This window comes from Heptranchias perlo, chromosome 41, assembly GCF_035084215.1.
Source record: "Heptranchias perlo isolate sHepPer1 chromosome 41, sHepPer1.hap1, whole genome shotgun sequence".
Classification (NCBI taxonomy): domain Eukaryota; kingdom Metazoa; phylum Chordata; class Chondrichthyes; order Hexanchiformes; family Hexanchidae; genus Heptranchias; species Heptranchias perlo.
Genome location: NC_090365.1, coordinates 5567574 through 5855931, shown reverse-complemented (window position 1 = coordinate 5855931; position 288358 = coordinate 5567574). Strand labels below are relative to the sequence as shown.

Below are 288358 nucleotides of genomic sequence, written 5' to 3'. Positions count from 1 at the left end.
CTTTGGGATGGCCTGAAGCCACGAAAGGCGCTATATAAATGCAGATTGTCTTTCTTTAGGGTTTAGATTCAAGGATTCAAACTCCTGCTTGATTCGGTGAATCTGTTCTCCCAAACTTGCTGACCCCCAGGGTGGCTCCATCCGGTTTCTAATTGAAGGAGGGTCACTGCTTAATATTTATATTAAAAAGCAAAAGCAAGAGAGAGAAGGAACAAGGGAATCTCACCGGCTCATGTCAGGCCTCTACAGTGATGCTAATCATCATCGCCAGCGAGACCCAGCATTCACCCTTGGTCCCTTATATGGGGCGGGTGGGCTCAGAGCAGACTCCATCGCGCCCCCCCCCACCCCACATCTCATGCTTCAGGTCCACTCACGGCCCAGTCCCGCTGGGTGGTGACTGAATATTTCAGCACCGTTTCTGCCAGGTCTCGAGCAGAGAGGTTGCCAGTTATCGGAAAGGGATCGTATCGAAACAAGACATCCGACGCAGTCTCGCTCCCCGCCCATCCATGGCACACCAAGTCCTCATACACAGCATCGGTAACCAGTACCAGCACCCTAGGAGAGAGAGGAGAGGGGGGAGAGGGGGGTTGAGTCACAGCAGAACCAGCACCGAGACATCATGTCAGAGGATAAACCTTACTCAGTGTATCCTACACCAGGCTACAGCAACACCTGTTACTGTTTGTTAACAGGGAGAGTCCGGAATCAGAGAGAGGATCAATCCCTCCCCAACCATCACATCCACTCCATTTGCCTCAGTTGGATGGGGGAGGGGTAGATAACCCACACCCCTGAATTATACAGTGAAAGTATTTCACACACTGTCCCATCAAATGCTCCCAGGGCGGGTACAACATGGGCAAGATACAGAGTAAAGCTCCCTCTACACTGTCCCATCAAACGCTCCCAGGGCGGGTACAACATGGGCAAGATACAGAGTAAAGCTCCCTCTACACTGTCCCATCAAACGCTCCCAGGGCGGGTACAACATGGGCAAGATACAGAGTAAAGCTCCCTCTACACTGTCCCATCAAACACTCCCAGGGCAGGTACAACACGGGTTAGATACAGAGTAAAGCTCCCTCTACACTGTCCCATCAAACACTCCCAGGGCAGGTACAACACGGGTTAGATACAGAGTAAAGCTCCCTCTACACTGTCCCATCAAACACTCCCAGGGCAGGTACAGCACGGGTTAGATACAGAGTAAAGCTCCCTCTACACTGTCCCATCAAACACTCCCAGGGCAGGTACAACACGGGTTAGATACAGAGTAAAGCTCCCTCTGCACTGTCCCATCAAACACTCCCAGGGCAGGTACAACACGGGTTAGATACAGAGTAAAGCTCCCTCTGCACTGTCCCATCAAACACTCCCAGGGCAGGTACAACACGGGTTAGATACAGAGTAAAGCTCCCTCTACACTGTCCCATCAAACACTCCCAGGGCAGGTACAGCACGGGTTAGATTCAGAGTAAAGCTCCCTCTACACTGTCCCATCAAACACTCCCAGGGCAGGTACAACACGGGTTAGATACAGAGTAAAGCTCCCTCTACACTGTCCCATCAAACACTCCCAGGGCAGGTACAACACGGGTTAGATACAGAGTAAAGCTCCCTCTACAGACTGAGAACATTGAACTTGCTGTCACATGGAGTGGTTGAAGCAGATGGCACTGATGCACTTAAGGGGAGGCTTAATGCACAGATGAGGGAGAAGGGAATTGGGAGCAGGGTGGGAGGAGGCTCGTGTGGAGTTAAACACCAGCATGGACCAGTAGGGCCGAGTGGCCTGTTCCTGTGCTGTGGATTCTATGCCCCCAGGGACAGGATTGAGGGGCTTGGATTATTTTGTGGCCACACAGCGACACTGCCACATTATTCCATTGTAGAGGCGAACATGGAAAATAGGAGCAGGATTCGGCCATTTGGCCCCTCGAGCCTGCTCCACCATTCAATACGATCATATGGCTGACCCTCTATCTAAAAATACTCTACCCAAATTAAGGTCAGTTTGTGTGGGGCCCACAAGCAAGAACTGGACTCAGTTTCCAAACTGATCTCATTCGGTCCCTTACAGCCAGGGAACAGGGACCATCATCCCACCAGTCTGGGCTGGGCTGGGCGAGCCAGTGCCCCTTCCCCTGCACCTTACAATGCATTTGGGAGGCAGAGACAATCCTTAAACTGAGCCCTGTGCCAGATGGATGGATGGATCAGAATTACCTCTCCGTCCTCTCTTCACCGAGACGCTCTTCAATCAGCTGTCGCCAAACATCAATCATCTGAAACAAGGGGACGGAGAAAAGCTTTAAGAACAGAGAGGGAGGAGGGGTGAACCCCTCTGCCCTCAGGTCCCGTTCGACCCCACTGCCCGAACCCCCTCATTGTGAGCTGGAGATCACCCCCTTTCACTGCCTGAATCTTTTATCCGGGTCCACATTCACTGTGCTGCTGGCTGGAGTGTTCACTTACCTTCATTAAGCACAGAATGCTTTTGTTCACCTGGTGACACTCAGTGTACACTCCCAACACAACCTTTCCTCAACGGACAGCCAATGCAGGGAGGCCCCTCCATCACAACCTCTTGCTTCCGTCTCCCTCAGTCCTCTATAACATTCCCTTTATTCTTAAGCTCGAACCAGGCCCTCCTCCCTGCACTGAAATCAAACCCCCTCACACCCTCACTCACTCTTTGCCAGAACCTCTAGTCTGTGCAATTTCTCACTCCCCTTCAATGGAGTTTCAAAAACCCAAGGTTGGCATCATTGATCTATGACCAGATTCATCTCACACTCTTCAGCTGTTGGTGTGCATAGTGCCAACCCCCGCCCTCCCCTCCGCCATAGTGCCAACCCCCGCCCTCCCCTCCGCCATAGTGCCAACCCCCGCCCTCCCCTCCGCCATAGTGCCAACCCCCGCCCTCCCCTCCGCCATAGTGCCAACCCCCGCCCTCCCCTCCGCCATAGTGCCAACCCCCGCCCTCCCCTCCGCCATAGTGCCAACCCCCGCCCTCCCCTCCGCCATAGTGCCAACCCCCGCCATAGTGCCAACCCCCGCCATAGTGCCAACCCCCGCCATAGTGCCAACCCCCGCCATAGTGCCAACCCCCGCCATAGTGCCAACCCCCGCCCTCACCTCCGCCATAGTGCCAACCCCCGCCCTCACCTCCGCCATAGTGCCAACCCCCGCCCTCACCTCCGCCATAGTGCCAACCCCCGCCCTCACCTCCGCCATAGTGCCAACCCCCGCCCTCACCTCTTTTGCCTGCAGCTCTCCGCTGGTATGGATTTGGAATCCAGAGACTCCCTGCTTTAACCAGAACTCAAGAGTTTCCTGCAAGAGACGGCTCAATGATTTTAATGATGTTCAACCATCACCGTATACATATTCAGGTCAGACCAAACCAGCTCCCAGCCCACACAAGGACTCACCACAAACACCCAGCCCACATCGGGACTCACCACGAACACCCAGCCCACATCGGGACTCACCACGAACACTGGGACTCAACGGCACTCACCGCAGGGCCCGACCAACACAGAGACTCACCGCCCATGTACAATTCCCCATTGTTACGACCTCTTCCCAATTTCTCTGTGGAGATGGGAAACTGAGAAACTCGGCCACCAATGCACAACCAAGGCACTGCACTGAGCTCCAGTGATCCAGAAACACGTGAAAATCAGCCACTCACAGCCTGGTCATCTCTGGCACAGCACATCCTGCGCACCCCAACGTCCTCACAGCCTGTTGTGTTCAGACTCCAGCGCTCTTGTTCAGTGCTTCGGACGGTTGAGGAGATATTGTTCGCGTATTGAGAGGGTGGGGGAGATGTGCAGTTCAGGTCCAATCCTTCCGCACCCGCAATGTCCAACAGAATTTTTATTCCTGTGCAGAAAGAGAAGCAGGTCGTGACCCCGCCCTCTGCTGCGTTACCCCAGTCGTGACCCCGCCCTCTGCTGCGTTACCCCAGTCGTGACCCCGCCCTCTGCTGCGTTACCCCAGTCGTGACCCCGCCCTCTGCTGCGTTACCCCAGTCGTGACCCCGCCCTCTGCTGCGTTACCCCAGTCGTGACCCCGCCCTCTGCTGCGTTACCCCAGTCGTGACCCCGCCCTCTGCTGCGTTACCCCAGTCGTGACCCCGCCCTCTGCTGCGTTACCCCAGTCGTGACCCCGCCCTCTGCTGCGTTACCCCAGTCGTGACCCCGCCCTCTGCTGCGTTACCCCAGTCGTGACCCCGCCCTCTGCTGCGTTACCCCAGTCGTGACCCCGCCCTCTGCTGCGTTACCCCAGTCGTGACCCCGCCCTCTGCTGCGTTACCCCAGTCGTGACCCCGCCCTCTGCTGCGTTACCCCAGTCGTGACCCCACCCTCTGCTGCGTTATTGATAAGGTCCCAGGCAAAAGCTCAAACGGGGTAGTAACAGTTGAGAAAGAGAAAGCAGCTGCTCCCAACCAGTCATCTCACTGAGGAACGTCCAATTTATAAAAAAGTTTGTCTCGAGAGAGCGTTAAATGTCAAATGGGACACTTTCCATTAGAGAACCAAATGTCGGCATCAAACACTCCCAGGGCAGGTACAGTGCAGGTTAGATACAGAGTAAAGCTCCCTCTACACTGTCCCATCAAACACTCCCAGGGCAGGTACAGCCCGGGTTAGATACAGAGTAAAGCTCCCTCTACACTGCCCCATCAAACACTCCCAGGGCAGGTACAGCCCGGGTTAGATACAGAGTAAAGCTCCCTCTACACTGCTCTAACCTCAGCATTGCCCCATTGTGATATTTCCGTTCCTCACTTCAATCATCCTGTGCTCTCAGACTCTCTCTTTTACTCTTATAGACCCATCCCCACCAGCTAGTCTGAAACTGCCCCGATTTAGTTCACACAGGAGCCTTACTGTCAAAAGGAGGAGACTTCCATCCAATCTATCCAGTAAAAGTCCAATGTCTAACTCACTGCCCCTCCCAGCAGTTTTATTCCACTGATATTTCTGGCAATTGCCCCATTACGGAGGGGTGAGATACTCACCGTGCTTGCCCGCTTCTGAAACCAAGTTGGTGAAATGGTCCGGAGAGCTGTAGAGGTCAGCGATGGCGGTCAGGTTAGGTCGGGGGACGTTGGGATCACGCTTGTAAACTGGACACAGGATCAGTGCATTCACGCTCAGTGCCTGAAGGTAACTCAACCCCTCCACAACACCTGGAAACAACACGGGAAAACCTCGAGATAGAGCTCCCAGTCAAATCCCCAAATCTCCCAGCCCAGCATCCACTGATCTTCTCCATCTCTTCCCCTCCCCCTGGTTCGCGTTAGCTTTCAGAAAGTACCGATCTGTGCCAGATGCCAGCTCCTCACCCAAGTGGCCATTCCTCACGTCCAAGCCCAGGCAGTGAGTGCTGCCAGGCCATTCGGCCAGGGAGGTCACCCCATCAACTGATCCTATCCTCTCAGACATCCACATGCATTTTTCAACAGCTGTCACTGGATAATGACCAGGACCCCTGGCTGAGACTCTTTCCCACCAACCCCCACCCCAAACTTTAGCCTGGGGCACTGAGGCCAATTGTAGCCCAAAGGGGCAAAAATACATCTCAAAATATTCACAAACCCCGAACCCAGCCAGCGGCGCCAGGGCTCAGCCGTAACCAGGAAGTAACGAGCAGCTGATACTCCCACCATTAACTACTGGGCGAGACGTTAAACCGAGGCCCCCTCTGCCCTCAGGGGGACGTAAAAATATCCCATGGGTACTATTTCGAAGAAGAGCAGGGGTGTTCTCCCCGATGTCCTGGGCCAATATTTAGCCCTCAAACAACACCTAAAACAGATTATCTGGTCATTTATCTCTCTGCTGTTTGTGGGATCTTGCTGTGCGCAAATTGGCTGCCACGTTTCCTACATTACAACAGTGACTACACTTCAAAAGTACTTCATTGGCTGTAAAGCGCGTTGGGACTTCCTGAGGTGGTGAAAGGCTCTATATAAATACTCACTCCACTTTCTCATCAAGCACCTTCACTGAGATATTTACCGTTCAGGCCTCCGATTCCATCTCCATTCGAGTCCTGGAACACATCCACTTCAACCTGATAGAAGACGGACCGTTGCCACCAACGCAGAATGGGAGAAGGTTCTAGAGACTGGACAGTGACGAGCACGGCCCCGGCCAGTAGCCCCAGCCACACGAGGACAAGGAAAAGTAACAGCGAGACTCGAAGCCAGACCCAGAACAGAACATCTTGCATCATCATGATCTCCTCTTTACTCAGTGGTGCCCAGGAGGGCCGGGGGTCCGAGGGGAAGGGTCCCAAATCGTCGGTGCTCTGCCTTGGGGGGTGGATGGGCTTCTCCTCCGACTGACCCACCTGCTGGTGTCCATTCTTCTGAAACATGGCGGAGACCCAACCAACCTATCAGGAAACAGGTTTCTGGAATTTATCCATGAATGGGACTAGTCCCACTGCCCCTCTCTGAACTGTGACCAGACCCCCCCTTCAACCCGAACCAGGATCAGCACCCACCCCCCCCCACTATTCAGGACTGGACCCATCTTGCAACCAATCCACCATCGCCCTAACAGGGACCAGGCCCAGAACTGAACCCAGCCCCAGCGTCCTCTAAATAAGAACCAAGTTGGGCCTACTGCCCCTCCCCAGACCTGGCCCCAGTTCACTCTCCCCCTGAATCTAGACTGGACCCAGCCCAATGTTCAAACCATAACCCGACCCACCTGTCCCCTGAACCAGACCCAATCCACCACCCCCCCAAACTGGACCCAACCACATTGTCCTGGTCGTGAGGTTCCAGGTATCGGAATCTCCAATTCTATCCCATCAGCAGCAAACCGCGCCTTTTTCCTCTCTCCCTCTCACCCATTCCCTCCTATCCCCTCGCCTTTTTCCTCTCTCCCTCTCACCCATTCCCTCCTATCCCCTCTCCTTTTTCCTCTCCCCCTCTCACCCATTCCCTCCTATCCCCTCTCCTTTTTCCTATCCCCTCTCCTTTTTCCTCTCCCCCTCTCACCCATTCCCTCCTATCCCCTCTCCTTTTTCCTCTCCCCCTCTCACCCATTCCCTCCTATCCCCTCTCCTTTTTCCTATCTTCCCCACTGCCCTGCCCAGCCCAGCCCACTCCCCACTCTTCCTCCTATCCCTCTCTCCAGGTTCACAATGATTCGCAGCAGCAGCCGGTGTTTACACTGGAGGGGTGGGGTGTTCAAACATTCAGCTCCCCCAATGTTACCATCACAAAAACTTTAAAGGGGTCGGGAGCAGAGACTCACCGCTCGGTGTCGAGAATCCAATTAAAACTCAGAGCTCCGACTGGAGAATAAAACAACTCCGGACAAAGTGTCCCAGACTGAACCTCAGAGTATCTGCAAATACACCTGGTTACACACTATTGGTTTATAGTTTATTGTCCCGGTTACACACTATTGGTTTATAGTTTATTGTCCCGGTTACACACTATTGGTTTATTTACCTTGTCACCAATATTCACACTTTCTGAAACAACCTTAAATTATCCAGATTGCAACTTTACTTCAGTGAATCAGTGCAGCAGGTGATGACAGTGAAAACAGAGGAAGTTGGAAACTCTCTGGAGGTCCTGCAACATCTGTGGATAAGGAACATCTGTGGTTGAAAACTCTGCTCCTTTCTCAAAAAGTCCACATTGAAAACAGCAGCACTTATTGTAAGAAAAAGGGAGCTAGGGTCAGCAGTTTGTTTAGCAAGTTAATTAATAACTAATGATTAACTAGAAACATAATGAAGGGATTAGCTCACGTGGAGTCAGATCAATAATTGCTTATTAATTTGTTCTCCCGGTGTGAGCCGCTCATCTGTCATCAGCGGCCATGCCCCACAATCTGCAATAGCCTCCCTGAACCCCACTATCTCCCTGAACCCCTCCACCTCCCTGAACCCCTCTACCTCCCTGAACCCCTTCACCTCCCTGAACCCCTTCACCTCCCTGAACCCCACTACCTCCCTGAACCCCACTATCTCCCTGAACCCCACTACCTCCCTGAACCCCACTATCTCCCTGAACCCCACTATCTCCCTGAACCCCACTATCTCTCTGAACCCCTCTACCTCCCTGAACCCCTTCACCTCCCTGAACCCCACTATCTCCCTGAACCCCTTCACCTCTCTGAACCCCACTATCTCCCTGAACCCCTCCACCTCCCTGAACCCCACTATCTCTCTGAACCCCTCTACCTCCCTGAACCCCACTATCTCCCTGAACCCCACTACCTCCCTGAACCCCTCCACCTCCCTGAACCCCACTATCTCCCTGAACCCCACTATCTCCCTGAACCCCTCCACCTCCCTGAACCCCACTATCTCCCTGAACCCCTCTACCTCTCTGAACCCCTTCACCTCCCTGAACCCCACTATCTCTCTGAACCCCTCTACCTCCCTGAACCCCTTCACCTCCCTGAACCCCACTACCTCCCTGAACCCCACTATCTCCCTGAACCCCACTACCTCCCTGAACCCCACTATCTCCCTGAACCCCACTATCTCCCTGAACCCCACTATCTCTCTGAACCCCTCTACCTCCCTGAACCCCTTCACCTCCCTGAACCCCACTACCTCCCTGAACCCCACTATCTCCCTGAACCCCACTACCTCCCTGAACCCCACTATCTCCCTGAACCCCACTATCTCCCTGAACCCCACTATCTCTCTGAACCCCTCTACCTCCCTGAACCCCTTCACCTCTCTGAACCCCACTATCTCCCTGAACCCCTCCACCTCCCTGAACCCCACTATCTCTCTGAACCCCTCTACCTCCCTGAACCCCACTATCTCCCTGAACCCCACTACCTCCCAGAACCCCTCCACCTCCCTGAACCCCACTATCTCCCTGAACCCCACTATCTCCCTGAACCCCTCCACCTCCCTGAACCCCACTATCTCCCTGAACCCCTCTACCTCCCTGAACCCCTTCACCTCCCTGAACCCCACTATCTCCCTGAACCCCTTCACCTCTCTGAACCCCACTATCTCCCTGAACCCCTCCACCTCCCTGAACCCCACTATCTCCCTGAACCCCACTATCTCCCTGAACCCCACTATCTCCCTGAACCCCTCCACCTCCCTGAACCCCACTATCTCCCTGAACCCCTCTACCTCTCTGAACCCCTTCACCTCCCTGAACCCCACTATCTCCCTGAACCCCTTCACCTCTCTGAACCCCACTATCTCCCTGAACCCCACTATCTCCCTGAACCCCTCCACCTCCCTGAACCCCACTATCTCCCTGAACCCCTCTACCTCTCTGAACCCCTTCACCTCGCTGAACCCCACTACCTCCCTGAGCCCCTTCACCTCCCTGAACCCCACTATCTCCCTGAACCCCACTACCTCCCTGAACCCCACTATCTCCCTGAACCCCACTACCTCCCTGAACCCCACTACCTCCCTGAACCCCACTATCTCCCTGAACCCCTCTACCTCCCTGAACCCCTCTACCTCCCTGAACCCCTTCACCTCCCTGAACCCCACTATCTCCCTGAACCCCACTATCTCTCTGAACCCCTCTACCTCCCTGAACCCCTTCACCTCCCTGAACCCCACTATCTCCCTGAACCCCACTACCTCTCTGAACCCCACTATCTCCCTGAACCCCACTATCTCCCTGAACCCCTCTACCTCCCTGAACCCCACTATCTCTCTGAACCCCTCTACCTCCCTGAACCCCTTCACCTCCCTGAACCCCACTATCTCCCTGAACCCCTTCACCTCCCTGAACCCCACTATCTCCCTGAACCCCTTCACCTCTCTGAACCCCACTATCTCCCTGAACCCCTCCACCTCCCTGAACCCCACTATCTCTCTGAACCCCACTATCTCTCTGAACCCCTCTACCTCCCTGAACCCCTTCACCTCCCTGAACCCCACTATCTCTCTGAACCCCACTATCTCCCTGAACCCGTCCACCTCCCTGAACCCCACTATCTCCCTGAACCCCTCTACCTCCCTGAACCCCACTATCTCCCTGAACCCCTCTACCTCTCTGAACCCCTTCACCTCCCTGAACCCCACTATCTCTCTGAACCCCTCTACCTCCCTGAACCCCTTCACCTCCCTGAACCCCACTATCTCCCTGAACCCCTCCACCTCCCTGAACCCCTCCACCTCCCTGAACCCCACTATCTCCCTGAACCCCACTATCTCCCTGAACCCCTCTACCTCTCTGAACCCCTTCACCTCGCTGAACCCCACTACCTCCCTGAGCCCCTTCACCTCCCTGAACCCCACTATCCCCCTGAACCCCACTATCTCCCTGAACCCCACTATCTCCCTGAACCCCACTATCTCCCTGAACCCCTCCACCTCCCTGAACCCCTCTACCTCTCTGAACCCCTTCACCTCGCTGAACCCCACTACCTCCCTGAGCCCCTTCACCTCCCTGAACCCCACTATCTCCCTGAACCCCACTATCTCCCTGAACCCCACTATCTCCCTGAACCCCTCCACCTCCCTGAACCCCTCTACCTCTCTGAACCCCTTCACCTCGCTGAACCCCACTACCTCCCTGAGCCCCTTCACCTCCCTGAACCCCACTATCCCCCTGAACTCCATCTGCCCTCTCAGGTGGATGTAAAAGATCACATGGCATTATTTCGAAGCAGAGCAGGGGAGTTCTCCCCGGTGTCCTGGGCCAATATTTATCCCTCAACCAAACAGCACTAAAACAGATTATCTGGTCATTATCACGTCGTTGTTTGTGGGACCTTGTGTGCAAATTGGCTGCCGCGTTTCCTAAATTACAACAGGCACTACATGAATGCAAGTCTCACCTTTCTTTGTGGAACAGGCTCGAGGGGCTGAATGGCCTGCTCCTCATCCTATGTTTTCTTTCAGGTTTCTACTGGTGCTGTTCCTGATGCAGCCACCAGGAGATGTGAGAGAGTTGCTTTCAAAGTCAAAAAGAGAAGCTGTGAAGTATTTTTTAAGTCTCGGTTTTGAGGTGCCCTTGTTTTATTCCACTGTCGGTTGCTGAGCTGAGAGTTTTTTTAAATTGAGGAGCCCAAGTCTCGTAGTGCCATTTGAAAAGGTATGAGAGAGGAAGGAGCAGATCACGAATTTACACCAATACTCTCCTGTCCTGTGCCCTGAGACGAGGGAGGGTGACAGTGACAGCTGTCAGGTTCCCTTTGTGTGTAGATACTGAAAGCACACAGCACTCCCATAGCTATGGAAATTTGTACAGAAACCCTGCATACCGCAGGGAAATAAAGCTGGTAATTTACAGGGGCATCAGAGAGAAAGAGAGAGAGAGAGAAATACAGGCACAGGGAGAAAGAAGATACAGTGAGACTGAGATAGAAAGACCCCTAAGATAGAGAGACTGACACAGGGAGAAAGAATCATCGAGAAACAGGTAGACACACTCATACAGATTAGGGAGGGGAGAGTCAGAGAGGGAGAACAGACAGAATACTTGACCTAAGGATGTAACAAGGCATAATTAGACCAGAAATGTTCGATAAGTGGGTGTGTGGGTTAATGAGTTACGTCCTCCTGAACCAGGTGGAACTGGAATATTTTGCTATTATTTACCAAAAAAAGCAGAACAGCTGCTTCTGTTCTTGGTGATTTTTCAGGCTATTGGGTGTACAGGAAAGGAACCAATAAAAATACAGCCAAATATACTGAACAAACACAGGCAAATATAACGGACAAATACAGGGAAATATATTGGACAAATACAGGGAACTATAGTGGACAAATACAGGGAAATATACCAGACAAACACGGGGAAATATACCAGACAAATACAGGGAAATATATCGGACAAATACAGGGAAATATATCGGACAAATACAGGCAAATATATCGGACAAATACAGGGATATATAACGGACAAATACAGGGAAATATAACGGACAAACACAGGGAAATATACCGGACAAATACAGGCAAATATAGCTGACAAATACAGGGAAATATAACGGACAAATACAGGGAAATATACCGGACAAACACAGGGAAATATACTGGACAAATACAGGGAACTATAGTGGACAAATACAGGGAAATATACTGGACAAATACAGGGAACTATAGTGGACAAATACAGGGAAATATACCGGACAAACATGGGGAAATATACCGAACAAATACAGGGAAATATACCAGACAAATACAGGCAAATATACGGGACAAATACAGGCAAATATACTGGACAAACACAGGCAAATATACTGGACAAATACAGGGAAATATAGCAGGAAACACAGGCAAATGTACCGGACAAACACAGGCAAATATAGCAGGAAACACAGGGAAATATACAGGACAAATACAGGCAAATATAACGGACAAATACAGGGAAATATACTGGCAAATACAGGCAAATATACCGAACAAATACAGGCAAATATACTGGACAAACACAGGCAAATATACCAGACAAACACAAGAAAATATAGCAGGAAACACAGGCAAATATACTGGACAAATACAGGGAAAAGAGCAACATCTAAATGTTGCAATTTTTTCTGTAGAAGGATTGACGGATTTGGGGAATTAAATGTGGATATGGAAATTTATAACGGAGAAATTTAATGTTAAAATGTGACAAAAATGTGACAAGAGGAAGTTAGGCTTTGTAGGTAGGAAGTGCATGGAGAAGTAAAATATGTGAAGTATTATGGGCGAGTTTTGAGGTGGTTTTTATATATGGAAGTTTATGATTTTATAGAGGGAGATGACTTGGGTGAAACTAATAGCAGACCAAAGGCTGAAACGTGTTGCAAACATTCACAACTCTCTGAACAGCAGGCAGGAGAGTGGTACTTTGATCATCGAATTAGCCATTGTGCAGCTCTCTCCCTTTTTTGTTTCCATTTCAAAAACAGGACATCAGTGATTTCCGAGCCCAGAGCAGCCTGGCGCGATGCTGTAACATCGCAGACTGAGTCCCTTGTGGCCATGGATACGGAGCCCTTTTAGACAAGAGGCATCAGCTGCAGGAGATGAATTATTAATCGAGAGAAGTCAATGATCAGGATTTAGCTATTCTGCTCTCCAAGGAGCACCCTGCGATAGATAGTGTATTACATAAGACCAGGATGATGTACTCCCAACCTCGTCTGGCCGATCTTGCAATGAAATCCTCAAACAGCCATCAGGCCCTTTATTTGAATATGGAAAGGACCTAACGCCTGTTTCAGACCTGGGACTGGTCCTTTCCCAATATGGCAGGTGGCACACTTGTGGCTCGCCACATTGGGGGCTTAGTAAAGAAAGAATTTGCATTTATATAGCACCTTTCATGACCTCAGGACCTCCCAAAGCGCTTTACAGCAAATTAAGTACTTTTTGAAGTGTAGTCACTGTTGTAATGTAGGAAACGCGGCAGCCAATTTGCACACAGCAAGATCCCACAAATGAGATAACGACCAGATAATCTGTTTTAGTGATGTCAGTTGAGGGACAAATAATGGCCAGCTCACCTGGGAGAACCCCCCCTGCTTTTTTTCGAATAATGCCATGGGATATTTTACGTCCACCTGAGAGGGCAGACGGGGCCTCGGATTAACGTCTCGGTCCGAAAGACGGCACCTCCAACAGTGCAGCACTCCCTCGGTACCACCCTGGAGTGTCAGCCTAGATTTTGTGCCCAAGTCTCTGGAGTGCCACCCACTGAGCCACGGCTGAGGTAAAATGGGCATCGTGCGGCGGGAATTTATAGGCCATTATGTTTTGAGATATTTTGACATGATAAGGCACTCTACAAATCCAAGCACTTTTACTCTAACCAGATCTGATTCTAGTGAATAATCATCCGTAATCTAGTGGTGCAGCCTCTGGGAACGAGTGACCACACTGCGATTAAATTTAAATGGATTATTATCCGCAAGGACTGAGACAGATTATTATGTATAAAACTTTTAAAAAAGCAAACTTCAAAGATATGAGGGGAAAATCTGAGAGAAATTAACCAGGGGCTATGGTTGAGGAAAAATGACACACTTAAAATTATAATGTTGAATATGCAAGGTAAACATACACTCAGAAAAATTACATGGAGGCTAATAAAAGGTCCCCAAGACAGATGGATAGGGCAATTAAATGGGAATAAGAAAGATAAACAGATGGTACAAAGACTTCAAGGAAATAGGAGGCAGAGAATTTTTTTTGCGAGGAGTGGAGGAATTTTCTGAAATGAGGTTAGCAAATGTGGTTCAAAAATATTCCTAAATTTAAAGGTAGTTAAGGGTGTTTCTACTTCAGCTGTTGCCCTGACAACAGACGCATCATTTCCAGCCAGGCAGTAGCTCATTTCGAGTGCCTGCCTCTGCCATATTAGAGGGATATTCAAAAGTGTGGGTGGATGAGGTGATAGTCAGCTATGGCTCAGTCAGAAGGTCGCGGCTTCAAGTCCCACTCCAGGAGACTTGAGCACAAAATCGAGGCTGACACTCCCAGGGAGTGCTCCACTGTCTTTTGGATGAGACGTTAAACCGAGGCCCCGTCTGCCCTCACAGATGGATGTAAAAGATCCCACAGCACTTTTTGCAAGAGGAGCAGGGGAGTTCTCCCCTGGTGGCCTGGCCAATATTTATCCCTCAATCAGCATCACTAAAACAGATGCATAAAATAAAAACACATTGAAGGAGGAACTTGTATTGATAAAGCACTTGCTTGAGGAGGTCCAATCGTGGTACCTGATTTCCATCCATTAACTTAAAAGGGGCACGAGGTCAGGTATTGGAAGAGCAGTGTTTCCCGATTGGGAATAAACCCTACAGCCAATTACTTCTGAACTGAAGCCACTGTTTTTAATGTAGGTTTTATATTTCCTGAATGACCTAGTGTTTCCTGAGGAGATTTGCACACTATACATCAGGAGACCCTAATGTCAATGCTGCCGTACGCAGCCAGCTGGCCGGAACATCCTACCCACTATCTTGCTACTGAGCTGGTTTAACTCCCAGCTATGAGCTGCAGTAACTCGTAAACTCCATCTGTGACCGACAGAAGTTATTTAGGATGGAAGCACATACAATAATAATGTGTATCATCAAATATCAATCTTTTTCTCGCAGTGACGTCTACCATAGAAATTAATCGGAGATAACAGTGTGCACAAAATGTTGATGGAGTTTGTGGGGTTACTGGAGACTGGCTAGGCATACAGTCATTCAAATGACTTCACCATTTTTGGTATTCTGTTATGGAAGTATTATTCCTTTCATGACCAGCCAGCAGAGTGAGGGACCATTTATATTGAAAGAGACGATGGGAAAAAAAAAACAGGAATGAGGGCCAAGGAGCTGTTTGGCATTAGAATGAAATCAAGCCACGAGATTTATTGTTAATATTCCAGCGACAAACAGGAAAGTAAAAGGGATGGCCTCTACACCACCCCAACACTAAACCCGCACAGTCTGCCGCCTTTGGCACATGTTTTGTTTTGGGCCTTGCAGAAGTATACAAGATATTAAACAGTCCAGATACGGTAAACAAGACCAAAATTTCAAAGTAAACCAAGACAGCAGAGGGTATAGGATTAGACGGGAGCAAAGATAACTTAGGACACTTATCTTCACGGAAAGGGTGATCAATACTTGGAATGGACTTTTGGGTAGGGTAAGGTAGACTAGTGGTCAGTAGGGTGGGGTATTGTAAGGTACAGTAATGGGGGGTAGGGTAGGGTAGAATAGGGTGGGGTATTGTAAGGTACAGTAATGGGGGGTAGGGTAGGGTGGGGAGGATAGGGTAGTGTGGTGGAGGGTAGGGTAGAGTACGGTAGCGTAGTGGAGAGTTGGGCAGGATATTTAGGGTAGTGGTGGGCAGAGAAGGATAGTAGATTTGAAAATCTGAGATTCATTCCAATGGTAAGATGAGCATTGTAATGTTAATTTCTGGATAGATGGGCTAAATGGCCTCCCTTATTGGTGCTAATCTTATATTTTCTCCCCTCTCTCCTGAAGGCACTGATTCACTAGTGTGCGGTAACTCTCTGGGACCTCCCACTAAGTGTGCACAATCACTCTGTAATATCGATCTCCGCTGTGTAAAGTTAAAACGGATGGCATTAGGGGAGAGATCTCGGCCACACGTTTGCATCTTCAGCTCCCGTCCTTCATATGGGGTTTACTTTTAGGATGTTATTTCCCATCCCTCCTCTCCTGAAGGCACTGACTCGTGCTGCGGTACAATTCCGCTGTCGGCCGCCACTCTCAAACACGTTGCCCCACAAATCACTCGTCACCAGTGAAGATCACAAGATAATTGCAGATGAGAAAGGCCATTCAGCTCATTCGTCCAACATCCAATTGGTTCTTAAATGATTCCAGGGTTTTTGCCTTTGATATTCTATCCAAGAATCCTTTCCAAGTGTTGATCAGCCTTCCTGTGAGGAAGACCAGTCCTACATTTGCCTTTCGAATCACACAATCACAGAATGATATGGCACAGAAGGAGGCCATTCAGCCCATTGTGCCTGTGCCGGCTCTTTGAAAGAGCTATCCAATTAGTCCCACTCCCTTGCTCTTTCCCCATAGCCCTGCAAATTTCCCCCCAAATATTTATCCAATTCCCTTTTGAAAGTTATTATTGAATCTGCTTCCATCACTCTTTCAGGCAGCGCATTCCAGATCAGAACAACTCGCTGCGTAAAAACATTTTTCTTCATGTCGCTTCTGGTTCTTTTGCCAATTACTTGAATTATGTCCCCTTGTCCTACTCTTACAATTTAAATTAAATTCATTTTCTAGGTTTAATTTTTCCATACTGGTTACTGTCTGATATCCCTCTAGAAGATCACCTTTCAGACACCTCAATTCCAGGATGAAAAGGTCCAAGTTTCTCCAATCTTCCCTTGTAACTCAGACCCCTGACATTAGGGCAGCCTTGAGTCTCCCTTGTATCTCGATGACTGGAACTCAAGGGGCAGTCTAACTGGAGCAGCGTACAGCGAGCGCGCAGGCTGTCCCACCATGATGGGCATCACGCCCATGCCCAACTCTGTCAACAACAGACATCAACTTATGCGCACTTTCCAATGTGTTACTGGTTGGCGATCAGGAGGAGGACCCTGGTTGATTTCCTTCCCTCTCCGAGACACCAACTGTAGCGTCCTAACTGAAATCAGCCAACTCAGCACAGACCAGAGATCTAAAAACTTCAAAAATAAAATTATACGGCAACTGCAGAGTTGAAATATTTCACATTTGAAAAGCCAAATTTCCTCTCAGTCATGTACAGGGAAGCCGACTGTGCTAAGTGAGTGTAACTCACATTTAAAGGCTTGTTTTTCTTGTCTGCGCTCGAGATACAAAGATTAATGACATGCATTTTAATCTCTGCAAAGAAAAATCTGGTAACAATTTTCCGTAAAGGGTGTGTTGATTCTTAAAGCCTTCTCTGAATGTTAGTCTGACCTAGAAGAAAACGACCCTGTTTGGGCATCTTAAACAGGAAGCCGACACCCTGGGTAAGTATTATGACTGAGAGGCATTTTCGCAAATACTGCTTTAGTGGGGCAAGTGGAGTTTGGGATTTGCACACTAAGTCTTGCCCAATCAAACATCTAACTCCTGGAGTTCGCCAGGACCCCAAAACTGATCTGAACCCATTTCACACAGAGATCAGCTTCAGGTCCTGGAGACAGATTGTTAGTCACCACTACTGGAAACCCCCCCTCTTCTCTGGCAGCCCAGCTCACACTCCCGTGTATTGGTTGCTCCCTTGGGCGTAGCACGGGGAGTGGCTGAAGGATGATAGGGATGTTTCGCTCTCCTAATGGGCACTTATTTTCCCCCTTAAATAACTTTTTTAAGTTCCAGATGTCTTCACCAGTTCCCATGCCATAATCTTCTGAGCTGCCAAGAAACCCACACATTAAATTTATGTGTGAATTCCGCTGAATCTGATGTCTATTTAACATAATAATGGAGTTCAACATAAAAGATCCAGGAGGAGAAATTCCCTCTCCAGACTGTGTACAACTCTCCCCGTCATACACACTATCTCCAAGAAGAGCAATCGCTGTGAAATATCTCCGTTACCCTCAATATTAATGAAATGAAACTCCAGTGTGTTCATCCAATCTTACAACCAACTCTGACCAACTGCTTCCTCGATGACCATTCCATGAGAACATAGAAGTTCTTCTGGCCGGCCTCCCATCTCCCACCCTCCGTAAACTTGAGCTCATCCAAAACCCCTGCTGCCCGTATCTCAACTCGCACCAAGTCCCGTTCACCCCTCGCCCCCTTGTGCTCGCTGACCTACATTGGCTCCTGGTCCGGCAACGCCTCGATTTTAAAATTCTCATCCTTATTTTCAAATCCCTCCGTGGCCTCGTCCCCCTCACTGTCTCTGTAACCTCCTCCGGCCCTCCGTGATATCTGCGCTTCTCCAATCCTGGCCTCTTGCGCATCCCCGGTTTTCATCGCTCCACCATTGGCGGCCGTGCCTTCAGCAGCCTCGGCCCTAAGCTCTGGAATTCCCTCCCTAAATCTCTCCGCCTCTCTCTCCTCCTTTAAGATGCTCCTTAAAATCTACCTCTTTGAATAAGCACCTGTCCTAATATCTCATGTGGCTCGGTGTCAAATTTTGTTTGATAATCGCTGCTGTGAAGCACCTTGGGACGTTTTTACTATGTTAAAGGCGCTATATAAATGCAAATTGTTGTTGTCCTGAGGGAGAAATGGTCATTCCCCTGCACATTTCATCCAGGTTCATGGGTCATTATACTGACACAGGCTCTGTTCCACATTCTCTCCAACACCTGTTGATCCCTGATTTAGAGGTCAGCCACAGCTCGATGGGAACACTCTTGCCTCTGAATAAGAAGGACAAAGGTTCCAGTCCCACTCCAGAGAGCTGAGCATATAATCTAGGCTGACACTTAAATGCAGTACTGAGGGAGTGCTCTTTGATATCAAAGTGATAGTAATATCCCCTCTCAACTGATATCAATCCAGCTCCTTCTTAAAGCTGTAAATTAACCCCCTAAATAACTCCCTTCTCTGGGGGTCTGTTCCATGTCTGATCTAAAGGATTTTAGGAACAGGGAAAAGCCATTAGATCCAACAAGTCTATCTCTTTTCCATAGATGAACACCGCTTTCTCATCAAATTCTCTCAATCCCTTCTCTCTCCATGTTGTATTTAATTATCTCGTGCTTTTGCTGTCAGACTATCTCTGTTAATTTATTCCACAAACCCATTGCCCAATTGGACTAGGAAGTTCCATCCGACTTTCCTTCTTACCCCAAACGTCCTCATTTCTAACCTGCGTCCTTGATATTTGAACTCGTCACCACAATGGTCACAATCTGCCTGGATTCACTTTGTAAAATGTCAATTATCACACACTGGAACCCTGCTCTAAAATAGACCCTCAATAAGTAATGAATGGACCGGCTATTTGAATCCCTACATGCCTTTGGAGAAATTGTCCTTCTGCAGAGGTTATAAGAAACCCTTTCCTGTTCCTAACGGTGCTGAGATAGTCTACGCATGGGCAGCCGATAATGGAACAGCAGCTATGCTCAGATATTGTACAGAAGGGTCCCCTTCCCCCTATAGTTAGCGATACAGTTGCAGATAGTGTGTTTGGTGATGTTTTTCTCATAGTCAACTGCAGTGGTACAGGCCTAAGAGTTGCAATTTCTTCCAATGTGTCTACATGGCTCCTGATCCAAGATGATTAGACCCCAAGATCTTGATTTGATTGAACCTTTGACCCCTCTCTAAGTCACACACATTATTGAAAATGGACGTTAGCTCATTGATAAGCAACAGCTTCCACCAGTCTGACCCCCACCCCCACCCCGCGATCAGAAACACTTAGAGAGGGGTCAAAGGTTCAATCAAATCAAGATCGTGGGATCTAATCATCTTGGATCAGGAGCCATGTAGACACATTGGAAGAAATTGCAACTCTTAGGCCTGTACCACTGCAGCTGACTATCAGAAAAACATCACCAAACACACTATCAGCAGCTGTAACGCTAACTATAGTTACATCGAGTTACATAGAATGTACAGCACAGAAACAAGGCCATTCGGCCCGACTGGTCTATGCTCCACACGAGCCTCCTCCCTCCCAACACACAAGAACATGGAAAAGAATCAGACAAGATAATTTGACCCATCAGAGCTCATCCCTTCAGTAGCCTAGATCTCCTAACGACAACTTGCATTGATATGGCACCTTTAACCTCCCAACTCACTTCACAGGAGCGTCATCAGACAAAATTTGACACCGAGCAACATACGGATTATGACAGGTGACCAAAAGCTTGGTCAAAGAGGTAGGTTTTAAGTAGCGTCCTAAAGGAGGAGAGGTAGAGAGGCGGAAGGGTTTATGGAGGGAATTCCAGAGCTTGTGGGCGTTGGCAGCTGAAGGCACGGACGCCAATGGTGGAGCGATTAAAATCGGGGATGCACAAGAGCCAAAATTGGAGGAGCGCAGAGATCTCGGAGGGTTGCTGGGCTGGAGGAGGTTACATAGATAGGGGGAGGGTGAGGCCATGGAGGGATTTGAAAACCAGGATGAGAATTTTAAAATGGAGGCATTGCCGGAGCGGGAGCCAATGTAGATCAGCGAACACAGGGGTGAGGTTGTGGAAGGCAATATAGAAATGCAAATCTTTCTTTCTCTCTAATCCTTGCTTATCTACTAAGGAGACAATTCTCCCTGCAACGCACAACCTGATACAACCAGGGATAGCAGGAGATCTCTGGAGAGGAACATTGGCTGATTTTCTCTTTCTCTACCACTCCCGTCACGCGTCCCCCAAGCCCAGGGATGTGAGACTGATTCAGTATCCCAACCACCGCTGATGAGATTGGATGGAGCTCTAGTCCTATCTCGGTTGAGTTGCCTCCAATGGATCACGTTGAGCGGAGAGGACTGTGACTCAGTTTGAAGACCACTGAAGGTTAATATAAGTTAGGGACTGCACATTCAAACCAGAGAAACCCAGAGTTAGTGTAATTCTTTAATGTAAACAATAAAATAACAGCACAAACAAAACAAAAAACCTCTTTATATATTTGGCAAAATATGAAGAATAATTTCCTTCAAAAGCTTAGTTTGCAGCTGCAAGAGGTGTTTGAACAAAGTGCAACTCAGGTTCTTCAGCCCTCCAATAACTTCGAAATAAATTGTTTTAAAATAAAAGTTCCCAAAACACAGCCGGTCGGCCCCTTTGTCTGTCCCACCTCTGTCCATCGACAGTCTCCTAGCGATGCCCCTGCTTCTCCAGTCCGACTTTTTGCATAACCTGCACTTTGTGAAGACCCTGTAACTTTGTTAATAGCTCTCTGGTGAATTCCTGAAAAAGGAATACAGAATATTATTTTTAAGAATGGAACAAAACGCAGAGTTAGAGGCAGTTGCAGTGTTGGACAAATTACACCATTTATATCCCTTACTGTCATCAAAACATCTCACCAACACCTTACACAATGAATTACTTTGAAAAGAAAGACTTGCATTTATATAGCGCCTTTCACAACCTCAGGACGTCTCAAAATGCTTTACAGCCAATTAAGTACTTTTGAAGTGTAGTTACTGTTGTAATGTCGGAAAAGTTCCCACAAACAGCAATGTGATAATGACCAGATAATTTTTTTTTTAAAAAGTGATGTTGACTGAGGGATAAATAATGGCCAGAACACTGGGGAGAACTCCCCTGCTCTTCTTCGAAAGAGCGCACGGAATCTTTTATGTCCACCTGAGGGGGCAGACGGGGCCTCGGTTTGACCTCTCAGCCGAAAGACGGCACCCCCGACACGTGAGAGTGTCAGCCTGGATTTTTGTGTTCAAGTCTCTGGAGTGCAATGGTGGCCCTGTAGGCAAAATAGTTAGTTTCAACTAACTGGTTTAGTCAGGAGAGCAATTCCCCCCAAGTGCTGGTTAATGCTTTTGTGTTAATATGTTCCTGTCTGCATTATTTCAACACAAACACATCAACTGGTACATTATAAATAGCCAGTAATGGGAATTAAACTCCTAAAGAGTCTAAAGCAAACGCTGGTCCAGCCACCTACTGACGATAGGTCTTTGACCTGAAATGTTAACTTTCTCCACACTTGCTGAGCTTTTCCAGCATTTTCTGTTTTTATTTCAGATTCCCAGCATCCGCAGTATTTTGATCCAAGCTTGTCGGAAGCCATTTGGCGGCATGTACTTTGACCACCCACAAAAATGCCGGGAATCATCATGAGAGATAGGCGACCAGCACTAATTAAAAAACACTCTTAGTATAGTCTTGGCTTTGTGGAACAGGCAGCTTGAAGTAATGCGATATCTGATCCTTTACTAAAAGTTAAAAATGTTCTGGTCTGGTTGTTGGGGAAGGAGTGAGCTACACACATTTCACCAATCCTCTGTGTTTACAGTTTAGTTTAATCTCTATAAACAACTGATCCACAAACAAGCATTCACATAGCAGCCAACACTCAATCTTCGTCTGTTATGCAGCTGGTACCAGTTTTTTTGGTGAATTTTTATGCTCCTCAGTGTGAATCAGAAGGTCATGGGTTCAAGACCCACTCCAGAGACTTGAGCACATAACCAAAAAGGGACAAAAGTCCTTTAAGTTTAGACCAACCATGTAGGGCCTGGTGACTGGGGACAAACTCCAGAATGATTTACAGGCAAGAACATTCCTACTGTAGCCATAGAAATGGCAGTTCATAACCACAAAGCCAATTTGAAATTAAGCATGATATACAACGCACTTCAAATGAAAAAGAAATCACGAAGAGATGTCAAGTGTAAACCAATTCCACAAGGACTTTCCCAGAACATCAATACCATAATAAGTCTTCAATCTTAGTTGTAATATCACTTGGCACAAAACCAGCTCTTAATTTAGTGCCATTACACCAAGTCCACACCCTTTCCTTCCTTGTACACAACAACACTGATCTGAACGCAGCTCCCACAAAACCATTAAAGAGAATCCAAATGGGATTTAAGCTCCTGACACTTGAACTCCCCCTCTCCAACATTAAAGGTGGGTGCAATATCACACAATAGAACAGTCTCAGCCTTAGCTCAGCAGGTAGCACCCTCGTCCCCTAAATCAGAAAGTTGTGGGTTCAAGCCCCACCCAAGAGACTCGAGCACAAAATCTAGGCTGATACTTCAGTGCAGTATTGAGGGGGCACTGTACTGTCCAGAGGTACTGTCCTTTAGATAAGGCGTTAAATCAGAGGCCCTGTCTGCCCCCTCTTATGTGGATGTAAAGGATCCAATGGCACTATTTGAAGTAAAAGCAGGGGAGTTCTCCCAGTGTCCCAGCCAACAGCTAATCCACTCCACCAAAACAATTTAGCTGGTCATTTATCTCACTGCTGTTTGTGGGATCTTGCTGTGTGCAAATTGGCTGCCACGTTTGCCCAAATTACAACAGTGACACCGCTTCAATGGCTGTAAAATGCTTTGGGATATCCCAAAGATGTGAAAGGCACTATATAAATGCAAGGTCTTTCTTTAATATCGAACTGGAATCTTACTCGGTGACATCCAATGTGAACATTTAGGGTCACTCTCAATTAACCTAATAGTTTGGAAGATCTAAAAATTTATGCCTTGGTCCAATTTGAAAAAGAAAGACAAACTTGTGCGGTTTCATTGAAGGCTGTGGCCCAGGAGTGAAGGGGCAGCATTGTAACCACACACTGAATTAGTCACACCATACTGTCTGAATGCACAGGAGGCCAAAGATTTGTCAGTTTTTTTAAAAATTCATTCATGGGATGTGGGCGTCGCTGGCAAGGCCGGCATTTATTGCCCATCCCTAATTGCCCTTGAGAAGGTGGTGGTGAAAGGGAAAAGGGAAAGATTTCCTTGAAGGAATATAACCTCGGTCACATTAACAAAACAATCTCCATGGAACATAGTTCACAGGAGTAGGCCATTCAGCCCCTCGAGCCTGATCCGCCCTTCAGTGAGATCATGGCTGATCTGTATCCTAACTCCATTGATCTGCCTTAACTTCATATCACTTAATAATATCCTTGGCTAGCAAAAGTCTATCGATCTCAGATTTAAAATTATTAATTGAGCTAGCATTTTCAGCCAGTAGCAGAGACAGGTTTCAACAGTCTGTGATCTGTGCAATAAAATTTACATTTTGCCCCAGTGACAGTCCAATAAACAGCAGTGCTCTCCATTGCCAGAAGTTCTGGGCCCAGATGGCTCATCAGTAGTCAGGAAAATGCTGGAATCTATTATTAAAGACTTGGTAATGGGGCACTTAGAAAATCATAATATGATTAGACAGAGTCAACATGGTTTTATGAAAGGGAAATTGTGTTTGACAAAATTATTAGAGTTTTTTGAGGATGTAACTAGCAGGGTAGATAAAGGGGAACCAGTGGATGTCGTATCTTTGGATTTTCAAAAGGCATTCGATAAGGTGCCACATAAAAGGTTGTTACACAAGATAAGGGCTCATTGGGTATTAGCATGGATAGAGGATTGGTTAACAGGCAGAAAACAGAGAGTAGGGATGAATGGGTCATTTTCAGGTTGGCAGGCTGTAACTAGTGGGGTACCACAAGGATCGGTGCTTGGGCCTCAGCTATTTACAATCTATATTAATGACTTAGATGAAGGGACCGAGTGTAATGTATCCAAGTTTGCTGACGATACAAAGCTAGGTGGGAAAGTAAGCTGTGAGGAGGACACAAAGGGGTCAATTTTCAGATGGCCGAGCAGGTGCGTTCGTTGTGGGGAAGCTCCTAAAATCGGGGATTCCTGGAGCCCGGCTCCAACCCGCCCACTTCCAGGTTCCCCAATGACGCGAATCGGTGCGCGCGCAGCCCCCGCATGTGGGACTCCCACCAGCAATCAAAGCCAGCGGGATCCCACTTAAGATCATTACCTGGGTACTTGAGGTCATTTACAGACCTCATTAGTTGGAGATTTTAGGAGGATTCGGATTTTGGACTGCCCAGAGCTGGGGGAAACCCTCCCTGTTTAAACAGACGTGTTGCAGCCAGCAGCCAGCGGCAGCTGCAAAGGTCCATTTAACAGGTGGGGGGTAAACCCTCATTCATTGCAGCAGGGCACTCTGTCACCTCAGACAAAGTTTTGCCTGCCACACCGTTGTCTCCACACTCTAAATTATTAAATTAAACTCTGCTGTCCAAACACATTTACCTACTTTGCGGACCCCCTCACACTCACACCGTCAGGATGGGGGGTTCCATAGCTGTATTCATCACTCCATTGGAGGACGAGCAACATCACCAGCCTCGCCAGGCATGCCGTCCACCTCCGCCACGTGGAGCTACACAACACAGCGCTGCACAACAGGCACCTGCACAAAGTAGTCGTGCAACTACACATACACCCACTGTAGGGTGACCCAATGGGTGGCATCAAGGGTGTTCATGGAGAACCTCATGAAAGGGCCTTATTGCACAAACCAGACAAGAATGGCCAAGACGTGGCAGTAGTGGTGCCAATATAATATGTAATGTGAGTTGATCAGAAATCAAATGTAAGTAAAAACCATGACAAACCCTCAAACACCCTTGTGCATCCCCTTCATGCTCACGACACGTTTGCCTTACGCTTCCTACTGCACATACATGATGCATGCCCTGTGGCTGCAGCACAGGTAGTGGCAGGTGGGGTGAGGCTGACCGTGAAAGAGATGCATGAGAGGGTGAGTATGAGACAGAGCCGTGAGATTGTATGAGGATTGGGTTGAGTGGTAGTGGCGGGATGAGTACTGGCGAGGTGAGTAAGTGCAGGTAAGATGAGGATGAGCTTTGAGTGGGTGTGAGGAGTGATGTGATAGAGTAGTGTTGGCAGTGCAGAAGGAGATGTGGGGTGGAGGCGGTGATGTGGCAGACGGAGTGAGGGGAATGAGTACGAGTACTCACTTCGACTGACCTACTTAGGTCATTGCAGCGCCTCCTGCACTGCATGCAGGTGCGCGATATATTGGTGGTGCAGGTGACCTCCTCTGCCACCTCGAGCCAGGCCTTCGTGGTGGCAGAGGCAGGCCACTTCCTCCCGTCCGCCGGGGAGAAGATCTCTGTCCTCCTCCTCCTCCTCACCCCATCCAGTAGGACCTGGAGTGAGGCATCATTAAACCTGGGAGCAGCCTCCCCCCTGGGCTGCTCCATGCTGTAATTTTGGCTCCTTTCTGCAGCATCAGTCAGTGGAGGACTGCCCCTTTAAATAGGGCTCCTCCAGCTGACAGCCTATGATGTGGGTGCACAGCCCGCCCGCTGTGCAGCTTTCCAGTGCAAAACCCGGAAGCCAAGGTGAGTGGCTTCAATTTACTTACGATCGCGTGCGGAACCCACCGATATTACTGGGCGGGTTACCCACGCGCCCAGTCGATCCCCCGCTGGCAACCCGCCTCCCTCCTAACATCGGGCCCAAAGAGTCTGCAAAGAGATATAGACAGATTAAGGGAATGGGCAAGAAGGTGGCAGATGGAGTATAATGTGGGGAAATGTGAGGTTATTCACTTTGGTAGGAAGAATAGAAAAACAGAAGATTTTTTAAATGGTGAGAAACTATTAAATGTTGATGTTCAGAGGGATTTGGGTGTCCTTATAAACGTTAACACAGAAAGTTAACTTGCAGGTACAGCAAGCAATTAGGATGGCTAATGGGATGTTGGCCTTTATTGCAAGGGGGTTGGAGTACAAGAGTAAGGAAGTCTTGCTGCAATTGTACAGGGCTTTGGTGCGACCACACCTGGAATACTGTGTATCGTTTTGGTCTCCTTACCAAAAGAAGGATATACTTGCCTTAGAGGCGGTGCAACAAAGGTTCACTAGATTAATTCCTGGGATGAGAGGGTTGTCCTTTGAGGAGAAATTGAGTAGAATGGGCCTATACTCTCTGGAGTTTAGAAGAATGGAGCGGTGATCTCATTGAAACATATAAGATTCTTGACAGGATAGATGCTGAGAGGTTGTTTCCCCTGGCTGGAGAGTCTAGAACTAGGGGGGCATAGTCTCAGGAATAAGGGGGTCGGTTATTTAGGACTGAGATAAGGAGAAATTTCTTCACTCAGAGGGTTGTGAATCTTTGGAATTCTCTACCCCAGGTGGCTGTGGATGCTGAGTCGTTGAGTATATTCAAGACTGAGATCGTTAGATTTTTGGACTCCAGGGAAATTAAGGGATATGGGGATCAGGTGGGAAAGTGGAGTTGAGGTCGAAGATCAGCCATGATCTGATTGAATGGCGGAGCAGGCTCCAGGGGCCGTATGGCCTACTCCCGCTCCTATTTCTTATGTGTTTATTGACTTTGACACAAAGACATCACTGAACGCACTTTCCAAAAAGCATCACAAAGTTGCAGCCATAGAGGTTATGGGCTCAATGAAAGATTCCAAAATCTCCACTTCTTCTCCTGATCCTCTTTCGCCTCCTCACTCTCTCCTCCTCCCCCCTCCCCCCCACCAAACCAGGTTTAATTAAAGTAATACCTACGCTATGGATCATTGTCCCAACAAGATGGTGGAGAAAAGAAAACAGTCCGGTTACCACCCTCTGCTGCTCTGAGCTCCACCAGAGGGCTCTGGTAGACTTGCCCACTGAGTTTCCCTATTGTGACAGGACAGAAACCGCTGCTCTCCTTGATAGCTCGGTACCGAGTCAGAGTTAACCGTGCCGAGAACAACCAGGGTGAAGCAAATTCCAATCACAGCCATCACGATGGTGACTCAACGCCTTGTGCCACAAAGTAGGACACTCATCATTTTCAGACATCGGGAGTTTCCAAATCAGCTGAACGAGACAGTGGACAGTCGGATTACGAACATATAATATTAACGGGCAGGAAATGACCCCAGCTGGTCCATCAAGCCCGCCCCACACCATGATGGCTGGAGCATCGTGGCTAAACACTTCCTCCCTCTTGGCTGCTCTTACACTCATAATGGCCAACTTGAAGCAGGAGTAGAGGCCTGACATAAGTTGTATGCTCCTTCAACAGTCCCTTCCCCAGGAAGACCTAGCAAGGCAGAAGTAGAGTAACTAGAAATGACCTCTCTCTCAAAATGATGTACTTCCTAGAGATTGTACAGTGTAAGTCTCTAAGAAATGTAATGTAATAGTGAAGCTATACAAGAAAAATAAGCAGGCGTGGCTCTACAATAATGATCAAAATTCAGCCAACTGGGAAAGATTACTGATCCTAGCCAAAACGCCAACAAGCAACGGATGTTGGTTCACAAGTGACATAAATTGGAGATCTTTACGAGGAACCAGCATTTACACACCCTGGCAGCTCGCAATCGAGAAACCACAGTCACAACAATACAGGCCCGCACAAGAAAAAATCGCTGATCAGCAAAACAGTGAACCAGAGCTAAAACCAATACTGCAAACTGAAATGGTTCCCATCAACACTATAGAGGCCAAGAACATCACCCTAACAACAGAAATGGCAGAATCGTGCGGAAACCAGATAACAATGATTTATACACTACTCATTGTGATTGTTTCAACTGTTCACTCCAGAACTAATGGGGCTATTGACATTTTCTCATCTGTTGTTGCTGAAATGTTCTTGTATAAAAGGTTTGTTTTCTTTTGAAGGGGGAGATGTATTGACATTTTGTGGGGTAGATTTTCATCTTCACCACCTGAATGAATGAAATTCATCAGTTAACCAATGTGCTCTTTATGGTGCAGCCATCTTAATCCTGTCATTCACACAAATCACTTCCAGGTCAGATTGGTTAGTTGCCAACCCTCCAGGATTGGCCTGGAGTCTCCAGGAATTGAAGGTCAATCTCCAGGGCACTGCTGCTAGCAACACCTTTGAACGCTTCTGTTTATTAATTATAAAAATATTGGAGTTGGAGAGAAAAGGCTGTTTGACCAACACTCAAGAATCATCCAATCGGGTAACGAAGAGTCTTTTGGCTTTCCGATTGGCCGTGGGGAAGGCGGGGCTCTGCCAGGATGGACGTGTTGGGCCATCAATGGCGGGAGGTTGGGGGCGGGGCAGCTGGAGGCAGGAGGTCATGTGATGAAACCTCCAGGAATACGTTCGACCAGAGTTGGCAACCCTAGGCCAGAGCGAACAGTGAGAACTGCAGTACTTTAGCTATAAATAGGGGGGTAGATTTTCATCTTCAATCCCTGGCAGGGCAGAACGCATGGTTTTAAAGAATTAGTAGTCACCTGATTTTCATTCCATTGATACCATAATGTCATATCTCCAGATAATGGGCCAGGCACTAAATATTTGGCAAGTTCTGGGCAGCATTTCACTGCAGGCCTGAAGCAATCTATTTTGATCTTTTGCCCCATAGATAGAGGAAAAAAAACTTATGAACCCTGGTTAGATTTTAGCTGCCAAAAGCAACACAAGAATTTAGGCCCACGGCAATGAAAAACGAACAAAATTTAAACTGCAGTCTACAGACGCAGTTTGTGTGGGAAAATTCCAGGAACAGAATTTTTTCGAATTGCTGTCATCTGAATGACGACACTGTTGAATTCACACTCCCTCAGTGGTGCCCTGAAGGACGAGGCTAGATTATGCGCTCAATTCCTGGAGTGGGGTTCGAACGCTCGACCTTTTGGCTCAATTAAGCCACCTAGAATTTCATTTCCCTTTCATTTTGCATCAATAATACAGATGATACCAACTTCTCCCCAATGTGGAACTGACCAGAAAAGGTTCCAGATTCATACTTGGTCGGTTGAGGTAGAAGGCAATTGACCAGAGTGCCCTGGAAGGAGGGGATAAGGGAGCCAGAATTCCCACTCTTGGAGCACACTCTTGCTTGATGCTCCTCCAACTTCTGAGTTGAATGGAATAATTGTTTTACAATCTTCAGTGCTCCCAGCTTTTTCCTAACACTGTAGCTTTCAAAATTCTTGGGCGTAAAGATTTTAAAAAATCAACAACACCACCTCGCATTTATATAGCGCCTTTAACGTCCTATAGACAATTCACAGGAGCGTTATCAGATAAAATTTGACACCGAGCCACATAAGGAGATATTAGGACAGGTGACCAAAAGCTTGGTCAAAGAGGTAGGTTTTGAGGAGTGTCTTAAAGGAGGAGAGAGAGGCTGAAAGGTTCAGGGAGGGAATTCCAGAGTTTAGAGCCTAGGCAGCCGAAGGCACGGCCGCCAATGATGGAGCGAAGGAAATCGGGGGTGCGCAACAGCCCAGAATTGGAGGAGCACCAAGATCGGAGAAGGTTGGGGGGTTGGGGGCTCCTACCAGTTGTTTACTTGTTACAATCAAAAAACATGAACAGTCACTAGTTATTATTCAGTTAGCACTTATGGACCAGAGTTTTAAACCTTCAAGAAACTTTTACAAGCCAATGTCCAACCAAATTGAGTCCTATTTGTAAACTGCCTTTTGGTGTTTCTAGCCAGCCCGCCTTCTGGCTCTGTGTGCAGCACCAGCTCGTTAATACAGCCCAGATCAGATGCAAATTAATTCCTATTTTTGAGTTGAACCTTCCAAATGATATACTTAACCAAAAAAGAAAACTAACTGTTTTGTGAACAGACAGTAGAAACAGATCGCAAGATTCCATCTCCGATTAAGACGTCTTGACAGAAATTCAGAGAGTTGGCCACGACCCCGTTTCCCGCATCCTATCAGCGACAATTCTGTCTTCTGCATTTCAGCCAGGACAAACCCGAAAGCCCCTAAAATAATTCAGCTGCCATTCAGCAGCTTGACCAGGAACTCCCCGATAGTTGACATCTTTTTCTATTTGAGTAGGGGGTCCTAGCTCCTGGACGCTGAACCCACCGTAACTAACGGTCTTGGCCTGGCAACTCCAGTGGAAGATCAAGATGGGACAGGTGGCGCAGAACAACTTAGAAACAATCACGGTCCCAAAGCGGACAAGTTAGAACCCAGGATGCAAATGGAGATATCATGGCTGCCTTGTGGACCAGAGGTTTTGGGCAGGAGAAGTGAATTAGAAGACACAAGGAATACTTACATCTGTGTTTCTGCTGCAAGATGTAAACATAATCTGTAAGATAAAAAGTTGCATTTTAGAGACTCAGTTAATGAATGGAAGTAATTTATTTTGCAAGAGTCAATTCTGGTCCCAGACCTGTAATTTACTTGCTCGCTCCTCATCGGTCGGAAGTTCCAACAGGTCATCAATATTCACCTCTTCTGGCATCTGATCCACCTGAACAGTGCAGAAAAAGAAATTAACCTCAACAACAACTTGCATTTATATAGCGCCTTTAATGCAGTAAAACATCCCGAGACGCTTCACAGGAGCGTTTTCAAACAAAATTTGACACCAAGCCGCATAAGGAGATGTTAGGACAGGTGACCAAAAGCTTGGTTAAAGAGATGGGTTTGAAGAAGTGTCTTAAAGGAGGAGAGAGAGGCGGAGAGGTTTAGGGAGGGAATTCCTGAGCTTAGGGCCTAGGCAGCTGAAGGCACGGCCGCCGATGTTAGAACTGACCTAAATAGGATTCAAAAATATTAAACATTGCAGGAAATGTCTCAAAGGAATTTCAGAAATTAAGTCATTCCAACTTGGGACCCCATTCCCCTCCATTAAAAGGGCTCAGAGCCAGGGAAGTCACATTATCTGCTGTCTGAAATACATTGTAGATGTCTGGAGAATTCTGAACCCAATACAAAACTGGCCCAGTGCAAATTACAGGCCTAATTAGGGAAATTAGAGACAATTCTGGATATTATGGACAACCTCAGAGGCCTGATTTTCCTCCCTACTTACTGACAGAAGTATTTAAAAATAGACTACATCTAAAATTTTGGCTGGGGCTTTTTTTTTCCCTGTGTCTGTTGGCATTTATACTACCCAGTGCGAAAATGGACCAGGGAGATCCCAGTTTGGCTTACTGAGTTGGCCAATACCGTGCCAGGGTGGCAGTAGGAGAGCTCCAACTGGTCTATACAGAACGAGGCAGGTCTTGCTCGCTGTTCACTGGCTCCTCCTGCAACATGCCCAGACGTCGATGGTGGGCGACTTCAGGCTCAGCTGGACCCCTCTCGGCCGAGTAGCATGAAGAGAGGCCAGTTGGGAGGTTCTTGGGGAACGAGGCTGAGGCAGCGACTATCACAGAGATTGAGATGGGAACAAAATTACAGACGAGAAATACATTTGTCTGTGTTGAATGTTACTGCTTTTACAACCGCACGTACTTGAGCTTGAATGCAATATAAATTTAAACAGATGAAAATTTATTTTGTTTGGGGACCGAGGAAGATTGGAACCAGACGCAATATGTAGGAAACACCCTCGGATGACTTCAACTAAAATTCTCCCAGAAAGTTTTATTTAAAAAAAGAGATGGCTCTTGAAAAAGGGACTTTTTAAGGGAAATGGAGCTATTTTATAAGGCAGGTTTAATTTAGGAAAGTACCCTTCGCTGCAGACATGTAAAGAAAAGAAAGACTTGGATTTCTATAGTGTCTTTCATGACCTCAGGATGCCCCAAAAAGCTTTACAGCCAATGAAGTACTTTTTGAAGTGTAGTCACTGTTGTAATGTAGGAAACGCTGCAGCTAATTTGCGCACAGCAAGATCCCACAAACAGCAATGTGATAATGATATAAGTAAAAATGATAATAATAAGTGATGTTGGTTGAAGGACACCTCCTCTGCTCTTTGAAATAGTGCCATGGGATCTTTTATATCCACCTGAGAGGGCAGACCTTGGTTTAACATCTCCTCTGAAAGATGGTACCTCTGACAGTGTAGCACTCCCTCAGTACTGCACTGGGTGTGTCAGCCTGGATTTTTGCGCTCAAGACTCTGGAGTGGGACTTGAACCCACAACCTTCTGACTCAGAGGCGAGAGTGCTACCCACTGAGCCACGGCTGACACCAATATTAAGTAGGAATTTGTCCAAAGGTAATGTACGTCTTTAGGATTCTGGAGTCCAGCAATAAATGGGAGATACAAAGAGTTAGCAGTCACTCTCAAAAGAAGCCAACAATGAGAGCTATTGTGTCTTTAGTGTTAAGTAGGGAGACATTCAGACCCAATAAATGCACGATGAGTCTGTCATCACAAACAGTTCAGCCCAGTGACGGACAGTCCAGGCCTCTTTTGTTGTTAGGTCGCAGGAATTGTTTACCAGCCGAGGACTGTTCAGTACTTTTTTTTAAAAAAAACAGAATGTTAGCAGCCACTTTGCTGCAGTTATCTCTGAAAGCAATTTTATAATTTGGCACAGGTTTCTGTCATGCAATGTTCCTACTTCTGGGAACTGCACACAGACCACCATAAGAGGAAGATTGCAGTTCTACTGCGACAGACAATTAATTATAATGGATTAGTTGAGAGCAATGTGGAGCTTAATCTGATGGAGGGTTTAAGTGAAATATTAAAATACACGAGTAATGAGCAGAAATCCCTGGCTGGTTTTCCTCTCCCTAATTTGGGTCACAGAGGACAATTATAGCCCTCAAACAATTCTTTCAGTGAGGAACATAGGAACAGGAGGAGGCCATTCAGCCCCTCGAGCCTCTTCTGCCATTCAATTAGATCATGGCTGATCTGTATCGTAACTCCATCTACCTGCCTTGGTTCCATATTCCTTAATACCCTTGCCTAACAAAAATCTATCGATCTCACTTTTGAAATTTTCAATTGACCCCCAACCTCGACAGCTTTTTGGGGGGGGAGAGAGTTCCAGATTTCCACTCCCCTTTGTGTGAAGAAGTGCTTCCTAACATCACCCCTGAACGGCCTGGCTCTAATTTTAAGGTTACGACCCCTTGTTCTGGACTCCCCCACCAGAGGAACTAGTTTCTCTCTATCTACCCCGTCAAATCATTTAATCATCTTAAACACCTCAATTCGATCAACTCTTAATCTTCTATATTCAAGAGGATACAAGCCTAGTCTATGCAACCGGTCGTCGTAATTTAACCCCTTTAGCCTTGGAGATCAGCAAACTCAGCATGGAGCAGGTTTCAAAGCTGGGACTTTTCTGTCTAATGGCTCAGCGTCCCACCAGGCGGGGCATCTACCCACTGAGCCATCAGGGAAGCTGGTTGTTGACTTCCTTCTGGATTATGGCCTCCAACTTAAAGACACTTTTAACCTTATAGTTGGGGTCCTGGAAGAGCATGGCTCAAATGGAGACCCTCGAGCACTGCTCTCCCTCATTTACCTGGCGCTGCTGCTACAATTCAATAGAAAGACGTACATTTATACAGCTCCTTTCGTGACATCCTAAAGCGCTTTACAGCATGAAGTGTAGTCACTGTTGCAATGTAGGAAATGCAGCAGCCAATTTACACACATGCAAGGTCCCACAAACAGCGGTGTGATAATGACCAGATCATCTGTTTTTAGTGATGTTGGTTGAGAGATAAATATTTGGCCAGGACACCAAGGAGAACTCCCCTGCTCTTCTTCGAATAGTGACATGGGATCTTTTACATCCATCCGAGAGGACAGATTTAACGTCTCAGCTGAAAGACGGCACCTCCGGCAGCGCAGCACTCCCTCAGTACTGCACTGGGAGCGTCAGCCTGGATTATGTGCTTAAGTCTCTGGAGTGGGACTTGAACCCATGACCTTATGACTCAAAGGCAAGAATGCCACCCACTGAGCCACGGCTGACACTGACAGCTGCTCTTTTCTCCTGCTTGCCCATTTTTTTTTGTATAATGACTTCTCTCTCTGGCTTCGGCCTCCTTTCCTAACTCGATTACCGCTCACCATCTGCTCCTCGTTATCTGAAGTACGTGCTGACCATTTTATTCCTTTGGAGACACTACAGAAAGTGCGAGTTCTCACTGACCAAGATTTTATTGGCTGCGTGTATGAGAACGGGGGGGGTGGGGGGAGGGATTGGGCAGGGGGGGTGTCTGGCATTTTTAAACTTCAGGTTTTATTTTATCTTGGGGCTGAAGAGATATTAGATTTTGTAAAATGCAATGACTTAGCTATGGGTGTTGCTGGAAATTCATATTTCAAAACATTATTGCAATCTGGACCTGCGAGTCGACTTGGAGGCAGTGCCAAACTTGCATCATAATATGCTCACGAGGTACAGGCTTTGTATGTGATTAGTACAGATACTATAACAGCCTGCTAAAGTGTTAACTTGCCTCAGTTGGTACCACTCTCACCTCTGAGTCAGAAGGTTTTGGCTTCCCCCATGGGGTTGCCAACTCTGGTTGCACATATTCCAGGAGGTTTCATCACATGACTTCCTACCTCCAACTGCCCCGCCCCCGCACTCCCCCTATTGGTCGCCTGACATGTCCATTCTTTCGGCGCCCAACCCCCATGGCCAAATATCAGGGTCCTGGAGATTAATCTTTAATTGTTGGAGACACCAGAACAATCCTGGAGGGCGAGCAGCCCTATCCTACCTCCTCCCCCCCCACCCCACCCTCTCCTCCAAAGACTTGAGCATATAATCCAGGCCAACATGAATTTAGATTTGAGGTTAGGATCAGATCAGCCATGATCTTATTGAATGGCGGAGCAGGCTCGAGGGGCCGATTGGCCTACTCCTGCTCCTATTTCTTATGTTCTGTGCCAATGCTGAGGGAGTGCTGCACTGTCAGAGGTGCCGTTTTTCAGGTGAGACTTTAGACCGAGGCTCCGTCTGCCAGTTCAAGAGGATGTAAAAGATTCCACGGCACTATTCGAGGAACAGCAGGGAGCTCTCCTAGCCAACCAGCACCACCAAAACAGATGGACCCGTTATTTATCTCGTTGCTATTACTGCGACCTTGCTGTGCGCAATTTGGCTGCTGTGGGTGCTTATAGAACAACAGTGAGTGCCCTTTACAATTAATTCATTGGCTGTGAATGCTTTGGGACATTCTGAGGATGTGAAAGCTGCAATATAATTGCAAGTTCCTTCTTTTATTACATGAGGGGTCTAATCTGACAGGAGATCACAAAACCCACAAAACACAAATCTTTGAAGGTGGTCGGACAAGTTAAGAAGGCTGTTAAAAAAGCTTATGGGATCCTGGGCTTTATAAATAGAGGCACAGAGTCCAAAAGCAAGGAAGTTGTGCTAAACCTTTATAAATCACTGGTTAGGCCTCAGCTGGAGTATTGTGGCCAATTCTGGACACCACACTTTAGGAAGGATGTCAAGGCCTTGGAGAGGGTGCAGAGGAGATTTACTAGAATGGTACCAGGGATGAGGGACTTCAGTTATGTGGAGAGACTGGAGAAGCTGGGATTGTTCTCCTTAAAGCAGAGAAGGTTAAGGGGAGATTTAGTAGAGGTGTTCAAAATTATGAAGGGTTTTGATAGAGTAAATAGAGAGAAACTGTTTCCAGTGGCAGGAGGGTCAGTAACCAGAGGACACAGATTTAAGATAATTGGCAAAAGAACCAGAGGGGAGCCGAGGAGAATTTGTTTTACGCAGCGAGTTGTTATGATCTGGAATGCACTGCCTGAAAGGGCGGTGGAAGCAGATTCAATAGTAACTTTCAAAAGGGAAAATGGATAAATACTTGAAAGGGAAAAATTTGCAGAGCTATGGGAAAAGAGCAGGGAGAATGGGACTAATTGGATAGATTTATCCAATGATACGATGGGCCGAATGGCCTCTTTCTGTGCTGTACCATTCTATGGAAACTCCGGGAATGTGACGTTAACAGAACTCTAAAGGCCACATCCTTTACCTCTGCTCGTTCCAGCGATGACTCAAGAAGCCTCTGCCTTTGCCAGCTTGTCCTCAAGGTAAAAGGAAGTTACGATTCTGTAAAATGCTCTCACTGCTGGTTTGTGTGTGAAGGTTGAAAGATCGGTATTTAGCTGACGGTTTTACTGAGGACTGGACTGGAATTCAGCAGAACGGGTTGGGAAAGTGTGTGTGTGTGTGTGTGTGAGGGAGAGAGAGAGAGAGAGAGAAAATGAAGGTCTGGAGATTGTAGGAGTAGGGCTGTGTTACTTTCTCCGTCCACCCATTCTGTTCACTATTTTGCATTGCAGATACTACCACAGGGAGAATGAGGTGCCATTGACAAAGCAATGACGTGAATTAGGCGCCTTCCTTCTATTCAATCACTATCGCCCTCTTGAATTATTCACAGGACGCAAGGTAATTAGGCTTCATGTAATATTAACATTGTCTCTTTGCTCTCAATCCACACGAGTGGCCGTCCTTGAGAGGAAAAGAGAGAGCATCTCTGATTTCAGAATGTTTTAACCCGACAGTATGTGGACAACATGGCGGTGCCTGCAGTGTAACCAGTCATTACAGAATGGGTCAATCAGCAGCAGGAACCCCTCTCTACCCTGGCCGGCCCGCAACCCCTCTCTACCCTGGCCGGCCCGCAACCCCTCCACCCTGGCCGGCCCGCAACCCCTCCACCCTGGCCGGCCCGCAACCCCTCCACCCTGGCCGGCCCGCAACCCCTCCACCCTGGCCGATCAAGTATCTGGAGTGGGGGCTTCTGATTCGAGAGGCGAGAGTGCTACCCACGGCTAACACTAATAATAAAACGTTGCACACGCCTGCACACATCCCAGATGAAACACAAAAAGAGTTCTCTTAGCTGGAAACGCCAAGTTAGAGCAGGAACGAGAGAGACATCGTTCACAGCCTCAAATAACAGAAGATTACATGTAACTTTCCGTGTAGCCTCTTGAAAGGATAGCCAAGCCCCAGAGAGGGGGGGTCATTGCTTTCCATTTTGTTACAGAACTCACTCTTTCTTCCATTTAATTACCACCAATTAACTCAATTTATTCTGCCCCTCAGAGCAATCTGCAATTAAGGCACTTGCATTTTCTTTTCAGCAAAACACCAAGATTATCAATCAGTCTTGAACAAGCAGCTGAGAGAGAGAACGAGAGAGAGAGAGAGAGAGAGAGAGCGAGAGAGAGAGAATCGAGTTCAGCAGCCAATTCTGTAACTTCATACCAGAGAATCAGGGCAGGGAGTGAGCATCACACCTTTATAAATCACTGGTTAGGCCTCAGCTGGAGTATTGTCTCCAATTCTGGGCACCACCCTTTAGGAAGGATGTCAAGGCCTTAAAGAGGGGAGTGCAGAGAAGATTTACTCGAATGATAATTGATCCCAAGGCTTAAGTGCATAATCTAGGCTGACACTCCTAGTGCAATACTGAGGGAGTGCTTCACTGTCAGAGGTACAGTCTTTCGAATGAGATGTTAAACAGAGGCCTCGTCTGCCCTCTTGGGTGGACATAAAAGATCCCACGGCAATATTTTGAAGAAGAGCAGGGGAGTTTATCTGCGGGAGCCACGTTGATGGCCTGATTTGGGGCTTGTAAAAATTTAAACGGCAGGAAAGGAGGCGGGTTTGAGTCGGGAGATAGAACTTTAAAGTTTTAACCCACACCTCCCCCAACAATGCACCATCTGGGCCGGGGGGGTGGGGTGGGGTCTTAAAATCGGGGCCATTTTATTCCAATTATCAGGGCTGCTAAGAGATTCGGACCATCTCCCCACAGGACACTTGCACCATCTGTTTCAACTTTCCCCCATCTTTATGATCCTGCCCTTCATTCCGATGTTAACGGCATCCCTTCAGCATGGGGGTTAAGGGGTCCATCAGTCCCACTTTACTGACTGCTTCACAGCCCAGGCTGGCAGCTGCCTGTAACCCTTACCCATTGCCTCAGCCCAGCATTGACAGGGGTCAATCAGAGAGAGGAGGCGTTTCTGTGGGGACAAAGTAAAAGGTCACCTTTTCAGCCTGTGTTATCGGTTCGATTGACAGCTGCTTCCTGGGAGATGAATCACCTGATGACTCAATAAGCCCGAGCTCTCGTGCATAATTCAGGCTCCGATAGGCAAACTATAAGCACCGCACATCGATAGGAAAAACACAATTTTGCCCTAATATGTCAGACCAAGTCCCGTTCACCCCTCGGCCCCTGTGCTCGCTGACCTACATTGGCTCCCGGTCCGGCAACGCCTCGATTTTAAAATTCTCATTGTGTTCAAATCCCTCCGTGTCCACCCCCCTCCCTATCTCTGTAACCTCCTCCAGCCCTCCGAGATCTCTGCGCTCCTCCAATTCTGGCCTTTTGCGCATCCCCGATTTCAATCGCTCCACCATTGGCGGCCGTGCCTTCAGCTGCCTGGGCCCTAAGCTCTGGAATTCCCTCCCTAAACCTCTCCGTCTCCCTCTCTCCTCCTTTAAGACGCTCCTTAAAACCTACTTCTTTGACCGAGCTTTTGATCACCTGTCCCAATATCACATTATGTGGCTCGGTGCCAAATTTTGTCTGATTTACGCTCCTGTGAAGCACCTTGGGACTTTTTACTACGTTAAGACGCTAAATAAATGCCTTGTAACAAGGGCTGAGGAATGATTGTTGGTGGCATTAGCAAACAAACACAACACGCTGGTAGAATAGTCCCTGTCCACCATAACCCCGGTCTTAAACAGTTTATTTTAACTTGGTTAGCAACACCGTTAAAACAGCAGACAAAGGAATGTTAGACAAGCACATTAAATGTTCATGTTCTAAATTAGAAGGATATATTCACAGAGGGTTAGGACATGGGATGCCTGATCAGAAACAGTGGGGGGTGGGGGGTAACAGAATCCATAATAGCTTTTAAAAAGAAAGGGGATAAATATTTGAAAAATAAAAATTAATAAAAAAATTGTATGGGGGGAAAAAAGCAAGGTAATGGGATGAAGGGGATTGCTCTTTCAGACCTGGCACAGGTTCAATGGGCTGAATGGTCTCCTGAGGTGTTAGCTGAGGCTCAGCGGGTGTCACTCTCGCTTCTCAGCCAGAATGTCGTGGGTTCAAGTCCCACTCCAGAGACTCGAGCGCATAATCTAGGCCGACACTCCCAGTGCAGCACTGAGGGAGTGCTGCACTGTCGGAGGTGCCGTCTTTCGGAAGAGACGTTAAACCGAGGCCCTTGCCTGGCCTCTCGGGTGGATGTAAAAGATCCCCACGGCACTATTCGAAGAACAGCAGGTGAGGGGAGTTCTCCCAGGTGTCCTGGCCAATATTTATCCCTCAACCGACATCACTAAGACAGATGATCTGGTCATTTCCTTGATACAGATGAGGGATGCTCATACTATCTATCTTGCAAAGAGTGAGATGGGGGTCTCGACTTAACCTTTGATCTGAAGGATGGCACCTCCAACATGGCCGACCTCTTAGGGCTCCACTGAAATGTCACCTTAAATTACACCTCCAACACCACGGATGGGACTCGAAACCACAACCTTCCTACTGTGTACAGTTTTGGTCTCCTTATCTAAAGGAAGGTTATACTTGCCTTAGAGGCAGTGCAATGAAGGTTCACTAGATTAATTCCTGGGATGAGAGGGTTGTCCTGTGGAGGACAGATTGAGTAGAATGGGTCTATACTCTCTGGAGTTTAGAAGAATGAGAGGTGATCTAATTGAAACATACAAGATTCTGAGGGGGATTGACAAGGTAGATGCTGAGAGGTTGTTTCCCATGGCTGGAGAATCTAGAACTAGAGGGCATAGTCGCAGGATAAGGGGTCGGATATTTAAGACTGAGATGAGGAGGAATTTCTTCACACAGGGTGTTGTGAATCTTTGGAATTCTCTACCCCAGAGGGCTGTGGATGCGGAGTCATTGAATATATTCAAGGCTGAGATCGATAGATTTTTGGACTCTAGGGGAATCAAGGGATATGGGGATCGGGCGGGAAAGTGGAGTTGAACGTCGAAGATCAGCCATGACCTTATTGAATGGGGCTCGAGGGGCCAAATGGCCTACTCCTGCTCCTATTTCTTAGAATCATAGAAAGGTTACAGCACGGAAAGAGGCCATTCGGCCCATCTAGTCCACGCCAGATCTATGCCCGAGCAATCCAGCTAGTCTCACTGCCCCGCCCTATTCCCGTAGCCCTGCACATTTTTTCATTTCAAGTACTTATCCAGTTCCTTTTTGAAGGCCATGATTGAATCTGCCTCCACCACCCCCTCGGGCAGTGCATTCCAGATCCTAACCGCTCGCTGTGTAAAAAAGTTTTTCCTCATGTCACCTTTGGTTCTTTTGCCAATCACCTTAAATCTATGCCCTCTGGTTCTTGACCCTTCCACCAATGGGAACAGTTTCTCTCTATCTACTCTGTCCAGACCCTTCATGATTTTGAACACCTCTATCAAATCTCCTCACAACCTTCTCTGTTCCAAGGAGAACAACCCCAACTTCTCCAGTCTACCCACGTAATTTAAGTCCCTCACCCCTGGAATCATTCTAGTAAATCTCTTCTGCACTCTCTCTAAGGCCTTCACATCTTTCCTAAAGTGCGGTGCCCAGAACTGGACACAATACTCCAGTTGTGGCCGAACCGGTGTTTTGTAAAGGTTCATCATGACTTCCTTGCTTTTGTACTCTGTGCCTCTATTTATAAAGCCCAGGATCCCATATGCTTTTTTAACCGCTTTCTCAACCTGCCCTGCAACCTTCAATGATTTGTGCACATATACCCCCAGATCCCTCTGTTCCTGTACCCCTTTTAGAATTATGCCGTCTAGTTTATATTGCCTCTCCTCATTTTTCCTATGCATCACCTTGCATTTTTCCTCGTTAAACTTCATCTGCCACGTGTCCGCCCATGCCACCAGCCTGTCTATATCCTCTTGAAGTCTATCACTATCCTCCTCATTGTTCACTACCCTTCCAAGTTTTGTGTCATCTGCAAATTTTGAAATTGTGCCCTGTGCTCCCAAGTCCAAGTCATTAATCTAAATCAAGGAAAGCAGTGGTCCCAGCACCAACCCCTGGGGAACACCACTGCACATCTCCCTCCAGTCCGAAAAACAACCGTTCACCACTACTCTCTGTTTCCTGTCATTTAGCCAATTCTGTACCCGTATTGCTACTGCCCCCTTTATTCCATGGGCCGCAATCTTATTGGTAAGCCTACGCTCTTATGTTCTTCCAACTCTGGAGTAAGAGATCTATCTACCGAGGCATACTGACACTCGACTTGTAACGTGCAGCAGAATCTGTATCCAGTGGCCATTTTCCAGTGTCCCAGCTCATTTGCTTTGCGTTTAATTATTTGTTATTTAAACAGCAGATGGCCTCTCTGGCAATGAGTTCGGAGGCACTCAAGGGGTCTCAATGACAAACAAAGCAAGAGCCAAGCCATTGGTTTACAGAACCTCCCAAACATCGCATCACATCCTTGTAATCTAGTACACACTGTTAAAGGCACTTACCCCTTTTTTTTTTGGCTTCCACCCTCCAAGTACACTCCCTGTGGTCAAGGACAGGTTGAGAAGCCTACTCACAGGCCAGGGTCATCAGTATTGCTTTCAGTTGTGTGTCAGGAGTGGGGAGAGGGGTTACAGTAAAGATGACCCCTATCTGGCTCCCCCTCACCATTCAGCCGTACGGAGAAACAAGCACTGAGAATTTATTGGAATGGGAAGCAGGGTGTGGAAGCAACAGGTGTTCCAAAACTCTGACGCCCGTCCCGTTCACCCATCGCCCCCTGTGCTCGCTGACCTACAACCCTCCGAGATCTCTGCGCTCCTCCAACTCTGGCCTCTTGTGCATCCCAGTTTTCATCAAATTTTTGTCTGATTTGCACTCCTGTGAGGCGCCTTGGGACGTTTTACTACGTTAAAGGCACTGCATAAATGCAAGATGTGGTTGCAACTCGCCTGCATATTTCACTGTTATGTGCGCAGTTTCAGCTTTGCAAACTGTTTAGGACAACTCAGTTTGACTGCACCAGTCAACTATAGGCAAGATGGAGGAGTCAAGATTTGCTCTGTATTGTTGTAAAGCAAAATCTCTCTTTCAAAAAAGAAGATTGTAGGCTTTTAAAATAGTTTATTCTTAACCTTTACTATCACCAAAACAGATTATCTGGTCATTTATCACATTAGTGTTTGTGGGATCTTGCTGTGCGCAAATTGGCATTTTCTGCCTTACAACAGTGACTACACTTCAAAAAAAAAGTACTTCATTGGCTGTAAAGCGTTTTGGGTCATAGTAAGGTGGTGAAGTTCTTTCTTTCTATTATAACGACCCTTCCCTCAGCTGTTTATTGACATTAAAATTCACCTCGCGTTCAGACAGCAGTGAGCAGGACTGTACACGTGCTTCTCTGGACGGAGGTTAGATTTCCCCGGCCTGGACTGCGCTACAGAGGCAGCGATACCATTCTGCTCCGTCAGCACAACAGTAGGCCCTGGTCCCAATCCGGGACCTCTGGTATCACCCTCCCCCCCCCGGCCCAGAGCGAAGTCAAGACTGATGCACAATGTGATGGTTTCCTGCTGTAAGTCGGTTTTCTAAAGCCTTGGGTTTTTTTTGACTGCTTTCAATTCCAACTGCTTATGGATCCCATTGGTAAAGCAGAGAATGACAAGATCAATACACTGAGTGATTGGGACTCTTGTAGTCTCTCTGCCGCAAGTAATATTCAGATCAATTGCTTTCATTCCCCCTCCCCCCCACTGTAATTTGATCATTCAAAGTCATGGATGTGGGAACGTAAAATCCTGACACATTGATCTATTGGAGATAGAAAACCAAACCAAACCAAACCGAAGCATTAATTACAGGATAGAGGCTGGGGGTGTTAGTTATTCCACAATCATTGGTCTCTTGATCTTTAGCTGATGGTAGTGCATCAGCTGTTTTGCTAAAGCTTGTTATGGGGTATTGATATGTTCCGGGAAGTTGGCCACTTCACAGTCAATCAGTAATCAGACGAAAGCGGAGAGAGCTTTTAAACCGAGGCCCCCCCGTCTGCCCTCGCAGGTGGGCGTGAAAGATCCCACGTCATCATTTCGAAGAAAAGCAGGGCAATTCTCCTGACCAATATTTATCTCTCAACTAACATCTAAAAAAAATCATCTGGTCGTTATCTCGTTGCTGTGTGTGGGAGCTTGCTGTGCGCAAATTGGCTGCCGCGTATCCTGTATTAACAGCAGTGACTACACTTCAAAAAGTAAAGCGCTTTGGGATTGTAGGCTGGAGGAGGTTACAGAGATAGGGAGAGGTGATGCCTGGAAGGGATTTAAACACAAGGATGAAAATATTGGATTGTCCTGAGGTCGTGAAGGGGCTAAATAAATGCATGTTCTTTCTTTTGTTTCATTATCCAACAATTTAAATTAAGCAACATACGTAAAGTGGAATTTAGTGCTTAAAGCGATCAGATTAATTGAATTAAATGACTGTAAATCTTTAATCTTGGAAGAAGTAAAGAAAGGACTGAATTAGCCTATCTCCAAAACACCAGCCCAGAGATCATTGCATCATTCATTCATTCATTCATTCATTTACAAGCAACGTCCCAAATCCTGCCGAACAGGTAGAATTGAGTTCTCTTGTCCCTTATGACACACACTGTTGCAACTCTACAGCCCCCACAGTGATTGGTTGAAGAGAGGCAGCCTCGAGGGCTCCCCGTGACTGGTGATATCGCTAAACCCTTTGGTCCACCGGCCTAGTGAAGAAATAAGTCCTCGAGCTCCCCCAAAAGCCTCGCGAGTAAAAACGACATTCTGCTAAACCGAAACGTTCCAGATTCAGTGTGTGCTCCATACAGAACTCTTGGAGTGCAGCGTTTGGGGGGGCGGGGGTTGTGTGCTACAATTGGTCTCCAGACCTCCCCCACCCCCGGGCTAGAAGATGGGGGGGGGGGGGGGTGGGGGGGAGGAGGAGGAGAGGAACCAAACGGAGAGAAAAGCCGCGGTGCTGGAGAGTGCGCTCGTATCAGGCAAATACGGAATCAGGCACATACGTGACGCCTTCCACAGTCGCAAAGCCTGTCCACAGCTACCGCCTGGAAGCACACGGGCAGCATTGTTAATTACCGAGCAGCCGTAGAATCACGTCAGAGTGTGAGTCAGGCAAAAGGAGGAGAAAATCAGAGAGAAGAATAACCTGCAAGTCCAGTTTTATTTATGTTTGGCCCAGCATGAGTTGACTTTACATTTTGGTGCCTCATGCTTGGGTTTTGTTAGTTATTTCCCTCTCTTCTCCGGAAGCTACTGACTCAGGCTGGGGCGCAGTTGCAGGGGTCCCTGCTGCCCGCCAGACCCTCACCCAAAAGGCTAACCTTCATCTGAAAGCACAGGTATCGGGCATCAGCAGGATATTCGGTCATGGGAAGCGTCACACTTAAAGCTGATGTTATCTTCAGCAAACGCCTACTGACATGTTGGCATATTCCAGCACGGACCCATTTCATAGTTTAATAATGACCATGCTTCTCGCTGTTTTCACATACTTGTTTTCAAATCCCTCCATGGCCTCGCCCCTCCCTATCTCTGTAACCTCCTCCAGCCCTACGACCCTCCGAGATCTCCGCGCTCCTCCAATTCTGGCCTCTTGCGCATCCCCGATTTTAATCGCTCCACCGTCGGCGGCTGTGCCTTCAGCCGCCTGGGCCCTAAGCTCTGGAATTCCCTCCCGAAACCTCTCCGCCTCTCTCTCTCTCTCTGTTCCTTTAAGACACTCCATAAAACCTACCTCTTTGACCGAGCTTTTGACCTGTCCCTAACGTGGCTCGGTGTCAATTTTTGTCGGAAAGAAACGGAGTTAACGTTTCAGCTCCTGAAACGAAACGTTTTAACTCTGTTTCTCTCTCCGCAGATGCTGCCCGACTTTGCTGAGTATTTCCAGCACTTTCTGTTTTTATTTCAGGTTTCCAGCATCCGCAGTATTTTATTTCCGTCCCTTTTTAAGGTGTTTTGGGGCAATCCTGGTCCCAGTAACAAGCCTGTTCCAAAAACTCTGCCCACCATTTACAGCACACCATTGGTACAAGTTCCCAGCTATATTTTCTTTTCAGATTTTTCTTTTTGTTTGTTGCAAGGCTATGAGTGACTCCATCAACTTGTTCAATGTAATGGTTTGAATTACGTATATCTGCCTGTCACTGATAAGCTCGCCCGGCAACATGTCAGCAGCAACAATGGCCTTATTTGATAAATCATTCGTGCAATTCATCGTCCTCCAGTGAAGAGTCACACTAGCTCAGACTCTGGCACATTAATTTCCACGTTGAACAGGAAACCAAAGTAAAGTCCAACCTAACTCCATTTAGTGCCCATCTAAGGACTCAAAACTGGCATAAAAATGCCATTATGGCAAGTCACCCTGTCATTATCGAATCATACAGTGCAGAAGTAGGCCATTCCGCCCATTGTGCCTGTGCCAGCTCTTTGACCGAGCCGATTAGTCCCACACTTCCCCCAGGGCCCTGAAAATATTTCCTTTTCTGACTGCCAATGCGCTCGCAGTCAAAATATCCCCCATTCTTTTTTCTATTTATTCCCAATTTTCTCCCTCCTTTGGGTTATGGCTCCGTGACACTAGTTACCACCAGCACTTCATCCAAGTGACTCGCCAGCCTACAGCCAGCAAGTGTTGGCAGTCTATGCTCAGTGGGTTAGCGCTCTTGCTTCTGAGTCAGGAGGTTGTGGGTTCGAGTCCCACTCCAGGGACTTGAGGACAAAATCCAGGCTGACACTTGCTTCAGTGCAGCATAGGAACAGGAGGGAGGCCATTCAGTCCCTCGAGCCTGTTCTGCCATTCAACGAGATCATGGTTGACCTGTGACCTAACTCCATATACCCGCCTTAGCCCCATATCCCTTAATACCTTTGGTTAACAAAAATCCATCAATTTCAGATTTAAAATTAACAATTGAGCTAGTATCAACTGCTGTTTGCAGAAGAGAGTTCCAAATTTCTTCCACCCTTTGCGTGTAGAAGAGTTTCCTGAATCTAATTATGAGGCCATGTCCCCTAATCCTAAAATTCCCAAACAGTGGAAACAGTTTCTCTCGATCTACCCTATCAATTTCCCTTAATATCTTGAAACTTTGATCAAAATCATCCCTTAATCGTCTAAATCCAAGGGAATACAATCCTAGTTTGTGTAATCTCGCCTGGCAATTAAACACTTGGAGTCCTGGTATCATTCTAGTAAATCTACTCTACACTCCCTCCAAGGCTCCGGGAGTTGTCTGCTCCTGGAGTTGTCTGCTCCGGGAGCTCCTGGAGTTGTCAGTTCCTGGAGTTGTCTGCTCCGGGAGCTCCTGGAGTTGTCAGTTCCTGGAGTTCCCAGTTCCTGGAGCTCCTGGAGTTGTCTGTTCCTGGAGTGTCTGCTCCTGGAGTGTCTGCTCCTGGAGCTCCTGGAGTTGTCTGCTCCTGGAGTTGTCTGCTCCTGGAGTTCCCAGTTCCTGGAGTGTCTGCTCCTGGAGCTCCTGGAGTTGTCTGCTCCTGGAGTTCCCAGTTCCTGGAGTGTCTGCTCCTGGAGCTCCTGGAGTTGTCTGCTCCTGGAGTTGTGAGCTCCTGGAGCTGTCTGCTCCTAGAGTGTCTGCTCCAGGAGTTCCTGCTCCTGGAGTGTCTGCTCCTGGAGCTCCTGGAGTTTCCTGGAGTGTCTGCTCCTGGAGCTCCTGGAGTTTCCTGGAGTTGTCTGCTCCTGGAGCTCCTGGAGTTGTCTGCTCCTGGAGCTCCTGGAGTTTCCTGGAGTGTCTGCTCCTGGAGCTCCTGGAGTTGTCTGCTCCTGGAGCTCCTGGAGTTTCCTGGAGTGTCTGCTCCTGGAGCTCCTGGAGTTTCCTGGAGTGTCTGCTCCTGGAGTGTCTGCTCCTCACCCACCTGGTCCTCATATAACACCAACAGTTTCTCCTCAATCCACTTCTCCACGTCGAGCCGGTTCTGGAGTTCCCTGCGATCGTATCTGACGGTCACCCGGGCTTGTCTGCGCTGCAGAGCCACCCCGGACTCCCCGGTCGTGGCAGGGAGCCGGCTGTGTCCCTTCCTCCCGACCCGATAAGCAGCCATCCTCCGCCAGATGCTCCGTGACAGAGTAACAGGAGAAACTGCGCTGGTCCTCTGGAGGAAGGAGAAGACTTCCTCCGGGTCCTAGCGCGCACCTCCTCCACACGCTACAACTCCGGAAAAAACCCGATTCTTAAAGGGAAAGTCACCGTTTTGCTCTCGATGCCCGTATCCTATTTTTGCACAGGCAGAAAAGTGTCGGCATTGAACGAAGTCAGGAATCCCCGGAGGAAGCAGCAGCAATAAATAACAGACATCCTGTCCAAACTAAAAATCATAAATTGGTAAAATTATGACAGGACCCTGACAATTTTCAAATTAGTATCAATCTCCTATGCTTGTCCATTAGACCCAGAAAACTTTTAGCGCACCTGTGGATGCTGTCATAGTCCATGGCCACTTGGGCACAATTAAAAAAGAAAGACTTACATTTCTACAGCACCTTTCACGAACCCTGGACGTCCCAAAGTGCTTTACAGCCAATGAATCACTTTTATGAAGTGTAGTCACTGTTGTAATGTAGGAAATACAGCAGCCAATTTGTGCACAGCAAGATCCCACAAACAGCAACGACCAGATAATCTGCTTTTTACTGATGCTGGTTGAGGGATAAATATTAGTCAGGATATCCAGGCTGCTCTTCTTTAAATGGGACCTTTTACACCCACCTGAGAGGGCAGACATCACCTCAGTTTATCATCTCACCTGAAAGGTGGCACCTCCAACAGTGCAGCACTGTGAGCATCAGCTGGATTTTGTGCTGAAGTCTCTGGAGTGGGACTTAAACCTACAACTACAATTTGCTTGGATCTCAGAGGCAGGGCATGCTACCAACTGAGCCACAGCTGCCACCTAGATCCCAAGCTAGAATTTGTTCTGGTTTATTTTTAAGGGGCAATGGTGGAGTCTGAAGGGGGAACAGTGGTGACAGGGAGTAAGGCTCCTTTCCTAGAGAGCACGAACAATGAATTACCCCTTTAGTGTAAAAAAGATCACCACACATTCAAAAAGGGGAGGGTCAACACTGATGTTTTTGCAAAGTAGACTCTCAACTAGGCGAGTGCTAAGTGTAAATGCTTATTCCTATCCTGACAAAAGGTCTTTGACCTGAAATGTTAACTCTGTTTCTCTCTCCACAGACGCGGCCTGACCTGCCGAGTGTTTCCAGCATTTTCTGCTTTTATTTCAGATTTCCAGCATCTGCACTATTTTGCTTTTGTTTTATGCTTGTTCCTGTGTTGTGGCTGGGTTAAAGGAATGTTACTTTGGAAACTGTTCAGTGCAGAATCAGGAATCGTTGGTGGGAATTTCATGAATGGGTAATGTCTGACAGAAATGAGTTGTTGATATTTTGCATTGATCAGAAGGGTTGGTCAATGTGTGTGAAAATAATAGATGTGTATTTAAGATTCCATGCATTGCCTTCATAAAACTCTGATTTAATATGATCTCCCAACCAGCACCGCAAAAAGAGATTAACTGGTCATTCATCTCAATTGCTATTTGTGGGATCTTGCTGTCCGCAAACTGGCTGCCCTGTTTGCCCACAAAGCAACAGTAATTTATTAACAGTAATTCATTGGCTGTGAAGTGCTTTGGGACATCCCTGAGGATGTGAAAGGTGCTATATAAATGAAAGTTCTCCTCTTCTCTCTAAATGTTATCTCCAGATTTTCCCTCTTTCCATAAAAGAAAGAACTTGCTTTATACGACGCCTTTCGTGACCACATGACGTCCCAAAGTGCTTCACAGCCTACGAGGTACTGAAACAGCAGCAAAGTGGTGTTTTAAATATGTTCTTATCTTTGCTTAAACTGTCTGATTTTTCTTTATTAGTAAAATAATTAAAAAAAACTAAAAATGCATTCTGTACAATGTCATCTGCTCATAAAGAATTCTGACATTTGGTATTTAGCTCAAGGGGGCTCCCTGCTGCCCAGTGGATGTCGAGCAGTTTTACTTAAATGTATTTTAGCTCTTTCTCTCTGCAGGTCATGTTTCTTCAAACAGAAAATTATGAGTCAGAACTGGCAAAAGGTCTTCGACCTGAGACGTTAACTCTGTTTCTTTCTCCACGGATGCTGCCTCACTTGCTGAGCTTTTCCAGCATTTTCTGTTTTTATTTCAGATTTCGAGCATCCGCAGTATTCTGCTTTCGAGAATACTGTGGGGGATCAGCACTGAGTGAGTCTGCACTCCGTCATAGGTGGAACAGAAGGGAATACAGAAATCTTCCTTTGTTTTTCAATAATTGGCTTCTCCGGAGCTGAGATAAGATTGAGTTATCACAATCAGCAAATCTCGTTTCACAATCGGATTTTTATCTCAGATTTTTGCTGATGGGGACAGTTCTTTAAATAATTTGCTTCTGTGCAGCATCATCTCGCCAGTCTGAACTCAATTGGGATGCTACAAATGGACCTTAGCTCCCTGAACTGAGATTCCTGTCCGTGATTATTATCCAGTCTGCACACACTAAATAATAATGGCCAGGAATCTCTTTGGAGCTGGTTTGTTGTATTGTTAGTGAAGGGTTAATCAGATGGGACTTTTTTTTTATTCGTTCGCGGGATGTGGGCGTCGCTGGCGAGGCCGGCATTTATTGCCCATCCCTAATTGCCCTTGAGAAGGTGGTGGTGAGCCGCCTTCTTGAACCGCTGCAGTCCGTGTGGTGAAGGTTCTCCCACAGTGCTGTTAGGAAGGGAGTTCCAGGATTTTGACCCAGCGACAATGAAGGAACGGCGATATATTTCCAAGTCGGGATGGTGTGTGACTTGGAGGGGAACGTGCAGGTGGTGTTGTTCCCATGTGCCTGCTGCTCTTGTCCTTCTAGGTGGTAGAGGTCGCGGGTTTGGGAGGTGCTGTCGAAGAAGCCTTGGCGAGTTGCTGCAGTGCATCCTGTGGATGGTACACACTGCAGCCACAGTGCGTCGGTGGTGAAGGGAGTGAATGTTTAGGGTGGTGGATGGGGTGCCAATCAAGCGGACTGCTTTGTCCTGGATGGTGTCGAGCTTCTTGAGTGTTGTTGGAGCTGCACTCATCCAAGCAAGTGGAGAGTATTCCATCACACTCCTGACTTGTGCCTTGTAGATGGTGGAAAGGCTTTGGGGAGTCAGGAGGTGAGTCACTCACCGCAGAATACCCAGCCTCTGACCTGCTCTCGTAGCCACAGTACTTACATGGCTGGTCCAATTAAGTTTCTGGTCAATGGTGACCCCCAGGATGTTGATGGTGGGGGATTCGGCGATGGTAATGCTGTTGAATGTCAAGGGGAGGTGGTTAGACTCTCTCTTGTTGGAGATGGTCATTGCCTGGCACTGATCTGGCGCGAATGTTACTTGCCACTTATGAGCCCAAGCCTGGATGTTGTCCTGGACTGCTATTGATTTCTCTTTTTTTTAATATGTTAACTATGTCCAGTAACTTTTCAACTGTAGCTGAACTCATTAGCAGTTTAGTTATCCCCAATTATCCCTTTGACCTGGACAGATCCTGTAACAAGACCCTGGGAGGTTTGTAGGTGTGAGCGGGTGTGTAGACAGATTGGCATCTTGTAGATGATTTGTCTTTAAACTTCTCAGGGTTACAGGAGAGGTCTGACATTTTATGATGGTTCTAGGTGTCTGTAAAGTTGAAGGTGGCAGCGAAAGGGTCCTACTGATCAGACATATACATTCTAGGGTGAAAAGTAACACCCTCACAGTGTGTCAGGGGGCCTTCGATTTGATTCACTCCACGCAATATCAAGAAATGGTCAAGTGCACTGGATACAGCAAAGGCTGCAGGTCTCAAGAACATCCCAGCTGTAGTGCTGAAGACCTGTGCTCCAGAACTAGCCGTGCCTCTAGCCAAGCTGTTCCAGTACAGCTACAACACTGGCACCTGTCCGACAATGTGGAAAATCACCCAGGTATGTCCTGTCCACAAAAGGCAGGATAAGTCAATCCGGCCAATTACCGCCCCATCAGTCTACTCTCAATCATCAACAAAGTGATGGAAGGTGTCGTCGACAGTGCTATCAAACGGCACTTACTCACCAATAACCCGCTCACTCACCAATAACCCGCTCACTCACCAATAACCCGCTCACTCACCAATAACCCGCTCACTCACCAATAACCCACCCACTCACTCACCAATAACCCACTCACTCACCAATAACCCGCTCACTCACCAATAACCCACTCACTCACCAATAACCCGCTCACTCACCAATAACCCACCCGCTCACTCACCAATAACCCGCTCACTCACCAATAACCCGCTCACTCACCAATAACCCGCTCACTCACCAATAACCCACCCACTCACTCACCAATAACCCACTCACTCACCAATAACCCGCTCACTCACCAATAACCCACTCACTCACCAATAACCCGCTCACTCACCAATAACCCGCTCACTCACCAATAACCCACCCACTCACTCACCAATAACCCACTCACTCACCAATAACCCGCTCACTCACCAATAACCCACCCACTCACTCACCAATAACCCACTCACTCACCAATAACCCGCTCACTCACCAATAACCCACTCACTCACCAATAACCCGCTCACTCACCAATAACCCGCTCACTCACCAATAACCCGCTCACTCACCAATAACCCCCTCACTCACCAATAGCCCACTCACTCACCAATAGCCCACTCACTCACTCACCAATAACCCGCTCACTCACCAATAACCCCCTCACTCACCAATAGCCCACTCACTCACCAATAGCCCACTCACTCACTCACCAATAACCCGCTCACTCACCAATAACCCGCTCACTCACCAATAACCCGCTCACTCACCAATAACCCACTCACTCAACAATAACCCGCTCACTCACCAATAACCCCCTCACTCACCAATAACCCGCTCACTCACCAATAACCCACTCACTCACCAATAACCTGCTCACCGATGCTCAGTGTAGCTTCTGCCAGGACCATTCAGCTCCAGACCTCATTACAGCCTTGGTCCAAATTTGGACACAAGAGTTCCAGAGGTGGGGTGAAAGTGACTGTCTTTGATATCAACGTAGCATTTGACCAAGTGTGGCACCAAGGAGCCCTAGTAAAACTGAACTCAATTGGGATCAGAGGGAAAACTTCCCACCTCCTGGAGTCATACCAGGCACAAAGGAAGATAGTTGTGGTTGTTGGAGGCCGATCATCTCAGCCCTGACAGTACTCTGCTTTACGTTGGGCTTTGGCTCGTCACAAGATCACAAGAGATTTAAGAATGAGCAAGGCCATTTGGCCCATCTTAATTCATCCATCCACAAATCCTCCCACTGCAGCATTGAATTGTTTCTTAAATGACTCCTAGGGTTTTAGCCTTCCACTGCTCTCTCCCATTGTCCATTCCAAGTGTTGATCACTCTGTGTGTGAAGAATTTCCTGATATTGGTCCTAAATTTAGCTTTTACTAGTTTGAACCTGTGTCCCCTGTTCTACTCTTGCAATTTAATTTAAGGTAATTTTCTAGATTTACCTTTTCCATTCCCTTATCTAGCTTGTCGTTAAACCAAGGTCCCATCTGCCCTCTCAGGTGGATGTAAAAAATCCAGTGAAAATTGTTCGAAGAAGAACAGGGGAGTTCTCCTTGGTGCCCTGGCCAATATTTATCCCTCAACCAACACCTAAAAACAGATTATCTGGTCATTATCACATTGCTGTTTGTGGGATCTTGCTGTGTGCAAATAGGCTGCTGCATTTCCTACATTACAACTGTGACTACACTTCGAAAGTACTTCATTGGTTGTAAAGCACTTTAAGATGCCCTGAGGACGTGAAAGGTGATACATAAATGCAACTCTTTCTTTTTTTATGAAAACTATACCTCTAGAAGATCACCACTCAGACCCCTTCTTTCCAGGCTGAAAAGCCCAATTTCCCCAGTCTTTTGTCTTAACTCAGACTCCTGATACCGGGACTCGGCCTTACAGCCCCTCACCTGCCTTGACCTAGGATTACAGACACCAGAACTGTGTAGTGATGTCTTTTGAAACATAAACTCTCCCTCTTTCTGGGACCGCAGGGGATTGAATGTATTATTAACCTGAATTTGGCAACTGGCCCTTGAAAATTATCAGACAGTAATTTTAGTTTTCTTATTTTATTAGCAGTGCCCTCTTATAATAGGGGGTGGCAATCTCACCAAGTGGTACAACACAGGACAGGACATACAGCTTTATGTCCCTGAACGCAGCATCTGGTGCCCTCTGCTGGCAGCAACTGGGGACTCGCACTTAGAATCATGCACCACAGAAGGAGGCCATTCAACCCATCCTGCCTGTGCCGGCTCTTTGAAAGAGCTATCCAATTAGTCCCACTCCCCTGCTCTTTCCCCATACCCCTGCAAATGCTTCCCCTTCAGGTATTTATCCAGTTCCCTTTTGAAAGTTACTATTGAATCTGCTTCCACCGCCCTTTCAGGCAGCGCATTCCAGATCATAACAACTCGCTGCGTAAAAAAATTCTATCTCCCCACTGGTTCTTTTGCCAATTATTTTAAATCTGTGACCTCTGGTTACCGACCCTCCTGCCACTGGAAACAGTTTCTCCCTGTCTACCCTATCAAAACCCCTTTACAATTTTAATTATTAATTATATAATTTATTTGCCTAACTTCTACCTAATCACAGTAGCCCATGCATATCATTAAATAAATGTGAAAGTTTTATGTTACAAATGTGGACTTATGTTATTTTTTAAACCCTTCATAATTTTAATTATAAATTAACTTTATTACATTATTTGCCTTTTTAGTGCCTAACCGCAGCATCCATGAAACATACGTGAAAGGTTTATATTCCAGATGTGGACAGATGTTTTTAAAACCCATCATAATTTTAATTATTTATAATATATTAGACTTTATTACATTATTTGCCTTTTTAGTGCCTAACCGCAGCATCCATGAAATAAACGTGAAAGGTTTATATTCCAGATGTGGACAGATGTTTTTTAAACCCTTCATAATTTTAATTATTAATGATATATTAGACTTTATTACATTATTTGCCTTTTTAGTGCCTAACCGCAGCACCCCATGAAATAAATGTGAAAGTTTTATATTGCAGATGTGGAAAGATGTTTTTTAAACCCTTCATAATTTTAATTATTAATTATGTATTAGACTTTAGTACATTATTTGCCTTTTTAGTGCCTAACCGCAGCACCCCATGAAACAAATGTGAAAGGTTTATAATACAGATGTGCACAGATTTTTTTTTTAAAAGCTGAAAGGGACGTCTGCAAATTCTCACAGGTCCTCATTGTGATGCAAGAGCCACTTAGCAGTTGAAATAATTATTCATGAAACCGCCCAGCCCACTCAACTCATTTATTTTCTAACCACATTATATATTGCAGGAGGCGGGTGGAAAAAGAGAGAGAGAGAGAGAGAGATAACCAAATTTAAAAGGTGGAAATTAATAAATAATTAAAGTAGCAAATGAACAGTTTCCTGGCTGTTGTAACTTGTCGGTGACGTGAGTCACAGGGAAGTGGGAACTCAAGTTAATTGCAGATCCAGTTGGACAAAGAAAATTTATTGCATTTGTGTTTTTTCTTAAAGCCCAATCGATTGGATTCTCTGTTCCAACAGTGTAGAAGGGTCAGTTTCACAGGTTGGTTGGTTAGTTTCAGTGAAGGTGTGTTCGCCATGGCGCAGACACGTCTCAGCAGCTGCCTCTCTCCCTTGTTGGGTTTGATGCTCCTCTGCCCACCACCCATCGCCAGCTCTCCGGGAGACCCGGCTCCCCCGGACGACTGCTTCGGCTCCTACAACGTCTCCAAGGGGACCTCCCTTCATCCAAAGAGCTTCGAGGACGGGGCCGACCTGCTGAGCATCCAGTCGGTCAACAGCTCCCAGCGTTGCCTGGCCGACTGCTGCTCCGTCAAGCGTTGCAACCTGGCCCTGCTGGAGGAGAGGTCGGAAGGAAAGATCATCTGCCTCCTCATCGACTGCTTCGACAACCAGAAGGCCGTTTGCAAGTTGATCTCTCGCCAGGGATACGAAGCCAGCACCAGGTCTCTGCCTGTCCAGAAAAGCGACGACCCCAGTGCCATTCCAGCAGGTAATTTTAACAACCGAAGGGTGTTTCCTGTAATAGTGAATCATCCCTTCCCAATCGTAACCTGATTCTCTTGGGACAGGCTGTTTATGTGCAAAGATTCTAAACGGCGACATGAGAGCTGCCCTCTTGGCAGTTGTGTACAGGTGTGAGTGAAGTAGACCATAATGTAGCCGTGCATTTATGTAGGCTTTAGAAGTAACATAAATAGGGCGCTATCTCAAGGTGATTTAATATAACCTCACCTTTCTACATCCTGAGTGCTCCTAGTACTTTCACTTGGGGAGATTTGAGGGATGAGGTGGATAGAAGGACCTATACGCTTTTAAGCTTGAAAAAAGCTACTTGTAGAATGTAACCTTTGTCTGTATTATTCTCTGGGGGAGGAATGAGAGTCTCAAAACTGAGTTTAAAATAAACCATTAACTTTTTTATTAATTAGTGTTTATCTTTATCATGCCCCCACCCTCCCCCCTGCAATTTAAGGTGAGAATGGGAGGGGTGTTTACAATCTGGAAATGATGTAATGCACCTGCAAATGTTATTAAAAGAGAAATAGTTTTCATAGCAATGTGTCTTGGAGACTTTTCTGGCTGGTTTATAGGGAAAGGATTGGCAGAATCGGATTTTGGGTGATTGTGCCAGTATCAGGGTGATTGTGCCAGTATCAGGGTGATTGTGCCAGTATCAGGGTGATGCTTGTTGACGAAATCTCAAATCGAATGGTTAGCAATCAAATCAATAGCTCTGTCAAATAAGATGCTGGCCAATGATGTGAGAATCTTTCCCTCTCTCTACATTTTGTTGGAATGAAGTGTTTGTCGTTACCTGCATCCGCATGCCCATATCAAACATGGGAGGACAGAATAGGAGGCCATTCAGCCCCTCGATCCGGTTCTGCCATTCGATTGGGTCATGGTTGATCTGCGCCTCAACTTTATTTACCCACCGTTGCTCTAAATCCCTTGATACCCTTCCTGTACAAAAATCTATCGATCTCTGAAAATTTAAATTGAACCGGAATCCACAGCCTTTTGGGGAGAGATTTCCCCAACCCTTTGTGTGGGGGGAAAAAATGTTTCCTGATTAATTCCTAAATGGCCTAGCTCTAATTTTAAGACTATGTCCCTTCCAAGGCCAATATATCTTTCTTGAGGTGCAGTGCTGAAAAATGAATGCAGTACTCCAGATAGCATCTGTACAAAAATCAACTTCTTTTACTTTTGAATTCCAACCCCCTTGAGATAAAGGCCAACATTCTATTAGCCCCTTTTTGATTACTTTTTGTACCTGTGCACTAGCTTTTATTGATCTGTGTACATGGACAAAAGGTTCTGAATGTTCCTTGGTATATCTTTTTCCAGTGAAATATTTATAGGATCGACCACTGCGTGTTCAGATGGCTTGAACTATTTTTGCTTCATAGTCCCAAAGCATTGCGTGGGTAAAGCTGATTCCCAAATCCTTTTTTTAACGGGACCTTGAAACATCCCATGTTGCTTTCCGTCACGCTAAACCCGCTACACCTCATTTGCTGTCGTGTAAAACCTTTGAGCTTCCAACATTATGACATGAGATCAACATTAAATAACAAACTTGGTTTCATAACGATGATTTAGGCGAAGGATGCAGGATATTCTTTACTTCAAGGGGCATTGTCTCAACTTGATAATGTTCAAAATTCATGGAGTTCTGACATTTTTTTCTTTAAAAAAAAACTCTGAACACACTCATTCTTTGCACTTTAAAATTGTGCCTAGAGATGAATTCACTTTTAAAAAAAAAAAAATATTTGTCTTGGGATGTGAGCAACATTGGCAAGCCAGTAGTTCTAACCCATCCCTACCTGCTCTGAGGGGATTAAGAGTCAACCATGTAGCATGGGATTGGCATCATGTGTAGGTCAGATTGGGAAGGGTGGCAGATTCTGTTCCCTGAAGGACTTTGGTGAACCAGTTGGGTTTTTATGACAATCCACCAGCTTTCATGGCTATTTATCTGGTTCCAGCTGACAAATGATCAGATTAATTGAATTCAATTTCACAACTTGAACTGTCCAGGTCGCTAGTACCATAACCACTAGACGTACCCCACATAACACCACCAACTTGTGCGTACAACTTTGGACTTGATTTTTTTTCAGTACCAAATTCTTTCGAGGGAGTTGGGAGATTAAAGACTTGAGAGTAAATTTGTTAGGGTCACTGGGATAAATCAGCTCTTGATATTTGCCACTCTGAGTTAAATTTAGAATTTTGTGTACATAGGAAACACACTGATGTATTTGCATTTAGGCGCACTCAAAACATAGCATGCCATGGAATAATAGAATTTTTTAAAAAATAGAAACCTTTTTGAAACTTTACAGTAAATAACCCAAATGGAATAAATTGATGGGAGCTGAACACCTGGTGGGGTCTGATGGAGTGAAGGTTTGCCAAGTAAATGATTGCTGGTTTGTGTCTGAATTTTTTCTTGTCTATCAGTTTAAAATCTTCACAGTGGTAGAATTTTGTCTGCCTTGCATCTTAGGGGGGGGGGAAAAACAAGAGTTCTGTCTTAAAGATGCACATCTTTGGAGAATTATTTACGATAAAGACATGTCTTTGGAGAACTATTTACGATAAATGATTGAAGTGCAGTACTCTCTGAAGTTAGCCTTCGCTTATTGTAAACTGAGTTTGTGATATTTGAAATAATAACTGACTTTTTAAACTTTTTTTTCCCCAAATTTACCTGGATTTTTTTGGAATCCAATTTTTTCCTCTTTACTTTCTCCTGCTTTTTGGAGCTTAAATAGAATCTTAAAAAAAAAAGGCTCAAAACCTGTTTTTTTTTTAAATCTACAATTAAAAACATTCCATGGGGGAAAAAGTGCTGCCTTGTTCCTGGGGTATGCTAACATATTACAGTCAGTGCCGTATCTGGCACACGGACTTCTGGATTATGGCTTTGGTTAAGCTGCTTCACGGTAGCTGAGAGGGTATCTTTCTATCTTTTTTAAAATAAAAGATAGATCAGACTCTTCTAAATAGAAACTGTGGAGGAGCAAAGTGATTTAAGGGCTCATGTACAGAAATCACTCAAAACTAGTGGATAGGTACAAAAAGTAAGTTTAAAAGGCGAATGGATGGTTGGCCTTTATCTCAAGGAGGGTGGAAGTTACGCTACAGTTATATAACGCTCTGGTTAAGCTGCGTCTGGAGTACTGCGTTCAGTTCTGGGCTCCACACCACAGGAAGGATATGTTGGCCTTGGAGTTGGTGCAGTGCAGATTCACCAGAATGATACTGGGGCTAGAAGGGTTAATTTATGAGGACAGGTTTCTTAAACTAGACTTGCATTCCCTCGAGTCTAGAAGATTAAAGGGTGATCTAACTGAGGTGTTTAAGACGATTAAAGGACTGAGAGGGTAGATAAAGAGAAACTATTTCCTCTGGTGGGGGAGTCCAGAACAAGGGGGCATAACCTTAAAATTAGAGCTGGGCCATTTAGGGGTGATGCCAGGAAGCACTTCGTCACACAAAGGGGAGTGGAAATCTGGTACTCTCTTCCCCCAAAAAGCTTGAGGCTGGGGGTCAATTGAAAATCTCAAAACTGAGATTGATAGATTTTTGTTAGACAAGGGTATTAAGGGTTACAGAACCAAGGCGGGTAGATGGAGTTAAGATACAGATCAGCCATGATCTAATTGGCAGAACAGGCTCGAGGGGCTGTATGTCCTACTCCCGTTACTATTTAGTGTTGTCTTATCACAAAATTTAAGAACATTTTAAGATTGAAGATGAGCAATGTTCCCTGAAATGCAGCGGAGAAAATTGTGATGACACTGGTCAGGTTTGACTTTTGTGGATTTTACCTTTTTGTTGTCCTCGTGATTGTAATGTTGACACTTGGACATGAAACTATTTTCTTCATACACTTTGGTTGTATATGGCACGAATTGGATGCAGGGTGACAGCTTTCTGCACTCTTCCTATATTTTTTTCTCCTCTTTCCCCTAAACATCTTGCTCCAAACTCGATCACTTGTTACTCTGCTATTTGAATTGTTCGACACAGAAATTAGTATTAATTTGGGGAGCTCGAGCTATCTGGACTTGCAATTCCTCAGAGCTTGTTTGCAAATGCCATAAACTCATTCTATCTATATAGGGTACATAGAGGTGGCAGGAAGACTGTCTTTGTGAGATGCCCCATATCTTACCCATCCCCATCTTCCAAACAGATTCATTTAACACAGGTCAGTCGTATGGAATTGATGACGCTCCCATCGCTACCTTTTCTAGCCTCTTGTGCATTCCCAACTTTAATCGCTCCACCATTGGCGGCCGTGCCTTCAGCTGCCTAGGCCCTAAGCGCTGGAATTCCCTCCCTAAACCTCTCCACCTCTCTCCTTTAAGGCACTCCGTAAAACCTACCTCTTTGACCAAGCTTTTGGTCACCTGTCCTAATATCTCCTTGTTTGGCTCGGTGTCAGATTTTGTTTTCAAGGCGCTATATAAATGCAAGTTGTTAATCTTTGCTCTTTTAGCTGCTAGCACATCCTTAACTTCTAATAGAATATTTTCCAAAATCGTTTCAAATTTAGGGTAGAAATGATTAGTAACACATTCAGACAATAATAGTAACTTCGCCAGTAATACTAGGGTGAATTGGATACCAAGGTTTGGGGTTTGTGAATCCTCTCGTTCTGGGGTGCCGCAAGCCAAGACATAAGGTCCTGATCCTAATAAATACGATCTCTAGACAATTGAAAGTCCAAGCCCCCTTGCTCTAATCAAGGACCAGTATTGTCCTAAGTGAGAGGTTTACTGTGTCTGTTGTCCCTTGTTACTATATCTCGCATTCCGCACGCTCAAAATGAAGCTGGAAGTATAGTGGGAGAGTTTGGGGTACTAGAGCAATGAACTTTGGGCCAAAAGGCCTTTGCCATCCTTGACTTGTGTTTTGTAACAGCTGGTCTGAGATTGCCTGGGAGCAGAGACGACTTCTTGTAGAGGCCTGACGTGATACTGACGAGCAGAATGAGTAGGGTATTGGGCAGGACTGCCAATCCATGATGTCATTTGGGTGGGATTTCATGTCCAGGCCACACACTATGCCAGTCCTCGGGCTGTCTGGCACAGGTTTCTAAAGCAGACTATTTAGTGATAAAGGACACCTGGCAACTTACCATGAGAAGCCTCCAGCATCAAAGGGCCAGTCAATTGAATGCATGCAGTTCCCCTCTTGAGATTGTCACCAAACTCTGATATCTTTCCTGTTCTGTGAAGTAACACCTTGCTTCCCCCCCCCCCCCCACTCTCCTCTTTCCCCAGACCCTAGCCTGGGGAACAGGGGGTGGGGAGAGATGGGCCTACCATAGGCCATTCCAATTTCAGAATCAATTTTACAAAATCAGATTGATGCTAGTCATCAAATAGTTAAAAACTAGGATAGTTTTGAATAGTCAGGGGAGGTTCTATAAGTTTTATCTATTGTCCTGTGATCTGAACATTGGCATGTTCGTTCAAATGCGACACCCACATAAATGTTTGAGCTACAGGAAGTGTTTGATCTTCAGAGATACAGCTGCCTGTATTGTGTCCTCAAACCATGCCAACAGTAGATCCAGCAAAACTAGTCTGATCACCATATTCAGTCCTTGTCAGTATATGGATCCTGAGCCCTTAATAGGTCAACAAGAGCACAATCCATGGAATTGGGTGCAGAACCTGCTGAAACTTGTCTAAGACCTTTGGAAAAGGATTTCCAAACCCATTGACTTGAATATAGGATTCCTAAACCCATTGACCTGGGGCTAATTCTCTCTGTTTTGCAGTTGGGTGATCGGATTATATTTTTAGATCAAAAATGTTGATGCACCAAAAATATATCTAGGAATTGTGTTCTAGATTTTCTGCCCATTTTTATCCAATGGTCTGAAACGGCAGACTTCTAAACTGGAAGTCTTTGGCTGTGAGGATTATTTGTGACCAGATAAGACAGTCTCAAAAGTTCCTACTGGGCGAAGTAGCATAGGAACAAAACTGCCCCTAATTTGACACTAAATCTTGCACTGACCACAGGATGGCTGCTGTGGGGAAAATGGGAAGGAATTGTCCTGGTGCAGGAGAAGAGATTGGGCAGAGCAAGGACGGCCTCACTTAAAATCTGACTGTCTTATAAATCCTTGATGTGACCACGAGTACCTACAAGTAGGAAAGCATCTCGCACCCTCTGTGCTGAATTCCCTTATTTTGGATGCGTAATATACTATTTTATTTACCCAAGGTCAAAATACCGGTTCTTTCAATGGTTTGAAGTTTAATGTCTAAATGACAGATGGTGGGGTGGAGGAAGGTGTGCCTGTGACTAATGATAGTTACATAATTTAAATGCACTTTACAACTATGACAACTTTCATTTTATATAGTGCCTTTTTTAAAGTAGTAAAACGTCCCAACGAGCTTCACTGGAGCGGTTTATCAGACAAAAATTGTCACTGTGCCACAGAAGGAGATATTAGGACAGGCGACCAAAATCTTGATCAGAGGTAGATTTTAAGGAGCGCCTTAAAGGAGGGAAGAGATTTAGGGAGGGAATTCCAGAGCTTAGGGCCGAGGCAGCTGAAGGTACGACCGTCAATGGTGGAGCGGTGAAAATCAGGGATGTGCAAGAAGCCAGAATTGGAGAATTGCAGAGATCTCTGAGGGTTGTAGGGCTGGAGGAGGTTAGAAAGATAGGGAGGGGCGAGGCCAGTGAGAGAGATTTGAACACAATGATGAGAATTTTATATTCGAGGCTTTTCCGGACTGGGATAGATAGACCTGCTAAAAGAATGATGACAAAACAATGCTGAGGGAGAGGCAGGAATGTTAAACGAGATAGATAGGATTATATAGGAGTGTCAAAGGGCTCTGGTATCTAGAGAGTAAACAAAGATTTTATTATTTAACTCCTCCTCCAACCTGCAAATGTTCCTGATGTGAATCTATTCTCTTCCCACATACACCAACAGACCCAATGTTTCTGGAATTCAAATCATGTGATCTGCATTGCACTGCACTGAGTGTTTGTCTCAACTACTGTTGTCAATAGACTAAACTAAACCAAACCAGTCCCATGAGCGCCCTATTGACCTGGAGGATAGTTTAGCCCTGTGCGTATACTGGAGTCAAGACATACTGAGCTTTGTCATTGCAGCGGTGGTGACGAGGATTTTGCTAATCCAGGACACAAGTCTGCTTGATTGACAGCCCATCCACCACCCTAAATATTCACTCCCTCCACCACCAGCGCACTGTGGCTGCAGTGTGTACCATCTACAAGATGCACTGCAGCAACTCGCCAAGGCATCTTTGACAGTACCTCCCAAACCTGCAACCTCCACCACCTAGAAGGACAAGGTCAGCAGGTGCCTGGGAACAACACCACCTCCAAGTCACACACCATCCCGACTTGGAAATATATCGCCGTTCCTTCATCGGCGCTGGGTCAAAATCCTGGAACTCCCTTCCTAACAGCACTGTGGGAGAACCTTCACCACACGGACTGCAGCGGTTCAGGAAGACGGCTCACCACCACCTTCTCAAGGGGCAACTAGGGATGGACAATAAATGCCGGCCTGGCCAGTGACGCCCATATCCCAAAAATGAATTTTAAAAATTGGGGGCAGATAAAATCTTGGTGCAGCCTGGCTTGTAAAGAATATCTAACCGTACAATGTAGTAGATGTGATCGTGTCAGGAAAGGATACTTGGAGATGTGTCACAGGAGGGTGGATGCTGGTTACAGGCCTGTCTGTGGTGGTGATGTTTGCTGGGAGCAATCGAGCAGCTCGCAAATGCCTCCGTTCTGTCCACAAGTGAGTGTGAGCTCCCTGTCACTTCAATTGCCTGACCCATTCGCACACTGGCATCTGTCTTTGGCCAAACACAGTTTCAATCAAGCTCAAGGAACAGAACTGTATCCTTCTATTGGGACTTTGCAACCCTCTGGTCTTAATATTACCTTTACTAATCAGACCTTAACTATAAACTCTCACTTCCTCTTCGACAGAGAGTGCTGGTATTATAGGATGGATATGTTGGCATTTCTGGGGGAGGAGGAGGAACAGTCTGGCCCTTGGGGTGGGGAACCTCTGAGAACGATCTGCTGGTGGGACCGCCTGCATCCTTTGTATTAGACCTGTTTTATTCTTCTCCCACTTCACTTTGCCAGTTTTTTGTGTTTCCGTTAGACCTGCCTCATTTTCACCAACTCGGCTATTCGCAGCTCCTCTGTTTTGTAAATCTTGGGTTTCTTTGATTTCTCCCCTTTTGCCTCAGGCTAATATCACCTTCCATTTAACCATCTCCTGTCTCTCCATTCAAACATATTTTATAGGTCTATTCTATCTCTCTTTTTGTGTGTTTCCTTCTCCCCTTGTTCAGTTCTTTTTTTAAAAAAAAATGCTGTTTATTTGTAATATCCTCCAGTCTCGATGAAGGCTCCACATCTGCAACATTAACTTGTCCGTTTCTCTCTCCAGATGTGGCCTGACCTGCTGAGTGTTTCCAGCATTTTCTGTTTTTTGTTTCAGGTTTCCAGCATCTACAGAATTTCACTTTTGATTGTTAATTTGGACAGACCCACTATTCGAATCATAGAATGATACAGCATGGAAGGAGGCCATTCGGCCCATGGTGCCTGTGCCAGCTCTTTGAAAGAGTGATCCAATTAGTCCCACTCTCCCACCCCCCAACTTTGCTCTTTCCCCATATCCCTGCAAATGTTTCCTTTTCAAGCATTTATCCAATTCCCTTTTGAAAGTTACTATTGAATCTGCTTCCACCACCCTTTCAGGCAGCACATTCCCAAATCATAACCACTCAGCGTTTTAATAAAAAACTCCTTCTTTTCCCCTTTTTTGGTTCTTTTGCCAATTATCTTAAATCTGTGTCCTCTGGTTACTGACCCTCCTGCCAGTGGAAGCAGATTCTCCCTGTCTCCACTATCAAAACTCTATATATAATTTTGAACATCACTATTAAAATCTCCCTTTAACCTTCTCTGCTCTAAGGAGAACAATCCCAGCTTCATTCCTTCCAGTGGTCCCCTCCCCCTGATGGGCGACACTGTACATAGTTGTGACTGGGGGAAGTCTGTATCCAAGAGGTCACTTTTTTTTTATTGAAGGAAATGCTACTGAAGTAACAATAGAACTGGCTTCATTGTAGATTTTTATCAGTAGTTTATGTAGTCATTTCCTGGTGAGTGTACAATACTGCCTTGTCTTCACATTGTGTAACAGGTATACTGATGTTCCATTTGGTCATGATACCCACCCCAGTGCGTGTAGCGTTGAGTTATGGAGGGAAGGCAGCTCGCAGCAATAAATAGATCTCTTAACTGTGAGAAATTGTGTTCTAAGTCGCGCAGTTAATGATTACATGGGGCTGTGTTGTTAAACCAGTCGAACAGGTTTGTGAATTATGGAGTCGGTGACTAAGCTTGTTAAATTGCAGCGCTGTACTTTGGAAAGGATTGAGATTTGTCTTTTTTTTTCTTCGTCGCTGCTTTACTGTGACTTTGTGTGAATCGTTAACATGAAAGGACAGTGTCTTTCATGAAAAGTGTATCCTTTATTTCTCTTCCTTCCCCCTCCCAACCCAATAATGACTAAAAGCTGCTTTTACGTTACAGCCCTGGTGAATTCAATGATGTGGAGATGCCGGTGATGGACTGGGGTGGACAAATGTAAGGAATCTTGCAACACCAGGTTATAGTCCAACAGTTTTATTTGAAAAGCACAAGCTTTCGGAGGCTTTCTCCTTCGTCAATGACGAAGGAGAAAGCCTCCGAAAGCTTGTGCTTTTCAAATAAAACTGTTGGACTATAACCTGGTGTTGTAAGATTCCTTACACTGGTGAATCCTAGACGATGAGGCCCACCATTCTGCACATGTGACCATAACTGCTTCTCGCCTGTGATGTCACTGCAGCTAATGGATGATGACATTGTGATTATGCCATGACATCACCTTCAAAACAGTCTGCTGGTGCAACACATATTACTGCCCCCCCTCACCCCCCAGAATAGGGGTTACCAACCCTCCAGGATTGCCCTGGAGTGTCCAGGAATTGAAGATTAATCTCCAGGACACAGCTGGGAGCAAAACCCAGGGGGGAAAAAAATCACAGGAGCATTACAAAAAACCATGTGTTTCTTTTTCTTTGAACACTTTTTTTTGTTTTATTAGTTACTTATAAAAATATTGAGTTGGGCGGGGGGGAGAAAGGCTGTTTACCCGATTGACTGATAGTCAAGAATCATCCAATGAAGAGTCTGTTTGCTTTCCAATCGCCAATCGCAGGACGTCACGAGGATGGACGTGTCGGGCAACCAATGGCAGGAGTGTGGGGGGCGGGACAGACGGTGGGAGGTCATGTGATGAAACCTCCTGGAATACGTCCAACCAGAGTTGGCAACCCTACTCCAGGGGACTGTCGGCAGTAACTTTAAAAAAAAAATCTATAGGCAGAGGAGACCTGATAGAGAACATAAGAAATAGAAGCAGGAGTAGGCCATTCGGCCCCTCGAGCCCGCTCTGCCATTCAATCAGATCATGGCTGATCTTCAACCTCAACTCCACTTTCCTGCCCGATCCCCATATCCCTTGTTTCCCCTAAAAATCTATCGATCTCAGTCTTGAATATATTCAACGCCTCAGCATCCACAGCCCCCGGGGTAGAGAATTCCAAAGATTCGCAACCCTCTGTGTGAAGAAATTCCTCCTCATCTCAGTCTGAAATGGCCGACCCCCTTATCCTGAGACTGTGCCCTCTAGTTCTAGACTCTCCAGCCAGGGGAAACAACCTCTCCGCATCAGAGCATCTCAGCATAGAGGTCTCTTTTAAAATTTATGAAGGTGTTTGACTGGGTAGACTTGGTTAAACTGTTTCTTCTGGGGGAGTCCAGAACAAGGGGGTATAAATATTGGTTAGCCACTAACCAATCAAATGAAAAATTTAGGAGCAATTCATTTACCCAGAGAGTGGTGAGAATGTGGAACTCCCTGCTCCATGGAGTGGTTGAAGCAGATCGAATTGGTACATTTAAGGGTAGGCTTGGTGCATAGATGAGGGAGAAGGAAATAGAAGAATGCGGGGGAGGGGTGTTAGAGTGGGAGGAGGCTCGTGTGGAGTATAAACACCAGCATAGACCAGTAGGGCCGAATGGCCTATTTGTCCTGTAGCTTCCATATAATTTTCTTTCTGCCCATCTTCAGCGTAAAAACACAATCTCTCGTAGGTTTATTTTGAGGCGGCAATCGACCGCAAACACCAACAGCTTTAATATGCTAGACGCTTCACGAGATTTAAAGAGGCTTTTCTCTTTTACTCCAAAGAGTGTGATGCCCAAACTGGGTTTGGTAGTTGTGTTTATGATGCTGCATGAGCATCACCAAGATGGTCAGTTCAAATCCCACCGTGGCAATTTGCGAAATTGAATTCAATAAATTTGGTAATTTGTGGATCAGAGAGAACAATCGCGAAGCTGTTGATTGTTTAAAAACCCCAACAGGTTCACTTAAAGAAAGACTTGCATTTATATAGCGCCTTTCATGACCTCAGGATGTCACAAACCTCTTTACAGCAAATGAAGTACTTTTTGAAGTGTAGTCACTGTTGTAATGTCGGCAGCCAATTTGCACACAGCAAGATCCCACAAACAGCAATGTGATAATGACCAGATCATCTGTTTTGGGGTGTTGGTTGAGGGATAACTATTGGCCAGGACACCAGGGTGCACTCCCCTGCTCTTCAAATAGTGCCATGGGATCTTTTACATCCACCTGAGAGGGCAGACTGGGCCTCCGGTTAATGTCTCATCTAAAAGATGACGCCTCTGACAGTGCATCACTCCCTCAGAACTGCACTGGGAGTGTTGGCTAGACTTTGTGCTCAAGTCTCTGTAGTGGGACGTGAACCCACAACCTTCTGACTCAGAAGTGAGAGTGTTGCCCATTGAACCACGGCTGACACCCAGCAGGTGGGAGTGAGAACCACAGATCTGCAGTCAAAGGTGAATTGCACTGGAAGATATTAGAAAAAACATAGAAACATAGAAAATAGGAGCAGGAGTAGGCCATTCGGCCCTTCGAGCCTGCTCCGCCATTCAATATGATCATGGCTGATCCTCTATCTCAATACCACATTCCCGCTCTCTCCCCATACCTCTGCCCTGTTCGGTCCTATAGTGAGACCTTGATGTGTGCTGAGTTAGGCAGTCTGTTTTCTCTCTCGCTCACCTTTTTAATATTCCTTTTCAAGCAAGAGGTGGCATTTTATCTTTCAATAAAGAGGCTCTGTAGATGGATTGAGGAGTTACTACTGCCGGCACGGGCTTGATGGGCTGAATGGCCTCCTTCTGTGCTGGAACCACTCGTATGATACTGATCTCGGTACTTTTTGTGGAGTTGGATAAGGGAAATTGACTAACCTATCCTATCACAGTTTAGAAGGACCTCTCCAGTCACCTAAACTCCCCGATACTGTGGGAATGACAATTGCTGCCTCATGGAACACCTTTTTGTTCCCGACTATTTTAATCTCCCTACCCTGGTTTGCCAGTCCCGATCCAGATCATAATCTGCACCCTACATGTGGAATCTGCATTTTACATGTAGTTAGAAATGCAGCAAGAAAATTTGAAAACTTAGTTTGATTGCGCTGATGCAGAAAATACAGATAACTGGGTGTTACTGAACATAGAATCACAGCACAGATGGAGGCCATTTGGCCCATCATGCCTGGGCCAGCTCTCTGAAAGAGCTGTCCAATTAGTTCCGCACCCCTGCTCTTTCCCCATAGCCCTGCAATTTCTTTGTTGCGTTGCCTTACGTGGGGGGGGAGAAAGGGGAGGCCATGGTGAAATCAAAACAGAGAATGATGGAAGCACTTGATCAGGTTAGGGAGCGTCTGTGGAACGAGCAGATGGGTTAGTGTTTAGCCCTTCGTCGGAATTAGAAAATTACAGGTGAGCAGCGTTTTAAAACGGGAACAGAATGGGGGACGTGGGAGACGGAGGCACCCCGCCCCCCCCATAAAGTGCCTAAATGGGAAAACAGGAGTTGGTAAAAGGCTCAAATGACAATTAAGAAGCATAATGATAGAAATTAAAGACATTTAAGAGACGGGGAATGTGTCAACAGCTGAGACAGTGGAGGTTCTGCAGACCTGATATGGCGACAATAAAAGCCGGCAAAGTGCAGCCTAGGGGACAATAACTAGTTCGCTTGGATCCCCAGGCCTGTGATTATAAAATGTAGCCGTTCCATTGATCGAATTTTTGGCTGTTCTGAAAAGTCAGATGGTGCTGCTTATGTGATTCAGTCTCACTGAGGTACAAGGTTCATCAAATGCTTTCTGATTTAAGGACTGTTTTTACCATGATGGCGTGTGTTGACTGCTAGATCTCACGTCTCGTGCTCCTAATTGGGAGGCAGGATTACTGTGGTGTAGTACTGATGTTACTGAATTAGTAATCCAGACGCCTGGACTAATAATCGGAGTTCGAGATCAAATCCCTCCGTCTCAGTTTAAAGAATCGGTGAAAGTCACCATGAAGCTGTCGGGTTGTCATTAACAACCCAACTGGTTCATTCATCCCACTTTTTAGGGAAGGAAACCTGCTGTTTCTGACCCAGTCTGGGCCTATATGTGACTCCAGTCCCACACCAATGTGGTTGGCTCTTAACTTTATCACATGAACTGTAGTGGTTCATGTGATAAAGTTATCCCTCAACCAACACCCCACCTTCTCAGGGCAACTGGGGATGGGCAATAAATGCTGGAATTGCCAGCGACGCCCGCATCTTGAGAATGAATAATGATCTGTCTTCCGTGTGACTTTATATTTCCTGTGGGTCTCGTGATCTGTTGAAATATGTGTTCCTCCTCTCTCTGGATCCTGATTCTGTGCATCTGCCTCCTTCTGATGCATAGGACAGACTTGCCAGCAATTTAGGTCGTGTGAATTTGCTGTAACCTCAAGACATTGTGCGTCAGCTCAGTGGGTAACACTCGTGCCTCTGAGTCAGAAGGTTGTAGGTTCAAGTCCCACTCCAGAGACTTGAGCACATGATCTAGGCTGACACTCTAGGGTCATACTGAGGGAGTGCTGCACTGTCAAAGGTGCCGTTTTTCAGATGAGACATTAAACCATCGTCTGCCTATCCACCTGGATGAGCAAAGATCCCACGGCCACCATTTCAAAGAAGTTCAGCGGAGCTCTCCCTGGTGTCCTGGTCAATATTTATCACTCAACCAACATCACTAAAACAGATCAACTGGTCTTAATCAGATTGCTGTTTGTGGGAGCTTGCTGTGCGCAAATTGTCTGCCGCGTTTCCTACATTACAACAGTGACTACACTTTTTAAAAGTACTTCATGGGCTGTAAAACACTTTTGGATGTCCTGAGGTTGTGACAGGCGCTATATAAATGCACGTCTTTCTTTTCCTCTCTTCCACTGGCCTAACAACAGGCTGTGTGGTCAATTTGAGAGATATTTGTTTACTGAGGACGGACTGCAAGGTAAAACCGGCTGTTGACAAAGTTTTTGCTGATGGTTGAGGTGATCGGAGAGAACCTGTTCTGAAGTAGTTCAGCAAGTTGGTTGTCATTTTGTTTACACAAGACTGCGATATTTAAGATGGCTGTAATTGCCCTCTACTTTTATGTGTTGTAGTTGGATTAGCTTATTAAGGGATATGCCAGTAAAACCCACATACCAAGAACAGTTTTTTTAAAAAAAACCTTATGAAAGCAGATTTACTACAGGCAGAAGTGCATTTGTAGCCCAAAAGTGCTCCCCTCTGGGTCACAACTCGTGATTAAGAAACATTGATGTACTGGGTGCTATTCAGAATGTATATGTGTTAGCAACACAACATCCTGCATTTATGTAGCGGTTGTAATGTAGTAAAATGTCTCAAAGCACTTCACAGGAGTGTTATCAATCAATATTTGACACTGAGCCACACAGGGAGATATTAGGTGACCAAAAGCTTGATCAGAGGTCTTAAGGAATGTCTTAAGAGGTAGAGAGGTTTAGGGAGCAAATTCCAGAGCTTGGGGCCTAGGCAGCTGAAGGAACGACCGCCAATGGAGGGGCGATTAAAATCAGGGATGCGCAGAGATCTCAGAAGGTTGTAGGGCTGGCAGAAGTTAGAGATGGGGAGGGGCGAGGGTCTTGGGACGGGTTTGAAAACAAGGATGAGAATTTTAAAATGGAGGTGTTGCCAGACTGGGAGCCAATGTAGGTCAGCGAGCACAGGGGTGATGGGTGAACGGGACTTGGTGCGAGTTAGGATATGGGCAGCAGACACTATGTTCTATGGAATCTTCTGTGAAATCTTTGTACTGTATATATGACAAAAGCTGCCATTGTACTATGGGAGACCCGTGCTGGTCCTCGTTCCTGACATACAGGTCTTGCACAGCTGGATACGACCTGAATGTATCGCCAGTATGACTGACAGCCCTTCTAAAGGATGTTTGTGGCAGCTGGTCTTCGGTGAATCCTGGTAGTTTTTATAATTGTCTTGGCGCTGTGTGTGTAACACTCGCTCCTCAGGGACAGGTGGCACTCGTGTGATGGAAGGAAAGACAGAACTAGCATTTCTATAGCGTCTTTCACAACCTCTGGACATCCCAAAGCACTTTATAGCCAATGAAGTACATTTTTTGAAGTGTAGTCACTGTTGTAATGTAGGAAACGCAGCAGCCAATTTGCACACAGTGCGAATTGTGCAGTGGGGATCTTTTATGTCCACCTAAGAGGGCAGACATAAAAGATCCCCTCTGAAAGACTGCACCTCCGACAGTGCAGCACTCCTTCAGTACTGGCACTCGGCGTGTCTGCCTGGATTATGTGCGCGAGTCCCCGGAGTGGGGCTTGAACCCACCCACGACCTTCTGGCTCGGAAGCGAGAGTGCTACCCACTGAGCAACAGCTTACGTAGTCCCCTGTGAAAGCTTGTACTGCTTATATGACTGATACTGTGCCATCACTGCCAGAGAGAGAGCCGTGACCCCCAATACTGCACCCTAGGGATGTATCAATTACTCTCACCTCAGGCATGAAGCAAGGTTGTAAGTGCAAAGTCTACGACTGCACCAGTTTTGGTGACGATGGTACAAATATTATTCTGTTTTACTGAAATCCTAGTGACAATAGTGTACCACTGTGCGACCTTTTTTTTTTATTAAGCCTTGATATGTTCAAAGTTGATTGATTGCTTCTAGACTAATGGTAACTCTGCCCTGAAGTAACTTTTTTTTTGTAATCTTAATTTTCAGTGGACTGCTTGGCCCCGTCGAAGACCGGCCCGTGCCGAGCGTCCATTCGCAGTTGGTTCTATGATGTCACTAGCAAGACTTGCAAAGTGTTCATTTATGGAGGCTGCCTCGCCAACGGGAACAACTTTAAGAGTAAAGAAGACTGTTTGAAGAATTGTGACGGAGTTACAGGTATGTGTGGGATTAAAAAATTATCTAAGATTGGGCTATTGGTCTTCCATCTAATTGGACTGTAGAGGTCCAAAGAGATTTAGGGGTCCATGTACACAGGTCGCTAAAATGTAGTGGTCAGGTACAAAAAAATAATCAAAAGGCTAATGGAGTGTTAGCTTTTGCAACTGGAGGGCTAGAATATAAAGGAGAATTTTTTTACAGCTATACAAAGCCCTGGTTAGACCACATCTGGAGTACAGTTCCAGGCACCACATCTTAGAAAGGATACATTGGCTTTGGAAGGAGATTAGCACAGACATCATATCCAGAATGTTACCAGGGATCCAAGGGTGAGATTATAGGAACATAGGAACAGGAGTAGGCCATTCTGCCCCTCGAGCCTGCTCCGCCATTTGATAAGATCATGGCTGATCTGTGATCTAACTCCATATACCTGCCTTTGGCCCATATCCCTTAATACCTTTGGTTGCCAAAAAGCTATCTATCTCACGTTTAAATTTAGCAATTGAGCTAGTATCAATTGCCATTTGCGGAAGAGACTTCTACCACCCTTTGTGTGTAGGAATGTTTTCTAATCTCACTCCTGAAAGGTCTGGCTCTAATTTTTAGACTGTGCCCCCTACTCCTAGAATCCCCAACCAGTGTAAGAGTTTCTGTCTATCCACCCTATCTGTTCCCCTTAATATCTTATAAACTTCGATCAGATCACCCCTTAACCTTCGAAACTCCAGAGAATACAACCCCAATTTGTGTAATCTCTCCTCGTAACTTAACCCTTGAAGTCCGGGTATCATTCTAGTAAACAAATTATGAGGAGAGATTACATAAACCAGGCTTGTATTCACTGGGATGTAAAAGTTTAAGGGGTCATATGATTTAGGATTTTGAAAGGAATTTAGGGTAGAGAGAGAGAAACTTTTTTTTCGCTAGTGGGGGAAGTCTAGGACATGGGGACATAACCTTAAAATCAGAGCCAGGCCATTCAGGAGAGAAGTTAGGAAACACTTCACGCAAAGGTTGGTAGAAGTGTGGAACTCCCTCCCACAAAAAGGCAGTAGGCGCCAGCTCAATTAATCATCTTAAATTTGAGATCGATCGATTGTTTTGCTAGCCAAGGGTATGAAGGGATATGGAGCCAAGACTGGTAAATGGAGTTGGGAGACAGATCAGCCATGATCTCGTTGAATGGCGGAACAGGCTCGAGGGGCCGAATGGCCGCCTCCTGTTCCTTTGGACAAGAGGTTCTCCCAATGGCGGTGGAGTTTTATCTTGTGACTAGTTTGACCCATAAGGAACGAGACCATTTCTAGTTCACTGCTCAGCCTGTGCTGGCTTAGATTATCTTTGGGTGTTACAGTTTTTAATTTAATGAGATCCTGTTGATGATTGATTTGGCCGGTAACCCACTATATCGGAAGGAAGTGATCCCTGGTGTGCAGTAATGAATGAATCATTATGAAGCATTGCTTGGCTGTCATTGCATCCTCTTTACGGTTAAGCCTAATTAAGGATAACTAGCAACCCATTAGTACAGAAAGAATTAACATTTCTATAGTGCCTTTTACGACCTCAGGGCGTCCCAAAGCACTTTACAGTCAATGAAGTACTTTTTGAAGTGTAGTCACTGTTGTAATGTAGGAAACGTGGCAGCCAATTTGCGCACAGCAAGATCCCACAAACAGCAGTGAAATAAATGATCAGATAATCTGTTTGTGATGTTGGTTGAGGGATAAATATTGGCCAGGACTCGAGGGAGAACTCCTCTGCTCTTCTTTGAATAGTGGTCGTAGGACCTTTTGCGTCCACCCGAGAAGGCAGACGGGTCCTCTGTTTAACCTCTCATCCTGGATGGTGTGGGACTTGAACCCATGACCTTCTGACTCAGTGGTGAGAGTACTACCCACTGAGTCAATGCTGACATGAAGAGCTAACATGATTGTTTTCCATGTGCAAGTTAACACTGAGGCAACTAGCATTCAAGAACAGAATTTGCCACTAAAAATGATCGCTTCAACCAAACTGCACTGATCACTAAAAAACTATTGCAATTAATTATAATTAATGGATTATAGTTTTAGAAAGCAGACTTCATTCATTATAAGTGATCACTACAAATAGTGTATTCCACTGTACATAGATTACAATTTGAAATGTGTGTTGGGAGATTTTTTTTTGGATGGCTTGATGTTTGTTACATGGCAGATTTGAGTCTTGAGAAGCCCCCTGTAAATGTTGCCCTATATACTGTGTTTTACGTTGCTATAGTGACAAGGTTATTGGTAGTAAACTGAGAGTTGGGAGCGAGACTTCAGAAACTTGCTGCAGATCCCCCTAGAGACCAAATCCTGCAACTACATTTGTGACAGTTGACATAGGAACTGTCAACACAACGATTTACATTGGTCACACTTTCCAGTCAACATTTACCAAACATCATGACCACAGGAAGTAAGATTTATGGATAGGGATTGCATGCCTTGTGCAAGATTTTTAATAAAATAGATGTGCAGTGTTGTATTCTCTCTCAATGTATCTAGCCTAATAGAAATTTATTTTTAATCTTTTTTTAGCACCATCAAACAACTCAGTGCCAGTATCAGGCAGGAGCATAATGAGTCTAAAAGGTATGATGGACCGACTTGAAATCATTTTTGTAATCTAATGTTATGGGGTTAACAAGTGTGGGCACCTTTTTGTGACCAGAGAACGTGAGTTCAAATTCCACCATGGCAGTTTCAGAATTTGAATATAATTTTTAAAAAATCTGGAAATAAAGAAAATATCAGTCATTAAAAACCCAATTGGTTCACTAAATGCCCTTTATTTTAGGGAAGGAAACCTCCCGTCTTTACTTGGTCTGGCCCTGTACGTGACTCCAGTCCCACGCCAATGTGGTTAACTCTTAACTGCCCTATGAAGTGGCCTCGCAAGCCGCTCAGCTGTGCTCGGGATAGGGATTGTTGCATCTCGAATGAGTTTTTTTAAAAAAACACGAGTAAGAGCAGTCTAGTTCTGAATGTGTAATAGTTACTTCATTGGATGCTAGCAGGCCTAATGAGGTGTAGTGCTGGATCTGTCTTTACTCTCTAGTGGCGCCATCTATACTGGCAAATTCCTGCTTGCCCAGTTGAGTTGCTGTTTCACTGGAATTAACTTCTGCAAGTTAGATGTAGCCAAGGGATCTACGATTGGACTACCAAAGCAACCAACTTTTCAGATGAATGGCGCAAGCTGAATTTGTGGTTGGTAACAATGGGATACAGTTTCCGTTTCACAATGGGCTGACCCGTGCTTTGTTGTTGAACTAACTGGGTTGGTCCACACAGTGGGATGGATTATGCTGGGCTCCCCGGATGGTTGGTTGTAAACCTGCCCAGTTTGGAACTGAGCTTGCACAGAAGGAAGGTCCCTGCTTTGATTCTTGGTGTTTGCCCCTGGCCACATGTGGCAAATTGGGAATCCAGATGTGGATAATTGCATTTCTGATTAGTAAATGAAAATGAGTAATAAACACAGGTGATATTAAACTTGGCAATTCAGTGAGATTGTGGGTAGTGGAAATGAGGCAGAAGGTGACTGAAACGTCATTGCATATTATGTTAGAGCCTGCAGTGAACTCTGATGTACGACTGGAAATGACTGTCATGTCCCAATTAATGTGCCATGTAACTTTGCTTGGGTGGATGGTGCCTTTCATCCACGTTGCCTGCTAAGGTCTTGAGTAGCACCAACTCCATTGCTTTATTGGAGGCTCTGCAATGTATCCATTCTGTCCCAAGATAGACCTCCAGCACTGCCTTGTGTTCTATTAGGAGATGCTACGTTTGGTAATGTGTAATATTCCTTCACAAAGCCCGGGCTAACCAGTATAGCAGCCACATTGGGACTAGAAATATGGATGCACACCTCCAGTAGATACTTAATGTAGGATGTTCATCCATCACCCCCTGTGCTCGCTGACCTACGTTGGCTCCTGGTCCAGCAACGTCTCCATTTTAAAATTCTCATCCCTTGTTTTCAAATCCTTCCGTGGCCCCGTTCCTCTCCCTATCTCTAACTTCCTACAACCCTCCGAGATCTCTGCGCTTCTCCAATTCTGGTCTCTTGCGCGTCCCCGATTTTCATCGCTCCACCATTGGCGGCCGTGCCTTCAGCTGCCTAGGCTCTGGAATTCCCTCCCTAAACCCCTCCGCCCCTCACTCCTTTTTAAGATGCTCCTTAAAAACCTACCTTTTTGACTGAGCTTTTGGTCACCTGTCCTAATATCTCCTTATGTGGCTCGGTGTCAAATTTTGTTTGATAATCGCTCCTGTGAAGCACCGTCTGATGTTTTACTACGTTAAAGGCGCTATATAAATGCAAGTTGTTGTTGGCCTGACGTGACCTGTTAAACTTGAAGAGGGTAGCAGCAACCTTCATTTTGTTTCTGACCCTCCCCTTTCCATTTGCAGACTGTTCAAGACAATGCTCAGCGGATGAGTTCAAGTGTGCCGATGGCTGCTGTATCTCTCTTAGCCTGTTGTGTGATGGGATGGCCCAGTGCTTCGATAAATCTGATGAAAGCTACTGCAGTGCTAGTAAGTAACGGTGTTAGACTCTTGTGATAGTGGGCGTGTGGAGGAGCTGCCCTTCGTTCTTTAGGCTCGCGGCTACTGAATCCTGTTTTTAGATGGGTTGGTAGGGGTGACGCTGGCATCTCTTAAAAAAACACCCTCCCAGGTGAATGTTTAATGCAACTGGTCGGTCAGTCTGTCTGTAATCTGACCCATTGTGTATTCAGTATACTGGGATGTAATGTTTTCCGTGGCTAACCTGTCTGAACACCAACGACTCCTTTGATTGCTGTGATCGTCTCCCAGCCGAGATGTGATGGGGGGCAGTTGGAAAGATTATCTGTAATCACCAGGCTTTGTTCTCTGACTATATATGCAATGCGTTTTTAGAACCCTTCACTCACCTGACGAAGGAGGTAAGCTCCGAAAGCTTGTGATTTAAAATAAAACTGTTGGACTATAACCTGGTGTTGTGCAAGTCCTTACATTTGTCCACCCCAGTCCATCACCGGCATCTCCACATCATTATTAAAATACCATGTGACCTACTCAAGCTAAAATTATTTTCTGCTCAAAACATTAATGGCCCTGAAACTGTACACCAGTAAAGAAATTAATACCTTCGGGATGGGAGGGGAATGGAGGAAAAACTAGAATGAGGGAGGGAGGGAGAGAGAGAGCTCCTAGATTAACCTTTGGTTCTCTATTACAGTCTGGCTAATACAGTTTTAAAGCATACCTGCACGAGAAGTGAAGGTTATATTGCAAACTCTATAGCAAGTAAGTTTGTTCTAAAGAAACTGGCTTGACTTCATTTTTTTAATTACTTTTCTAGTACGTGCTAGTTACAAACTGCTGGTTGAATACCAAGAACCCACCACTCAGGATAATGGTAGGTACAAAGACCAGGACGCATTCAGTGGATAGCAATTCATAGTTAGATCAATTATTTAATGAGTTAAATGCTGAGTGTGAACTGGTGGGAGGTACTGTCTGGGAAACTGAAGGTTGTGTATTTTACAAGGAAACACATTCCAAGACTCTTGCCTCCCATGTTGTGTTAAATTACAGTGAATTTCCACAGAAGTTGATTTGTCTATATTTCAGTTAGTTAAACCATCTGTAAAGATCTTGGGTTTAAGTCAGACGCAGTCCCTATACTGATAATCTTTCAAGAACCTTGCAAGAATCTTGAGTAAGAGACCCTGCCTGAACAAGCCTTTCGATAGATTTTAATCTTTGTAACCGGTTCAACTTTACAAGGAACTGAGAGGATATGCTCACCAGGAAAGGCTGAACAGACTGGGGCTCTTTTCTCTTGAAAAGAGAAGACTGAGTGGTGACCTGATAGAGGTCATTTAAGATAATGAAGGGGTTCGATAGGGTAGACGTAGAGAAGATGTTTCCACTTGTGGGGGAGACCAAAACTGGTGGGAGGAGGCTCGTGTGGAGCATAAATGCCAGCATAGACCAGTTGGGCCGAATGGCCTGTTTCTGTGCTGTAAATTCTATATAACTTTGCAGAGCAGTAAATATCAATGACTGGCAACTCTTGCTAGGCTGTATTGCAGGGTACAGATCAGTCTGGGCACCTTGTGTATCTACACCATGCCAATGGGGTTTTGATCGTTCCGGCATCGCTCAACTCACTATCACCAGTGGTGACCGAAAATGTAGGATATTTCAGTGAGGTACTCCTTGCATTAGTCACACTGCACTGTCTGGAAGTGGATCTTTGTCCCCTACAAACTGGAATCTGCAGTCACTCAATTCCCTGCCCTGCAAAACTCTCAACCCCGTCCCAGAGTCGGCCACACTTTACCCCCTAGACATCCTATCTGAAGACCCCAAAAACTTGCTCTGGCCTCCGATTGAGAATTAACTAGATATTTACAGAAATTAAACAGGTAGGACACCTGTAGAACAGTTAAAGCTTATTAAAGAGACACCTGCATTTCTATAGCGCCTTTCAGGACATCCCAAGGTGCTTTGCAGCCAATGAAGTACTTTTGAAGTGTAGTCACTGTTGTAATGTAGGAAACACGGCAGCCAATTTGCGCACAGCAAGATCCCACAAACAGCAATGAGATTAATGACCAGATCATTTTTTTAAGTGTCGTTGGCTGAGGGATAAATATTATGTACAATAGCAGCAGTGCGTAGCCTAATCTGCTTTTTTTAAAAAAAAACTACTCCCTTCTGATATTCGTGCGTGCAGTCAGTCTCTCTCTATAAACGCACTTGCTTTCGGTTCCGACGGGAGCTTGGAAAAAAAATAATAAAGCTGACCGATTTTATCTGCTGGAATATTCCAACGCGTGTCTCCTGCCGAGAGGGGACCAGAAACTTCTTGTACTGACGTTAAATTGTTTTAATGCCGACTCGTGTATCTTGCAGAGCGGTGCAACGCGCCCAAGAAAATTGGCAGCTGCCGTGCTGCTTTCCCCCGCTGGTATTTTGACCCGAAGGCCCAGATTTGTAATCTGTTCATTTTCGGAGGCTGCAAGGGCAACAAGAATAACTACGAGAGTGAAGCTGAGTGTTTGGCTGCATGTGCTGGACAGAAAGGTGAGTCTGACCTTCAGTGAGCGATTTGTGAATTTCTTCTTCGAAAACTGCTGTAGCTTCTGACTCCATGTCCTCTCCATCACCAAGACTGCCACCTCCGTAACGTCGCACGCCTCCGCCTCAGCCCATCTGCTGCTAAAGCCCTCATCCGTGCTTTTGTTACCTCCGGACTCGACTATTCCAATGCTCCCCCTGGCCGGCCTTCCACCCTCCTTAAACTTGAGCTCATCCAAAACTCTGCTGTCTGTATCCCAACTCGCACCAAGTTCAGTTCACCCATCACCCCCCTGTGCTCGCTGACCTACACTGGCTCCCGGTCTGGGAACGCCTCGGATTTAAAATTCTCATCACTCCATGGCCTCGCCCCCCCCCTCCCTATCTCTGTAACCTCCTCCAGTCCTACAACCCTCCGAGATCTCTGCGTTCCTCCAACTCTATCCTCTTGTGCATCCACCTGCTCCCAATCGCTCCACCATTGGCGGACGTGCCTTCAGCTGTCTGGGCCCTAAGCTCTGGAATTCCCTCACTAATCCTCTCTGCCTCCCTCCTTAAAACCTACCTCTTTGACCGAGCTTTTGGTCACCTGTCCTAAATATCTCTGTGGCTCGGTGTCAAATTTTTGTCTTGATAACGCTCCTTGGGACATTGTACTACGTTAAATGTGCTACATAAATACAAGTTGTTTGTTTTTTGTTGAATGCAGCTAACTAGAATAATGTGGCTGCTTTTTTGCAGAGGTTATCCCAGAGCCACAGACCCTCAAGGCAGATGATGAAGGTAAGACACTCTCTGTAGTTACCAACATCTAAAACATAGGTTTTTAAATGGGTCCCTAGTCCCAGCTACCTGCAGGTGGTTTCCAGGATTTACAAGGTCACCAGGCACCTGCCTATCAATTGCTTTTTTTTGCTTATTAGTGTGTTTCTGATGCCTTGTGCTAACTAAATCTGCAATAATCGTACTGATTGCCTTTGGCACGGTTTTTTGGAAACTGGGACAGGGATGGTCTCCCATAGAATGTCGGTCTGTATTTGCAAGGAGTCTCCTTGAGGTTTTGAAAACCTCAGCATTGAGATATCCTCCTGCTGGCTTCTCTGGACTTCCTGACTGAGTGAGAGAAAAGTGGCTGGCTGTCTATTCCCCTTTCAGGCCTCCAAATTCAGCTCCTCCGTATTATTTGTAAGACGTAGCCTCTTGTGCGTTTCCCTAAAGATGCTTCTGTACGTGCGACCACAATTGTAATAACTGCTTTCTAACGTTCCTCGTAGCTTACTGCTTTGCTCCCGCTGTGACTAGTCCATGCCGTGCATCTTTCCTACGCTGGCGTTACGATGCCGAAACCCAAAGTTGCCATTCGTTCATCTACGGAGGTTGCAGAGGGACCAAGAACAACTATGAGACTGAGGCAGAGTGTCTGACTAGATGCTCTGGGAAGAAGGGTCAGTAGGCAACAATGCCAAAGTTAGCCATGGCTTTTGCTTCTTAAAAAGTGCAATGAGAGAAACCTTGTGAATTGGAACCCCCACTAAAGAGGGTTACGGTAACCTGGTGGTTATGTTGCTGGGCCAGCAATCCAGAGGTAGCGAGTTCAAATCCCACCATGGCCTGTTGAATTCAATAATTCTGCTAATTTATGGACTGACGCTAGAGGAAAAAGTGACCAGGAAAACTACCAGATCTGGTTCACTAATGTCTTTCAAGGAAGGAAACCTGCCGTCCTTCCTAAACAAAAAGAGCTTGCATTTCTGTAGCGTCTTTCACGACTTAAGGATGCCCCAAAGCGCTTTACAGCCAATTAAATACTTTTGAAGTGTAGTCACTGTTGTAATGTAGGAAACACGGCAGCCAATTTGCGCACAGCAAGCTCCCACAAACAGCAATGTGATAATGACCAGATAATCTGCTTTTAGTGATGTTGGTTAAGGCATAAATATTGGCCCCAGGACACTGGGAAGAATTCCTCTAGCTCTTCTTTGAAATAGTGCCATGAGAACCAAGGCCCTCAGCACTGCACCGAGTGTCAACCTAGATTTTGTCTAGGTTCAAGTCTCTGGAGTGGGACTTGAACACAGGCCCTTCTGCCTCTGAGGCGAGAGTGCTACCCCCTGAGCCAGGGCTGACACCTAACAGACTAGAACTGAATCGACACAAGAATGTTTTGGACGAAGGTTGAATTTCATGATGCTATTGAGTTTCCGAACCCATCTGAGCCGTCTTGAACTTGCTTTTAATTTTAATTTTTGTAGGTAGTTTCAAGCATGACAGTGACGGGAACTTTAATAAGCAGCATCATCCCGAGCTTCGCCATCATGCCTCAGGTAAAAGGCTCGTGACAAAAATAGGATTTGATGTACTTTAATACTGAATTAGTCTCAAGTAGCTAGGGATTTAAAATGGGTGCTCTCTTCATTAATGCAACGGTCTGCTCCATACACTTTTCTCTGACTAAATGCTACATCTGTTAACAGCTTATATACAGTCAGCTTAATTTTACCTTCGTCAGGCTGCAAGAGGGAGAAGAGACTAGAAGGATAGGCTGATAGGGTGAGATTAAGTCGGGAGGGAGGAGACTCGTGTGTAGCATAAACACCAGCACAGACTAGTTGGCCTGAATGGCCTGTTTCTTTGCTGTAAATTCTGTGTAATAACTGGGATATGGTCCATGTTTGAGGAATAGAGAATCCTGTCTGGAATTGGTAATGGGGGCAGCTTAAATAACTAAAAATAACCTGCCTGGAAGGAATAATTAGACTTGGCAACAGCGGATGCTAAAAATGTACCTTTTTATTTATTAGATCCAAGAATTGAATGAAGGGGGAATTTCAGCAATGAAACAATTCCCACTCTTCTGACTCTTACCATGTGAATAATTTCTCCCCCTCTGTTCAACAGCAATCTCGATGGTGGTCCTGCTGGCGATCTGTGTCCTAATCCTGCTGGGAGGAGTCATCTACTTCATTGTCAAGCTCGCAAAGACTGACCACGTTGTCTCTTATCACCGTACCAAATCTGGGGAGGACAAGGAGACTCTAATCAACACTGTGGAGAACCTGTAAAATGAGTTGACTCGAGCGTGCGGCAGAAAAACAAATTTACCACTTTATCCTTGCATTCTGTCTCCAGCATTGCCACAAAAGAGAGAGCTTCTCTATTTGATTTGAAAGGCCTTGCTGACGTCACTACTGTTTTCCATAAACTCTTCCGTGTTTCCATTCTAATTTTATTTTATTTTTGACGAGTATACTTTAACATAGGTTGCAGTCAGTTCTTTGAAATAGTTAGCTGGCTTGGGGGAAGAAAATTGGAACTGAATCGCGGGCACCTTCAAGTAGAGGGGCACTAGTTCTTGCCCCCATGTTAGATTGAGATGGGTGTGACATAGTTTGAGCTTGTACCAAAATCTGAAGAATTTACATTTTTGCAGAATCAGCTCTCTGTCCCTCTGGGTTCATGTACATAGTTTTTCAGGGATGGGAGTTACCTTCAATTCACTCAAACTCACTGGAATCTTTACTGTAGCACTATGCATGACGTAGTGTATATTTTATGTAACGCCAAGGTTATAAGCTGCCAATGGGTTGTATCTCTGCAGGAATATGAAGAATCTGGCCAATTAGATGCTTGTTGGTTGTCCATACTCTTTGTAATCTTAAGAATTCTTCCAGGTTGGAAGCTAATTTCAGTTGCCATGGTAGACATAATTCATTCCTAATTATTACAGCTAAATCTCGAGCAAATTTGTTATAATTTACTGTGTCTGTGAAAATGGAGGACTGAGACTCTTGTCCAATATTGCCTCTGTTCCAAGGTGAGAGGTTATGATGCCATAAGTGGTTTTAAATATTATCGAAGAATGTAACTTGTGCCTTTAGTGAGGTTGCTGGATGTGACCATTTGACTTTTTATCCTTTATCTTGGCCCTCTCGATGGGAGAGGTTGAAACTTTCTTGATGTCACTCCAACATAATATTGCCTGAACATGGGTCAACTTTCAAATCCATACCAGATTTTCATTTGCTCCTTGTGTGTAGTGAGGAGGAGGACCAACTGTTCGAACTTTACTGTCCAGACAGAGTCCATAATACGGATTAAATCAAGAATAATTCAAACCTCACTTGGCCTGTACTGCACTGAGAGGAATGAATGCAAAACTCAGCTTGGTTCAGATATAAATGAGATGCTGGGATAACAAGAATTCTGTTTTTTTAAAAACAGTTTCTGCTGTTTGTATTTAGTCACTTCATTGTGGTAAATGCTAACTGAAGACCACTAAAGTCCACTAATATTTGATGGGAAGCCAGTGCTAGTTAGGGTCCTCTTGTCAACAAGTGGTGTCCACAACTTACTGACCATGTTGGCATCTTAAAGGTTTCACCCCCTTTACTCTCAACAACCATTCCTGAGCTCTGATTTTTGTCCCCAACTAGTTTATTAACACTTCCATTGCTGCGGGTTAGACGTAACTTATGTCTCTCCTGTTTGTCAATCTCTCCCTATGTGTGGCAACTGAAGGTAACTAATAGTCGGGTGATTATCTTGGACCCATTTCATTGTAGCTTGAATCAGATCCTGCTCTCACTTCACTTCCAACAACAGCCAGTGGAAGCTGACACTAACTCCCCAATCCTACCTCCTGTAAATCAAGGATTTCCGTCACACAGCAAACGCCACGGGTCTAAATCTCATCTGAGTTTGGCCATTGTGGCGTAGCATTCTGAAGAGCAGATATTTGGCCAATATTAGATTTAAGTAGGAGTGAATAGGTTGTGAAAACTTTTAACAGTTGTTTTCTTTTTTTAAAGTCACTTTTTTTAAAAAGGTCCTCGTATCGCCCTCATTCAAAAATGGTACATAAATGTATAATTATGATTTTAGATATTTATAAACTCTTGACTTTGGTCATTTTGAGCAGTTTTGTTTTCTTTTTCCCCTCTTGTTCCATTTTCCCCCCTCAACCAGTTGAATTATTGGTTTACCACATTACTGTTAAGGGAGAATATTGTATAATTTATCAAACTGCTCCGTACCAGGACTAAGGAATTCAGAGTTTTTAAGTATCTGTTTTTTCCATCAAGCACCTGACCTAAAACAGTCCCCTGTACAAGTGTCTGACACTAAAGGTCCCCCCCACTGCCCCCGATGACTCCTCCTTTTTCCCTATTGCTTAATACTGGGCGTTCTTGAATTTCCAAATGCACCGCCTTCCTTGCAGAAAGTGACCTTCTAATCCAACAGTGCGTAAAGCAGCGAGATTAACTTGAGATAATGGGGGAGTGGACCCTTTGTTATAAATATTCGAGGCCCCCGCCATTTTGACTTTTGAAAAGATGGAGCATGAAGCCCGTCTTATAGTAACATTCTAGGCTGCTGACATCGAACAGTAACTGTGAATATTCCACCAGTAATTAACTCTGAGCTTCTCGCAGAAAACTAGTAGTGCGTAGACTTGTCACTACTGAATTTGTTGGCGATTCACTGTGTTGTCTAGACGTACAATCCTGCAAAGTCCCTGGATTACTTGGGAGGGGCCCACTGAGCGACTGAGGGGTTAAGATGCTGCTACTGAATGGCTTTTTGTAACTCTCCAGTGATTTTCAATGTGAGATGTTTACAAAATCAGTTTCTAATTCACAGATGTACAGAACCTATTTACTCTTGTAAAGTTGTCTGTTTTATTTTGCACATTGTATCAATATGGTGTGTTTTTTTTTTGCATGCAAAATAACTCAAAAGGGTTCTGTTTAATTGCTTTAAACAGCTGCAACCATTCTGTGTGTTCAAGGGAGCTGCATTTTCTGCACACTCCATGTTCATGTACGTTGCATGTTTCATGTGAGTTATGCCCCAAATTCCTCTTGTCTTTAAAATTTCCCTGGCAGTTTGAACACATTGGTTTAGACTGACCGAGGTAATCAATACAGACTCAGCTTATTGGCGATTTTGCATTTTCTGTCAGCCCATCTCACTCTTAACTAAAGTTATTAAAAGCACCTGAGTCGGTTGGGATGGTCAGAAATCGGTCTCCATCTCACCCCTCCTTTCCCCCCCACCGTGTGTTGTGTTCGGGGGAGCAGTGAAAGTGTTACACGTAAGATGATGCTTGCTTTGCTTACAATAGTTCTCTTGTGAAGGCTGCCTCCTTTTTCGGGAAAAAGTTATCCCATTGAAGTAAGTTTCCTTGAGGAAATGAATCTCACAATGGAGAGAGAGACCCCCCACTCCCTTACAAGGGCCACATTCTGCTGGAGTGCCTCCTGCCCCATACAAAGTGGGGGGAGGGTCTTTATACCTCACCAAGGGAACTGATAGCAAATTGCTCCTGAGTTGGTTTTGGGTTTGGAGAATGAGTTGGCTCCAGTTCTTCGAAGACCAGCTGCATCGTTCCAATCTGGAGTCTGATGGTGTGCTCTTGTGTCATGAGGTATGCACGATGTCATGGAGCGCAGCTGCGCGATTGTTTGTAGAATTTAGGAACAGTGTATATTAAAATGTCGTTATCTCTAGAAGGAATATCCAATGTAATGAAAAATCAGAACAATCTTGTTTGCCACACTGGAGAATTTCCATATCCTGCTCTCGCTGTGGACTTGAACCCAAACTGCAGAAGATTGTGGGTCGGGGATCTGTATTTGCCGTGTGAAACCTTTAGCTGCTCTCCGTTTCTCCCCTCCGCCCATGTGATTATCGTTTGTGTCTGCTGAAACACTGTAATTGGGAACAAAGTGGAAACTGTGTTGTCGAGATGCCGCGGTCGGTGTAAATACACCGAAGGACTTGGGTGTCACTGTTCCAATGAGTAATCCTCCAGTTGGGGGAATTATGCTCCATTTCAGGTTTTTTAAATATCCATCTTCTAAGATTTTCAAGACTTTATATTTTTAAAAAAACATCTTCTCCAGCTTGTATAGAATGGGATAACAAATCAATCGCTAAAGAAATGGGATTCTGATTTCTATCTCCTGCTCTTAGACTTGCTTCAGAGTTGAAATTGTCAGAATGACCTGGAAATGGGGAGAGGGAACTGAGCACCAAATTCATAAATTGCAGTGTGTGTGTGTTTTTAAAATAAACTCTAAAAGTGTCGGGTTAATACTCTGGGAATCTCAAACTTGATTTTTAGTTTTCTGTAATATGCAAACGTACTTTTAATAAAGTCTTTTTAGCACTTTGGCTGTTTCATTTTATAAATCTGGAGATTTTCAGCAAAGCTATTCAGGAGAGTTGATTTAAATACAATTTGGTGTTGGATTGATGGGAATTCTAGTACTAAGTTTGAGTCCCGGTGAGATTAATTTGGGGGGGGTCTCAAACCAGATCTCTGGGTACTTCCATGCTATTGACCATGTATTACGCAGCAGGGGATACATAATATATGGAGTCTCTTCAGCAGGGAAGAAATTTTGGTTGTGATTTGGAACTCCTGTTTATCATAGAGCTGGCCTATGTTCACTTGCTCTATACCCACCCCTGCATGCAAAATAAGTTCACTTCATCGAGAACCCTGAAGTTTGATTGGGAGACATCTTATCTTTTTCCTAATTGTAAACAATTTTACAACACCAAGTTATAGTCCAGCAATTTTATTTTAAATTCACAAGCTTTCGGAGGCTTCCTCCTTCCTCAGGTGAACGATGTGGGTTCATCGTTCACCTGAGGAAGGAGGTAGCCTCCGAAAGCTTGTGAATTTAAAATAAAATTGCTGGACTATAACTTGGTGTTGTAAAATTGTTTACAATTGTCAACCCCAGTCCATCACCGACATCTTTTTCCTAATGAGACGTCCCCTGTCCCTGAGATGATTTGCTGCCAAACACAAATTATAAGTTCTATGGACAGGTACAAAAAAGGCTGATGGAATGTTGGCCTTTATCATGAGGAGTGGAAGTTATATTACAGCTGTACAGAGCTCTGGTTAGACCCCATCTGGAGATACTGCATTTGGTTATAGGCTCTGCACCTCAGGAAGGATATATTAGCCTTGGAGGGGGTGCAGTGCAGATTCACCAGAATGATCCTGGGGCTGAAAGGTTTAAATTATGAGGACAAGTTGCGTAGACGAGGCTTGTATTCCCTCAAGTATAGAAGATTAAGGGGTGATCTGATTGAGGTGTTTAAGATGATTGAAGGAGTTAATAGGATAGATAGAAACTAGTTCCTCTGGTGGGGAGGAGTCTAGAACAAGGGGGCATGACCTTAAAATTAGAGCTAGGTTCTTCCGGGGTGATGTCAGGAAGCACTTCGTCACACTAAGGGGAGTGGAAATCTGGAACTCTCTTTCCCCAAAAAAGCTGCTGAGGCTGGGGGTCAATTGAAACTTTCAAAACTGAGATTGATCATTTTTTGTTGGGTGAGGGTATCGGGGGGGATATGGAGCCAAGGTGGGTAAATGGAGTTAAGATCCAGATCAGCCATGATCTAATTGACCTTCGGGTAAGCGTACTCCAAGGCGGCCTTCGAGACACACGACAACGCAAAATCGTCGAGCAGAAATTGATAGCCAAGTTCCGCACCCATGAGGACGGCCTCAACCGGGATCTTGGGTTCATGTCACGCTACACGTTACCCCACCAGCGAACAAATGTTATCTGTTTTTAATATAATGGGTCATTTGCTGGCTCTCTCTGCCTTCCGGATGTTTCTGCCTCTCTCTCTGTTTTTTTTTTCTCTGTTTTTTTTCCCTGTTTGTTTTTTTATTGAATGTGTATTCGGAGGTTCTGCAGGTAACACCTCTCTGTCTGAACACGGTGATTGCCTTGGCAACGGGCAGTTGCAGGGGCAGTCTGTAAACACCATTTATTATTGTTCAATATGTATAAATGCGTAGGCTTCAAGGAGATCTTGAAACATTTGCCTGAGGAAGGAGAAAATCTCCGAAAGCTTGTGAATTTAAAATAAAATTGCTGGACTATAACTTGGTGTTGTAAAATTGTTTACAATTGTCAACCCCAGTCCATCACCGGCATCTCCACATCATAATTGAATAGCAGAACGGACTTGAGGGGCTGAATGGCCTCCTCCTGTTCCTTTGGTACTCCAGTGTGCTGTGCTGCCTGTCAAAAGCTTATTTTTAAAATAACTTTAAAAGAAAAATAACAGGGACTTTGGCAACTATACTAAGTATAATCTTGCTGAAGAGGTTTCTGAATTCTGATCTTACAGTCCTGTTGTTAGCTAAGACATAACAAAGAAGCCATTATATTACTAATAAACTCTTTACTGACACAAAACCCATTGTTAGATCAACAATCACTCCCTCTAATTGCTTGTGGAACCCATTTGTACAATCTGCTTGATGCCTCTTTAATAAACTGTAACCCTTCTGATTACCTTTCCACCCCTGCCTGCCCCCTCTATGCTCTCTCTAATTCTGATGCTTGTCTCTTCCTGCATGGTTTTGATTTCAAGGCTAAAGGATTCATTGTTTCTGTGAATGAGATAGACTTGATGGGACTGTTGGAGGCCTCGTTCTCATTAACTGGACCAAGTCCCAGCAAGGGATTGTTCCCTTCATAAGATGTGGAGGCTTGAGGCGTATGAAATCCTGGTGTTTTCCAGGGAGTTTGCAATGAGGCCGTACACCTGTAATCATGCTGCTTTTAGACTAATGTATTCTTGCTTTAAATCCACAAAATGCCTTTGCCAATGGGAACTCTGAGAGGAAAGTTATAGCTGTGGAGAGGTTTAGGGAGAGAGTTCCAGAGCTTAGGACCTAGACAGCTGAAGGCTGGGGTGAAGGAAGAGAGGTGTGGGGTGCATAAGAAGTCAGAGTTGGAGGAGTGTAGAGTTCTCGGAGGGTTGTAGGGCTGGAGGAGGCTTCGGAGATAGAGAGGGGGCGAGGCCACGCAGGGATTTAAACATTGATAAGAATTTCAAATTGGAGGTGTTGGTTGGGGGGACCGGGAGCCAATGTAGGTCAGCAAGGATAAAGGTGATGGGTGAGTGGGACTTGGTGTGGGATAAGATTTGGGCATTCGGGTTTTGGATGAGCAGAAGCTTATGGAGGATGGGAGACCGGCCAGGAGAGCATTGTTATTAGTTATCGGTGCAATTTCAGAGAGTTACTATTCGTTACTGGTGGGATCAAAGTTCCTCCCTCCCTCGGCTGTCCCTCTTCGCCTCCTGGTTCAAGGACCTTCTCGTACCACAGCTGCTGGTGCAAATCCACAAGCGAAGATAGTCAACTACAGGGGGACCCGACCTTTATAAGGTCAACACCGGAACATTTGCAGGTGTCATGTGATCAGACATCGCGAGATCAAATCTCCAGGAATGTCACCAACCAGAGTTGGCAACCCGAGCCCAAATTATGTCCTGGGGTTGGCGCCCCAACCTCCTGACTCCCACGCTGAGCATGCTACCTTGTAGAATTTGGGTTTGTTGATCAACACTGAGCGTGGACTCATTTCTAACACTGTCACAGTGGTTTTGTTCTTTTTGATCGAACTGAGGCTGAATTTAGCCCCTGAAAGAAAAAGTCACTTTTCGGCAAGAGGGAGCTATAAGAAAAAAAAAGTCAAATAAAAAATAGCTACAGATCATAGAATCGTAGAATGATACAGCACAGAAGGAGGCCATTCGGCCCATCGTGCCTGTGCCGGCTCTTTGAAAGAGCTATCCAATTAGTCCCACTTGCCCTGCTCTTTCTCCACAGCGCTGCAAATTTTTCTCCTTTAATTATTTATCCAATTCCCTTTATAAAGTTATTATTGAATCTGCTTCCACCGTCCTTTCAGGCAGCGCATTCCAGATCATAACAACTCGCTGCGTAAAATTTTCTTTTCCTCATGTCACCTCTGGTTCTTTTATAAATTACTTTAAATCTGCATCCTCTGGATACTGACTTTCCTGCCAGTGTTCAGAGTTTCTCCCTATCGAGTCTATCAAAATGCTTCATGATTTTGAACACCTCTATTAAAGCTCCCCTTAACCTTCTCTGTTCTAAGGAGAACAATCCCAGCTTCTCCAGTCTCTCCACATAACTGAAGTCCCTGATCCCTGGTACCATTCTAGTAAATCTCCTCTGCACCCTCTCCAAGGCCTCGATATCCTTCCTAAAGTGTGATGCCCGGAATTTGAAATTGGAAATCTGAAATAAAAACAGAACTTCTGAGGGTGGGTGTCTCCTCAGAAAATTAACCCGTTTTTGCCTCTTTCAGATGCAAAGGCCACTCCCCCCTCCCCCCTTGCCCATCCCAAACCTTTCTCATTCCCTGCTTTTTATCAGAGGGCAGGAGGTTACACAGACAAAATGCTGCAAGGCCGGGTTAGACCACTGGGGCGCACTGCAGCTAAAGGAATCAAACAGTCGTGTTTGGTTCCATCAGCCCAGTCAATCGGATTGAAATGAAAGAGGAGGCTATTAAGGAGGTGTTTAAGATGATTAAAGGATTTGATTGGGTAGATAGAAACTATTTCCTCTGGTGGGGGGAGTCCAGGACAAGGGGGCATAACCCTAAAATTGGAGCCAGGCCGTTCAGGGGTGATGTCAGGAAGCACTTCTTCACACAAAGGGGAGTGGAAATCTGGAACTCTCTCCCCCCAAAAAGCCATTGAGGCTGGGGGTCAATTGAAAATTTCAAAACTGAGATTGATGGATTTTTGTTGGGTAAGGGGATTAAGGGTAACGGAACCAAGGAGGGTAAATGGAGTTAGGATACAGATCAGCCCATGATCTAATTGAATAGCGGAACAGGCTCGAGGGGCTGAATGGTCTCCTCCTGTTCCTATGTTCCTGAATGCCTGTGCCGTTTGATAATCAGTCAGTGGAAAGCGGAAGGTGAGGCTAATGGTTCCCACGCCTCTGCACAGCCCCCTTCCCCCCCGCCACCACGGTGACTGTGCAGAATGAACAGACAATGGCTCACGCAAACACCGAGGGGACAATAAAAGACTAAACACTCTCATTAGAGGAGCTGACTGCACTTTTGTGGTCTGGAGAGTGAGGCAGAAGGGCATTGGATCGATGGAATTGGGCCAGGAGCAGACATGTAAGCTGCTCCCACTCTGGTGCTGCACTAGAGTTTTTACAGCGCTGTTAACGCAGTTCATTCCAACAAAACGAAGACCAGATTCCCTTGATGTTTTATACGGTGACTGACAGAAATAAAAGCAGAAAATGCAGGAAATACTCAGCAAGTCGGGCAGCATAGCATCTGTGGAGAAAGAAACAGAGTTAACGTTTCAGGCCGATGACCTTTCGTCAGAGCTGGAGAGGTCATTTAAGCAGAGTGTGTGGAGGTGTAGCTCAGTAATATATTTGCTCATTCTACATTACACCTAAGAAAGAAAAAGGCTTGCCATTATATAGCGGCTTTCAAGACATCCCAAACCGCCTTAACAGCCAATGAAGTACTTTTTGAAGTGTAGCCACTGTTGTAATGTAGGAAACATGGCAGCCAATTTGCGCACAGCAAGATCCCACAAACAGCAATAAGATAATGACCAGATAATCCGTTTTAATGATGAGGGATAAATATTGACCAGGACACCCCCCTGCTCTACTTCCAATAGTTCCATGGGATCTTTTACATCCACCCGAGAGGGCAGATAGGGCCTCGGTTTAATGTCTCATCCAAAAGACGGCACCTCCGACAGTGCAGCACTCCCTCAGTACTGCACTGGGAGTGTTAGCCTGGATTTTACACTCAAGTTTCTGGATTGGGACTCGAACCCACGACCTTCTGATTTAGAGGTGAGAGTGTTACCCACTGGGTCACAGCTGACAGGCAGGATTAGGTTTGCTGTGAGCCCATTGATGTTTCGATTGCCTGCTGTCACCAACAGAAAGGCCATTTGGATGAAGTGCCTGAGAAGTCCCTCAGTCTGAGGCTTTGGGCTCGATTTTCCCGGGAAAGTGCGGGTGCATTGGGAGTGAGGGGGGGGGGCTCGAAAATCGGGGAAATCCCGTTTGGGTTCGGAAGCCGGCTCCAACCCGCCGACTTCTGAGTTCCCCGCAGACGCGCCTGTAAGTGCGCGGGCGTCCCGCATCCGGAAATCCGGGCAGCAATTAAAGCCGGCGGGATGATAGATAAAGAGCCAAATGTACCTCATCGAGGTCCTTAAGGTTCTTTACTTGTGACAGATTAGGTAGTTGGAATGATTTATAACTTACCTGAGCGGCTTGCCCACCGCTTCTGATTCACACCTGGTGAAACAAGGCATGAAGGGCCGGATCAGGCAAAAAGAAACTAAATAAATTAAATAAAAAATCATTGCCGAAGTTAAAACACAAAATCAACCTACCTTGTCACCCTGCTCCGATGTCCGATGTCTCCCTCTCCGATCTCCCCCTCTTCATCCCCCGATCTCCCCCTCTTCACCTCCCCGATGTCCCCCGATCTTCCCCTCTCCCCCCGATCTTCCCTTCTTCCTCCCGATCTTCCCTTCTCCCCCCGATCTTCCACTCTTCCCCCCCGATCTTTCACTCTCCCCCCGATCTTCCACTCTCCCCCCTCCGATCTTCTCCCCTCCCCCCGATCTTCCCCTCTCCCCCCCCGATCTTCCACTCCCCCCCCCGATCTTCCACTCCCCCCCCGATCTTCCACTCTCCCCCCGATCTTCCCCTTTCCCCCTGATCTTCCCCTCTTCCCCAATCTCCCCCCCCGATCTTCCCCGCCCGATCTTCCCCTCTACCCCCCATCTTCCCCTCTCCCCCAATCTTCCCCTCTCCCCCCCAGTCTTTCCCTCTCCCCCGATCTTCCCCCCACCCCCGATCTTCCGTTCCAGTGCCGGATGACGTCTCTCTCTCTCTCTTTCTCTCCCCCCCCCCTACCCCCTCGGCGTTGCAGCTCCTGACGGCAGTCAGCCTGTCAATCAGACTGGCCGCCGGGCGCGAAACCCGGAGAGGACGTTAATCACCATTGATTACGATGCGATCGCGCCGGAAACGGTAAGTTTTGTTTACGCGGGTTTGCCACGCCCACCTTCACCCACCCACACCTCCCCATCCCGGCTGCCAACTCACCACCATTTCGAAATTGAGCCCATTGTGTTCAGGAGAGGAACTGAGAGAAAAGCTGCAGGAATAAACACAGAACGAGAAACGCCAACTGCGACATGTGTCTGAGCCCGTGTATATTCTGGGCCTTGTGAGGCGCTGCGATTATCCACCACCTCTTACAATGCCTCTGAAAGTAACCATCGTTCGACGACTCTTGTGCTGTTGCCTAGTAACAGCATAAAGATAGCACCTGCCATGTGATGGGGTGGGGGATGGGCTCAGGCAGGAAGCTCGCTCTTGGAGCTAATTACCAGTAACAACAATAAATAACCTTGATCGTGTTTTTTCTCTGTTAAATAAACTTACAAAATTGTATCCGGATGTCTAATTGTTATAATAAGGTGGTTTGCAAGTTGTTCAGTCGGAGAGAACTGCACTTAACTCTCACCAGTTGTACTGCACTGTAATCGGAGATTTGCCTCTATCCACTTGCATCAAACCTTCCTCAGTTCTACAGCCATGTTGAGGGCAGATAATTTTTTCTTACACTCTCTCCCCTCCTCCAGTGACTTCTTTGTCTCATTCATTAAATTTCAACTCTTCTTCCAATCTCTTTACTGCTCTTCAAATTAATCTTGCCCGCTCTTCATAGACACAACAACAACTTGCATTTATAGAGCGCCTTTGACGTAGTAAAACATCCCAAGATGCTTCACCGGAGTGTAATCAGACAAAATTTGACACCGAGCCACATAAGGAGACATTAGGACAGGTGACCAAAAGCTTGGTCAAAGAAGTAGGTTTTAAGGAGCATCTTAAAGGAGGAGAAAGAGGCGGAGGGGTTTAGGGAGGGAATTCCAGAGCTTGGGGCCTGGGCAGCTGAAGGCACGGCCGCCAATGGTGGAGCGATTAAAATCGGGCATGCGCGAGGCCAGAATTGGAGGAGCGCAGAGATCTCGGAGGGTTTGTAGGGCTGGAGGAGGTTACAGAGATAGGGAGGGGCGAGGGATTTGAAAACAAGGATGAGAATTTTAAAATCGAGGCATTGCCGGACCGGGAACCAGTGTAGATCAGCGAGTGCAGGGGGTGATGGGTGAACGGGACTTGGTGCGAGTTAGGATACATGCATCAGAGTTTTGGATGAGCTCAAGTTTGAGGAGGGTGGAAGATGGAAGGCCGGCCAAGAGAGCTTTGGAATAGTCGAGTCCGGAGGTAACCAAGGCATGGATGAGGGTTTCAGCAGCAGATGGACTGAGGCAGGGGCGATGTAACGGAGGTGGAAGTAGGCGGAAATCTCACTTGAAGACTCACAAAATGGTTGGTGAATGAAACGGTATCACTTTGATGCACTAGCGGGCACTCATCTGAAGTTGGGGCCGTGAGATTAGAAAGAGCCTGCTCACCTCTGTTATATCTGACCTGCATCTACGCCTGAAAACATAAACTCATCCCGTCTCTCCACACGGATGCTGCCTGACCTTCCCTGTGTGTCGGGTACTTTCTGTTTTTTGTCGCAGATGTCCAACAGCTGCAGATTTTCATGCTTCCTGACCCGGGAGTTCTTGACGCTGACACTAGGCTCCACTTTCTGTTCCATTTTCCCGGCGCTAACATCTCAATCAAAAAAAAAAGATGTTTCTTCAAGACGGTGAAGAATCCCCTCTTTAACTGCAGCCACTTCTCCGCACACCAATCACATACTGGAAACACTCTAAACCTCTTCAGTGAAAAGCTGACTGGCTTATTTTAAGCCCAAACAATTCCTGATCCGTTTATTTTCTGAGCAACGCCAAATCCAATTGGATTAATAGTCAGGATTTATCATCTCACTCTATCCTCCTCGATGACAATCTGAAAGCAACAACAGCAGGTTCGTACAGCCCTGACTTGCCTGATCGAGACAAGACTGGACCCTGGGGCTATCAATACCGCACATCTGGTCCTGTTCTGCCCCCATGTCACTATCTGAAGCTCCAAATGATGTCACTGCCATAATACTGGAGTACTGCGTACAGTTTTGGTCTCCTCATCTAAGGTAGGATATACTTGCCTTGGAGGTGGTGCAACGATTAATTCCTGGGATGAGAGGGTTGTCCTATGAGGCGAGGTTGAGTAGAATGGGCCTATACTCTCTGGAGTTTAGAAGAATGAGAGGTGATTTCATTGAAACATATAAGATACTGTGGGGGCTTGACAGGGTAGATGCTGAGAGGTTGTTTCCCACGGCTGGTGAGTCTAGAACTAGGGGGCATAGTCTCAGGATAAGGGGTCGGCCATTCAAGACTGAGATGAGGAGGAATTTCTTCACTCAGAGGGTTGTGAATCTCTGGGATTCTTTACCCCAGAGGGCTGTGGATGCTGAGTCGTTGAATATATTCAAGGCTGAGATGGATAGATTTTTGGACTCATGGGGAATCGAGGGATATGGGGATTGGGCGGGAAAGTGGAGTTGAGGTCGAAGATCAGCCATGATCTGATTGAATGGCGGAGCAGGCTCGAGGGGCCGAATGGCCTACTCCTGCTCCGATTTCTTATGTTCTTAAGACTGCATTGGTCAGATGGTTGGTGATATGATGCAGGACCGCATTCCGCTAAACATGGGGGACATCCCAGGAGCGCAAGAGTTCACGTAACCACAGCAACCTGCCGGAGCTAGAGATGGCTTCATTTCTGTCTTAACGTCTGAGCTCCTGGTTGCAGCTCCCAGTAAAATTGTTCAGGAAAAGCCAGTCATCTTTTTGGTCCCTGTAAACCATCGTCTAGTTGGACAGGAGTCACGATATCAGGTTTTGCCTGTACCTTCTCTGTAACCAGTTGTCAGGAGATGTGTGAGGCTGGGGTTACTCTCTCACCCTCCATATTCTTTTTTAATCTCCCCTCTTCCTCCCTGCCCTCCCCTTCCCACCCCAACCCCGCACCCCCCCACACACATACAGTGGTGTGATTGAGATAGGGAACTCTCTGTGTGGAGAATCCCAGTTGAAATTCTGCACTCTCATCTCTGAGACCCACTCCAGGGGATCGAGCACAAAATCCAGGCTGACACTCCCGGTGCAGTACTGAGGGAGTGCTGCACTGTCGGAGGTGCCGTCTTTCGGTCTCGTCTGCCCTCTCGGGGATCCCCACAGCACTATTCGAAGAAGAGCAGGGGCGTTCTCCCCGGTGTACTGGGGCCAATATTTATCCCCCTACCAACATCATTAAAAAAACAGATTATCTGGTCATTATCACATTGTTGTTTGTGGGATCTTGCTGTGCGCAAATTGGCTGCCGCGTTTCCTACGTAACAACAGTAAATACACTTCAAAAAGTACTTCATTGGCTGAAAAGTGCTTTGGGACGTCCTGAGGTCATGAAAGGCGCTATATAAATGCAAGACTTTTTTTCCTTCTCTGCTCATTTTTCCATTAGTGTGTCTGTCCCTGGCTCTATTTTTTTTCCCTCTTTTTCCTTTTGTCTTTCATTCTCCCTCTCCCCATTTTCTACTGCGACACTGTTCTTTCTATCTTAGTTTCCCCCTCTCCTTCTCTGCCTCCTCAGACCTTAGCTCCCAATGGAGGGTGAAGTATAGGATGGATAAAAGCTCTGCTCAAAGGGTTGAAATGTTGAACTTTGCAAGAAACTAGCTGCTGGCAGCTGTGCGGCCTGGAGTCAAGGCTTTGTGTCAACTATTACTTCTTAGAAACCAAATACCCCTCGAGTTATAAGCGATGATGTCGCATCCTGCCTTTGGACAGCAGGCTTTAGAGGGGTGAAGCTTTCTTTAACCTCTCTCTGTTAAATTAAAGACCGTCGGCCGTGATTTCTGAAGCATGGGTCGAGCAGAATTTTCCCACGGGTTCACTGAGTAATCTCTTCATCTCCAGCTACAGGCTGTAACTAAAAAAGGGCATTTGCAGCCCTCCAAACATTGGCGGTTACTGTATAAGGGAAGGCTTGGACCTATAATATTAGATTATGTCAAATGGAAAATAATTCAACGGGACAATTTCCTCACGCTGGCTTTTCTTGGCCAGACAGTTTGCATTTTTTTCCCCCAGATAGCGAGAGATTTGAGAACTGCTGTAATTGCGTTTAACAGAAATGGTAGTGATTTCAGAAATTCCTATACATATTTTATACATAGTTGACTGCGTATAAAATCTGTGGCTCTAAATTCAGGGGAGTTCATAAATATGGCAGTGCGATCAGCTGAGCACTGGGACAGTTCAATCAGTTGAGTGGGTGGGTGATGAGGGAATTTTTCAGCTGTCAGACGGTCCCATTAGATTGTGGACTTCTCAATAAGGGGGAAGTGAGGAGTGTTTAACCTGCTCTGGAAATGTCCTCTCTGTTCAAACCCAACCCCTACCTCCCCACAGACCCTGTCAGGGCAAAAGTGCAGTTAATAACTATATAGGGCTCTGGTCCCATGTGCTAAGAGACCAGGGACACACTGGATATTATTGTTCGGTGAAGGTATCAAGGGATATGCATCAAAGGGGGGTAAAGGATAGCCAGGCACTGGAGAAGGTGCAAGTAAAGAGAAGGCTGAAGGGTGACCTGATTCACGTCTTTAAAATCATGAAGGGGTTCGATAGACTAGACGCAGAGAAGATGTTTCCACTTGTGGGGGAGTCCAAGACTAGAGGCCATAAATATAAGATAGTCGCTAATAAATCCAATGAGGAATTCAGGAGAAACTTCTTTACCCAGAGAGTGGTGAGGATGTGGAACTCGCTCCCACATGGAGTAGCTGAGGCAAATAGCATAGATGCATTTAAGGGGAAGCTACATGAGGGAGCAAGGAATAGAAGGATTTGCTGATAGGATTAGATGAAGAGGGGTGGGAGGAGGAGCATAAGACCAGTTGGGCCGAATGGCCTGTTTCTGTGCTATAAATTCTATGTAAAATGGAGATGAGGTGCAGATCAGCCTTGATCCGATTGAATGGCGGAACAGGCTGGATGGGCTGAATGGCCTTCACCTGTTCCTATGCTGCCTGCTCCTGGTGGTTAGCGAGCGACCTGCCGGGAAGCCCGTATGTGCGGGGGTTGGGCGTGGCCGTGATGCCCTCCAGTTAAAGTGACAATCGTGCTCCCATCCGACCATGAGATTCCCCCAACGCCAGAGAGGCTGAGTTGCCCAGGCAACGGGGCCCTAAGATGCAAATCCAGACAGGGGCCTGCGTCTGTGAAGCTGACACATCCTGCTCGGCTCTTCCCCCCGTCACGTCCAAGACTCTGGAGTGAAATCATTCGACTGGAATCTTGGTTCACTTTCAAAACGCTCATTATCCTGCAGTCGAACCAGATGTGCCGAACAATCCCAAGGGATGGAGGGGAACGAGCCATGGGGGAATGCTCTGTATCTGCCGATTGCTTGAGCCAATCTGGGATATGGGGGGGAGGGGGGTCTTTAAGGGGTCGAGTGATTTATTTACTGTGCAGCAGAGCTTTGAGTCAGAGAGTCGTTCCAAACCAAAGCAGAATAGACAAGCCTCCTTTGTGGACCCCAAACCACAATTAACACTGTGCTGGTGGGACTTAACGTTCATGCTTCTCAAAACTGACATTCCTCAAGCTGCACTTTTTGGCCCCTCTGGGCAACTGTACCACATTTTTTCAGACCTGTATTTCAGTTAATGATGACGGCCTGCTCATTAAATCCGTTTTGAGGAAGTTAATCTGCTTCTCATCCCTTGTCTTCATACATCCTGCTCTGCCCTCCCTATCTCTGTAACCTCCTCCAGCCCTACAATGCTCCGAGATCTCCGCGCTCCTGCAATTCTGGCTTCTTGCGCATCCCCGATTTCCATCGCCCCTACCATTGGCGGCCGTGCCTTCAGCTGCCTGGGCCCTGAGCTCTGGAATTCCCTTCCCTAAACCTCTCCGCCTCTCTCTCTCTCCTTTAAGACGCTCCTTAAAATCTATCTCTTTGACAAAGCCTTTTGGTCACCTGTCCTAATATCTCCTTGTGTGGCTCGGTGTCAAATTTTGTCTGATTTACGCACCTGTGAGGCGCCTTGGGGACGTTTTACTATGTTAAAGGCGCTATATAAATGCAAGTTGTGAGGGAAGGTGAAAGGGGGAAATGGAACTGAACCAATAGGAGAAAAGAACATAGAATGAATGGAAATAGAATAAATTAATTTGGAATTGTGAGAAGGAGTTTGCCATTGGCACAATGGCTGTTTTATAGACTTTGTGTAATTGGAAAGCTCTCAGCCTGTTGAATCCGGATGCAGTTAACTGACACAGTGTCAGAGATTCACAGCTGCTTTCTGTCTTTGTAGGAAGGTTTTTTTTTGTTTGTTTTCTCCAAAGCAAATTTTGAATGTCAGTGGTTTGGCGAGAGATTAGACATTTCTGTGTGGGAGTGCTGTGTGGGCTGAGAGGGACTGCGATTTGAAGGGCTATATACGTATATTTCAGCATATATAGGTAGAGTTTGACCATATTAGGACACATGTCTATCAGCAACATTTATAGGGTAATTTATTCAAAATCAGGTTAAATTCTTTTGGAGCCTGGATGGAAATTTAGGCCGAGATCCTTTCAATTCCAAGACTTAGGTTTGAAACCAGTCCTGTTGTATAGTGATCCAACCCCCCGTTCCCCACCAATCAAAAGAACACTAACTATAGTTAACAAAAATCTGTTGTCAGGGCTAGTATGCTAACCTCTGAGTTACGAAGGTCATAGATTCAAGCCTCACTCCAGAGATTTGAGCACATAATCTAGGCTGACACTCCCAGTGCAATACTGAGGGAGTGCTGCACTGTCAGAGGCGCTGATTTTTGGTATGAGATGTTATAACCAAGGTCCTGGATGTGGACGTAAAAGTTCCCAGGGCACTATTTCAAAGGAGAGTTCTCCCTGGCCAATATTTATCCCTCAACCAACACCACTAAAACAAATTATCTGGTCATTTATCACATTGCTGTTTGTGGGATCTTGCTGTGCGCAAATTGGCTGCCGCGTTTCCTACATTACAACAGTGACTACACTTCAAAAAAGTACTTCATTGGCTGTAAAGCAGTTTGGGTTACCTTGAGGTCACAAAAGGCGCTATATAAATGCAAGTCTTTCTTTCTTTCTAACCCAGTGAGTTTTGTCACATTGCCCCTCAGCGGAAAAGGACAAACTACTGACAGGGAGCAACAGAGCAAAACGGAAGCTCAGTTCTGAAAGAGTTAAGTGGAACGAGCCCTCCGTGCCCCCAGCCTTCACCCTTCTGGAGGATGACGGTATTGTCCCTTTATAAGACTCCCCTCTCCTCTTCCCCGTCTTCCCATTCCTGGAGGTTCAGGTCGTCGTAAAAACACAGCTGAACCCATGGGAGGGAATTAAATTGTATTACGGATACTTAAAGAATGTGTTAATTACTCCCAGCGTGCACTTCTTGCCTGACTGATAAGGGGCCCAGTTACTATAACTATTGAGGATTCCCAGCTCACTCTAATGAAGCAATATCTTTTTTAGGAAGGCCATGATGTGGAGATGCCGGTGATGGACTGGGGTTGACAAATGTAAGGAATCTTACAACACCAGGTGATAGTCCAACTGTTTTATTTGAAAATCACAAGCTTTCGGAGGCTTTCTCCTTCGTCATTGACGAAGGAGAAAGCCTCCGAAAGCTTGTGATTTTCAAATAAAACAGTTGGACTATCACCTGGTGTTGTAAGATTCCTTACATTTTTTAGGACGAGCTTTTTATTGTGATGCACTCTCCGTTAACAGTCAGGGTGCCCACTTCTGATAGCCAAACACCTCCAGGAAGCTCCAAACTAAGAATTTAAGGAGTTTGAGGTCCAACTGACCCACTGAGATATTTTATTTCCAGTATCTGACATTGTGCAACAAAAGAGTGTTGGGGATTTAAAGAAGCCAAAACTGAACCTGCTGACAAATGTAATCAAAAGTATTCGTGTTTCTATAGATAATGATGATTTATTAATAGTTTTACATCATCATCGCTGCGCCTCATTGTATCTGAAGCACTTTGAGATGTGATAAGATTGAATAGAAATGCAAACCTGTCTTTAGCTGATTTGTTTTAATTCAGATTCCTGGAGACCAGAGTCCAGCTTTTACACTGCTGAATCCGGCTCCCTTATTTCGCTGTCAGACTCGACAAGTCTGTCTCCAGGATAAGGGAGCCAGGTTTAGCAGTATAAACTCCCAGAGTTCTGGAATCTGAATTAAGACGGGTCCTTTTTAAAAGCAGCTCTTCATATTTATCTTCTCCTTTCTCCCCAGACACCCTGCTGTAGTGGGTTCGAGACCCACTCCTGGACTTGAGCATGTAATCTAGACTGACACTCCCAGAGCAGTACTGAGGGAGTGCCGCTCTGTCGGAGGTGCCGTCATTCGGCTGAGACGTTAAACCGAGGCCCTGTCTGCCCTCTCAGGTGGATGTAAGTGATCCCAGGGCACTATTTGAAGAAGAGCAGTGGAATTCTCTCAATGTCCCAGGGTCAATGTTTATCCTTCAATCAATCCCTCCAAAAACAAATTAACTGATTATTCACCTCACTTGCTCTTCATGGACCTTGCTGTGTGTAAATTGGCTGCCACATTTCCCTACATAACAACAGTAACTACGCTTCAAAAGTAATTCTTTGGCAATGAAGCTCGTTAGGACGCCTTAAGGTCAGGATAGGCGATCTATAAATGCAAGTTCTGTCTTAGATGCAGATAGAATGATAAAATCGGTGGTATGAAGTCAATCTTGAGCGGTAAATGAGTCCAACAGGACTGGGAGAACTGGCTTAAGTTTATGGTCTTGGTTCTGGTCAACCCCAGTGGATCACAGTGCATTGAAACTGAATGCAGACCTGGAACTTTCGGAGGTTTCTGTGTAATGTAGCTGGGAGTGTCCCTCCTCATCGAGCTACCTGACACACGCAGGCTTAAAGTAATTCTCAGCAAAGTTCAGTTGCACCCCCTAGCTCAGGAAATGATCAGGAACTTTTTAGAAGCAGGAAAAAAAGTGTTAGGCCCAACACACCCTTCACCCGCTCATAGGTCAAGACCGCCTATCCGCCTACTCACCATATCCCTCAATCCCTTCTCTCTCCACAAATACGTCGACCGTTTTCTCTTGTCCAGGTGCCCGAGAAGCTCTTCCAGGCAGAGTCCTCCTTGATGCTGTATTTAGACAGCGGCCGGCTGCCATTAACCGTTGCGGAATGGTTGGGTTTTTACCTGCTGCCGCCAAGAGGCGTATCTGCACCAGGGGAATATTAGGCCCCTTCAAATAGCCCTGAGGTAACAAGCGAATTCAGGCCATGTCAGGCAGAGCACAATTGGGGTGCATGCTGCCAGCCTAGTGCCTGGGCCGAGGGGATAGGAGAATCAGCCATGAGCTTCTACAGAAACAGGCACAACCACAGACCACCAGTGCAAACAGTGGACTGGAAAAACCCTCAGTGCCAAACCTCAGCCCACACATCTCCAAGGAATTCATTTATCTCCTCGTGACTTATGCCTGCTCCTCGTTTACCTCGACTTTTGTTGTCACTGATGTAATCGTGTGAAAATCTATCATCCAGTCAGTTTTCCAAAAGCCACAAGTGTCTGGCATTGCAATCATAAATTCACAGCCAGGAAGCGTACGTGACACATGGGACGGCAGATGGACTTGAAAGGGCCGAATGGCCTTTTCTCACTCCATTTCTTGGTTCTACCTTTAAATTTAGACGGTCAATTTATGTGGGTGAAGTCCCTCGGACAGAGCGGGTGTGGAGTGAGGGTGTGGGATCGGCTTCATTATGGGCAGGAGCTGGGAATCCATGGCCTCCTGGGCTTCCTTCGCTGTTGTGTGAGCTGATATTTCTCCTTCTCTATCTCGAAGATCTCACCTTCCTGATGCTTGGGCCTGTTCAGTTCCTCCCTCTGGAAGCTGGAGTCCATCAGGTGCCTGGGCACGTTCACACTGGGCAGGCCAATCTATCAGTTACATGGGTAAGATGGGTATAGAGGGATATGGGCCAAGTGCAGGCAATTGGGACTAGCTTAGTGGTATAAACTGGGCGACATGGACATGTTGGGCCGAAGGGCCTGTTTCCATGTTGTAAACTTCTATGATTCTATGAATCTCTGTGGACATTGAGATGATAAATTTCTGATTAACCATTCACAATGGAATTTGGGTGAAAACCAAAGGCCCAGTGACCATCAGTTGGCCCCACGACTGACAGTTGCAAAGGAACCACCCTGGACTAGTTGATGCCTTGCCTGTATATGTGTTTATAACCTTCAATATTTGTTATTAACAACAACAACTTGCATTTATATAGCGCCTTTAACATAGTAAAACGTCTCAAGGTGCTTCACAGGAGCGATTATCAAACAAAATTTGACACTGAGCCACATAAGGAGATATTAGGACAGGTGACCAAAAGCTTGGTCAAAGAGGTAGGTTTTGAGGAGCGCCTTAAAGGAGGAGAGAGAGGTGGAGAGGAGGGGTGTAGGGAAGGAATTCCAGAGCTTAGGGCCTAGGGGCAACTGAAGGCACGACCGCCAATGGTGGAGCGATGGAAAGCAGGGATGCACAAGAGGCTAGAATTGGAGGAGCGCAGAGATCTCGGAGGGTTGTAGGGCTGGTGGAGGTTACAGAGATAGGGAGGGGCGAGGCCATGGAAGAATTTGAAAACAAGTTTGAAAATTTTAAAATCAAGGCGTTGCTGGACTGGAAGCCGCTGTAGGTCAGCGAGCACAGGGGTGATGGGTGAACGGGACTTGATGCGAGTTAGGATACGGGCAGCAGAATTTTGGATGAGCTCAAGTCTATGGAGGGTGGAAGATGGGAGGCCGGCCAGGAGAGATTAACCAGATATTGATCTAGTTTCTCTTTAGTTAGTTGACACGACATTAGCCACTTTGGATGTCAGTCTAGTCTAGATGCTGCTTTTTGTCTCGCTTGAAGCTGGGTAGTTTTCCTTATGACTAGAGTCCAGAACTAGCCCCTGGGGAATTCCACTACTTAACTGCTCCCAATCTGAGCCCTGTCCATTTATCACCGGCTTCTGCTTCCTGTTGCCGATACAATTCCCAATTCAGCTATTTTCCTTTCAATTCAGAGGAGTCGAGGCCCATAAAACGGGACGCCAACAGGCCCTTAAAAGTAGCTGAGATGATCACAAGATACTTATGGATGGGAAAGACCATTCAACCAACCCTAGCTCATGCATCCAGCGAGACCCTTTAGACTCCCTCCTCCCATGGCAGCATTGCAATTCCAGGGCCTCCACAACCCTACGTGGATTTTATTCCGTGTATTGATCAAGTACTTTGTGATATTGGTCCCTAAATTTACCTTCTACTAGTTTGTACCTGTCCTGACTTTCACAAGTTAAGGTAATATCTTTCCCAATTCCCTGGGAATGAAAGAAAGAAATCAAACAGGTTTTTGATGGTTTGGGCGCAGTTCTCAGTCTCTTTTTTGCTACACTGAGTTATTTGTAGATATTCGGAGTTTAAAATCTTGGGCAAAAGAAGTGTTGAGCTAACAGTCCTGGGTGGTTTGTTTAGTGCTCGTTGGACTGCGTAGAATCAGACTGACCAGACCGTGAGAAAGTTATGCTGCTGCACTTTAGCAATGCAATTCCTTCAAACAATTTCCTCTTGCGCTAAAATTAGGCTATAGTTCCCGTTTAAAGGCACAGTGTCTGCTTTTTGCAGGCCGCCTCTGATTCCAAAAGTCGTAATAGTTACTGACACACAGCCAAATGAAATCTCATTCGTCTGCTGTGGTACCTTTAACTGTGAAGATAAGGGTATTTTCGAGATCTTTCTGTTCTCTGTGAAGAGGAGTGCAATGGGGAGTTGGTCTCCTTTGATGGCCATGATAATATTGCCTTCACTTCTTTTAAAAAGAGCCGGATAAATATCTGGCTCAGAACAGGATCAAAGGAATCTGGGATAGACAGACGTTCCATGGATCTCAGTGGTTCCTGTGCTGGTGGGATCACAGCTACAACATTATAGGATTATGACATTATAGGGCTACGACATTATAGGGCTACGACTCCATAGGGCTACGACACTATAGGGTTACAACATTATAGGGTTACGACTCTATAGGGCTACGACTCTATAGGGCTACAACATTATAGGGCTATGACACTATAGGGTTACGACTCTATAGGGTTACAACATTATAGGGTTACGACTCTATAGGGCTACGACTCTATAGGGTTACGACTCTATAGGGTTACAACATTATAGGGCTACAACACTATAGGGCTACAACATTATAGGGTTAAGACTCTATAGGGCTACGACACTATAGGGCTACAACATTATAGGGCTACGACACTATAGGGTTAAGACTCTATAGGGTTACGACTCTATAGGACTACGATACGATAGGGCTACAACATTATAGGACTACGACTCTATAGGGCTATGATACTATAGGGCTACAACATTATAGGACTACGATACGATAGGGCTACAACATTATAGGACTACGACTCTATAGGGCTATGATACTATAGGGCTACAACATTATAGGACCACGATACGATAGGGCTACGACATTATAGGACTACGACTCTATAGGGTTATGACTCTATAGGGTTACGACTCTATAGGGCTATGACACTATAGGGTTACGACTCTATAGGGCTACGACACTATAGGGTTACGACTCTATAGGGCTACGACACTATAGGGTTACGACTCTATAGGGCTACGACACTATAGGGCTACAACATTATAGGACTACGACTCTATAGGGTTACGACTCTAACTTGGGACAGATTGAGTGTATAATTGTGCTGTTAGCAAACGGTCCAAAGTCACATCTGGTGGTAAAGGAGTAAGTTGCTACACTGGAACAAAATTCCAGTTGTGAGGTTCAGTTCCTTATTTTCAGAAACACTTGGTTGTCAGTCAGTTCTCTCCTTCCTATTAATTCTGTTGCTATTGACAACCACTGGATTGTCCTATGGCATCACCAGAGTATCCAAAATGGAGCCGTTGGAGGGGATATAAAGTCTCAACGGCCTTGCTCTTGTTCACATTGGCCGCACGTACCGTGTTAATGGTGACGGCCCCAAACTCAAACCTGCCAGCCACACAAACCTTAACTGCTCCCCCCCAGAGGAGAAGCCCTTTCAGAGTAGGTGGTCCAAGGCAGCCTCCAGCATAAAAGAGCCTCATGTAGCTGCTCTAGGCTATTACATCCATCTGCAGATACTCCGCTAAGTATAGAACTGGTTCTCCACCACTTCTTTAACCTTACGAGGAGCAGGCACGGAGGTGAAGATAACAGTTACAGCAAAAATAGATTTAGAAATAAGATTTTAATTTTACACCAATGGGTGGGGTTTATACTTAGAATATAAGGGGTCATTTTGCAAAAGGAGATTCCCGGTCTGGAGACCCGCCAAAGGTCAATTGAAAATTTCAAATCTGAGACCGATAGATTTTTGATGGGCAAGGGTATTAAGGGTTACGGGACCAAGGTGGGTAGATGGAGTTAAGATACAGATCAGCCATGATCGAACAAAATGGCGGAACAGGCTCGAGGGGCTGAATGGCCTCCTGCTCCTATGGTTGACGATGGGGCTATAACAGTATGGGAACGATTCTGCAACCCATGCTCCTGTGCCTGTGAGGGTTCACACTGGATCTCAGACAATTACCTCCCTAATGTTTACATTGGTTGGTAGAATTGTACCTCACCCTGGGGAGAATGATTACAATCTCACACCCAAACACTCTGAGTCAGGTTGAGCTGACGAGTCCGACAGAACGATAGGCTCACTCACTCTTCCATATTTAATCTCCCAATCTTAATTACGTGCGGCCTTTCTGATTCTGGATTTTACTTTACAATTTTGTTTAATAATTAAAATGATTATTGGCACTAGTTGAAAACAGAATAAAAGAAGCTTTGCCCTTTAAATCTTGCACATGGAGTCACTACCTCAGTGATGTTCAATTAGTTTCTTTGCCTTTGTATGGTCATGTTCTCTAGATTAGCCTGTAGAGACCAAAGGTATTGTGTGATTAATGAACAATTAATCCTAAATGATAATCAATCCAGGCTCCTAGCCCACTCCATCTAAGGTTTACTTTAAGACTTGGATCTTTGTGAAGAGAAGGGATAGCAAGGGATAGATTCGTCTCAGCAGAACGACTTGCGTACTTAATTCTATGAGTGCTGCCTGTGCCCCATTCTGTCTTCCTCCCCATTTCCCCCCTTCTCTTTCTCCTATATTTTTATTGTTTTCTAACTTTATTTCAACTCTATTTACTCCAAAAAAAAAACCCTCCCCAGCCTCTCACCATTTTCCCAGCCCAATGAAAACCCTGTGGTCACTTTGTGTAATGTCCAGCATGTCAGTCACGTTACTCATGAACACAGTCATGATACACAGAGTGATCTGGGATTGTTGCATCCTGCCCACTAGATTACAAACCTAATTGACATGCTTTGCCCAACTCCGTGGACAGGATCCCACCAGTTGTAACATGGCGGCAGAGTGCAATTGAGTGAACAAAATACAGCGTCCACAATTTGCGGTTCTGTGCAGTTACAAATATCATTGAATTTCGTTGTAGACATTGTAGTTAAGGAGGAGGAGTGTGAAATATTGGATGGGATAAACATAGTGAGAGAGGAAGTGTTAAGGAGATTAGCGTCTTTGAAAGTAAATGTATCCCAAGCTGTTAAGAGAAGCAAGGGAGGAAATAACGGAGGCTCTGACCATCATTTTCCAATCGTCTCTGGCTATAGACATGGTGCCGGAGGATTGGAGGACTGCTAACGTTGGTTAAAAAGGGAGAAAGGGATAGACCGAGTAATTACAGGCCAGTCAGCCTAACCTCGGTGGTGGGCAAATTATTGGAATCATTTCCGAGGGACAGTATCAATCGTCACTTAGAAAGGCACGGGTTAATCAAGGCCAGTCAGCATGGATTTGTTAAGGGAAGGTCATGTCTGACTAACTTGATTGAATTTTTTGAGGCGGTAACAAGGAGGGTCGATGAGGGTAGCGCGTTTGATGTAGCAAGGCTTTTGACAAGGACTCGCATGGCAGACAGGTCAGAAAAGTAAAAGCCCATGGGATCCTAGGGAAAGTGGCTAGCTGGATCCAAAATTGGCTCAGTGGCAGGAAGCAAAGGATAATGGTCACCAGTGTTTTTGTGACTGGGAGGCTGTTTCCAGTGAGGTTCCGCAGGGCTCAGTACTACGTCCCTTGCTTTTTGTGGTATATATCAATGATTTAAACTTAAATGTAGAGGGCACGATTAAGAAGTTTGCAGATGATTCAAAATTGGCCGTGTGGTTGATAGTGAGGAGGAAAGCTGTAGACTGCAGGAAGGCATCAATGGACTGGTCAGGTGGACAGAAAAGTGGCAAATGGAATTCAATCCAGAGAAGTGTGAGGTAATGCAGTTGGAGAGGGCAAACAAGACAAGAGAGTACACAATAAATGGAAGGGTACTGAGCAGTGTAGAGGAACAGAGGGACCTTGGAGTGCATGTCCACAGATCCCTGAAGTTAGCAGGACAGGCAGATAAAGTGGTTAAGAAGGCGTATGGGATACTTTCCTTTATTAGCCGAGGCATAGAATATAAGAGCAGGGAGGTTATGCTAGAACTCCCTACCTAACAGCACTGTGGGAGAACCTTCACCACACGGACTGCAGCGGTTCAAGGAGGTGGCTCACCACCACCTTCTCAAGGGGGCAGTTAGGGATGGGCAATAAATGCTGGTCTTGCCAGTGATGCCCACATCCCATGAACGAATAAAAAATCTGTATAAAGCACTCGTTAGGCCACAGCTAGAGTACTGTGTTCTGGTCACCACATTACAGGAAAGATGTGATTGCACTAGAGGGGGTACAGAGGAGATTTACAAGGATGTTGCCAGGACTGGAGCATTTTAGCTATGAGGAAAGATTGGATAGGCTGGAGTTGTTTTCTTTGGGACAAAGGAGGCTGAGGGGAGATTTAATTGAGGTGTATAAAATTATGAGGGGCCTAGATAGAGTGGATAGGAAGGATCTATTTCCCATAGCAGAGAGGTCAATAACCAGGGGTCATGGATTTAAAGTAATTGGTAGAAGGACTAGAGGGGAGCTGAGGAGAAATTTTTTCATCCAGAGGGTGGTGGGGGTCTGGAACTCACTGCCTGAAAGGGTGGGAGAGGCAGAAACCCTCACTGCATTTAAAAAGTACCTGGATGTGCACTTGAAGTGTCGTAACCTACAAGGCTACGGACCAAGAGCTGGAAAGTGGGAATAGGCTGGATTGTTCTTTTTCGGCCGGCACAGACACGATGGGCTGAATGGCCTCCTTCTGTGCTGTAAATTTCTATGCATCTATGCATTAATACGGTCGCATCTTTGATGCACTAAAGACCTTATCAAACCTGGAAAGGTTACTGCCAGATATACCATAGACAACAATGTAATAAGTCAGGAGCGTTAAGTAAGCAAATAAGTCATTTTCTGGTGGTTAAGTTTGAATACTCCATCCCCCTCCCCTTCCTTTATTGCACACGCTATTGGGTGCGATGTCTGTGCCTGGGCCTAGAACATTTTCCATCCACTGCCCACCTCTGGTCTCTTGTGCATCCCCCATTCCCTTCGCCCCGCCATTGGACTATGAAGCAAGATGGTTGTCGAGGCCAGATGTTCTCCAGTTGCCCGAGGCAGGGCTGGTAATCGTCTGATTCTTGACCTTTTCTTGTTGTACAGATGCGTGACCAGCCAAGCGAGGGCTGCAGGCAGCCCGGTGCTCAAGCAAGGGCGCCTTAAAGCATTTCATGTGGGTTTTTTTTTTGTGAACCAATAAAATCTTTCCTCTTAAAGAAACCGCGATGACCTCAGCTCACATCAGAAGGAGCTTGTAAACCAGGGTGCACATTGTGAATCTGATTAAATCCAAACCGCGTGTGAACCAGACAGCTCGATAAAACAGGCCCAACCCAACGTAAAGGGGCACTTTTACCTCTTGGAGGAGTTTGTGGACAGGCTTCGTTTCTAGAGCAACCAGGAACATCCATCCCATACTGAATGCTGGGAAGGTTTGCCGTTTGGCAGGCAAGGTATTCTAGTTCTCTTTACCTGCCCATCTTCCCTAAAGGCTCTGATTCTTGCTGGACTCTAAGAGGTGATCGAGCTGAAGTGTTTAAGACAATTAAAGGAGTTGATAGGGTAGATTGAGAGAAACTATTTCCTCAGGTGGGAGAGCCCAGAACAAGGACTGGTTGTTAAAATTAGAGCTAGGCCGTTCAGGGGTGATGTCAGGAAGCATTTCTTCACACAAAGGGGGAGTGGAAATCTGGAACTCTCCCCTCCCAAAAAGCTGGGGGTCAATTGGAAAATGTCAAAACTGAAATCGATAGATTTTTGTTAGTTGAGGGTTACGGAACCAAGGCGGGTAAATAAGGTTAAGCTACAGGTCAGCCGTGATCTAATTGAATGGTGGAACAGGCTCCGAGGGGCTGACTGGCCTCCTCCTGTTTCTATGTTCCTATAACCTGCATCAAGACCAGCTTTTTTTCTCCTTTGCTCTCCTGAAGGTGAGGTACAATAACAACAGCTTGCATTTGTATAGCGCCTTTGACGTAGAAAACAGCCCTAAGGTGCTTCACAGAATCGTAATCAGACAAAAAATGGACGCTGGGACAAAGAAGGAGGGATGAGCAAAAGCTTGGTCAAAGAGGTGGGTTCTAAGGAGGAGAGAGAAGTGGAGAGGGGAAGGAGATTAGGCGGGGGGAGAATTCCAGAGCTTAGGGCCTAGGTGAATGAATTCACGGCAGCCAACGGTGGAGCGAAGGGAGTGGGAGACGTACAAGAGGCCAGAGCTGGAGTAACGCAGAGTTTGCGGAGGGTTGTAGGGCCGGAGGAGGTTGGGGAGATGGGGAGGGGCGAGGCCATGGAAGGATTTAAACACGCGGAGGAGAATTAGAGGCACGTTTCCAAAGATGTGAGAGCTGCCACCTCTTCAGTAGCGAGCTGAATCACAATGTGAAAGGCGGTTGCAGCCAGCTTCAGTATTGACTCAGAGAGCAGGGCCACCTGGTGTGTAGCTTTCCAAGAAATAGTGCACTGGAATCTTTAACCAGAACCAGCAGACAAGACTCCTCAATACCGCACCAAAGTGTCAGCCCAAACAACCATTTCATTTTAGGGTAAGCCAGAACTTGTATTTATACAGTGTCTTTCACAACCTCAGGATGTTCCAAAGCGCTTTACAGCCAATGAAGAACTTTTGAAGTGTAGTCACTGTTGTAATGTAGGAAACGTGGCAGCCAATTTGTGCACAGCAAGATCCCACAAACAGCAATGTGATAATGACCAGGTAATCTGTTTTTAGTGATGTTGGTTGAGGGATAAATATTGGCCAGGACACCGGGAAGAACTCCCCTGCTCTTCTTCGAATAGTGCCATGGGATCTTTTACGTCCACCTGAGAGGGTAGACAGGGCCTTGGTTTAACGTCTCATCCAAAAGATGGCATCTTCGTCAGTGCAGCACTCCCTCAGGACTGCCCCTCCGACAGTGCAGCACTCCCTCAGTACTGACCCTCTGACAGTACAGCACTCCCTCAGTACTGCCCCTCCGTCGTTGCAGCACTCCCTCAGTACTGCCCCTCCGACAGTGCAGCACTCCCTCAGTACTGCCCCTCCGACAGTGCAGCACTCCCTCAGTACTGCCCCTCCGACAGTGCAGCACTCCCTCAGTACTGCCCTTCCGACAGTGCAGCACTCCCTCAGTACTGCCCCTCCGACAGGACAGCATTCCCTCAGTACTGCTCCTCCGACAGTGCAGCGCTCCCTCAGTACTGCCCCTCCAACAGTGCAGCACTGCCTCAGTACTGCCCATCCGACAGTGCAGCACTCCCTCAGTACTGCCCCTCCGACAGTGCAGCACTCCCTCAGTACTGCCCCTCCGACAGTACAGCATTCCCTCAGTACTGCCCCTCCGACAGTGCAGCGCTCCCTTAGTAGTGACCCTCCGACAGTGCAGCACTCCCTCAGTACTGCCCCTCCGACAGTGCAGCACTCCCTCAGTACTGCCCTTCCGACAGTGCAGCACTCCCTCAGTACTGCCCCTCCGACAGTACAGCATTCCCTCAGTACTGCTCCTCCGACAGTGCAGCGCTCCCTCAGTACTGCCCCTCCAACAGTGCAGCACTGCCTCAGTACTGCCCCTCCGACAGTGCAGCACTCCCTCAGTACTGCCCCTCCGACAGTACAGCATTCCCTCAGTACTGCTCCTCCGACAGTGCAGCGCTCCCTCAGTACTGCCCCTCCAACAGTGCAGCACTGCCTCAGTACTGCCCCTCCGACAGTGCAGCGCTCCCTCAGTACTGCCCCTCCAACAGTGCAGCACTGCCTCAGTACTGCCCCTCCGACAGTGCAGCACTGCCTCAGTACTGCCCCTCCGACAGTGCAGCACTCCCTCAGTACTGCTCCTCCGACAGTGCAGCACTCCTTCAGTACTGCCCCTCCGACAGTGCAGCACTCCTTCAGTACTGCCCCTCCGACAGTGCAGCACTCCTTCAGTACTGCCCCTCCGACAGTGCAGCACTCCCGCAGTACTGCCCCTCCGACAGTGCAGCGCTCCCTTAGTAGTGACCCTCCGACAGTGCAGCACTCCCTCAGTACTGCCCCTCCGACAGTACAGCATTCCCTCAGTACTGCCCCTCCGACAGTGCAGCATTCCCTCAGTACTGCCCCTCCGACAGTGCAGCGTTCCCTCAGTACTGCCCCTCCGACAGTACAGCGCTCCCTCAGTACTGCCCCTCCGACAGTACAGCGCTCCCTCAGTACTGCCCCTCCAACAGTGCAGCACTCCCTCAGTACTGCCCCTCCGACAGTGCAGCACTCCCTCAGTACTGCCCCTACGACAGTGCAGCACTCCCTCAGTACTGCCCCTCCGACAGTGCAGCACTCCCTCAGTACTGCCCCTCCGACAGTGCAGCACTCCTTCAGTACTGCCCCTCCGACAGTGCAGCACTCCCTCAGTACTGCCCCTCCGACAGTGCAGCGCTCCCTTAGTAGTGACCCTCCGACAGTGCAGCACTCCCTCAGTACTGCCCCTCCGACAGTGCAGCACTCCCTCAGTACTGCCCCTCCGACAGTACAGCATTCCCTCAGTACTGCCCCTCCGACAGTGCAGCATTCCCTCAGTACTGCCCCTCCGACAGTGCAGCGCTCCCTCAGTACTGCCCCTCCGACAGTGCAGCGCTCCCTCAGTACTGCCCCTCCGACAGTACAGCGCTCCCTCAGTACTGCCCCTCCGACAGTGCAGCGCTCCCTCAGTACTGCCCCTCCGACAGTGCAGCGCTCCCTCAGTACTGCCCCTCCGACAGTGCAGCGCTCCCTCAGTACTGCCCCTCCAACAGTGCAGCACTCCCTCAGTACTGCCCCTCCGACAGTGCAGCACTCCCTCAGTACTGCCCCTACGACAGTGCAGCACTCCCTCAGTACTGCCCCTCCGACAGTGCAGCGTTCCCTCAGTGTTGCACTGGAATGGCAACGTAGATTTCGTGCTCAAGTCTCTGGAATGGGTCTCAGAGGTGAGAGTGCAGCCACTACCTGTCTGCCGAGCTAATATTACGGGGTTTCTGTTACACGCCACAGTCATTTGCCTTGTTTGTAACACTCCTTTACCACAGTTTGCCATCATAACACAATGGTGAAATGAGAAGAGGAACACAGGTGCCTGTTCAAGGTCACGAGCTGCGCTCCACACTACATGGTGCATAATGGGGGGATATCTTTGGGGAGCAGGAGCTTCAAAGCTAGTTCCTTACTGTAAGTGTAAAAGCAGATGGTCTGTCTGAGAGCGCAGTGGTGATTTATCAGAGGACGACACATACACAAGCCATAAAGCAGGGCATTAACTCGCTAGGTGTCTGTCTGACAGTTGTGACAACATCTCAAGTAGGGTCTGATAAAGCCATTGTCTAATTTCCACTTGCCTCGTTACTTAATAATCTCGTTACTTAATAATCAGGTTATAATGTGTACCGGCCAAAAGAACTCGAGGTTTAATCACTGTTAACCTAGTGACTCATCTGGAACTTAAATCTTTCCCAAAATATTGTGGGACCCAAATCCCTCCTGATCAGGATTTTCTCTTCTCCATTGTAAGGCTGAAGTTATATTATTGGCCCCAGTCTCAGGCTGTATTGCCTGCCAACCTGAGTTATACTGCTGACTGTGCCTTGCACTGGATGAAAGACAGAACGAACTTGCCTTTCAGGGCGTCCCAAAGCGCTTTACAGCCATGGAGTACTTTTTTTTGAAGTGTAGTCACTGTTGTAATGTAGGAAACGCGGCAGCCAATTTATGCACAGCAAGATCCCACAAATTACGTCCATCCACAGGACCTCGTTTTAACGTCTCATCGGAAAGACGGCATCTCTGACAGTGCAGCACTCTCCCTCAGTACTGCACTGGGAGCCTCAGCATGGATTTTGTGCTCAAGTCTCTAGAGTGAGGCTTGAACCCTTCGGACTCAGAGGCGAGAGTGCTACCACTGAGCCATGGATAAATGGCGAAGGTTGTCATTCAGGAGTGAGGAAAGAGATTTCTCCCTGTTTCCTTGCAAGGAGCCTTGGAATAAGGCTCCACGCAGATAGTTCTTAGAACCATAGAACCATAGAAAAGATACAGCACAGAAGGGGCCATTCGGCCCATCGTGTCCGCGCCGGCTCGAAGAACAACCAGGTGCCCATTCTAATCCCACCTTCCAGCACCCGGTCCGTAGCCCTGCAGCTTACAGCACTTTAGGTGCAGGTCCAGGTACTTTTTGCGAAAGGCCTACTCACGGTCACCAAACCCAGCCTGGTGGTCGGCCAGACAGACTCTTGTAACAGGAGAAGCTCAGTTCCGATAAGGGACCCGCAAGGGTAATGGGTTAACTATAGCCGTACCCCAGCTGCTGGGGGAGCGGAAGGAGTCCTGATATCAGTGCGAGACCCTTTAAGGAGCCCCTGATGTACCCTGACAGGCAGGAAGAGAGTTGGCTTCGGCAGATGAGTCCGGGCCTCCTTGGATCAGCTTGAGCTATCTGTTTATTAATAGGAAGAGTTCTGACCTTAGCCGTTGCCTCAGTGATGAGATTATTGGCACTTGTAATGTTATGACAAAATACATATTGAATATAAGCCTATCATAAACAAACAGAGGGGCAGGAACTTATACAGAGATCTACATAAAATGGTGTATTGAAGTTTTTCTTCTGATTTCCTCCCCTGAAGATATCTCTTCCTTGGATTCTGTTCTCTGACACCTTCTTTCTGAGCATTTACTCCGGTGATACTGATTTTAAAAATATTTGTTGCTGGGATATGGGATGACTAGGGCCGCATTTAATTTAATTTATTGGTTTTAAAATTCTCATCTTTATTTTCAAATCCCTCCATGGCCTTTCCCCCTCCCTATCTCTGTAACCTCCTCCAGCCCTACAACCCTCCGAGATCTCTGCGCTCCTCCGATTCTGGCCTCTTGTGCATCCCCGATTTTCATCGCTCCACCGTTGGCGGCCGTGCCTTCAGCTGCCTGGGCCCTAAGCTCTGGAATATAGTGCCTTTAGTGTAGTAAAACGTCTCAAGGCGCTTCACAGGAGCGATTATCGGACAAAATATGATACTGAGCCACATAAGGAGATATTAGGACAGGTGCTTGGTCAAGGAAGTAGGTTTTAAGGAGCGTCTTAAAGGAGGAGAGAGAAGTTGAGAGGTTTAGGGAGGGAATTCCAGAGCTTAGGGCCTAGGCAGCTGAAGGCACGGCCGCCAATGGTGGAGTGATGGAAATCGGGGATGCGCAAGAGGCCAGAATTGGAGGAGCGCAGAGATCCTGGAGGGTTGTAGGGGCTGGAGGAGGTTACAGAGATAGGGAGGGGCGAGGCCATGGAGGGATTTGAACTCAAGGATACGTTGAAACAAGCTGGTGGCTTATTAAGCATTTGGATCAAATCTGTCACTTCACTGTAGAGCTTTGTCAGTCTCAGTATCAGTTATCAACCAGCGAGTTGGGGAGGGGTCTGAGCTGGGCCTGCATTTCATACAATGGTGTTTGCAAAACTGAACGTGATACAACTAAAATAAACCATTTAATATTGTAGCTCTCAGCAAGAAAGTTGCTGCAATTTAGCCTCAGCACCTCCGAACTAGCGGGGCTGGGGGTACAGCGAGTCCCAACTTCCAGTTGCTATTGCCTGACCCCCCCGAGTGTGCGGACTCGGGATCGAGCTGAGCTACGATGCTACCTGCGGTGGAATATTACACGATGCTGCCAGCGGTCGAACATCCTGCGATGCCGGCAGTGGTCGAACATCCTGCGATGCGGCCGGTGGTCGAACATCCTGCGATGCCGCCGGTGGTCGAACATCCTGCGATGCCGCCGGTGGTGGAACATCCTGCGATGCCGCCGGTGGTCGAACATCCTGCGATGCTGCCTATGGTCAAATATCCCGCCGGGCACTCGCTGTTGTGGGTTCGCGTGTGAAGAAGAGGCAGTGGGGGGGGGTGGTAGAGGTGTGAGGTATCAGAGGAGTGCTGGTGTCCTTGGACTTGTGACCCCCAGCCCAGATTTCTCTCCTTTAGGAGAGGAAGGGAGCGACGGGGGGCATGAAATACTTCAGCCTGGCCTTTTCTTCTCAAAGAATGCAGCACGCTCTCTCTAAGCTGTAACCCGAGAAGCTTCATGTAGCAAGCACTCGAAAGCATTTGGGCTCCTGAAGTGAAATCGCCAGCAGACTCCACAGCAGGTCGGACCCATAAAGGGTTAAAGAGACAATTTTTTTTTTCTTGGGGGCTGAACTTTATTTCCTCTCTCTCTCTCTCTCTCTGGCTGAAGCAGGAAGGACGCCAAGCTCGTCTTTTCCCTCTGGCTGTGTCTGTAATGGACCTCTTCCCTCGGCCCCCACCCCCACTCTCCTGACCATCAAGTTAGCTGCAGTTCCTGACGCCTTGTACGCACACAGCTCTCCGCGAGGCTTGAATGGTTTGAGTTAAGAGTGAGAAAGAACAAAAAAAAAGTCTTTGGTGGAAGAGATTTCACATGTGGTGGGATTTGCCTAAAATAAATGAGAGACCTTTAGTGCTGCAGGGAAGGATTGAAAGGTATGTCAAGATTTTGTTGCCTCTCTTAAAGTCTGCTTTAGCCATTTTCTTTTTTTTTTCCCTCCTTAACTGAATTAAAGAAAGAGGAGAGGAAAGAATTCTCCCACAAAGAGCTCAGTGTCAATACAATTGTGCTTGGCAGAACCAGTCAAAGGGACTTAATACTATAATCAAATGAAACAGTTACCAATCTCTCCGAGGAATCCTGCACCAATTGTTCCAGTTAGCAAATAACTCCTGGGCTTCAAAAACAAAAGGGTTTTAAAAAAAAATATGTATTTTTTTTTTGGGAAGAAAATTTAAAAATAGGATTCGTTAAAATCTGCCAGGCAACACAATTCAGGGTCTCGCTGTCACTAATATCTGGATCGAAGATTCCTTGATTTGTTCGCAAGTCGACCCTTATTCTCTTGTCTTCATTGTGTGGCTTTTCCAAGCAAAACAAATTAGGAACAAAAAGTGTTGGAGTAACGGGACTTGAATCTGAATGGGAAATGGGTGCTTTTGTTTTGGTCGTGAAGGTGCAATTTTAGTTGGGCGGTTTTCAGGATTTTGGGTGACCGCTTTCAAGTCCTCACATCAAAAGGGACGATTCCTCATCCAGTAACACCGCAGAAACCGGCTTGAAAGGACGGTTCAGCTACTCCGTTTGTTTCGAATCATTTCGATTTATTTTACCGGGCGCTGTTCGACCGACTTGAGTCACGGCCCAGTGAGTAGCACTCTCGCCTCTGAGTCAGAAGGTCATGGGTTCAGAGACTTGAGCACAAAATCTAGGCTGTCACTCCCAGTGCAGCGCTGAGGGAGTGCAGCACCGTTGGAGGTGCCGTCTTTCGGATGAGACGTTAAGCCGAGGCCCTGTCTGCCCTCTCAGGTGGCCGTAAAAGATCCCACGGCATTATTTAGAAGAGCAGGGGAGCTCCCCCGGGTGTCCTGGCCAATATTTATCCCTCAACCAATATCATTATCACATTGCTGTTTGTGGGATCTTGCTGTGTGCAAATAGGCTGCCCCGTTTCCTACATTACAAAACTGACTGTACTTCATTAGCTGTAAAGCACTTTGGGACGTCCTGAGGTTGTGAAAGGCGCTATATAAATGCAAGTTCTGGGAATCAGGAAATGTTCAATGGTGGGGGAGGGGGGAAGGAGGGCTAATTTTTGCAGATTTGGCCCCTGCCTCCACTTTTGGTCTGAGAATGAATCTGATGCAAAGTTTAATGTCACATCGATGGTGTGAAATGTTTGAAAGTGCTCTGGGAGTGTCGGCCTGGATTACGTTCTCAAGTCCCCGGAGTGAGACTTGAACCCACGACCGACATGACTCAGAGGCCAGAATGCTCCTACTGAGCCACGGCTGACACTTAAATGGGTGAGGAACCAGGACGGCACAGAAATGGGAGATTGTTCATCCAGCCTCACAACTGCAGCGCAGAGAGTCTTGGAGCTGACGCTCGAGGCTAATATTTGAACAAGGCTCTCAATTTATTTCTTGGCGTTTTGTTCATAATTTTCTTTCCGTTAATAGTTGCTTAACTGCGATATTTCACAGAATTGACCAATTGACCATTACACCTATGTAAACATGTCTGTCACAGCTCCAGGTGTGTGCCTCAGTACCCCCTCCCCCGCATGCTGTGCCCCTCCCCCAACAAGTTTCCCCCATTACAAAGGGGAGGGGGGAGCTGGTGCTGTGACTCATCCCCATGCCAACCACTGACGTCGTTATAATACCAGCCAATGCCTAATTGGAAAATGTCCCTTCCAGTGTGATCGCAGGCCAGGCAGAGCAGGGCAATCCCATCTTCAACCCTTGGTCTGTACTGAAGGTGGCGCTGGAGGATCCTGCAGGCGCCTTGTCCCTGGAGTAGGGGAAGGGAAAGAAAGGCCAGCCAGGATTGCTGCTCCAGTCACCTCTGCTGGAGAGTCCAGGGGAGTCGCTGCTGGGTTAGGACAGGGTCAGGTTTGGCTGTGATGCCGCCTCCCACAGTTGAATAGGAGAGGGAAGAAAATAGGAGGGGGAAAGAAAGGGAAATTTGTTCAGTCAAATATCTGATTGTGCCGATCTCAAAATTGGAGGGATCACTGAAGGGTCAGTAACCAGAGGACACAGATTTAAGATGATCGGCAAAAGAGTACGAGGCGACATGAGGAAACATTTTTTTTACGCAGCGAGTTGTTCTGATCTGGAATGCGCTGCCTGAAAAGGCGGTGGAAGCAGATTCAATAATAACTTTCAAAAGGGAACTGGATAAATGCTTGAAGGGAAAATAATAAAATGGGGAAAGGGCAGGGGAGTGGGACTAATTGGATAGCTCTTTCAATGAGCCAGCACAGGCACGATGGGCTGAATGGCCTCCTCCTGTGCTGTACCTACTATGATACTGCTGATGTTTTCTCAGAGTTTATGGAGGAGAACTGATGATTTTTAAAAGCCTTGTGTCGCATGATAGCATTACTCGATAAAACTTTATTGTGTTGCATAGCCTATAGCAAGGATTATTTTGAGTTGCATGTTGCCTCTGCTTTATCCCAAAGGGGTGCTGGTTTCAGCTTTGCTGTGATAAGATTGGGGCTTTAAAACAGTACAGAGAAGCCCCTGTAAATACTGACACACTCCCGGGAACCCCCTGTAAATACTGACACACTCCCGGGGACCCCCTGTAAATACTGACACACTCCCGGGGACCCCCTAGAAATACTGACACACTCCCGGGGACCCCCTGTAAATACTGACACACTCCCGGGGACCCCCTGTAAATACTGACACACTCCCGGGGACACCCTGTAAATACTGACACACTCCCAGGGACCCCCTGTAAATACTGACACACTCCCAGGGACCCCCTGTAAATACTGACACACTCCCCGGGACCCCCTGCAAATACTGACACGGTCCCGGAGACCCCCTGTAAATACTGACACACTCCCAGGGACCCCCTGTAAATACTGACACACTCCCGGGAACCCCCTGTAAATACTGACACACTCCCGGGGACCCCCTAGAAATACTGACACACTCCCAGGGACCCCCTGTAAATACTGACACACTCCCGGGGACACCCTGTAAATACTGACACACTCCCGGGGACACCCTGTAAATACTGACACACTCCCAGGGACCCCCTGTAAATACTGACACACTCCCAGGGACCCCCTGTAAATACTGACACACTCCCCGGGACCCCCTGCAAATACTGACACGGTCCCGGAGACCCCCTGTAAATACTGACACACTCCCAGGGACCCCCTGTAAATACTGACACACTCCCGGGGACACCCTGTAAATACTGACACACTCCCAGGGACCCCCTGTAAATACTGACACACTCCCAGGGACCCCCTGTAAATACTGACACACTCCCGGGGACCCCCTGTAAATAGACACACTCCCAGGGACCCCCTGTAAATACTGACACACTCCCAGGGACAGCACCAGCATAGTGAACAGCAGCTCCAGTGTATATTATAGTGAACAGCTGTCCTTGTGTATATCATAGTGAACAGCTGTCCTTGTGTATATTACAGTGAACAGCTGTCCCTGTGTATATTACAGTGAACAGCTGTCCCTGTGTATATTACAGTGAACAGCAGCGACTGTGTATATTATAGTGAACAGCAGTCCCTATGTATATTATAGTGAACAGCTGTCCTTGTGTATATCATAGTGAACAGCTGTCCTTGTGTATATTACAGTGAACAGCTGTCCCTGTGTATATTACAGTGAACAGCTGTCCCTGTGTATATTACAGTGAACAGCAGCGACTGTGTATATTATAGTGAACAGCAGTCCCTGTGTATATTATAGTGAACAGCTGTCCCTGTGTATATTACAGTGAACAGCTGTCCCTGTGTATATTACAGTGAACAGCTGTCCCTGTGTATATTACAGTGAACAGCAGTCCCTGTGTATATTATAGTGAACAGCAGTGCTTGTGTATATTATAGTGAACACCAATCCCTGTGCATATTATAGTGAACAGCATTTCTGGTGTGTACAGTAGTAACGTCCAGACCGTGTGTGTATATTATACGTTGATACTATTCTGATGAACTCCTGAACAGAAATTATTTTTACTTAAGCCTCATCGCGGTTAAACAGATTCCTCCGCAGTGTGCCTCTCTCCCCCCGCGGACCAGCACAATTCTGGTCCTGGACATGGGAAATCTGGGAATGTCCCAGGAACACTACGGTTCCCTGAAATATGGATCACAGTGGCCAGAACAACACAAACTATTCAAAAATGTGTCTTTTTTTTTTGTCTGTCAGACTCTGCCAAAGCTTGTGTTGAGTTACTGTTTTGCTTTGTAGAGAGCACTTTCTGATAAGGGGATGTCTGAAATGTTACACACTTTGAACACTGTGTTCACTGTCAGCACCAGGCCAACCCACGCACTCACTTGTAAATTAATACAAGACCAGTTCTGTTCTTGGGCCAACTGGGAGTCGGTGCTCCCAATAAACCCTTGCAATGGAGGGATCAGCCAGGATAATGGATTAGAACGGATCACACGATTTATCCTCGTGTCTTGTGAGGAATTACAACCAGGTTTTAGGCCGTGGGCATCAAATCTTGGCCTGGCTAATGATTGGCACAATGAAGAACCTCCCCTTTCCCAGAAGGAGGAGGGGGCCGATTGTGATGGGGCCGAAATATAAGAACGTAAGAAATAGGAGCAGCAGTCGGCCATTTGGCCCCTCGAACCCTGCTTCGCCATTCAAAAAGATCATGGCTGATCTTCTACCTCAACTCCATTTCCCGCCCCATCCCCATATCCCTTGGTTCCCTTAGAGTCCGAAAAAATCTATCGATCTCAGACTTGAATATACTCAACGACTGAGCGTCCACAGCCCTCTGGGGTTGGGAATTCCAAAGATTCACAACCCTCTGAGTGAAGAAATTTTCCCTCATCTCGGTCCTAAATGGCCGACCCCTTATCCTGAGACTATGCCCCTTAGTTCTAGTCTCTCCAGCCAGGGGAAACTGCATCTACCCTGTCAAGCCCTCTCAGAATTTTATACGTTTCAATGAGATCACCTCTCATCCTTCTAAACTATCACACGGACTGCAGCGGTTCAAGAAGGCGGCTCACCACCACCTTCTCAAGGGCAATTAGGGATGGGCAATAAATGCCGGCCTCGCCAGCGACGCCCACATCCCATGAACGAATAAAAAAAAAACGCTAAGCCAAGGCAGAAATAGAGTAAACCCCTGCAATCATTAATAGAATATTTACAGAGCCTCTGAAAAGGCCACATGCCCCTCATGTTCGAGCGCGCGCGTGTGTGTTTTTTCTTTAAGTGTGTACAGCTTGCAACGTTTACACACTTTTGTAAGCGACTTGGTCGCTGAGCTGCCAGTCCTGCACTGCCCAGCACGTCAACCTCAGCAAACCTGGGACTGACTGAGACATTACCTCAGACGCTTCTCGTACGGTCGTTACGGTTTGAGAAACGAGGGGACATCAAAACAAGTCAAATCCACTTCTCGTCTTCCACCCATCTTGTGCTGGAATTTTGCGCAGCGGAGAAAGTCAAATATACAAGTGTCAGTAAGAGAGTTACAATGTTGGGCGTTTCAACCTGTTCCACTCCCAACATCCTTTCAACCTGTACTGTGCAATACAATTTAGGGTCGCCAACCCTCCAGGATTGCCCTGGAGTCTCCAGGGATTGAAGATTAATCTCCAGGACACGGCTGTGAGCAAAACCCGGGAGAAAAATCATAGCGCCATTAAAAAAGTTTTAAAAACATTTTCTTTGAACACTTTTGTTTGTTAGTTATAAAAATATTGGAGATGGGAAACAGGCTGTTTGACTGACAGTCAAGAATCATCCAATCAAGAAACGAAAGGTCTGTTCATTTTCCGATTGGTGACCAATGGCAGGGGTGTGGGGGTGGAGCTCCGTGAGGATGGACAAGTCAGGCGGCCAATGGCGGGAGTGTGGGGGTGGAGCTCCGTGAGGATGGACAAGTCAGGCGGCCAATGGCGGGAGTGTGGGGGGCAAGACGGTTGGAGGCAGGAGGACATGTGATGAAATCTCCAGGAATACGGCCAACCAGAGTTGGCAACTCCTAAATCCAACTCCTGCTCCTCCTTCCACCCTCCTCTCCTGAGAGCACTGACTGCTGGGATACAAGCCACAACCCCTTGGCATCTCCTCCCAAGTTGCCGTTCTTCAGGTTAATCGACCATGATTGTCCTCACCTGAAATCCCCCTTGCAGCAGGGGTCAGGAGTGGGAGTCCTGGCTGATTCCACTCCTCCCCCCACCACGATCTTCCCCCAGCTCACAGGCACTGAAGCTGACTCTCGCTACAACTCCTGCCCCGACTGGGATCAGCGAACTCCGCACAGACCCGAGATTGAATCCAGGACCTTCCAGTCTGTATGGGTCAGTGTCAGATAGATGGGGAGAGGTCAGTCAGTCCTTTTGGAAGAGAAGCCAATAAATCAGGGCTGCCACAGAATCCATGAGAGAGAGAGAGAGATGGGGTCTCCAGTGACCGTTCCTTTCTCTATATACTACATTTTTTTTATTCGTTCATGGGATGTGGGCGTCGCTGGCGAGGCCGGCATTTATTGCCCATCCCTAATTGCCCTCGAGAAGGTGGTGGTGAGCCGCCTTCTTGAACCGCTGCAGTCCGTGTGGTGAAAGATCTCCCACAGTGCTGTTAGGTAGGGAGTTCCAGGATTTTGACCCAGCGATGATGAAGGAACGGCGATATATTTCCAAGTCGGGATGGTGTGTGACTTGGAGGGGAATGTGCAGGTGGTGTTGTTCCCATGTGCCTGCTGCTCTTGTCCTTCTAGGTGGTAGAGGTCGCGGGTGCATATACATTATAATATACACTATAATACACTATTACAGTCACGTAACATTACTATATATATTATATAACGCACTGCCTCACAGAGATGTGCCACTCCTGTATATATTGTACAATATACAAGGCGTATTATTTAGAATGATAAAGCACAGAAGGAGGCTGTTTGGCCCATCGTGCCTGTGCTGATCCTGTTTATGCAGACAATAAACCGAGGCCTTGTCTGCCCTCTCGGGTGGAGAAACAGAGAGGTTTAGGGAGAGAGATCCAGAGAGTAGGAGCGAGCCTTTAAAAATCTTTTTAAAAAAAAACCTCACCTCTTCAGCCAAGTTTCCCATCACATTTCCTAATCTCTCTTTTCCCGACTCGGGTCGTATTTCCAATTCTGGGAATGCCTTTGAGGCGTTTGTTTTTAATTTCAAAGTAGTTGTATTTGTGCAAGCTGTTGCTTTGCTTCAGAAGAGGTTTGGAGAACAACTACAAAGCCTTGTTAACTTGTGTTTTGGGTAGAGTTGGCTTTGCCTTCTGTTCAAGTTTCCGAAAACTATTTTCCTTCTCTTTTCTTTTAAAAAGAACTCATTTGGACCTGTCTCTTGCAGTCTAATATGACATCACCGCACATATATCTCAGTACTGCTTCTCCGAGGGAACTACGGGCGATTGTTTTTTTTTTAACTGGATGCTATAATTGAACGAGCATGGACAAGCCATATTTAATGATCACATCATCTGTGTAGTATGGCTGGATTCCCGGCTATTCCCCCAGCGCCAAGAAATGGAATGCATGTTTTCAGCACAGTTAACAAAAAACAGGAATCTGTACTTGAGGGAAATACTTAAGGACAGGCCCCCACAAGAAACACTAAATCCCGCGACGCGAAGGACCTTCTGAGGCCCCTTTAAAGGAGGCCATTCGGCCCATCGTGCCTGTGCCGGCTCTTTGAAAGAGCTATCCAATTAATCTTACTACACCCACCCCCCTGCTCTTTCCCCATAGTCCTGCAAATTTTTCCTTTTCAAGTATATCCAATTCCCTTTCGCAAGTTACCACTGAATCTGCTTCTACCACCCTTTCAGGCAGCGCATTCCAGACCATAAGAAAAAAACTGCGTTAAAAAAAAAATTCTCCTTTGATTCTTCTGCCAATTACCTTAAATCTCTGGTTACTGACCCTCCTGCCATATCTCCACATCTACCCTATCAAAACCCTTCATAATTTTGAACACCTCTATTAAATCTCCCCTTAACCTTCTCTGCTCTAAGGAGAACAATCCCAGCTTCTCCAGTCTCTCCACATAACTGAAGTCCCTCATCCCTGATACCATTCTAGTAAATCTCCTCTGCACCCTCTCCAAGGCCTTGACATCCATCCTAAAGTGTAGTGCCCAGAATTGGACGCACTACTCCATCTGAGGCCTAACCAGTGATTTATAAAGGTTTGGCATGACTTCCTTGCTTTTATACTCTGTGCCGAAGGGAATGATAGACACAGCAGGTAGAGGAGGAGTGCAAATTAAATATGTAAGGAGGATTTATTTCAGTCGAGCAGCTGCTAATTTTAAGGGTATTTTGAGGCTGAAATTCTCTTAAGGGGATGAGAGAAGTCAAAGGTGAAAAAAGGCCTTTTGGTCGATCAAAGGTCATCCCTCTGGGACCTCGACTCACCCATTATAATATCCCTAATGTCTTTGCCCTACTCTCCGACCAGCTGATTATTCCAAACGTCGCTCACTCTTGGACAAAGAAGTCCTTTTTAAGATCTATTTTAAATGTGCTTTTCACTAATTTAAATTTACGTCCCCTGGCCCTAGCGGCCTGAATTAACTCTCCCATCCTCGGTCTATGCGCACTTTTCTCGGGCCTCCTCCAGTGCTGTCCCAAAACCGGCCATTAGGAGGTGAATGAAAGAAAGTAGGAACTTGCATTTATATAGCTTCTATCACTGCCCCAGGATGTCCCAAAGAGCTTTACCGCCAATGAGGTACTTTTGAGTCAAGTGTTGTAATGTAGGAAATATGATAACCGTTTTAGTGCCAACACATCACTATCTGTTTGCCTCAGGAGATGGTTTCTTTTCTGCGTTTCCTTCCCAGCTTTGACTCTCAAACAGCCAAACCTCAGAAGCCACTAAACCTCCTGACTTAAAAATTGAAGCCTCCGCTCGCGCTGCTTCTCGAGAGCGGCCGCGGCCTTTCTTTCTTCGGTTGCCAAGTGCTCGCCAATTGACCGTGAGGCGCGTCGTTGGTTTGTGAAACCGCTGCCCTGGCTCCGCCTCTCTCCGTGGCAACAGAAAAAGACATGGGGTGGAGGTTAGATTCTCAACTCAACGCCCGGGCGTGAAACGGGCGTTCGGCCGGTCGACCGCTCGTCGTGGAAGCGGGGAGTTGGGATCGGGCGGTCTCTCTATGGCAGGAGGCCGATCGCGGGGCGGGTTTTACGCCAAATCCACAGGCAGGCATCACTATTCCCGTCACACGACCTCACGCGACACAGTTTTGCTTTAAAAAGAAACGTTGTGAAGGCTGGAGATGAAGAGAATCAAAGTGGTGGAAAATGCACAGCAGGGCTGTCGATGTTGGGCCGAATGGCCTATTTTCGTGCTGTACATTCTATGATGTGACTCCTGATGATCTTTCTTTGCCAGATCTTCAACCCTTTTCCTCTTTTAGATGCTGACCTGTCTGCTGCGTACTTCCTGGTTTCATAGTTTTGTTGCTATGGCAACTGTATGACCTATTATAAAAAGTAACGGATATTGACCACCAACACTGGCCGGTGAAGGGATGGATTTTCTGGCTCGCACTGTCCCCGTGTAAACATAGATTTACATAGAATTTGCAGCACAGAAACAGGCCATTTGGACCAACTCCTCCATGCCGGTGTTTATGCTCCACACGAGCCTCCTCCCTCCCTACTTCATCTAACCCTATCAACATATCCTTCTTCTCCTTTCTCCCTCATATGTTTATCCAAATTTGGAAGGGTAGTGAACGGTGAGGAGGATAGTGATAGACCTCAAGAGGATATAGACAGGCTGGTGGAATGGGCGGACACGTGGCAGATGAAATTTAACGCAGAAAAATGCGAAGTGGTACATTTCGGTAGGAAGAACGAGGAGAGGCAATATAAACTAGAGGGCACAACTCTAAATGGGGTTCAGGAACAAAGGGATCTGGGGGTATATGTGCACAAATCATTGAAGGTGGCAGGGCAGGTTGAGAAAGTGGTTAAAGCATATGGGATCCTGGGCTTTATAAATAGAGGCACAGAGTACAAAAGTATGGAAGTCATGATGAGCCTTTATAAATCACTAGTTCGACCACAACTGGAGTATTGTGTCCTGTTCTGGGCACCGCACTTTAGGAAAAATGTGAAGGCCTTAGAGAGGGTGCAGAAGAGATTTACTAGAATGATTCCAGGGATGAGGGACTTTAGTTACATGGATAGACTGGAGAAGCTGGGGTTGTTCTCCTTGGAACAGAGAAGGTTGTGAGGAGATTTGATGGAGGTGTTCAAAATCATGAAGGGTCTAGACAGAGTAGATAGAGAGAAACTGTTCCCATTGGCAGAAGGGTCAAGAACCGGAGGACATAGATTTAAGATGATTGGCAAAAGAGGTGACATGAGGAAAAGCTTTTTTACACAGCGAGTGGTTAGGATCTGGAATGCACTGCCCGAGGGGGTGGTGGAGGTAGATTCAATCATGGCGTTAAAAAGGGAACTGGATAAGTATTGAAAGGAAAAACTCAACGCCCGGGCAAAGGGATCTGGGGGTATATGTGCACAAATCGTTGAAGGTGGCAGGGCAGGTTGAGAAAGCGGTTGAAAAAGCATATGGGATCCTGGGCTTTATAAATAGAGGCACAGAGTACAAAAGTATGGAAGTCATGATGAGCCTTTATAAAACACTATTTCGACCACAACTGGAGCAGGGCTACGGGGATGGGGCAGGAGAGTGGGCCTAGCTGGATTGCTGTTGCATAGAGCCGGTGGAGACTCGATGGACCGAATGGCCTCCTTCCGTGCTGTAACCTTTCTATGATTCTATGACCTCGCTTCCCCTTAAAACATTTGATGTTCTTCTATTAACTTTTCCTCTGTGCAACCTCCATTCTCCAGGCTCCCTGAACTCCCACTCAGTTTGTTCTATAATTTGTTCCTCAGGCTCCTGCCCAGCTGCTCAATATGCAGTTAACAACTTGGCAAGATTGAACAGATAAATCAGGGCTGAGCGATTCTAACGCAATTCGGCACCTTTATCATCATTTTCGGAATCATCTTCATGATTCTTCCTGTGCCATTGAGGTCCATAAGGCAGTAACCAGTCAATGCCCCATCCAATTCTGTCTCGGGTCCTTCAGCCCCATCCATCGCTCTTGTGTTGCGTTGGGGGCACCTCCTCGAGTTGGGGCACCTCAGGCTTGCCTTGAGCTGGACTTGGAGAACAGTTGAGCACCAACCCAACCAGCTCCCCACTTCCCCGGGACTGAGATGAACTAAGAGCACAGAGCGGAGATCAAACCTGGGTCCTTCATGGTTTGCATAACTCAATGCCACACCGCGCAGTGCCACTAGATGCTTGCGGGGGAAGAACCAACAATGATTTGCGATACTTTGGAGCCCATTGGTAGCCTGGCTCAGCTCCGCACTGGGCAGTGCAATTTATCATGTCTGAACTCCCTTTTAAAGAAAAACTTGAAACAAAGACTTGCTTTTACGACCTCCGAATGTCCCAAAGCGCTTTACAGCCAATGAAGTACTTTTGAAGTGTAGTCACTGTTGTAATGTGGGAAATGTTAATGGCAGCTGCCTCAACAACAACATTATACCCTGCCACCGGGAAATGTGTATCCCAAACATACTCCTCATAGAATCATAGATATTACAAGACAGGAGGAAGCCATTCGGCCCATCGAGCCCTTGCCAGTGCTAGCCCTTCCACTGGAGCTCTCCACTCTTATCCCCTTTCCCTTTCCTTTCCCCATTTCCTTTTATATTTTGTCTTTTCAAATGCTTATCCAATTTGAATTGACGCTACAATCTCTGCTTCAACAGTTACTAGTGACAAAGCAATCCATGTTTTAATAACCCTCTGCAAGAGACAACTTTCCCTTCGTTCTTCCTGTGATAATCCTGGGTTTATTACTTCCTAACGATTTGCCAACCAGTGGAAACAATCTTTTGCTATTTATCTTTCAAAAACATTCAAAATCTTGAAAAGCCTCTGTCAGACCCCCTTATCCGTCTCTCTTCCAGTAAATAGAAGTCTGAACATTTCAACTCTTCATATCGAGAACCTCATTCCTGGTTTGTTCAAGTGAATCTTCACTGTCCCCTTTCCAATGATCTAATAACCTTCCTATACTGGAATGCCCTGAACTGCACACTATATAATACAGTAGTGACTCTTCCACAATCTCCTGCAGTCCCACTTTCACCTTCCCTCCCGTTGAAACTGAGACAAAATACTTTTTAAGCATCTCTGCCATTCCTTCACTCCCAGTCCACGATCTAAGTCCTAAATGATCCTTAAGGTTCCCACTATCCTTTTTGTTCCTTTATGAGCATCCCCGATTTTCATCGCTCCACCATTGGCGGCCGTGCCTTCAGCTGCCTCGGCCCTAAGCTCTGGAATTCCCTCCCTAAACCTCTCCGCCTCTCTACCTCTCTTTCTTTAAGACGCTTCTTAAAACCTAACACTTTGGCCTAGCTTTTGGTCACCTGTCCTAATATCTCCTTATGTGGCTCGGTGTCAAATTTTGTCTGATAATCGCTGCTGTGAAGCTCCTTGGGACGTTTTCCTATGTCAAAGGCGCTATATAAACACAAATTGTTGTTGTTTGTTAACTGCCTGTTATATTCCATACTTCCTCTTAGTTTCCTAATCTCCCATCATTTTTACCTTCTATAGTTTTCCTCTGTATAATCCCCTGTATATTTATTCTGTGATTCTTTTTTAAATGTCACTTTAGCTCTAATCTCTCTATCGATTAAATCCCTGCCTTTGACGAACTCCTTTTGCTTCCAGTCAGAATGGATTTAACTATCTCCCACTGCTGGGCTGCCATTTGATCTGCGATATTTTTTCCCAACCAATTAATCCGCCCCCTTTCATCCTACTGAAATTAACTCACTTCCAGTTCAAAGCCTTTTTATCTATGATTCCTCTTTTTCTTCATGTATTTTCAATAAGAACCTATTTAGGATCTGGTCATTATTTCCTAATCTCCAGCTCACGTCCTTCTCATAAAATCATGGGATGATAGAGCACAGAAGGAGGCCGTTCGGCCCATCGTGCCTGTGCCGGCTCTTTGAATGAGTTATCCAATTAGCCCCACTTCCCTGTCCTTTCCCCGTAGCCCTGCGAGTATTTAATTCCCTTTTGAAAGTTACTATTGAATCTGCTTCCACCGCCCTTTCAGGCAGCACATTCCAGATCAGAACAACTCGCTGCGTTAAAAAAAAAATTGGCCTCCTCTTTCCTCTGGTTCTTTTGCCAATTATCTTAAATCTGTGTCCTCTGGTTACCCTCTGTGTCTCCTAGTTTGTTAGCCAACACCAGGTTCAGTGCTCAATCTTCCTTGTTAGACATGCAACATATTGATTTAGGAAACTATCCTGGTTGCATTCTACGAATCGCTCCCCTTTTTGACCAATCTACCTCAGACGAGTTAAAGCCCCCCAATTATAATAAATCTGTTACTACTGAAAACCTTTTTAAACTGCCTGTAACTCTCATGCTTTCTTTCCCATTATTTAGTGGTCCATTGGCAAAAGAGCCAGAGGGGAGATGAGGTGAAATTTCTGTTTACACAGCGAGTGATTGTGATCTGGAATGGGCTGCCTGAAAGGGCGGTGGAAGCAGATTCAATAGTAACTTTCAAAAGGGAATTGGATAAATACTCGAAAGGCAAAATTTGCAGGGCTACGGAGAAAGGGCAGGGTGAGTGGGACTAATTGGATAGCTCTTTCAAAGAGCCAGCACAGGCACGATGGGCCAAATGGCCTCCTTCTGTGCTGCATCATTCTATGATTCTTGAAGGTGTTCCCAATCCCTTATCGTTCCTTAGCTCAGACTGTGCTGCAAGCACCACCGCCAATTAAAAACTTTCCTTTCTATGTTTGTAATCATGTTCCTAATTAACAAGGCCACCCCTCCTCCCTTGTTGCTTTCCTTATCTATCCTCAAAGTTTGATATCTAGGAATATTTAGTTCTCAATCCGTCTCTGGCTGGAGCCAAGTTTCCACCAAGGCTACAGAATTGTGTCACCAGATCACAAGGAAATTCGGCCCATCTTAATCCAGAGAGATCCGTAGGGCCTTCCGTTTCAGCATCAAACTGTTTCCTAAGAGAATCCACTATTTAGCTTCACTTCTCTTTCTGGACGTCGATCCTAAATTTACCTTTAACTAGCTTGAACCTTTATTCCCTTGTCCTTCCCTCACGATTTAATTTAATATTTACCTTTTCCATTTCCTTACGTTTGGTCTATAGAAGCTCCTCTCAGATGTCTCTTTCCCAGTCTGAAGATCCCAAGTCTTTCCTTGTACCTCAGCCCTTTGACACTAGGCCCACTGGTTCATCTCTGCGCTGTCTCTGGAGATTAAATGTCTCCCTTCTGTCTTGATAGCCAAAACTAGATGCACATCCCTCCCTTTTAAGTAGTAGCTGCCTACTGACTTTAATGTTTCCTGCATTTGCATTTCCTGAATTAACACTGCAACCCCGACCAGTTCACACTCCTCAGCACCCAAAGCCCCTTTAATTTTGCTTATTCTTCACTATCCTTCTTCTTAACCTTTCTCCTATCTGCCACCTGCATCTCTCTAGAGCCCCCATGACCTCACTGTTTTAGGTTGCGTTGGCCCATTTCTCCCACTCACCCACCATTGCTTCCTAATTCCTGATTTGCCAGGGCGTTAGTCCCAGTCCAGTTCAGGTGAAGCCCGCCCCATCTACACAGCTTCCGCTGACCCCAGGACATGGTGCAGTGCCCGAAATATCTGGAGCCCTCCCATCTACATCTTTCAAGCCACGTATTGATGCGTCCAATCGGTCTCTCGCTCCCTGGCCTGGTGTCTGGTGACAAAACCAGATTAAAAACTCCAGGGCTAATTTGGGGGAAGAAAAAAAATCTGGGAAATTCCTCTCTGACTCCCCTAGGCGATGAAAACTAGCCCAGGAGATCGCTCTGGCCCTGATAATTCCATGCCGTTCCTACCTTATCATAATACATGACTGCTGGAATTTCACAAAGGGACATGTAATGAGAGAGGAAACTGCTTTTAAAAAAAAAATGCATGTTCCTGCAGGGAAAATTTATCTCCAAATTCTTCAGTGTAACATTATATCCTGGGTAATGGTTAAGATGACATTTCCTGTAATTTCCTCATTTACTGTCCCATACAGAGCAGTGTTAGGTTTCTAGGCTATAAATTAAACAGCAGGAGAGAGACAAAAGTACACACATAAAATTTAATTCGTTATATTTTATTAGATGAGATCTGTTGATTTTTCTTTTATAACTTTGCAGCTTTCCCTCTCCCCTCTCTCTCTCCCAAACGTGCCAACTCTCGCTGGGGGTACCATTCTAGGGGCACTGACTCCTCATGCAAGTGATCATTCTTTAGGAGCGAGTTTCCTCGCATAATACCCACATGCGATGGTCACCAACTATCCAGCATCGTCCTGGAGTTTCCCGGAATTAAAGAGTAACCTCCTGCTGTGAGCAAACCCGGGAGAAAAATCGTAGGAGCATTACCAAAAAAAAATGGTGCATTTTTTAAAAAAATGTTCTCTTGTGAAGGCTTTTGTTTATTAGTTTATGGTCCATCCCCGGTTGCCCCTTGAGAAAGTGGTGATGGACTTTTTGTTCTTAAACTGCTGCAGTCCCATGTGGTGAAGATGCTCTCACAACGCTGTTAGTGAGGGCAGTTAAGAGTCAACCACGTTGCTGTGGGACCGGAGTCACATAGAGGCCCAGACCGGGTAAGGACGGCAGGTTTCCTTCTCGATAAAGACGTTGGTGAACCAGTTGGGTTTTTTATGACAATTTACGACGGCTTCATGGTCACTTTTACTGATATCAGCTTTTTATTTACTTATTGTAACTGAACCCAAATTCTCAAACTGCCTTGGTGGGGATTTGAACTCACGTTTGGCGGATTTATTGGTCCAGTAAATTGTGACCGGCACTTAAAATAAAGGTGCAGATATGAAAACACAAAGGACACGTTTGCTACTAAAATGGGTGCGGTTTCATATCTAGGCCCAGACTGCTGGGATTCTTGGAACTAGAGTTCCCTCCCCTTTTTGGCACCGTGGCTTGACAAGTGACTTCATTGACCACAAATATTTATTTGTTTCTGTAACAGTTCAGCAGCACTTACACAACCGAGACTCCAGGTCTCAATTTTAATACGGCCGTGGCCATTTGCCTGCAGGGATTTCTCCCCCATCCTTTCTTTCTGTCCATTAAACTACTATAATAGGATGCAGCTATAAGAAATTTACGGCCTTTTCTTGAACTTGACTCTGGTGGTTGTTGGGAGGACGGAGAGAGAGTCCGAGACAATGTCGCTGGCTAGCCGTGGGCATCCGAGAGGTGCTGGAATGAGGATGAGGCCTTAAACTGAGGCCATGCCTCCCTGTTCAGGCGAGTGTAAAAGATCGCACAGCACTTTATCAAAGAAGAGCGGGGCAATTCGCCAGGTGTCTTCATCCTTGAACCAACACCACCAAAAAATAGATTAACTGGTCATGTATTTCCTTGTCATTTGCAGGACCTTTCTGTACGCAAAATGGCTGCCATGTTTTGCTGCCAAAACTACAGCGATCGCCCTTCAAAAGTAGTTTATTGGCTGAGAAGCATTTTGGGACATCTTGAGGTCGTGAAGGGCCTGATATGAATGCAAATCTTTCTTGGCATCTTGTCTCAGTTGGGTAGCACTCTTGCTTCTGAGTCAGAAAGTTGTGGGTCCCACCTCCCATTTCCTGACTCGAGCACCCAGTCTAGACTGATAGTTCAGGGCAGTACTTGGTTAGTGTAAATCGGGCGATATCAGAACGGCAGTAAAAGGTGGGGTGGGGAAGGGGACGGGGAGGTCCCCTATCCAATGGCTGGTAGCGAGCTGCAGTATTTGGGGGGGGGAGAGGGGAGGGGATCAGGAGGAGTTTCCCGCTGCTCCTGGCCCCACAAGCATTCCCCGCTAAAATGTTTCAGGCCTTTTTTTGTTGGAGGGGCTTCCAATGGCCCCTTTAAGATTGACTGTTTTGTCCAGCAGCCATCTGGTACTAATGGGCAGCGCCTGCACACGTGTGTGAATGGGACTCTATGCCAGGCGTAGATCCCCAAGCAGCGTACCTTCCGCCTATTTCGGGCAAGAGTGGTGGGCGCCCATTTACAAGCCCGCCTGAAAATCGCGTCAGGCGGGTCTCCAAGGGGGAGTCATCCGTTTCCCCCGCCAATTGTAACCTTCAGGTGCCTTGTGAACGGGGCTGCCAGCAGTTAAAAATCACCACCCATGTCTCCTACGTGTGAAAGATTCCATGGCGCTATTTAAATATTGGCCAAGACACCAGGCGGACTCCCCTGCCCTTCTTTGAACATTGAATGCTTTACATCGACCTGCGAGGGGCAGACGGGGCCCCGGTTTAACATCTGAAAGCCCGAGCCTCCCACAGTGCAGCACTCCCTCAGTGCTACAACGACGTGTCAGTGCACATTATGTACTCAGATCACTGGAGTGGGGCCTGAACCAGCGACCTTTCTGACTCGGGCGAGAGTGCTACCACTGAGCCAAGGCCAACACCACATGGGAGGCAACTGTTAAAAATAGAGAACGTTCTTTGATGTATCTAGAAATTTCTGGAAAGCTCACTCAAGCCACAGAGGGTGATGCACAGCTGGAACAGGTTGCTAGGAGACTCGATGCAGCTGGATGCTGACTTGGGAGTAATGGTTGGGCTGGTGTTCTGGAAGGAAAAAGTCAACTGGATCAAAAGGGCCTTCTTCATCTGAACTGAGCTTGTGAAAATCGGACAATCCAGTTCAGAACTGGACTTCAGCATAATCGTGAAGTTCTGGCTTAAGTGTTGGTGTCTCTAGTGGTGAAGCAGACAGGGTCTCGCCTGTATTGACAGGCCTTGGGGGCCGCACCTGAATGTTCTTGGATAATATTGTGGAAATACCTCCTTTTTAAAAAAAAAATTAATATAAATCACATTTAAAAATGATGAATAGAAGCATATCCCAAAAACAAATTTCTTCTTGGAGTCCCTCAGCCCCGAGACAGTCAAAGGTTTTGTGTTGGCTTTCAAACATTTAAACGCAAGAGAGACAAGTTTGATCCTTAGCATCTGAGGACTGAGTTATGAGGACAAAAGTGGGGGAAATTGGACATTCAGTATAGGCATGAGTGGAAGTGGATCTCGTAGGACAATCCAGATCATTACTCAAACTAAACTGTGACTGCCATGATCCAACTGAATAACAGAAGAGGCTCGAGGGGCTGAATGGCCTCCTGCTGTTCCTATATTCCTAGGACAAGGGGGCACAGTTTCGAATTAGCAAAATAATAATTTATGACTTTTACCAAGAGGTTCTTCGCACAGAATGTGCAATGTGTAAAATGGGCAGTGGTATTGGACTAGCAACCCATTTTAATTGGGAGGTTCCATCATTAAGAACAACTTGCATTTATATAGCGCCTTTAATGTAGTAAAACGTCCCAAGGCACTTCACAGGGGCGATTATCGAACAGAATTTGACACCGAGCCATAAAAGGAGATATTAGGACAGGTGAGAGGTAGGTTTTAAGGAAAGTCCTAAAGGAGGAGAGAGAGAGGTAGAGAGGCGGAGAGGTTTAGGGAGGGAATTCCAGGCCTTAGGGCCTAGGCACGGCCGCCAATGGTGGAGCGATGAAAATCGAGGATGCGCAAGAGGCCAGAATTGGAGGAGCGCAGAGATCTCGGAGGGTTGTAGGGCTGGAGGAGGTTACAGAGATAGGGAGGGGCGAGGCCATGGAGGGATTTGAAAACAAGGATGAGAATTTTAAAATAATCAAGTAAAGTGGGAGATACGAGATTCGGGGTAAGAGGAGAAAGGCGGAAATCTTGGGTGGGGTGTCAAAGTGGGGAACTGGATAATATACCCTCAGTAAGAAGAGACCATTCAATCTTAATTCTCTTCAAGAGAAATTCCTAGTGAGTGAGAGATGCCATCTGGACCGAGCTGAGGAAAGGCTTCTCCTGAGAGACACAGTTGCAGTTATTTGGGGAATTTCTAGGCAGGCCAAGTTCTGAGAACAAGATGGAAAATTCCTTTCCGGAAACTGGGCTCAAAATCTGCCGGGGAAAATGTGTGTTGGACTGGCAGCAGTGGATTAATGTGAAACGAGGGGGTTTTGTCTGACAATTTTTTCTCAATGAGTGTTGGAATAGATAAGTTTGGATATAAAGTTGGTACCATATTATGGGGTGAATTCACCACATTTGTCCTCTGTTTAGCAGCCTAGGGGAGATGGTGGAGGAGTTTTAACCAGACGGTGCCTTTTTAACCAGGTTCACTGGACCAGTTTGACATAACGGGGTGAAATTGTTCTTTAGTGTTAGGGCAGGTTGCGGCCGCAAATCGGCCGCCTTGTCTTTCACCTTGCCCAACTTTAATCGACCATTGAAAAGAATCAGGGCGGGGGATTTGCTAACGCCCGAGATCAATTTCAACCACAATAATTCCGCTTTTCCCATTGGCACAGAGCAGCCTGAGCTGGGAGAAGGAGGAAATAGGGGAGCAGAGAGGGAGAAGGAGGGTACGTGGGAGCAGAGAGGGAGAAGGAGGGTACGTGGGAGCAGAGAGGGAGAAGGAGGGTACATGGGAGCAGAGAGGGAGAAGGAGGGAATATGGGAGCAGAGAGGGAGAAGGAGGGAATATGGGAGCAGAGAGGGAGAAGGAGGGCACATGGGAGCAGAGAGGGAGAAGGAGGGAATATGGGAGCAGAGAGGGAGAAGGAGGGAATATGGGAGCAGAGAGGGAGAAGGAGGGTACAGGGGAACAGAGAGGGAGAAGGAGGGAATAGGGGAGCAGAGAGGGAGAAGGAGGGAATATGGGAGCAGAGAGGGAGAAGGAGGGAATAGGGGAGAAGGAGGGTTGATGGGAGCAGAGAAGGGAGAAGGCAGTTAGTCCTGGTTAAGTTGAATGAAGCCACTCAGACCTCTTGCATTCTTCTGTGTTGGTGGCATCATGGGGGGAGCAGTGAGACACGGAGATCCAACACTGTCGGTCCCCATTGAGATAAATATCAGAGAATATTTCTGGAAATATATTTGTTTTAAATAGAGATTATGGGTTGAACAGTAACAATAACTGCCTCCCGCCCCCACCCCACTAGACTTCTACCTCTTTCAGGAAGGAGTCTTACAATTAAGACTCTTTTCTAAAACCTTTTAAGATTAACATCCTCGCTTCCGCTAAAAATTAAGACAACTTGGGTCTTTTGGAATCACCGTCGTTGCCAGGTCACAAAGTTCGCAATCCCTGTGATTTAGGAGAAGGAAGATTGTCAAAGGAAGGAAAGGCTGTGAGGGTCCTACAGTCCCACAGTCTCATGGTCCGTCCTGGGATAGAATGAGGCAGGGCGAGGAGAACGTATGTGGGCTCCAATAAGGACAAAATTCAGACCAATAATGAGAAGGAACAAATGTTATTTTAAAAATAGACCAGGAGTGGGCAGAACAAAAATCCAAAAGGAGATACATCGTAATACTTTGCAACCTTTTGTTTAAGATAAAAGGCCTGGGTAATATGATTCTTTACAGCAACAAGGGTTTGTTCTGCACAGGGTTTGGGTAGCACAGGCCTAGGCTAAAGGAGACCCAGAATCTTTTGACTAGAAAGAAAGACTTGCATTTCTATAGTGCCTTTCATGACCTCAGGATGTCCCAAAGCGCTTTACAGCCAATGAAGTACTTTTGAAGTGTAGTCTCTGTTGTAATGTAGGAAACGCAGCAGCCAATTTGTGCACAGCAAGCTCCCACAAACAGCAATGTGATAATGACCAGATAATCTGTTTTTTGGTGATGTTGGTTGAGGGATAAATATTGGCCAAGACACCGGGGAGAACTCCCCTGCGCTTCTTTGAAATAATGCCATGGGATCTTTTACATCCACCTGAGAGGGCAGATGGGGCCTCAGGTAGGCTTAATGGTAGCACATTCACCTCTGAGTCAGAAGGTCATTGGTTCAAATCCCACTGCAGAGACTTGAACCCATAATCCAGGCTGACACTTCAGTACAGCACTGAGGGAGTGCTACATAGTCGGAGGTGTTGTCTTTCAGATGAGATGTTATTCTGAGACCCTGTCTGCCTTCTCAGATGGACGTAAAAGATCCCATCTTCTGTCAAAGAAGAGCAGGGGAGTTCTTCCCAGTGTCCTGGACAATATTTATCCCTCAACCAACATCACTAAAACAAATTATCTGGTCATTATCACATTGCTGTTTGTGGGATCGTGCTGTGCGCAAATTGGCTGCTGCATTTCCTACATTACAACAGTGACTATACTTCAAAATGTATTTCATTGGCTGTAAAGCGCTTTGGGACATCCTGAGGTTGTGAAAGGCACTATATAAATGCAAATTTATCTCTTTTTCTCTCTATCTCTCTTCCTCTCTATCTCTCCATTTTCTCTCTTTCTCTCTATCCCCCTCTATCCCTCTCTCTCTATCTTCCTCCTTTCTCTCTCTCTCTCTCTCTCTATCCCTTTCTCTCTCGCTCTCTCTCATTTCTCTCCCTCTATCTTTATTCCTCTCTCTCTCTATCTCTCTCCTTTTCTCTTTTTCTCTCTCCTTTCTCTCTATCCCCCCCTCTCTCTCTCTCTCCCCTTTCTCCCTATCCCTCTCTCTTTCTCTTTCTCTCTCTCTCTCCCCCTCTCACACAAAGTCTCCACATAAATCACTGACATCAGCTGGACAAGGAACCCAAATTAGGACTGGTTCTCGCGGGTGACCTTTGACCGCCGAGTGAGCCTGGAGTGCCCAGTCCTGTTAAATGCAAATATTCTTGGCTCAGGCAGTCTGCTTGTGAAGAAGTGCTGGCTTAGCCAGAAACCACTGCACCACAGGCAGAAATCAGCAAAAAAGTTGTAGACCAGGACAGTTCTGTGAGGGCCTCTTGATTTATTATTTATCCTTTCCATTTTCTTCAATTCTTTTCTTATGGGTCATTCTGCTGGCAGAACGAGGCTTGTTTTTAGGATGAGCCTTCTGCTTTTTCTCAGAGCTCATAAAATGTGGGTGTTGGTAAACTCTAAGACGTGACCCCACAGACCTACATTGGCTCCCGGTCCAGCAACGCCTTGATTTAAAAATTCCGGTCCTTGTGTTCAAATCCCTCCATGGCCTCGCCCCTCCCTACCTCTGTAACCTCCTCCAGCCCTACAACCCTCCGAGAACTCTGCGCTCCTCCAATTCTGGCCTCTTGAGCATCCCTGATTTCCATCGCCCCTACCATTGGCGGCCGTGCCTTCAGCTGCCTAGTCCCTAAGCTCTGGAATTCCCTCCCTAAGCCTCTCCACCTCTCTCTCCTCCTTTAAGACGCTCCTTAAAACCTACCTCTTCGACCAAGCTTTTTGTCACCTGTCCTAATATCTCCTTATGTGGCTCGGTGTCAAATTTTGTTTGATGAACGCTCCTGTGAAGCGCCTTAGGTCATTTTATTACGTTAAAGGTGCTATATAAATGCAAGTTGTTGTTGTTGTTAGGATCAATCCTAAATTTGTCATTAACTAACACTGAACCTAAGAAATTTTAGATCTATTTAATTAAAAAAAAGATTTGCATTTATACAGCGCCTTGGACAACCTCAGGGTGTCCCAAAGTGCATTTACAGCCAATGAAGTACTTTTGAAGTGTAGTCACTGTTGTAATGTAGGCAACGCTGCAGCCAATTTGCGCACAGCAAGATCCCACAAACAGCAATGTGATAATGACCATGTGATGTTGGTTGAGGGTAAATATTGGCCAGAACGCCCCTGCTCTTCTTCGAAATAGTGTCATGGGATCTTTCACGCCCACCTGAGACGGCAGACGGGGCCTTGGTTTAACGTCCCATTCGAGAGACGGCACCGTTTCAGTTTGTTCTTTTCATGTCCGGGCTTGGGGGTTAAGGATATCTTTCGGTGAGAGCAGAGGGAGACTTGTTCTGTAACCGGCCAGTGAGTGTTTGATGATGGCGGAATTCTCCCATTTCCCATTGCTGACCTCACTAAATTGGAGCACAAAAAACCATCCCCTTGCCTCCCCCGAAAATTCTAAATAAATAAATCTGCGGGTTGAATCGATGAGGATGTTGTTGATAAAACGCCTTTTCTCTTTTCTTCCAGGTTTCCCTCAGCTGTGACGGGCTCACCATGCCTGAAGGAGCACAGAGCACCAGTGGAAAGCAAGCCAATAATCAAGGTCAGTTCCCCGTGTTGGCCTGAAGTGTTGGCCCCATTGCGGAGTCTCGGTTTGGTTCCATTGGAAGCACTCGCGGTGTTAAGTCAGGAGGGTTGCTGGTTCAAGTCCCACCCCAGGAGATGAGTGCACAAGGAGGACCTGACGCTCCAGTACAGCACGGAGGGAGCGTTGCATTGTCGGAGGAACCAATTTTACAGTATCATACCGCACAGAAGGAGGCCATTCGGCCCATCGTGCATGTGCCAGCTCTCTGAAAGAGCTATCCAATTAGTCCCACTCCCCTACTCTTTCCCCATTGCCCTGCAAATGTTTCCTTTTCAAGTATTTATCCAATTCCCTTTTGAAAGTTACTATTGAATCTGCTTCCACCGCCCTTTCAGGCAGCGCATTCCAGATCATAACAACTCGCTGCGTAAAAAACATTTCTCCACATCATCCCTCTGTTTCTTTTGCCAGTTATCTTAAATCTGTGTCCTTTGGTTACTGACCCTCCTGCCACCGGAAACGGTTTCTCCATATCTACTCTTATCAAAACCCTTCATAATTTTGAACACCTCCATTAAATCTCCCCTTAACCTTCTCTGCTCTAAGGAGAACAAGCCCAGCTTCTCCAGTCTCTCCACATAACTGAAGTCCCTGATCCCTGGTACCATTCTGGTAAATCTCCTCTGCATCCTGTCCAAGGCCTTGACATCCTTCCTAAAGTGTGGTGCCCAGAATTGACCACAATACTCCAGCTGGGGCCTAAGCCAGTGATTTAAAAGATTTAGCAAAACTTCCTTGCTTTTTTACTCAATGCCTCTATTTATAAAGCCCGGGATTCCGTATGCTTTTTCAACAGCCTTCTCAGCTTGGATGAGATGTTAACTTGTCTAGAAAGAGGCACAATCCTAAAGCAAATTAAGCAAGTTCTCCTGGTCTCTTGGCCAATATTCCTCCCTCAGTCAACACCAGCAAAAAAAAACCAGATGAACTGGTTGTTCGGTTGCTTGTATACAAAAGGGTCACCTTGTATAAAACCAATAATGGCATTTCAAAGTAGCTCGTTGCATGTGAAATCCTGTCGGGACATTTCTGAGAGATGTGTTAAGGTGCTACATAAATGCACATCTTTCTGTAATAATTCAGTACTATGGGGGAGGATTTCCTGTGCTAGCTATCTGTAAATCTGAGTATAGTGAAAATAATTTCAGGACCAAACAGGAAACCTTCCCCCAATATTTGTAATAAATCTTCCCCCAATATTTCTTCCCTATCTCTGTAACCTCCTCCAGCCCTGCAAACCTCCTAGATCTCTGCGTTCCTCCAATTCTGGCCTCTTGCGCATCCCCGATTTCCTTCGCTCCATCATTGGCGGCCGTGCCATCCGCTGTCTAGGCCCTAAGCTTGGGAATTCCCTCTCTAAACCTCTCCGCCTCTCTACCTCTCTCTCTCTCTCTGTTCCTTAAAACCTACCTCTTTGACCAAGCTTTTGGTCACCTGTCCTAGTATCTCCTTATGTGGCTTGGTGTCAAATTTTGTCTGATAATCGCTCCTGTGAGGCGCCCTGGGACGTTTTACGTCAACCACTTCAACAATGAATGTTTGTGGGCTATTTGATTTCAGGGGCTATCACACCTGAGTCTAACGCTCTCTTACTGGACTCATACACTTTCCGGTCGAGGAGGGAGGGGGGGGGTTACTGAATAGGGATCAGGACCAGGAACCATTACATAGTGATTGTCGTCATCATGAAAAGCGGCATTTGTAACAGCTCCCCTGTGCTTTTACAGTCGACTCGAATAGAAAAAAAACAAATGTTAATTTACTACAAAAATACAGACATCACCACTCTCTCCCTCATTATCCAACAGTAACCCAGAGAGTGGTTAGAATGTGGAACTCGCTACCGCAAGGAGTAGTTGAGGTGAATAGCATAGAAGCATTTAAGGGGAAGCTGGATAAACACATGTGGGAGAAAGGAATAGAAGGATATGCTGAAAGGGTTGGATAAAGTACGAGGGAGGAGGCTCTCGTGGAGCATAAACACCGACATAGACCCGTTGGGTCGTATGGCCTGTTTCTGTGCTGTAAGTTCTATGTAATTTTAGTTTGATCCAATCAGTGATGGATACAAAACAGTCCGAATGCAAATAATGCCCTCTCCCTTCCTCTTTCCTAGCCCAGAGACGCTGTGACCATTGAGAGTATCCCTGATTGAGGATAGTTAACTCAGTACAAACCGGGAATCGAACCCAGGGACGTGCCATCTTTTGGCAGAAATATACACATTTAGCTTCCTAATGCACTCACACTGAGAAAAAAGAAAGAACTTGCATTTATATAGCGCCTTTTATGCTCTCAGGATGTCCCAAAGCATTTCACAATGAAGTACTTTTAAAGTGTAGCCACTGTTGTAATGTAGGGAAACATAACAGCCAATTTGCACACAGCAAGCTCCCATGCAAAGCAATGTAATAATGACCAGATAATTGGTTGAGGGATAAATATTGGCCCAGGAAGAACTCCCCTGCTCTTCTAGATAGTGCCATGGGATCTTTTAAGTCCACCTGTGAGGGCAGATAGGGCCTCGGTCTACCAACTCATCCAAAAGACAGCACCTCCAACAGTGCTGCACGCCCTCAGTACTGCACTGGAGTGTTGGCCTGGATTTTTGTGCTCAGGTCTCTGAAGTGGGACTGCGAATTAAAAACCTTCTAACTCAGAGGCAAGAGTGCTTCCCGCTGAGCTACATATTGGGCTTTGTACTTCAAAATGAGTTCATTTCATGAAACGCTTTGAGATGTTTTAACAGTGCTATATAAATGCAACGATTATTGTAACAACCCTCAGGCTGTTCCTGGGAGTAATGCCCAGATTGTTAGCCTGTAATTTAGCCCAATCCCCACCGCAGCCTCTCCTTGTGTTATTTTAAAGGATGGCAGCATCCTAATTATTTTCTTAGGCATTTCTGGTTTGTTTCTTTTTTCAAATTTCCAGCCAGCAGAAAGTTGGGGAATGGGATTGAGGGTGAGGAGGACAACTGCAGACAGAGGTGGCTGAGGGGGGAATTGGGGACCCCCGAAATATCGTGCCAAGAAAAAAGGCAACCACTCAAAGAATGTGAGATGTAAAGTCAGATGGATATTCCGACGTTTCATCTGACTTATTGTTTGGGTCTGAGGGAGAGACTTAGTAAAAAAACCTCTCCTCAGGAGATTGAGACGTGTTGGGTGGAGGCCATGTTAGAGAGGGGAGTCTGCGCCTGAGAACTATGAAGTGAATGCCAAGATTCTGTAGAAAAACCAGTTTGACTTTGACAAAGATGTGTTTGTTTGACCTTTCTGGCTAGGGGCTCGGAAGGTGAGAGGCCTTTTGGGAAGAAAACTGAGAGGAAAGGGAGCAGAAATTGTGTAAATACTGTATCTAATTGTTTCTCAGGACCCCCATTCTCAATGGGATCATTATGATGAAATCCTACCACTGTTTATTGGTTGTATAAAACATTTATATTGTTCCTAATAAATTTTGTGATTAACAGCAATTGACAGGAATTAGCTGGTAACCAATAAAATGATGGCAGTCGAATTTCATAAGCCTCTTATTTTTTTGTTTCTTCATGGTCCCGGCTTATTTCCAATGAAATCATGGGTTCCAATGTGGCTTTAATTGCAAATGGAATGCATTTCCTAACCAAAACAGCAATGAACAGTAGATTAGAGAACATTCAGAGACTGACATACCTTCAGATCCCAGGGGGCAATGCAATTACCGTGGTCACAGAGGGCCCATTCTGTTCAGTGCGTAGGAGGCTTGGGAGGTTCGCTGACCTCTATCAGTCTCTTACTGTTGTTTTTTTTTGCTTGCCCCAATCCCTCAATAGGCACGCAGATGAAAATCTGGCATCCTTCTGCGTTCCTGCAGTCCTTAACGGAATGATAGTGTTAAAGAATGAATTGTTTTCCTGCACTGACAGGCCTATTAAAAGACCCTCCTGTTCATCCCAGAAATAACTATTCTTGAGAGAAAGATTACATAGAATGTGCAGCACAGAAACAGGCCATTCGGCCCAAATGGTCAATGCCGGCGTTTATGCTCCACGTGACCCTCCTCCCACCCCACTTCTTCTCACCCTATCAGCATATCCTTCTATTCCTTTCTCCCTCATGTACTTATCAAGCTTCCCCTTAAATGAATCTATGCTATTTGCCTCAACTACTCCATATGGTAGCGAGTTCCGTTGTCTTTGGGTAAAGGAGTTTCTCCTGAATTCCCTATTGGATTTATTAGTGACAATCTTCCATTTATGGCTCCTAGTTTTGGTCTCCCCCACAACTGGAAACATCTTCTCTACATCTACCCTATCGAACCCATCATCATTTTAAAGACCTCTATTAGGTCACCCCTTAGCCTTCACTTTTCTAGATGTCCTCCTAATAAGGGCTTTACTGTATCCAGGCAACTGTAGTTAAAGGGGAAGAGTAGTCCACCAGGCCATTTTCCATTCACCTGTTGTGTTCTGACCCTGGGGCAGGTCCCAACTCAAGTCTCGGGTTCTTCAGCCACTCTCTAGGGAAGAGGAGCTGAGGGGGTTTCCTGTTGCCTTCCTCACGGTTTTTAATCTTCAGGGTATCTTCTCCGAGGTGGGCAGCAACCAAGGTCATAGAGCCCCGACCAGGCCCGTAGGACGGGAAGTACCCCTAGTGGTGTCAACCCAGGATTTAGAGACCAGGCTGTCAGGAGCAGGGCTAGGGTTGCCAACTCTGGTTGGACGTATTCCTGGAGGTTTCATCACATGACCTCCAGCCTCCACCTCCTCCGCCCCTACAATCCCGCCATTGGTCGCCTGACACGTCCATCCTCGTGGAGCCCCGCCTTCCCACAGCCATTGGATTAATCTTGACTGTCAGTCAAAATGCTCTTTCTAACCCACCTCCAATATTTTCATGACTAATAAATGAAAGCGTTCCAAGAAAATGAAAATAAAATCACCCACAATTTTTTTTAATGCACCTATAATTTTACCCCTCATAGCAGTGTCCTGGAGATTAATCTTTCGTTCCTGGGACCTCCAGGACAATGGAGGGTTAGCAACCCTAAGCAGGGGTTAAACCCTTCACCTTCTGACCCAGAGGCAGAAAGCAACCACTGAGCCAACATCTCGCTGCCCGCACCATTTTATTTAAGTGTATAAGGTACATTTACTGGTGCCACTCGCACCTCCCCATTCCTGTTCTTGCCCATTGGACCCGCAGGCTGGGAGCAGCCATTTTGTATAGAATCGCTCCACATTTATTGCGTACTGAGTTAGTAGTGGTTATGTTTCCAAGCCATTTTTTCTTTTCTTTTGGGTTCAGTGTCTCTTCTATAGGCGGACCTGTGATCCCTGTGATCTGGAGTGCGCCGTTTACCTACTTTAATATTTAGACAATGTGTAGTGAGCCCAGGGATTGGTCATTACAGTATTTCAGCTTTCTGGTTCTGTCGCTTGCCCTCACATGATCTTCTTCAGCTTCAAAAGGCGGTAGAATAAATACTTCTAGACTGTGGCCAAGGCTAAAAACTGCCAAACAGATTTATGAATCAGTAAATGGATAAGTGAACAGAAGCAATGATGCACTGTTGATGTACAGTAGTTATGATCTCTGTCTTGAAAAGCCCAATTGCCCCCCCAGCATCCACAGCCTTTTGGGGGGGAAGAGAGATAAGGATTTCCACCACCCTTTGTGTGAAGAAGTGCTTCCTGATTTCACTCCTGAATGGCCTGGCTAAGATTATGATCCCAGTTCCTGGTGTGCATGGGCACTAAACGGCCTGTACCTGACACCAATTGGCAATCTGGCTCAGAGAGGCTGGGATGGGAATTGGGAATTGGGAATGTGTGAAGCCTGGTGCGGTAACGGGTGCTTTTCTGGGGCTGGAACTGAGGCTCGCAGTTGGGCAGTGCAGAGGCAGCTTTACTCTGGATGTGAGCAGCAAAGCCTGTCCCTAGGAGAGCACGATTCTGATACCGGGTGCCTGAAATGAGGAAGCCTCAATTTAACGTCTCATCCAAAAAGACGGCACCTGAGGAGCAAGAGGGAAGGTCGGAGGGGCACCGACCATCATTAAAATAGAAGCACAAGAAAGCTGGTGAGGGGAGAGAGCGGGGGATCAAAGGGGGCGGGAGGTGAGAGAAGGATCACATATCGAACAAACTTTCTCCGGTAACCAGTTACACACATCCACCCTGAATATACCTGAGACTAGAGTTTGCTCTTGCATAGAGCCAGCACAGACTCGATGGGCCAAATGACCTCCATCCGTGCTGTAACCGTTCGATGATTCTACAGTACAGTACTGGGCCATGATATAAGTGAGATTACCAAGTCACTGCTAAATTATGAGCTGTGAATTGACGCCAATTGGGAGCTAAGTGAAGATTGCCTGAACTCACCTTTATTAGTGCTCTCAGAGCTGTGGGTGTGAGGAGATATCCATCCCATCAGTCAAGTCCCATGATGTTAGGATTTAAAATAACTGGCAAAAGAACCAGGGGAAGATGAAGAAGATTTTTTTTTAAAGCAGCGAGCTTTTATGACCTGAAAGGGCGGTGGAAGCAGATTCAATAGTAACTTTCAAACGGGAATTGGATAAATACTTGAAAAGGAAAAGTTTGCAGGGCTGTGGGGAAAGAGTAAGGGAGTGGGACTAATTGGATCGCTCTTTCAAAGAGCCAGCATCGGCATGATGGGCCGAATGGCTTCCTTCTGTGCTGTATGATTCTATGGTTCTATGCTCGAACCCCCAGTATAACGGGGGGAGGACATCTGATCGATGAAGTTTCCACACTGAGTTAATGCTGTCGTGTCACATTCCTGTCCGTGGGATTGTTACCCAGATGTTAACCTGGTTAAAATACAATATTGTGGTTGATTGTCGGACAAATTTGAAAGAGCGAGATGTGTGATGACGGGAGAGTGGAGCAGACAAAATACAGAATCACATTTCTGTTGTGTCTACACTAGCTCTCTGATCTGGGTCTTACTTTACCTTGGCTGCTGCCTATCCTGCCCTGTCTTAGCTCTCTCTTAGCCCAGCACAGTTCCCCAATGTGTCTCCAGGGCATCTCACTCGTCCCCCGGACTCTCTGCTTTCTGTTTTTTTTTAAGCCTTTTCCATTTCCTTCGATGTTTGAATTCTCTCCCGCCTGTATTCCCGCTCTGCCAGAAATCCCTCACCTCCTTCCTACGAGGTACTGGAAGGTTTCACATGGTGATAGAGTGGCCAACCTCTGCTCTAATGCTTGTGAGCGGGAAGAAACGGAAGGTGCTGAAGAGGTGAAGTTAAAAAGTACTTGCCCGAAGGTAAGATAAAGAGAATGGGAACATAGGAACAGGAGGAGGCCATTCAGCCCCTCAAGCCTGTACCGCTATTCAATTCCATCATGGCTGATCTGTATCTTAACTCCACCTGGGTCTTACTTTACCTTGGTTGCTGACTATCCTGCCCTGTCTTAGTTCTCTCTTACCCCAGCTTGGTTCCTTAACCCTTAATACCCTTGCCTAACAAAAATCTATCCATCTCAGTTTTGAAATTTTCAATTGACCCCCAGCCTCAACAGATTTTTGGGGGAGAGAGTCCCAGATTTCCGCTCCCCTTTGTGTGAAGGATAGTTAGTGAAGAAATAAAATGAAGAGGGCAAGATGGTGAATTAAACTCTGGATGGCACGAATACTGATGAGAAATATTATGTCACACAAGGACACAGACTTGACTGTAGTGTTTGCCATCTCAGACTGCTGCTCAACATCGAAGAAGCAACTTGCATTTATATAGCGCCTTTCAGATTCCCTGGACCTCCCAAAGTGCTTCACAGCCAGTGAAGTACTTCTGTAGCATGTTCTAATTGAATGGCGGAACAGGCTCGAGGGGCTGAATGGCCTCCTCCTGTTCCTACCTTCCTAAATCTCAACCATGTTGCCCCTATTACATTGTTCTTCTCTTACCTTGACCTTTGATTCTACATTTCGCCCTGCGCGCAGCTACAGTTACAGAGCTCTGTGTGTGCGCGTGTTTTTAAGGTAATGGGTTTTTCCTACGTCTTTAACCTGATGGATACACATTTGTAATTTTGCACCTGGGGAGACCTCCAATAATTTTATCTTCACCCCCTGTAAGAGCGACCAACCTGCTACAAGTCTGTATATACTGAATTAAGAAGGAGCTAGATAGATTTCTAGACACAAAAAGCATCAAGGGGTACGGGGAGAGAGCAGGAATATGGTATTGATATAGAGGATCAGCCATGATCATATTGAATGGCGGAGCAGGCTCGAAGGGCCGAACGGCCTACTCCTGCTCCTATTTTCCATGTTTCTATGTAAGTCCTCCCATTGGAGAACAGCTGCTGTACTCCCCTCACTTAGAAAGGCCCTCTTGTCTAATATTATTGTACAATCTATTTTGCTGCCTCTATCTTGACCACAGACCTGCAGAGCACAAGCCAGACTTGAGGTTAATAGGAATCTTTTTTCCCTATTCAGTAACGGATGTGTGAATTGCATTCCTGCTTCAAATACAAGCTGGGTTGATGTTTGAAATACGGGTGAATATTTGGGTGGGAGTATGTTTGAGGCGTACAGGGATAAGTGTTGTTCGAGGCAGATAAACTTCTGCGTAGAAACTCCTGACTCCTGAACTGCAGTGACCGTAGACGTGCTAGAGGTGGCTACCAGTTAAGGTCTCACACTAGCTACATAGGTGTTCTGCAGTTTAATTTGACGGTATCCTTGGGAAGAGCCAGGGAACAATTTCCAGAGCTTTTCCTCAGGAGATTTCGCAGAGGGAGCAGAGGGAGCAGATTGTACTCGTCTGGAGAAGGGCGTGGCTAATTTGATCGAACTCTCACTCTCCTATTCCAAAGATTGCAGGTTCAAGCCTCACTTGGGCATTTATACTAGACCGGCACTCTGGTGCTGTACTGCAGGAGTATTGGATTGTTGGAGGTCCTGTCCTTTTAGATGAGATGTTAAATCGAGGGCCTGTCTGCTCATTTAAAAAAAAAGAAAGATTTGTATTTATAAGAACATACGAAATAGGAGCAGGAGTAGGCCATTCGGCCCCTCGAGCCTGCTCCGCCATTCAACAAGATCATGGCTGATCTTCTACCTCAACACCATTTTCCTGCACCATCCCCATATCCCTTGATGCCTTTAATATCTAGAAATCTATCGGTCTCTGTTTTGTATGTACTCAATGACTGAGCCTCCACAGCCCTCTGGGGTAGAGAATTCCAAAGATTCACCACCCTCTGAGTGAAGAAATTTCTCCTCATCTCAGTCCTAAATGGCCTATCCCTTATCCTGAGACTGTGACCCCTGGTTCTATACTCCCCATCCAGGGGAAACATCCTCCCTGCATCTACCCTGTCGAGCCCTGTAAGAATTTTGTATGTTTCAATGAGATTCAATTTATATAGCATCTTTCATGACCTCAGGATGTCCCAAAGTGCTTTACAGCCAATGAAGTACTTTTTGAAGTGGAGTCACTGTTGTAATACAGGAAACATGGCACAGCAAGCTCCCACAAACAGCAATGAGATAAATGACCAGCTAACGTGTTTTTTAAATGATGTTGGTTGAGGGATAAATATTGGCCAGGACATCAGGGAGAACTCCCCCGTTCTTCTTCAAAATAGCACTATGGGATCTTTTACGTCCACCTGAGAGGGCAGATTGGGCATTAGTTTAACATCTGATCTGAAAGACGGCACCTCCAACAGTGCAGCACTCCCATGAAGTGTTAGCCTGGATTTTGTGCTCAAGTGTCTGGAGTGGGATTTGAACCCAGGACTATTCTGACTCAGAGGTGAGATGGGCTGCCCACTGAGCCACAGCTGACATATAAGATGCTCTGGGAGTTTTGGTTTCTTGGTCAACATTCCTCGCTCAACATCACCTGACTAACTGATCATTTCTTTCACTGCTGTATATGGGATCTTGCTGTGTACAATCTGACTGCCCACGTTTGACTACATGACAGTTACAGTAGTTCTTTAAATGTGACACACTTGGAGATTTTCTGTTTAAATACACGTCTTTCCTACTTTTGGTGGATGGTCTTTTCTTGATCTTTGCTTTCTTCTACCTCTATCCTGTAATCTTGAGAAGAACTGTAGGGTTGGTTTTCTCAAAAGAGTAGATGAGAGGCCCCAGGGCCGCCTTAATCCATCATAACTTGTCATCTTGTGATGTTTTATGTAATTTTAAAGGGAGAACTTTATATTTAAACATGGTAGATTCGGCTGGCCTGATTGGAACGCTAAGACGCTGAAAGGTGGAAGATCCAAAACTCCAACCGTGCCCAGTTTTCTCTCGTTGAGCTGCACCAGATGGAGTCCACATCGCCTCCCTGTGAGGAAGGGGAGTCGGACACGGGAGGCTGTAGATGGTTAGCCAATGCATTGGACAATCCCTGGAAGCCAATGGAGGAATTGCCACTAGTCCTGAAGCAGCCCATCCCCCTCAGTAGTTGGCCAGGGAAACCTGGTAACACTTGGGCCACATGGTAATCATTGGAGGGTGAATGACTTCATCAAAAAAGTTGGTATAAAGGCTAAATTTCAAGAGTTTTCTTGAAAATGACACCCTGTCAGTGAGCTAGCATTGTGTTTATATACATATCCAGATGGAACCCATTGATTCTCTTCTTCCATGTGATGCATTTATATAGCGCCTTTCATGACCTCAGGATCCAAGCGCTTTACAGCCAATGAAGTACTTTTTGAAGTGTAGTCACTGTTGTAATGTAGGAAACACGGCAGCCAATTTGCGCACAGCAAGCTCCCACAAACAGCAACGAGATAACGACCAGATAGTCCGTTTTTTTTTTAGTGATGTTGGTTGAGGGATAAATATTGGCCAGGGCGCTGGGGAGAACCCCCCCTGCTCTTCTTCAAGATAATGGCTGTGGGATCTTTTACGTCCACCTGAGAGGGTAGACAAGGCCTCGGTTTAACATCTCATCCGAAAGACAGCACCTCCGACAGAGCAGCACTCCCTCAGTAATGGCCCCGGGAGTGGCGGCCTCGACTTTTGTGCTCAACCTCTGGAGGGGGACTTGAACCCACGACCTTCTGACTCAGAATAGCTCACACAGTGTGGCTGGACTACACTGTCGCTTTTGGCCCGTTAGAAAAGCCGATATTGCCTGGAACGTTTTGTGCGAGTCAGTGAGCTGTTTCCATTTATAGGATTTGCACCAAAAATAATGAGGCTGCTGCCCTTCTCTGAGTCTATAAGGTTGGTGGCCGACATGATGGACTTTGATGTCCGATTTCATGCATCTTGTCCCTGCGTGTTCAGCCGAATTTTTTTTATATTCCAAAATACAAGAAGACGTTAATGAACTTGCAGAATGGGCCTGTAAATGGCAAATGAATTTCAATACACATAAATGTGAGGTAGTGCATTTTGGTAGGAAGAATAAGGAGGCCATTATACTCCTTGTCGAAAGGGGTACAGATACACAAATCACCAAAAGTATTGACGCAGGTTAATAAGGCCTTTTAAAAAGGCAAACCAAGCACTGGGGTTGATTCCTAGAGGGATAGAATTGAAAAGCAGAGAAGTTATGTTAAACTTGTATAGAACCTTGGTTAGACCACACTTGGAGCACTATGAACTGTTCTGGTCTCCATATTATAAAAATAATATAGAGGCACCGGAGAAAGTGTAAAAAAGATTTAGAAGAGTGATACCAGAACTGAGAGGTTGTAACTATCAGGAAAGATTGAACAGACTGGGGCTTTTTTCTCTAGAAAAGAGAAGGCTGAAGGGTGACCTGATAGAGGTCTTTAAGATAATGAAAGGGGTTTGATAGGGTGGACGTAGAGAAGATATTTCCACTTGTGGGGGAGACCAAAACTAAGGTGCTGTACGTTCTATGTAATTCTATCTGATTTTGATTTGTTTTTGAGTGCTAGATAAAGACTCTCAACATTTGGATTTCCAGCGATGTACCTGCTCCCTGAGTTCCCTTTATAGTCGCTTCTGCTCAGCAGATGGACAAGTTGATGGTGGGGCTAGCAATGGGGAGGGAAGGGGGAGGGTATGAGGGAGGAGCTCAGCCCCCACTGGAACTTGCACAGTCGCCATCTCTCTGTGATGACTCATGACCCCCAAGTAGGTGAAACAAAATTTCACCAGGACCCAGTGTTGCCAACCCTCCAGGATTGTCCTGGAGTCTCCAGGAATTGAAGATTAATCTCCAGGACATTCCTGCAAACAACACCCAGGAGAAAAATCATAGGGGCGTTTAACAAAGTCGTGTGTTTTTTAAAAAAAAATTCTTTGAACACTTTTGTTTGTTAGTTATAGAAATATTGGAACTGGGGATAAAAGGTCTGTTTGACTGACATCCAATTGGGTAATGAAGAGTTTGTTCACTTTCCGATTGGCCATGGGAAGGCGGGGCTCCGTGATAATAGACTTGTCAGGCGACCAATGGCGGGAGTGTGAGGGGGCTCTGCGAGGATGGACGTGTCGGGCGACCAATGGCGGGAGTGTGGGGGCGGGGCATTTGGCGGCAGGAGGTCATGTGATGACACCGCCAGGAGTACGTCCAGCCAGAGCTGGCAACCCTACCTCAAGGATGAGCTCTGCCAACTCAAGACTGATTGGGACCTAATCTGAGGTATGGCTCGGGATGGAGTTATACTGCACTTGGTGCAACCACCAACTGGTGCGAGACAGCCCCCAGGAGAAAAACTCGTACCTCTTGATTTTAGCGTTTCAGGCAGTCTCCTGATATACTCCCCCCCCTCCCCCCCCCCTCAGAATCACCTTGCTTCAAGGCAAAACTGGCAGGATAACTCCGTTGTTAATTCCACTCTGGGCAGAGAACGACATGAGCTGAGCCAGCAGGGAGCTGGTTTCTAAATCGTTTTAACAGCCAAGTCAGTCTTTCTCTAACGGAGTATTTGCAGGAGCAGATGTCGGGGAAATGCTTTCAAATTTTAAAAAAAACAAACTAGTCTGAGACTGAGAGGCCTTTGTGTCCCCTCTCTCTGAGTAGATGAGGTTTCAGCTCAGACTGACTCCCCTCACCACCCTTTCTCTTAAAAACATTTATTTACATCGAGCGTCTGGCTCCAAAAATGTCGGATTCTGTTCTGCAAATGTTTACATTGAGAATTTTCCAGTACAAATTTTACTCCCAAGTTTCAAAGGGTCTTTTTTTTGTGGGGTGGGGGAGGGAGAGGGAACCTACCTGGGTCTGGATTTGAAAGATTTTTTTAATGTTAATGGGCCCTCAACAATCAAATACATTTTTTTTAAAAATCTGTAGCTTTAACTTGTTAAATAACTTATTCTGAATTATTCTCCTTGAGAAACCAATAGCAAAAATGTCTTTTTTCTCTCAGGGAGCCACATGGTGGATTCCAATTGGCTGCCCTCCTGTATCCTCAGCTTTTCTGAGTCTAGAGAATCAGCATTGATTCAGGCTTCTCGACCATGGGAGGCATCACGGCCGAGCTCAATCCAGTCGTCACCTGACATCCCCACACATGCTTTCCAGCAGGAGTCACTCCAGGTGTTGGCCAGGAGCAGGGAGTCACTCCAGATGTTGGCCAGGAGCGGGAGTCACTCCAGATGTTGGCCAGGAGAGGGAGTCACTCCAGATGTTGGTTAGGAGTAGCAGGAACCCCAGGTGACTTTTAAGGGTAAATTTTCCAACTTTCCCCAAAATGAATGCACAGAAAATCTTCGGGGGTGTAGAATTTGGCGATTATATAGGAACATAGGAACAGGAGGAGGCCCTTCAGCCCCTCGAGCCTGTTCTAGCATTCATTTACCTCATAGCTGACCTGTACCTTAACCCCATCTACCCGCCTTGGTTCTGTAACCCTTAATACCCTTACCTAACAGAAAATCTATCAATCTCAGTTTTGAAATTTTCAATTGACCCCCCAGCCTCAGCTTTTTGGGGGGAGAAAGTTCTAGATTTCCACTCCCCTTTGTGTGAAGAAGTGCTTCCTGACATCACCCCTGAACGGCCTGGCTCTAATTTTAAGGTTATGCCATCTTGTTCTGGACTTGCCCCCCACCAGAGGAAATAGTTTCTCTCTATCAACACCTTTAATCATCTTAAACACCTCAATTGGATCACCCCTTAATCTTCTATAATCAAGGGAATACAAGCCCAGTCTATGCAACTGGTCCTCGTAATTTAACCCTTTTAGCCCCGGTATCATTCCGGTGAATCTACACTGCACCCCCTCCAAGGCCAGTATATCCTTCCTGCCCAGAACTGCCACTTTTATTTTTCTCTTTGCCCAGCAATGCGGACACTGAGACCCTGTTGTGGCTATTGGTTCCCTGCCCGAGATCGGCTAACGCAGTATAGATTAGGAATTGTACGGATCTGTTTCCCTCCCTCTGCCCCTCCCTCTGCTCCTCCCTCCCCTCTCAAAAGCAGCACATTCATCAACCATACTACTGGAGGAGCTGAACCTTAGCAACCCCCAGAGACTGAGTGAACAGATAAAACACATGTTGCACTGCTGCCTGAATTTAATTTCACAAAATCTGGGAAAACGTCTGGTACTCTGAAAAACGTTTGTGTACTTGTGAATTTTCCCCATTGCCCGTTTCTTGCACTGCTCCTACCGGGCCCCTAACGCAACAGGGATAGCTGTCCAGGAAACTGCCAGGTTCGATTCCCGGCCTGTGAGTTGGTTAAACAACTGTGGTGGTTCTTAGATACAGGCCTTTCGGCCTATCAAAGCCTGTCCTCCATTTTGTTAGCCATAACAGCTCTTTATTGGTTTAATCCCAGTTGCTGCTCCTTGCTCCAAATCCCTCAGTAATCCTACTTCCCATTTAAATAAGCTACCTCCCTTTTAAACACCTCAATTGTTTCTGCATCTTTGGTCTTCTGGGATAGGGCATTTCAAATCATTGCAGCCTTTTGTGTCGAGAATTCTTTTCCTGATTTGCTGTTAACTGGCTTCGCTCTAATTCTAAGATCCTGTCCCCTTTCCCGGTCCAGCAACGCCTCGATTTTAAAATTCTCATCCTTGTTTTCAAATCCCTCCATGGCCTCGCCCCTCCCTATCTCTGTGACCTCTGCGATCTCCGCACTTCACCATTGGCGGTCGTGCCTTCAGCTGCCTGGGCCCTAAGCTCTGGAATTCCCTCCCTAAGCCTCTCCGTCTCTCTCTCCACCTCTCTCTCTCCTCCTTTAAGACGCTCCTTAAAACCTACCTCTTTGACCAACCTGTCCTAATATCTCCTTATGTGGCTCAGTGTCAAATTTTGTTTGATAATCGCTGCTGCAAAGCACCTTGGGACGTTTTACTACGTTAAAGGTGCTATATAAATGCAAATTATTGTAGTTTTTGAGGAAAGAATCATTCTCGATCTACCCTTTCAGTTCCAATCATTACCTGTCACAGGGATAACAGTCCAATTTGACTCTGGCCTCGTAAGGGATAGAAAACAGTTAAGCTCCCCATTCTTGATTGCTCTCCAGTGACTACTGCCGAAAAGCTCGTGCGTAGATTGTCAGACGATGACAAGATCTGGCTCCGCTTTGGTTTCCACTGCACCCCAAGTCGTGTACTCACTGGTCAGGCTTAGACCTAAACACTGGATACTGGAGGGGAGAAGGTACACTGCACACTGCATGATTGAGTGCAATCAGGGCAAATTGATGGAGGGGTGTGAAGAATGGAAATCATTGTGGGAGCTTGCTGTGCGCAAATTAATCCCCGTGTTTCCTACATTACAACACTTCAAAAGTACTTAATTAGCTGTAAAGCTCTTTGGGACGTCCTGAGGTGGATGAAAGGCGCTATAGAAATGCAAGTCTTATTTTTTTCTTTACTAATGTTCCCACCCAGTCTAGGCCTCCATGGTTAACTCAGAATGTCCTCAGGCCAACAAGGGATGTGCAATAAACAAGGCCGTTACAGCCTGGATTATGGGCTCGAGTCTCCGGAGTGGGTCTTGAACCCACGACCTTCTGACTCAGAGGCGAGAGTGCTACTCTCTGAGTCACGGCTGACACCTAATAATGTCCACGAGAGGTTTCTCCCTCTCTCTGTGTGTCTGTGTGTTCTCACGCAGCGTGAGGAATGCGGCTCAGCATTTGGCTGTGAATCTGCTGCTCCAGGACGCAGAGGTCCGTAGCGTCCTGTCAGATCTTGCAGTGCTGAGGCAGCATGGTGGGATCGTAATAAAATCCAGGCGGGGGATCTCAGAGTGCTGTGATTCCGATCTGTAGACCAGGAGTAATAGAAACAATCTGTACTCAGCAGCATATTTCATTTCATAACCTCCATTCCTTAATCCTCTCGGCAATTCAGAGCTAATCTTTTGCTTAAGGGCTATTGTCCCTTTTTTCAGAGTCTCCCATCGGTATGAAATGAGGCGTTTGTAGCACTCGTAATCCTGGACTTTCCAGTATATTCAATCCTTTGTCCCTTGCTAGGGTTATAGGTAGAGATTTATTTATATGGCCAGCGGGATAAACAAGTTTCTTAAGTTAGTTTATTAAATATTAATAATGCTGAATTATATATTGCACTGCTAACATGTTTGTGCTGGAAAGAAGCTAGGTCTAACCTAGGCCTGCACTCTACTGTACTGAGGGAGTGCTGCACTGTCGGAGGGGCAGTACTGAGGGAACGCTGCACTGTCGGAGGGGCAGTACTGAGGGAGTGCTGCACTGTCGGAGGGGCAGTACTGAGGGAACGCTGCACTGTCGGAGGGGCAGTACTGAGGGAACGCTGCACTGTCGGAGGGGCAGTACTGAGGGAGTGCTGCACTGTCAGTGGTGCCGTTCCAGGGTTGGTGTTCGAGGCAGAAAATTCAGATTAGATTGGATAGGTGGCTGTTGAGGTATGTCTCAGTTAGGGTTGCCAGCTCTGGCTGGATGTATTCCTGGAGGTTTCATAAGAACATAAGAAATAGGAGCAGGAGTAGGCCATACGGCCCTTGAGTCTGCTCCGCCATTCAATAAGATCATGGCTGATCTTCGATCTCAACTCCACTTTCCTGCCCGATCCCCTTAACCCTTGCTTCCCCTAGAGTCCAAAACTCTATCGATCTCAGCCTTGAATACACTCAACGACTGAGCATCCACAGCCCCCTGGGGTAGAGAATTCCAAAGATTCACAACCCTCTGAATTTCATCACATGACCTCCCCCTGGAGGGTTGGCAACCCCATTCTCAATATGGAGTTGGCTCTGTAGGGTTTTGATGTAAGGGTTGACGTAGAATGGGGGTGTCCAAACTTCAGCCTGTGGGATACATCTGAGCCCAGAATGCCTGGCTATTCGACCCCTGAAGCCCACGCCACTGAGTCCTTAGTGTCTATGCGTTTTTTTAAAAAATTTCTGATTGGTCCTGTTTGAAGCTTGTGGGCCTGGAGGTGTGGGAAAAAATGTCAACCCTCCAGGAGTCTCCAGGAATTGACGATTAATCACCAGGACGTGGCTGGGAGCAAAACCAAGGAGAAAAATCATAGGGGCATTAAAAAAAAATTATTTTCTTTCAACGCTTTTGTTTATTAGTTATGGAAATGTTGGTGATGGGAAAGAAAAGGCTGTTTGACTGAGAGGCAAGAATCATCCAATTGGGTAACGACTCCCATTCCCCATTTCCCCCCCCACCCCACAGCTTAGTTCACCTGTCACATTGATGGAACATCCATCCGGGTGCGTTGGAATTACAGCAACAGGGGAAGTGTTAATGACCTGAGTTGATGTTGTAAAAGCCTTGCTCAAATAATGGTTTTATTAATAAGTTTGGATGGGAGCCAGAGAATTACATGCTCATAGTGAAATCTCTACACTCAATTGTTAATAGCAACCTTGTAAAACTCTGAGACGTACTGAAGACTATAATAGAGTTCCAGTGTTCACAGGTGAGTGGATTATTTCCATTTCATTGCCAGCTTTGTGTCTCTCCTCCTCAGCGGACTTTTTCGACAATGTCGTAAATTCGGCTTTAGCTGCACTTTCTGTTCAAGTTCCGATGTACTGAGGGAGTGCTGCACTGTCAGAGGTGCTGTCTTTCGGATCAGACTTTAAACCGAGGCCCCGTCTGCCCTCTCAGTTGGACGTAAAACATTATTTGGTGAAAAGCAAAGAAAGAACAAACTTGCATTTCTATAGCGCCTTTCACGACCTCAGGACGTCCCAAAGAGCTTTGCAACCAACGAAGTACTTCTGAAGTGTAGTCGCTGTTGTAATGTCGGAAACACGGCAACCAATTTGCGCACAGCAAGATCCCACAAACAGAAATGAGATAATGACCAGATAATCTGTTTTAGTGATGTTGTTTGGGAGATAAATATTGGCCCAGGGCACCGGGGAGAACTCCCCGTCTCTTCTTCAAAATAGTGGCTGTGGGATCCTTTACATCCACCCGAGAGGGCAGGCGGGGCCTCGGTTTAACGTCTCATCCGAAAGACGGCACCTCCGGCAGTGCAGCACTCCAACAGACACAACTGGGCTCAGTATGAGTCAGTGCAATGAATACAAGAGGAGAGACCCTTATAGTAAAGGAATCAGCAATGCAGAAGTGAGGACAGTTCTTAGACCGTCTTATCTCTGCTCATTTTGCCCCTTTACCTCAGTCCTCGTTTCCCATCTCTGGCCGCACTCCATTACTGACAGCTGGGAAATTGGTCCATCTGGCAGCAGCTGTTACAGGCTCTCCCGAATCACTGACTGATGAGAGGAAAATCTCGCTCTGGGTTTCAGTGAGGGACCCTGTTCCTGTTGGTGGTGGGGAGTGAGGAGGGGGAGGGGGATTTATTTCCAGATTGCCTCCGAGGGTGCAATTGCCTGTTGCCGGTATAGCTCCGCGGGTACTGGCACCCCTCGGGTACATCGCCAGAGGGGACAATCTTGTGTGAGCGCGCGCGCGCGCACGCGTGCAGCCGTACACGTGTGCATAAATACACGCATATATGCGCATGCTCACACATGCACAGACACACACGTGCGCCGACATACGCACACGCGTGCACGCTTACCTGCAACCACACGCGCAGGCATCTGCGCACACACGCGTGTACATGCTCACTCACACATGCACAGAGACACTTTCCAGCAACAGTTACTGGTTACTGATCAGTACCAATAACCCTGTGTGTTTCTCCCGCTCATTAGCCGAAGGGTAGGTGGACAATTGTAACATCCCGATTCTTGTCCCCTCCCCCCTCTCCTCTCCCCGAGACCAGCCAACACAGCACAGGCCATGAATTAAACCCAGCACCTTTTCAGTTCAGCACAGTACCACACAGCTGTCAGAGGTTTATATCCAGATCAGAGATTCACTTTCAATTACCGTCGACTTAAATGAAACGTCTGAGCGATTTGCTCTAGACTGTGATCATTTCCATCAGACTGACGGGAAGTACTTGGAAAGGGAAATATTTTGTTTCTTAAAGGGGAATTACACCAGTAACCGTAAATGTAACATCACTTCCTCACAGTGTTGGACCTGTCAGAGTCTGCTCGCATGCGATTGTCTTCTGCATCACATTGTTTGGTCAGGAGATTAATTAAAAATCAGCAAAAGTTGACAAATGGAAGGGTGTGAGTACCCATAATACTAACCCACCTTCTGTGGCATTGCACACAGACCATCTGTCAAGCCCATCTGCTGCTGAAGCCCTCATCCATGCCTTTGTTACCTCCAGACTCAACTAATCCAAATCTCTCCTGGCCGGCCTCCCATCTTCCACCCTCTGTAAACTTGAGCTCATCCAGAACTCTGCTGCCCGTATCCTAACTCGCACCAAGTCCCGTTCACCCATCACCCCCTTGTGCTCGCTGACCTACATTGGCTCCTGGTCTGGCAACGCCTCGATTTTAAAATTCTTATCTTTGTTTTTAAATCCCTCCATGGCCTCGCCCCCTCCCTATCTCTGAAACCTCCTCCTGCCCTACAAACCTCCAAGATCTCTGCGCTCCTCCAATTCTGGCCTCTTGCACATTCCCGATTTTCATCGCTCCACCATTGGCGGCCGTGCCTTCAGCTGCCTCGGCCCTAAGCTCTGGAATTCCCTCCCTAAACCTCTCCGCTTCTCTCTCCTCCTTTAGGACGCTCCTTAAAACCTACCTCACCTGTCCTAATATCTCCTTATGAGGCTTGGTGTCAAATTTTGTTTGATAATCGCTCCTGTGAAGCGCCTTGGGACGTTTTACTACATTAAAGGCGCTATATAAATGCAAGTTGTTGTTGTTAAATAGTAGACACTTTGTGAATTACACTGTAGTGAAAAAACTAGTTAATAAACTAGTGAGGAAGTACTGGTTTCAAAACTCGTTACAGACTTGAGCACATAATCCAGGCTGACTGAGAGAGTGCAGCACTGTCAGAGGTGCCGTTTTTCAGATGAGGCGTTAAACCGAGGCCCCATTTGCCCTCTCAGGTGGACGTAGAAGATCCCATGCCTTTGTTCGAAAAAGAGCAGTGAGCAGAGAGTACAGGGGAGAACGGGACTTGGTGCGAGTTAGGATACGGGCAGCAGAGTTCTGGATGAGCTCAAGTTTACGGAGGACGGAAGGTGGGGAGGCCGGCCTACTCTCCAGCTTTGTCCTGGAGCCTGCAGAAATTAAAGATGAATCTCCAGGGCGCTGCTGGGAGCAAACCCAGGGAGAAAAACCAGAGGGGCTTAAAAAAAAAATGATGTGTTTTCATCATTGTCTTTGAACACTTTCGTTTCTTAGTTAGAAAAATATTGGAGATGGGGCTAAAAAGGTTGTTTGACCTGGTGGGGGTTGGAGGCAGGAAGTCATATGCTGAAACCACCAGGAATACGTCCAACCAGAGTTGGCAACCCTGCCCCAATTTAAAATGACTTTTGTTGCTTAAAAAATGAGTGGCCCCATATGTGAGTCAATTGAGTCTAATGCCAAATTATCCTCATGTGGGTCCTGGTTTAGCATCCGGGATTTTATCCAACAGCCAAATATAGTTCCCCACGCAGGCCAGATATAAAGCCCAGAGCCTCTGAACCTTTGTGGAAGCAGCTTGGAGTCTCTGATGGCCCGCTACCCGCTCGGACAGGATTGAAGGGGTGGCGGTTTGTTTATCAAACATTCCTCACCTCTGTCGCTTTCATTTGTACGTCATGCTGGAGGATAGCGGGCAGACAGGTATCGGATAGGGGCCAGTCGGAAAAACACTTCCTCTAATAAAAAGACTGGAATATCCTCGCTGCTGTCTGAGTGCTTTCAGTTTGTGGCAGCACCTCCAAAGCTGTGGTTTGTGGGCCCATTCATCATGTGTGACTCAGTGTTCACTGCAGAGTATGGATTACAGTATCAGGGGATAAGAAAGAAAGACTTGCATTTATATAGTGCCTTTCACAACCTCAGGACGTCCCAAAGCGCTTTACTGCCAATGAAGTACTTTTTGAAGTGTAGTCACTGTCGTAATGTAGGGAAAGACGGCAGCCAATTTGCGCACAGCAAGATCCCACGAACAGCAACGTGATAATGACCAGATCATCTGTTTTAGTGATGTTGGTTGAGGGATAAATATTGGCCAGGAGACTGGGGAGAACTGTCCTGCTCTTCTACAAAATAGTGATCATGGGATCTTTTACATCCAGCTAAAAGGGTAAACAGGGCTTGGTTTAATGTCTCATCCGAAAGACAGCACCTCCAACAGTGCAGCACTCTCTCAGTATTATACTGAATTTTGTGCTCAAGTCTCTGGAGTGGGACTTGAACCGACAACCTTCTAACTCAGAGACAAAAGTGCTACCCACTGAGCCACAGCTGACAGCTGGTGTTGTGATGGCAGTGAACGGGGTACACAGTGATATGTGGCCTGGGGTGATGCTTGTCTGAGGATGGGTGGGGACACAATAACATTGTTGCTCAGGCGATGCCTTACAGGAAGTCCTGTGGAAAGAACATTCTGTCAGAGGTGAAGGCACAAACCAATTAAGGCTCCACTTAGAGATTTCCACAAGCCAATTTAAGGAAGAGCTGTAGAGTGAGACAGGATTGGTGATGCAATGGCGTCATTGTGTTGCCAGTGGAGACCCTGCCTCCTCCTGTCTCCAAGTTGCCCAGTTTTAGAAGAACCAGGAGTCATCTTGCTGAGCAATCTGGTGCAAGCCTCATCTGTGTGGGGATGGGGTCCGCGTCGGGGAACGGTCTGTGTCAGGGTAGGGTCTGGGTGGGGGTGGGATCTGTGTCGGAGTACGATCCGGGTCGGGGTAGTGTCCGTGTCGGGGTGGGGTCCAGGTGGGGGTGGGGTCTGCGTCAGGGTATGGTCTGTGTCAGGGTGAGGTCTGTGTCGGGGTGGGGTCCAGGTCAGGGTTTGGTCTGTGTCGGGGTGGGGTCTGTGTCGGGGTGGGGTCCAGGTCAGGGTGGGGTCCGTGTCGGAGTACGGTCCGGGTGGGGGTGGGGTCCGGGTGGGGGTTGGGTCTGTGTCGGGGTACGGTCCGTGTCGGGGTGGGGTCCGGGTCGGGGTGGGGTCCAGGTCATGGTGGTGTCCGTGTCGGGGTGGGGTCCGGGTCGGGGTGGGGTCCAGGTCATGGTGGTGTCCGTGTCAGGGTACGGTCCGTGTCGGGGTGGGGTCCGGGTGGGGGTGGGGTCTGTGTCGGGGTGGGGTCCGGGTGGGGGTGGGGTCTGTGTCGGGGTGGGGTCCGGGTGGGGGTGGGGTCTGTGTCGGGGTACGGTCTGTGTCGGGGTACAGTCCGGGTTGGGGTGGTGTCCAGGTCATGGTGGTGTCCGTGTCGGGGTGGGGTCCAGGTCATGGTGGTGTCTGGGTGGGGGTGGGGTCCGGGTGGGGGTGGGGTCCGGGTGGGGGTGGGGTCTGTGTCGGGGTGGGGTCCGGGTCGGGGTGGTGTCCTGGTCAGGGTGGTGTCCGTGTCGGGGTGGGGTCCAGGTCATGGTGGTGTCCGTGTCGGGGTGGGGTCCGGGTCGGGGTGGGGTCCAGGTCATGGTGGTGTCCGTGTCGGGGTGGGGTCCGGGTCGGGGTGGGGTCCAGGTCATGGTGGTGTCCATGTCGGGGTGGGGTCCGGGTCGGGGTAGATTGTACACGGTCTCTAGGGTCTCAGTAAATCAACAGCAGCTGGGTTTGCCCAAGATGCATTTCACCGCCTGCACTTTCTGCGATTGAACATCTTCTACATGGAGCTAAAAATAAGCAAACTGGACCAGCTCGAGACTACACTGTGCCTTGTACAACGTTGACAGGACTTCCCGTAACCTGCACCGAGCTTGGACACGTGCAGAATACGGGGTTAGATGTTCCTGTAGTCAGCAGTCAAGACATTTTACATAGATGTTAGAAACGATCTTTCAGGAGGGGCATCCCAGCAGCTGCAGCTTTTTGTGGCCAGGACACCGGACTCATTCAAGAACTAGCTAAAGGGAAGGTGTTAGGAATGGTATTCCTGAAAGATGAGATTGACTAAATTGAAGGCATATTTGTTCAGATCACTTAAAACCCAAAGTTCAATTACAAATGCCAGTGGGCCCCTGAAAATGGGTATTCCTAGAGACTGTGTTGAGTTAATCTCCAATAGATCACCGATGTGTACAGTTGCCTCCTTCAAGAAGAAGGTTTCTGTTGTTATAGCAAAATCGTTCACGTGTCCTTTATACATTGTGGTTACAAATCTACATATTGCTAAAAATCTTGCCTAGGTTGCACATTTCCTGTCTGCAAGTCTTACTTCCTGTTCTCATGAGTTATGGTCACAGTTTTCGATCAACATTTAAAAATTGTAAATTGCTATGTGAACATTTCCTGTTCAATTTTGCTATGTCAACAGTAACACTGTAGTTGCAGGCTCTGGCCACTAAGTGGCTCTGTGGAGCGAGTTTCTATAGCCTCTCCTGCAACTCTTTCCCCATCTTGTATATAGAAAGAAATTGTAATTCATCAACTGACTGCGGGCATTTTACCAGGTGTCAATAAAGCTTCTCTCTAGTGTCAAGAATCAGGCTCGATTTGCCAGAACTTAAATTCAAAATGATCACAGGTATTAAAGGCCAGGTAGTCTCTCTATCTGTGGGAGGGCAAACCAGCTGAATGATGTTCCTGTTCCATATCACTCAATCTGACAAGTCGTTTTTGGAGTTTCCCACTAACGATGTCCACAGTGGTGTCTGCAGATTTACTGTCCACATCATTGTTTCTGCATAATTTTTATACACCTGTGAAGATCATTGGGACATTTTTCTATATTAAATGCAAGTGGTTGTTGAATTGGTCCATTCGATGCTGTATAATGTAATGAATGGGAAGGGATTTGATCCATTGGCTTTCTATGTAATGGGAGTGAATGGGAAGGATGTTGTCTGTTGGAATTCTACATCTGCATCAGAACTGTGCTTGAATTGGATACAGGCAAAACTCGAATCAATTGTAATTAATGATGCTTTAAATATTTGTCATAAGCAGAGTGCCAAAAAAAGATACATTTACCAGCCTGTACATTAGCAAATCTCTTTCGTCTTGTTGCTTGGCAACCGTGAGTATTTTTCTCTTTCTCTCTGCACTGAACCGATACTGCTCTTGCAGTTATTTAGTGATTAGTGCAGACCCTGGAACCTGAAGTGTGCCGACGTCTGCAAACAGGAAGGTGTTGCTGGAGCTTGGCGGTGCTCGCTCGCTCCGTCTGGCTAGACCTGCCTCTCTCGGTCCAGGCGTCTGCTGTTGCAATTTCATCGGAAAGCGCAGGGCGGGTGATGCAGGGCAGGTAAATCTTACTTTTTTTATTCTCTCTTCGATTTCGGGTAAAAGGGGCCACTCATTTTAATCTTTCCTTAAATGGCTTCCCAGCCAGTGTCATCGACTCTCTGCGATTCATCGTGTAAAGGGACCTTAACGTGGAGATCAGCGGAGCGAGGGCTGTGCGGGCTTGTGGTTTTAGAATCCGTCTTTCTCAGGAAGTGTCAGCTCGACACAGCTTTGCGCTGTTTCTCGTTTGCTGCAATTAACAGCCCCGGATTCGCATCCTGTGTAGACAAACTGTGTAAATGGGACATTTCAGCCCAGTCCACATCGAACAGACATTCAAAAGCATCTTATTGAGCATTCCCTTTCGAGCTAAACCATTTCAAAATTTTGGTTTGCGGTCTAATTTTGACCAATTGCTGGGCGCTCAATGACGCACGGTCACATCTGTCCAGGTGTTGCTACATTTTGCACCTTGTTTTTTTTTCTAAATAAACCGCTTCGGTGCATGGTTACAAAAGAACACGATTTCAAACAGGCAGCATCACTCTCTCATCTTTCCCCTCTCCACCACATGTAAACTTGGAGTTGTCAGCTGTGGCTCAGTGAGTAGCACTCGTGTCCATCTGAGCTATGAAGGTTGTGGGTTTAAGTCCCACTTTAGAGACTTGTACACATAACCCAGGCTGATACTCCTTCGTGGAGTGCTGCACTGTCAGAGGTGCGTCTTATGGATGAGATGTTAAAGTAAAGCCCTCTTAGGTGAATATAAAATATCCCATGCTATGATTTTGAAGAAGAGCAGGGGAGTCCTCCCGGGCTTCCTTGCCTATATTTATCCCTCAACCAATAAAAGAAACAGATTATCTGTTTGTGGGAACTTGCTGTGCGCAAATTGGCTGCCACGTTTCCTACGTTACAATGTCGACTAGGCTTCAAAAGTACTTCATTGGCTATAAAGTGCTTTGGGACGTCCTGAGGTTGTGAAAGGCGCTATAGAAATGCACCAGGTGAGCTCGAGTGATGTAAGCAGATCCAGGACTTCACTCTTTCACCGGAGGCCGAGTTTACTGAACCACTGATTCAGGACAGTGAAAAACAGATATGGAGCAATGAAACCAAACTGAATGTTGTTCACCCACCAGACAGATACATAAAGAACTGTGTTATTCATCAGAAGATCACAACATAAACACTGCTGTGGAGCTTGGGTTAATAAGTGCAGTCTGTTGATAAAATCGTTCGGTACATTTTTGATGTCAGACACATCTTCAATTTGTTCGTCTCAATCAACGTTGAGTTAGGAATGACTGACTGTTTACTGTTAGAAAGGACTTGGGTTTCCTCTTAAAAAGTTATTTTTACTTTGGGAAGACTCAGCCATGTCAGCCCTGACTCTCTCCTTAAATCCCTCCACCTTGGCTGGCTCCGAGTTTCCTTCCTGCTGCAAGTGAGCCTCTTGTTACCTGTCAACCCAACTGAGATCTACCGAGATCAACGTAGTGAGGAAGCCGGGAGAAGGAAGATTGCGTACAACTGCCTGTCCGCGGCTTCAAAGGAACAAGAGAGGAACATTGAGATAAGAATGACCATGGAAAATATGTTGAAAAAATAAAGCGGTTAAAAGAGGGGAAGGGATTGGAGCATTGAAAGCTGGTAGCAAGGGAAAGTTCACCAGCAAGGCGATTAATTTTCAGGTGTAAGAATTTGGGCTACAGAGATTCTACATGGTATTTGCAAGCAGATCCTGATCAAAGAGGTTGGTGACTGAATCATAGAAATGTAGAAAATAGGAGTAGGAGTAGGCCATTCGGCCCTTCAAGCCTGCTCCGCCATTCAATATGATCATGGCTGATCCTCTATCTCAATACCATGTTCCCTCTCTCTCCCCATACCCCTTTGATGCCTTCTGTGTCTAGAATTCTATCTATCTCCTTCTTAAATATATTCAGTGACTTGGCCTCCACAGCCTTCTGTGGTAGAGAATTCCACAGGTTCACCACCCTCTGAGTGAAGAAATTTCTCCTCATCTCAGTCCTAACTGTCCTACCCTGTATCATGAGACTGTGACCCCTTGTTCTGGACCCCCCCCCCCAGCCAGGGGAAACATCCTCCCTGCATCCAGTCTGTCTAGCCCTGTCACTGGGCAAGAAAGATATGTTTCCTTTCCCAATTAATTTAAATCCATGCTCATCACTTGGCCATCAGGAATTGTAAATGTATCCTCACTACATCCAGGGAGATGGTGGAAGCAAATAGTTTTGATACATTCAAATGCAAATGAGATAGATTTCCTATCAGAAAATAATATTTTAGGACACAGTATATGAGTAATTTGAGACATGACTTGTGGTAAGTGTAACGTGCTTGGGAGGACCAGGTGACTTTGGACCTATGGTTCCCAAAGCTCTCCATCACTGGGGATTTCCTCACCTCATATCTGGGTTTGTTGGAGACTCATTGATGGAGATTAGTTACTATGATTAGTCAACAACTCCATTCTCATCATACGATTACCAAGATGGTGGAAGTTGAACTAGATGGACCTTGGTCCTTTATCATCTATGTTCGTATGTAAAAGAAAGAAAGACTTGCATTTCTATATATAGCGCCTTTCACAAACTCAGGACGTCCCAAAGCTCTTTACAGCCAATGAAGTACTTTTGAAGTGTAGTCACTGTTTTAATGTAGGAAACGCGGCAGCCAATTTGCGCACAGCAAGATCCCACAAACAGCAATGTGATAATGTCCAGATCATCTGTTTTTTTTAGTGTTGGTTTGAGGGATAAATATTGGCCCAGGACACCAGGGAGAACTCCCCTGCTCTTCTTTGAATAGTGGCCGTGGGATATTTTACATCCAACTAAGAGGGCAGACGGGGCCTCGGTTTAACGTCTCATTCAAAAGACGACACCTCTGACAGTACAGCACCCCCTCGGTACAGGCACTTGGAGTGTCAGCCTAGATTTTGTGCTCAAGTTTCTGGAGTGAGACTTGAACCTGCAAACTTCTGACTCAGAGACGTGAGTGCTACCCTACAGGATAGAAAATGATGTTGTGGCTGGAGATTTTCCAGTATTTGTTTTGAAGCAACAAAGCATAATTGCACTGATACCATCGTAAAAATACCTCAGTAAGATCTGCTTATACCTCTCTGAAACCTCTGTGGGTTCACATGTGTGTTGGGATTGTCCTGGAGTCTCGGTGGGTGAGTGAAGATTAATCTTCAGGACACTGCTAAGAGCAACACCCGGGAGAAAAATCATAGGGGTATGAAAAAAAAGCGTGTATTTTTATTTCCCTTTCTTTGAATGCTTTCATTTATTGGTCGTAAAAATATCAGAGATGGTGAAAATAGGCTGTTTGACTGACAGTCAATAATCATCCAATCGCGGAGCAAAGAGTCTGTTCGCTTTCCGATTGGTGTAGGAAATTCACGCGCCCTAAGGACGGGTGAGTCGGGCGACCAATAGCGGGAGTGTGGGGGCGGGGCCGTTGGAGGCGGGAGGTCATGTGAGGAAACCTCCTGGAATGCGTCCAACCAGAGTTGGCAACCCTAAGGAGAGGGATAGACCTCGTTTACACCAGTATCTGGAGCCACCTCAATCTGCCTTCCTCGAGCTCCAGTTAGACCACAATACAAGCTCAATTGAAATTGGAAGCTTGTCTTAGGTATTGGGGTCACGACCCCCATCTCCTATCACTCATTACAAGCTACGTCAGGAGACAGTCCCTCACTAGAGGATCATGAGAATCAGACATGGTTTAACGCAATGTAAAGTCTCCGGCATGAATAAGCTTACAGTGTAAGTCAGTCGTACAGTGTTGTATTTCTGTTTGGCACCACTGTTCTCAGCAGACTCTCCTGTACTCTGTGGCGGGAGTATATTGAGTCCAGCTGGACAGGGTTTCGCTGTGAGATCTGGGAACTTGGAATCAGATAGCTCAGGTGGCTGGATGGCCCCAGGCCATTGCCTTTAATTCCACCACTGGATTCCTTGAGCTGAGTCCACTTGGTGGGAGGCCAGATGTAGTCTGAGAGGAGTCAGAGAGAAAATTGCCAAGTTCCCATGCTCCCACTTTAGTTCTTTTTGCCGTTTTGAATTGGTGTTTATGAAAATGGACACCATGGGGCTGCAACTATTACAATATCAAGAGTGTACATTGAAAATAACAATTCATATGTCACTCTCGCAATGTTATGACAGGAACTTTATTCCATTACAGAGGTTCGTAGGAGAGATTCCCAGTCAGGGTGGGAGATCAGTCGACCTGTGGTGTGATGGACTGACTGGGACTAGGTCAGGTCATGCTGTAAAGCAAACTCCCTGGAATAACAGACAATCATTAACTATTTGATTGCTGAAGTAGCATCTCAACAGCAAAATTACTTATTATTTTTCCTTAACATAAAGGCGAAAAATTAGCTGTTCAACAATCAGTAAACGTAAATCCGACTTTTATACGAACATATGAGCAAGGAAAAGACCCTCTGGTCCAGCCAGCATGTCCCACACAATTGTGATACTCAATATAGACACTCCCCACCCCACCCAAAACCATGTGATCTCCCGGGAGAGGCGAAAAAACAGATAAAAACCACAGGGCCAATTTGGGGGGGAAAAACTCTATGAAATTCCTTTCCAACCCCCTCCCCCCACCCTCTATGGCAATCGAAACCAGTCCAGGAGATCACTCTGACCCTGATAATACCATGCAGAACCTTCCTTTTGTACAAGGTGATCGCCAACACTGGTGTTATTGTTCCTGTCCCTTCCTAAAAAGTAAGGCAACCACAAAGGGACAAAACGTAGAGTTGCATTTCCCGTCCATTCGTTGCCCAATCAGCATTGGGTTCTCAACATGGACCATCTTGGAACCTTGTAGTTAAACCTTACTGGGATTACAAATGAAACTCAAAAAAAAAATCTTTCATTTATATAGCTTCTTTCACATCCTCAGAATATCCCACAGTGCTTCAAAACCAATGAATTCCTTTTGAACTGCAGTTTTCTTGATAACCCAACTGGAAATGAGATTCTGGTTAAAGTAGGAACTGTTTTGGGGGCTGATAGTCAAAAGCCCAAATCCAACACATTCCCCAAAGCACATGGCACGTTCATTGATGCGTACTGTGAGGTCATGTGGGGTGGGAAGGGGTTACGGAGAAACGACAGCAAGTTAAGAGCCAACCTCTGCCTCCCTTTACATACAGTAAAAACCGCCACTGTTTTAAAAAAGACTTGTGTTTATATAGTGCCTCTCTATAATGCTTTACAGCCAATGAAGTACTCTTGAAGCATGTTGTAATGTAGGAACTGTAGCAGCCAATTTGTGCACAGCAAGCTCCCATGAACCGCAATGTGATAATGACCAGATAACCTGTTTTAGTGATGTTGGTTGAGGGATAAATGTTGGCCGGGACACCAGGGAGAACTCCCCTATTCTTGTTTGAAATAATGCCATGGGATCTTTTACATCTACCTGAGAGGGCAGATGGAGCCTCAGTTTAACAGCTCATCTGACATCGTAGCACTGCCCTGGGAGCATCAGCCTAGATTTTGTGCTCAAATCTCTGGGGTGGGACTATGAACCCATGAACCTTCCTGACTTGGAGGAAAGAGTGCTACCACTGAGCCAAGGCTAACACCCTAATTGTAGCTCTTAGTTCGTGTATCAGCACAGCTACCTGAGCCAAATGTACAACCTGCACGATTCCTTCACTCAATTAATTACACAGTCGATACAAACTGACTGTAAAGTATTTAAAATACCAGTCGCATTGTCACTGTGCACTTGGAAAGTGTTGCAAAGATTGGCTCAGCTGATTGTCTTTGCTTTCAAATGTTACAAAGATTCACTTGGCTGATTATCTTTAAATTGTTATTGCTTATCATGAAACAGCAGCTGGGAACTATGATGTCCAAAGGACTGAAAGCCGCACTCGCCCTTAAAGATAAAACATGCATTTATACAGCACCCTTCATGTCCAGGAGGGCCCAAAGCGCTTCATAGCCAATCGTAGACTCTTACAGCACAGAAAGAGGCCATTTGGCCCATCGTGCCTCTGCCAGCTCTTTGAAAGAGATGTCCAAATAGTCCCACTCCCTGCTCTTTCCCCACAGCACTGCAAATATTTTTCCATTTCAAGTATTTATCCAATTCCCTTTTGAAAGTTACGATTGAATCTGCTTCCACCTTTCAGGCAGTGCATTCCTGATCATAACAACTTGCTGCGTAAAAAAAATTCCCGTTTTCTCTTCCCCCCCCCCCCCCCGCCTTTTCTGGTTCTTTTGCCAATTATCTTAAATCTGTGTCCTTTGGTTACTGACCCTCCTGCCAATGGACACAGTTTCTCCGTATCTACTCTATCAAAACCCTTCATAATTTTGAACACCTCTATTAAATCTCCGTTTGACTTTTCTGCTCTAAGAAGAACAATCACAGCTTCTTCCACTTAACAGAGGTCCCCCTTCCCTGGTACCATTCCAATGAGTTACTTTTAGCCACTGTTATATATGATTTTGCTGTCCTACAAACAGCAATGAGATAAGCAACCAGATAATCTGCTTTTGGTGGTGTTGGTTGGGAGAGGAATATTGTTCAGTGCAGTGGGAGAACTCCCTGCTCTTCTTTGGATGATGCTAATGGTTCTTTGACAACCAACTGAACAAACGGATGAGACCCCCAGTTTAATGTTTCATATGAGAAACGGCACCTTTGACAATGCAGCATTCCCTCGGTACCGCGACCTGGATTATGCCCTGAAAGTGGGGCTTAGAACCCACGATCCTTCTGACTTAGAGGTGAGAGTGTTACCAACCTGAGCCAAGCCTTGGGAGGCCCATTCAGCCGACAAACCTTTTCCCTCCCACTGCCTCATCCCACCCAGCAGATATTCTGAGTGGAGCCACTTGGCCTTGCAAGAGAAGAGTGTTAAAAGAGACTATTAAAATCACAGAGAAGGACAACGTATAACTATGGGATTGAGGGGGAGGATTGGAATGACAATGGGATGAGTGAACCCAATTCCCTGTACAAAACAACAACTTGCATTTATATAGCGCCTTTAAAACTGTAAAACATCCCAAGGCGCTCCACAGGTGTGTAATCAGATAAAATTTGACACCGAGCCACAGAAGGAGATATTAGGACAGGTGACCAAAAGCTTGGTCAAAGAGGTAGGTTTTAAGGAGCATCTTAAAGGAGGAGAGAGAGGTAGAGAGGCAGAGAGGTTTAGGGAGGGAATACCAGAGCTTAGGGCCTAGGCGGCTGAAGGCACGGCCGCCAATGGTGGAGTGAAGAAATTCGGGGATGCTCAAGAGGCCAGAATTGGAGGTACACAGAGATCTCAAAGGGTTGTAGGGCTGGAGGAGGTTACAGAGATAGGGAGGGGCGGGGACATGGAGGGATTTGAAAACAAAGATGAGAATTTTAAAATTGAGTCATTGCTGGACCGGGAGCCAATGTAGATCAGCGAGCACAGGGGGTGATGGGTGAACGGGACTTGGCTTGAGTTAGGATACAGGCAGCAGAGTTTTGGATGAGCCCAAGTTTACAGAGGAAGGTGGGTGCCGGCCAGGAGAGATTTGGAATAGTTGAGTCTGGAGGTAACAAAGGCATGGATGTGGGCTTCAGCAGCAGAGGAGCTGAGGCAGGAGGCAGAAACTAACCATAATTCTACACAAATGGAGGTTTTCCTCAGAGAGGCCATTTGGATGGTGAGTGGGGGAAATAGAAATGTCACACTAAACTAATAAGAGTGAACTTTGGAGAGTGGAATTAAGATGTGTTGTTGGAGTCCAAAGGTAGCTTTACAGGAGATCAGGGCAAATCCGTGAGATGACGTTTGGCTTAAGAGGCTGTATTTTCATTTACAAATGGTGACCATCTCCTTGGAGGAAGGAGCCATTTTGCCAGTCTTGTTGTGGGAGAGTTGGACTCAGTAATTGACCCCAGCGAACTGCTTCCCCTTTAACCTGCCCTACACTAAAGTTGTAACCTAATATCTTCTGGCTGTGGAATGATTAGTAACAAAACAGGGATTGTCAAACTTGCAGTGAGTACATCACTATTTATAATAAAACTCCACGGATGACAGGCACTTCCTATAAGTGTTGCTTGTAGTTCCTGTAACACTATCCCCATCATATTTTGTCGATAAGGCTCCTTACTATTATAAAACTCTGTGTCCTCCAACTCACTGTGAGAACTGCCACAGGAGATCTGTTTGTGGTTAATTAAAAGATATTAATGTCATTATACATTAGTACCATAATAGGCTATAATTCAATCCCCAAGGTTGAAACGTCCGTAGTAATATATGATTATACTGAAACGACTTGATTAGATTACTATCTTGTAATCATTCCCAGTTGCTTGTTCTGGTAGATGTAACTCACTGAGGGTCAGGCAGGTGAGATGGATGAGCCCCAGGCTTGAGGGGCAACGATCTTGCCTTGATCCCCAGCAGAGGTCACTCAGACTTATATCCTTTCAAGATGGATAAAATAATTATCATGGCCCCAGGATTTCCCCAGATCTGCTCCCGCCGCTGTAACTTGGCTGGAAGTGCGGCTGAGACCCCACCAACGCACGTAAGCTGGGTTTCCGTCGCACTTACGGTAAAGTTGCAGCGGGGGAGTGGTTGTAGCCCGGAAGAAATTCCGGGCCCCGTGTCTTGGGAGCTGGGCCTTGGGAATACTGAAAAATTGTGCTGAACTGATCTGCAGGATCCATGGATGCCTTGGTCAGTAGATACACCTCATGGTGTACTGATCTAGGAACGTTCCTGGTTTGATTACCTGGCCTGTGCTCGGTTAGCGAATGTCAAGTGGATCAGCAATAGGGGAACTAGTCTCCATGCCCTTGGAATAGGAAGTGGAATAGTCAGCCAATGTTCAACCTCTTAATCATAATCTATTGTTGGAAAATGCACGTATGAGAGCAAGATCTGGGGCTACACGGAGCATTTCCATAGATAGGCGATAGTCATTGTCCAACCTTTCACATGAAGGAAGATTACCATTGGAGCACTGACAACATCTGTGAAGCCTCATCCTAGCACTTGCCCCATTGTCCAAAGGTGGAGACAATGACAGAGGAGGGGGAAAAAAGCATAGCTGCTGAGAATGCCTGTAGGCAACTCTGTCAATAACATTTTCAAGATGTCCACCATGGCTGAGTGGGTAGTATTCTCACATCTGAGCCAGACGTTGGCAGGTTCAAGTCCCACTGCGAAGGCTTAAACACAAAATCCAAGCTGACACCTCAGTACGGTACTTGGGGAGTGCTGCACTGTCAGAGGCGCATCTTTTGGATGAGACGCAAAACTGAGGCCATGTCTGACCTCTCAGGTGGACGTAAAAGATCCTACGGCACTATTCGAAGGAGAACGGGAATTCTTAAGAGTATATGGTGCCTTTCATAGCGTCAGGACATCCCAAAGCCGTGCCTTCTTTAACACGCTCCTTAAAACCTACCTTGTTGAACAAGCTTTATGGTCACTTGTCCTAACGTCTTTATGTGGCTCGGTGTCAAATTTTGTTTGATACTCGCTCCTGTGAAGCTTTACTACGTTAAAGGCGCTACATAAATGCAAGTTGTTGTTTAACATTCACCTGAAATGGCAGGTTTAACGCCTGTTCTGAACGGAAGCATCATCTGAACGACAGAGCACTCCCCTCAGTACCACACTGAGAGGTCAGCCTAAATGATGCACTGAGGTCCGGGAGCGGGGGCTTTGATCCCACGGCCATCTGACTCAGATGGTGAGAGTGCTACCCACTGAGCTAAGCTGACTCAGACACGATCAATGTAGCAATCTGTTTTTGGAACTGAAAGCAGGAGCCGGTCTGAAAAGACTGGTATTCTAAATACGTGCACAAAATACCTTGAAGGGCATTGGTCAGAGTGGAGCGAATGTAATTGGGTTCAGCTTGCTGCTTTTGCACAGAAAAGCGAATGTTGATTGGCTTCGCGGGATGAATGGGGCCCGGAGTGTATCAGAATCGCAGGCAGACGAGAAAGCTCAGGTTACCCGGAGAGGGAATTTTAGGGAAAATTTTCCTGGAGTTCTGGATGCCCTGCGAGTTTCTTGTTGGTTGTAAGGAATGACGAAAGCTGGTAAGTGAAAGGGAAATGGGGGAGATATCTCACAAAGAGGGTTAAGATTTTCTGGGGGAAGTGCAGGAGTGTGATTTTTTTTTTTGAATGGGGTATGAATTGGGCAGACAGGGGGTTATCAGCCAGCTGTGTCTGAATAGAATCAGTGTGGTTACAGGCACTGATTGTATTTGGTGATGTGCGCTGCTCTGGACAGCTCTGTTTTTACACAGCCTGGTTGGTTTGCGAGCGCACAAGGTGAGAGGCTTTGTAAGTCTGACTGGGCTACTTAACCCTATCCCTGCCATAAACAGAATGAAAGACTTGCATTTCTATAGAGCCTTCACATGCCCTCAGGACATCCCAAAGCGCTTTACAGCCAATGAAGTACGTTTGAAGTGCAGTCACTGTCATAATGTAGGGAAACACAGCAGCCAATTTGCGCACAGCAAGATCCCATAAACAGCAATGTGGTAATGACCAGATAATCTGTTTTAGTGATGTTGGTGGAGCGATAAATTTTGGCCCAGGACACTGAGGAGAACTCCCCTGATCTTCTTTGGATAGCACCATGGGATCTTTTACATCCATCTGGGAGGTCCTCAGTTTGAAGTCTCATCTGAAAGACGGCACCTCCAACAGTGCAGCACTCCCTCAATACTGGTACTGGGAGCATCAGCCTAGATTAGATGTTCAAATCTCTGGAGTGGGACCAGTGTGTTTAACACCAGTGGTGGGCAAATTGCTGAAATCCATGGTCGGGGACAGAATAAATGTGCACTTGGACAGGCACGATGGGCTGAATGGCCTCCATCTGTGCTGTATCTTTCTATGATGTGCGGATTTGCAGAAGGAGTTTGATAAGGTTCTGCCCAAGAGATTGTTAGCTAAAGTTGAGGTGCATGGAATTGGGGGCAGCCTTGTGGCACGGTTAGGAAACATGGTTGGGGGGCCGAAAGCTGGGGGTCAAAGGGTCATTCACCGATCGGTGGGAAGTGACAGGTTCTTGACCCTAACAGATCTCGGTGTTTTAGGGGTTATCCACCCAATGAGGCAACAGCACTAAGAACAGCCCTTTTCCAAACCTCCAGACCCACAAAATTCAGGCTGGACGAACCAGCGAGTGAAGAAATAGAAGAGTTAATGGGAACCGAGTTGCCTGGGCTTCAAGGCCCAAATTGCCAGGGTCCTGGAGCTACAAGTGGCCTTAGGGCCACAGACTGGACACCTCGGATACACGCTGAGAGTGACAATGGAAAAGAGGCCTCAGCAAAGTCAACTCTTTCTTTATATTTCAAGGAACTTGAATAGTTGACCATCGAAAGTAAAGTAGGAGAAATCAAACCAGTCACCAGGCATGTTGTCAGAGGCGAGATTATCTGACTGAGTTGCACATGCAGACGTACAGAGACCGAAAGCAAATGATATTGAATTTATATTATGTTATGGAATGTATTTTGATTAGAAAAATGAGAGGGGATGAAACAAATTCTTAGTTGGGTTATTAATTGGATTCTTAGCTTTAAGCTGGGGAACTGATGCCAATTGTTTGAGGAATTCTGAGGTCCTTGTCGACATGAGAGCTATGAGGAGAAAGAAGTGTGGGGGGCCCAGCTCAAGCTTAAGAGACGAAGGATAAGGATGAGGTCCAGGCGGACTGAGTTTTTGTCACGGATGCAGCGCTGAACAGACTGTGTTGGATCTATCTTGGCAAATGAACTCTGGACACATCTGTTTCTGCATCTCTCACTAGGACCAACATGTGTATAGAGGCACTTCATAGAAATTACAGCACAGAAACAGGCCATTCGGCCCAACTGGTCTATCCCGGTGTTTATGCTCCACACGAGCCTCCTCCCTCCCTACTTCATCTCACCCGATCACCACATTCCTTTCTCCCTCATGTACTTATCTAGCTCCTCCTTAAATGCATCACATATTTAGTTATATAGTTTTAGCCAAATGATCCGATCCATCACAGCCTTTAAACGCGAGGCATTCAATGAGAAGCTGGCATTTGGGGGCAGATTCACCGAGGGTAATATTACGATATGCCCTGGCGGCGGGCGGGATTGCTCATCGCAGGCGCGAGCTCTGAAAATTTCTGTTTTGATCTGTTTATCAACGCCTCCTTTAAAATAACAAAGACGTTTCATCTAAAGCTAACGTGTCCGTCAGTAATATAACGGCTTTGACCCACACGTGCGCAGGGTGACTGAGGCTAGGGGTCAACTGAAAAGTTCAAGTCTGAGATTGATGGAATTTTTTGTTAGGCTAGGGTATTAAGAGTTACGGAACCAAGGCAGTTGGATGGAGTGAAGATACAGATCAGCCATAGATTAGTTGAATGGCGAAACGGGCTAGAAAGGTCGAATGGCCTGCTCCTGTTCCTATGTATTGTGGTATGGGTATGGGATGCCTCGGTCGTTTTCGAAAGTGATTTGGAAGAGGTTGCTCAGAATAGTAGATATGTGGAATAGACAACCAGCTGATGCTGCATGGATAACTCTTTCAGAAAAAGAGGTGACTAGATAACTGGTTAGGAATTGACGTGTGGGTCACACACTGCAATAATCGTACACTCCGTTGGGTATAATGGTACATGTGTGTTTGGAGCTGGAGCCTATGGGTGAAGGAAGGGCAGGGTTGTCTGGGAAAACCCAGGGATTGAAATGTGCAGAAGTGAGAATACATGCATATTATGGTGTGTTACTCGCTTTGTTTCGAGAATCAGATTTTCTTGCGGTCTTAATTCTGCCCTCCTCCTTTTCGCAGTCTCCTCCAGACCTTGTTCGGCCTCGTCCCTCAACCTGATGTCCGCAGTTGTTGACAGGATGTCTACCGACCCTATCTCAGGAAGCTGCACCTCGGTCAACACCGTCTGTTCCGACAGCGACCGTCCCATCAGCCTCAGCTCCTCCAACTCCTCTGCCTCGCTACAGGACAGTCACAGCTCTTTCGGGAGCAGTGGGGCTTTGGTGTCCAGCACCATGGGCCTACATTACCCCCAGCAGCACGGAAGCGATATCAGCCTGGACTTGACCCCGGTCAACCACATGGAAGCACAGCCTGATGACGTGATTGGAGGGGCCGAGAACCATGAGATTGACGTCAATGGCCGTGTCACGGAAAGAGCTCTGAGGACAAAATGCCACAATGCCCCCTGGTCTCCTGTGCCATCCAAACCCAAAGAGCCCCTTGCCAAGCTCTCGCATGTGGACAGGGTGGTGAAGGAGATCATAGAGACCGAACAGGCATATGTCAGGGATTTGAAGAGCATCGTGGAGGTAAGACAGTTCAGGTCTGCATTTGTGCTCGACAATCTTTCCAATTGCAAGACTTTTGGTATTTGGTCCTTTATTTGCCCATTTCCATATGTCTGACCAAGGTAGAAAGAACTTTTAGCCATATTAATGATCACATTGCTGTTTGTGGGACCTTGCTGTGCGCAAATTCGCTGCCGCATTTCCTACATTGCAACAGTGACTACATTTCAAAGGCGCTATATAAATGCAAGTTCTTTCTTTCTTTTTCTTGTATGGAATGGGATCGCTTGAGAATTGGCATTGGATTCAGGAATATTATCACTTGATTGATTCAGAAAATGGGGCTGACTTTGTGTGAAACATTAAGCTATTAAAATTAACAATAAACGGTGAGCCACAAGTGGGGTTGTCCCCTGACACACCACCTCTCCCAGTGTGACACTGACAGCTGACAGGACTCTTTTCTCAATCTGCGGGGCAACTCAAGGCTGAGGCTGAATTGAGAAGTAAATTGGAAAGTTCGAGATTATTTTTAAAAGCAACAACCAAAACAGGGTAAGAAGCTGTAAAATGTCACCATCATCTCCACTCTGTCTGAAGGTACAGTGATTTGAGTTAATTATAATGTGTGCAACAGCGGGTCCCTTTAATAGTGTTCTCTGATCTAATACGACCTCTGCAATTAAGCACATTTTTATGGTTGCCTTACTAATAGGGAGCCGATATAACCACTTCCTCTGGAGAGCATTTATTAATTGCTGCCCTGCTCCTTTGCCAACTGCTCAGGCACTCTGCTTGAGGGAATCAATGGGAAGTATCTCAAAGACGTCCAAAGCTACAGGGAATGACTGTTCGATCCAGGGTTCCGAGATCTGGAATTCATTCAGAACTCTCCTGTCCAGTGTTCAGGAGTTTGTGTCGGAATTAAAATAATCCCAGCCCTGGATATTTTTAGTACAGATTGTCAATATGACATGGTGCCAGTGACATCTCGTGTCAGAACATTAATACTGCCTTGATTGGTATCACTGTGATAGGCTGTTCAATTCAGACATCTCTTACTATTTCTGCAGTGTCTGTTTCAGTGGGTAACACTCTTGCCTCGGAGTCAGGCTGAAGCCCCAACTCCAGAGACTTGACACTTCAGTGCAGTACTAAGGGCGTGCTGCACTGCCGGAGGTGCCTTCTTTCGAATGACATGTTATATTTATCCCTCAACCAGCATCACTAAAACAGATTGTCTGGTCATTATCACATTGTTTGTGGGATCTTGCTGTGCGCAAATTAGCCGCTGCATCACAACAGTGACTACACTACTTAATTGGCCGTAAAGCGCTTTGGGATGTCCTGAGGTTGTGAAAGACGCTATACAAATGCAGGTCTTTCTTTCTTTCTTCCTTTTTCAGCTTCCATTGACATTTATGAGGAATACTTGGTGTGTGCCCAGAGATTGTAAACTCTTTTACCAAGAACAATATGCAATTATAGTAAACGTAGTACGCCAAAGAAATCTTCACCCATGGTGAGGTTGAGAGGAGTCTTGTCTTCATTATGGAAGGAGAACCACCCGAAGAAATGCCACTTTCATCTCAGTTGCCCCCTTTTTTGGTGTATTCTCTGGTCTATTAAGTGCTGCGGCACAGTTAGACGCACAGTAACCCCCTCTACTCTTACCCCAACAATTTGCTGTAGAACCTCAGATGGGCGCCCCCTCCCTATTGTACCCGGGGGTGGCCCAATATCACGTTAAACACTGGGGTAGATTTTCAACTTGCCCCCGGGCACTAAACTGGCATCGCGGATCGGCTGCCTGTTACAGAAAGCTCCCGACTTTCATTCCCACTGAAATCGATAGAAATGAAAATCAGACATTTTCTATAACGGGCGGCCAATCTGTAACATCAGTTCTACACCCTGTTGGCAAAATAAAAATCTACCCCAGGGTCTTTATTCATCGAAGCATTGGATATTTTTTGATATATTAATTTGTTCCTCACTTCAGGGCTGTCATAGTGGGGACGGGGGGTATTATAGATTAGTAAATAAGAGGAAGTAAAATTGCTTTAAATTAATAAAAATTTCTTCAATGAAAATTGATCATTTTTGGTAAAGTGACAACACAGACTGTAACTGGACACTGCTCCTAACCTATTTCCTGATTTATTGAAACATATAAATACTGTGGCTACAAGAGCAGGTCAGAGGCTGGGTATTCTGCGGCGACTGACTCACCTCCTGACTCCCCAAAGCCTTTCCACCATCTACAAGGCACAAGTCAGGAGTGTGATGGAATACTCTCCACTTGCCTGGATGAGTGCAGCTCCAACAACACTCAAGAAGCTCGACACCATTCAGGACAAAGCAGCCTGCTTGATTGGCACCCCATCCACCACCCTAAACGTTCACTCCCTCCACCACCGGCGCACAGTGGCTGCAGTGTGTACCATCCACAAGATGCACTGCAGCAACTCGCCAAGGCTTCTTCGACAGCACCTCCCAAACCCGCGACCTCTACCACCTAGAAGGACAAGAGCAGCAGGCACATGGGAACAACACCACCTGCACGTTCCCCTCCAAGTCACACACCATCCCGACTTGGAAATATATCGCCGTTCCTACATCGTCGCTGGGTCAAAATCCTGGAACTCCCTTCCTAACAGCACTGTGGGAGAACCTTCACCGCACGGACTGCAGCGGTTCAAGAAGGCGGCTCCCCACCACCTTCTCGAGGGCAATTAGGGATGGGCAATAAATGCCGGCCTCGCCAGCGACGCCCACATCCCATGAACGAATTTTTAAAAAATAAGAAAGCAGGGAATGAGGAAAGGCCATTCAGCCCATCAATCGCGCTCCTTCCACAAACCATCCCCCCCCAACCAGGCCCCATGATCTACACCATCGTGGCTCCGCCCACCCATTTAATCTCCTCGGAGAAAGTTTCAGAGAAGTACTCCCGGATCCACAAGTGTAACTGAGATAACTTTCACCCACCTTCACTAATGAACTACCGTCCTCAATAAACATTCCCGCCCCACTCCCAGCCCCAGCATCACGTCCCATAGTCCACTGTAAGATCCCATTCTACAGCTCACAGTACATGAGACTCTACCCATAATACAGAAAAGTTAATTGCAATGGTTTCCAAAATTTATGACCTGGATTTAAGCCCACCAAGATGGACAGCAATCTTTCAAGTGTGTTTACATGGTTTTTTTTTTAAACAATCATGAGGAGTATTTAATGACAGGTCTGAGTCATATCTTGGCTGAAACTATTTCAATCCTTGCCTGGTTACTGTGGAACAGCATGCGACCTTCTGACCCGGAAGTGGTTCTAATGACGCGAAGTTGGTTTGTGGGGGGGTCTTGTTTTAACAGAGCTGCTTTTGATCTCTAACCCTGGAAGCCTGGACTGTGTGGAGCGAGCCAGCGAGAGTCACAGCGCAGATTGATTTTGAATGTGGGAGAATGCCTTTCAACCACAAAACGAAAAAAGAAATCTTCTCATGAGATGTGAGAGAATCACAATTTCCCAAGAAAGGATAATCAGTTGTGTAGTTGTTACACAGTTGTATAATAAATAGAGTGGGAGTGAGACAAACGCAGACAATTCTCTCTAGTCTACGTAGATTGTTTTGAAGGTCATGAGATTGAACTACAGGCATGTTTGTCATTCTATCTTTGCCTGGTTTCATTGGAGGAGCTTAGTGTCGAACTATTTGATGGGGCCCTCCATTGGAGTGAGCTAATCCATATTTAGTTGTGTATGAGAGATAGACAGAGTGGGAAACGTACTACCTTGGCTTCCTTCTATTACATACATAGAATTACATAGAACGGACAGCACAGAAACAGGCCATTCAGCCCAACAGGTCCATGCCGGTGTTTTTGCTCCACACGAGCCTCCGCCCACCCCTCTTCACCTATCCCTATCAGCATAACCTTCTAATCCTTTCTCCCTCATGTGTTTATCTAGCTTCCCCTTAAATGCACGGACTCGATGGGCCGAATGGCCTCCTTCCGTGCTGTAACCTTTCTATGCATCTATGCTATTCACCTCAACTACTCCATGTGGTAGCAAGTTCCACATTCTCACCACTCTCTAGGTAAAGAAGTTTCTCCTGAATTCCCTATTGGATTTATTAGTGACTATCTTACATTGATGGCCTCTTGTTTTGGTCTCACCCACAAGTGGAAACATCTCCTCCACATCTACCCTGTCAAACCCTGTCATTACCTTAAAGACCTCTCTCAGGTCACCATTCCGCCTTCTCTTTTCAAGAGGAGAGAGCTCCAGCCTGTTCAATCTTTCCTGCAGGGTATAACCTCTCAATTCTGGTATCACCCTTGTAAATCTTTTTTGCACCTATAATATTCAGACCAGAACTGTGCACAGTACTCCAAGTGCGGTCTAACCAAGGTTCTATACAAGTTTAACATAACTTCTCTGCTTTTCAATTCTATCCCGCTAGAAATGAAAGCTAGTGCTTGATTTGCCTATTTTTATGGCCTTATTGACCTGCGTCGCTACTTTTAGTGATTTGTGTGTATTAACTGATTAAGAATGCCATTGATGATACCCACGTAGATTTTTTTTACTTCAGTTTCCTCTCCTCCGCATTTCGAGATGACCTTCTCTGACCAGGTAAAGGCTCACAATGCTGGTAGCTCTTCATAACTTGCCCACGTGGCCATTCTTCACTAGTGAGGGTTGGGCTACTCGACTAACAACATCAACAACAACAACTTGCATTTATGTAGCGCCTTTAACGAAGTAAAACGTCCCAAGGCGCTTCACAGGAGAGTTATCAGACAAAATTTGACACCAAGCCATATAAGGAGATGTTAGGACGGGTGACCAAAAGCTTGGTCAAAGAGTTTTTAAGGAGCATCTTAAAGGAGGTGAGAGAGGCGGAGAGGTTTAGGGAGGGAATTCCAGAGCTTAGGCCCTAGGCAACTGAAGGCACGGCCGCCAATGGTGGAGCGATTAAAATCAGGGATGCGCACGAGGCCAGAATTGGCAGAGATCTCGGAGGTTTGAAGGGCTGGAGGAGGTTACAGAGATAGGGAGGGGCGAGGCTCACGGAGGGATTTGAAAACAAGGATGAGAATTTTAAAATTGAGGCATTGCCAGACCGGGAGCCAACGCAGGTCAGCGAGCACAGGGGTGATGGGTGAAGGGGACTTGATGCGAGTTAGGATATGGGAGTCTCACATCCAAGCCCAATTTTATACCCGATGCTCACACATGGAATTTTCAACAGATTTCACAGGGTGACAATCGGGGGGCGAGATTCTTGGCTAATATTTTTCCCCTCCTTAGCTTGGGGGTTACTGAGCATCCACTGCTACCCCAGCTGACATTAGCAAGATCATCCCACACTTGGGATCAAAGTGGGAAACCTACTGGTCTGTAGGGATCAGAACCACACTGAGCTATGAGGGGGGTTCACTTTTCTTAGGTTTTTGTATGGCTAAAAAGAAGAGGGCATTTGCTGGAATGAAAATGCTGATTCATGTACGATTAAAGCATGATTGGGTTTGTCAGGATACAAAACAATGGTTTGGGGTGAAGGAACTCAGAGTGGTGTTATCGACACAGCCAGTCAGACAGGACTAGAGCATTGATAGTGTTAATACTTTGCTGTTTTCTACATCGACAAAACAATGGAGCAGATGGTACTTGGGCCAGATGGTTTGCATTCCAGTGAATGTTTCATTTTGCTTTCTAAAGCATGCAAGATATTTAATCTATTCAGTGCGTTGCTAATACTGCACAGGTTTCAACAATCACTGCTGTATTGTTTCAGCTCAGTGGCGTTAAGGGTTAGAGTGCTGCCTTTTCAACCTCTGCGACCCGGGTTCCAACCCAAGCTGGACATGTGGCTTTAAAGGTGGTTTTACATTGCGGTGAGCAGTTGATGACAGATACCATTGGCTGTGTTCCTCACTGTAAACACCCCCGATCTGCCTGAAACTGGTGGTTAAGTGTAGGTCAACACATCTGCTGTTCGGTTAATATTGCCTGTTCTTGCAAAGAAGGAAGCAGCATCTCTATAGCGTCTTATCATATCTTAGGACGTCCCAAAGGGTTTCACATCCAATGAATTCCTTGGTACACTAAAACATCACATTAGTACATGGGCTAGTACACTAAAACATCACAATAGTACATGGGCTGATACACCAAAGCATCACATTAGTATATGGGCTGGTACACCAAAGCATCGCATTAGTATATGGGCTGGTACACCAAAGCATCGCATTAGTATATGGGCTGGTACACCAAAGCATCGCATTAGTATATGGGCTGGTACACCAAAGCATCGCATTAGTATATGGGCTGGTACACCAAAGCATCGCATTAGTATATGGGCTGGTACACCAAAGCATCGCATTAGTATATGGGCTGGTACACCAAAGCATCGCATTAGTATATGGGCTGGTACACCAAAGCATCGCATTAGTATATGGGCTGGTACACCAAAGCATCGCATTAGTATATGGGCTGGTACACCAAAGCATCGCATTAGTATATGGGCTGGTACACCAAAGCATCGCATTAGTATATGGGCTGGTACACCAAAGCATCGCATTAGTATATGGGCTGGTACACCAAAGCATCACTGCATCATATGTTGTGTTTTGTTTTTTTGTTTTGCTGTATCAGAAATGGCTTTGCTCACCCAACGTTATTCTGTCTGTAGGATTACCTGGGCTGTATAATTGACTGTGGAGACCTACCTCTGAAACCAGATGAAGTGAACACCTTATTCTGCAACATTGAAGATATCTACCAGTTTAACAGGTGGGTGATCGGCTATAAGCCGTTAGCTGACGGTCCACTGGAAAAGGGAGGAGAGTGGGGGGGGATCAGGGTTAGTGGGGTGAATACTCCACCTCACCACCATTTCAAACTCTGTGCATCTTTACTGCAATTAACCAAAGTTGTACCAAAATGTTAGATAAACTGCTCCAACCTTTGAAGGGATCTTGCTGCCCCCTGTGCTGACAGGGTTAATAATACACCAGCCGCTATTCTTTCTGGCCCCTGTTGGTTTGGGCACAGCCCACCCACACCAACTAATGAACTTCAGATCGCCATTGTTCAGTACCACACTCGGCAGTGCTCTGAACTCGCTGGTCACTGGGAAGCTCTGCATTAAATTTCGACTGGCGTTTTACACTGGTGCGCCTAACGCCAGAGTTTGCGATAGTCAGTTAATAATTAAATGCTTTCTTCTGTGTGAAATTCTGTAACAGGCACCAGCTTACGTTTATATAGCACTTTTCAGATAGTAAAAGGCCCCACGGTGCTTCAGAGTCCAGGGGAGGAGCAGGAGCAGAAGTAGGGAAGGCGGTCAAAGAGGTAGGGTGGAGGAAGGCTTTTGAAGGTGGGCAGTGATGTAGCAAAGTGGGGTAGCTCAGGGAGAGAGTTGCAAGATGGCTGTTGGCTCTACCTATGAAATTAGAGCAGAGAATAGACCAGAGGTGAAAGAGCAGGAGTTGGGGGCAGAGACGTAGGGCTGGAGGAACATCCAACTGTAAGAAGGAGCAGAGTTGTGGAGTGACTCGTTGACAAGGATAAGGATTTTGAAGTCAAAGTGGGACAACAAATGTGTAAAAAACCAGACTGGCATATAAGAGAACAACTGCACTATTGCTTACTACATAGGGGGCAGGTTTGAGAACAGTTTGCTCAGATCAGGACTGTCCCAAGAATGCTCTCAGTCAGAATTACACATTTGTAGATTGTAATGAATGGCTAAGTGAAAAGTAAGACACAATTCCTGGACCCACATGAACAGTCTGAACTTTGTTCTCATGATATAAAGTATAATTTCAACCAGGCTCCATTCTGTATCATCCCTGTCACTCTCACTTACCCATATATTATATCGACACAAGTCACCAATGTGTCTCCTGGCAACCTGTTATTAGGTTTGAACCACTAACCCCCTGGACAGCTAGAACTGTGGAGAAACCCCATCGCACGGTCTTCAAAATGATCGCATGATGTCGATCGGGTCTGGGTCGCACACAACCCTTTAGAATTTTGCCTTTTTAATTTCTGTGGCTTGGTTGGAGAAAATAAATAAACCCATGCAGGATATTGCGTCGGCTTAGTATAAGGATGAAAGACTGACCAGTGATCTTTCCTGCGAGTGAGAGAAAAGAAGGGCAGAAATCATTCCGAGGAATAGACACGGTGAGGCTAGTTTTTTTTCAGTTTGTTCTGCACTGATGAGTTCCTGGTTGCCCAGTTGTCCAGTGATGTTTCTCACCCGTTTTGGCCTTTCGTAAGAAACAAATTTGAATTGTGAACCCCAATCTAGGCCCCCGCATTTCCCAAAATACAGTCCTCCTCAGCTCTCGTCTTGGCCCGTATAAAGTCATCCACTCCCATCGCCCCAGTCCTTGATAAGTTCCGCTGGCTTCCTGAGTCCCAGCAAACTGATTTCAGGATCCTTGTCCTTGCTTTAAAATCATTCCCCGGCCCCGTCTGAACATACCAACGTACAAATTAAGAGCAGGAGTGGGCCATTCGGCCCCTCGAGCTCGCTCTGCCATTTGATAAGATCATGGCTGATCTGATTGTGACCTCAACCCTACTTTCGCGAATACCTTTGACTCCCTCGTTAATCAGGAATCTATCTAACTCAGCCTTAAAGATATTCAATGAGATCGATGATGTCCCCCAGGTGTCCCAGTATCTACCCTCTGCTCCTCCGACTCCTTACTCCCCATTCAATGCGCTCAACAACTGCTGGCTGTTCTTTCAGCCACTATACCTCTTCCCTCTGGAAGTCCTTGTCCCCAAATCGCTCCGCCTCGCCACCCCACCTGCTTTTTTCAAAAAAAAATCTAAAAACCCCCCTCTCTCTGACCGGGTGTTTGATCTCCCACCCCCCCTTAACATTTGCTGTTTCTTCTCTTTCCCATCTGCTTGGTATCCATTGGTTCTCTGCCACAATAATTGAGACATCCCACTGTGCGTGTGGTTGTAATCTGCTCTCAACCTTCTCCCTAAACAAGTAGCCATCTTCCAGTGACGTAGTTCAGAAGGATTCACTCGCTGATTTTCATGGGACAATAATGATTAAAGAGTCGGAGATACAGGATATGGTATTGCAGTGGTTCTGGGAGTGGACTAGCAACCCAATTGCTGTAAGTTCAAATTCCACCATGGTAAGGTGTAAAACTGAATTCAGTAAATCTAGTAATTTGCAAACTGGCACCAGAACATACTATCACAAAAGTTTCTTCCTGCTATAAAAACTGGGGTCAAAACGGGTTAATTTATGAGGACAGGTTACAAAGACTAGGCCTGTATTCCCTCAAGAATAGAAGATTAAGGGATGATCTAATTGAGGTGTTTAAGATGATTAAAGGATTTGATAGGGTAGATAGAGAGAAACTATTTCCTCTGGTGGAGGGAGTCCAGAACAAGGGGGGAAAAACCTTAAAATTAGAGCTAGGCCGTTCAGGGGTGATGTCAGGAAACACTTCTTCACACAAAGGGGAGTGGAAATCTGGAACTCTCTCCCCCCAAAAATCTGTAAAGTCTGGGGGGGTCAATTGAAAATTTCAAATCTGAGATGGATGGACTTTTGTGAGGCAAGGGGATTAAGGGATATGGAACCAAGGCGGGTAAATGGAGTTACGATACAGATCAGCCATAATCTAACTGAATGGCGGAGCAGTCTCGAGGGGCTGAATGGCCCACTCCTGTTCTTATGTTCTAACTGGTTCACTAATATCCTTCGGGGGAGGGAACCTGCCACTCCTACCTAGTCGGGCTGACATGTGACTCTAATCCACCCTACGTTGAATGTCTCTTGACGTGTTCTGAAGTGGCTGAGCAAACCACTCAGTTGCAACATACAATCACGATGAAGCACATCAGGACAATAAGGGATGTGGGCACAAAATGTGGCCTTGTCAGCTTCACCCACATCCTGAGAACACATTTTTAAAAAAATGTTGAAATGACTTTAAGAATTGTTGGTGATGGAAATTTTGTGATCAAATTTTTGCTGGGTAAGGGGTTTTAAGGGTTACGAAACCAAGGCAGGTAGATGGAATTAAGATACAGATCAGCCATGATCTAATTGAAAGGCGGAACAGGCTCAAGGGGCTGAAAGGCCTCCTTCTGTTCCTATGTAATTCAGAAATGCTCATCTCATGACGTCCCCTCCCTGCCTGCTCTGCGCCTAAAGCATCTGCCGCACCAACACCACGCTGATATCTGTGTCCAGCGGCCATTCCGCAAAGTCACAGGAGGCAAAGTTTATTTTACCTGCCCAGGGAGAGTTAGACATGAGGTAACGCTGTGCAGTAACAGGCCTCGAAACTGCACAGGCCGATTCTTGTGGCACGTCCCGAACTGTTGACTGAATATCTGTGAAGTGTAAAGTCTGAACTTTGCTGAGTGCCTCATGAAAGAAAACATATTTTCACAGCCAGTTTTCAGAAACGAGCAGGGATGATGAATTAACTTCATGGTTATATGGACTCGCAAATGCTTTGCTGACAGAGTTACAGAGCCTTTGCTCTGTTGGAACTTTGGGCTTCAGCCAGTCTGGGGCAGGTGGGGGGTAGGGGAAGGCTGGTGGCTTTTGACAATCTGCCAACAAAGAGCTTCATTAATCTTCATATGGACTAGTTTAAGAGTCAAAAGCAAAGATAGGTTATTGAGAAGGACTCCGACTGTGTGCGAGAGCTGGGGCCAAAGAAGAGTAAGGGCTGTTTTGGATCAAAGGAAGCCTGTTGACATTGTGTAACTTTGAGTTCCAACTTGTAAAGGTGAGGAGCCTCAGTGCTGAGCAAATAGACGACTGTAAACAAAGCATTGGGGTTCATTTCAAGAGGAATAGAATTGAAAAGCAGGGAGCTTATGATACACTTGTACAGAACCTCAGTTGGACCACACTTGGGACAATGACTAATGAGAAGGTCCTCGAACTAGCACCAGAGAAGTGATGAAGCTGAGTGAGAAGGATTCTGGGGACATTACAGGGGAGTGAGAGGGAAAGGGGTTGGGTTCTATCACAAAATGTTGATTGTAAATCATGAGGCAGGCAAAGAACTTTGTGGTCAGATGTTAGAAAGAAAAAAAGGACTATATCGTGCCTTTCACAACCTCAGGACGTCCCAAAGCGCTTTACAACCAATGAAGTACTTTTGAAGTGCAGTCACTGTTGTAATGTGGGAAACACTATAACACAACAGCTAATTTGCGCACAGCAAGTTCCCACAAACAGCAATGTGGTAATGACCAGATAATCTGTTTTTTTAAGTGATGTTTGTTGAGGAATAAATATTGTCCAGGATACCGGGAAGAACTCCCCCACTCTCCTTTGAAATAGTGCCTTGGGATCTTTTACATCCACCTGAGAGGGCAGACGGGGCCTCAGTTTAACGTCTCATCTGAAAGACGGCACCTCTGACAATGCAGCACTCCCTCAGTACTGCACTGTTAAGTGTCAGCCTAGATTTTGTGCTCAAATCTCTGGAGTGGGAATGGGCTGGTGAACCATTGGATCTCCTGCAATATCAATTGGCTGCCATGTTTCCTACATTACAACAGTGACCACATTTCAAAAATACTTCATTGGCTGTAAAGCGCTTTGGGACGTCCTGAGGTCGTGAAAGGCGCTATATAAATGCAAGTCTTTCTTTTCTTTCTTTTATTTGCTGCAGTGCAGGCTGGCTATGGGAATCCAAGATGGCGGTTGCAGGAATCAGCCTTGATTGAAAGCTCCCCAGTACAGTGGCACTGCCCACCAGTGAAAGGTTGGCAGCTCTGTGGTATAGTTCATCTACTGGCACAAGTAATGCTGGCACTTGCAAGCTTGGTGTTTTCATTGCCATAAGTCTGGCAAGAATTACTGATATAGATCTGATGGTGGTACATGGAGTGTCCACGGTGACACTGTCTTTGCTATGCCAACATTATTCAATGGGTCTTAAAGGGTTAAATTATGAGGACAGGTTGCATAAACTTGGTTTGTATTACCTTGAGATTAGAAGGCCGAGGGGTGATCTAATCGAGGTGGTTAAGAGGGATAGGGTAAATGTAGAGAAATTACTTCCCCTGGTGGGACAATCCAGAAGAAAGGGACACAGTCTTAAAATTAGAGCTAAGCCATTCAGGAGCGAAATCAGGAAGCACTTCTTCACACAAAGGGTAGTGGGAATCTGGAACTCTCTCCCCCAAAAGGCTGTGGATTCTGGGTCAATTGAAATTTTCAAGACGGAAATTGATAGATTTTTGTTGGGTAAGAGTAAATAGGGATAATGAGCAAAGGCAGGTAAATGGAGCTGAGGTGCAGATCAGCCATGATCTGATTGAATGGCAGAACAGGCTCGAGGGGCAGAATGGCCTACTCCTGTTCCTATGTAACATTGGTAACAGGGGCGCATATCAAATCCACACTGGTACAGATCTGATGACGGGCACCTCTCCCATCTCTTGCCCTTTTGGGCAGGGCTGGCATCGGTACACAAGGTGAGTCAACTGACACAGAGCCAATACTGACAGTATAGCTCATGTCTCCGCTCCAGGTGTTGGTGACACTCCCACGATAACTGGACTGTTTCTTTTGCCAATTTGCTATTTGGACTAAATTATTGTCAAGCACTGATTAATTTGCTGATTGTTTCCAAGTCTCTCTCTCTCTCGCTCTCTCTTTCCTGTTCCTAACTCTCAGCCAAGCCTCACTGTTCCATTTCAGCGAGGTGCCAGATCACTGTTGTAACATCCAGTGGGTGCCAGAATTCTCACTCCACATACCCCCCGGCCCCCCCCTCCACCGACGACGTCTAATGATGCCAAAATGTTGCCTCTTGGGATTTAATCTGGCGCCAAGAGAGAAAGATGCTCGCACAAACTGCAGAGAAATGCTCCCGCAGACTGCAATTAAAGAAAAAAGGCTTGAGTCACACGGATTTACAATGTGAGTCTGTGTGTGTGTGTGTCACAAAGGATATTTGCTCAGTTGGTGGCATTCTTGCCTCTGGAGATTGTAGATCTTCAACACACTAGATGTTGGAACTCAATAATCCAAGTTGTCACTGCAGTGCAGTACTGAAGGAGTGCCACACTGTCGGAGGTGCCGTCCTTCAGATGCGACGTTGAGACTCACACGTGAATAACAGCCACTGGGTTCTGCGGAATAATAGCCCAGGGGGAGTCGTCGCCTTTCGGAAAGGAGGAGAGGAAGGAGAAGAAGCTTCCAGTAATTCCTCTCAAAACCTCTTCTTGATCCCTAAAAATGATTTGCATGAAAATAAACTAACATTCAATAACAATTTGCATTTATATAGCGACTTAATGTAGTAAAATGTCCCAAGGCACTTCACAGGAACGATTATCAGACAAAATTTGACACCGAGCCACAAAAGGAGATATTAGGACAGGTGACCAAAAGCTTGGTCAAAGAGAGAGGTTTTAAAGAGAGTCTTCCAGGAGGAGAGAGAGGCGGAGAGGTTTAGGGAGGGAATTCCAGAGCTTAGGGCCTGGGCAGCTGAAGGCACGGCCGCCAATGGAGGGGTGATGAAAATCGGGGATGCGCAAGAGCACAGAATTGGAGGAGCGCAGAGATCTCGGAGGGTTGTAGGGCTGGAGGAGGTTACAGAGATAGGGAGGGGGCGAGGCCATGGAGGGATTTGAAAAAAAGGATGAGAATTTTAAAATCGAGGCATTGCCGGACCGGGAGCCAATGCAGGTCAGCGAGCACAGGGGGTGATGGGTGAACGGGACTTGGTGCGAGTTAGGATACGGGCAACTGAGTTTTGGATGAGCTCAAGTTTACGGAGGGTGGAAGATGGGAGCCTTTAGTGATGGCACTGCATTAAAAATGTAAATATCTACACAGAGAATAAAGGCAAGGAGATGTAAATAATCAACTTTTAAAAATTCATTCTTGGGGTCTGGGCATCGCTGGCAAGGCTGGCATTTGTTGCCTATCCCTAGTTGCCCTGAGAAGGTGGTGGTGGGCCTTCTCCTTGAACCACAGATACACCTGGGTGTCTTGCTAGGCCACTTCAGAGAGCAGTAAGAGTCAACCACGTTGGTGTGGGGAATGGAGTCACATATAGGCCAGGCCGGGTAAGGACGGCAGGTTTCCTTCCCTAAAGGACATTGGTGAACCAGTTGGGTTTTTACAACAGCTTCATGGTCACTTTTACTGGTACTGGTCCTCATGCCCCTGAGCATGGTCCAACAATCCTGGTATCAACAGGTGATGACTGACTTGTATAGACAAGGGATTGAGGACCAGACAACTCAACATAAATGAGGACAACCTAGCACCTTGGCTGTAGATGAGGTTGTTTATTAGTAAATAACCATAAATCAATTCTTCCTACAGAGGTTGCTCTGTGCTAGTGAGTATTCCAGGACTGAAGGTGTTTGATGTGAGTCCATTTACAAGACGTAAAGGGACATCAGTGTCTGTAACGATGACATCCCTAGGCTGCAGTGTATTGGACATCAATACGATATCATGGATATTTCTCTGCTCTTCCTCTGGTCATTGGCTTCCGGTAAAGGGAAGAGTTCATTTTGGCTTAAAGTTGGGCGATAGGAATCTTGTGAAATGTTGTCCACTTGACTAAACCGTCAGAAACCTATTTCCTTGACACCGGGTTCAATCTTTGCCGTACCCATTAATTGTTCTCGGCTGGGGTAGGTGAAAGGGAAGGTTCATTCCATCTCAGGGCCCTGAGTGGAGGATGGGAAAATTAGCCAGGTTTCCTGCTCCTGAGTGCTACCTGACACCCTTTGCTGGAAAGTGCGCATCAGTAGATCTGGTTCTGCCTCTGTGAAGCGCCTTGGAACACTTTTCTATGCTAAAGGCGCTATATAAGGCGCTCGTTCTGGTTGTCGTTGGGCTCAAACTTTGATATCCCTCCATGGTCAAGTAATTTGCCAACACTTGTCTAGACTCGATGAAGAACAGCTGTTTGAATGAGGCACTGGAGAGTGCTTAGTGAAGGGGGGAAGGGGAGGAGAGGGGACGCGGGGGGCCTGTCAATGTCGCAGTCACTGCCAAAGGTTGAATATTCCTGCAGGGCCCAGCACTTAATAAAGTAATTCCTCTTTTGTTACATAGAATTTACAGCACAGAAACAGGCCATTTGGCCCAAAAGGTCTGTACCGGTGTTTATGCTCCACACAAGCCTCCTCCCACCCTTCTTCATTTAACCCCATCAACATATCCTTCTATTCCTTTCTCCATCATGTACTTATCTAGCTTCCCCTTAAATGCATCAATGTTACTCGCCTTAACTACCTTGTGGGAACGAGTTCCACATTCTCACCACTCTCTGAGTAAAGAAGTTTCTCCTGAATTCCCTATTGGATTTATTAGTGACTATCTTATATTTATGGCCTTTAGTTTTGGATTCGCCCACGAATGGAAACATCTTCTCTGCGTCTACCCTATCGAACCCCTTCATAATTTTAAAGACCTCTATCAGGTCACCCCTCAGCCTTCTGTTTCTAGAGAAAAGAGCCCCAGCCTGTTCAATCTTTCCTGATAGGTAGAACCTCTCAGTTCTGGTATTATCCCAGTGAATCTTTTTTGCACCTTTTCTAGTGCCTCGATATCCTTTTTCGTAATATGGGGACCAGAACTGTGCACAGTGCTCCAAATGTGGTCAAACCAAAGTTCGACGTAAGTTTAACGTAACGTCTCTCTTCCCTTCCCTCCTGTTCAAAGATGTAACTGTTTCATTCCTTCCCACAGCGAGCTCCTGGAAGATTTGGAGAGCTGTAAAGCTGCTGTTGGGGTAGCAGAGTGCTTTGTTGAGCGGGTGAGTAGGACTCATCTTAATCCTTTTCAATATTTCACTCGGCTGATTGCGTCACCGCAAAGTATCTCGGCCAAACTCCCGGGCACTTTAGGGGTGACTAGTGCAGAACCTGGTCAGTTCTGCCCATCAGTCTCACCGTGCTTTTGGGAGATAAGGGTGGCTAAAGGCAAGAACCTTAAAAAGGGCACCTGGCTAATCCTTTCTATCGAGAAGCCAAAGCTCAGGCCACTGACACTGAAATAATTTCGAGAGAAGACAAGGGTGAATTAAGAAGGTCAGGTGATGCCAAGGTTGGGGTTTTGGATTGTGTGGGGGGGAGGGAGAGACGGCCTGAGGGAGCTCAGAACTCACACACTCTTCAAAAACGCTGGTGGATCGCAACAAAAACAGAAAATGTTGGAAAACACCCAGCAGGTCAGGCAGCATCTGTGGAGAGTGAAGCCGAGTTAAGGTTTCAGGTCGATGACCTTTCATCAGGACTGGGAGAAGTTGGAGATTTAACAGCTTTTAAGCAAAGTATAGAGCCAGGGAAAACGGGACGGAAAAAGAACAAAAGGGAACGGTCTGTGATAGGGCGGAGGGCGGGAGTGATTAAATGACTTGTCCCATTACCACCCCCGTTTGCCTTGCACCATCATCCCACCATCATTGAATCACTCCTGCCCCCCCCCCCCCCATCACAGACCCCTCCTTTTCTTTCTTGCCCTGTCTCTCCCCTTTTCCCCGAGCTCCCTACTTGCTTACGAGCTGTTAAATCTCCAGTTTCTGACGCAAGGGGCTCGATTGCGGGAGCGTTGGGGGCTCCGAAAATCACGGAGATCCCGCTCGGGTTCGGAAGCCGGCTCCAACCCGCCGACTTCCGAGTTTCCCAGGGACCCACCTGTGTGCGCACGGGCGACCCGATAACGGAAGTCCCGTCGGCAATTAAAGCCGGCAGGATGACAGTTAAAGAGCCAAATGGACCTCATTGGGGTCCTTAAGGCACTTTTCCTGTGACAGATGAAGTCATTGTAATGATTTTTAACTTACCTGGGCGGCTTGCCCACCGCTTCTGATTCACGCCTGGTTTTACCAGGGCCGGATCAGGGAAAAAGAATCTAAATAAATTACATAAAACACCATGGAAGGAAGTTAAAACCTTTACACCTTGCTCCGATGTCCGATGTCTCCCTCTCTGATGTCCCCCTCTCCCCCCCACCCAATCTTCCCCTCTCCCCCCACCCCGATCTTCCCCTCTCCCCCCGCGATCTTCCCCTCTCCCCCCCCCGATGTTCTCCTCTCCCCCCCCCGATCTTCCCCTCTCTCCCCCCCGATCTTCCCCTCTCTCCCCCCCCGATCTTCCCCTCTCCCCCCCCCCGATCTTCCCCTCTCCCCCCCCCGATCTTCCCCTCTCCCCCCCCAGATCTTCCCCTCTCCCTCCAAATCTTCCCCTCTCCCCCCCCGATCTTCCCCTCTCCCCCCCCCCGATGTCCCCCTCTTCACCCTTGATCTTCCCCTCTACCCCCGATCTCCCCCTCTATAGGGCCAGCGATCTCCCCCTCTCTCCCCCACCGATGTCCCCCTCTCTCCCCCCCCAATCTTCCATTCTCCCCCATGATCTTCCACTCGTTCCCCCCCCCAACCCCCCAACCCCCGATCTTCCAGTCCAGCGCTGGATGACGTCTCGCTCTCTCTCCTTCTCTCGCCCCCCCCTCCTCATGTTGCAGCCCCTGAGGGAACCAGCCTGTCAATCAGGCTGGCTGCCGGGCGCACAAAACCCGGAGAGGACGTTAATCATCCATCAATCACCATGCGATCGCGTTGGAAACGGTAAGTTTTGTTCATGGTGGGAGGGGGAGGGGTTTGCCATGCCCACCTTTAGCCCCCCGCCCCTCCGCTGCCATTGCAAAATCGACCCCAAGGTCATCAGCCTGAAGCGTCAACTCTGTTTCTCTCTCCACAGACGCTGCCTGACCCACTGAGAGTTTCTAGCATTTCCTGATTTCCTTTCAGACCTCCAGCTATTTTGCTTTTGTTTTAGAATTACACGGTGGGGCCCGAGCACACAAATCCCAAATCCACTTGTCTGAAATCCCTCTCTCTCTTACTTCACTTGGAATAACGGGTTAATGCCTCCGCTACAGTGCAGAAAGGAATTTCACGCGATTGTATTAACCGTCCTTACGCTCATATTCCACTCTGCAATTCTAGGCTAATTCTAATCTTTAGAACTTCCTATTTTTAATATTGCTTCTCTATAATCACTGGGAAACAGGCAGTTCCCTTTCATGCCATTCTGAGGTTGGTGTCCTGTGATGTTGGTGCCATTCAGGGCCTCTTTGAACCCCCCGCCCCCCCCCCCAGACACCCAGGCTGGTCTTGCCAGCATCCTGTGGGCTTCTGAGATTATAATTTATTGACCTTTTCAAAGGGTTTAACCTGGAAGACGGGGGGGGGAACGCAAATGGGGCCCTGACCAGTAACTAATTATGCCAGGCCTTCGAAACACTGCTTGAATCCGCTTCCCTGGGAATAGTTTGTGAACTGATCTCAAGTTATGCTGCATCCTTCAGAAATGGGCCATTAACTCCAAGGCCCCGGGGGTAGGAGGCCACAGAAAACAAGAAATCAGTGGGTTTAACATACGGTTCTTAGACTTTTTTTTTTTGGTTCTGCTTCCCTTGCACCATTACTTTATTTATTTGTTTGTACTAGAATCGTACAGCACAGAAGGAGGCCGTTTGGCCCCTCATGCCTGTGCTGGCTCTTTGAAAGAGCTATCCAGTTAGTCCCACTGCTCCAGCTCTTTCTCCATAGCCCTGCAAATGTATCCTTTTCCAGTATTTTTATCCAATTCCCTTTTGAAAGTTATTATTGAATCTGCTTCCACCGCCCTTTCAGGCAGTGAATTCCAGATCATAAAACTCGCTGCGTAAAAAACGTTTCCTCCTGATTCTTTTGCCAATTACCTTAAATCTGTGTCCTCTGGTTACCGACCCTCCTGTCATTGGAACCAGTTTCTCCTTATTTACTCTCATCAAAAACCCTTCATGATTTTGAACACCTCTATTAAATCTCCCCTTAACCTTTTCTGCTCTAAGGAGAACAATCCCAGCTTCTCCAGTCTCTCCACATAACTGAACTCTCTCATCCCTGGCACCATTCTGGTAAATCTCCTCTGCACCCTCTCCAAGGCCTTGACATCCTTCCTAAAAAGTGTGGTGCCCAGAATTGTCCACAATACTCCAGCTGAGGCCTGACCAGCGATTTATAAAGGATCTTTCGCCAATTATCTTAAATCTGTCCTCTGGTTACCAACCCTCCTGCCAGTATTAGTTGGCCTCTTGTAGCATTGCTCATGGGCCATAAAGAGAAAGAGTTTTTCTCCCTCTCTCTCCCCCTGTCACTGTCCCTTTTACCTGTCTCCCATTCTCCAATTCGTTGCTTTAGGAATTAAGCACATAATCCGAACTGGCACTCCCAGTGCGGTACTGAGGGAGTGCTGCACTGTCGGGGGTGCCGTCTTTCGGATGAGACGTTAAACCAAGGCCCTGTTATGGTGATTCAGGCGGGCGTTGAAGATCCAACAGCATTATTAGAAGGAGAGCTGGAGAATTCTCCCAGTGCCCTAGATCAGCAATCCTCCCTCGACCACCAAAAAGTATAGATCGGTCATTCATCTCATTGCTGTTCGTGGGATCTTGCTGTGCGCATTTACCTCCATAATGTTGCTGCACTCCAAAAGTAATTTGTTAGCTGTGAAGCATTTGGGATGCTCTGTGGATGTGAAAGTTGCTATATAAATAAAAGTCTTCCTTTCTCTAACTCTTATGACGGAAAGGAAAATTTGAAACTTGTGTCACTCAACTTTAATTTAAAACACGACAGTTAAACGTAGCTCATCTCCAAATCCTATCTGTGGAAAAATGGTCAAAACCCCCAGAGGGCGACAGGGGTACTGCATTTGGCCTCAGTACCCTGGGTCAGGGCCCTCCCACTCCTGATTGCCACCCAGCGCCCCCTGCCAGATGGGCGTGATGTGGGCGTCATCGGGTGAGGAAAGGATTCGGCTTCAGTGCGATGGCTCCTGCAGTCGATTAGCCTGGCGACCGTGACTGTCGGAGGGGCCGTATACGAACAGTGGCCACGCAGGCAAGGTACCGGAGGGTGGAGCTGTGTCTGAGAAGGAGGGAGTCCCTTCTGGGGAGGAGGAGGAGGTAGGAACACTGATGCAAGGGGGTAAACAGTGAAAAGAGAACTCAGTCTCCAGGATTTATGACTGCTGCTTGGACTAGCCCCTGCACTGAGTAGCATTGCATCAAGCTAGTACCTATACCTTTCACTTACGTTCAGAAGATGGCAGGAGATTGACACTGGGCTGGATCAGCCATGATCTAATTGAATGGCAGAACAGTCTCGAGGGGCTGAATGGCCTGCTCCTTTTCCTATCCCGACTGCCTGTGAGACTTGTGCTCATCTCGAGTCAGTTCTGAGGCCCTGAGTGGGTGGCCTCACTGTAAACCGGACTCACAACGAGTAACTCTGTATAAATGTGACTTGTTTAGTAGGGATTAGAGTTTGAATTTCTTCAGGAATTAACATCAAAGCTCCAAAAATTTGGGTGTTTGGAATGCCAGATCCGATAATCCAATCCTGCAGGCTGGACTCTCCCTTGAGTGGATACACCTGGAGTCCTTCTCACAAAGCTGGAAATTGTATTATCATCTGACACGAGCAGAGGTCGGATACGGGTAACCGCTCCCTTCCCTCCTCCCCAACCAAATCCATCGCCGAGCCGGAGACAATGGACTTGTCCGCCCTCCGATAGGCTGCCGGGGATCGAGCATCCTCTTACCTCAGGCCCAAAGCAAGAAATGTATAAACTACCCAATGCTACTAAAAATAATTAAAGAACTTGCATTTATATAGCACCTTTCACAACCTCAGGACATCCCAAAGCATACATGAAGTACTTTTTGAAGTGCAGTCACTGTTGTAATGTAGGAAACATGGCAGCCAATTTGTGCACAGCAAGCTCCCACAAACAGCAATGTGGTAAATGACCAGATCATCTGTTTTTTTTAGTGATGTTGTTTGAGGGATAAATATTGGCCCCAGGACACCGGGGAGAACTCCCCTGTTCATCTTCAAAATAGTGACCATGAAATCTTTTCTGTTCACCTGAGAGGGCAGACGGGGCCTCGATTTAACGTCTCATCCAAAAGACGGCACCTCTGACAGTGCAGCACTCCCTCAGTACTGCGCTGGCGAGTGTTGGCCTGGATTATGTGCTCAAGTCTCTGGAGTGGGACTTGGACCCACAACCTTCTGATAGATCAAGAGATAAGAGTGCTAACCCACTGAGCCACAGCCAACTGAGAGAGACCCACTTCAGGGTTTTAGGGTCGAAGGGCCTGTTGGGTGGTTCCCCTCCTGGGTCATTGAGTGAATCCAGCGAGTGGCCGAGCCCTATTAATCACAGAGATCCCATCTCCAGTCTGTGCCGATCTCAGCCAGATTGGAGCTACCTTTGGTCCTTCTACCCCTGAGTTCGGACAGTGAGAATCAGGCAGCGTTCTCACTACTGAGTGCCATCCAGCAACTCTTGCCTGAAATGTGGGTTTGGCACGGGGCTGGGACTGGGACTGGGGACGGGATTGGGGCTCGGCTGTCAGGCGTCCCCTGCGGTCACCCTTCAGCCTGCCGACGCCCGAGGTCAAGCCCCACGGGTGCGTGAAGTCGGCGCGGGTGAGGGACTGGGGGAGGTGCCCAGCACCCACTGCACCGGGAGAGAAGGAGCATTCAGGAAAGGAGATGAAGAGAACGGTGGGAGCAGGGGGAGGAAACTAGCAAGAAAAAAAAAACACATCCTGGGGCCTAAAGTCAACTGGAGATCTGGAATTCCCTCGCTAAACCTCTCCGCCTCTCTCTCCTCCTTTAAGACGCTCCTTAAAATCTACCTCTTTGACCAAGTTTTTTGGTCACCTGTCTCCTTATGTGGCTCGGTGTCAAATTTTGTCTGATTTACTTTCCTGTGATGAGCCTTGGGATGTTTTACTACGTTAAAGGCGCTATATAAATGTAAATAATTGTTGTTCAGGTCTGCCAACGGGACCATGGTAAGCCCCGAGTCACCTGAACTCTGCAGCTTGACATAATTAATCAGCGATTTTTGACAGCTACTAAATCCTTTTCATTTTCCCTGATTAATTGTCTTTCGTTGGCTCAGAATGCAGTTCCTCTCAGTGAAGCAGATAATTGCGAGCTGGAAAATAAACCTCCCTTGTGTTAGGCACTGAGGCTTGGATACAAGGAATCAGTTCCCCGTACAGGCTACTGGGCTCTGGTGCCTGATGGAACACAGCTGCAGGCTTGTCCACACAGAGTGCGAGGGAAATTTAACCCCTTGTGCTCGTGATATACCACTACATCACTGGGTCACAATTCCTCACAGTGCTTCCTGTGTTCAAATTAGGAGAGGGAGGCAGCCATTTGGCCCATCCTGGTCATTCTCCCTGGTGCGGCCAACATTTTCACCCGTCCGAAAGGCACAGACTTGAGCGTATCTGGTGCACAACAACAACAATTTGCATTTATATAGCGCCTTTAACATAGTAAAAAAACATCCCTAGGCGCTTCACCGGAGCGATTATCAGATAAAATTTGACACCGAGCCAATAAGGAGATATTAGGTCAGGTGACCAAAAGCTTGGTCAATGAGGTAGGTTTTAAGGAGCGTCTTAAAGGAGGAGAGAGAGGCGGAGAGGTTTAGGGAGGGAATTCCAGAGCTTAGGGCCCAGGCAGCTGAAGGCTAGGCCGCCAATGGAGGGGCAATGAAAATCGGGGATGCGCAAGAGGTCAGAATTGGAGGAGCGCAGAGATCTCGGAGGGTCACTGAGATAGGGAGGACAACTAGTTTGGTCATCAATCACCAGATCTTGCTGGACCGTCTCAAGCAGTATTGGAGCCCCGCTCTCCTCTGCCAAAACTACGCATTGCTCTGAGATCATCCTGGAGAGCAAAGATATCCCCTGGCTTCTTTTCTCTGTTACTAATCATCTCCTTAAACCTCTCTCCCTGCCTCCTCCACCCTCACCTCCAACCACATGGCAACGTCATGGGAACACCATCATCTCCAGGTCGCACCCTGTCTTGATTTGGGCATGGTCATAGAGTCATAGAGTCATAGAGTCATACAGCACGGATAGAGGCCCTTCGGCCCATCGTGTCCGCGCCGGCCATCAGCCCTGTCTACTCTAATCCCATATTCCAGCATTTGGTCCGTAGCCTTGTATGCTATGGCATTTCAAGTGCTCATCCAAATGCTTCTTGAATGTTGTGAGGGTTCCTGCCTCCACAACCCTTTCAGGCAGTGAGTTCCAGACTCCAACCACCCTCTGGGTGAAAAAGTTCTTTCTCAAATCCCCTCTAAACCTCCCGCCTTTTACCTTGAATCTATGTCCCCTTGTTATAGAACCCTCAACGAAGGGAAAAAGCTCCTTAGTATCCATGGTGTAGAGTCAAGGTGTTAAGTTAAGAGGGGGGGGGGGGTCAGAAAGTTTCAATAAAGCTGCAGATTGACCGAAGCCAACATTCACAGGGGTCGTTGTCAATGCTTTTGGACACTGAGCTTGGTTGTGTTGGAGAATGAGAAGGGGCAGTGTGGGATCACCTTGACGTCACCTCATGTCACAATTCTGATGGTTCCCTCGATATTTGCTATTTCCTGCAAGCCCTTTCAATGGAAAAAACTCAGCGGACTCTGGAGAGAGTATCCAGCTGAGCTGACCACACGCTGACACTGCACCCCTCGAAGTAACGCTCCCTCATTAACCACCCCAGATGTTGTAACTATTTATAACCTTTATTTCTCGCTGTGCGTAGGATCATAAAAAAAGCCAACTTCACACAAATACTTATTAAAGGCACTGAATGCTGAATTAAAACTCTGGGCCCATCGACATCGGTCCTGGAGAGACCTCATTCTCCACTAATTAGAGGCCGAGCACCAGTCCCCACCTTCTCCTCCTCGCCTCCGTTCCACGTTCCTTTCATCTTTCTGCCGCATTAATTGCATCCCAACTGCCTCATGGTGAAGTGAAGTCAAATATCTCAATAGCGCAGTCCACAGAGGGGTGGGAGCAGTGAGGAGAGTGTTTACAGACACCCAATACATGTCGGGTTCTGAATCAGTGGATTGTTTTGGTCTCCCCCGATTGCCCCTCTGCTTCTTCCCGAGGCCCTGGGCAACACAGTTACTTGACTGAGCATCACTCAGTTATAGTTAAGTTACAGCCAAAAACAAATATTGAACAGTGAGTCACTGGCTCTATGAACAGCCGAGTGTCTGTATGTGAGACTGTCCTCGTGTGTGTCTGTATGTGAGACTGTCTTTGTCTGTCTCACTCTCTGTGTCTGTGTGTCTGCCTCTCTCACTCTCTCTGTCTGTGTATCTGTCTCTCTCTCACTCTCTCTGTCTGTGCGTCAGTCTCTCTCACTCTCTGCGACCGTGTGTCTGTCTCACTCTCTGTGTCTGTGTGTCTGTTTCTCTCACTCTCTGTGCCTGTGTGTCTGTCTCTCTCACTCTCTGTGCCTGTGTGTCTATCTCTCTCACTCTCTGTGCCTGTGTGTCTGTCTCTCTCACTCTCTGTGCCTGTGTGTCTATCTCTCTCACTCTCTGTGCCTGTGTGTCTATCTCTCTCACTCTCTGTGCCTGTGTGTCTGCCTCTCTCACTCTCTCTGTCTGTGTCTGTGTGTCTGTCTCTCTCACTCTCTCTTTCTGTGTGTCTGTCTCTCTCACTCTCTCTGTCTGTGTATCTGTCACTCTCACTCTCTCTGTCTGTGTCTCTCACTCTCTCTGAGTGTGTGTCTGTCTCTCACTCTCTGTCTGTGTGTGTGTCTCTCTCTCTCTGTCTGTCTGTGTGTGTCTCTCTCTCTGTCTGTCTGTGTGTCTGTCTGTCTCTCTCTCTGTCTGTCTGTCTCTCTCTCCGTCTGTCTGTGTGTCTGTCTGTCTCTCTCACTCTCTCTGAGTGTGTGTCTGTCTCTCTCACTCTCTGAGTGTGTGTCTGTCTCTCACTCTCTGTCTGTGTGTGTGTGTCTCTCTCTCTGTCTGTGTGTGTCTCTCTCTCTCTCTGTCTGTGTGTCTGTCTCTCTCTCTCTCTGTCTGTGTGTCAGTCTCACTGTCTGTCTGTCTCCCTCACTGTCTCACTCTGAGGAATTGTTTTTACTTTGTTACAACAGCACCCTCTGCTGTCGAATCCACTCCTGCTCACAGAACGAGGGAACTTGCCTCTCTCCACAGCACCGTACGGCCTGAAGATGTCTCAAAGTCCTTCACATCCAATGGATTTACTTTCGATGCGTAGTCCCTATTATTTTAGCAATCAATTTGCACACATAGTTGTTTACCATTAAGCCTTGAGCTGAATAGATGTGAGCAGCAGAGAGTTAATTGTTAGACCTGGGATAGACTAACAGACTAAAATCTCACAGCTGGACCTGCAGGTGTTCCCAGCCTGTTGGACAGTAAGAAGACCCTGCAACATCAGAGCGAAGCTTATGTGTTTTCTTTGCTTTAACGGGACAGCTGTTGTATTCAGGATGGATAAATGGATGTGTCTCTGGACCTCTCTCTCTCTCTGTCTCTCTCACTCTCTCTCTCTATCCCTATTTGTCTTTCTGGCTGTCTGCTTCTGTCTTTCTGTCTCTGCCTCTATCTCAGTCTCATTTTCTGCGTCTGCCTCTCCCTTCCTCCGTCTTCTGTCTCTTGCAGTCTCTCTTCCTCTCACTCACTCTCTCACTGTCTTTCCCTCTCTCACACTCTCCCTCATTCTATGTCCCCATCCCTTTCCCCACACTCTGTCCCCTTTTTGTTCCCCTCTCCCTTCTCTCCACCTCCCCTCTCTCTCTCCCCTTTTTTGCCTCTCTCTCCTCTCCCCCTTTTCTCCTCTCTCTCTCCCTTCCCAATCTCTCCCCTCCCTTTCTTTTCCCCTCTCTCTCTCCCCTCCCTTGTTCTCCTCTCTCTCTCTCTCCACAATTTCTCCTCTCTTCTGCCTCCCCTTGTTCTCCTCTCTCTCCCCTCTCTCCCCCTCCCCTATCCCGGCTCTCTTTCTCCACTCTTCTCTATCTCTCCTCTCTCTCTCTCTCTCCCCTTCCCTTGTTCTCCTCTCTCTTCCTCCCCAATCTCTCCTCTCTCTCTCTCTCCGCTCCCTTCTCTCTCTCTCTCTCCGCTCCCTCCTCTCTCTCTCTCTCTCTCCGCTCCCTCCCCTCTCTCTCTCTCTCTCCGCTCCCTCCCCTCCCTCCTCTCTCTCTCTCTCCGCTCCCTCCCCTCCCTCCTCTCTCTCTCTCTCCGCTCCCTCCCCTCTCTCTCTCTCTCCGCTCCCTCCTCTCTCTCTCTCTCCGCTCCCTCTTCTCTCTTTGCTCCCTCCCCTCTCTCTCTCTCTCTCTCTCCGCTCCCTCCCCTCTCTCTCTCTCTCCACTCCCTCCCCCCTCTCTCTCCGCTCCCTCCCCTCTCTCGCTCTCTCTCTCTCTCCGCTCCCTCCTCTCTCTCTCTCTCTCTCCACCCCTCCTTCTCTCCTCTCCCTCTCTGTTGTCCCTTTCAGACCCTGTTTGTGTTGGAACTGGCTCCAGTTTCCATGACTTCATTCTGTTTATCTCTGGCCCTGAAATGTTTATGCCTGTTTTTTCTGTTCCCTTTCCAGAGTGAAGAATTTGACATCTACACATTGTACTGTATGAACTACCCCAAGTAAGTCTCCAGCAGGCCAAGAATTGGGAAATCAAAATTGCTGCTTTGGTCCTTAATCTTTTGGTAAAGAAAGAGTTCGTTAATCTGAAGGCTCGAGAAATCCTGGAGGTGTTGTGACTGTGCAGGGGGACTGGGAGGAACAGCGATCGGTGTGATATTCAGTCGCAATTGGGATTCGAGTTGGAATTCATTCCCGACTTAAAGTGTCATTTCTGTACAATCTGGAAAACAGTGTTATTCAAACTGGGGTCAGTGAGAGCCTTTCAGAGTCAGGCTAAAATCGTCCCGTTTCGTTTGTAAGCTGTGTGTTCCCAGTATCTGACAGGCAAGAAATAATGTGACCAGGGTCCACTGATATACAGCGAACTGATAACTAAATTCCATTTTTAATACAGGGGGACTTGGGTGGTTTTAATTCTGTTTGGGGATCAGATTCTCAATTTATAACTATTTCTTCATGAAACCAGGCATGACTATAGCTATGTGTGTCAGTATCTGCTAGGGAGTGTGTCGGTATTTACAGAGGGTCCCTGGGGAGTGTGTCAGTATTTACAAAGGGTCCCTGGGGTGGGTGTTAGTATTTACAGGGGGTCCCTGGGAGTGTGTTAGTATTTACAGGGGGTCTCCGGGAGTGTGTCAGTATTTACAGGGGGTCCCCGGGGTGTGTGTCAGTATTTACAGGGGGTCTCCGGGAGTGTGTCAGTATTTACAGGGGGTCCCCGGGAGGGTGTCAGTATTTACAGGGGGTCCCTGGGAAGTGTGTTAGTATTTACAGTGGCTCCCCGGGGAGTGTGTTAGTATTTACAGGGGGTCTCCGGGAGTGTGTCAGTATTTACAGGGGGTCCCCGGGAGGGTGTCAGTATTTACAGGGGGTCCGCGGGGTGTATGATAGTATTTACAGGGGGTCCCCAGGAGTGTGTTAGTATTTCCAGGGGGTCCCCAGGGAGTGTGTCAGTATTTACAGGGGGTCCCCGGGAGTGTGTCAATATTTACAGGGGGTCCCCGGGGAGTGTGTCAATATTTACAGCCGGTCCCTGGGAGTGTGACAGTATTTATAGGGGGTCCCCAGGAGTGTGTCGGTATTTACAAGGGGTCCCTGGGGAGTGTGTCACTATTTACAGGGGGTCCCTGGGAGTGTGTCAGTATTTACAGGGGTCCGCGGGGTGTGTGTTAGTATTTACAAGGGGTCCCCGGGAGTGTGTCAGTATTCATAGGGGGTCCCCGGGAGGGTGTCAGTATTTACAGGGGGTCCGCGGGGTGTATGATAGTATTTACAGGGGGTCCCCGGGGAGTGTGTTAGTATTTACAGGGGGTCTCCGGGGAGTGTGTCAGTATTTAAATGGGGGTCCCCGGGAGTATGTCGATATTTACAGGGGGTCCCTGGGGAGTGTGTCAGTATTTACAGGGGGTCCCTGGGGAGTGTGTCGATATTTACAGGGGGTCCCCGGGGAGTGCGTCGGTATTTACAGGGGGTCCCTGGGGAGTGTGTCAGTATTTACAGGGGGTCCCTGGGGAGTGTGTCGGTATTTACAGGGGGTCCCTTGGAGTGTGTCGGTATTTACAGGGGGTCCCTGGGGAGTGTGTCGATATTTACAGGGGGTCCCCGGGGAGTGCGTCGGTATTTACAGGGGGTCCCTGGGGAGTGAGTCAGTATTTACAGGGGGTCCCTGGGGAGTGTGTCAGTATTTACAGGGGGTCCCCAGGAGTGTGTCAGTATTTACAGGGGGTCCCCGGGGAGTGTGTCAGTATTTACAGGGGGTCCCCAGGAGTGCGTCGGTATTTACAGGGGGTCCCTGGGGAGTGAGTCAGTATTTACAGGGGGTCCCTGGGGAGTGTGTCAGTATTTACAGGGGGTCCCTGGGAGTGTGTCAGTATTTACAGGGGGTCCCTGGGGAGTGTGTCGGTATTTACAGGGGGTCCCCGGGAGTGTGTCAGTATTTGCAGGGGGTCCCCAGGAGTGTGTCAGTATTTACAGGGGGTCCCTGGGGAGTGTATTAGTATTTACAGGGGGTCCCCGGGAGTGTGTCAGTATTTACAGGGGGTCCCCAGGAGTGTGTCAGTATTTACAGGGGGTCCCTGGGGAGTGTATTAGTATTTACAGGGGGTCCCCGGGAGTGTGTCAGTATTTACAGGGGGTCCCCAGGAGTGTGTCAGTATTTACAGGGGGTCCCCGGTGAGTGTGTCAGTATTTACAGGGGGTCCCCGGGAGTGTGTCAGTATTTACAGGGGGTCCCTGGGGAGTGTATTAGTATTTACAGGGGGTCCCCGGGAGTGTGTCAGTATTTACAGGGGGTCCCCAGGAGTGTGTCAGTATTTACAGGGGGTCCCCAGGAGTGTGTCAATATTTACAGGGGGTCCCCGGGGAGTGTGTCAGTATTTACAGGGGGTCCCAGGGGAGTGTGTCAGTATTTACAGGGGGTCCCCGTGGAGTGTGTCAGTATTTACAGGGGGTCCCCGTGGAGTGTGTCAGTATTTACAGGGGGTCCCCGTGGAGTGTGTCAGTATTTACAGGGGGTCCCCGTGGAGTGTGTCAGTATTTACAGGGGGTCCCAGGGGAGTGTGTCGAGGTCGGTACTCAGTCACTGGGCAGAGGATGGTTCTCTGGTTGGGAGTTCCGAGGGGCGAAAGTGATTCTGTGACGAGCACAATGCGGGAAGACCTGTTCATTTGAACTCAATCCTCTCTCTCTCTCTCTCTTATTGTGTTCTCCCTCCTGCGTTTTCTGTCCTGTTTTTTTTTTTACAGCTCTGTGTCTGTCCTGAGGGAGTGCATGAAGAACGAGACATTGGCCAAATTCTTCCGGGAACGACAAATGACACTTTCACACTCGTTGCCCCTGGAAACGTACCTGTTGAAGCCTGTCCAAAGGATCCTCAAATACCACCTGCTGCTCCAGGTAAGGGCCGAGAGATTGATCCAGTCCCAGGGATGACGTAGATTAAACACACAAGGGTGGGATTTACGACCGTTTTTCCTTTCCGCCTGTATGGCTCGATTCCGGGCAGCGTACTGCAGGACAGTCCACCCTCTGTCAGTCCGCCGTTTCATCGTAATATTTTTTTTCTGGGCCGCGGTGAGGGCGAATCCTCTGATTGCTTCACCTGTTCCACAGCTCTCTGCACCATACCCGAGGGCAGGGAGGGGCAGGGCTGTGCCAACGCCGCTGGAAGGGACGGGAGACCAGCACGGGTTGACTCTCCCTCTCGCCTTTTCCCCCCTCCCTGTGGGACCCCACCCACTGACCGGTCAGGGCTCTCTCAGGCCCTATTCCATTCGGTGGCTCGTTTCTCCAACTGCTTCTCCGATCTAACCCTGGTCGGATAACGGCAATTACCGGGATAATCAAGGTTGCACTTGGAGATATTGGTCTGAAGCCAACATGCGTCCTCTGGAATAATGTGTGGCCAGCTACCAACAGCTGGAATTTGGCCAGCTTCCCTGCAATTCAGTTGGCATGGGTGGACATCCTAGAGTTGCTCTCCTTTCTCCCCTCGTTTGTCTGCCTTCCGAGGAATATAATGTGAAAAGTAGGTGGGGAGTGGAAGGGACCCTATTACTTGTGTGATTTTAAGATTTTTGTCTACTGTACAGTACCCAGTTGTGTTGTTTGCACCATGATATTGTCAGTCTCCACTCCCACTGGTCTCCCCAACCCAACGTCCTGACTCCTGATCGAATAGCCTGATATTTACTGCCTGGATTCTCAGGGCCACTGAGGAGCGGCAGTGAAGAGCAGCCATTGGCCCGTGGAACCGTACCCCAGCCGGTGACGTCAGGGAAACTGGGGACAAAAGAGGGGATCAGCACCAGGCCACTTTTCACGAACACAAAGCCAAATGGGCCTTCAGATCTTAACAGTCGGGGCTGCTGGAAGGTGGTCTCGGAGCTTCCCCACAGGGAGCTGGTTAACCTCGACCCGCCCTGGTCCTACAGGCCCCCGGTGGGGTGGGGGGGCGGCCAGGGGAGCTGACGCTACATTATCCCCAGAGGGCCGCAAGACCTGCTTGGCCAATCTGCACTATTGATTTAACGATGCCCAATGATTCTTGACGCAGGAATTAGCCAAACACTTTGACAAGAACGCTGAGGGGTACGAGATGGTGAAGGAGGCCATCATCACCATGACAGCGGTGGCTTGGTACATCAACGACATGAAGAGGAAGCAGGAACAAGCCGTGAGACTCCAGGTAAAGGGAGAGGGAGGTTGAGTCCTGGTGAGAAGGCGGGTAGGTGGGTTGGGCCTATGAGAAAGGGGCGGGGCTTGATAGAGGTGCGCTGCTCATTGGTCAGCCGTGGCCTCCGAATCAGAAGGTCGTGGGTTCAAGTCCCACTCCAGAGACTTGAGCACAAAACCCAGGCCGACAATCCCGGGGGGAGTGCTGCACCCTCTTTTGGATGAGATGTTAAACCGAGGCCCCGTCTGCCCTCACAGGTGGATCCCACGGCCACTATTCCGAAGAAGAGCAGGGGCGTTCTCCCCGGTGTCCTGGGGCAACATTTATCCCTCAACCAACATGACTAAAATCAGGTCATTATCACGTTGCTATTTGTGGGATCTTGCTGTGCACAAGTTGGCCGTCGCATTTCCTACATTACAGCAGTGACTGCACGTCAAAAGTAAATCGCTTTGGGACATCCTGCGGTGGTGAAAGGCGCTATAGAAATGCAAGTCTTTCTTTTTGTTTATTGGCCGCTATCCTTGGTCTAGAGCGCCTCCTACTGGCAGGTTCAGGAGTAGCAACGACAAGAGGCCTGAACAAAGCGGGAAGGCAAAATGGAAGGGTTTTGGAAATGACTCGGGATTTGTAAAGTATTTATATCACCTGGGTCACTGCGGCAAACTATCTCTTGTCTCCCTTTACAGGAGATTCAGAATTCACTACTGAACTGGAAGGGTCCCGACCTGATCGCATTTGGAGAGCTCGTCCTGGAAGGAACATTCCGGGTGCAGAGAGCCAAGAAGGAACGCACTTTATTCCTGTTCGATAAGATGCTCCTGATTACCAAGAAGAGATCGGAACAGTACACATACAGCATGCACATCTTTGTGAGTGTCTTACTGCTAGAGACAGGCGGGGCATCGCCAGGGTGGGGAGCTCGGGTCAACTCAGACAACAGATGACTCCTCGGTCACTCCCCTCCCCTCTCCTCCTGAGGAATCAAACTTAAAAGCCCAGCGAGAGGCACCAAAGGAAAAATATAGGAACAGTCCCGACTTAGAGCGGAGGGAGAGGGGCCGAGGATACAGGAAAAGGGAATCGAGGAGCTGGCAGATAGGAATTGGAGAAGAGGGGGTCAGAGAGGGGAAGAAACAATTGAGAAGCCAGAGGGATGAGAGAAGGAGAGGAAAATGGGGGGATGGGATCGCGGGGGTTACTTCATTGGCTGTAAAGCGCTTTGGGATGTCCTGAGGTCGTGAAAGGTGCTATACAAATGCAAGTTCTTTCTTTCTCTGCAGTGCTGCAACCTGACATTATCGGAGAACTTAAAGGATCCGCTCAGTTTTCGAGTGACAGACATGACCATCCCCAAACAGCAGCACACGCTCCAGGTCAGTGATTTACCCTATAGGCTCAGGAATCGGGATTCACCATGATCTCCATTATAAACAGATGCTGACAGGCAGTTGCTAAGGCCTGTCGGCGGTTGCTAAGGCCGGTCACTAGGATCTCCGGCCTACATTGGGTTGTGTAAAGGGGCCTGTGCTTGTCTTCTGCTGCTCAATGGATCATTAACTCTGGTCAGCCTTGTCATGTTGTACCTGGACCTCCTCCACTCATCACTTGTGTTATTGAAGGCAGTGTGAGACGTCCAATTGCTGCTTTTTTACCAACTTGTACTAAGAGTGATGCTGATTGGTTTGTTTTCCTAGGCTAAGAACCAAGAGGAGAAGAGACTATGGATCCATTACCTGAAGCGTCTGATCATAGAGAATCACCCGGCCTCCATCCCACAAAAGGTCTGCACGGGCCTGATCCTGTGTCTGTGTCTGTGTGTGGGATTGTATCTATGTGTGTATGTATCTATGTGTGTAGTTGTGTGTGTGTGTAGGTGTGTGTGTAGGTGTGTGTGTGTAGTGTTGTGTGTGTGTGTAGGGGTGTGTGTGTGTGTGTAGTTGTGTGTGTGGTTGCGTGTGTGTAGTTGTGTGTGGTTGCGTGTGTGTGTGTGTGTGTAGTTGTGTGTGGTTGCGTGTGTGTGTGTATTTGTGTGTGTGTAGGTGTGTGTGTGTAGGTGTGTGTGTGTGTGGTTGTGTGTGTGTGTATGTATCTGTGTGTTGGGTTGTGTGTGTGTGTGTGTTGGGTTGTGTGTGTGTGTGTGTTGGGTTGTGTGTGTGTGTGTGTGTGTTGGGTTGTGTGTGTGTGTGTTGGGTTGTGTGTGTGTAGGTGTGTGTGTATGTATCGGGTTGTGTGTGTGTGTAGGTGTGTGTGTATGTATCTGTGTGTTGGGTTGTGTGTGTGTGTATGTAACTGTGTGTGTATGTATCTGTTGGGTTGTGTGTGTGTGTGGTTGTGTGTGTGTGTGTGTGTGTATCTGTGTCTGTGTGTGTGTATGTATCTGTGTTGGGTTGTGTGTGTGTTTGTATCTGTGTGTGTGTGTGTATCTGTGTGTGTGTGTGTATCTGTGTGTGTGTGTATGTATGTGTGTGTGTGTATGTATGTGTGTAGGGTTGTGTGTGTGTGTGGTTTTGTGTGTATGTATCTGTGTGTGTGTGTGTGTGTGTGTGTATCTGTGTGTGTGTGTGTGTATGTATCTGTGTGTAGGGTTGTGTGTGTGTGTGGTTTTGTGTGTATGCATCTGTGTGTGTGTGTCTGTGTGTGTGTGTGTATCTGTGTGTGTGTGTGTGTATCTGTGTGTGTGTGTATCTGTGTGTGTGTGTGTGTGTGTGTATCTGTGTGTGTGTGTATCTGTGTGGTACAGGAGTATTGTCACTCATTGAGTGATAGTTCAGACCAAAAGGTCATTTCAGAGCTGCTGCTCACTGCGATGAAATCACACTGCAGCACAAACCCTAACATTGTGTTCATTATAGAACGCTGCTTTCATTTATTTCAGCTGTGGCCCAGTGATCCCACTCTCACCTCGGAGTCAGAAGGTCGTGGGTTCAAGTCTCACTCCAGAGACTTGAGCACAAAATCCAGGCTGGCACTCCCAGTGCAGTACTGAGGGAGTGCTAAACCGAGGCCCCGTCTGCCCTCTCAGGTGGATGTAAAAGATCCCACGGCCACTATTTTGAAGAAGAGCTGGGGAGTTCTCCCTGGTGTCCTGGCCAATATTTATCCCTCAACCACCATCACTAAAACAGATTATCTGGTCATTATCACATTGCTGTTTGTGGGATCTTGCTGTGCACAAATTGGCTGCCGCGTTTCCTACATTACAACAGTGACTACACTTCAAAAGTACTTCATTGGCTGTAAAGCGTTTTGAGACGTCCTGAGGTGGTGATAGGTGCTGTATAAATGCAAGTTCTTTCCTCTTTCTATCTAGGTCCTGATGTGGAACTGGACCACATGCACCAGGAAGGCCCCAGGGTTGCTCCCTGGTCTGTGCTGAGTCAGCGTGTTGAATATGACCTCAATGTCTCTGGGTGAGAGAGAGAGGGAGGGACACAAATAGGGCTCACGACCCCAGTGACTCTTGCTAGGAAGTGTGAGGGTGCAGCATGTGTACACACAGGGTTGGCTCTCTCCACGGTTGGAGACGGAGCCAACTCTCGCTCTCCGAGCCCAGACATGGCTTTCTGGGCGAGGCATTGGAGGGCAGCCAGTGCCATTGGAACTGCACCAAAGTGTCAATCAGTGGCCTGAGGAGCGGAGGGACCTGGCAGACAATACTAACAGGACAGGAGTCACATCACCCCACATGCTCCTCTTTATAAACCCAAGAACCTCTCAAGGTGCTAAGATTGCCAGAAGAGAATGTGGTGCGTACTATTGAATCTACCACCAGAGGGCAGAGGTGTGCCACAAGACTCCTTGTCATCTCTCGCACACACCAAAGCCTGAAACAAAGAACAAACTTGCATTTCTACGGCACCAAAGCGCTTTGCAACCAATAGAAAGTACATTTGAAGTATAGTCCCTGTTGTGATGTCGGGAACACAGCAAGCTCCCAAGAAACTAGCAATGTGATGATGACCAGATTGTCTGTTTTTAGTGATGTTGGTTGAGGGATAAATATTGGCCCAGGACACCGGGGAGAACTCCCCTGCTCTTCAAGGGATCCTTTATATGCACTAGAGAGGGCAGACAGGACCTCGGTTTAATGTCTCATCCGAAAGACAGCACCTCTGACAGTGTCAGCCTGGATTATGGGCTCAAATCTCTGGGGTGGGACTTTTTTTAAAATTTGTTCATGGGATGTGGGCATCGCTGGCATTTATTGCCCATCCCTAATTGCCCTCAAGAAGGTGGTGGTGAGCCGCCTTCTTGAACCGCTGCAGTCCATGTGGTGATGGTTCTCCCACAGTGAGTGGCTTGCAAGGCCATTTCAGAATCAACCACATTGCTGTGGGTCTGGAGTCACATATAGGCTGGTAGGTTTCCTTCCCTAAAGGGCATTAGTGAACCAGATGGGTTTTTATGACAATCTGGTAGTTTCATGGCCATCATTACTGATACTAGTATTTTAATTCCAGATTTTTAATTTAATTAATTGAATTTAAATTCACCAGCTGCTGTGGTGGGATTTGAACTCATGACTCTGGATTTTAGTCCAGGCCTCTAGAATTACTAGTCCAGTAACACAACCACTATGCTACCTTACCCTTGAGCCCTCAACTTTCTGACTCAGAGGTGAGAGTGCTGCTGACACTTGAATGAATTGGTGCCCCGGGAGATGAGGGGGATGAGGGGGATCTGGCAAAGTCAGATTTATATCGGATGAGACAATAAAGGATTAACTTTCTCAGCACATGGGACAGCTTGTGATCGGCTGGATCTGTCGAGGTGCCGTGCGAATTGGGATTTGTGATAACACTTCTCTTAAAGGGCCAGTCGCTGCATTTGGTGTTTGGCCAAACAAACTGCTTCGAACTCCTTTTTATTCAGCGAGAAAAGTTAATTAACGTTTAGAAATTTCAGTCTGGATTCACGTGGGAAATCATTGTCCCCCACTTTGCACCCTCCGTAAACTTGAGCTCATCCAGAACTCTGCTGCCCGTATCCCAACTCGCACCAAGGCCCGTTCACCCCTCGCCCCCTGCGCTCGCTGACCTACACTGGCTCCCGGTCCGGCAACGACGCAATTTAAGATTCTCATCCTTATTTTCAAATCCCTCCACGGCCTCGCCCCCTCCCTAGCTCTGTAACCTCCTCCAGCCCTACAACCCTCCGAGACCTCTGCGCTCCTCCAATTCTGGCCTCTTGCGCATCCCCGATTTTAATCGCTCCACCATTGGCGGCCGTGCCTTCAGCTGCCTGGGCCCTAAGCTCTGGAATTCCCTCCCTAAACCTCTCCACCTCTCTCTCCTCCTTTAAGACGCTCCTTAAAACCTACCTCTTTGACCAAGCTTTTGGTCACCTGACCTATTACCTCCTTATGTGGCTTGGTGTAAAATTTTGTTTGATAATCACTGCTGTGAAGCTCTTTGGGACGTTTTACTATGTCAAAGGCGCTATATAAATGCAAGTTGTTGTTGTCGCTTAATGATGTCATCACTGGGCGCCAGGAAAGCTCTGTTGCTAGTTGGTCACGTGTTCTCTTTCCGTTTACCGGCTCTGTTGAATGTAGTTTCTCGACTCCCATGTGGAGTCTCTCTCCCAGTATTGAGTGACTTCTCTTTGTGTTATTCATATTTACAGGCAAAACAAGTCCTACTCGAAAACCACTCGCACTGTGAGTACATCCTTCCTTCCTTGTGTGTTGTAAAGGTTTCTGGATTGACTCCCAACATTTTAGTGGGTCAATTGCGGCAGTTTGGCTCAGTGGGTAGTACTCTCGTCTCTGAGTTAGAAGTTTGTGGGTTCACATCCCCACTCCAGAGACTTGAGCAAATAATCTAGGTTGTCGCTCCCAGTGCTGCATTGTCGGAGGGGCAGTACTGAGGGAGTGCTGCACTGTCGGAGGGGCAGTACTGAGGGAGTGCTGCACTGTCGGAGGGGCAGTACTGAGGGAGTGCTGCACTGTCGGAGGGGCAGTACTGAGGGAGTGCTGCACTGTCGGAGGGGCAGTCCTGAGGGAGCGCTGCACTGTCGGAGGGGCAGTAGTGAGGGAGTGCTGCACTGTTGGAGGGTCAGTAGTGAGGGAGTGCTGCACTGTTGGAGGGTCAGTAGTGAGGGAGTGCTGCACTGTTGGAGGGTCAGTAGTGAGGGAGTGCTGCACTGTTGGAGGGTCAGTACCGAGGCAGTGCTGCACTTTCGGAGGTGCTGTCCATTGGCTGCTATTTTAAAACAAGGCCCCGTCTTCCTGTTCTGTTGGATGTTGTCTGAGCAATGATTCTCCTGGTGCTCTGGCTTCCAACAAAAGCAAGTAGACTGACCATTCATTCCATTGTAGGATCTTGCTCTGTCCGAACTGGCTGCTGCATTTGCCCACATAACAACAGTGACTGCACTTCAGAGCACCTCAATGTACTTAAAGCACTGTGGGGATTTTATAATCTGATAAGATGTTATTTAAATGCAAGTCTTACTGATGTGATGTATTCCTGGGATAGACCAGGACTCCCACCCAGTGTTACGCACAGACCCCCCATCAGAGCAGGTTACCACACTCACTATAGACCCACTTACTGTCGACACACTTACTATAAATGGCACTTGTACTTTACTGTCGTTTTCTTTGGTAGCTGCAGGAATGTAACTTCTTGTTTCTATTTCAGACTCACCAGAGATTAAGTTCAGCCCAGAGCCCTTGAAGAAAGTTATCGCCTCTCCCCGTCTGGACGATTCCAGGGGATACCAGCGAGGCCGCAGACAGTCTGGTGAGGGTTCAGGCTCTGTGAACATTGTGGCTTAATGTTGTGTCACAGTGAGGCCTGGTTGTGTCCTGTTGGGCCAAACACTGAACTATTATCAAGTTCTCAATACTTCGGAAGACTTTTATTAAGCAAACCCCTGACCTCTACCACCTAGAAGGACAAGGACAGAAGGCACATGGGAACACTATCCCCTGCACGTTCCCCTCCAAGTCACACACCATCCCGACTTGGAAATATATCGCCGTTCCTTCATCGTCACTGGGTCAAAATCCTGGAACTCCCTAACAGCACTGTGGGAGAACCTTCACCGCACAGACTGCAGCGGTTCAAGAAGGCGGCTCACCACCACCTTCTCAAGGGGGCAGTTAGGGATGGGCAATAAACGCCGGCCTTGCCAGCGACGCCCACATCCCATGAATAAATGTTTTATAAAGTCTGCTGCCTGTCCTGTTTCGGAGACAGGCTGGTTCACTGTGTGCTAGTGACTCGAGCAGGAAGATTCATGTCCTGGGTGTCAGCCGTGGCTCAGTGGGTCTCGCCTCTGAGTCACAAGATCACGGGTTCAAGTCCCACTCCAGGGACTTGACCATAAAATCTAGGCCGACACTCCCAGTGCAGTACTGAGGGAGTGCTGCACTGTCGGAGGTGCCGTCTTTCGGATGCAACATTCAACCGAGGCCCCGTCTGCCCTCTCAGGTGGACGTAGCAGATCCCGTGACACTATTTCAAAGAAGAGCAGGAGAGTTCTCCCCGATATCCTGGCCAGTATTTAACGCTCAACCAAAACAGATTATCTGGTCATTATCACATTGCTGTTTGTGGGATCTTGCTGTGCGTTTCCTACATTACAACAGTGAGTACACTTCAGAAAGTACTTTTTTTTTATTTGTTCACGGGATGTGGGCATCGCTGGCAAGGCCGGCATTTATTGCCCATTCCTAATTGCCCTTGAGAAGATGGTGGTGAGCCGCCTTCTTGAACCGCTGCAGTCCGTGTGGTGAAGGTTCTCCCACAGTGCTGTTAGGAAGGGAGTTCCAGGATTTTGACCCAGCGACGATGAAGGAACGGCGATATATTTCCAAGTCGGGATGGTGTGTGACTTGGAGGGGAACGTGCAGGTGGTGTTGTTCCCATGTGCCTGCTGCTCTTGTCCTTCTAGGTGGTAGAGGTTGCGGGTTTGGGAGGTGCTGTCGAAGAAGCCTTGGCGAGTTGCTGCAGTGCATCCTGTGGATGGTACACACTGCAGCCACAGTGCGCCGGTGGTGAAGGGAGTGAACGTTTAGGGTGGTGGATGGGGTGCCAATCAAGCGGGCTGCTTTGTCCTGGATGGTGTCGACCTTCTTGAGTATTGTTGGAGCTGCATTCATCCAGGCAAGTGGAGAGTATTCCATCACACTCCTGACTTGTGCCTTGTAGATGGTGGAAAGGCTTTGGGGAGTCAGGAGGTGAGTCACTCGCCACAGAGCTTCATTGGCTGTAATGTGTTTTTGAACGCCCTGAGGTGGTGAAAGGCGCTATAGAAATGCACTTCCTTTTGCTTTGTCTTGATTATTTCTAATGAAATGTAGAAGAATCCTAAAACAACGGGTGAGAGATTTACCACAAACAGTGTGAAGAATGGGGACGCAAAGAAATTTGGTACAATCTGCTGCGTTATATGTAGCAGCACAAATCACACGGTCATCACAATAATTCACAGCCTTACTCGCCGTTTACAGGCCTTTTCCGCACTTCCGTTTCATGCGTCACTAGGGTTACCAACTCTCCAGGATTGTCCTGGAGTCTCCAGGATTAATCTCCTGGACTCTGCTGCCAGCAAATCTGGGAGAAAAATCACAGGGGGAATTTTAAAAAATATTGTGCACTTTTTTTATTTTATTTTAACGCTTTTGTTCATTGGTCATAAAAATATTAGAGACGGGAAAAAGAAAGCCGTTTGAGAGGGGAGGTCATGTGATGAAACCTCCAGGAATACGCCCAACCAGAGTTGGCAACCCCTACGCGTCACTAAGACTTGGAAATGAGTGAATATTTTTAATTCCGTTTTACCTTCTCGTTCCAGAACCTCCAGAGCTGATCTACACCCCGGAAAGGGCAAAGAAAATATTCCCCCTGTTGAACGCGGAGAACCCTTTAACATTCCGACGGGGCAGGAGGCAATCTGGTGAGTTCCTGCAACGCCTGCCTCACAGGCGGCTCTCTCTCAGTGTGTGATTGTCTGTAAACTCTCCCTTCTCTGTTGTAGCTGAGGTCCGCCAGTAAGTTAGCTCGCTCCCGGGAGCCTGAGCCGGTGAGGAAGCTCTCCCCACTCTTACTGCGTTGCCTTTCAACCAGCTGCCTTGCCTACAGTATCGCGCGGAACTGCGGGGCCTCCCGTTCGATGCAGGTCATACCCTGGAACGGTCCCTCTTTGTCCCCGTGAACAGCACCCCCCCTCTTTATTTGGGGTCAGTCACACTCAGCCGTGGCTCGGTGATTAACGCACTCGTCTCTGAGTCAGTTTTGGCTGTTTCCTGTTTCTGCGTTTCTGTGTTGGGAATATTGGCGCGATTAGCCTTGAGCGTGATACCTCCCTCAGTTGAGTTGCCCGCCAGCACACGTCGTCGTGATTATGGAGCTGGACTAGTCACCCAGAGGTTGGGAGTTCGAATCCCACCCTGGCAAGCTGTGCAATTGAATCCTGAAGAGTTAAAGTAGTTTCAGTTTTGGATCACGTCCCTGACTGGATGAGTAGAATGGTGCACAGTAGAAATATTCACAATTGAGCTGTTTTTTTGTAGGAATCCAGATTGAAGCATATTAATTTCTTGGCATACCCATTATTGTGATTGATTTCTGTTGTTAACAATTGTTGGAATGGCTTTTTTGAGGATTGTAATGACTTTGTTTTTCAATGTGGTTCCCGGGAAGCTTTGTGCAGCAACCAAGTTACACACTCATCAAAGCAAATTGAGAAAACAATTTCTCTTTTCCCTCTAGGTGACTGTAATATAGTGTCTATATTAGTCTGTCAATGACATAGTCAGGAGTTTATTTGGAGATTGTTCTGAGAAATAATACTTCAAGCTACGAGCGTTCAAAAAGGGGGATTGGAAAGAAGTGTTTGACTCTTAACCCTTTGATCGGGTAGATAGAGAGAAACTATTTCCAGAACAAGGGGGCTTAACCTTAAAATTAGAGCTAGGCCATTCAGGGGTGATGTCAGGAAGCACTTCTTCACACAAAGGATAGTGGAAATCTGGAACTCTCTCCCCCAAAAAGCTGTTGAGGCTGGGGGTCAATTGAAAATGGTAAAACTGAGATTGATAGATTTCCGTTAGGCGAGGGTATTAAGGGTTACAGAACCAAGGTGGGTAGATGGAGTCAAGATACAGATCATCCATGATCTAATTGCGTGGCTGAACAGGCTCGATGGGCTGAATGGCCTCCTCCTGTTTCCTATGTTCCTTAAGGTTAATCCCAAATTTAACGTATTTTTCAGATTGTGACAACTGACGGATCCTTATTATTCAAAGTCAGTGTTCAAAAGTTTGGAATTCTGAACCCATAGCACATATTGTATTCCACAAATCATGTTGCTCTCTCTTTTAATGTTTCACTGATTCAGCCCAGGGCATCATCATTGAAGCAGCCCAGTGAGAATAACATGAGCCATTCGAAATGTTCACGCCTACATTCCATCTGTGCCATTTCTACCGTCATCGAGCAGCCTAAGCAGAGGTCCATAAAGGGACCAACGGAGGCTGACTTGAAAATGGCCCAAAACCATTTCCATCTCGGAATTGGATAAATACTTGAAACTGAGAAATTTGCAGGGCTATGGGGTAAGAGCAGGGCGGGTGGGACTAATTGGATAGCTCCTTCAGAGAGCCGGCACAATGCACGAGGGGCCGAATGGCCTCCTTCTGGTGCTGTACGGTACTATAATTGGTTCCTCCGACAACGCGACGCTCCCTCCGTGCTGTACTGGAGCGTCAGTCCTTCTTGTGCACTCATCTCCTGGGGCGGGACTTGAACCAGCAACCCTCCTGACTTAACACCGTGAGTGCTTCCAATGGAACCAAACCGAGACTCTGCAATGGGGCCAACACGGGGAACTGACCTTTCTAATCAGGCCCAACGGAAGCTCGAGGAACAGCACCTCATCTTCTGTTAAGGCACTTTACAACCTTCCGGACTCAATATTAATTTCAATAACTTCAGATCATAACCACTGCTCCCATTTCTTTTTTGTGGGACTGCAGCTGCTGGTAATGGTTCTGCTGTTGCCATTTACAGCTCCTCTAGGCCCATCTTTTGTTTCTTTACTTGTCCCGTTCCCACCCTCCTTGCCTTGCACCATCATCTCTTTCATCATTTAATCACTCCTGCCCTCCACCCGTTCACAGACCTTCCCTTTTGTCCCTCCCCACCGCCCCCCCTCCCCTTTCCCTGGCTCTGTACTTGCTCAAAATCCTTAACTCTTTTAACTTCTTCCAGTTCTGACGAAAGGTCTTCGACCTGAAACGTTAGCTCTGTTTCTTGCTCCACAGACCCTGCCTCACTCGCTGAGCTCCTCCAGCAGATTTCCAGCATCCCGCAGGGTTTAGCTTTTGAGTATTGGCTTGCTTTCCACTGGGGCTCCGTGCTCCTTCAGGCACGGTGAGCCCGTCACAGCTGAGAGAACGTGGGAGAAAAGAGAAAAGGCGTTTATGGGTAAGAGCGGGGGTGGGAGGAGTGGGACTAATCGGATAGCTCTTTCAAAGAGCCAGCACAAGCACGATGGGCTGAATGGCCTTTTTCTGTGCCGTACCATTCCATGATATTTGAGGCCACGAGGAGCTGAAATGCTTCTCCGGGCCCCAGACAAATACTCCGGCCCGTTGCTGGACCTCCTCGTCCGCCCCACCCTCAGGTTTGGACTGCTGACCAGCTGATATCTCGTCCCTCCCTGACCGGCCATTTCTCCCTCTTAAAGTGAGTTTTCAAACAGAGGTCTGTGGACAGCGGCTTTGAAAGGCAGTGACTGCCATCACTGAGGCGTGAGGAACAAAATGTTTTAAAAAAACAAATCAGCTAAGATGTCTTTATTTTCATTTCAGAGCCAAGCAAACAGATTCAGACAGTGATTGAGCAGAATGGTAAGTGATTTCTCCTTCACCGGTTGTCTCTGTTTACTCAGGGCTAATCTTTTGAGTGTGTGTCTGTATGTTTGCGTTTGTACATGTGAGTCTGTATGTTTTTGTGTGCATGTTTGTGTGTGCGCAATGTTGCATTTACCTGTGTATATGTGTGCGCGGGTTTGTATCAGCACACGTATTTGTGCGCGTGTGCGTATTTGTGCACACACACTTGTGTATCAGTGCATTCCACAATGGACTATTGGCACAGATTCTTTTTGCTGTGAGCACTAAACAAACGGGTATTTTTTCTTCTTCTTCATTCATTCGTGGGACGCGGGCATCGCTGGCGAGGCCGTCATTTATTGCCTGTCCCTAATTGACCTCGAGAAGGTGGTGGTGAGCCGCCTTCTTGAACCGCTGCAGTCCGTGTGGTGACGGTTCTCCCACAGTGCTGTTAGGAAGGGAGTTCCAGAATTTTGACCCAGCGACGATGAAGGAACGGCGATATATTTCCAAGTCGGGATGGTGTGTGACCTGGAGGGGAACGTGCAGGTGGTGTTGTTCCCATGTGCCTGCTGTTCTTGTCCTTCTAGATGGTAGAGGTCGCGGGTTTGGGAGGTGCTGTCGAAGAAGCCTTGGCGAGTTGCTGCAGTGCATCCTGTGGATGGTACACACTGCAGCCACAGTGCGCCGGTGGTGAAGGGAGTGAACGTTTAGGGTGGTGGATGGGGTGCCAATCAAGCGGGCTGCTTTGTCCTGAATGGTGTCGAGCTTCTTGAGTGTTGTTGGAGCTGCACTCATCCAGGCAAGTGGAGAGTATTCCATCACACTCCTGACTTGTGCCTTGTAGATGGTGGAAAGGCTTTGGGGAGTCAGGAGGTGAGTCACTCGCCGCAGAATACCCAGCCTCTGACCTGCTCTTGTAGCCACAGTATTTATATGGCTGGTCCATTTATGTTTCTGGTCAATGGTGACCCCCAGGATGTTGATGGTGGGGGATTCAGTGATGGTAATGCCGTTGAATGTCAAGGGGAGGTGGTTAGACACTCTCTTATTGGAGATGGTTATTGCCTGGCACTTATCTGGCGCAAATGTTACTTGCCACTTATGAGCCCAAGCCTGGATGTTGTCCAGGTCTTGCTGCATTCGGGCTCGGATTACTTCATTATTTGAGGGGTTGCGAATGGAACTGAACACTGTGCAATCATCAGCGAACATCCCCATTTCTGACCTTATGATGGAGGGAAGGTCATTGATGAAGCAGCTGAAGATGGTTGGGCCTAGGACACTGGCCTGAGGAACTCCTGCAGCGATGTCCTGGGGCTGAGATGATTGGCCTCCAACAACCACTACCATCTTCCTTTGTGCTAGGTATGACTGCAGCCAATGGAGAGTTTTCCCCCTGATTCCCATTAACTTCAATTTTACTAGGGCTCCTTGGTGCCACACTCGGTCAAATGCTGCCTTGATGTCAAGGGCAGTCACTCTCACCTCACCTCTGGAATTCAGCTCCTTTGTCCATGTTTGGACCAAGGCTGTAATGAGATCTGGAGCCGAGTGGTCCTGGCGGAACCCAAACTGAACATCGGTGAGCAGGTTATTGGTGAGTAAGTGTCGCTTGATAGCACTGTCGACGACACCTTCCATCACTTTGCTGATGATTGAGAGTAGACTGATGGGGCGGTAATTGGCCGGATTGGATTTGTCCTGCTTTTTGTGAACAGGACATACCTGGGCAATTTTCCACATTGTCGGGTAGATGCTAGTGTTGTAGCTGTACTGGAACAGCTTGGCTGATGGTATCAGCCGTGGCTCAGTGGTAGCACTGTCGCCTCTGAGTCAGAAGGTCATGGGTTCTAAATCCCACTCCAGAGACTTAAGCCCATAATCCAGGCCGACACTCCCAGTGCTGTACTGAGGGAGTGCTGCTTTGTCAGAGGTACCGTCTTTCGGATGAGACGTTAAACCGAGGCCCCATCTGCCCTCTCAGGTGGATGTAAAAGATCCCATGGCCACTATTTCGAAGAAGAGCAGGGAAGTTCTCCCCGGTGTCCTGGCCAATGTTTATCCATCAACCAACATCGCTAAAACAGATTATCTGGTCATTATCACATTGCTGTTTGTGGGATCTTGCTCTGCGCAAATTAGATGCGGCGTTTCCTACATTACAACAGTGACTACACTTCAAAAAAGTACTTCATTGGTGTGTTTTTAAAATAGTCTAAGGGATTCACCATGTACTAGGTATAAACATCAGGACTGTAGTATCTCGGCTAAATTGTAGCCGTTCATCACTTCCATGGGCTGTCGCTAGTTTAGAAATATTCTCCGTATTTTTGCAATTGCAACACAATAACCCGAGCAGTTTGATGTAATTATTGCACTGCATGATAGATGGGAAAGAGAAACGGGAGAGGGGAATGACTGACTCCCAAGAGTGCCAGCTATATTTCACTTGTTCGCCCAGATAGTGAATGTCAGCAGGATATTCGACCACAGGGAGCATCACACATCCTGTTCTCATCTAACGCACACACCCAGCCCCGCACACACACCACACACCCGTACACACACTCCACACACCCGCACACACACCCCACACACCCGTACACACACACACACAACACACCCATACACACACACACACCACACACCCGTACACACACACACACCACACACCCGTACACACCCCCCACACACCCGTACACACACACTCCACACACCCGTACACACACTCCACACACCCGCACACACACCCCACACACCCGTACACACACACACACAACACACCCGTACACACACACACACACACCCGCACACACACACCACACACCCGTACACACACACATACCACACACCCGTACACACACACACACACACCCGCACACACACACCACACACCCGTACACACACACCACACACCCGTACACACACTCCACACACCCGCACACACCCCCCACACACCCATACACACACACACACCCCACACACCCGTACACACACACACCACACACCCGTACACACACACACCACACACCCGCACACACACCCCACACACCCGTACACACACACACACCCCACACACCCGTACACACACACACACCACACACCCGTACACACACACACACCACACACCCGTACACACACACACACCACACACCCGTACACACACACACCACACACCCGTACACACACACACCACACACCCGTACACACACACACACCACACACCCGTACACACACACACACCACACACCCGTACACACACACACACCACACACCCGTACACACACACCACACACCCGTACACACACACACCACACACCCGTACACACACACACACCACACACCCGTACACACACACACACCACACACCCGTACACACACACACCCCCCACACACCCATACACACACACACCCCCCACACACCCGTACACACACACACCCCACACACCCGTACACACACACACACACCACACACTCGTACACACACACACACCCCACACACCCGTACACACACACACACCACACACCCGTACACACACACACACCACACACCCGTACACACACACCCCAACCCCACACGCACCCGTACGCACACACACACCCCCCATACACACCCACACCACACACCTACACACACACGCACACACATGAATTCCAGAGAACAGGAGCAGGAAGGCTGCTCGATTTCTCTCTCTCTCCTGGGCACCTCTGTGTCCTCTGATTACCAACTCACCCACCAGTGGAATCAGTTTCTCCTCATTTACTCTTTTCAAAACCCTTCATTATTTTGAGCACCTCTATTAAATCTCCCCTTAACTTTCTCTGCTCTGTGGAGAATAACCCCAGCTTCTCCAGTCTCTCCGTTCATCTTAAACTGATTAACGCCTACTTTAAATGGAGGAGGTTTAAATGAAAGCACTGTTTCCTGCACTAACATTGACATTGTGTAGTTTTAAAGACTGATCGCTTCGTGGTCAGTTAAAGGGTTAAATAAATCTTACTCCTGGGCCTTCCCCATTTGTGCAGCTCTCTCCTGGTTTGCTGAAGCTGTGTTTGAAGTTGATCTGCGGACTTTGTCGAAGTTTATTATTCTCTTAATAGCTGAGGGTGAGCACCTTTAGAAAAGCTGCATTAAACATTTATTACATTCAGCTGGAGGTGTTTTTTGTAATTGCGGGGTCATTCCTCAGACTAAACTTCTTATCAGATATGACAATAAGATGTTGCCTTAAGGAAAAATTGAGATGAATTATGCAAGAGATCACATATTCACTCAGCACTGCACCGGTCTGAGGGACCGCTATTAATTATTTTTAAAAATAAATTTGATTTACTTTTTTTCCTACCAACTCCCCCACAATATCTTTCCTCCCCTCTTTGTGGCTCAGATTTATCTGGTAGCCCTCCTGTATCTAGGCCAATGTGCTCTCCTTCACATTCCTAACCTCTCGCTGCAAGCCTTAACATCCATACTGTCACTCTCTGTGATGCACACTTGGTGCTATGTAAACACAAGTAGAGGTGAAGCCTGAAGCCTTCATGGTGTGTACAGCTTACTGGGAGGGGCGGCTCTTCCAGGAAAATTTTCGCCACCCACTGCCAGGTGACTCATTTGGGACTGAAACTGTATACCAGGTCCAGAAGGCACCAGGCTTTGGTTCTCAGTCTGTGCTGAAGTAGCTCACCTCAGTCAGATCCACTTTAGGGGAAGCTACAATTGGCAACACCTGGGCTGAAGCGGGGGAGAAGTCAGCCAGGGCTCCTGCTCCTGTAGGTCATTGCCAGAGAGTGCATGTGCGTAGACATCAGATGACAAGAGAGTTGGGCTCCGCTCGCCCGACACACTTGGAGTACTGCGTCACGCCTGGAGTATTGTGCACAGTTCAGGTCTCCATGTTATAGAAAGGATGTAGAGGCACTGGAGAAGGTGCAAAAAAAAAGATTCACAAGGATGATACCAGAACTGAGAGGTTATAACTTATCAGGAATGACTGAACAGGCTGAGGCTCTTTTCTCTAGAAAAGAGATGGCTGAGGGGTGACCTGATAATGAAAGCGTTTGATAGGGTAGACGTAGAGAAGATGTTTCTACTTGTGGGGGAGACCGAAACTAGAGGTCATAAATATAAAATAGTCACCAATAAATCCAATAGGGAATTCAGGAGAAACTTCTTTACCCAGAGAGTGGTGAGAATGTGGAACTCGCTACCGCAAGGAGTGGTTGAGGCAAATAAAACAGATGCATTTAAGGGGAAACTAGATAAGTACATGAGGGAGAAAGAAATAGAAGGAAATGCTGATAGGGTGAGATAAAATAGGGAGGGAGGAGGCTCGTGTGGAGCATAAAGGCCGGCATGGACCCATTGGGCCGAATGGCCTGTTTCTGAACTGTAGTTTCTTTGTAACTCCATAATCCATGCTCACAAATGATGGGCAGAGCTGTGGCTCAGGACAGTGTACCCCAGAGAGAGGGCAGCACCTTCAGGGGGGGAAGGAAGGAAGAAAGAGGCCTGCCGTAGATCTCGCTCTAAAGTCTTCACTCCACACCAACCCCCCAAAAAAAATCCTCACTATAATATTGCAAAGGAAACGAAGAACGTCAAACTTAAGCTCATCCAAAGCTCTGCCGCCTGTATCCTAACTCGCACCAAAACCCGTTAATAATGACCTCTTTTTGACCTAATTTAGATGTCAACACAATTTTAATTTTGAAAATCTGGCTCTTAGCCATTTCTGTGTCTCTGACCCTTAATCATTTTTCACAGGCTTTTCACATGCAAGAGGGTGAGAATTTCTCTCTATTATTCAATAATACTTCCTTTATAATTCGCAGTAAAATGAATTGATTTGGGTTTTTTTTCGTTGTTGTGGCGGGCTCATCCCATGGTTCACCGATGGGCTATTGTAGAATCTCCAACCAGGCTTTCGGCTCAGTTTTATTTAACGGAGGGGGAGAGAATGATCCCAACTTCCTGCCCCGTGTTTGAAACCCACCGCGGTGGAAGACACAGGGATGAGAGAGAAAAAAAAAATAGTTGGACTGTTGATTTGCTTGTTATGCTTTGCCTGGCCTTTGATCTCAGGGCGATGCTCTCAGGGAGAGGTTTGAAGTGGAGTTGTGCTTTTGTGTGCTAAACATTCAAAGCAGTTTTCTTGTTTAGGCAGATCAGAATTGATTAACGCAAATAAAGTGCTAATGGACCTTAAAATTCTCAATGTCGAGAGCAAGAATGTATATCTAGTCTGTACACCCTTCTTTCCCCCTCCCCTGCCCTCCTACCTGACTTGTATTGGGCTTTGGGTCAAAAGGTCACGTGCTCTCTGGTACCCGACGCATTGGCCCTCCGAGCCCAGACTGCGGGCATCAGCGGGCCATTCACCTGTAACACCATCTTCATCCTCCTCACCCAATGACCAAGTGCATGCTCTTTCTGGTTGATTCCTTTCCCCCATTCCTCTGAAGGGAGATATATAGCACACTCTGTCTCAGATTAGAATCATAGAACGGTTACATCACAGAAGGAGGCCATTCGGCCCGTCGAGCCTGTGCCGCCTCTCTGCAAGAGCAATCCGGCTAGTCCCACTCCCCCTCCCTTTCCCCATAGCCCTGCAAAAATTTCGTTCCTTTCAAGTACTCGCCCGATTCCCTTTTGAAAGCCGTGATTGAGTCTGCCTCACGACAGATTGGGGATTGAGCCTCAGCCTGTCTTAATTGGCTGGCTCAGTTATTCCAGTCGCGGCGCTCCCTCCTCCCATTGGCTGGAGAAAAGGAAACCCGCCAATTAAAACAAAGTTCCTACATTGAAACAACAGCAACAACTTGCATTTACATAGCGCCGTTAACGTAGTAAAACGTCCCAAGGCGCTTCACAGGACCGATTATCAGACACCGAGCCACATGAGAAGATATTAGGACAGGTGACCAAAAGCTTGATCAAAGAGGTAGATTTGGAGGAGCGGCTTAAAGGGGGAGAAAGAGGCGGAGAGGTTTAGGGAGGGAATTCCAGAGCTTAGGGCCCAGGCAGCTGAAGGCACGGCCGCCAATGGTGGAGCGAAGAAAATCGAGGATGCGCAAGAGGCCGGAATTGGAGGAGCGCAGAGATCTCGGAGGGTCGCAGGGCTGGAGGAGGTTACAGAGATAGGGAGGGGCGAGGGCCACGGAGGGATTTGGAAACACGGAAGAGAATTTTAAATTACAGCTGAGACTAACTGAGCTAAGGATTAAGGCAGACCCAATTCCTCACCGATGCTGACCCTGACTACGAATCGAAGGGCTGTGCCAGCCGATGCACCAACTGTCCGTGCCATTGCATGATTTTTTTAAAAATTCATTCTCAGGATGTGGGCGTCGCTGGCAAGGCCGGCATTTATTACCCATCCCTAGTTACCCTTGACGTTTGTGGTGGGGGAGCCTTCATCTTGATCCACCGTAGCTGTTTGATGCAACTGAGTGGCTCGCTAGGCAACTTCAGAGGGCAGTTAAGAGTCAACCACATTGGACACGGTTGTGGGGAAGGGACACAGGAGCAGTCGGGCTATTTCCAACACAGAGGGATGTAAAATGGAGGGAGAGCCATCCTGTGGCTCCACCCCAGAGACTTGAGCCCAAAATCTAGGCCGACACTCCCAGTGCCAGCACTGAGGGAGTGCTGCACTGTTGGAGGTGCCGAGCTTTGGGTGAGACATTAAACCGAGGCCCCCTCTGCCTCTCAGGGCACTACTGGAAGAAGAGCAGGGGAGTTCTCCACGGAAAATATTTATCCCTCAACCAACATCACTAAAAACAGATTATCTGGTCATTATCATATTGCTGTTTGTGGGATCTTGCTGTGCGCAAATTGGCTGCCGCGTTTCCTACGTTACAACAGTGACTGCACTTCAAAAGTATTCCATTGGCTGTAAAGCACTTTGGGACATCCTGTGATTGTGAAAGGCGCTATATAAATGCAAGTTCTTTCTATTTGATTGATGTATTCAAGTTGGGTCTGAGCTAGCCGAACTCCAAGGAAGTTGACTTGTGCAACTCGGAGCAGGCCTCGACAAAACCCTGAATTAAAGCAGCAGGTATAAAATCTAATTGATTTCCAATTTGCCATGGCCTTGTAGAGTATTAAAACATCTTTCAAAGCAGAAAAAATGTGGAGATTGTTTTATCCATCATGTTTGTTGTTAATAGGCTTGGGATAACTTGCCTGCTCACGTAAGACCCATGGGGCCAGACCAGAGCCAGAGCTCATCTGCGGATAAAGAGGGAAAAGTATCTCCCTTCATATTGGGTTTTTTCCAATCTTCACGCAGTTTGAATTTTTAAAATGAACCATTTCAGGTTGCCAGCTGTCATCATTGATCATCATTGTGTTATTTTAGAAGGATTTCTGCAACAATTTGATGTAAATATTCAGTTTGCATTTTTTTTCCCTGACCTTCTGACTCAGAGGCGAGATTAGTAGCATCTCTGAATCAGAAGGTGGTGGGTTCGGGCCCCATTCCAGAGACTTGAGCCCATAATCCAGGCTGACACTCCCAGTGCTGTGCTGAGGGAGTGCTGCACTGTCAGAAGTGCCATCTTTCAGATGAGACGTCAAACTGAGTCTGCCCTTTCAGGTGGATATAAAAGATCCCATGGCACTATTTTGGAGAAAAGCAGGGGAGTTCTTGCCGGTGTCCTGGGCCAATATTTATCCCTCAACCAACATCACCTAAAACAGATTATCTGGTCATTTAACTCATTGCGGGATCTTGCTGTGCGCAAATTGGCTGCCACATTTGCCTACATTATAACAGTGAATACACTTCAAAAGTACTTCATTGGCTTTAAAGCACTTTGGGACGTCCTGAGGTCATAAAAGGTGCTGTATAAATGCAAGTTCTTAAATATTTTCTTGAGGTGGGAGTTTTGCGGCCAGCAGGAAGGGCTGCCCATCCTAACACTTTCCCTAGTCTACGTGATATCACCTGCTCAGTCTGTCCATAGACTGTTGTAACTATTGTTCCGTTAACTCAAGGGCCAAAAATCGGGCAGCTCCTGACATTGGAGGGTCGTCCCACGAACCTCCAGGGGCTCTGCTCAAACCCAGTGTCCGACAAGCCCCCTTGCTCGACCTGAGGCCTGCAATTCAGCAGCAACGCTCATAACTGTGCTCAACCCAGGAGCTCATTTGCTTTCTTGTTAACCTCTCGTTAACCCACTGGCATCCTGCCAGTGACACGGTCCTGCAGGCACCTGCCCCACTCTGGGATCATGTCCGTTCTTCAGGTGTGAGAGAAGGCTCTTCAACCAAGGAATGCCTCGCAGCCTAGCCCGAACCTGTCCTCGGGCATTGCACACGCACTCTTTAGTGTGCCATAACGCCAGAAAGGTTTCCAGATCTGACCCCTGGTCTGTATCTAATTCGCTGATCTCCGCGTTATCAGTGCCCCCGTGCTCGGGAGGCTACGGTCTGCAGCTCCTGGGAAATGTGTCGGGCAGTGGGTAAGGACAGGATCAGGCTGGGCTGTGAGGCATTCCTTGGTCGAAGAGCCTCATCTCACTCTGAAGATCCCAGAGTGCGGCAGGTGCCTTGCAGAAGTATATCCGGACATGAGTCAGTGACTTAACGGGAGAAGGGAGAGAAATATGGAAGGAATATAACAGATAGCCCGTCCTCATTATCACATGGCGTTCATCATTCAGTTCTTGTACGACTCTCAAAAGAGGAATATAAAAGATTATTGTAATTCGCAGAATTAAGGAAATGGGAATTCTGCAAGAGTTTCACTCGGAGCAAAAAGCCCCTGGAAAAAAAAACAGCTTTGATCACAGATACTTTCAGATCTTTACCCGATAGATTTTTCTTATTGATGTGGTCCTAATTACGAGGGAGGTCCACTGTCCGGTTTCATGCATCTGTTTGATTGCACAGTCACCACTTTAAAATGCTGATGGTTTTCCCCATCAAACAGATGGTTCTTTTGATGTTAACTTGCAAATGAGCTGCAGCGCTGAATTCAGTCACCAGCTTTGCTTTCACGCTGCGATTGATCTGACTATTGGTAATATTCCGTGGGCTACCAGTCACAGTTTTAGCCCTCTTGTGAAGTAAGAGCATCTGGAGGGATCCCAGCAGTTTGGGTCTTACAGCGTTGGATGTCCCGTCCCTAATTCAAGGGGAGTGAGCTTCTGGTACCCGGCTTAGCCAATTTTTGAGGGTTCAGTTTCCTCTTTTGGTGGAGTGACGATCCCGTCCGTGATATTTTAATGTAGTCGTTAACCCATTGAGAGGAACTTAAGTCCTTTGAGTTGTATGATACCCTCGACAGCTCCCTACCCCTCCAGCCAAACTCTCCATTCCTCTGACTCTGGCCCCTTGTGCATTGCTCTCTCTTTGCCCACCCATGCTTTAGCCATTAAGGTCCCACGCTCTGGAATTATCTCCCTGAACCTCTCCACCTTTCCACCTCCCTCTTCTCCTCTAAGACTCTCCTTAAGACTCACCTCTTTGGCCGAGCTTTTGGTCACCCTTCCTAACATCTCTTTCTTTGGCTTGGGGTTCCAGTTTTCTCATCATGCCTCCGTGAAACGCCTTGGGATGTTTTTTTTCTGTGTTTAAAGGCACTAGACAAATGCAACTTGTTGTTATCTCCTCGGGCCAGATACCTGGTTTTGCCCAAACCTGGCCCGGAAGGTATCATGATTCATGCCAGCTTCACGTAGAATGCCAGCCTCTACTCATGGGGGGAGAGAGGGTGGAGTGGGGTCAAAGTTCTGCCACCCAAGCTGCTGGGATTCCTTTTGCAGAATGGCACCACCAAGGACTCTGCCAATGGCATGTCTGGCGACTGAAGGCTTCTGGAGGTTGGCAGCAGTGACTTGGGCAGGAATGTAGGAGGAATTAACGCAAACGTAGAAACAATTCAGCAAGCGGGGAAAAAAAATAGATGCTAACGACACTTTTCCCTTTTTGTTTCCTCTCTCATTGCCTCTCTCCAACTCGTTTAGGTGCACAGCTGAAGGTAAGAAAGAGTCTTTTGTCCAGAAATAACTTTCTACTTGGCATTTTCTAATTTTACCATCGGGATCCCCTTAAAAGGAAAACTGGTCTCACCAAATGCAAACATTAGCATTTCAAATGGGAGATTGCAAGTGTTATATATTAAAACAGCACTTCACATAATATTTCAAAACTATGGTTACAACTTGTGTTCATCAACTGACTATCGGCAATCCAACTGGCAACTTACTAGCTATCCTCTGACATCGCAGGCTGTAATTTACCCTCTTGTGTCCTCAGCTGATATTGGCCAAGTATTTGAAAGAGTGCAAGAGTTCACCCAGAACTTTCCAGCTAATTGTGCGGTGAGCTCGTAGTAAATTGCTTTGACCCATTTTGTCAATTCCCCTGATAACCCTGAAATCCAATACCAGCTTCACCAAAAAGGCAAAGTTTTAGAAATACTGTCTAAAACCATGGTTAGACCACAGTTCTGGTCTCCATATTACAAAAAGTATACAGAGGCACCGGAGAAGGTGCAAAAAAAGATTTACAAGGATGACACCAGAGCTATCAGGAAAGATTGAACAGGCTGGGGCTCTTTTCTCTAGAAAAGAGAAGGCTGAGGGGTGACCTGATGGAGGTCTTTAAAATTATGAAGGGGTTCGATAGGGTAGACGTAGAGAAGATGTTTCCACTTGTGGGCGAGTCGAAAACTAGGGGCCATAAATATACCAGAGTCACTAAAAAAATCCAATAAAGAATTCAGGAGAAACTTCTTTACCCAGAGAGTGGTGAGAATGTGGAAGTCGCTCCCACACGGAGTAGTTGAGGCGAATAGCACAGATGTTTTTAAGGGAAAGCTGGATAAGTACATGAGGGAGAAAGGAATAGAAGGATATGCAGATGGGGTTAGATGAAGTAGGGAGGGAGGAGGCTCTTGTGGAGCATAAACACCGACATAAACCTGTTGGGCCGAATGGCCTGTTTCTGTGCTGTAAATGTTATGTAATTCTATATAATTACAGTGGGAACACTGCTATCGTCATTTGGATCTTTGCATTTGACTAATTCTCAATGCTATACCAAATGCAATCAACAGTCTGCTCTGTTTATTCTTGATTCTAGTATACAGGCAGTGAGGATGATCTTCTGTCAAACATGGAGACATTGAGTTTACTGGGCAGTGCCAGCACACTGGCATCCAGCGTCATAGAGCTGGAGATGACCACGGAAGCTGAAGCTGCAGATCTGGGTTCACCAGAGGAGCCCGGGCCTTCTGCTCCATCCAGAAACGAGGACTGCGTGGAATGTGTAGCCCAGAGCAAAGAGGAGAAGCAGCAAAACATCGACCAGTATGAAGAAGCAGAATTTAGTGGCATCGGAAACATTGATCTAGAGATGGAGCAGGTAATTCCGTGTTGAAGTTTGCTTTATTTTTCTTCTATTTTTTTAATCCAAAATTGAGCTCTATTAGGCCAGATTTAACACGTGCTAGGCACAGGACAAAGCTTTTTCCCATTACCTTTACAAGTGTTTCTCAACTCCAATCTCTGAGGAACCTTTGTACTCTACGACATTCCTCAATGTGTGGCATCACTCTGTGATGGCTGAGTTATGTCAATTGGAGTTGGCTTTGAGAACAAATATTAGGTATAGCTCAGTACCTACTCGAATGTAGACTGACACTGACCAAACTTGCTTCGCACAAGTTCTGCAATAGCTGTCACAAAGGAGCGTCCTTACCTCTGATTTCAGGACCCACTCCAGCTGCTCACCTGGCCTGTTTCTTTAAAGCTGCTGCTTACGTCCTCATTGAGGGGAAGGGACGTAACAGGTCCTGAGGTTAATTAGATGCTAATTGTTGTTGGAAATTGCTCCAGATTGGCAGTTGCTTGACTCCTCTTTTTCCATCTCATAAACATTAGCGCAGTCAGAATAACCAGCAGGAAATAATTGGGTTTCCTTCTCTTATTGTATAGATCCTTTTTTAAAGATTGTTTAGTTTTGATTTGGTGGTGTTTTATATTGAGGTGTGACATCTGGGGTGTGACAGATCCTCTCAAAATTTTAATATAAATAGACGTACGACCTGGAAGTATCCTGATGCAAAAATTGGAAATTCTGTAGGATTGTCTGTTGAAGATTTCTGAATAAGTCTACATTTTCTTTCTCTTTTCAAAAAATAGATATTTGCTGACATGGAGCGTTTGCAGAAGAAGGCCTCTGAAGATCTGGATGCCATCGTAGAGGAGAGTTCACTCCAAAGCAGAACGACAGATGGAGACGATACCCTGCTGGATGTTTTTGAAGATTCAGATCTTGAAGCTTCTGGCCTTTCACTGGTAGATACTTCATCTGTTAACGAAACCGAGGAAAGTAGGCCTTGCAACAGTGAATCTTCTGAAGATGATGATCTCCGGAAAGAAACTAGACCTCGCTCTCCACAGAATTTGGAGGATTTAGAAGAGTTAGATCTGACAGGTCAGACATACCAAAGTGACCAGGTATCAGAAGACATTGTTTCATGTGCTAACGTAAGATCTGTAAGTAGAGACATTGCTTGTAGTACCCAGAGGCCATTATCCAGGAACGATGACAATCACAGCCACAGTAATGATAGTGAATTGTACCCAGTCAGTAGGGAGGATGATTCTAAAGTTAATGGCCATCAGGTAGCAACAGAATCCGAAAATCTAGTTAAGGAGGAGCTTTCAGCCACAGAGAAGGTGCTAAGTACTAGCCCCACTGATAGATCGGAAAAGACCAACGTGGGCAAAAAGGACTCCTTGCGAATGGAAAATGATCGGCTGCTGATTGAGAAGATCAAGAACTACTATGAGACAGCAGAGATGAGCAATGACCCGTTCTACCTCCAAAGAAGAGAGAGCATCTCATTTATTCCAACAGGAGTAGTGAAGGATTCAATTTTACGGTTTAATTATAAGATGACCCACGAGAGCATACAAGAGGTCCATAATGACAAGGTTATCAGCGGCAACAGCCCTCGACCTTGCACATCAACAACCAGTGCTACAGGCTCCTCCTCAAGTTCTGACTCTCAGTTGGGGAATCCCGAGGCACGCTTCGCTTCAGTTGGAGATCAGGAGGAACATATGTCATCCAGTCAAGGCAGCAGCTTACCGATGTGCAATGGCTATAGCAACTCTGCTGAAAGCGAATCAGAAACTCAATTCAAGTCCTGCACGGAAATTATCAAGGCCTGGAGAGAAATGGAAAAAGCCGCCCATTTCTGCCACGAGCACGAGTCATTGAATGCCCACGCCAAAGCTGCAAGAAAGGACATCGCTTCACATGACCTTCAGGAGACGAGCTTTAGTGAACCTCTGTTGATTCTGGAAGATTCCGATCTCAGCGCGTCGACCGATTTTCCCAAAGAGTCACCAAATCGTGAGCAGAGCCGGTCGGAGAAAGACCACGGCCCAAGGGCTGGTGAAAAAGCCCGTCGAGGAGATGAGTGCTGTCCCAGCGAGGATGCGTCCTGCAGGCACGCGCCTTGTTGTGTCAGTCGGGAGATACCTGGGATACCTCTCTGTGAGGATGTTGATAGCTGTCTATTTCAGAACTCCGAGAAGATCATGAATAAAGTTCAAGTGTTGGCAAAAATGTATAGCCAGCGAATAAACAGAAAGAAAACACCAATGCAGAGGAGGATCTGGGAGCTTGGACCTGAGACAAGAGCAGAGCCCAAGCAGCGGAAGAGAAGACCAGCAATTAAATTGTCCAGAGCACAGGAGGAGTATCAGGATATCAACGGTTATGGTGGGTAAAATAAAACACACTCTTTGTCCACTTAAAGCAATTGTATCCATTTCCTCACTGGTCTACACCTAAGTCCACCCTTTGGCCTCTTTACTCTTGACAAATTTTCACTCAATTACCTCAGACCTCATCTTCTCTTTCAAGGGCTATCAGACCTTTCTCCACCAGGAGAGCTTTCCATTGGCCTGATTTTTTTTTCTCTTCTCTGTACATTTTGACCCTTGACCTGTCTGACGCTGCTTTGTCAAATAAAAGGCACGGGGCCTTCTAATAAGGATGGAATTGTAGCTGCGCCTACGCTCAGCGACTTGCTCCGGCCGTACAGTGGAATAATGTAGGACGTTACTAATCGTAAACATGGCACTGCCTCCACAGGTAGGGCAAGAAAGGCATATGGGCAGTAACTGTGGGGCACTTGGGGGCATTCTTCTTAGTGCTTGGATGTAGAATGGGATTAGTGGGGACTTTGTAATCCTGGAGCTTTCCTCTTGATTGACTTTAGGGTTGAGGAGGAATCGCAATCTCCCCCGATGGCCGACTGGATAAAGGCATTGCAACACTAAGGCATTCCCAACTGGTTCACTAATGCTCTTCAATGAAGGGAATCTGCCTCCTCCAGCCAATCTGGTCCTACACATGACTCAAATCCTACAATTAGAAGTGACCTAGCAAGCCACTCAGTTGTAAAAAAAATGTATCCATTCTTGGGATGTAAGCATCACTGACAAGGCCAGCATTCGTTACATAAGAACATAAGAAATAGGAGCAGGAGTAGGCCATCTGGCCCCTCGAGCCTGCTCCGCCATTCAATAAGATCATGGCTGATCTTCTACCTCAACTCCACTTTCCCGCCCTATCCCCATATCCCTTGATTCCCTTAGTGTAAAAATCTATCAATCTCAGTGTTGAACATACTCAACAACTGAGCATCCACAGCCCTCTGGGGTAGAGAATTCCAAAGATTCACAGCCCCCTTGAGTGAAGAAATTCCTCCTCACCTCAGTCCTAAATGGTCGACCCTTTATCTTGAGACTATGCCCTCTAATTGTAGATTCTCGATTGCTCATCCCTAATTCCCCTGAGAAGGTGGTGATGGGCCTTCTTCTTGAAACGCTGCAGTCCACGTGATTATAGCAGTCTTGATACAACTACAAGACTTGCTAGGCCACTTCAGAGGGCAGTTAAAAGTCAACCACGTTGGCGTGGGACTGGAGTCACATATAGGCCAGACTAAGGACACAAGCAATGCACTAATTCGATCGGCTCTCCTCCAATCAGTGAGCTGAGAGCCGAAGTTTGTCACTTCTAATGTCAGTGTAAAATAACATTAAAAATGAACTGTTTAAAATATAATAATTAGTAACAAAACTATTTTCCTTTGACGCTGGGTTGAAATTGCTTTGTAACTGATTATGAAAATTGGAAGATATGATTGTCCCTGTTCCTCACTCTGGGATCATTGCACTGCGCTGATATGCAGACATTTGGAATGGGTCAGGATTAAGTTGGGCTTTGGGAATTTTCACCCAGTGCACCTTTTGGTCATTTGGAAATTAAACAGAGCCCCTCAGGCTAACAAGTCACCTGGTTATCGCGCCCAGACTGCTGACAGACTCCGCCATCTCACGGAGTGACGGGGGTGGGGGTTCAGATGAATTTTGGATAATTAAGGGGAGGAGCAGTTTTGATTCTCATCCTTTTAAGCTGGCACACAGGCCGATGTCACTTTAAGCTTTACAGAATCTGAACTGGGAACATAGGAACAGCAGTAGGCCATTCAGCCCCTCGAGCCTGTTCCAACATCCACTTAGATCATGGCTGATCTTACCTCCATTTTCCTGCCATTTCTTAAACCCTTAATACCGTTACCTAATAAAAATCTATCAATCTGTCTTTTGCATCCACCTGAGAGGGCAGACGGGGCCTCGGTTTAACGTCTCATCCGAAAGACAGCACTCCCTCAGTCCTGCACTGGGAGCGTCAGCCTGGATTTTGGTGATTCTGTGCTCCTGCATTCCCAGCGGGGACACCAACCTCACGGGGAGCATGGGTCAGAGATAGAGTTACACCAGTGTACGCCAGTCGTCTGATGTGAAACACCTTCCAGTCTCAGCACTCCAATGGGGAATCACCCCTTCTTTGTGAAGAGCTTTGAAATGTTTCAGAGAAGTGATATTGACGCAAACCTTACAGTAATTATATCAAAGTCATTCATATACTCCTGTCTTGACGGCCATTTTCCAACATAGCTGAAAGACTTGATGCTTTCAGGAGAGGAGGAGAGACCATTAAAACCCCCCCCTCAAAGATTTGTTTGCATTTGAACCAATGGGAGTTGTGTTTCTCATTGCTCTTCAATGCCAGTCTGATGCTGTAAGTCATTCTCTGTCTCATTAATAGTGAAGTATTTCTATGTGCATCATGAATGGAATGATGGGTTGATATAAATGCCGAGGTGAATCTGCTGCAGGCTGTTCGAATCTGTGTTGTTTTCTTTTAGGCAGAAAGGAAAACTAATTCTTTCCAGTTCAATTCGTAATTAAGTTAATTAGTTAGTTACTTGTCACTCCCTTGCAGCAGCTGTCTCCGAGTGTAGGTCCTCCAGGCCACAGCTTTTCTATAAGCCCGTGCACCAAGGTATAAGAGGCTCCTTCGCCAGTTCTCAACCCTCGTTCCTGGTGCCAGTAAGAAAGAAAGAAAGACTTGCATTTATATCGTGCCTTTCATGACCTCCGGACATCCCCAAGCACTTCACAGCCAATTAAATACTTTTGACGTGTCTCTCGAGTGGGACTCGAACCCACGACCTTCTGACTCAGGATGAGAGTGCTGCCCACTGAGCATGAAAACTCCTGGATTGTCATTAGGAAACCCAATCGGTTCACTAATGTCCTTCAGGGAAAGGGAGCCTGCTGTTCCTGTCTGGTCTGGCCGACACGTGACTCCAGTCCACATTGAGTGGTTCCGTGTCACTCAATGTTGCTGCTGAAGAATAAGAGCCATCAGCACCTTCTGAGGGCATCTGTGGATGGGCAATAAATGGGCCCTTGCCAGCCTTGCCCACATTCTGAGAACAAATATACATTAAAAAAAAAGTTGGTAAGTCCTCAGTGTGTAACTAACATATTAGTACTCTGACTATGAATGGGCAGAAAATCTAGTACTGACCAGAAATGTCCCATGTCTAATCAGTGGTAGGATGAGGTGGGAGGGTGACACAGGTGCAATACAATTGGCCTCAGGACCCCTGGGGAAGCTAAAACAAGCCACAGTTCCTAGCCCCAATTGTTAATCCAATAACTCCTGCTTGGAAGCAAGATGGTGCGGACATCAAGTGAAGTCTGGGATCAGACTTGGCTGTAATACCCCCTCGAGTTAAGTTCTTCTTGGCCTCACAGTCTGAGCTCACACATGAAGTGTGGCCACTTTGGAAAGGTACTGGAGGGCCATTAGAACCCATGGAACTGTCTTCCAGTGTGAGTCACTCCCACATCAGGTAGTTTCCCCATAGGGAGAGAGGAGGAAACGATTGATGGTGACTATCCCAGGACTGCTCCCGGTGACCAGTGACAACATCGACAAGAGTCCTGGGACCAGGTTATGCCTACCCTTTTCCTCTAGGCACTGCAGTTTATGACAGAAGAATCCTATAATGGCGACCAAAAAGAAATAACTGAACAACTATCTATATATTATTGATGTGGAGATGCCGGTGATGGACTGGGGTTGACAATTGTAAACAATTTTACAACACCAAGTTATAGTCCAACAATTTTTATTTGAAATCTACAAGCTTTCGGAGGCTTCCTCCTTCATCAGGTAAATGTTCAGGAGCTATCTATATATTATTAACAATCTTGTGCGCTTCCTGTCCACAAACCCTACTTCCTGTTGTCACGTTTTTTGGTCACACTTTTCTGTCAATCTTTACCATTGTAAATTACTATGTTAACAGTTCCCATTGAGTTTTTCTATGTCAACAGTCACGATGTAGTTACAAATTCTGCAAGTAGGTGGCTCTGTGGAGTGAGTTTCTGAAATCTCTCCCCCCAACTTCATCAACATTTTAAACGTTCATCAATTGAACGTGGGCAATGCCACAGGAATTTGTTAGGAAACAAAGTAAAGCCAGGGATTGAATCGAAACCTAGGCCCTTCCTTGTATATAATGCTCAGCAACCCACTGGATAGCTTTGTTCAGTCATTGGGGGAGTTGACTGAAAGTTGTGTGGGAAGGAATGTAGATTAATGGATATGGCTCATGTTCAAGTTAAATCCTTGATTGTGATTTATTGACCAGCTTATGCTTCCGACGTTAGTGAGAAATCAGAACACTAACTCTCTGCTTGTTTCCCACTCTTTTCCGATTTCCTCTTACAGATGAAGTTAAGGTCCTCGAGCAACCAGCTCCATATGGGCATCTGATCATTCAAGAGCCGGTTCCTGTCCTTTATGCTCAGGAGAACACCATACAGGTCTCTGCGTCCAAAGCCAAGTCTGACACCTCAGGCCTGCAGCTCCACAATACCAGACCAGGCTCTCCACCACAGCAGCGAGCTGACCCAATGTTGCAGTCTGGTGCCTCATTGAATGCCAGTAAAATGGTTCTCTCTTCTTCATTACCAATTGCATCAAGCCCTCAATCACCTCCTTTAATCTCCTCCGACTCAATGCTCCAGACTGTAACTTCGTTGATTTCCAGTTTAAGTGCAGAGTGTCCTTTGTTCATTCGGAATAGCTCCAGACCACAATCACCTACTTCACTGTGTTCTGATTCAATTGTGCAGATTCCAACTTTGGTTGATGTCACTTCGGGGAAACAAACTCCTCTTTCTTCATCGAAGACGAGCTCCAGGTCACAGTCGCCTACTTCGTTGCTTCTGCCTAGTTCCAGCGCTAAGAAACGGACTCCTTCATCATCAAAGACAAGCTCCAGAGCGCAGTCACCTACCTCAGAATGTCCTGGCCCAGCCCTGCACAACTGGCTTCCATCCAGTGCTAGAAGACAGGTTCCTCCTTCATCCCAGAGAAGTTCCAGAGCGAACTCACCTACTTCAGAATGTTCCAGTTCACTGTCACCAAACCTGAACATAAGTTCAAAGAAACACATTCCATCTCCCTCACAGTCAAGCTTCAAGGATCAGTCGCCAACTTCAGAGTGCTCGAGTGCAGCATTAGAGGGAACAGCTACATCAAGCAGCAAGTCAATGACCCATCTAAGTCCTGTATCCCAGACTGCTACCAACACTCAATCACCTCCTCCGTTGCACAGTAACTCCACAGAGCCAATCTCTGACCACCGGCGTACTGGTCCACGCGCCAAGTATCCACTTGCCCCCACCGCTGACAAAGTACTTGAACTGTGTCTTGCCTCAAAGGCTCAGGTTGCAGATAGATTGGCGAGCCCATCGGACAGAACGTCAGTGGATCAGCCGCTGCCTGCAGCTGTAACCAGTGCAGTATTAGAGACACCTCCACCCAAGTATGGCAGCTCGCTGATGTGCACTAGCTCAGACCTTTGCTGTTCGCTGCCAACGTGGGTCAGTCTCCGAGGAAGGTCCCCTTCGCCATCCGCCATAAAACAACTAGAACAGTCAATGAAACCTCCAAAAGGTTTGGCGCGTGCTACCCACACTGCCCAGCCATCTCCGTCCGTAGCTTCAGATGCAAAGATGTCTTTGCCACTTCAAGCACAGAATGGCCCAATATTATGTGCCACATCCTCAAAGGAACAAGAACTGCCGTCATCGAAGCCCAACCTTAGGACAGACGCGCTGCCTCCAAAGTGCACAAGTTCAATGTTGGATTCTAGTTGTCCATCAAAAAGCACAAGAGAATGCTCTCGATTCCTTCCAGGGAGCAACCCGGAGGCACAGCCTCACTCACTAAGCACAAGTCTGAGGTTGCGATCGCCCTCTCCATTTCGACGACAGCAATGGATTCAGACACCAGAGTCAGCAAGCTCCAAGCCATATGACGAGCTCCCAACCTTCACCAATGAAAGGCCTCACTCTCTTCAATTGTGCACAGCAACCTCTTCGTACCCCAGTTCAACAGTTCAATCACCTTCGTCATCTGCTACCGCTCTAACGGTACAGCCTCCATCCCCACTGTGCACTAAGGAACGTGCACCTTCTCCAGCTCTCCCTGGTTCAAGAGCTCAATTGCAATACCAAAGAGGAAGAGTAAATTCTTTTTCTTCATTAAATGTACCGGAAACCTTCAGCAGCAACAAAGCAGCACAGGCATCTTCATCAGACACTGGTCTAGGAACACGCTCACTCTTGCCACCACCAATAACTTCATGGGCACCACCTGCTGCAGTGTTACACCCAATGGAGGACTCTTACACTAGCCTAGTTGTATTCCAAAGAGATTCACAGGGTCAAGCTTCACTCTCAAACTGCAGTAACTCCGGGCCACGTTCTCCAGTTCAAGCCACCACTGGCTTTCAGGCGCCACCTCAGTGTGAAACAAGTTTGAGGTTGCGGCCTCCTTCACCAGTGTCTAGAAACCTATGGCCCGAGTCCGCCATTTTAAGTAATTCAGCGCCTCTGACACAAACCTCATCTGTCAAAAACCTAAGGGATCAGTGTCCATCACAAAACACAGAGATGGTGGACACACTAACTTCTCTACAGACCAGCACAAAGGCCTGCTCATCTTCTGTGGATCCAGAACTTTCTCTTTCCTCTCGGTCCTGCACCAGTCCAATGCACCAGCCGCCAGCTGTAACACAGTTCCAGGAAAAGATGAGCTCCTCTGTTAACTTGGACAGAAGCTCAGAGGTTCGATCTTCAGCCACCACCAGTGTTACTCCATCAATAATGTCGCCTTTACCAACAGCACCGTCTTCTGGGATATATTCCCTAATGCATAGTAGATCTATGGAGGCCTTCTCTCCGGTGTCATGCTCCAGTCCCTGGATTCAGTCTCCAGTGCCAACATGCGCTGTCAGAACGATGAGATCCCCTTCTCCAGACAGGTCCCTCTCAACGGGACTATCACCATCATTCTCACGCACAGATTCAAGAGTAGGATCACCTGTTTCATTATACATCAGTATTCGGACCCAATCACCTTCATCTTCTACATGCCCATCACCATCTTGTCAGAGCCCCAGAGTAATGTCACCTCCTGACTGCAGTCCCAGTCAATGGTTTAATGGTTCACCGCAGACCAACCAGCAAGCAGGGGGAAGTAATAAGTCTTGTGTTCGCCTCAGGGAAAGGTCCTGCAGTCCATCGTATGGTGGTTCCAGGGGCACCAGTAAAGGATGTGTAAGAGAGCTGGTCAATGGGTCATTGCACTACAAGGAACAGTTCAGTACTCCATCTTGCACTAGTCCAGAACCAGAAGTCCCATATTCTGCTGGGCGCAAATCTAGTCTCACCTCTGAGGAACTAGAGACTGTCACATGGCCTGATGTCCACGAGCTTCGGTCAAGGTATGCCACGGTTGATGACGAAGATAATGGTTCTCAGAATTACCTGAAAACAGAGCAAGCGGAGTCCCCGATGGTTATGGGTTCTTCCGATTCAGCCAAAAGCAGGGAAGAAAACACGGAGAAATTTCTTGACGGTGACGATGGTGGGACTGGTCATCTTTCAGCCATTGAATCCGATGATGGTCAAGCCGAGAAGTTCGGCAGCTCGGTGTCTCCTAAAGGCGTGACTGAAGCCAGCCTGAGCAGAGAGAAAGGGATTGTGAAAGCCAGCTACTCTACCACAGTGAATCTTCAGATAGGAGGCAGTGGGAGGACAGCCACTTTCAGCAAGGCCCAGGTTAGTTTGACACAGACATTCCTCCCAGTGACAGGACAGACTTTGAGGAAAATCACTGGAGGCAGTGGAGCTTCACAGACAACGTGACGGGGAGCAGGATCCCTCGGAGCCAAAGACAACGCTTCAAACTGCCAGAGAACCCTGGGGTTTTTTTTTACTTCAAATAATAATACGGCAAACACAGAAATGTTTAAACTCACCAGCACAGACCATGACCAATTAAAAAAAAAACCTCTTGTGACTGCAGCATTCAGGAAACGCTTGCGACGACTGATAATGGAAAGTGTCGACTTTGAGAAGTAGAAAGTGAAAATTGCCAAAAGGGGAGAGGAGGCAAGGTCCACGTGATATCTCGTACCTGTCGGGGGCTTTTCAATGAATCGCAGGATTGCATAGAGGCACTAAAGTAAGCAACGAGTTCGGGACTGAGAGGGTTAATTTATGAGGCCAGGTTTCATAAACCTGGCTTGTATTCCCTTGAGTTTAGGAGATTGAGGGGTGATCTAATCAAGGTGTTTAAAATGATAAAAGGATTTAATAGGGTAGATACAGAGAAAGTTATTTCCTCTGGTGGGGGAATCAAGAACAAGGGGGCACAATCTTTAAGTTACAGCTAGGCCGTTCAGGAGCAAAATCAGGAGGCACTTTTTCACGTAAAGGGCGGTCGACATTTGGAACTCTCCCCCGAAAGGCCGTGGATGTTGGGGGACAATTGGAGCTTTCAAGACTGAGAACGATAGATTTTTGTTGGGTATCAAGGGATATGGAGCAAAGGCAGGAAAATAGAGGTGATGTTCAGATCAAATTAAATGGCGGAACAGGCTGGAGGGGCTGAATGGCCAACTCCTGTTCCTAATGTTTCTATGACGGATGGCTTAAACACCATGTTCGGTCACCTGGATCAGATAGTCCATTGACTGGAGTGAACACAGGACTGTTTAAAGACAGTTTCATGTTTAAAATAACTTCACAAATACAGAATGCATGTTTGAGAATGTCCGCGATTGTTCGTATTGGCGTATTTGAGAATTCAAGATTGTAAGGAGTAAGATGTACAGCTGCTCAGTCACTACGGGAGAATCGTATCTTGCCTCCAATGACTCAGGTGCTAAAGGCTCTACTCAGTGTTGAATTGAGTCATAGAGAGAAAAGCAGGGTGCCAGGGTTGTTCCCTGGTCTGGAGAGAGTTGCCTGATGCCAACCAGGGCAACAATTGGCTTCAGTGCTATTGGAGGGTGATGAGGGGAACAGCCAAGGTTCCCACTCCTATTGGAACATTGGATTGAGGACAAGATGGGGATCAGCTGTGATTCCACCTTCTCGCTCCCCCAAGCCTGCTAGCACTGACTGTCTAGGCTCATACGAGGGAGATAATTTGCAGTTGTGCTGGAGAGTTCCACCCACCCCTTCACCCAAGTGGTGGGCGCATCAGAAACTCAGGTGCCTGCTGCCACGATTATAACGGGCGGGAAATGGTGAGCTGCGTGAGACCAGATTTCCGATGCGCATTGGCGATGGACGGGGCTCCCCATTGGTAGTTCGGACTCGGGAAATCACCCCCCACCTCCCCCCACCCCATGAAGAATGGCTGCATGGGTGAGATACCAGAAGAGGCAGTTGGACTCCAGCAGATGCCAACACCTTATTGGGAGGAGTAGAGGAGAGAAAATCGGAGCAGGGAAAATTGAAACGTTGGTGGTTAAGAGGCTCCAGGGGGAGGGGGAATTGCCAGATGTGTGGGAAAAGAATGCATTAGCAAGACTGCATAGCGAATGGAATGCCCGACGGACAGGTGGCTGGAACCACTACCTGTAAAAAGCTGCTCGCTTCCGCAGCTGAACATGTTAAGGGATGAGATCGGAATGTTAAGCTTTAACCGTGAGCATGGCTAGAATCAGCACCCTAACGTGAGCAAGAGCCGAGAAGATTCTCTGGGAGGAGAACTGTCCATGGTACCTCTTCATATCAGAGACAAGGCACTTAACTTTTTGACTTGCACTGTTCGCCCAAAGGCCAAATCAAGGCTTCATGTTGCGTTGGGGAGTTCTTTCATTTTTATTAATACCTACAAGAGTCCTTGTTTTTATTTTTGTTAAATGCAACGTGCCAATATCTTATTATTTGTCTTGAACTCTTTCAGAAAAAGACAAGGCACAGTTCTGTAAATATCACAGCTAAATAATGTGTAATTACAATACTGCCCATGACTATGTCTGAGATTGCTTCCATCTTTTCAATTTATATGAAATTTGATGAAATAAAGAAAAGTCTGTTAAGATCACACATCTCAAGGTTAAGGTAACAGTTTATCATTCCATTTTAACAAAGAAAGAACGACTGCATTGACATAGCACCTTTCACGACCTCAGGATGTCCCAATGTGCTTTACAGACAATTAATTATTTTAAAATGTAGTCACTGTTGTAATGTAGGAAACGCGGCAGCCAATTTGCGCACAGCAAGATCCCACAAACAACAATGTGATAATGGCCAGATAATCTGTTTTTAAGTGATGTTGGTTGAGGGCTAAATGTTGGCCAGGATACCCGGGAGAACTCCCCTATTCTAACTGTCCACATCTTATGAACAACACATGGTCTGTCTGTGTTGAATACACAAGGTGTTTAATATATCCGAACGAGCATGCAGCTGAATCCCCCATAACAGCTGTTCGACTATTATGCAAATGCCCATTTGATGAAACAAATGCAATTCTTCCTTTCATGTTACCCAACAAAGCTTGGATTTCAGACTATCTCTTTTTGTAATGAGGGTGTAGGAGTTACTGCCGTGAAACATTCTCTCTGACGGCAAGAACGGACTTGTGACTGAAGCAAAGAGAGTTCGACTCCGAACTTAACGATGTAGCCCCTTTCGGGATCTAGGACTTTACTGTTTGGCGCCAGCCTATGGGTGATCTGCCCTTCCACTGCAGTGATTGGACCTTGGGTTTTGAAGGGATAGCGTGAGGCCTCGGCCCCATGCTCTGAAATTCCCTTCCTAAACCCCTCTATCTTCCCTCTCCTCCTTAAAACACACCTTTTTGACCAAGCTTTTGATCTCACCTAATATCTCCTTCTTTGGCTTGGCGTCCATTTTCTTTGATTATATCTCGGTGAATGTTTTTCTACGTTGAAGGTGCTATCTGAATTTAATTTGTTGTTGTTGATTGGGGAAGGTACTGGAAGGTGATGGATGCCTCAGGACCATATCCCAATGTAAGTCGATGCCGTCAGGAGAGATGGGGAGAAAGTCCGGGGGTTAAATGGAACGGCGACTATCTTTGTATGGTTGGCCCATTGGGAAGAGGAAGTAATGGCGTTGATTTTTGAACACAAGAGCTTCAGCAAGAAAATCAACACATTGACTTCAAGAAATAACAACAATAACTTGTATTTACATAGCACCTTTTAATGTAGTAAAACGTCCCAAGGCACTTCACAGAGCGGTATTAAACAAAACTTGCCACCGAGCCACATTAGGACAGGTGACCAAAAGCTTGGTCAAAGAGGTAGGTTTTAAGGAGCGTCTTAAAAGAGGAGAGGCAGAGAGGTTTAGGGAGGGAATTCCAGAGCTTAGGGCCTAGGCAGCTGAAGGCACGGCCGCCAATGGGGGAGCGATTAAAATCAGGGACGAAGGAGAGGCCAGAATTGGAGGAGCGCAGAGATCTCGGAGGTGCTGTAGGGCTGGAGGAAGTTTCAGAGATAGGGAGGGGCGAGGCCAGGGATGGATTTGAAAACAACAGATGAGAATTTTAAAATTGAGGTTTTGTATAACTCAGGCTAAGCTCAAATCCTGAGCAGCGGTCCATTAACACCACTGCTGAGAGAGCAAGCATCAGCGTCACCAGATGCCTAGCAACATTACCGAGGTGAAACTTGTCTTTCTCGCACCATTCTACAGCCTGGCTCAAGTGACCTTTGTGTGACATCCAGCATTGTTTGGCTATTTCCTCTCTTTCGTTTAAAGATTGTTAAACCGTTAACTGCTTCTTTGGAGTAGGGAGAAGAAAGAAAGACTTGCATTTATCGAGCGCTCTTTACGATCTCAGGATGTCCCAAAGCGCTTTTCAGCCACTTATGTACTTTTTATTTGAAGTGCGGTCACTGTTGTAATGTGAGCATACCTGATTTGCTCCATTTGCCTATTGTTCCCACCTTCACCTCTTTAACTCCTCAGGCCCCCTTTCCTCTGATTTCTCTGCCCTCCTATCTTCATTTAGTATCGAACATACAAAATTGACGGGCAGGAACAGAGCAGCCGACCCATCAAAGGTCTGCCCCACACATCATGATGGCAGGAGCATCATGTCCAAATACTTCTGCCCCCCGCCTCTGCCGGCTCCACCCCCCCCCCCACCCCGCCATGTATTATCCTGGAAGAGGAAAAAAAATGAGAAAAAACTCAGGGCCCAATAAGGGATCAAAATCCACTGGAAAATTCCTCTCCAACCCTCTCAAGTGATCGAAACCAGCCCAGAAGATCACCAAGCCCTCTTACTCCAGCTTTCGGTGCATCCTCCTCTTCCTCTGACCCCTCCATTGATGGCAGAGTCTTCAGCCATGGTGCCCCTACTCTCTGCCGCTCCTCACCCTCCCACCCATACCCATAGCCATCCCCTCAACCTCACCATCTCTCGTGGTCCCTCCACTCCTGAAGTCTCAATCACTGACGAGGGTATCTGTAATCACCTTCTTGCCTCCCTTGCAACTTACAACCCTCGGCCTTACCTTCCCCCACCGCCCTCACCATCTAAACCCCGAAAAAAAGCTCTTCCCCCGGTTCCCTCACTAATTCACTCTCAAACTCCCAATTCCCTCTCCTCTGACCCTCTACCCATTGTGACACCTTTGCTGCTATTGACCTTCTCAACCTTGCCCTTGACTCGGCCTTTGATGCCCTCATTCACACCAGATCACTTGGTGTCACCGACCCCTACCATTCTGCCCATTGCAGAGCCCATCTTCAGTCCCTTAAGTTTGGGGGCCTGTATACCTGGACTAAGCTGGTCTCTTGCCACTGACATGCACCCTCCCAACTCCCTTAGACATCTACTGAAGCGGAACCAAGCGTTGGAAACTTTGCCATCCTGTTCGACCCAAGGCTGAACTTCGAACCCCACATCCAATCAGTCATCAAGACCGCTTACCTCCACCTGCACAGCACTGCCCGCCTCCACCCCAACCCGCACTGCTGCTGAAACCCTTGTCCGTGCCATTGTGATCCCTAGACTCAATCTCACCAATTTCCTTCTTACTGGCCTCCCATCCTTACCCCGGCCTCCATCTCCAATATGTTGATAACCAATAAACCAAAATGTTCAAAGAGCAATGCCCCTATGATTTTTCTGCCTGATTGCTTCCAGCAGATTAATATTTAATTCCTGGAGACTCCAGAACAACCCTGGAGAGTTGGCAACCCTATTTCAGCCTTATCCTCCTTTTAGACGCTCTTTAATACCTATCTCTTGTCCTAATATCTCCTTTTGTGGCTCGGTGTCAAGTTTTGTTTGATAATCGCTCCTGTAAAGAGTTTTACTACGTTAAAGGCGCTATATAAATGCAAGCTGTTGTTGTTATGTCCCCTTCCACATCCTTTGGCCCTCTTACTCCAGCTCCTCCTCCTCCATCGGGTCCAGGGTCTTCAGCCAAAGTGGGCCTACTCACCCGAAATCCCTGTCCCTTTCCGCTTCTCTCTCGTCTCTTCAAACCTTCGTGTCGACAAGCTCATCCACTGTGGATTGGCCTCTGCTCCGTAATATTTATTCATTTTCAGTCTGTATTCGACATCAAAGGCACAGTAGAATTACAATGTTGTTGTGATACCACACAGTGGAAAGTATGGAAATATTGAAACTCTCCTGATGTTTGGTTAGACAGCAAGTACAAAGTTGCACCTGGTTGGCACCATTGTAGCTCAGCTCCCTTGATGTGTTATTTATATTGTTGTATTTAAATTAGCAGATAGTTCCAAAAATGTTCCAGTGCAAAAATCGACTTTGAATTGTCAGGATTAGAGCAGACAAACCCTTAACCTGTTTGTGTGACATTCATTTCTCTATTATTTTAAGGCAGGCACTAACCCATCAAAACCAGTTAATCATAGAATCGTACAGCACAGGAGGAGGCCATTCAGCCCATCGTGCCTGTGCCGGCTCTTTGAAAGAGCTATCCAATTAGTCCCATTCCCCCGCTCTTTCCCCGTAGCCATGCAGATTTTTTCCATTTCAAGTATTTATCCAATTCCCTTTTGAAAGTTACTATTGAATCTGCTTCCGCCGCCCTTTCAGGCAGCGCATTCCAGAACTTCACAACTCGCTAAAATTTCTCCTCATCAAACCCCTTGGTTCTTTTTCCAATTATTTTAAATCTGTATCCTTTGGTTGCCAACCCTCCTGCCAGTGGAAACAGTTTCTCCCTATCAAAACCCTTCATAATTTTGAACACCTCTATTAAATCTCCCCTTAACCTTCTCTGCTTTAAGGAGAACAATCCCAGCTTCTCCAGTCTCTCCACATAACTGAAGTCCCTCATCCCTGGTACCATTCTGGTAAATCTCCTCTGCACCCTCTCCAAGGCCTTGACATCCTTGTAAAAGTGTGCTGCCCAGAATTGAACACAATACTCCAGCTGAGGCCTAACCAGTGATTTATAAAAGTTTAGCACAACTTCCTTGCTTTTATACTCTGTGTCTCTATTTATAAAGCCCAGGTTCCCATATGCTTTATAACAGCTTTATTAACTTGCCCTGCCACCTTCAAAGATTTGTGTTTGTGAACCTCCAAGTCTCTCTGTTCCTGCTCCCCCTTTAAAATTGTACCATTTAGTTTATATTGCCTCTCCCTGTTCTTCCTTCCAAATGCTTCACTTCATACTTCTCTGCATTAAATTTCATCTGCCATGTGTCTGCCCATTTCACCAGCCTGTCTATGTCCTCCTGAAGTCAGTTACTATCCTCCTCATTGTTTACTACACTTCCAAGTTTTTTGTCATCTGCAAACTTTGAAATTAAACCTTTTTTTTATCCAAGTCCAGGTCATTAATGTAAATCGAAAAGAGCAGTGGTCCCAATACTGACCCCTGGGGGACACCACTGTATACTTCCCTCCAGTCTGAAAAACAACCGTTCACCACCACTCTCTGCTTCCTGTCCCTTAGCCAATTTCATATTCAATCTGCCACTGCCTCTTTAATCCCATGTGCTTCGATTTTGCTTACAAGTCTATTATGTGGCACATTATCTGAAAAGCAGGCAGAGTAATCCTGTCTGAAAGTGTCAACTGCTCGAGGGCTGATATCACCAAATGTAATTTCAAGGTTGTTATTTTTATATTTTTTTCCAGGGAACGGGGGTGGTTAGGGGTTTTAAATTAAAGTTTCAGCCTACTTGATATTCCGCTGCGAATGAAACGGGCGGAACCGAATGCAACTCGAGAGAAGTCTTTAGTAACAAAGATAAGATTATAATCAAGTGATTGAAAGGGGAAAGGTTCTGCAGAGATGACCTCAATCTCATCCAGAAGACAAGTGCTATCATTGAGAGCTTCTGTATGTCTCACAGCCACGGGGAGAGAGAGTTAACAATTAGAACAGCCGTTCTCCTCTTTCTCCAACTCCTGCTCACCCTCCCGGCCACCTGGATATGAATTGTTCAAACACTGACTGTGTAATCAAACTGCTTTCCAAAAAATTGTGAATTAACCTTAATCCCATGTGGCGGTCCCACCTGATACCATAGTCACACGCAGTTGCATCAGCCCTTCACCTGATTCATTACAGGAACTCGGGCAGCTTTCCCCTGAGCCAGCTCTTAATGACATTTCTGTGATTAAACTTGAATGACGGGAAGCGTAACAAAGGCTCGTTTAATCACAGTGATGTACACAGGCCTCGTTGAAGCATGAATTTTGGATTTGCGGACTTGGAAGGGCTCTCAATGTAACGATTGACAGTAAAGAAGCTCGTCCTGATAAGGTTGTGTATGTGGGCCCGTTAAAGGGGCATCATCTTCCTGAGAAGCTCACTTGTTGGTCCAGTGTGGTACACAGCACGGTGTGTTAGTCGTCAGCAGTACTACTTATCTCTGAGTCAGAAGGTCGTGGGTTCAAGTCCCACTCCAGACACTTGAGCACATAATCCAGGCTGACACTCCCAGTGCATTACTGAGGGAGTGCTGCACTGTCAGAGGTGCCATCTTTCAGATGAGAAGTTAAATCAAGGCCTTGTCTGCCCTCTCAGGTGGATGTAAAAGTATTTTGATGAAGAGCAGATGAGTTCTCCCCGATGTCCTGGCCAATATTTATCCCTCAACATCACTAAATCGCATTATCTCATTGCTGTTTGTGGGAGCTTGCTGTGCGCATGCACTCCCTGTGGAGCCAGAGACTCCCTAGTGACTGAGCACTGAGCCTGCTCCCTTGGCCAGGCATAGTTTCCTGACCCTTGGGCTGTATATACCTTCTCAAGCTATCGAAAGGATCTACTGGGTGGAAATCACAAAGGGTGGCTTTTAGACGACAGGACATGCACAAGATTGCGCTGTGCAATCAGCCTCCCAATATCAACAGGTTGGATTCCATAGCATAAGGGGTCTCGAATATTATAGAATAGATTGGCCGGAAGCTGCTCTGTACTATAAGGATGACATTGAAAGAACGAGTTTGCATGTATATAGTCTTCAGGGCGCTACGCAGTCAATGAATTTCCTTCAAAGTGCAGTCACGTGTGTAGGAAAATTCGGACGCCAATGCGCAGGTCGGGAGATCCCACCAACAGCGAGTGAAATGAATTATTAAATTATCTTTGGTGGTGTTGGTTGAGGGAAGAAAGTTGGCCAGGACACTGGGAGAACTCACTGCTCCTCTTTGAATAGAGTAATGGGATCTTTTCCATCCCCCTAAACAGGCAGATGGGGCCTCAGTCCAAGATCTTAATCCCCCCCCCAAAAAAAACAGAACTGATGCAGCTCTCCCCACTGAAAAGTCCACCCAGACTATAGTATCAAGTCCTGGAGTGAGTGATCAACCCATAACCCATAACCTCAGAGGCAAGAGTTCAACCAACTGAGACAAGTTGATAGTTTGAAAAGATGAGTATTGACCTCACATTGGATATTTCGAGACAGCCAGGCACACGATCTGTGTACATGAATATGGAATTGTCCACAGGAAGTGATGAAAAGGAACTTCCTCTTGAGGGACCATCTTGGAGCAGTTGTCTCAAAACCCATCTTTCGGTTCCTGATGTCTGGGCACAAAATATGTACCTAAAGGTAAGAAATTGTGCAACTAATTTGGTCTGACATTGCTCCTTCCAACAGACCGCGAAAATTCATTTGCAATCTGTTGTATTTGAAATTCAGTCCTTTAGTCGATGTTGGACCGCTATGCATGACAACATTGCATGACCTCCTGAGGCAAAATAAAACCATTTGTAAGTTTGCTGACAAATTCATCTCAGTTTGGGGTCACTGTTCAGTGAATTGGATATTTACTGACATGATTTTGTACTGAAGCAGTATTATACAGCCTGTCATGAACTTATTTCAGAGCAGCTATCTGCCGCGTGTCAGCTTGGTAGCACTTGAGTTCATCCAAAACTCTGCTGCCCATATCTTAATTTGCACCAAGTCCCCATTCACCCTGTGCTCGCTGAACTACACTGACTCCCGGCCTGGCAACACCTTGAATTTAAAATTCTCACCCTTGTGTTCAAATCCCTCCATAGCCTCACTCCTCCTTATCTCTGTAACCTCCTACAACCCTCCGAGATCTTTGCCTTCCTCCAATCCTGGCCTCTTTCGCATCCCCGATTTCCTTCGCCCCACCATTGGCGGCCGTGCCTTCAGCCGCATAGGCCCTCAGCTCTGGAATTCCCTCCCTAAACCTCTCCGTCTCTCCTCCTTTAAGACGCTCCTTAAAACCTAAGGTTCAAGGCCCACTCCAGGACTTAAAACCAAGACTGTTCCACATTATCCATGCATTGTTAAACTTTATTGGAATACTATGCATCATCTAAATCACCAATTAAGGCAGTAATTATTGACAAAAGTAAGTAAGAATAAGGTTTATTTAATGCAGAGGATACAAAGTCCAGTTGCACTATTTTAGCCTCAGTTGACATAGGATTAAGTATCTCTAACATGATCCATCACTCATTCAATTTTGAGTTCAGAATCTAGTATCGGTGGAGTATTCACTTTGGTCACTGATGGTTGCAGATAACACAGAGGAAAGAGGAGAGTGGACAGTCAGAGACTGAACAAGCAGTGTGAGCAGCTGCTATATGCCCTTACCAACATGCTCATTGTTTACCTGAAGCTCCTGTCAATGTTAGTGAGACCAGCACGAATCGCGGTGAAGGCAATCAAACCTTATGCTGGCGTGGCAGAGTCTGAATATGTCACCCCTCGTAGCAGGTGACAGATGCTCTGCTTTTAAAGGAAGATTCGTTCACTTTTGCAGAAACCCCAGAGAACAATAGGTCACCCACCACTTCCCTGCCAATGCTGGCTTTCTGTGAGTGATGGTTGTGTGCACGTATTGACAGGACACCAAGTCAGAGTTGCAAAGCCTCTGAAAACAGAAAGTGATTTTGCTGCCTGAATATGCGAGTCAGGTACACTCGAACGTACAAAATTGATGGGCAGGGAAAGAGCAACTGGTCCATCAAGCCTGCCCCTCACACCATGATGTCAGGACCATCATGACTAAACACATCTTCCCTCACCTTCCACCCCCGCCCAACAAGTACAAATCTTTTTTGATAAAAAGGAAAGAACGAACTTGCAGTTATATGTTGTTGATGATGCACAAATCAGGAAAATCATAAAATTATGGAATGGTTACAGCACAGAAGGAGGCCATTCGGCCCGTCAAGCTCGTGCCGGCTCTCTGCAAGAGCAATCCAGTTAGTCCCACTCCTCCACCCTTTCCACGTAACCCTGCAGATTTTTTCCCTTCAAGTACTTATCCAATTCCCTTTTGAAAGCCATGATTGAATCTGCCTCCACCACCTCCTCGGGCAGCGCATTCCAGATCCTAACCACTCGCTGCATAAAAAAATTTTTCATCATGTCGTCTTTGGTTCTTTTGCTAGTCACCTTAAATCTATGTCCTCTGGTTCTCGACCCTTCGGCCAATGGGAAGAGTTTCTCTCTATCTACTCTGTCTAGACTTTGTATACCTCTATCAAATCTCCTCTCAACCTTCTCTACTCCAAGGAGAACAGCCCCAGCTTCTCCAGTCCATACACGTAAAAGATATCCCTCATCCCTGGAACTATTATAGTAAATCTTTTCTAAACTCTCTCTAAGGCCTTCACATCCTTCCTAAAGTGCGGTGCCCAAAATTGGACACAATACTCCAGTTGTGGCCCAACCGGTGTTTTCTAAAGGTTCATCATAACCTTGTTTTTGCACTCTATGCCTCTATTTATAAAGCCCAGGATCCCGTATGCTTTTTTAACCGCTTTCTCAACCTGCCCTGCCACCTTCAACGACATGTGCACATATACCCCCAGGTCTCTCTGTTCCTTTAGAATTGTACCGTTTAGTTTATATTATCTCTCCTCCTTCTTCCTGCCAAAATGTATCACCTTACACTTCTCTGCGTTAAATTTCATCTGCCACGTGTCCGCCCGTGCCACCAGCCTGCCTATATCCTCTTGAAGTCTATCACTATCCTCCTCACTGTTCAATACACTTCCAAGTTTTGTGTCATCTGCAAATTTTGAAATTGTGCCCTGTACACCCAAATCCAATCATTAATATATATCAGGAAAAGCAGTGGTCCTAGTACCGACCCCTGGGGAACACCACTGTACACCTCCCTCCAATCTGAGAAACAGCCATTCACCACTAATCTCTGTTTCCTGTCTCTTAGCCAATTTTGTATCCATGCTGCCATTGCCTCCTTTTATTCCATGGCCTTCAACTTTGCTGACAAGCCTATTATGTGGCACTTTATCAAACGCCTCAAAATGGCTGATGTGGGCTGACGGAGTTTGCCCCACAGTGCCTCTTGTGCACACCGTGCGATGTTTTAGCGTGCACACAGAAGAGCTGAGTCACGGTACAATGAGGGGTGACTTCAGCCTGTCCTGAATCAGCAGCTTTCACAGGCCCCATGCAAACAATGTGAACCAGCCCCCAACTTCGATAAAGTCCGCATAGCCCCCCTGCGGACTTCCATGGAGCTGGGAAGATTGGTGCGTCTGTCCTTGTGCGTTGGCCCTCTCGATGAAAGTAACATTTTCACTTTCGTCCTCGAATCAGGCTGGTCCTGTTAGGAAGGGCAAACAGTGATGGCCACTTGGAAATTCATATTCGTCACCATGTTCACCTTGATCGAGACAGTGGGGAGCCTGTTACGCCTAGCTTGCGACTGCCGACGACCCTCGACACCAGTTCACCTTTAAGTACAGTGACCCTGCACTGGGAATAATTGAGAGGACACTTGGTTGCTGCAGATAAGTTTATTAGAGGCCATCTGTATTTTTCTCAAAGGCAAAATAACAATTTCTTCAGCACTGGTGACGGGCTTGAATTTTTGTATCATTGCACTATCAGGTGCTAGACACACGTGCTCTGTACCCTGCAACATCTTAGTACATTCAATAATCGAATAAAAGTTTCACTATGTTTTTAAGGGTTGTTGCTAGGAGACTGAGTGGCACAGTAGGATCAGCACACTGTGCTTCTACCTCCACGTTGGAGGTAACTCCTCACCAGGTGTCAGCTGTGGCTCAATGGGTAGCACCTCTCGCCTCTGAGTCAGCAGGTTGTGCGTTCAAGTCCCACTCCAGAGACTTGAGTACAAAATCTATGCTAATGCTCCCAGTGAGGGAGTGCTGCACAGTTTGGAGCTGCTGTCTCTTATCTCAGATAAGATGTTAACCTGAGGCCCTGTCTGCTCTCTCAGGTTGTTGTAAAAGAGCCCACGGTAATATTTGAAGAAGAGCTGTCCTGGCCAATATTTATCCCTCAACCAACATCAGTAAAATAGATTATCTGGTCATTAACTCATTACTGTTTGTGGGAGCTTGTTGTGTGCACATTGGCTGCTGTGTTTCTGACATTACAACAGTGACTACACTTCAAAAGTACTTAATTGGCTCTTTGGGACATCATGAGGTCATGAAAGGTGCTGTGGAGATGGGAGTCTTTCTCCTGGTTAAATGTCACTCCTGATCGATGGTCACATGGAGCATATGGGTGGGTTGGAGGGACCCGTTTCACGGGGAGTCTGGGCCTCGCCAAAATCCCTATTTAAAGCTCCAGGATAAGGAGGGACAAAATTGTAATTTAGTTCGAAGCTTCTCTTAGTTGGACTGTGAAAATGTTTTATTAGTCACGTCCTCTTGTTGGTTCGAGCCATCTTATCAGTCTATTTCAAATAGACCCCTCTCTCTGCTGACTGGAAGGTGCCCTGTGAATGTGGGTAAATCTCAGCACAGCTCTTAGTGAATCTATAATGCAAAACTGCCTAAAACGTGGCATAAATTGGAGGTCTCAGTCAGGCCTCCAATTAGTGGGATGGGGGGGAATGGTGCATTGATGCTGTAGACAATGTTCTTGTGAGAGTTTGTGGGAGGGGGTTTAAGGGGAACTGTAGCGAGAGCAGAGGGAACTACTTGCTGAATCTAACTTGGGCTGTATTGCAAATGGGATTCCTTGACATTGACGGTGGATGATTTCCTAGCAGTGACCTCTGCCCTCCGACCCCTACCATTGTCACTCGAAACCTGTTGGGTCGCATCTGCTAACAGACCGGGGTTGCTTAACACTTGCAGGTTTTGCCTCCCTTGTACATGGGGAAGGAACTGATCTCTGCACTTTGAGAATTGCAGCAACGACCTTTGCATCTCGCTGCTGTATACGATGTGGCTCACTGATACTCCAATATCCCAGCCTGTACTGAAGGTGTTTGTGAGATCAGTAAAAGAAAACATATGAACAGGAGGAGGCCACTCGAGCCTGCTCCGCCATTCAGTTAGATCATGGCTGATCTGTATCTGAACTCCATTTACCCACCTTGCTCCGTAACTCTTAATACCCTCACCCAACAAAAATCTATCCATCTCAGATTTGAAATTTTCAATTGACCCCCAGCCTCAACAGCTTTTTGGGGGGAGAGAGTTCCAGATTTCCACTCCCCTTTGTGTGAAGAAGTGGTTCCTGACATCACCCCTGAATGGCCCAGCTCTAATTTTAAGGAAATGGACTCCCCCACCAGAGGAAATAGTTTCACTCTATCTATCCTATCAACTCCTTTAATCATCTTAAACACCTCAATTAGATCACCCCTTAATCTGCGAAACTCAAGGGAATACAAGCCTAGTCTAAGCAACTGGTCCTCGTAATTTAACCCTTTAAACCACTCACACACCCACAGAAAAACAAAGAACCTGTTCGCGATGGTGAGAAATCTCCACACACATTTAAAACCAGCTCAGAGGATGATGGAGGTCAGTTGATTCATTGGTTATGTGTGTCCAAATGCTGCCCGGACCTGGCTAATCACCGTGTGATCAGATTGTGGCTGGGGAAATTTGGTTAATGTACATTACATTTTTAATATGACATCCCCTGCTTGACGGCTTTAGTAGTGATTGGCCAGAACTAGTCCACGTTTGGACAGGACCCATCAATTGATTGATCAGGCTCATTACAAGCTCACTGCATCCTCATTTGGTTTGCAATCGATGTCTGTCTATTTACCCCCAAGTCCTGTGTGGTGTTTTGTACCATTGTTGAAAGGGGCTGTCTGAGTTTAGGTATCAGGTATTAGGTATCTCGCCTCTGAGTCAGAATGTTATGGGTTCAAGTCCCACTCCAGAGACTTGAGCCCATAATCCAGGCTGACACTCCCAGTGCCAGTACTGAGGGAGTGCTGCACTGTCAGAGGTGTCGTCTTTTAGATGCGATGTTAAACCAAAGCCCCATCTGCCCTCTCAGGTGGACGTAAAAGATCCCACAGCACTATTTCGAAAAAGATCAGGGGAGTTCTCCCTGGAGTCCTGGCCAATATTTATCCCTCAACCAACATCACTTAAAAACAGATTATCTGGTTATTATCACATTGCTGTTTGTGGGATCTTGCTGTGCACAAATTGGCTGCCGTGTTTCCTACATTACAACAGTGATTATACTTCAAAAGCACTTCATTGGCTGTAAAGCGCTTTGAGACGTCCTGAGGTTGTAAAAGGCGCTATATAAATGCAAGTCTTTCTATCTTTAGTGCTCCCTCTCCTAAAGATGGTGACTCAAACTGGGGGCTGATTCTATAGTGGGTGGACCCTCGGCCATTTTTCTGGTTACGAGACAAGACAATCAACGTTGGTTGGCTATTCAATCCTTTGAGGGGGGGGCGGCATCACAACCAAATCTGACCCTGTCCTTGCCCAACGCTCGTGCACTGCCAGCAGTGGTGTCCCGTAAACAGGAGCTGGAAACCTGATTGTTTTTTTACCTTTCTTTAACTCAGGGGCACTGAGGCCAAATGTAGTACCTTACTGCTGAGGTGGACCTTACTGCTGAGGTGGATCCACCAGCTGTTCAATTGGTTCAAAAGCCCATGGGATTACGGTTGGCGCTTTCATGAGTGGGTGGCCATTGAGGTTACAGTCACCATGGACCATGTGTTCTGTATTGCAACTCCAATTTGGTATTGAGGATTGCGACATCCATAATAGTAACTCCAACTTGAATTTGATAAGCCAAAAACCAAAGACCAACAATTCCAATGCAAACAGCGAAGGTTCTCCCAGTTAGAATTGCAACATTTTTATTCTTTGAGAATTATACAGTGGCTTTCATCTCAGTGTAACTGTACACATTTGCTACACAGCGTTTGCAGGAGAGAGAGGTGGAGGATTTAGAGATCACCCCAAGACTTGACTTCTCTAATGCCCTCCTAGCCCGCCTCAGCCCTCCACAAGCTTCAACGCATCCAAAACATAATAGCCCGTGTTGTCACCCACACTACGACCCGCATTCCCATCACCCACGTGCTCACCAAGCTCCGCCAGCTCCCCATATCTTAATATGCCGGCTTTCAAAATTCTCATCCATGGCCTCACCCACCCTACCTTAGCGACCTCCTCCTGCCTTTCACCCCTTCAGGCTCCTTTCCACCCCCCTCCCTCCCCCCACACTGGTCTCCTTCTCACTCTCTGTTCCTTCCGATTGATGGATACTCATTGTCAGCACACACCTTCCATCTGGAATTATCCACCCGGTTCCTTCCGTCTTGCCATCTCGCTCCCTGCTTTCACAAACCTCCTCAAATTCCTCCCCTTCAACCAGGCCTTTCGGTTTCTCCAGCCCATATCTGAGATGTCCTCCTGCCCAGGAGGAGATCTCGATGAATGCAGGTTCTTGTTTCTCCAAGTTCCTTTTTGCCTCTTCCTTTCTAGCAACACCTCCAGTCGCTTCTAACATCCAACGCATCGCTAAAAGTGACCATGACGGGATCATTATCTTTGGTAATTGTGTCCCCCTTTCCCTGCGTGTCGCACCCTATAATCGCAGCGGCAATCTTCCTTTCCAACTCAGGGGGGGATTTAATGAGTGAAAGTGGGACATAAGTGATTGCATTGCTTATCGGTCTCATTCCAGGTCATAAAATAGCCATTAGTGTGCACACCGCTGCTACAATCTCCCTCATGATAATGGAAGCAATTTGAAAGGTTTCTGGGGAAACAGGACACACATAAAGAGGCTTATGACCAATCACCATTGCGTGGCACTAATAACTTGGGTATCACTTGAATGCAGTGTTTAATTAATAAACAGGGTTTTCTAGTTTCTAGGCTGAGACTGGTAGAGAGGCATTGGCAACAACAACAAAAGAGAATAATACATTGAAAACTGTAAGCATTGATGTCCCCTGGATTAGGCATAAATATTGAGAAAAGGCTTCACTACTATAAGAAAAGCCTGTGATTTTTATGGGAGGAAATGTCTGTAGAAGTGGCCGAGTGGCAGATTTTAGACCCTACTGGTTTTGTATTTGAATCTAAATAAAGTGTTGCAACAGAGTTCACATCACTAAGCAGCTCAAATATCAGAAACTCCACAGACCAGACTAAGTAGGTCATTTGATTTAACTGCAGTGCTGTCTTTGGAATAAATCTGCTGAGATTCTCATCTGGAATGAAACTGTTTGAATTAGCAGTTGTGATGAGGATACTCCTGAGGCATCAAGTGTCCAGAGCCCAGTTTCAGGTTGTTCAGGACTACAGTGGGGTGCGGCCTGATTCTGTGGATTACTTGGTGGAGGGAGAGCGAGCGAGTTCCTCAAGGTAAATGCGATGGCCCTATTTCACCCTGAGCTGACCTTCCGACCCCATAATCCTCTCCATCATCAAGACAGCCATCTTCCACCTCCGTAATATTGCTCGTCTCCGCCTCAGCCCACCTGCTGCTGAAACGCTCATCCATGCTTTTGTTACCTCCACACTGGACTATTCCAATGCTCTCCTGGCCGCCCTCCCATCTCTCACCCTCCATAAATTCAAGCTCATCCAAAATTCTGCTGCCCGTATCCTAACTCGCATCAAGTCCCGTTCACCCATCACCCCTGTGCTCGCTGACCTACATTGGTTCCTGGTCCGCCTCTATTTTAAAATTCTCATCCTTGTGTTCAAATCCCTCCATGGCCTCACCCCTCCCTCTTTCTGTAACCTCCTCCAGCCCTACAACCCTCCAAGATCTCTGCACTCCTCCAATTCTGGCCTCTTGCGCATCCCCGATTTTAATCGCTCCACCATTGGCGGCCGTGCCTTCAGCTGCCCAGGCCCTAAGCTCTGGATTTCCCTTCCCTAAACCTCTCTGCTTCACTCTCCTCTTTTAAAATGCTTCTTAAAACCTACCTCTTTGACCAAGCTTTTGGTTATCTGTCCTAATGTCTCCTTATGTGACTCGGTGTCAAAATGGCCATTTTAGTGAAGTATTAGATGCCCATGGAACTATAAGAACATAAGAACATAAGAAACAGGAGCAGGAGTAGGCCAATCGGCCCCTCGAGCCTGCTCCGCCATTCAATAAGATCATGGCTGATCTGATCCTAACCTCAAATCTAAATTCATGTCCAATTTCCTGCCCGCTCCCCGTAACCCCTAATTCCCTTTACTTCTAGGAAACTGTCTATTTCTGTTTTAAATTTATTTAATGATGTAGCTTCCACAGCTTCCTGGGGCAGCAAATTCCACAGACCTACTACCCTCTGAGTGAAGAAGTTTCTCCTCATCTCAGTTTTGAAAGAGCAGCCCCTTATTCTAAGATTATGCCCCCTCGTTCTAGTTTCACCCATCCTTGGGAACTATAAGGGAATGTGTATCAGAAAACACATTTATCCATTGGTAAATCACAGGATGTGGGTGGGGGGTGTGTGTGAGTTGTCGATATGCACACCTAGCCCATGCTGAGATTGTCAACACAGAAAATCAATCCTTACATCCCAGTCACCTCATTCAGGACAGGGACTGAAGGAAATGAGAAACTAAAAAGTGAGCCATTGGACAGGTACAATCGGCGATATGATGAGTACTATTGTGCCTTTAACATCTTATAGTCATGCCTTTGTAGCTGCGACCTCAATTAGGATCAGCAGACTGTGCTGTACTCAGAAAGATTTATTTTTGATCATTCTGAGAAAGTCATTTTGGAGGATTATAGATTTAAACCCGCAATGAAAAAAACAGTAAAATAATCTCAAGGAGTAAAAAAACCCATTATTTTACGGCAGCGAGTAAATTGCTGTTTAATTTTAAATTTATTGAGCTTTCTGTCTCTGGGTGCACAGAAATCGAGAATCAGTTCTGCGGCTGATGAGTCTCATTGTGTGATCTCAGTGCACTTGTTGCGAACTAAACAATTCTATGCAAAATACAGACCCAAATCTTCATACAATCTAGTTAGTCACAAAGAAGAGGCTGATAAGCTTTCCAAACCTTGCCTGGACCTTGCTAATTTCTCAATTCATTTTCATGGAAAACCAGTTCCCGACAATGACGGTTTCATTCCCGTCATGAGTTGAACTTCAAGTTATGAAGGGTTTTGGTGGGGTGAATACCTGCCCGTCTCCGCCCCTGACTCGGCCCATCTGCCGCTGAAACCCTCATCCATGCCTTTGTTAAGTCCAGACTCCGACTATTCCAAAGCTCTTCCGGCCGGCCTCCCATCTTCCACCCTCTGTAAACTTGAGCACATCCAAAACTCCGCTGCCCGTATCCTAACTTGCACCAAGTCCCATTCACCCATCACCCCTTGTGCTCGCTGACCTACATTGGCTCCCGGTCCGGCAATGCCTCGATTTTAAAATTCTCATCCTTGTTTTCAAATCCTGCCCCTCCCTATCTCTGTAACCTCCTCCAGCCCTCCGAGATCTCTGCACTCCTCCAATTCTGGCCTCTTGCACATCCCCAGTTTTTATTGTTCCACCATTGCCAGCTGTGCCTTCAGCAAAAACGACCTCGTTGACCAAGCTTTTGGTCACCTGTCCTAATATCTCCTTATGTGGCTCAGTGTCAAATTTTGTCTGGGATCTTTTACGCCCACCTGAGAGAGTAGGCAGGGCCCCAGTTTAACGTCTCACCCAAAAAACGGCACCTCTGACAGTGCAGCACTCCCTCAGTACTGCATTGGAAGTGTCAGCCTAGATTTTTGTGCTTAAGTCTCTGGAGTGGGACGATGAACCCACAACTTTCTAATTCAGAGGCCCGAGTGCTACCCACTGAGCTAACACCGTGAAGGAGGCCTTGTCAACATCCCGTGAACTGTAGCAGGGATGTCTGAGGATTCTCATAAACTGAGTGGAATCACGGTTGACATCTCCTGGACCCCAATTCCTGCAAGGTATCCCCTTATTATCTTCTTCATTGACCCAAGCGGGTGAAGTAAGCTTAGGAAAAATTGGTCATATCTTCAGAAAAGCTCCTGGCTGCTGATTCTGTGCTTGATATTGTGAAGGTTTACTTTTCAAACAAAAGGCCTTGGATTTAGAGAAATGAGACTCAATCTCAGGGTTGTGGAGGAAATTAAAATGTGTTTAATTAACAATACAAAGAGTTTAATGAGATAAGATGCAGGCTAATAATGAGGGAACAGAAAATTTGACTGCCAATTGGTGAAGCTAATTCAAATTAAAGAACAAGAGGGTTTATTTTTCAAATGAAAAATCAACAATCAGGTGAAAGTTTCAAATGGTATTTTTCTGTGTCTTTAAATGATTTTTATTTTCTGTTTCTGGGGCCACAGTTTTGACCAATGTATTGCTTAAGGATTAATCTCAGGAATACTCCAACATGCTGTACCAGAGTGATGGGACATAGTTCTCCACCTACAGTTTCGGACCATCTCCACTCCTGCTCCCCCAGCCAAGTGAGGTCGAGATGTCAATTGTGCCACTGTAGAATTTTGCAGCACAGAAAGAGGCCATTCAGCCCATCGTGCCTGTGCCGGCTCTCTGAAAGAGCTGTCGACTCAGTCCCATCTTCCTGCCCTTTCCCCATAGCCCTTTAAATGTTTCTTCTTCAATTATTTATCCACTTTCCTTTTAAAAGGAAATTATGGATTCTGCGTCCGCCACTTTTCAAAGACAAGCAGGGAGTTCTCCTGGTGTCCTGGACAACATTCCTCCCTAAGTGAACACCACCAAAAAAAAAATCACTGGCCATTCATCTCATTGCTGTTTTCGGGAGCTTGCTGTCTTCAAAATGGCGGCTGTGTTTACCTAGATATGAACAGTCACTGCACTTCAAAGTAATTAATTGTACGTGAAGCACTTTAAGATGTACCTGGGAGGTGTGACAAGACGCTCTGTAAATGCAAGTCTTTTCTTTCTAACAAGTGCGAGAAATCTCAGTTTCAGCATTTGTCAACCATTGCTAGAGTGAACCGTTTGTCATCACTCAGATCCTAGGATTTTCACCACCTCTGGGACTTTTTATGCCAATTTTTGGCACTTTAACAACAAAACATGTTACTACCACAACAACTACTTGCATTTATTTAGCGCCTTTAATGTAGTGAAACATCCCAAGGCGCTTCACAGAATCGTTTTCAGACAAAATTTGACACTGAGCCACATAAGGGGTATTAGGACAGGTGACCAAAATCTTGGGCATAGAGGTAGGTTTTACGAAGCGTTTTAAAAGAGGAGAGAGAGGTGGAGAGGCGGAGAGGTCTACGGAGGGAATTCCAGAGCTTAGGGCTTAGACGGCTGAAGGCACGGCCGCCAATGGTGGGGCGAAGGTATTAGGGGATGGACAAGAGGCCAGAATTGGAGGAGTGTAGGGTTCTCGGAGGGTTGTAGGGCTGGAGGAGGTTACAGAGATAGGAAGGGGGCGAGGCCATGGAGGGATTCGAACACAAGGATGAGAATTTTAAATTCGAGGTGTTGTTGGACTGGGAGCCAATGTAGGTCAGCGAGCACATTGGGTGATGGGCGAATGGGACTTGGTGCAAATTAGGATACGGGCAGCAGAGTTTTGAATGAGCTCGAGTTTACGGAGGGTGGAAGATGGGAGGCCGGCTGGGAGAGCATTGGAATAGTCAAATCTAGAGGTAGCAAAAATATGGATGAGGGTTTCAGCAGTAGATGGGCTGAGGCGGGGGTGGAAACGGGCACTGGGGTAATGGGTGAACGGGCGCAAATTTGCGGTACATTGCGTTACACCGAATCACATTCGCGCCATTGCGTAAACCTCACTGATATCCGCAATGGCGCGTATTAATACAAGACACCCAATATTCTGGAGGGACACAGCTCATTCTCAAACTGCAGACAATCTTGTTGTGAGACCCGAATGCAAGATTCGGCAGAAGAAGGAGAGAAAGAAATTCGGAACGACAATCAAGATTGATAAATTGAGCCTCCGAATAATATGAAAAAGGGAACAAAGGTGGAACATAGACTGTCTATCTATTCCTAATTGTTTCTCCACGGTGACAAAATCCTTCAGGAGCTTATAACAAAAAAAAACCTGCTTCAGCCTGTTCATCTCCAAAATGTCAACGAGCCAATTAAAGATAATGGCACTCTGTATTTTTTTTAAGTATCTAACTATCATGTTATATTTCAAGAAATGAGACTCTCACTGTGATGAATAGCCACCTCGGCTAATTTGCCAGATTTAAAACGAAAAGATTTCAGCCACCTTGTTCGAGAAGAATCAGACACTAGTTCAAAGGTAATGCATTGTATTTCTCTTATCGTATTAAGGTGCCATTGACAGCTGGTAGATTGTCACGGACGGTAATGTACCAGACTAGTAACAAGATGGAGAACACGATTGATTTTAGATCAATCCTTGAAAAAAAAAGTTGATAAAAATTAAAAACAACTCTAGAAAGTAGACTATTGTACCACTCGGGCACCTGATTTAGTCACAGTTTAATGTCCTATGATAATATAGCGCCCTTTTTAATCCATAGCTCAACTTCCTACATAGTTTCTGTGGCATTTTATTTCCAATCAGCAGTTAATAGATCCCATGGCACTATTTAAAGAAAAGCACGGGAGTTCTCCCATTGTCCTGGCCAATATCTACCCATCAAACAACACCGTAATAGACTTTAATTAGTCATTTATCTCATTGCCGTTTGTGGGATCTTGCTGTGTCCAAATTGTCTGCCTTGTTTCCTACATTACAACAGTGACTACACTTCAAAAATACTTCATTGGCTGTAAAGTGCTTTGGGACGTCCTGAGATCATGATAGGCGCTACATAAATGCAAGCTCTTTCTTTCTAGTGTTTTACAAATTCAGAGTTGATATCAGGAAGTTTCCCTTCATCCATGGAATGGATTCCCAGACAGAGGAGTGGAGGTGAAATCCTGGAATCATTTAAGAAGCAATTGGATGGTGCAATGGGGGATGAACCAAGATGGGCCAAATGGCCTGCCTCGTATGAAATTATCTTGCGTCCTTGAGTATAGAAGATTAAGGGGTGATCTAATTGAGACATTAATGATGATTAAAGCATTTGATGGGGTAGATCAAGAGAAACTATTTCCTCTGGTGGGAGGAGTCCAGAACAAGGGGGCATAACCTTAAAATTAGAGCCAGGCCGTTCAGGAGTGATGTCAGGAAGCACTTCTTCACACAAAGGGGAGTGGAAATCTGGAACTCTCTCCCCGCAAAAAGCTGCTGAGGCTGGGGGTCAATTAAAAATTTCAAAACTGAGATTGGTAGATTTTTGTTAGGCAAGGGTATTAAGGGTTACAGAACCAAGGTGGGTAGATGGAGTTCAGATACAGATCATCCATGATCTAATGGGATGGCGGAACAGGCTGAAGCGAATGAATGGCCTCCTCCTGTTCCTATGTTCCAACTGGTTCACTAATGTCCTTCAGAGAAGGGAAGCTACGACCCTATCTAGTCGGGCTGACATGTGACTCCAATCCACCCTACGTGAATGTCTCTTGATGTGTTCTGAAGTGGCCGTTTCAATGTTTCGATGTTTTGTGAGTACAAGGAGAAGCAAGTGCTTCAGGGGAACAACTGTACAGAGATATGCGACAGTACTTTGAAGAACTAATTGTTACTGTCACAAAGGGAACAGACAGCACCCAGAGGGAGTAGAACTGTGACTGAAATCCCCACTGTAGCGAGTTATTAATAAACTAAACTTTAAATAAAATGAAGCTCCCCTGTTGGTTCAGTGGGTTGATCCATTGTGTGGCTGAGCCAATACAGGCCTGGAAGACAAAAGGTTCTTGGGTGGGGAGGGGGACTGAAAGACTTGCTCCACTTTGAAACCTCAAATGTTGCAAATAGTACGAGAATATTTATTCACCGCTGCTGATAAGGATAGCTTTTAAAACAGCACACAATAGTGTTCCCCCTACTGTGCTTTAACCTTTGGAAATTCTTCATCTCCACACTAATAAACTCAGTAACAGATGCTAGATGTGCGAGTTGGCAAAGGGACAAGTCGCCAGCCCAGGCACCTGTTAAATGCGCTCAAAGTGTGGGAAGAATCAAACTACCTGCCCAAAAGAGTGGAATGCAAGTCGTGTCCAAACTGCATAATGCTCCAGTAGGACCTCACAGGGAGAGCTACAGTGTTAGCTGTGGTTTAGTGGGTAGCACTTGCACCTCTGAGTCAGGAACGTTGCCTGGTCGAGCCCCATTCCAGGGACTTGAGGACAAAATCTCAGCTGACACTCCCAGTGTAGTGCTGAGGGAGTGCTAAACTGTTGGAGGTGCCGTCTTTCGGATGAGATGTTAAACCAAGGCTCCATCTGCCCCTTTTTCCGTCCACCTGAGGGGGCAGACGGGGCCTCATCCAAAAGACGGCACCTCCCTCTGTACTGCACTGGGAGTGTCAACCTGGATTCTGTGCTCAAATCCCTGGAATGGGACTTAAACTCATGACCTTCTGACTCAGAGGCGAGATTTCTACCCACTGAACCACGGCTGATACAAAGCAATAAAGGATGTGGCATTGGGTGGTACTAAGATTTACCATGCTAACAGTGTCACTGGCAGAATCATTGGGTAGGATTTAGCCCCTCCCAGCCAACCCCTCCAGGATTACCAGAAATTAAAGATTAATCTCCTGGACACTGCTGCTGGATGGACATTGGGGGCAAGCAGCCCGTGGATTCCCAATACACCTGCGGCCCCATTAATGGAGGAAGTCATATCCAAACTGCGTAATGCTCCAGTAGGACCTCACGTTGAGTGCTACAGTGTCCGCTGTGGCTCAGTGGGAGGCACTCGTGCCTCTGAATCAGAACGTCTTAGAGAATTTACCCCCAAGTGTCAGGTCCAGTAGAGAAAGAATAAGATAAATTAAGAGAGAACTCAAAACAGTGGGTCCTGTTACAAGTTTACTACAGGTCACTGAAAGGAAGACTAAAATCTCCACACTCTCCTTTACTCAACCCTCCTCCCTCACACCCCTCCACTCATTCTCTCTCTCTCTCTCTCTCCCACTCATTCTCTCTCTCTCTCTCTCTCCCACTCATTCTCTCTCTCTCTCTCTCTCCCACTCATTCTCTCTCTCTCACCCCTCCACTCATTCTCTCTCTCTCCACCCCTCCACTCATTCTCTCTCTCTCTCACCCCTCCACTCATTCTCTCTCTCTCTCTCTCTCACCCCTCCACTTATTCTCTCTCTCTCCACCCCTCCACTCATTCTCTCTCTCTCTCTCTCACCCCTCCACTCATTCTCTCTCTCTCTCTCTCACCCCTCCACTCATTCTCTCTCTCTCTCTCTCTCACCCCTCCACTCATTCTCTCTCTCTCCACCCCTCCACTCATTCTCTCTCTCTCTCTCCCACTCATTCTCTCTCTTTCCACCCCTCCACTCATTCTCTCTCTCTCCACCCCTCCACTCTCCACCCCTCCACTCATTCTTTCTCTCTCCACCCCTCCATTGATTCTCTCTCACCCCTCCACTCACACCCCTCCAGATTCTCTCTCTCTCCACCCCTCCACTCATTCTCTCTCTCTCTCCCACTCATTCTCTCTCTCTCACCCCTCTACTCATTCTCTCTCTCTCACCCCTCCACTCATTCTCTCTCTCACCCCTCTACTCATTCTCTCTCTCTCACCCCTCCACTCATTCTCTCTCTCTCACCCCTCCACTCATTCTCTCTCTCACCCCTCTACTCATTCTCTCTCTCTCACACCCCTCCTCTCTCTCTCATACCCCTCTACTCATTCTTTCTCTCCCTCCACCCCTCCACTGATTCTCTCTCTCTCTCTCACACCTCTCCACTCATTCTCTCTCACCCCTCCACTCACACCCCTCCAGATTCGCTCTCTCTCTCACACCCCTCTTCTCTTTCTCTCTCTTCCACCTTCCACTCATTCACTCACTCTCACATCCCTCCACTCTGTCTCTCTTTACCTTCGATCTCTCTTTCTCACCATCCGTCCATTTCTCACTCTTGCACCCCCCCCCCCAAATCACTAATTAAATCTGACGCCGTTGCCGTTCGCTGTTACACGGGATCTCTGTTGACTAGTCGCTGATGGTGAGCGGAGACTCGGAGTAATTGACGAGGACGCGTCAGTTTCGCGGCGATTACTTGTCGCTGGGAGAATCCAGGCGGCAGCGGGTTCGAGTCCGACCGCCTCCAAACTTTCAGTCTGATTTTTTTACGGAATAGCATAAACATTAAGCATTTTAGGAGGAAAAATTATTAGTTTTAATTTATATTTAAACATTTTGCAATTGCAGTCTCAGGCGTGATGCTGGAGATTTATACAAAGTAAATCCAGGATTAATCTTTTATTTCATGGTTTTCTTTAGGAATTTAATCTGTGTTAGGGGTTTAGTTCCTGAGTTTTTTTTGGGGGGTGATTAGATATTTTGGGGGGTGATTTATGGGGTGCGCTTTGTCCGGGACCGGGGTCGATCCGGCGAAACCGAGTCCCGATGTGAACGGCTCGGGTCCCAGATTGGGCACTGGTTGTGCTCCGGATTTGGGGTCGGGGTCTGGGTCTCAGTCCCTGGCGGACCCGGGCTCGGCCGCCTCGCACCCACTGCTCCCCTTATCCGAGGAGCAGAAGGAATTGATCCAGGAATCCTGGAAAATCTTACACCAAGACATCACCAGGGTCGGCATCATCATGTTTATCAGGTAAGAGGATATCACGGAGAGGTCTAACATTAAATTACCCGCTGTTGTTTGTGTGTCCTGCTCTGCTTAATTATTTTCTGCTAAACCTTTTCCAATCTTTTCCTAATTTCCATCCAAACTACATTTGTTCAGCTCTTTCCAAGAGCCGGCACAGCCACGACGGGCCGAATGGCCTCCCTCTGTGCTGTAAGATTCCATGGACCCTTGCCTGTCTTGGGTTAGGATTTCTTTTGGTCATAGAATCATAGAACGGTACAGCACAGAAGGCGGCCGTTCAGCCCATCGTGGCCGTGCTGGCTCTTTGAAAGAGCTATCCAATTAGTCCCACTCTCCCTGTCCTTTCCCCGTAGCCCTGCAGATTTTTTTCCTTTCAAGTGTTTGTCCATTTCCCTTTTGGTAAATGCACTTAACTAGGTTACTACACCTGGAATCTTTATCCCCTCGTCTTTTATGAGGCTTCTGGTCCAGGTTTAATTCCTGGCTAGTTAAGAGCTAGTAGATATGCCCTCGGAATGGTAACTCTTGGTTTTTGGTATCTACAAGCCCGTTGTCCAGTTTTGATTTGTAAAGTGGCCCCTGATGATGGGGGGTGGGGAGAGTTCGACAAAGGGACCCTGGGAGGGTCATCAGGTTTCGGTGTGCCTGGGGCAAAGCTTCACTGTGTAGTTTGTCTGTCACTAACAGTTTGCAACTCTTGGATCTTTTCTCCAGAAAAGAGAAGGCTAAGGGTGGACCTAATAGGGGTCTTTAAAATTATGAAGGGGTTCGATGGGGTAGACGTAGAGAAGATGTTTCCACTTGTGGGGGAGTCCAAAACTAGGGGTCATAAACATAAGATAGTCACTAATAAATCCAATAGAGAATTCAGGATAAACTTCTTTACCCCAGAGAGTGGTGAGAATGTGGAACTCACTACCAGTTGAGGTGAATAGCATAGATGCATTTAAGGGGAAGCTGGATAAACACATGAGGGAGAAAAGAATATTAGGGTATGCTGATAGGGTGAGATGAAGTAGAGTGGGAGGAGGTTCATGTGGAGCGAAAATACCAACATGGATCAGTTGGGCCGAATGGCCTGTTTCTGTGCTGTAAATTCTATGTAATTGATGTATAGTTTCCTTCTTTTAATTCAAGGTCATTTGATTCGAATGGTCTGGGAATTCAATTTTGTTTTCTTCCCATTTTTCTGTTTATTCACGTTGCTTAATTTAAATTATTGTATAATTTGAATTTTTTTAGTGCAAATCGAGGTTAAGTTACCTGGAGCAGACCGTATACCAATTTTTTTTTAAATTAAAAATATTTTCTGCAATATATTCCTTTCCTTTTGAGTAACTGATACTATCTTTTGGAAATTAAGATTGAGGATCCCAAGAATTTGTTAATATTGTAGGGAGACCCTGGGGTTGTGTCATTATTTGCAAAGCGTCCCCAGGCATATGTCAGTATTTGTAAGGGGTCCCCAGAGGTGTGTCAGCATCTGTAGGGGATCCCCAAGAGTGTGTCAGTATTTGTACAGAGTCCCCAGGTGTGTGTCAATATTTGCAGGGGATCCCCGGGGGTGTGTCAGTAGTTGTAGGAGATCCCTGGGAGTATGTCATTATTTGCAGGGGATCCCTGGGTGTATGCCATTATTTGTAAGGGGTCCCCGGGAGTGTGTCATTATTTGTAAGGGGTCCCCGGGAGTGTGTCATTATTTGTAAGTGGTCCCCGGGAGTGTTTCATTATTTGTAAGGGGTCCCCGGGAGTGTGTCATTATTTGTAAGTGGTCCCCGGGAGTGTTTCATTATTTGTAAGGAGTCCCCGGGAGTGTGTCATTATTTGTAAGGAGTCCCCGGGAGTGTGTCATTATTTGTAAGGGGTCCCCGGGAGTGTGTCAATATTTGTAAGGGGTCCCCGGGAGTGTGTCATTATTTGTAAGGGGTCCCCGGGAGTGTGTCATTATTTGTAAGGGGTCCCCGGGAGTGTGTCATTATTTGTAAGGGGTCCCCGGGAGTGTGTCATTATTTGTAAGGGGTCCCCGGGAGTGTGTCATTATTTGTAAGGGGTCCCCGGAAGTGTGTCATTATTTGCAAGGGGTCCCTGGGACTGTGTCAGTGTTTTCAAGGGCTGCCTCAGAATGTGCCATCATTTGCAAGGGGTCCCCAGAATGTGTCATTGTTTGCAAGCGGTTCCCATGAATGAGTGTGTCATTATTTGCAAGGGTTCTCAGGAGTGTGTCAATATTTGCAGCAGATACCTGGGAGTGTGCCTGTATTTGTAGGAGGTTCACAGGAGTGTGTCAGTACTTGCGAAGGTGTCCGTGGGAGTGTGCCACTATCGGTAAGCAGATTCCAGGAATTGTGTCAGTGTTTGTAACGGAGTTCGCGGGACTGCATCGGTATATGAAGGGGGTCTGCAGGAGTCTGTCGTCTCTTTTGGGCCTGTTTGTGGGTCCAAAATAATTTTTACCCCTTAGAGTACACACACACACACACACACACACACACACACATCAATTTTTAACATGACAGACTACATAACCATTTGTTGAAACTTTTATCTATGTTCAAATTATAAACGGTCTATTATTTATTCCGAGTGGAAAATTAAATTGTGTCTCTCTGTATAACAGTGTTTCAGTTCATATGCTTTGAAAATAATTTGAATACAAACTGTATGGCAAATTTGAGTAGGTTTTCAAATAAACTTTTAAATAAAAGATACTTATTTTTACTTCAGGTGTGTTCAGCTAAGACGCACTCAGGTGGAAAGAGACACAGAGAGAGCTCATTTTCAGTTTGTGTGGGCAGTAAACTGGTGGTTGAGGATCAGTCACCTGTTTCAAACCCCGTGTGATTTTCCTTACCATTGACTTTAATGGAACTGAAATTTGCGTGGGGCATATAATGGGAGACCAATCTATAACTTCCAGCTCACCGCCGCTGCCAAAGGTGAAAATTGGCTCCAGAGAAAGAGAGGCAGTGTCTTTCCTCTTCTTAATTTGAGTTCTATTTTCCATTAAATGAGTTGAATTTTTAAAGCTGTTCAGTCAAGTAGAAAGGCCCTGATTATCATCAACCATATTTTGTTGATAGAAAATGCAGCATCTCTAATTAATAACAGCTGTGATGCAGAGAGAGTGAGGCGAGGGAGGGGGAGTAATTCACCCGTTACAGAATGGGTGGGCAATCCACTCCGCCAGTTTACTACCTAAGTGATGAAGGTGAAAATTAACCTCCTGTGACATGAGGCAGAGTGGACAGGTTTGGAAAGGACAACTGGTGTTGTCAGAGGAGGAGCAATAACCTGTTGTAATGTAGGAAACGGGGCAGCCAATTTGCTCACAGCAAGCTCCCACAAACTGCAATGAAATAAACGACCAGATAATCTGTTTTCTAGTGATTTTGGTTGAGGGATAAATATTGGCCAGGGCACCGGGGAGAACTCTCCTGCTCTTCATCGAGGTAGTGGCTGTGAGATCTTTTACATCCACCTGAGAGTGCCTCTGTTTCTAATCCTTTCCTATTGTGTTCACTTACAGTCTGCTTTCCATTGATTTTGAGGATGATAATTACTTTTGTTGGGGGGGGATGTTTTATAAACTTATGCAATAAGTAAATAAAATCATCCCCCCATTCAGAAAAAATCTGTAAAAAGAACACTGTGCTAAAAACATACTGTAGACATTGCAGCAAAATAGAAAGCCTTTAAGATCTCTGTTACACACATGGCATCTCCCTTATCCCATTAAAAATAGACTTTGAAGCCAAAAGAAAGAAATGGCACTTAGACAGAAGGTTTCATGTCCCCAGGACATCCCAGAGAAATTCACAGTCAATGAATTACTTTTTGAAGTGCAGGCACCTCAGACAATTTTGCGCACAGCAAGGTGCCACCTACTGCAGTGAAGTGAATAACCAATTAAAAAAAAAGTAGAATCCTGCCATAAAAAGTGGGAAGTTGCAATAGTCATTTATTTAAATATTTCCTCTGGTTGGGGGGAGTCCAGAATAAGAGGGCATAACTTTAAAATTAGCCATGATGTGGAGATGCCGGTGATGGACTGGGGTGGACAAATGTCAGGAGGCGCACAACATCAGGTTATAGTCCAACAGCTTTATTTTAAATCACAAGCTTTCAGAGCTTACCTCCTTCGTCAGGTGAGTGAAGGGTTAGAGCCAGGCTGTTCAGGGGTGATGTCGGGAAGCACTTCGTCAAACAAAGGGGAGTGGAAATCTGGGACTCTCTCCCCCAAAAAGCTGTTGAGGCTGGGGGTCAATTGAAAATTTCAAAACTGAGATTGATAGATTTTTGTTAGGCGAGGGTATTAAGGGTTACAGAACCAAGGCAGGCAAGTGGAGTTAAGATACAGATTAGATATGATCTAATTGAATGGCGGAACAGGCTCGAGGGGCTGAATGGCCTCCTCCTGTTCCATGTTCCACACGCACACACCACCCAGTAGAAAATTACTGAGAACAAAAATCTCTAGGGAAACCATTGAAGTAATAAGATTTTTGCTTTTTTCACGTAAAGCATCAGAACAAAGTAAAGCACGAGATCTTCAAAATTATCTGAAGTGACTTTGAAAGCAGAAGTGTGAGTACTATACACTAGCTGATCCCCTAAAACTACAATTGCGTAATAAAATAAAGGAGCCACACATAGGGAAAAAAACGGGTAAGTGGAGAAAGACTTAGTGGGTCTTTATATTTTGCATTGCATTGCATTCTATGTGATTGTTCCAGCTGATTTTATTTTATTTCCAGAATTCTCAGGATTCAAAGATAACCATTGTTCATGTAAATAGCAGCAACCTCTGGAAAGACTGTACCATTATTCAAGTTTGGGGGTAGGTTCAGAATGAAAGTCCTGAATCTAAACTTTTCTGTAAAGAAGGAAAGATGAAAATTAGTTGAAGTATTTCTTTAGTTTGGATCTTTCTTGGCATTCACCGTATAAAAAAACACTCCCTAAAACAGTAAAGATAAAGAACTGGTTAATTCCAAAAATGTTTTATTTTTTCGAAGTGAGTATTGACACCACTGTCAGCCAATGAGTTGGAGGCAGGGCGGGGCTTACAGCAGGACTCACAGCAAACAGTCTATTTTACAGCAAACAGATCCTATTTGCTCAGCAAACAGAGTCCATTTAAACAGGGCACTACAGCAAACAATTTATTTAAAAAGAGTCTATGAACTACAGCAAACAGAACTTATGATCGAAACTACAGCAAAGTCTCCCGATAAAAGCAGGATTATTTCTCCAGCCAAATGCAGTGAGTGGAGGATAGTTACATAATACAAATTATGAACCCCTAGAACTAGGGGGCATTGTCTCAGGATAAGCGGTCAGCTATTTAGGACTGAGATGAGGAGGAATTTCTTCACTCAGGGAGTTGTGAATCTTTGGAATTCTCTACCCCAGAGGGCTGTGGATGCTCAGTCGTTGAGTGTATTCAAGACTGAGATCGATAGATTTTTGGACTCGAAGGGATATAGGGATCGGGCAGGAAAGTGGAGTTGAGGTTGACGATCAGCCATGATCTTATTGAATGTCGGAGCAGGCTCAAGGGGCTGACCGGCCTACTGCTGCTCCTATTTCTTATGTTCTTATGTAAATGATGTGCGTTAAATGAATCCCAGTCACTTACAGCAGTGCGGTCTCCAGGCGTGATTGAGGGGGGAAATTACCCAAGCATCTTCATTCTGGCTGGTAATAGTGGTGTCACTCTTTGCAGCTGTAAATGTTCTGCATTAGGCTCCAACAGACCTGAGCAAAGCAAAACCAGATGACAAATATAAATAGGCCAGAGCAAAGCACGGAATAGAAGTGCCGCTACCTAGGAAGCAGATACAAAGGCCCATTAGAGCAAGACAAATGTGGTATTATTCTCATTAGTTGTGTAAAAGATTCTCTCTTCTCAACAATTGCTAATGGTCCTTCTTGAATACGCTAAGCCCGATGGAACAGCAGGAGCACCAGATCTTAATGCATAAGAACAAGTCTGTCTACGCAGTTAATAGTCTGTGTTACGGATGCGAGGATTGATGACTTTTTTTAAAAATGAGATAATTTTTACAAACGTTAGAGATGCACCAACCTAGAATGGAGCCTCCCCCCATCCTTCCCCCAAGCTGTCCTGCTGTTCGTCAAAAAGCAAAAATGCATAATGCATTATTAACTAATGGCATACAGCTGTGCCAGAATTACCCCTCAGAAACTTTACAGTACCGCTAGCAGTTCTCCTGTGGCATCGCCCATGGTGAGTCAGAGGATATACCGTTTTACATAAGAGCATAAGAAATAGGAGCAGGAGTAGGCCATACGGCCCCTCGAGCCTGCTCCGCCATTCAGTAAGATCATGGCTGATCTTTGACCTCAACTCCACTTTCCCGCGTGATCCCCAAATCCCTTGATTCCCCTAGAGTCCAAAACTCTATCACTCTTAGCCATGAATATACTCAATGACTGAGCATCCACATCCCCCTGGGGTAGAGAATTCCAAAGATTCACAACCCTCTGCGTTAAGAAATTCCTCCTCATCTCAGTCCTAAACGGCCGACCCCTTACCTGAGACAATGCCCTCTAGTTCTAGACTCTCCAGCTAGAAGAAACAGCCTCTCAACATCTACCCTATCAAGCCCTCTCAGAATCATAGAAAGGTTACAGCACAGAAGGAGGCCATTCGGCCTATCGAGTCCATGCCGGCTCTAAGCAAGAGCAATCCAGTTAGTCCCACTCCCCCGCCCTATCCTCGTAGCCCTGCAAATTTTTTCCTTTCAAGTACTTATCCAGTTCCCTTTTGAAAGCCGCAATTGAATCTCCCTCCACCACCCCCCTCGGGCAGTGCATTCCATTCCAGATCCTAACCACTCGCTGTGTGAAAAAGATTTTCCTCATGTCACCTTTGGTTCTTTTGCCAATCACCTTAGATCTATATCCTCTGGTTCTTGACCCTTACGCCAATGAGATCATAACTGTTTTATAACTGTCGTGGTGTAATCAGCAAAGTGTGACTGGGAAAGTGTTACAGCAAATAAGTGTGACACTTACAGGAAGTGTATACTACATGCAAGATTTTAAATCTGTTACATAGCTATTCTGTATTTAAAAACAAAGCAAGACTTGCATTCATGATCTCAGGATGTCCCAAAGAAGAGCGGGGGGTAGTTTTCCCCAGTGTCCTGGGCCAATATTTATCTATCTACCAACATCACTAACAACAGATGATCTGGTCATTATCACATTGCTGTTTGTGGGATCTTGCTGTGCGCGAATTGGCTGCTGCATTTCCCGCATTACAACGGTGACTACACTTCAAAAACGTACTCCATTGGCTGTAAAGCGCATTGGGACATCCTGAGATCGGGAAAAGGCGCTATAGAAATGCAAGTCTTTCTTTCTTTAACCCAACCCATACACGGGAGTGCTTGATGCCAACACTGGTGCCCGTAATTGGTCCATTTCCCAAGGCTGCGATGCCTCATCTTGATGAGCACAGATGTTCACCCTCACAATTTAAATTGGATGCAATGATTTGCAATGTTAATGTGCTCAAAGCGGACTTGGCAACCCACGTCCTCAGCCAGGAAAAATTATCCCCCGAGCGCTCATGAAATCTAGTCGTACTGTGATAATGTTAATTTGACTGCCCAGACAAGCTGTAATTGGCTTGGAGTGAAAAATAAAAAGCTAGTCATACTTACCATGTAACAACCGACAATGCCACACTCTAAAAGAAGCTCTATAGAAGCTCCCTGTGCCGGGTGAAGACTTTATACTTTTCTTTCTTCTGCCATTTAGAAGACATTATTATTATTATTATTATTATTACTATCAACAACAACAACAACAACTACTACTACTACTACTACTACTACTCACATTTTTGTAGCGCCTTTAACGTAGTAAAACATCCCAAGGCGCTTCGCAGGAGCGATTATCAAACAAAATTTGATACCAACCCGCATAAGGAGGTATTAGCGCAGGCGGAGGTAGGTTTTAAAGAGGGTCTTCATAGAATCATAGAAAGTTACGGCACAGAAGAAGGCCGTTCGGCCCATCGTGTCCATGCCAGCCGAAAAAGAGCTACCCTGCTTAATCCCACTTTCCAGCACTTGGTCCGCAGCCCTGTAGGTTACGGCACTTCAGGTGCACGTCCAGGTACTTTTTAAATGAGTTGAGGGTTTCTGCCTCTACCACCCTTTCAGGCAGTGAGTTCCAGACCCCCATCACCCTCTGGTTGAAATAATTTCTCCTCAACTCCCCTCTAATCCTTCTACCAATTACTTTAAATCTATGCCCCCTGGTCACTGACGCCTCTGCTAAGGGAAATGGGTCCTCCTTATCCACTCTATCTAGTCCCGTCATAATTTTATACGCCTCAATTAAATCTCCCCTCAGCCTCCTTTGTTCCAAAGAAAATGACCCCAGCCTATCCAATCTTTTCTCATTGCTAAAATCCTCCAGCCCTGGCAACATTCTCGTAAATCTCCTCTGTACCCTCTCTAGTGCAATCACATCTTTCCTGTAATGTGGTGACCAGAACTGTATGCAGTACTCAAGCTGTGGCCTAACCAATGTTTTAAACAGTTCGAGCATAACCTCCCTGCTGTTATATTCTGTGCCTCGGCTAATAAAGGAAAGTAGCCCGTATGCCTTTTTAACCACCTTATCTGCCTGTCCTGCTACCTTCAGGGATCTGTGGACATGCACTCCAAGGTCCCTTTGTTCTTCTACACCTCTCAGTATCCTCCCATTTATTGTGTACTCCCTTGCCTTGTTTGCCCTCCCCAAATGCATTACCTCATACTTCTCTGGATTGAATTCCATCTGCCACTTTTCTGCCCACCTGACCAATTCATTGCTATCTTCCTGCAGTCTGCAGCTTTCCTCCTCACTATCAACCACACAGCCAATCTTTGTATCATCTGCAAACTTCCTGATCAAGAACCCACATTCAAGTCCAAATCATTAATATATACCACAAAAGGCAAGGGACCTAGTACTGAGCCTTGCGGGACCCCACTGGAAACAGTCTTCCAGTTGCAAAAACATCCGTAAACCTTTGCTTCCTGCCACTGAGCCAATTTTGGATCCAACTTGCCACTCTCCCTTGGATCCCATGGGCTTTTACTTTTTTGACCCGCCTGCCAAGTGGGACCTTGTCAAAAGCCTTGCTAAAATCCATGTAGACTACATCAAATGTGTTACCCTCATCGACCCTCCTTGTTACCTGCTCAAAAAATTCAATCAAGTTAGTCAGACACGACCTTCCCTTAATAAATCCATGCTGACTGTCCTTGATTGACCCGTACTTTTCTAAATGACGATTTATGCTGTCCTTAGAATCGATTCCAATAATTTGCCCACCACCGAGGTTAGACCGACTGGCCCATAATTACTCGGTCTATCTCTTTCTCCCTTTTTAAACAACGGTACAAAGTTAGCAGTCCTCCAATCCTCCGGCACCACGCCTGTAGCCAGGGAGGATTGGAAAATGATGGTCAGAACCTCCACTATTTCCTCCCTTGCTTCTCTTAATAGCCTGAGATACATTTCATCCAGGCCTGGCGATTTATCTATTTTCAAAGATGCTAAACCCCTTATTACTTCCTCTCTCACTACGTTTACCCCATGCAATATTTCACACTCCTCCTCCTTAACTGCAATCTTTGCATCGTCCCCCTCTTTTGTGAAGACAAACTTAAAGGAGGAGAGAGAGGTAGAGAGGCGGAGAGGTTTAGGGAGGGAATTCCAGAGCTTAGGGCCCAGGCAGCTGAAGGCACGGCCGCCAATGGTGGGATGATGAAAATCAGGGATGCACAAGAGTGCAGAAGTGGAGGAGCGCAGAGATCTCGGAGGGTTGTAGGGCTGGAGGAGGTTACAGAGATAGGGAGGGGCGAGGCTATGGAGGGATTTGGACACAAAGATGAGAATTTTAAAATAGTCGTTGTCAGACCGGGAGCCAGTGTAGGTCAGCGAGCACAGAGGTGATGGGTGAACGGGACTTGGTGTGAGTTAGAATACGGGCAGCAGAGTTAAATCTAGTGAGGCGCAACAGTGTCGAGCTTTGCTCAGTGTCAGGAGGTGGAGTCTGACACAAGTTATAGCTCAGCTTTGTTCCGGCCCTGATCTGAGTCATCATGAGCAGCAAAGCACCATGTAAAGGCTGTGGGATCTCTCAGCACTGGGGACGGAGACTCAGAGATGAGAATCACACCTCTGCGCCCTGGCTACAGTTCTTGGCTGCAGGGGTTTTGGAGTAGGCAGATTGTAGCAAGGTTTGAATTGCTTCCTTCATTTAATCAAACACCAGACTGTGCAGCTTATAGAATCACAGCATCTTACAGCACAAAAAGAGGCCATTCGGTCCATTGTGCCTGTGCCAGCTCTCTGAAAGAGCTGTCCAATTAGTCCCACTCCCCCCGCTCTGTCCCCATATCCCTGCAAATTTTTCCTTTTCAAGTATTTGTGCAATTCCATTTTGAAAACTACTGCTTCCACCGCCCTTTCAGGCAGTGAATTCCAGATCATAACAACTCGCTGCGTAAAAAATAATTGTCCTTATCTCCCTTCTTCAATCAAAAGATCAAACAGGTTTCTTTCTTTGATTTGATTAGCAACATTGTTCCTTTGAATCAAAAAAAATGGTTTGTTCAATTGTGAAGATGGGGGGTTTTTTACGCAGATTTGGAAAGCGTTCATAACTTCAATAAATGCCGGCCTTGCCAGTGACACCCGCATCCCGAGAATGAAATTTTTAAAATAATATCTTCCTAGGATTTTTGATACTGTATTTGTGGTATCTGGTTTCCTACATTACAACAGTGACTACACTTCAAAAGTAATTAATTGGCTTTAAAGCACTTTAGGATGCCCTAAGTTCGTGAAAGGCGCTATATAAATGCAAATTCTTTCTTTCTATCTGCTCACTATTTCTGTTATGAGAAACACTGCCTGACTGAGCATGAAGCAATACTCCATGATTGCCAATGTTGCACCCTGTAGTGATTGTCTAGATGCTCCTTAACACTGGAATGTGCCTTTGTTCTCCTGGAATATTTCCCATTGAACAATGCAAGAATAAAACCCTTGTAAGATCCCCCCCTTCTGGTCCCATCAGAAGGAATAACCAGTCAGCCTGCTACCAGGACCTCAGCCGCTATCGCTCAGTGTGAGCAGCCATTAGGAGGCAGACTGATAGAGGTTATGTGTAACCCCTCGAGGAAAAGTCCAGACCATTTGCCTGTCCATCCTTGCACCTCACTGCACAACCGTGACCGTTTGCATTCCACAGGTGAATTAATTGATCCCAGCAGCTTAGGAGCTATTGTATTCGATGGACTATTTGACTATCTCTAACTACCATCAAGACCGTTAATGGCACTCCTAAGCAGGGCGTAGGAATTCCTCTGGTCACTGTGTGTACCAACATTGTAAATAGGTTTGCAATGAGTTCCTGTGTTTCCTATTTCTACTAAGATCATACACATCTTCCTGTAGTAAATTCAAGTTCTTTTTAAGTTTGAGTTTTGTGACACCAGTCCATTGAAATTAACCAACAATGCTGTAACAGTCGTATTCTTACTTCCTGCAGAGATTGGTGCTGTTACCTTTAAAAAGACAAGCCATTTCCTCCAAATAACAATGAGCAAGGGTATGAGGGATTCACCTATGATGTATGTAAGTCTGGCATATAGCACAGCTCCCCTGCAAGTGTAACATGTACTTCTGTAACACGTTCTCCGTCACATCCTCCCTGCTCACCATGAGCAATGCCACAGGCGATCTGCCAGCACTCTAAAAGATTGCATTTCGTTAGAAACGTTGAATGGAAGAAATCATCATAAACATGTTGACAGTGTCCCAAACAATAGAATTCTCATGCTCAGGTATTTAACCAGTTTGTTTGAAGGCGTTGATTGGTGAAACTTCTGCCCCGTGTGTCCATGTCACTTGGAAGGGAGAGGGGAATTATTCTAACTGCTATTCTCACCCGTTTTGACTTTTTATGTTTGTTCCTCTAAGGCCTGATAATATTCCTCAAATCCTTCTTCATAATGATTGGTGGTTAATGTCAGGGTCAGGCAGACAGAAGAAAGGTTTAAAACAAAAGCAAGGAAAAAAGATTAAAGATAGGGGAAAGTCAGAACTGCCCTCCTCTCCCACCCCCAGTGACGAGTCTGAGAGCGTAGAGCCTGTGTGTATCTTAATATTAATGTAAATATTAATGTTAATATTGACATTAATGTTAATGTAAATATTAATGTAAATATTAATGTTAATGTAAATGTTAATGTAAATATTAACGTTAATGTAAATATTAATGTTAATGTAAATGTTAATGTTAATGTAAATATTAATGTAAATATTAATGTAAATATTAATGTTAATGTAAATATTAATGTTAATGTAAATATTAATGTAAATATTAATGTTAATGTAAATATTAATGTTAATATTGACATTAATGTTAATGTAAATATGAATGTAAACATTGCAAATATTACTATTACTGTTAATGTTAATGTAAATATAAATATTAATGTTAATGTAAACCCTAATGTTAATATAAATGTAAAAGCAAATGTAAATGCTAATATCAATATTAATATAAATGTTAATGCTAATGTAAATATTAATGTTATGCAAACCCTAATATTTGTTAGTTATTGTAAACTATGCCAGGCAAACTCCTTCCAGCACATTAACGGAGCTTTTCATAGTTTGTGGTTTTGATTTATTCATCATTAGCAAACAAGATTATTATACGGTCTCCTTATATAACAAAAACATAATTTTATTAAAGGGCAAGTGCATTCCATGGAATAGTGGTCCAGCCCTGAATATTATAAAAGGAGATAGTTGGACATTTTTTTAGCCTCCATGATTTAGGCTTTCTGTGTAGACTTGCCCACTGTTGTGATGTCATGTTCTGCTCTAAGTCTCTACCCAATAGTTTTAAAGTGTTAAGTGATCTAATGAAAAGCGACGGGAGCTCCAATTATACTAACAGGTTGAACTATTTGGCACTGGACCTGTTACATACTGGGCCTTTTATATACTGGGCCTGTCGTATACTGGACCTGTTGTATACTGGTGCTGTTGTATACTGGTGCTGTTGCAGTTCAGGTTGTGAGAGGCCAGTGTACATGATCCAGCTCTTATGCTGAGACTCCTAAATCCACCTCCTTTCTCCTGGAAGCAGACTCATAGACCAGGTACTAGCACTCGGTGTCAGCCGTGGCTCAGTGGCTTTTTGATCATTTTTTATCGCTAACATTTATGTATGTATTGTGTTGAATTCTATGCAATATTTGCTTGTATCTGTATATGGTCACCTACATTACTAAGATACAGGTAAATAGTTTAGTATGAAAGCAATATTGTATTCACACCACAAATTTAGAGTTGGTGCAAAGCAGTTTTGCCCCAACACTAAATCAGAGGTTGTGGTTTTAAGCCCCACTCCAGTGACTTGAGCACATAATCTCGGCTGACACTCCATGTGCAGTACTGAGGGAGTGCTGCACTGTTGGAGGTGCCGTCTTTTGGATGAGAATTAAATCGAGACCCTGACTCTTTTAAAATGTGTCCTGGCCAATATTTATCCCTCAACCAACATCACTACAAACAGTTGATCAGGTCATTCCCACATTGCTGTTTGTGGGATCTTGCTGTGCACAAATTGGCTGCTGCGTTTCCTACATTACAACAGTGACTACACTTCAAAAAGTACTTCGTTGACTGTAAAGCACTTTGGGACGTCCAGAGGTCGTGATAGGTGGTATAAACATACAAGTTCTTCGTTTCTTTCTTTCTTTTCTTTCGTTCTTCCTTCTTTTCTTCCTTCCTTTCTTTTGTTCTTTCTTCTTTTCTTTCTTCCTTTCTTCTTTTCTTCCTTCCTTCCACAGAAACACAACATACTGACAGACCATATATTTCAGGCTAAGCTTGTTTATTACAAGAAATAAATATACACAATAGTAAATTAAATCAGCAAGTACTTTCTTTTCACCAAACTATTGTAGCCGATTTTGAGTGTTTGTGCTTCCAACAGAGAGCTTCACCCATAGGCTGCCCATTTGAGGAGGTAACAAGGAAAGTCGATGAGGGTAATACATTTGATATAGTCTACATGGATTTTAGCAAGGTTTTTGACAAGGTCCCCATGGCAGACTGGTCAGAAAAGTAAAATCGCATGGCATCCAAGGGAAAGTGGCAAGTTGGATCCAAAATTGGCTCAGTGGCAGGAAGCAAAGATTGACGGGTGTTTTTGCAACTGGAAGGCTGTTTCCAGTGGGGTCCCGCAAGGCTCAGTACTAGGTCCCTTGCCTTTTGTGGTATATATTAATGATTTGGACTTGAATATGGGCCCTTGATCAGGAAATTTGCAGATGATACAAAAATTGGCCGTGTGGTTGATAGTGAGGAGGAAAGCTGCAGACTGCAGGAAGATATCAATGAACTGGTCAGGTGGGCAGAAAAGTGGCAAATGGAATTCAATCCAGAGAAACGTGAGGTAATGCATTTGGGGAGGGCAAACAAGGCAAGGGAGTACACAATAAATGGGAGGATACTGAGAGGTGTAGAAGAACAAAGGGACCTTGGAGTGCATGTCCACAGATCTCTGAAGGTAGCAGGACAGGTAGATAAGGTAGTTAAAAAGGCATACAGGATACTTCCCTTTATTAGCCGAGGCATAGAATATAAGAGCAGGGAGGTAATGCTAGAACTGTTTAAAACATTGGTTAGGCCACAGTTTGAGTACTGCGTACAGTTCTGGTCACCACATAACAGGAAAGATGTGATTGCACTAGAGAAGATACAAAGGAGATTTACGAGGATGTTGCCAGGACTGGAGAATTTTAGCTATGAGAAAAGATTGGATAGGCTGGGGCTGTTTTCTTTGGAACAAAGGAGGCTGAGGGGAGATTTAATTGAGGTGTATAAAATTATGACGGGACTAGATAGAGTGGATAGGGAGGACCTATTTCCCTTAGCAGAGGCGTCAGTGACCAGGGGGCATGGATTTAAAGAAATTGGTAGAAGGATTCGAGGGGAGTTGAGGAGAATTTTTTTCACCCAGAGGGTGGTAGGGGTCTGGAACTCACTGCCTGAAAGGGTGGTAGAGGCAGAAACCCTCAACTCATTTAAAAAGTACTTGGATGTGCACTTAAAGTGCCGTAACCTATAGGGCTATGGAAGGTGGGATTAAGCTGGATAGCTTCTTTTCAGCCGGTACGGACAAGATGGGCCGAATGGGCTCCTTTTGTGCCGTAACTTTCTATGATTCTTTGATATCGGGAAATTGCAGGTACGTTGCCCATCGCTTCCTGATATGTCCGATTCCCGACAGCAAATCAGAAAATTGGCTCTTCCTCATCTTTTAACTAGTTCCCCTACCCATTTAGTTGTAATTTGTTGCTGTTTTGTAAATCTGTTATAATAAGGTGCAAGTTTCATGTATGCTTTGCATATGTAGCACTTTGAAGTGTAACAGATGTGCTAGACTTTTATTATTGGTCATAAACCATCCCAAGGATCAGCTGTTGGCTGTTTCTTGGTGAATTGGATGTAATTATGTCACAAACCATTAATCCTCTTCTGTGAATCTCATTGTTTATCAAGTGTTAACTTTTGAGAAACTGAATAAATCTCCATGTTAAAACTGACACTGGACCAGAGGGGAGTGACTCCAGAGGGGCTGTTATCAAAGTTAGTTTATTATGGAGTGATAGCTTTCAAGCTTGACTTAGTTTGGTGCTGACAAAGGCCCCAGGGAATGTCGTACTATTTATTTATAAAAGAGAATTGAAATTCTCCCAGTATTTTCAAGCAAAGGTTAGAAACAATCTCATTATACACAGCTGCCATGGGCGGAATCCCTGTCGCTAATGTGATCCCCGTTAATTATCCACACTGTAGTAATTCCACATCACACACTGCAGCCACTTGTACTTTATCTATATAATATTAAAAACCTTAATATTAAAAACCTATAATATTAAAAGCCGGGTACGCACTTCCTGTCCACAAACCCCACTTCCAGTTGTCATGATCTTTGATCATGCTTTTCTGTTGGCATTTACCATCGTAAATTGCCATGTCAACACTTCCCATTCAATTTTGCAATGTCAATTGTCACGATGTAGTTGCAGAGTCTGGCCACTAGATGGTGCTGTGGAGTGAGTTTCTGAAGCCTCACTCCCAACTCCATCACCATCTTGTACATTAAACAACTTATATTCATCGACTGACTATGGGCAGTGCCATGGACAATCTACTGGTGTGAAAAATGTATCCCTTGCAGCCCCCCCCCCCCACCCCTTTCCAATAGCCTACTTGATAAAGGCACTGCCCAGTGTGTCACTCAACTACATACTAGAAGGCTCCAGTTTCAATTCCCCATCCGTACTGATTTAGCTGACCTCAGCTGTGGGTGGCAGTTGGTGCAACGCAATTGGCCTCAATGACAGTGAGCTACAGAAGGGGGGACAAAACCAGCCAGGGTTCCTGCTCCTGATTTGCTATCGAGGAAAGCCTGCTGGAATGCAAGTGTGTGCGGACATCAAGTGAGGGGATTGTCCTCACTACTTGAGTAGTTTGCTGACGCTGATTATCTAGGCTCACACTTCAAGGGTGGCCCCTTGGGCAAGGTACTGGAGGGCAGGCAGTGTCTGGGGGACTGTCCCAGACTGCACAAGGCAGCGCCTTCTCAAAATGGTGTTGAACAGTCGCATCGGATCGTGAATACAATGGAGAATGGACTTGAGATTCTGCTGTAGCTGCCTTTCCCACCACAGCACGGTAAAGCAACACCCAGCCCAGCAGCTTCTGCAACTGGGAAGGACAAGAGCAGCAATATCATGAAAACACCATCACCTCCAAGTTCCCCTCCAAGTCACACATCCAACTTGGTCATGTACTGATGTTCCTTCATCGTCGCTGGGTCAAAACCCTGGAATTCCCGACCTAAACACCACTGTAGCAGTGCCATCCACCACAAGGATTGCCACAGTTCAGGAAGGCCCACCACCATCTTCTCTCAAGGCAACTAGGGCTGGGCAATAAAACGCGGTCTTGCCAGCATTGTTCACATCCCAGGCACCAAATATTAAAAAGAAAACCACAAGGAACATCTGGTTATTGTCCACCTGAGAAGTTGAGTGACGTAACCCGAACCCATGAGGAATTCGACGTTGTTCGGTGCAACTGAGCTCCGTGGAAGCAGGGTGAGAATTAGGTTTTCAATCATCAACAACCCAGTTGACCAACAGGAACAGCCATTGTTTCAACCACTCGCATCACAAAACATTTACTTATCCAAGGACGCACTGTGCTTGAGGATCGGTGCTTATCAACAGTGATGTGGGGGCCACTGAATTGAGTCACACTGAATGAGGCTAACTCCTGGAAATGGTTTGACATTACTTACCCACGTTAGATTCAGGAGACTTCCAATGCGCATCCCAATCCACTGCAGTCTGAAGCAAAAATGAGCCTTGCGAAATAACTGTACATCTGTTAGAACCTCTGCTTTCTGCTTTTAAGTGCTTTCTGTAGTGTCTGCTTTTGTTTGGCATTCTATTGAGTCAGCTGGGAGTGATCAAAGGAGCCAGTGAGTGGGCGACACATTCCAAATGTTCCCCAAACTCCAGCCCCAGCTGATTGTTAAAGCAATGGGCCCATTTCAAAGCTCCATTGTTGCAAAGTAATTTACTTTCAATGCTTCTCCGTAGCAAACCGAACAATACTGGAGGAGCAATCAAGAGAAAAACAGCGAATGCTGGAAATCTGAAACAGATACTGTTGGAAATGTTGGTTCATAATCACT

The 288358-nt window shown here is 46.6% G+C and overlaps 5 protein-coding genes across 5 annotated transcripts in view; 3 read left to right on the top strand and 2 right to left on the bottom strand.

Moving 5' to 3' along the window:
* Window positions 1-7381, bottom strand: part of LOC137305865 (amino acid transporter heavy chain SLC3A2-like) — an 8524-nt gene extending 1143 nt beyond the window's left edge. Inside the window, exons 1-7 of the mRNA XM_067974800.1 lie at window positions 7293-7381; window positions 6042-6420; window positions 5039-5209; window positions 3704-3897; window positions 3265-3342; window positions 2233-2291; window positions 378-561 (exon numbers count right to left, since the gene is read on the bottom strand). Of these exons, the coding sequence (XP_067830901.1) occupies window positions 378-561; window positions 2233-2291; window positions 3265-3342; window positions 3704-3897; window positions 5039-5209; window positions 6042-6402 (1047 nt within the window). The 5' untranslated portion in view covers window positions 6403-6420; window positions 7293-7381. The remainder of the gene's footprint in view (window positions 1-377; window positions 562-2232; window positions 2292-3264; window positions 3343-3703; window positions 3898-5038; window positions 5210-6041; window positions 6421-7292) is intronic.
* A 13598-nt stretch (window positions 7382-20979) lies between these two features.
* ppp1r14ab (protein phosphatase 1, regulatory (inhibitor) subunit 14Ab) lies at window positions 20980-47818 on the bottom strand. The gene is made up of 4 exons (XM_067974756.1): window positions 47565-47818; window positions 31087-31167; window positions 30970-31002; window positions 20980-21328 (listed from the first exon to the last, which is right to left on the bottom strand). The coding sequence occupies exons 1-4, from the start codon at window positions 47748-47750 to the stop codon at window positions 21236-21238; spliced, it is 393 nt and encodes a 130-aa protein (XP_067830857.1). The 5' UTR covers window positions 47751-47818; the 3' UTR covers window positions 20980-21235.
* A 7305-nt stretch (window positions 47819-55123) lies between these two features.
* Window positions 55124-86618, top strand: spint2 (serine peptidase inhibitor, Kunitz type, 2). Its single transcript, XM_067974987.1, has 10 exons — window positions 55124-55828; window positions 72156-72326; window positions 74900-74953; window positions 76781-76906; window positions 77718-77774; window positions 79280-79450; window positions 80186-80227; window positions 80719-80889; window positions 81697-81768; window positions 82343-86618. The coding sequence occupies exons 1-10, from the start codon at window positions 55414-55416 to the stop codon at window positions 82504-82506; spliced, it is 1443 nt and encodes a 480-aa protein (XP_067831088.1). The 5' UTR covers window positions 55124-55413; the 3' UTR covers window positions 82507-86618.
* Window positions 86619-117216: 30598 nt separating this feature from the next.
* Window positions 117217-246215, top strand: plekhg2 (pleckstrin homology domain containing, family G (with RhoGef domain) member 2). The gene is made up of 19 exons (XM_067974799.1): window positions 117217-117477; window positions 140688-140763; window positions 178330-178841; window positions 185527-185627; window positions 194575-194641; window positions 205321-205367; window positions 208113-208263; window positions 209423-209554; window positions 210232-210414; window positions 210826-210918; window positions 211240-211326; window positions 215171-215204; window positions 216190-216291; window positions 218351-218452; window positions 221370-221408; window positions 232666-232730; window positions 233494-233775; window positions 234555-236148; window positions 240529-246215. The coding sequence occupies exons 2-19, from the start codon at window positions 140715-140717 to the stop codon at window positions 244017-244019; spliced, it is 7131 nt and encodes a 2376-aa protein (XP_067830900.1). The 5' UTR covers window positions 117217-117477; window positions 140688-140714; the 3' UTR covers window positions 244020-246215.
* Window positions 246216-270277: 24062 nt separating this feature from the next.
* xgb (x globin) overlaps window positions 270278-288358 on the top strand; it is a 27014-nt gene continuing 8933 nt past the window's right edge. Inside the window, exon 1 of the mRNA XM_067974798.1 lies at window positions 270278-270534. Within this exon, the coding sequence (XP_067830899.1) occupies window positions 270278-270534 (257 nt within the window). The remainder of the gene's footprint in view (window positions 270535-288358) is intronic.

Coding starts and splice junctions, on each gene's coding strand:
- ppp1r14ab (XM_067974756.1), bottom strand. CDS start 47,750: ATGGCTGCTTATCGGGTCGGGAGGAAGGGACACAGCCGGCTCCCTGCC. Junction 31,003..31,086: donor AGCGAGCAAGTAAATTACAG/GTCTGGGACCAG, acceptor TTTATCTTACAG/ATTATGTTTACATCTTGCAG. Junction 21,329..30,969: donor CTTGCAGCAGAAACACAGAT/GTAAGTATTCCT, acceptor TTCCTTTTTCAG/GAATTCACCAGAGAGCTATT.
- spint2 (XM_067974987.1), top strand. CDS start 55,414: ATGGCGCAGACACGTCTCAGCAGCTGCCTCTCTCCCTTGTTGGGTTTG. Junction 76,907..77,717: donor TGAAAGCTACTGCAGTGCTA/GTAAGTAACGGT, acceptor TTACTTTTCTAG/TACGTGCTAGTTACAAACTG. Junction 77,775..79,279: donor ACCCACCACTCAGGATAATG/GTAGGTACAAAG, acceptor TGTATCTTGCAG/AGCGGTGCAACGCGCCCAAG.
- plekhg2 (XM_067974799.1), top strand. CDS start 140,715: ATGCCTGAAGGAGCACAGAGCACCAGTGGAAAGCAAGCCAATAATCAA. Junction 140,764..178,329: donor AAAGCAAGCCAATAATCAAG/GTCAGTTCCCCG, acceptor TCCTTTTCGCAG/TCTCCTCCAGACCTTGTTCG. Junction 211,327..215,170: donor CGGCCTCCATCCCACAAAAG/GTCTGCACGGGC, acceptor TCATATTTACAG/GCAAAACAAGTCCTACTCGA.